The following is a 255,217-nucleotide window of genomic DNA, read 5'->3' on the forward strand; positions in this document are numbered from 1 at the left end:
ATTCCTCCCACCAGGAAGCTCCTACACGCCTCTTATCCTCATCCAACAGAGGGCAGACAGAATGAAAACCATAATCGCAGAAAACTAACCAAACTGATCACATGAGTCACAGCCTTGTCTAACTCAATGGAACTTTGAGCCATGCCGTGTAGGGCCACCCAAGACAGATGGGTCTTGGTGGAGAGTTCTGACCAAAGATGGTCCACCGGAGAAGGGAATGGCAAACCACTTCAGCATTCTTGCCTTGAGAACCCCATGAACAGTATGAAAAGGCAAAAACGATATGTTGAGTTAGGACTCACCCTAAAACCTCATTTTAATTTAGTTATCTTTTGAAAGAGCCAGACAGCCTCAATCTGAGATACTCGGGCTGAAGACTTTATTTTCCAGGTCTGGGGACCATGGCTCAGCTAATAACAGTATCCTTGTTGAAAGTCAGTTGCCCACAGAGACGTGGTTTTATTCCTGAACTCTTGAATCTCTTTCATTGATCTGTATTTCCATATATTAGTACCACGCTCTCTTGATCATTGTTGCTTTCTAGTAAATTTTGAAATCTCAAAGTGTGTGTCCTCCTACTTTATTTTTTCTTTTTGAAAATTGCATTAGCCGTTTGGAGCTTCCCTGATGGCTCAAAGGGTAAAGAATTGGCCTGCAATGCAGGAGACACAGGTTCGATCCCTGGTTCAGAAAGATCCTCTGGTGGAGGAAACGGGAACCCACTCTGGTATTCTTGCCTGGAAAATCCAATGGACAGAGAGGAGCCTGGTGGGTTCCAGTTCAAAGGGTCGCAGAGTCAGACACAACTCTGCACGTTGGGTTGTGGTTGGCCAGGTAGGGTCCCCTGCAACTCCATGTACATTTCACAAGCAGCTTTTCAGTTTCTATAAGGAAGTCAGACTGGGGATTCAGATGGGGATTGCATTGACTCTGTAGATGAGTTTGAAGAGTATTGCAGAATTTACAATATTGCCTTTTAATTCTAAGTGTGAGAGGTTTCCCATTTATTTAGATCTCTTTCATTCTATGGTGTTTTTATATCTTTCAGGTTATACACTCTGCTTCTCTTTCGTTAAATTTGCTCCTAATTTCACATGCTGTGGTAAACGGAATTGTTTCCTTTTGTACTGTTTATTGCAAATGGATAGAAATAACAGTTGATTTTGTTTATTGGTTTTGTATCCTGAAACTTTGCTCAAGCCATTTATTAGTCCTAATAGTCTTATAGTGGATTCCTTATTATTTTCTATATGCAATATTGTGTCATCTACAGTTTTGCTTTCTCCTTACCAGTCTGGATGCCTTTTATTTTCTTGCCTAATTGCCCTGGCTAGAACCTCAAGTACATGTTGAAGTAACAGAAACAGATATCCGGGTCTTCTTTTTGATCTTAGATGCTAAATATCCTTTCATCATTAAGTGAAATATTAAGCTATAGTTTTCTGTAGATGTCCTTTATCAGGTTAAGGAAGTTTCCTCTCCCCAGAGTGTTGAGGGTTTTTATCATGCAAGTGGGTTGATTTTTCCCAAATGCTTTTTTTCTGCATCTGTGAAGAGGATCATGTAGGTTTTGTATTTTGTCCTTTTGATGTGGTGTATTACACTGATTTTTCAAATGTTAAACATCCATGCATTCCTGGGGTAAAACCCCTTTAGTCATGGTGTCTAGTTCTTTTTATTTATTGCTAGATTCATTTCTTAGTATTCTGTTGAGAATTTTTATGACCATATGCGCAAGATACTGTTTTATAGTTTTCTGGTGGTATCTTTGTCTGGATTTGGTATCAGGAAATACTGGCCTCATAGTATGAGTTGGGAAGTGATCCCTCCTCTTCTGTTTTTGGGAAGAATTTGTGAAAAATTGGAGAATTCAGTTTTGAAACCATTTGGGCCATATGACTTTTCTTTATGCGTAGTCTTTTGATCACTAATCCAGTCTCTTCATGTATTAATATATAGATCTGTTCAAACAGTCTAGTGCTTTTTTATTATTGGTATAATGACACAGGACATTATATGAGTCTCAGGTATACGTCAGTTAAGTCACTCAGTCGTGCTATGGGAATTTTAGAAGGGATTACAATGAATCTGTAGATTACTTTGGGTAGTATGGACATTTTAACAATATTATTTATTCCAGTCCATGAACATGGGCTACCTTTCCATTCATTTGGGTCTTTAATTTCATATGCCACTGGTGCCAGTTTACTTTACTTTCTGATTTGGATGGCTCTTACTTCTTCTCTTGCTTTATTGTTCTGGCTAGGACTTCCAATACTATATTGAATTAAAATGATTAGAGTGGGCATCCTTGTCTTGTTCCAGATCTTAGAAGAAAAGCTTTCAGCTTTTACCATTGCATATGAGGTTAACTGTGGGCTTGTCATATATGGCCTTTATAATGATGAGGTACATTCCCTCTATATTTATTTTGTTGAGAGTTATCATAAATGGCGGGAGGAGAAGGGGAAGACAGAGGATTACATGGTTGCCTGGCATTACTGACTCAATGGACGAGTTTGAGTAAACTCCAGGAGTTGGTGATGGACAGGGAGGCCTGGCATGCTGCAGTCCATGGGATTGCAGAGTTGGACACGACTGAGTGACTGAACTGAACTGATCATAAATGGGCTTCCCAGGTGGCACTAATGGTAAAGAACCCACCTGCCAGTGCAGGATACGTAAGAGACGTGGGTTCAATCACTGGGTCGGAAAGATCCCCTGGAGAAGGGCACTGCCACCCACTCCAGTATTCCTGCATGGAGAATCTCATGGACAGAGGGACCTGATGGGCTACAGTCCATAGGATCACAGAGAGTCAGACACGACTGAAGTGACTTAGCACACAGCAGCACACGTTATAAATGGATGTTGAATTTTGTTAAATCCTTTTTCATCTATTGAGATACTCATGATTTTTATCATTCATTTCATTAATGTGACTTAACACATTTATTTACAGATGTTCAACCATCTTTGCACCTTAGGAATAAATCCCATTTGACCATGGATGTAATCCTTTTACGGAGAAGGCAATGGCACCCCTCTCCAGTACTCTTGCCTGGAAAATCCCATGGATGGAGGACCCTGGTAGGCTGCAGTCCATGGGGTCACTAAGAGTCGGACACAACTGAGCAATTTCACTTTAACTTTTCACTTTCATGCATTGGAGAAGGAAATGGCAACCCACTCCAGTGTTCTTGCCTGGAGAATCCCAGGGACGGGGAAGCCTGGTGGGCTGCCGTCTATGGGGTCGCACAGAGTCGGACACGACTGAAGCGACTTAGCAGCAGCAGCAGTGATCTTTTTAATGCATTGTTGGATTTGGTTTGCTAATATTTTGTTGAGGGTTTTTGCATCTATGTTTATCAAGGATATGATCTATAATTTTCTTTTTTTGTGTGTGTGGTGTCCATCTCCGGTTTTGATATCAGGATAATGCTAGCCTCATAAAATGAATTAGAAATGTTTCCTCTTCTTCTAAACTTTGAACAAGTTTAAGAAAGAATGGTATTGATTTTTTTAAATGTTTGGTAGAATTCACTAGTGAACCCATCTGGGTCCACAAAATCCCATCTGGACTTTTCCTGGGAAGTTTTTGATTACCAGTTCAACCTACTTGCTAATAATTTGTCAGTTCAAATTTTTGTCTGATCTTCCTGCGTTTATGTCTTGCTATGATTTTGTCCATTATTCAGTCAGTTCAGTTGCTCAGTCATGTCCAACTCTTTGAGACCCCATGGACTGCAGCACGCCAGGCCTCCCTGTCCATCACCAACTACTGGAGCTTGCTCAAACTCATGCCCATTGAGTCAGTGATGCCATCCAATTATCTCATCCTCTGTCATCCCCTTCTCCTCCTGACTTCAATCTTTCCCAGCATCAGAGTCTTTTCAAATGAGGCAGTTCTTTGCATCAGGTGACCAAAGTATTGGAGTTTCATCTTCAACATCAGTCCTTCCAATGAACATTCAGGACTGATTTCCTTTAGGATGGACTGGTTGGATGTCCTTGCAGTCCAAGGGACTCTCAAGAGTCTTCTCCAACACCACAGTTCAAAAGCATCAATTCTTCAGTGCTCAGCTTTCTTTATAGTCCAACTCTTACATCCATACATGACCATTGGGAAAACTATAGCTCTGACTAGACGGACTTTTGTTGGCAAAGTAACGTCTCTGCTTTTTAGAATGCTGTCTAGGTTGGTCATAGCTTTTCTTCCAAGGAGCAAGCATCTTTTAATTTCATGGCTGCAGTCACCATCTGCAGTGATTTTGGAGCCCAATAAAATAAAGTCTGACACTGTTTCCCCATCTATTTGCCATGAAGTGACGGGACTGGATGCCATGATCTTAGTTTTCTGAATGTTGAGCTTTGAGCCAACTGTTTCACTCTCCTCTTTCACTTTCATCAAGAGGCTCTTTAGTTCTTCTTTGCTTTCTGCCCTAAGTGTGATATCATCTGCATAACTGAGGTTATTGATATTTCTCCCAGCAATCTTGATTCCAGCTTGTTCTTTATCCACCCCAGCATTTCTCATGATGTACTCTGCATAGAAGTTAAATAAGCAGGGTGACAATATAAAGCCTTAATGTACTCTTTTCCCGATTTGGAACCAGGCTGTTTTTCCATGTCCAGTTTTAACTGTTGCTTCTTGACCTGCATACAGATTTCTCAGGGGGCAGGTCAGGTGGTCTGGTATTCCCATCTCTTTCAAAATTTTCCAGTGTGTTGTGATCCACAAAGTCAAAGGCTTTGGCGTAGTCAATAAAGCAGATGTTTTTCTAGAACTCTCTTGCTTTTTTGATGATCCAATGGATGTTGGTAATTATTCCTTTATAATCCTTTTCATTCCTATAACAGTGTCCCAACAAAATATCTTGCATTCTGATTTTTGTAATGTGAATCCTCTATTTTTCTTGAACAATTAAGCGTGTGTGTGTGTTTTTCCTCCACTGTAATCAAGTTTGCCACTTCCAGTAGTGGAACTGCTTGGTTTCACAGCTGTTCTGCATTGGTAGAACTACCTAGGTGGTTCAGCTGAGGGAGAAGTGGAAGGTGGGCATGGGAGTGACCTGAGCCCCAAATGGCAGACTCCCACTTTTTAATGTAAAGATTCCTGAATGAACTCTTCTTAATTTGTTATATGCCTTTGGCTAATTTCCAGAGTGCTGAAATAGTTGGTTTTGATAATTTTTAAATTGTCAGTTTTTAAATACTTTAAAATTTTTAAATATTCAGTTTTTAGTTTTCATGGGGGAGATTTGCAAGTTCATCATGTTGCCAGTGCTGAATGTATATTTTTACCCAATATTTTGGGTATTGACAGCCCCTGCCACTGTATAGACTGAATTGACTCATGAAAATGGATAGTTTTAAGTTTTAAAGACAAAAATCATCATAGCCATTTCCCTCCATTTTGGACTGTATTAATATATTACATACCTACCATCTATTGAATATTGGGATACTTGCTTTATCTACACACACACACACACATACACACATTCATTCTACAGTCCTCACACTTGACTTGTAATGTTACTCTCATTGTGGATGGGGAAACCAAGCCTTGAGGAGCTTGTCTAACGTACTCAGTAGGGGAGGAAGAAGTCACGCAGGCCATTCTGACTATGCTGTTGCCATCATACCTGTTTCTGCAGTTGTTCACCACTTTCTCCAAGGAAATGTGTTCTTGGTATCAATTTGATTCAGTCAGTTCAGTCGCTCAGTTGTGTCTGACTCCTTGCGACCGCATGCACTGCAGCACGCCAGGAGTGGCGTGATGGACTGCAGCATGTCCATCACCAATTCCCGGAGCTTGCTCAGACTCATGTCCATCGAGTCAGTGATGTCATCCAACTATCTCATCCTCTGTCATCCCCTTCTCCTCCTGCCTTCAAACGTTCCCTGCATCATGGTCTTTTCTAGTGAGTCAGTTCTTCACATCAGGCGGCCAAAGTATTGGAGCTTCAGCTTCAGTATCAGTCCTTCCAATGAGTATTCAGGACTGATTTCCTTTAGGATGGACTGGTTGGATCTCCTTGCAGTCCAAAGGACTCTCAAGAGTCTTCTCCAACACCACAGTTCAAAATAATCAATTATTTGGCGCTCAGCTTTATAGCTGAGCTGGGCACTCAGCTCTCCCATCCACACATGAGTACTGGAAAAACCATAGCTTTGACTAGACGGACCTTTGTTGGCAAAGTAATGTCTCTGCTTTTTAGTATACTGTCTAGGTTGGTCATAGCTTTTCTTCCAAGGAGCAAGCGTCTTTTAATTTTATGGCTGCAGTCGCCATCTGCAGTGATTTTGGAGCCCAGAATATAAAGTCCGTCACTGTTTGCCCATCTATTTGCCATGAAGTGATGGGACTGGATGCCATGATGTTCATTTTTTAAATGCTGAGTTTTAAGCCAACTTTTTCACTTTTATCAGGAGGTTCTTTAGTTCTTCTTCACTTTCTGCCCTAAGTGGGGTGTCATCTGCATATGTGAGGTTATTGACATTTCTCCTGGCAATCTTGATTCCAGCTTGTGCTGCGTCCAGCCTGGCATTTTGTATGATATACTCTGCATGTAAGTTAAAGAAACAGGGTGACAGAATACAGCCCTGACGTACTCCTTTCCGTCTGTTGTTTCATGTCTGGTTCTAACTGTTGCTTCTTGACCTGCAGATAGATTTCTCAGGAGGCAGGTCAGGTGGTCTGGTATTCCCATCTCTTGAAGAATTTTCCACAGTTTGTTGTGATCCACACAGTCAAAGGCTTTGGCATAGTCAACGAGGCAGATGTTTTTCTGGAACTCTCTTGCTTTTTCTATGATCCAGTGGATGTTATGTCCAGCGGCAATTTGATCTCTGGTTCCTCTCTTTTCTAAATCCAGCTTGTACATCTGGAAGTTCTCTGTTCATGTACTGTTGAAGCCTTGGAGAATTTTGAGCATTACTTTGCTAGCATGTGAGATGAGTGCAATTGTGTGGTAGTTTGAACATTCTAATCGACTTGATTAATCAACATGTGTGGAGCACATATTGTTAGTTTCTTGAGTCTCATTCAACCTGGTTTGTTCTGTCCCCAGCCTCCCCCACTGCTTTCTAGTCTTCCAATGTAGGTCCATAAAGAACTTGTATTGGGAGGGCTTATGATGAAAGGTTTTCACTAATAATTCAAATCACATTCAGACCCTTTTTGAAAGCGGCCTGAGTATTCTAAAAGCCACTTTTTTTTTTTTTTTTTTCTGGGCTTTTGGTTTTTATGGGGCACCTACTTCCCACAATATGAGCCAAAAAATAACCATCCTGGAGGTTAATAAAATTTCATTATTTCCTCTTCTTCTTCCAGAACGGTACTTTATAGAATGCTGTACTACAGTTTGAATGATCACATTCTTCAAGCTCTTTATCAGAAACGTTATTCTTTCAGAAATGAAATGCATCCGTTTTCTCATTCTTGTGAAGTGCTCATTGAGTCGACACAGAAAATCTATTTACCCAACCAATCTACCTACATATCTGATCATATAAATCTAGTCTTCCTTCTGGGAACTCACACCCCAAGAAATAGACCAAGATACAAATGTTTAAGTGTGTTAGATAAATAAAACATGCAGACCACTAGATGTGAAATCTACAGCCTTTGGCTAAGTCTAGCTATAAAAGGGGAGAAGGCAATGGCACCCCACTCCAGTACTCTTGCCTGGAAAGTCCCATGGATGGAGGAGCCTGGTGGGCTGTGGTCCACGGGGTCGCCAAGAGTCAGACACGACTGAGCGACTTCACTTTCTTTTCACTTTCATGCATTGGAGAAGGAAATGGCAACCCACTCCAGTGTTCTTGCCTGAAAAATCCCAGGGACGGGGGAGCCTGGTGGGCTGCCGTCTATGGGGTCGCACAGAGTCAGACACGACTGAAGCGACTTAGCAGCAGCAGCAGCAGTAGCTATAAAAGGCAGGGGTCTATATGTACATGTAAAGAACTATGACCAACAACACATCAGTAAGAGAATTAGAGGTGTGGAGTTCAGGATGAACAGAACTGAAGTGCAGTTTTAATAGTTGTTAAAATGATTCAAGATAGGCTAATTGTATGAACCTAAAATACTCCCTTTGTCACTAATCTAAGGCTTACCAGCATAAAGGACAAGACAAAGGTCTTGAGTCCTCTCCCTTTATATCCACAAAGAGAATCTTATGGTCAAGAATGAGTCAAACTGACTGTGTAGGGGTGTCTGCTAAGACTTCCCTAGTCTGTATATTGTATGTACATTACTCAGTCTTTCCTTCATTTATCCAGTAAACATTTGGAGATTCATCTGTAGGCCATGTATCATGTTAGACACTAACAACTCTTCCTTCAAGGTCAGAGTCCCTAAGTGTAAGAGGAACAGTTCAAAAGGATAAATGAGTTCATCAGCAGGCAAGGCAAGAGCGTTCAGAGGCACATGACATGTACTCACTGCCGTATTTAAAATACATCATCAGTAATCACCAAGGACCCAGTGTACAGCACATGGACTCTGCTAAATGTTACCTGGCAGCCTGGTTGGAAAGGGGTTTAAGGAAGAATGGATACATGTATGGCTAAGCTCCTTCGCTGTTGACCTGAAACTATCACATTGTTAATCAGCTATACCCCAATACAAAATAAAAAGTTCAAAAGGAAAAAAAAAAAAAAAGACATACGACAGGCAGTCTTTTAGGGCACAGAACAAACGGATAGGGACATAAAAGTAACGTGGCTTGATGGAAACTGGGAAGATGAGTACCCTGATGAATCGCAGCAGTGGTCAAGCAGGGAGCTATCAGACAGTAGAAAGGTCAGTAATGTTACAGCACATGATGTTAGAGCAGCCGAGAACAAGGTATCAGGAAGATAATGGATAGTAGCCAATGCTGCCTAGGTGTCAGGTAATATAAACTGGATAGGGTCCCCTGAATTTGTGATAGGATGACCTACACCACGGTGGGAACATAAAGAAATTAAGCCCATTTAGCATCATGTTGAAGGAATCACTAAGCCCTTGGAGATCTTAACCTATGAGAGCAAAAAGGTCAAGGAAAGTTATGTCTCCAACAAGAGTTATTTTAAGGACCGAGACATCTGACTCCAGCAGTTAGCACATTTGTCTATTTGAAGAGAGTCTCTAATTTCCTTTCAAAACAGCCAAGATAAATCATTAAGGCCAAAGGGAAAAATCAAACTAATCTAGCATTGAGTACCCCAGTATACTGATGACTGCCACATTTCATGTGTCAATGTTCCATATAATGGTAGACAATACTTCATCCCATAAACATGTTTTTATAATCCTCTTGCTCGAAATATTATGGCAGTTAATATAACCTCATATATAAGGATTTTGAAGGTCCTAAATTTTCCCCTAGAGGAATTTTTGATATGGTAAATACTAGAGGTTGGTAACTTTAAGATCTCCACTTAAAAGAACTCTTCCAGTGTAAACTCCTTGCTATTCTAAGCTTTGCAAAGGCCAATGCTTACATTAAGAATTAAAAAAGAGACACATTCCTCCCTGCTCCATGCCTCCCCTTCATTTCCACAACTGACTTGCACATTGGCCTTCCAAAGAAAATGACACGCAGAATCTGAGTACGATCAGGCTGGGAAAACCCATCAGGCTTCATTCTATCAAAAAAGTCCCGAGTAACATTTCTTGACAAGATGGATGTCAAGGTGTTTTCTCTTGACAATTACAGGTTTTTTTTTTTTGTTTTTTTTTTTTTTTCAGAAATTGCTAGGTAATCACTGAGAGGTGAAATGTGCTTTCCCTTTTATAAAATGAGGAAAAGAACCAATAGGTATCATTAAAATATGTGAATACTTACATTATACTGACATTGGTTATCAAGATAGTATTTACACTCAAAAGCATGGATTTTTGTGTCAGATGAACTGTGTCAAGTATTGTTTTTCTAGTAATTTATTGCTAATAGTCTTCCTCCATGAAACTTTTTTCTCCTATTGTAGCAACTTGTATGAAGTTTCTACTTTAGTAACCAACCTGTGCATCATTGAAAGGGCATCTCTTAAATGTTGAAGCTTGATAGTTAATACCTATTTTTCTTTTTTTTTTTAAATATACTGGACCACAATTCATGAAAATAAGGGGTGGTTCTTCCCATTACCCAAGAACTCCCAGAATACCAAGACAAGTAAGTGTTGCATGAGTCAATCAGAAAGATCAGTTTAAACTGTATGTTTAAGGAACAGACATTTCACATGGACTTTCTAGGTAATAAAGGAAGACATAATATAATTAAGTTAGATCCTATTAAGTTTTTGTTCTCTTTATTTACAACATAAATTGATTAAAATTATTAATTGCCAGAACTTGTGACCCAGAAGTATCTCTATACTGTAGTGAAATACACTTAACTCTTATAATGCACCCAAAGTTTCATTAAAAAAAAAAAAAAAATTAGTCAACAATAAGACTCTCATGACTGTAGCAAGTTGATGATTTCCGGTTTTCTGCTCACCTGTTCCATGTAACATGTTTTGGTACCTCGATGTACTGAGCGCTAGCAAAGGAGCGCAGGTCGGAGCACACAGTGCTCGCTGGACTATCCAGTTAAAGTGTGTGATACTTAAAATAGTATCCTTTTCCTAGATAGGAATTTTTATTCACATTTGCAAATACATTCTTCCGTAAGTTCTAAAATCTTCACTTTAAAAAAGTGAAGGTATGTGGAACTGAGATATTTATGTTTCCTTAAAAATTTTAGCACACCTAAGACAATAAAAAGAACCTATTTAAAAAATACTGTTAATAAGGTGGTATCTGATGGTCCTCTGGCCAGGTATTTATTTAGGAACCATCAATTACAACTCCAACTGGTATTCCAAAGGGAGCAGTTAAAAAAAAGAAAAATACAACTAATACAATTTCTCTTACTCTTCACTTTTATTATTCAAAAGTCAGTATGTTATTCTTAAATCATTCATCCTCAATTTTGATTTAATGTACCATCATTTTTCCCCAGATATGAAATTTCAGAATCTCTTTGGAATACTAATTTCACGTTTCTAGGTTTAACAAAACTGTTGAAATTTTAAATTCCATTCTGTTTCCCTGAATTCTCAAGACAATTGCTGATGTAAATTTTAATATAAAATATTTAGTCACAAAATAGTATTGCTTTTTGTATGCACATAGTTGTAAGATTACTTTGCTTTTGTCAATAAAAACTATACCATCTTTCATAAAACTCTAAACAAATTAAGAAATGTAGAACAAAAATTACACATGGTAAAACAGGTACCAGCACAACGTTAGGTTATATTACATCAAAAAAAATTTTAATGGTCCCAAATATATATACTCAACAACTAAGCATACACTCAGAGAAGAAGAAAAAAAATCAAAAACAAAATGAAACAAAAAATTATGACACAAATGACCACATCTAGAATTCCACTCAATCTTTAATCAAGTAGGGACAAATCCCCACTTAAAAAAATCTGCAGTTTGAAGGGCAAAGGGAACAGATAAAAAAGAGGAAACTTTATATTCGCCCCTCCCCCAAAGAAGTTTTCCAAACCTGTTGTAACTTGACTAAAATGTTCAGAATGTATGATTTTAAAGGCAGGTCTCTTTATACAAAGAAACTGCTGGCATTCTTAACTAGTGAAGAATTATGGCAGAAAAGCCTATTCTTCTGAGTCTCAAACATGGTCCGAGAAAGCATATTCTGATTGTAGCAACTGACCAGTCAAACCAGAGTTCCACTTACAAAACCCCTGCCCTGTTGGCTTTTTGTTTCCATTTCCTTCCCTGAGAAAAGGGCAATGTGTGGTCCAAGCTGGAGAGCTCAAAGGCGTAAGTCCTTCCCCTAAATGCGTAACATCCCCTCCTCCTGCTCCACTGAATTGGCACTTGATGAGCAGAAGTCAAGTGTGCGAGCTGATGGGTGTGTCAGTCATTCACAAGAAACCACTGCTTTGTTGTCGATGTTGTAGTGGGGAGGGGTAGAGAACCAGTTTTCTTGACAGGTCCTGATCACAGGCAGTTGCCACTATTATGACTCAAACTTTGCTTTCTTTGACAACGGCAGAGTGTCTTCCTTGTCATCATCCTCATCGTCCTCTTCATCATCGTCAGGGTAATCTACCAGACCCACGAGGCCTCCCTGTTCAAAAATAAGGATTATTTCAAGAAAAGACTACGTTTTTTAATACTTGTGTTTTAAGTCTGAGTAAAGGACATCCTCCCACCCCAATATACAAACTGGTTATTTCTGGGAGGTGAGACTGTATGGAGCTGAAATTTATTACATATTTCCCAAGTTTTCCATGATAAATTTTTAAGCAGCTGATGGGATTTCCCTGGTGGCTCAGATGGTAAAGAAATCTGCCTGCAATACAGGAGACCCAGGCGCGATCCCTAGGTTGGAAAGATCCCCTGGAGAGGGGAATGGCAACCCACTCCAGTATTCTTGCCTGGAGAATCCCATGGACAGAGGAACCTGGTAGGCTATATAGTCCATGAATTACAAAGAGTCAGACACAACTGATAAACTTAACACTTTCACGTGATCCTTGCAAACCACTCGGGAGATCAATACTAAGTACTGAATTTAAAATTCAAAATTTAAGTTTTAAGACTTAATGCATTAAAATTTTTTAACACAGTCTCAACAGTATCAAAATTAAAACCACAGAAAATAAACAGACCACTAGAAATAAGGGTAGACAGGCTCTCAGAGGCTAGGAAAGTGATTCTGCCCTGTTCCTTTCTCATTTCATCCAGGCCCTGCTCCTTCACCAGAAACCACTGTGACTCACATCAGACCTGTTGTACATCAATGAATCCCAAATGCCACTGTGTTAGCTTAGTCCAGGGAAACATAAGGTGGCCAAAAAAATTGGTTTTTATTTAGAGATTATGTTTGTCTCGTATTTTGGTGGTAAAATTTTGATCCTTCCTAAATGAAATGTTTGTGATAGTAGACAGTTAATTGCTTTTTATAAACCTTGCTTTAAAAAAAAAAAAAAAAAAAAAGGCATGTCCAGATATTTAAATTATCTTCTCCCCACGAAGTCTTTACCTGGGTATTAATTGGGAAAATTGATAAAATATAGTAAACTTTCTGTAAATGTTTTGACATATACAAGTATGAGCCTAAGGTTCTAAAATGTGAACAGCCAAAATAAGAATATATTCAAACTTCTATATGGGTTGTAAAAACTTTCAGAAATCTTTCAGCTCCTGGTGGGAGAATTCTTCTCTAGTTCACAAATGTTAAAATCAGTTCCAAAAGACAGTAACTGAAAGGAGTCCTAGCCATGACAATTAGTGTTGAGAAAGCTGGAACATACCTTGGTAGTAATAGCTGCCGTCTGAGATGTACTTTTAGGGATGGATCCAGGAGAGCCTGGAGACCCTGGCGATCCAGGTGATCCTGGAGAACCAGGCAGATTTGTTGCAGGTGACTGGCTGGAGAGGGTGGTCTTTGTTCCACTAGAGAGGGAAAGCTTGAAACTTGGGCTCTGCCGACCAGAAAGATTCGTTTTCAGAAGCACCTCCTTTTCCTCACTTTCTTTTACTAAAAATGAGAATATTGTCAATAGTTGTCACCCGTACTCATCTTTTACAATACCTCCAAATGAGGTGGCACTAAAACACAATAATTAACTAGCTTACTCCTTTGCAAGAGAGCAACACTGAAATTGTTTGTGAACAAAGCTTAGCAAAATATTAGGCGTCCTTATCCAGAAAAGGAAGGAAACCTTCATTGTTCTACCCTTCCTGAAATATCTTACACAAGTCAGATGAAGGAAATTTAGTCTATACCTTCACAACAGAGCTATTTAATCCACAGTCTATAAAAGCAAGAGTCTTTTAAAATCTGTTGTGACACAAAGTAGATACGAATCACTGTCAAGAAAAAAAGGATAAACCTAGAGTGAGAAAGCCTTCATTTTTCTCTGCCCATCTTTTCAACATACATTTCTTCCTCTCCATGAATTTACTTATTGGATCCATAATGTCATCATCATTCTTAGTTTTGTCAGATGGAGACACTACAGCTTCTCCATCTTCCATGTCGTCTTCATCTGTGTTGAACCACATCTCCTCTTCATCTTCTAGTGTTCTAGCATCTCTTCGATATCGATGATTCCTCAAAATGGAACGCATACTGTGAGCAAAGAGAAGAGTAAAATGAACAGACTTATAAGGACTTTTTTAGTCTTCAAATATTGTCCCAAATTACAGTCTTAATAGATTAATGGAATATTACAGATTCACAGACATAGAGGCTGTGGGAAAAAGAACAAAACAAAACAGATTTTACCCAGCACAGAACAAAACACTACACTCTACCATATCTAGTGTTAATTAGTGGAATCAAAATCCCTATTATCAAAATTGTACTGTTACAGATCAGTTATTAAACTAGGAATTAACAAGTCTTAATTTATGGATTTAAAAATATACCACAAGTATGTGAATTCAGGTATTTTGGAAAAAGGTACACAACCTCATTAAAATAATTTGTAACATTAAAGAAAAACTAATAATCTGATTTTACTTTGGACACAAAAAATTAGCCTTACTGTCATATCAGTGTTTTGCTTTTTTTCTTTTGCATTGTCTAACTGGATATATATGCCTGAGATAGGTCTACAGGTCATATCCACCTAACACTGCCAGGAAAACATTTACATTGATCATTAGAGAAAAATACAACTTCTGTTTATTTCCCCCTCCCTTGCCAAGCTAAATAATACACAAACAAAAAAGAGCTGCCACCATAAACCTGAATAGGTTCAAATATGTGGTAATCTACCTGTCAAGTTTGGGATTATCTTGCCTTTCTCTTTGTTGTTCAAATCTCAGTTTCAATCCTTTAAATGTTTGTACATAATCTACATCTTCCAGTGCTTTCCAGTAATTTTCAACTACATGAGCAGTTAATGACTTTATATCTTCCTATAAAAAGAATTATAATACAAAATGATAGGGAAAATGTTAATTTAGCAAAATATGAGGCTTAACTGCAGTGAACTCATAAACTCTCCCAGAATAGTAATTTCATAAAATTATTATCCAATCTTAGGGACAAATGAAAATGTGGCTACTTCCATATCCCCCAACTTTTGGTGCACCTCATAATTATCCATGGCTCTTTCCAAAGTAAATGCCCAGGTTCCACCCTAGATGATTCTCATTCAGTTAAGTCTGGGCTGAGCAAATATATTTTAAAATCACACTACAAAACAGTGCTAGAGATGGATGGCGGTGATGACTGCAAAACAATGTGAATGCACTTAATGCCACTGAACTGCACCCTTTAAAAATGGTTAAAAGGGCCAATTCTGTTATGTATATTTTACCATAATGTGTTAAAAAAACATGCCACAGATAATTAAGACACACACCAGTGTTTGAGAACTGCAAACATACTATATCAAAGAATCAAGTTTTCGCTCTTAAGAAACATGAAGAAACGTCAAGAAAAATCCAGAAAACCTCAAAGTCAAAAACAAAATAAAAACACATCCAAACACTAAGTCAACTATAATTTCACTTTCTTAAAACGACCAACATGACATTATTATATCAGTTTTCAAACTATTCTATAAAGGATTCATAGCTGCTGAGAGAGATTATTTTATTTTCTTAGTTGGAATTGAATCTCTCGTAAGCTTTTGGTAACATTGGTTTCCTTTCAGAAATTCTCTCCAAATATAATCTCAAAAAAGCCAAAATACCAATAATGCTTATTAGATTTTCTCAAACAAAATCAAAATTCTAACTAAAAAGCATAAAACCTACCACTCTAATAAATTCAAACATTTCTATTATAGCAGAGTTCATCAGATTGTAGCGGGATCCATTGTTGAGAAATGCTTTGACTACTGGTTCAAATAAAAAACTTTTCATTATGTAGCGGTTGTAAAACTCATCTTTTAATCCAATGATCTTTCTCTTAAAACGAAGAGCACCTGAAACACAGAGGTATTGTTGTTCAAATCACATACCATATTTTCGTATTTTAGAATTACAAAAAATAAACCAAAACTATTTAATAAACATAGTTCTTCATGCAGTAATAAGTTACTGCTTCCAGAAGTAAGAACCTAAAAGATTACAAAAGGGTTATCAGAAAAATGTATTCTAAAAGCAGTGTATGTCATCATAGAACGCAAGTCTTAGCCAGAAAAATTCTGGAATTAAGTTACTAATTACCAAGATGTATTTTATATCTGAAGTAAGAAATAAGATTGGGCTAATAAATGAATTAACCTATCATACTACTGCAGATGAGAAAATTCCAAATGTAACCTTTTGTATCTACCTTCAGAACAATAGAAGAAATATTAGGGCAATCCACTCTATAATTTGACCTTATTTTTGGACACTCTTATTATTTTAAATCAGGGTTAATGGGTTTACATTGGTTTGTATTTCGATGTGTTTGCAGAAATGCCATAAACCCACAGAAATCTGTAGGACCCCAAATTTGCCTTCCCATAGATTAGGAATCAATTTAGAGGATGCTTTTAAAATGTGGTCCTCTATGCTTGCTGCAGCGAGTATGCTTTTTTTCCCTAGTTTTCCTTTTTACAATTAATTAGGCTTTAACTTACAGATTAAAAGGTATATTTACATCTTGAAGTATGGGGAGTTACTTAAGTCACCATTCATCAAGATCCAAATATACTCAGACAGCTAGACTTCAACAAAGCCCTCTTCACCTAAACGTAATTATCAGTAAGTTAATGCCCCAGTTATTGTAAACAGTTCAAAAAAGCATACTCACTTCATGCAGTCACATCGTCTTCGGTTGGCAAGATTAAATATTGTGTTTGTATTTTGGTTTCTTTGGAGATCATGGAAGTGGCTCGTTAAATTGCCAATTTGTTATTAATCAAGTCCTTCATGAGCAGGTAGCCAGGCAACCATGCTGACACGGTTTCTGGGTAGGAAGGCAGAGGAGTAAAGCAGCTCAATTTTTCTTTAGTTGGCAGAAAAGAGGTCCACAAGTGAATGCCCAATTAGGTACAGTTGAGTATAAACTGCCTTAACAATCCAGCTTATTTAAGAGTGTCTCTTACTAAAGAGACACACTGGGCAGGGAGTTCAAAATAGTTTAAAAGTATTTTTAAACTACTATATAGTTTCAAATACAAAAGCATGGTGAAATAAAACATTTTAAACAATAAGCGGCATCTTTCTTTGTGATAATAAGTCAAAGCCTAACAATGAGTTTTGAGAGCCTTTTTTTTTTTTTTTTTTTAAATGTTGCTTGACAGAGGAACTTAGGCAGTTCCATTTGTCAGAATAAAAATCAGAACTCATGCTAATAGGCCAAATTTTAAGCTTTTAGTAAATAAGGCAAGTGCTATTATCTTAAAAATTGTTACTCCAGCTTTGCAGGCTTTTTGGAGACTTGTGTCCTACCATAACACACACTGGCTAAACCCCGTGGTCTGCATGCATTTCCTGGGTAAGTGAAAAGAACTCCCTTTCTAGAATTCACTAAGACAGAGTATGCAGATGGTGCCACTGCCATCTCCTCAACAGCAGTTTTGTTCAAAACTGCTAAGGTGGATAGAATGTGATTCTAATGGGCTTTTTTGTTTTGCTCCTCATTTGCCCTTATATATTTATATTAAGAGCTGTGTTATTTCCACCCATACCTCTCCCCAAAAAGAAACTTGTATGAAAAATATCCAAACACTATTCTTGTTCTTGAATAAAAACTTACTTTAAAAAATTTACTAGTGAGTTCTATGAAGTCAAGCTGCTCAAAGGAGAGTAGAGAAAGCTTTTGGGATAAGTCAAATTAGCACAACTATAGGAATTTCAACGTAAAAGTGGCACTTGGCTTCCACTCACATCTCTAACATTCATTAGCATGCCAGGGATCTCTTAATGCTTAGTGTTAATCATCTCTGAAATAATAAATCTTACCTTATACAACATGAGATCTTATATATATAAGTGTGAAACTTTTTGCCTCACATGTAACTAATGATACCATTAGTTATACTAATGAATCATCTACCACAAAAGTTTTACTTCATTCTTCATATAGATTTTCATACTTTAAATAAAAACAATCAAACATCATAAAGGTATGAGCTAAAAAGCTACAGTGTAAAATCCAAGAATCTGGAAAAGGCCAAGACTGATAAAACTGGTGTGTATATTTGTGTATACTCAACACAAACATATCTAATGTATAAGGACTAGGTAACAATTGCTGTTCTCACCCACAGACTTATGTTGTCTTTAAATATAAGAAAAAAATTAAGAACCAGCAGATATAAAAAATGCAAAGTCCTCAAAATTTAAGCAATCTTTTGTCTTTACAAATGGGCATCTAAATTTACTTATAAAACTTCCCTTAAAAAACAAACCATATTTAATATTTCAATGTACTCTTTTCTAAGACTGAAAACACCTTAAATCTCAAACTTACGCTAATTCTTTTAGAAATTCTTGATAAAAATTCCTACTATATAGACAGTTCTAAAGAATGCATTCCTAATGACTGGCATCTTCTTTCAGAAGCTACTCATTCTCAATCCTGGAGAGAGCCGCACTGAGAATTACTTGAGAAAGAGTAAGGTTTAATCAATGATAGCCTAACTTAGTTTGGAAAATATTAATAAAACAAAACTTAGATTTTTGCGAGCATGCTTAGTTTCCTGTAATACAGACTCATTAATTAGTCACAGTTCTCTTCATAGTTCTCATCAAACTGAGACATTTTCTTTGCAGTATTCTAAGCAAAATAACAAGATGAAGGACTAAAGAAAAGGCCTTTCCTTTTCTGCCACTCTTCCACTAGACTCACATATTCCACCTATACCAAACCACTAAAACATCACACTTAACATTTTGTTCATCTGAATTATGTATTCAACCAAGAATGTCACCCTCTCTCATGATCAAGACACAACTTACTTTACTCATTTCTGCAAGATCTCCCTCGTCTGCCTCATTCAGGTAGAATAAGTCATTTTCACTATACATCCAAAAACACCTTGATATAATGCTGCTGTTGTTTTGGTTTTATCTCCTCCTAATGAACTCTAAGCCACTTGACAGCTGAGTCTAAGTCTTAATCATCTTTATCCTAATACCAGGTATGTACCATATTCCATCAAATCTAAGATGCCACTGATTACAAAAAACCTTTTCTACTATTAAGAAAACAAAACAAAAAAACTACCAATCATAACATGTCATTAATTTTAAGACTCAACTTGATATGAGTATCAATACATATCTTAGAATCAATAAAACGTGGTAGTAGGTGTTAAATTTACTGAAACAAAATTAATGTATTTATTTATTCAGTTTTTCCATTCTCTCCCATCTGCTCAAACTCCCTTTCCCGCACTCAAATAAGACCTTCCAGACGTGAAAGAACAATTCAGAGGTGTTTGTTATTAACTCCCTCTCAACTTGCTTTGGGACTCTCACTTTTCCTGTGGTAGGTTTATAAGGGAAATGAGTATGAGTTTAAAAGCCCTTCTTTATATGCACCACATGTGTTCTCAGTACACACTGCAGAATCCACACTAGCTAATTCAGCTGTAACAACTGTCACCCTGATAGGTTTCCTTCTAAGAAAAATTCATTCAACTTTCTATGTTTAATACTGTTTTAAAGATAAAATGTTGACACGGTAAGTTAACATCAGGAATATCCTTATAACATGTTTTTAAACTTAAGGATGTTTTAAAAATTAATTAAGCAAAACCTTTTTTTTTTTTGGCCATACCACATGGCTTTTGGGATCTTAACTCCCCAACCAGGTATTGAACCCGTGCCCTTGGCAATCAAAGTGTGGAGTCCTAACCATTCCATTCACCAGGGAATTCCCAAGCAAAATAATTTAAAATGAAAGTAAAAAAAGATAGCAAAAACATGTTTATGTTCAGGCCTCTAACTAGTGGATGATTACAATGCCTTTATATACCAACAAAACCAAACTTACCCATAAAAACCAAAAGGCCAAAAGAGTTACCAACAAACATCTCTTACTGAACCTCTAGTGTACCCTAAAATTGGTGTGTCAACTTACCAAAGAAAGCTGACTGCTACATGATCAAGAACATGCTAGATTAATCTATTTATAATTCAGAAACATGTTTCATTTCAGTAAACTAGGGTTTTATGAATACAGTGAAAGTCAATTTTTGAAAAACGTATAACTAAAACAGCCTTGTTAAAAGACTTGTTGCTCTAAGAGTTAACAAACCTTTCTCATAAAGGTCTACAGAATACATATTCTAGGCTTTGTGGGCACAAATGGTCTCTGTAGCTTTATTTCAACAATGCTTTTAAACCATAAAACTATTTTTCAGCTCACAAGTGGTGCAAACACAGAGCACGGACTGGATGTGGCCACAGCTGTGGTTTGTTACCCTTGCTCTAAAATACCTGCGGTGACACAGGGTAATGTATTACAGCTGGGTGTCAAATATGTCTCAGTAAAGCAAGGGGGAAAACATTTGGGGAATTAATGAATGGACCATCTGTAGACATTTGTGCTAGGCAGTCTGTAACTTAGAAAAAAACGCATTTTGGAAACTTAGTACTATTAGCTATGTTTTCCAAATTATGAATATATTCTTCATGGCAGTGTGAGATTCTAGTCTCACAAGAGTGTCTAATTTGTGACTGTCATGCCATATATACTAAGTAAAAAATAAATAAGGTAATAAAATGACTTAAGGTGTCATTTTAATAATGTAATACTTTAATATATCTTTATTGTATACTGAGAAAGAAGAATCAGGAAAATCACCGCTCAAAATGTGGCAAGAGTACATTGTCAGTATAGTTTAGTATTAGAACCTAGGTTTCCTGAAATCAGTGATCTTTTCTTCTCAGGCAACAAGACTGAAAGATACCACAATAATACAGAGACAATAAGTAATCCAGCAGAAGCAACACTTACACAATGCCAAGAAAGCATGCTTCGAGGCCATAAGAACCAGCACTCTCCGGAGGATGTCCTTGTTAATAATGTAGTTCTTTATGTGGTAGGTATGGTGCTCCACACAAAATGTTAACAATTCCAATACCAATGCCAATAACTGGGCAGTCTGAAAATCATCTGAACAAAACACAATTATACTTAATGGCTTATATTCATTTTCCCCCCAAATTCCAATCAAATAAAATCCTTCCTATTAACCCAAATATGTTCAAATTAAGGAAAAGGAAACTAACATTTACTGAATGCCTACCATGTGCTAAGAACTGTGCTTTCCATTTTTCACATCTAATTTAAACAACTCTGAAGACTTAGTGTCATAAGACCCAGGTGTGAAATGTTATTAGTAAGGCAACTGGGATACAAATCTATTAGATCTGCTTTATTCCGAAGCGTGAGAATGCTCTACCATGTCTTACCATGTTCCTCAGCGGATGCAGATATCACAGGAGGTCCTACCAGACATCATCCAGCTTTAATGAACTGCTCTCTCTGCTCCTTTGATTCGTGTGCTTGATTTGTGCCTCCTTTTACTCCATATTACTGAGTCCACACTGCATTATAATCTAATCACCGGTTTATCTTCCTCACCAGGCAGCAAGCCTCCAAAAGTATTTCACACAGTTTTTTTCATTTCCTTCATTTAACCCCTGAAGATTAGCACAGTGCCTTTCCCACAGAGGGCTCTCAATAAATGTTTGATGAACTAAACATGTAGGTTTGGAAGGAAGCCTCAAGATTTACCTACTATATATTGTGTTCCTAAGACTTACTTTCAGAGTCATAAAAAAGGGTAAATTAACATTTATTTTCTAAGTGGTATTATGAATTATCAATATAGCATATTTAACTTATATGACAAAATTACTTATTGTCAAAGCTTCAATAAGGAATTTCTCAATGTAGACCCTAAAACTACTGTTATTTTCTAAATCTCACACAAGACACACACAAGCTAAAGTAATAAAATGCAGAAATAAATAATCCTAACTTGGAATAATCCTTAATGCCAAAAAAAAAAAAAAAAGTTTAATACTGAGGACAAGCTTTGCTCTAGCTATACATGTGAAGTACAAATAACTTAAAATCAATCCTCTAATAATTACTTCCATTTGTTTCACATATGTAAATACAAACTAAACACAAATATTGCTTTAACAAAAAAATTGTTTTAAAACTCTGAGAGCAACAAATTATCTCTGGTATCTTCTTTCAGAGTTCTACTACCTCTGATTATAACACTTAAAAAAAAGAAACTTATCTTGACATTACCTCTTTTGAAAATATATTATCAGACCTCCTGTTGGCTCAGATCTGCCTGCAATGCAGCAGACCTGGGTTTGTTCCCTGGGTTGGGAAGATCCCCTGGAGAGGGGAATGGCTACCCGACTCCAGTATTCTTGCCTGGAGAATTCCATGAACAGAGGAACCTGGCAGGCTACATACAGTCCATGGGGTCGCAAAGAGTTGGAAACGACTGAGCAACTAATACACATTAACACCAACTTTTGGGGTTTCAGAATTCAAGAACAAAGAACTCAACTACCACCCTATATTATCTTACCTTTGCTAGGTTTGTCTTCAGTTGTATTTGCCAGCAAGGGGGCAGTAAGGACATGCATACAGTGCTTGTAGAAGAAACCCAGAAATTCAGTCTTTTCTGTTTTCTAAGGAATCAAGAACACTTTCATGAACTTTAACTGCACTGGTTCCTACCAGCAATAAAAATTATACTAGCATGAAAAAGTGAAAAATGCCCGTGGCTTACATTGGCAGTAGCCAACATGTTTTCCGGATCAACTAATGTTCGAAGCAGGCCCATAAGCTGGACTGCTCCTCCAAGTTCAGGGTCTGTATCACAAATCATATGTTCTATGATGAGGTTGATGAGCAAAATATCCTGTTGAGAAAAATGCACATAATAAGGATCACTTATTATAGGAGAGAATGGAAAGAGCACATACTATGACACATGCTACTGTATTACACCTGTATTTTGTTAACTGCAAACCAAATACTTGACTGACTTAATAGGATAGTGAGCAGTTTCCCTAAGTATGGTATAGGCACATCACACAAACAGTACCAAAACGAAAAGAAAGTTCCTTTTTCTATTATCTTTAAATCCCCTTGATTAAAAGAATGTTTAGCTAGAATTTATAATATTGTTCTTGCACTGCTATAGATTCCTTCTATTTATGGCGAATAGTAACTGTATCTGTTCTCCATTTATGGAAATGATGTAAAGTTTCCATTTAAAACAAATTTAAGGAAAAAATAGCTGATACCTAAATGTCTCAAACTGGAGGAAATAAGATTGTGTTATTTAGAGAGCACACAGGAGAACAAATATAGATATTCCAAATGACGTAGAAAATTGACTGTTTTCCTGATCCTCTACTATGATTGGTTTTCGTGGCTCAAGGAGTAAATAAAAACTGAGGGATTCAGTGAAAAAATCTCCACTCATGCCTATATATGCAGTAGTAGGACAGACAAGGAGAAAATGCAGACAGTATATGAAAATGATGATCAGGACTGGGAATCAAGAAAATTACAGCACATAAATAAAGTACATCGATGTGTGTTCAACTAGTGGCTTACAGGGCTAACAATAGTCCTTAAAAAAAAACACCTGTATGTTTATTTAGGTTTTTAAGATAGGACTATTTTATAAAAGCAAATATAACATAATATTCAACAGTTCAATCTGGCACTTCCTGCACCTACCCTGACGTTATAATCTTCTTTTAAAATTATTAAATATACAAGTTTCTAGGCATTCCACTTCATTTTGACATCACAACACATTAAGATCTTTTTAAAAAGTAAAAAGTATTTTCTATTTTGTAAAAATACGACAGGGTGCAATTCTGCATATATATTTTTTCTAAGAGGTATCTTTTTTACCTCATCCCTTAAGAAGGAATTCAGGGCAGTATATTATTTTTAAGTAACAAAGTACTTTCAAGATTTTATAGGGGAAGGAGGAAATAAAAACTCATGATCATTGGTTTAATTATCTGAAAACAGAGCACACACACTCAGTGCTTCCAGATACGCCATGTACCACAGACTCTGGAAGCACCTTTCGCATCACCAGGATACACTCTCACTGACTCTGAAACTGACGGGTGTTACAGGGGATGGAGGTGGGGTGTGTGTGCATTCCTCATCATTCTTGTTGATTTTGAGACTCTCTCCCTAACAAAGCCAATGTTTTCCTAGGGAAATTATTCATAATTCCACAAAGAGAAGAATGATTTATTGACTAAATGATTTAAACAACACAACACAGCAGGTTAATTTCAGAATTAAGAAACTTCATCTCAAAAACCTTTAAAGAAATTTAAGTTGAGCATTATCAAATAACTGCTGTAGGACAATTTATAGACTGAAACAGGAGTCAATTTAGGAGAAGAATAAGTCATGATATTATGGCTATACTTTTCTCAAACATTAATTATTTAAATCTTTAAGAATGAGTAATAAATATAGTTATAGCTCCCCATGTATACTTACTGTTAGTGCAAATAATATTTACCTTGTTGGTTATTTTTTGCTCTGTTAACTTCTTACTTACATCATCATTCTGTTGTGCCTCCTGCATGACAAACTCTCGTACCATGGATGGATTATATTCAACCAAGTATGAGAATATATCAGTAGCAGCACTTCGCACCTGTGTATCATCCATGCCCTGCAGATAAAAAAAACACTTATTTCTCCTATAATAATAAAAACATGGAACTTGCACCTATATAAATCCAAAATCTAACAAATAATAATGAAAAAAGGGAGGTCAAGGAAATTCTGCCATATGTAAAGTTCTTTTTCTGTGGATAGTTATACTTTCTATTCCTGTTTATTTTTCTACTTTAACATTTCAATGAATAGGCTGCAAAGTTAACAAATTATTAAAAATATGGAAAATTCCTGTGAGTATCCTTTCAGTACTGTGTTACAGGCTATCTAATACTAGGACTTTATAGCTTTTTAACTTTATGTAACACACAACTTATATTAAATATTGGCTATAATCAAATAGTTGCATGTTACATAAAAAAATACAGTATTTTGTGGCTTAAAAATATAATGGCAATTAAGTATAAGGAGAAATAAACTTACAAGGATGACTTCTAAAGCTGGTAATATACCCATGTTTGACAAAGTCTTGAAAAAAGCATCTCTGTTTTGAGGTTGTAGCGTTTGGGAGAATGCACAAAATTCTTTTAAAAAGTTAACCTGAAATTAAGAAAAAGGGTAAGTAATTATAAAAGGTATGTTGTTTTAGCTTCACGCCCTTCATAATATCAGATTTCTTACCAACTCTTGTCTTTTTTCCTCATCTGTTGCTTCATCTGTTAGTTGTGCAAATAAATCTGTCAGAAATTTTTCATCTTCCTGTGAAATCAAAGGATAAATTTAATTATGCTAATAATAAGACTATACTTTTAAGATACTATTATAGAAGATATAAATTGTATAACTAGAAAAGGGGAGATGGTATTGGCAATGCTGTTTTTTAAAAGAAAAGTAAAAAAACTATAAAGGATAAATTGGGCATTTATAAGGATATCCTTTGTATTTCGGCACGGCTCTATTTCCTAAGGGCCACATTATAAATATTTTAGGCTTTGCATTCTCTACCACAGCTACTCAATTCTGCTGTTATCGTAGGAAGCGGCCATAGGCAATGTCAGTGAATGAGTTTGGCTGTGTTTAGATAGAACTTTATTTACAAAAACAAACACGGTTTCTACACTCATCGTTTTCATAGGGTTTCATAACCTTAACCTTCGAAGTTAAGGTCCTATAACCTCTCAAATGAAGATAAAACTTCCTTCACATTTTAACAACAGAAATGATTCAATTACTTAAAAAGCTAAATTCAGAACTTTTAAAAAAACATTATTTAAAGATTTCCACATACACAATAATTTAACACATAATCAAATTATTCTGAAAATGAGTCAAATGATACTCTACAGGATACTAATCTGAGCATGTAAAAGTTAAAAGTACAGAACTTGGAAATAACATATGTTGTCTTATTCTTACCTCTTTATTTTATAATTGAGACATGATTAAGAAATTTATCCAAAGCCCAATCAGTTAGCAGGGAGGTGGGCAGAGCCTTCCTGACTGCCTGTTCAATATTTTCTGCCACTATTTTTAGTTAAAATTTTAATTCCATACTACCACATCAACTAGAAGTAAATTCAATAATACATGCCCTACAGTTATGCATATGAGTTATTTCCCATTCGTTTATAAACCCCATATTCACTACTGTAAGCGCTCAAGAAACATTTTGTGATACTAAATTAGTTATTCCCACCTTTACTTTTACAATACATAAGCCATACCTCAAATGGCATCCAATATTAAGATCCACCTCGGATATAATATATCCCAATTAAAAATCTAATGATTAAAAAACAATCTCTGCACTGCTGTGAAGTATAGAGAATTAAGAATGCTCCACAGTATTACAAAGAATATAACCAGTCAATGTAAGGCTTATGACCATGTACAAGGTGGATAAGAACCTGCTTTAATTACTCCCTGTCAAAATATTTGTAAAACTCTTCTTTCTTCACAGCAGCACTTTGGATATAAATGCTCAGCAACAAGAGAACAGAAGGACTACAGCACTGGCAGTCAGCATTTTACAGAGCATACTGTAAGGAAACAAAACTTAACTTGAAATTATTTATACTTAATGAGTAAAACTGGCATTTTACCGGTCTGAAGACCAAGAAAAACAAGTGATGGATCCCTGTGAAACAAAACAAACGAGAACCATGTGGAGCTAAATAAAAGGACCAATAGCATTTGGGACTATCCAGGGAAACCAGGAATCAAAACTACACCAGAACAAAGGATCTGTTAGGTGGCTGGCAAAAACTAGTTCCTTAGCCAAGAACAAATGAACATTAGTACCAGAACCCTCCTTCTTCCATTATCAATCACAATACACTATGTAGAAGAATACTACTGTAGTTACCAAATTGTACTGCCTGTATTATTTGTCTTAAATGAATGAAAAATAGGTCAAATTAGTCAACACGAACTGGACTTATCACTAGCTTCAGAAAAGCAGTTTTGGTAAAATTGACCTTTCTATTTGAATTCGTGTGTGTGTGTGTACGTATATATTATACATATATATATATAGTGACAAAACCAGGATCACTGAAAATATAGTTTTCTAAAAAGGAAGAGACAAAAATTATATTTACAGTTTTATTCATAACATATGCTACCAAGCAGCTCTTGCTGACATTTATTTGCTTCATTTTTTAATATAACAAATCCAGGTTCCAAATAATTATTTTATTTATAGATCTGGGGTAAGGTCTTATAGCTTTCAAATCACATCACATATATGTTACTGTTACAATATTCTGGGTAGGAACAAAGCACACAAGAGGTGTGCAACTCACAAATCTTGGCACTATGAAGACATATTTCAGTTGAACTAGACTAATTCACGCACCATGAGATAATTTACTGAGAGATTCTCTGACTTTGGGGCTGCTACAAATGTAGATTACGAGCCAGCTCAGAGATCTGGATTGTGTGTTTTCTGCAGAATCCAGGATGTATCCTAGGTAATTCTGATGCAAGCACCCTAACACACCACACTTGAGAGACTGGGCATACTATAAAAAGAAAATTTGGAGTTTATGTTTAATAGGCGATTAACAGATATTTAAAATAATACTCAAGAGTCTTGTATCATGTTCAATGCTTTACATGCATGCATCTTATTTAATCTTCAGATGACCTTATAGGGTAGATACTAATATCACCAACCTTAAGATTAGGAAGCTGAAGCTTTTAAGAGATTAAGAAAGTTGCCCAAGTCACACAGTTATTAAGTAACAGGCAGAGCTGAAACTCAAGTGCAAGTCTAACCTCCCCACACTCTCATCATTACAAAAGCATGCAGCTGTAACTTGCCAACCTCTGCTATATTCTCTTGACCCTAAAGCTAGACCTTTAATAAATAATTACCCCGGAGTTCTCCATATTTTATAGAATTTGTATTCTATATTTAATGACATATTTTTTGGCTTCTATTTTTTTCTTTCCTGTTCCAATCTATTCGGTTTTATGCCTAATTGATAGTTTAATATCCCTAAAATTCTACATTCAATTGTTTCATTAAGATCCTTTCTCTATAATTTCTTTGAGCTAGATTTTAAAAAAAATCACCTTTATCATCCCTAATCCAAACACAACCTTCTGTGTTCCGCAGTATTACATATTATAATCTCTTGCAATATCACCAAAGTAAATACCTTTAGACAAAAAATAAAATTCAACTTATGTGCCTAAAGGAACAGAAAATTTTTGCTGAAGGTAACGGGCATTTTTTTTAAGCAGAGAAAAAAAAAAAAAAAAAGAATGATCTAACTCACCTGTAACATACCAACAATTTCTACCTTATTGAAAAAAATAAAGGAGTGAAGTGTTGATAACATATTTTCTTCAAAGACTGAAGGGGTAGGGAGAACCATATCTTGTATATACTGAACTCTGTATGTCTGATGAATTTTTTGTTTCAACTCAGGATCTGATATGGGAATCACTTCTTTAAACTTGGCTGTTTTTGTTAGAAATTCCCTATGTTTTCGTGGTTGTGATAAAGCAGGATCATATTCTAAGCATCCAATGACGTCCATGATACATTCCTCAGAGAACATAACTTCAAAAAGAGCAGTTCGATTCAAGAGGAAGATGCCTTTGATAATTTCATACAAGTGGTGCAGTCCTTCAATATTTTCCAAATCCTCACACACGTGGAAAAGCTCTAAGAGCTTTTTAATATAGCCCTCATTTTCCAGTGCTAGTGCAAGTTTTTCACGACGCAGGGGAGAAGGTAAGGATGACGCCACAAGTTCTGCAATTTCCTCAAGACGACTTAATTCACAAGATGGCAATTCTAAACCTGGTGATGACATATCATCGAAACGCTCCTCTTCAGACTCATCTACAAGGTCCTGAGTGATGTCCACTGATGGGTCCTTTCCTTGAACCTATTAAACAATATTTGTAATAGCTGAAGAAGTATAATCAAAGCAAATCTAAATGATATTCTTAGATATAAGAAACGTACAACAAAACTGTAATCATGATTTTCAAGATTAGAACTTTCTTCAAACTTGACACAAATGCCTGCTTTTCTAAGCACATTTCTATAAATAATACACACTTTTAATTTTAAAGAAGGAAGTTCAAAGTTCAGAAATGTAATGAGCTTCCTCATAAATACAAGGTTTATCAACAATGGAAACATTCATCCACTAAAGTATCGGTGACTGTGACTTAAGAGTGCCCTGCAGACCCATAATAAAGAGGCCTGATGGTAAAACACCCATTCATCAACAGGCCAGGGCAAATTCCAGAAACATTCCTAGCATTATGCTATGGTACATCCATTAAACTCTTCAAAGTTTAAGTAAAATTCTAACAAATGCTGTGACCATAGAAAATATGTATCACTGTAAGCAATAAGAAAAATATTTAATATCAGTTAATTTAGAAACCAAAGGAAAAGAGCATGTACAAACTGGCTTTGGACCAAAGTGGGTCACTGATTTGGTATAAATGCTGGTTGGTAGCCCAAAAATATGATTAAGAAAAACTGAGCTGGAAACTGCACCCACATAAAAATAAAACCACACAAAAAGTAACTGCAACCTATATGTAGTAGAGCTATGCCCTAAGAATACCCGCTTATAGTTAAGTAACCAAACCATTAAGTTTTTCTTTCTACACATCCAGACCTTTACCTTTCATGATCCCCTAGAAGCTCTAAAGTTTGTCATAAATCCCAACCTTATGTCAGTGTAGGGGACTCTACTTATAAAAAATTAACTTATAAGTCTTCACAATTAAATATAATTTAAGGTAAAAGAAACTTTTTATAAAAGGTCAAAGACATATTTCAGAATGAAATGAGTTTTGCTCTCTTGGCCCTATAATCTGACACTGGCATTAAACCAGCTCAAAAGGCCAAACTGAAAGGTAAAGGAATGGAAAAAATAGGCCTCATATGAAATGACCAACAAACTTAAACTGCTTAGAATGGTTAAGAGATGTTGATGAATATCAGAAGGGAAGAAGACCTGAACTAAGTCTTGAAATATGCTGCAAGGTGACACCATCTTGACCTTAATCCAGTGGGCAGAACCACTAAAAGGAGGCCAGGCACATTCACAGCTTGTACCTGGCATGGTCTCAAGTTGGCTCTGGATTTTTGAAATTACCTAAGATCTCACCACAGCTTTAGACTCCTAATATTCAAGCTATGGCTTTACCTATAGAAACATGGTAGGCATTTGATTACAAAATCAAATGAAAAGGGATGAAAGACTGTAAATGTATTGAAAATGGTATCTTCTTGAGTGAACTCGCAAATATGAAGACTGAACAGGTAATCCAAAAGGCCTGTGTTTAGGAATCTGATCTGCTTAGGGAAACAAAGTGAAAACTCTTAAATATTTGACAAGTATGTTTCAGTCTTGCTTTCAGAACAGAAGCAATATGAGAATGAAAATTTTAAAAGGAAACGAGGCTAAGCTAGAAGAAAGAGCTTTCCTGGAGAAAGGATAAATCTCAGAAGTCAATCTGGATATAAAGAAAATGAGAATGTGAAGACCATAAAAGATGTGCAGTCAGGGTCATAAGTCATTGGGAAATGACATTTTGAACATGAACTATGTAACTATATCAGAAAAGAACAACAAAGTAGGCAGGATTCCCAGGAATGTTACTACAGAGAAAAGTATGTAAGTACTACTAGTGTCCCAAGAGACAATGAAGAATTTATGGTGTTACAGACTAAGGAAAAGCATAATAAAGGTCTAAGAATTTTAAAGACCCAGGCCTGACAGTAACAGACTGAGTCCAGGACTGAGTTAAATACTAGCCTAATAAAAGACTGTGTGCAGGGTGGGGCTGTTCATGTCAGAAAAGTGAAGAGGAAACAAGATTTGTGTGAATAACAGATACTTTCAGCACCACCCTGAACTCATTAATTTCATCTGTTTCTACCGGAGAACTCCAAATGACAAAATCTAGAGGAATATGCTGTAGAAACAACTGTATGGGGCAGAAAGCAAAGAAAACATGAAGAAGGCATAAATACATATATGTTAGTTTTTCACCTGTTAAGAGAAGGAAAGCAACAACTAAACAGGTTAATTTATGAAACACAACTGAGTAGAACGATATAGCAGAAATAAACTTTGCAAGTTAAGGAAAATCTGTGTCTCAAGAACACAGGCTTCTATAGTCTATTAAGGCAGTGGCTCTCAAATGTCATGGTTCACCAGTCACCTGAAGCAGGCACTGACAGACAACTGCCAAACTTGGCCCACCACCTGTTAATAAAATTTTACTGGTAAGAGAACGACATCCATTTGTCTGTCTATGACTACTTTCTCAGTACAACAGCAGAACTGAGTAGCTAAACAGTAGTTAAACAGTGTAGTCCACAAAGCCTAAAATATTTACTACCTTGCCCTTTAAACAGAGAAAATCTGATCCAGAAGGCTTATTAAAACTGGTACCTACTCATAGAGTTTCTAATTCAGCAGATCTGGGATAGAGGTCTCATAATTTGCATTTCTATCAGATCCCAGGTTATGCTCATTCTACTGGTTTAAGAATCACACCTTGAGAACCAATGAATTAAAGAATCTGCTGAAAATTATTTCTTCTCCAGATAAAATAAACGTGAGGATAGAAAAAGTGTCCTTAGGATATAATGGTCTATATGAATCTTTAATAAGAAAAAACGGCTTGAGCCACTAGAGTGCATTATCAATGACCATTCACAAAAGATTGTGGAGATGTTACCACTAGACTCAGGTACAAGAACCACTAAGGAATTCTGGAATCAACCAAGAACAAAAATGATGAGACTGAAGAGAGAGTCGAGAGTCACAAGAAGTTACTGAACAAAGATGATCAGACTTCCATTTTAAAAAAGATACTCTAGCTGGGTAGATCTGGGATGAATGCAATAAACCAAGCAAGAAATGATGGTAGCTTAATAAACCAACAGCAGTGAAAATGAAGATAAATGAATGCATTGAAGACTTAAGAGTTTAAGGACTGAATGGACAGAGAGGATGAAGGAAGGATAAACTTGTTTCTGACTTCAGCAACTGAATGGCATTTACTAAGATGAGAGAGATAGGAAAATGAACAAATCTCAGTGAGATTAAGCTCAGTTTTAGACTACTGAATTTGAGATGCTAGTAGCATTCATGGAGGACAGCTCTGAAAGGCAGGTGAATATAAAACTCTGGAGTTCAGCAAAGGTCTGGACTGGGTATACTGGTGTCAATAAATTGTGCTTTTCTATAAATCAAGTTTTCACAGACAGTACTAATCTATATGACGTGTCTCTATGCATTTTAAAGTATGAGGTATCAGCTTAAAGCACAGCAAAAAACAAAATGCTTAAAATGAAAGCATGTTGATTTTCTAAATTACCTGACATATCTTCTCCCAAATTTCATCACATCCAGCTTTTTCTTGAAAGCTGAGGGCCAAGTCATAATTTTCTGCTTCAGACCACACAATCAAAGTGTCCTTAAGAGAAAAAAAGAAGTCTGAATGATTAACCTATATTATCACAAACTACTTTAAAGTAAAAAGCAAACGAACAAAATAGGGAAATGAGAACAGTACTCATTTCTGCTTTTTGCAACACTGATATTAGTCATTTCCAATGTTCTTTTACACTTCACTTTATCCAGTCTATAAAACGAAAACAATGTTCTCCTTAAGGAAAAGCTGAACCCATATATGAAAGCCACTACAACTGCACACACCATCCAAATGTACCAAAAGATACAAACTAAAATTATGTCAGTTTGCTTGCACATTGTCACATTTTATGCTCTAGTCAAAACGCCCAAAGAGAAAGTCTTGAGTATTTTAATGACAAGGGTATGTTAGGAGGATGGGATTAATAAAATAAACACAGTTCCTCCTCCTCATTGTCAGTATCCGGTGTTCTTTACTGGGGCACTCGAGGCCCGTAACATCCTTGAAATCATTAGTTAAATTTGTAATATGTGAGCATTTATCTGGTCAGAGGTTTTTTTTTAACTTTTACCAACATTCGGGAAGCAAGAAGCTCCTAGCACCCCCTTTATTTTTCATACTGACTTTTTTATGACAGTAAGTTTAATAAACAGTTTTTACTAAAGATACCATCTCAGCAAGACACTACAACCACAATGCCAAGACCACTTTACATTTGCTGTAGTACAGTATGTATTCTACAATATGCATGGTATAATATTTATGGGATTTAAGATATCCTTTCAAGCTTGCGTTAGCCGCTTAGTTGTGTCTGACTCTTTGCAATCCCCCAGACTGTAGCCCGCCAGGCTCCCGTGTCCATGGAATTCTCCAGGCATAAATGCTGCAGTGGGTTGCCATTCCCTTCTCCAGGGAATCTTCCTGACCCAGGGATTGAACGTGGGTCTCCTGCATTGCAGGTGGATTCTTTACCATCTGAGCCAACAGGGAAGCCCTTTCAAACTTAATGACTATATAAAGAAAAATAATTCAAACTGATTAATAAGTAACTGAAAAAAGCCAAGCCAAGGTGAGTTGAGCATCTGATTGGAATGATTAAGATTCCCATATTGAAGAGGAAACCTAACTGTATTTTAAGGTATCTTAAAGGATCTATTATTTCTTATACTTTTTACTACCTTGGCAAGGACACTTTATTATACACAAACAGATCCCATGTTCAAAAATCTATCTGCTAAACTTCATATAAATTCTATTCAATCATTTAACTATCAATCATGAGGCCAATAATCTCTTACTAAACTAAAGTGATGCCAGCCAGAAGTAAATAAATGATCCTCTGACTGGGTTGTGCAGCATTACTAACAGGATAAATCTACAAGTCTTACTCAGAATTTTTAAAAGAACTCAGAGCCCTTTTTATTACCTTCAAGAACTTCTAGAGATCCCAGGCAAGCAATCTGTTCCACAGTGACTGAGTAGCTATTCAAACTCAAAATAATTTACATTACAGTGTAAATTAGTCAGTTGGGTGGCCTCCCTGAGCCTCAGTTTGTCTTTAAATGAGACAATACATACTGTTTGGAAAACTGGTAATAACATAAGATTCATTGGAAGAAGTCTAAAACCACTACATTAGTAATGAGTTTAATACAACTAGAAGCAACTGTTCTGCTACAGTGTATATTCAGAATCACCTGGAGACGTAATCAGGGCACAGCTAGAAATATGCCCTTAATGACCCATTTGACAAATTTCTAAGTTTGAAAATTTTTAGGAACTGCTCCTCTGTTTTCCTTGAAGAGCCTAATTTTCACCAAATCATCTTGCTTATCATCCAACAACCTATAGGTTAAAACATATGGATTTGTTCATTCATCCTCAAAACAGATTCAGTCTTTTCTTTTTCTAAGGATATGCTTTTACTGTTCAGCTGACTGAAACCTCAAAATGTGAATTTAAGTACTGAACATCAAAACCAAATACTGTAGCCTCCAGCCATTCCAATAGAACCTGAAAGTTTTCTTAAGAACAACAAATAGTGTTAATAGACCATTAAACCATCAAGAGAATATTTCATATTGTACCAATGCTTGTTGGACAAATAAAACATCATTAAATAAATTTAGGAGTAAATATCAAATTTCCTATATATTATGTGTGACCTCAAGCAAGTCACAACCTTTAGGCATCATCTAATGTGCAAAGTAAAACTTCCCTCTAATAGTATTTTAATGGTCAATGAAAAAGCACTTTATAATTCATTTATATAAATGTGTTAGTAATATTTTTAAAGTTATTTTATATCTGCACCTTCAGAGCAATGAGAAGACTGATAATAATTTCAGTGGCTTTGTAGAGAACTCAGTATTATCTGTGTATATTTTGAATAAATAACAATTTTGGTGATAGTGCTTGTAGGCATTGAGAGATTTACTTTCAGATATCTCTTGCACCAGAAGGGTACAAGAAAGTTTATTCAAACTGAAAGTTCTTTAAAAACTGTTACATCATTATAAGGTCCTGCTCAGGCTATGTAAGAAATCAAATTCATATTTATACTAAGTTGCTGTACAGAGATATGAATGTTCCTCCTACACTACTAGCATTCACAGCAGCAAAGAAAGGAGCTGATTATTCCACCAATGGTGACTTTTTAAATTCTCTTTAGAAGAGAAAACTGTGGTATTTTAGATGTAACTTGTGAGAAATAAGGCTCGGCTGGTCAAATATCTGGAACTGTATTTTGGAATTAGGCAAAACATGTAATCTGCTCCAATTTTTCACTGTAAGGAATCAGATGGTAAATTTTCATTTAATCACCAAACCGAGGATAATATTCAAGATAAAGCACATCAAAAAAAAAAAAAAAGCACAACATCTTCAAAATTTTACCTGTTGTTTCTGGTATGCAGTATTTGGATTTATTTTGGATTCTAAAAGTAGAGAACCTAGGAAAGAGGGGAGAAAAAACACACATTCCATTATGTAACTGCAAAGCAGCAACACTGTATTATTCCCTTACATACACACACATTTCCTTTTTGAAGGTCTGATGCGCATACAACTTCAGTACAGGAAATATTCCTTTAAAACAATACGAATTTAAATATAATAGCCTATAACCCAAGAAATGCTCACGTCATACATGCTTACTTTTAACAAGACAAACACAATCAACTGAAGAATGAGTACTGGATGGTAACAGAGATCTAACAAACTCCCGAGCAGCAAAGGTAGTGAAATAGCACAATGTGAAGCCAGATGATCTGGGATTAAATCTCTGATATTCACCAGTATTGAGAAATGGTAAAACATGCAAATTAGCATTATAAATAAAACCTGGCTAAAATAAGAATTTACTGATAAAAGTTTGAAAACATTAGGGGTGATTCATTAACCAAGTACATCCCCAAATTGTGATTCACCTTCAGAAAATCTTATATTTTTGTTTAATACAGGAATTACCAAACTTCTCCATCTTCAAACTATCAATTTACGTCTCAGAACAAGCAAACTTGCACATATCTGTTTTTCCCCTGGCAGTATCACAGTATCATAAGACTCAGGGTATTAGACCAAGTGTTCAATTATATAAATATATACATACACACACACTTTATCATGTTCCTTTCCATCATGATTTAATCATAGGGTGAATATAGTTCCCTGTGCTATACTGTAGGACCTTGCTGTTCACTTATTTCATATGTAACAGTTAGCATCTGCTAACCCCCCACTCCTAGCCCATCCCTGCTCTCCCTTGGCAACCACAAGTCTGTTCTATTAATCCGCTTCACGGAAAAGTTCATTTGTGTCCTATTTCAGATTCCATATGTAAGTGATATCATATGGTGTTTGTCTTTCTGTTGGACTTACCTTCATTTCCCTTCTATGAACAAGCTGTTTCCATGTCTTGGCTATTGTAGACAGTGCTGCAATGAATACTAGGGTGCATATCCTTTCCAATTATAGTTTTCTCCAGTTACACGCCCAGGAGTGGGATTGCAGGATCATATGGCAACTCCATTTTTACCTTTTTTTGGGAAGAACCTCCGTATTGTCTTCAGTAGCGGCTGCACCAATTTACATTTCCACCAACCATGTAGCAGGATTCCCTTTTCTCCACACCCTCCCCAGCATTGTTTGTAGATTTTTTGATGGCCATTCTGATTGGTGCAAGGTGGTATATCTCACCGGTGTTTGTTTGCATCTCTCTAATTAGCAATGTGAGCATCTTTTCTTGTGCCGGTTGGCCATCTGTATGTCTTCACAAAGAACAAATTTTAAGACTAGATTTATACCTCTCCGCCTGGAGAGGTATAAATTGTGTTTAAGGTGGAATCAACCAAGTCCAGTTTAAAGACAAGTTCTGGCCCAAAATACTTAAGAAGCATTTTCTCTGCAGCTGTCTCTCACCCAAGGCTTTCATCTCCTATTACATTTAACAATTGTTTTATCCATTCTAAATAGTGGCCAGACACTTGAGAAACAGGTGTGCTAACATTTCCAAATTGAACTAGCTTTGCTTTAAATTCATCTACTAATTGTGATACTGTCCTTTGTTAGTAATTTACTGACCCTTCACTGCCATGTACTCATAATGGTGCTAAATGGTACTGAATATATACAGCAAAATATCAGCACTTGCCAAGTTGTGGTGACTTAATTTGCAAACACCCAATTTAAAAATGCGCAATGGTTCTGAATAGATACTTCTCCAAAGAAGATGGCAGTAACAAGAAAAGATGCTCAACATCATTATTCATTAGATAAATTAAATCAAAACCAAGAAAAGATAACCATTTCACATCACTTAGGAAGCCTATAATCAAAGACAGATAATGACAAGAGCTGGCAACCGTGTGGAGAAATTGGAACCTCAAACATTTTCTTGTGGGTATATAAAAAGGCATCTACTTAAGTTTGGCAGTTCCTCAAAATGTTAAGAGTTACCAGCAATTCCACTCCTAGGTATATACAAGAGAAATGAAAACATGCCCACACAAGTACAATATACATTCATAGGAGCATTATTCATAATAGCAAAAAAATGGAAACAATCCAAAGGTCCAAATACTGATGAATGGATAAAGTGAACTACTATTCAGCTATACAAAGGTATCAAGTTCTGATCCATGCTATAACGGATGAACCTTGAAAAGATAAGTGAAAGAAGCCAGTCACAAAGGACCACATATTTTAGGACTGTGTTTATATGAATTGTCCAGAATATGCTAATTTAGTGGATCTGCAGATTAGTGGCTGCTTAGGATTGGGAGGAAGGGGGAGCAAATGGGTGCTAATGGGTACATGATTTCTTTTAGAGGACAAAATGTTCTCTTACTGTGGTGACAGGTGCATAACCCTGTGACTATACCAGAACATACTGAATTATACACTTTAAATGGATCAATTAGCTGGCATGTGAATTCTGTTACCAAAAAAACCCCTAAAGAGTAAATATTCATACTTTGGAATACCATATAGCATTGTTAATGAACCAAATATATGTAAATGCAATAATGTATATGAATCTTACAAACAAGCCTCAGACAAATGTATATCCCATAAGTCCATTTACATAAAGTTACAGAAGTGCCAAATATTAATCTATGGTGTTAGAAGTTAGGTTTATTGCGGGGAGGCGGGAGACAGTGACTGGAGAGAGACATGAGTCAGGCTTCCAGAGTGCTGGTTACGGAGTTTGTTTTCAAGAGAAGGGGTAAAACAACACACGGAACAGGGGCTGCACTTCAAGTTGTGATTTCAAGAAGCACGTACCTGACTTGGCAGCTGCTAAAACAAAGCACCCAGCATTGGTAAAACTGTTATTTTTTAAGAACCAGTTTCCATCCCCAGCCCCTTTTCATTTGTTTCAAAACTCTCAGTAATGTTACAGAAAGGAAAAACTAGAAAGGAAAAACCAGTTACAAATTATCTGAAGTTTGAAGTGTTCCCTCCCAAAGTGCTGGCTAAAACAAGGATAAGCACATACCAGAAGCTTCAGGTGTTACTAAGTTTTTCTCTCTCCTGGGGCATTCAAGATTCAGGGGAAGTATCTCTCCTAAAACCCATTTCAGCCATATCCCATGGTTTAGTCTAAGATACAACTTCAGGTAGTCCAGCTCTGGTCCTCAAGTACCACGCTCCCTAAGATGTTAATACGTTGTAGAGGCTGGATCATGGAAAGCAATCTTTTAATTGGGAAGCTAAGTAAGACAATAACGGAAAGACATCATGCTGACGTATGGCAGAAACCAACACAATATTGTAAAGCAATTATCCTTCAATTTAAAAAGATCCCATAAAGACATATTTCTAGTTTTATTCCTAGCCCATCTATTAGGTTCCCCACCCCCATCTCTCAGTTCCTATTGGATCAAGTTATAAGCACTTATCCAATCAACCGAAGAAGAATCAGTTGAGACACGTGCTTTCAATAATGGATAGATCCAGCATATATATCTTAATAACTGAATCACATACGCAGAACAGCCCCCCATCCGAATTTGAGAAACATATTCATCCTCTCCAATGAAATAGATGCCTTCCTTTATCCTCCAAGGGGAATTTCATTCTCACCACCCCGCTACGATACCATCTCCCCACACATGTGAAAACCTCACATATTTGAGAAAGGACACTCTTACAGACAAGAGAAAGACAAGCCTAGAGAGCAAACCCCAATATCAAAACTTGAAAAAGGCTTTCCCACTTGAATGACTCAGAAGGAAATATGGAAATGCAAAAACAAGAGAGATGGATGAAGCTAAGGGGAATGCATCAATTAAACTTGTCATTGTAGAATTTATCACAGCAAAATCAACTACTCTCAGGTGAACTAAAGAATACTCCTGCACAGCAAATGCTTGCCAGTCCATCCCAAAGTTCCGATGCACCCGCAAGTCGATATTTATGCATATATATACTTCAAAAGGAGAAGGCAATGGCACCCCACTCCAGTACTCTTACTTGGAAAATCCCATGGACGGAGGAGCCTGGTGGGCTGCAATCCATGGGGTCGCTAAGAGTCGGGCACGACTGAGCGACTTCACTTTCACTTTTCACTTTCATGCATTGGAGAAGGAAATGGAAGCCCACTCCAGTGTTCTTGCCTGGAGAATCCCAGGGACGGGGGAGCCTGGTGGGCTGCCGTCTATGGAGTCGGACACGACTGAAGTGACTTAGCATAGCATACTTCAAAAAATAAAAGAGGGTCCTTAACTTTCATTTACTATTACCAAAACTGAGTATCAGCACAACCCCTTTGGAGGGTCATTTATCTTTATGAAGCTTTTAAACACATATTACTCTTTAGTCCAACAATCCTTCTAGGAAATTATCCTACATCCTCATACAAGTGCCAAGCATATGAATAAAGATGTCATTAGCAGTGTTTGTAAAGGCTAAAGAAAACTAGAAACAATGTTTGTGCCAGCTATACTCAGAGTGTGGGGATCTCAAAAGGCCTAGAAAATAAAAACTATTTTCATAATATTACTAAGAGATTAGTTGCCCTTTTCATTCATATTCTCTCAGTATGTCTACACTGATACTGTAACAGATTGAATGCAGAAGTAGCAAAGAATCCTTTAAAAAAAATTAAACTGGACATTAAAGAGATATGTAAAAATGTAAAAGAAAAGATCTTTGAAGTCTAAGCTTTAACGTGGTAAATACTGATATTTTTTGTTTAAACATAAATAAAGCTTTTAGAGGTCCTCAGTTTTACTACATTAAAGGTATCCTAAGGGAAAAAATTTGAGAAATGCTACTGCGTCAATAATGCTATACTTTGTGAATACTATGCTGATTTTAGATGAGATAGAACTGTTTGAAAAAGTGAAAGTGTTAGTCAATTTGTATATCCTGACACAAACAGATGCCCCAAATATACTGATAAAAAGAAGATCTATACACTCAGGAAATAGGAAGACAATGGTAAAGAAGGGGAAATGCCCACTTATAACACAACCAAGACAATCACAGGTAAAGCTGTCATGGACTGACAGCAAGAAAAAGTAACCATAAAACAGTACAACTATGAGTATAAATATTTAAGTCATTAAAAATGTTCCCTCTCTACTTCATATCTTGGGTCTCCTATAAAATAAAATGTGATAATTTCTCTAGTATCCTGTTGCAAACTCCCAACACAACCCTATCAAAACGAAACGAACACCTTCAGGGATAGGGGAGAGCAGTTAACATGCAAAAGAACTGAAACGAGAGAACGCAGAACTAGTGCCTGTAGTATGGATCCAGCTCAGGACAGCTTGTTTAATTCCCAGTTCTAATAAACATACTCATTCAATATGTGCGTGCTCAGTCACCAGGCTACTCTGTCCATGGAATTTTCCCCACAGGAATACTGGAGCAGGTTGCTATTTCCTACTCCAGGGGACTGGCCCTACCCAGGGATTGAACCTGCATCTCCTATGTATCCTGCATTACAGACAGGATTCTTTAACCACTGGGGAATAATTCATGCAAACCTTTTAAAACAGAAAGATTTTATATTAAAAAAAAATATAGGTTTTTGGCTGGGTACAGGAAAAAAAGACCCCCAAACTATCCAATCAAAGAATCAATGCACCAAGACTTAAAGTTAGAAAAAATAATAAAGCAAAGCAACCACAGGGTTGCTTTTGAGTATTAACTGAATATATAGTGCCTGACCCAGAACCTAACACATAACCAGCACTCAATACTCTCTTTTTTAATAGCAAGATCAGAATATCATTTCCCTGGCATCACTTTATTTCTGAATAGTAGAAAAATTAGTATTGATAACAATGATCTAGAAACACATTATAAACAAAAGACTAAGCATCACAGGCTCATTGTACTGTTTAAGAAAAACATTCTAGTATACAATATTTAGGGAGCATTCCATAATAATTGTTGAGACTTTTAAATCTTCTGTTATACAGTTTAATTTAGCTGGAAAATTCACTTGTTCAAAAGGTACCAAAAGGAATTAATATAAGACCAAAAATCTCACCTGGATAGGAGATTAGTGTAATGCTTTAAACCTATAGTAGATTTGTATTCCAGGTCCCTCCCACTCAATTTTGTGGACTACAAAGACACTTAAAAACAAAAATGAAAGCTCAGGAAAAACACTCTGTAGTGTTACATTAAGAGGTTTCACACGTCTGTCAGCCTTCAAAACTCTCCACCCCAGTTATACACAACGTAGCCCATGCCCTGAACTCAAAAGTTATCACATGCAACAGATGATAACTAAAGGCTTGACTATCCTAAGCCTATTAATTTTCCATAATGCAGGACTACACAAGAGAAAAAGTGCATTTAAATCATGTTTTCAAAGTGAAATAGTTCTCCCACTGGGCTCTTCGTGGTAGCTAAATTTTGAAATGCTTATTGTTGCAAGATCATATACTACCTTATTGATTTATAAGAACAACACAGAAAATGCTGATTCTCTGTTCATTTCTCACCACAGCAGCCAAAACAAAACAGACTTTCCTACCCAAAGTGTTGACCTCTTCTCCTATTTATAGTGTATATAAATAGGAGAAGAGGCAGGTCTACTATAACCAAGTTCTATCAAGAGGTAGAAGCAGAAGATTCCAGTTTTCACCAGTAGCTAGCAGTACTACCCTGAACAAAACATTTCTTTTGTCCCATTTCTTCAGGCCTCAAGTAACAGTGAAAATTAAATCTTTTAAACTCTGAACAAGTCAGAATTAAAACTATTAACGTAAATTAATTAAAACTATTAAATATTAATAAAATTTATTGATTTTATTAATAAAAATTAATCAAACTATTGTAAATAAACATTAAAACTATTGTATGTAAAAAAACATAAAACTTAAAGTAAAAAACATAAGAACACTATTCTTGATAATTGGCAAGTAATCCAGAATAAAGAGTACTGATGTGATTTTATGTTCAAATACATCCTTCAGTACGTGAAGAAATTCCAATTTATCAATTCTAAAATTGGTAGGAGGTGGTAAAAATCATAATGGAAAAAAGGAATGATTTGAACAAAATGAGAGAGTAAGCAACAAGCTAATAGGTACAGCATAAACTGGAAGAAAATACACTAAATAATCTTTACTGAAGATGGAACCTTACAAGTACACGGCTATGATAAAGCCTGAGAAATTAGGTAATCTTTGTTTTTAAAAAAGGATACATTTCAACAACCTATTTTGCTAGTAGGAACCTACTGAATTGCAAATCAGAAAATGGGCTCAGTAGCTAGTGGGACATCTCTCCTCCAAGGCAAAGTGAGCTACAGAATTGTCAAGCCAACTCAGCTTCCAGAATGCAATCCAGACACGGACTGACAGAAGACACAAGTACTTCCATTCAAAAACTGCCTTCTTGATCTTCAGGTAAGTCTATAAGCTCCTCTAACAAGATAAATGACTCATATGGAAAACCAGAAATAACTTTCCATAAAAAGAAAATTCTGAATTATCCCGTATGGCAAATGAGGGAAACACACAATGGATAACCCAAGCTAGCAGCCAATGTGAAAATTCCCACATGTGGCTTGGAGACAAACTACAACTTTAAATACCGTCAGGCTAAACATTTGTCTTCATTTCCTTTGAAATAAAACTTGGGTCTAAGTATAAAGCAGCAAATGCAAGTAGACAATAATATGGGTGTTTCAAACACACTGTAAACAGTTAATGATATTAATTAAATAATTGATAATACAAGTTTCAAGTCATAGTCTAGAAATCTCATTCAATCTGATACCTCTCCACGACCTCAGTTTGAACACTGATCTTCCTTGCTTTTTTATTAACCTAGCTATGTGATCTTTGGTTCTTTAGCTTCTCTAGGCCTCAGTTTCCCAATCTGTATATATGGCTAAAAATAGTACCTACATCAGAAAACACCAGAAGATACAAGTGGCACACAGCAGACACTCAGTAAATTTTGACTATTATTCCTATTTGGAGTTTTCCTGTTAGAAAAAAGAATAATCAAAAGCAAAAATTATTTATAAAGTATTCACAAATATCTTGGAATTTTCTAAGCCTACTCTTGGATTTAGTTTTCCTAATAACTTATAAATTGAACAGGGCACAGTTAATTTTTTTAGCTCTTTCCCTAACAGATAAAAATGGGGGGGAAAAAAAAGATTCTTATTGTGTTAAACGAGTATGATTCCCTATGATAATATGACAATGGGACTTAATGCTTTAAAGTACTTTAAACAAAGGACTTTGTATGAGTACAATTAAACACAGGATGTGAAGTTACCTCTTATTTTAAATTATTATGAGATTTCAAAGAATTCATCTCGAATCTACACATGCTTGCATCTTAAGTTAACCAAACCCATAAAGCCTATACTTTCCAACTTATCACATAAAAAGTTTTCCAAACAAAAACATAGAACATAGAGTAGCTGGTTATTATATGATAGTCATATACCAAAGTAAACTAACACTTCACATTCAAACTTGTATTTTAAGAGGCAAGTAACATAGGCCTCAGAAAAATATACCCAATGAATTCAAAACCCTTTAAACGCCTCCAAGAAAAAATAGTTTTTCTCCGCTTTTATTTTGGGGGAGCCTTATAAAGTAACCTGTGGGTAATATACTCCAAGTTACCATTTTTCTTTCAATTCAAATTGAAAAGCAATGTCCCTGCAGTCGTCAATTACAGAATGGTGAGTCTTATCTGTTCCTTGGAACCGGAGTTCTGGCTAGGAAGTCCAATTAAAATTCCTTAAAATGAGTTTGTAGTAATGCATTTACAGAACAACTACAATTATAAACTGAGATAGTTAGCTACCATAAAACTATGGGATATTGTTACAAAACAGGTTTTCAAATTGAGAGGAACAATTTTGAAAAAAGTTTTAGCCCATGTGAACTTTTTCTTTAAGGGAAATTCACGGTATGCCACCGGGGGAAGTGGCAATTCCTGAAGAGTTGAGTCTTTAAAAATGTGAAAAGCTTATCTTCAAACAACTTGGTCTTTGAACCTTGAGGGCTGTTTCAAAATCTGTGAAGCTTACGCACCACTGGGGCAGAATCGAAAGGTTCTAGAGATACTTGCCAACTTCTCCCCACCTGTTAACTAAACCAAACTATGAATACAAATTTAAGCAATCAAAAAGCTCCGATAAAATGACTCCACACTTGAGAAACGTTTACACAGTGAAACTACACACAAAAACCTTCATTTCTAATGAAAAAGACAACTAGCATTGGGGAAACACCCATCTATCTTCTTAGGCAAAGAAATATTTTCTCTGCCTAGTGCAGAGTTGCCAGATCCATGAACCAGCGCTGCCAACCTGCAACAGGGTCGGAAAGATGCAGCAGTAATGTGTTTGGGCGGGGGGCGAGGGGAGTACAACAAAATATTCATTCCTGTTCCAAAAAGCGAAACTGTTAAGAACTTTCTTAGCTCCGAGAAAAGTTTCATGCCTGCTCTACAGATGGATGAACTAAGGCAGGAGATCGGTTTAATGAGTACCTTTCTCAAGGTCACTCTGGTGCACAGGAACGGCCCGCTCCGGGCTCCCGCGTCCACGTCCCCGATCTCGCCACACTCCGGGCGGCTCCGCTCAAACGCGCCCCGTCCGCTCCCGCCCGCAAGTGCGCCCAGGCGCTCAGACACCTAAACACTCTCCGGGCAGTTCCCGGAGGACAGGGGTGCCGGGGCCCGCCCTGCCCCGAGAAGGCGGCAGCTGCAGCCCATTCGCCCCCTTTTCGTCATCCCAGGGAGCGGCCCAGGGGTTCCAAAGAACCGGGGAGGTGGCCCAGGGACGCCGGGGAGACGAGGGATTCACTCACCGTCACTCTCGGCCCTGACAAGCAGAGACATGCCCTTCAGGCGCTCCACGTAGCCGGACGACACATGTCCGGTGCCCCGGTCGTCCCACTGCCGGTCCTCGTTGAGGGTGTAAACCTTCACCCGACGCCGGGTGTCGGTCATCTTGCCGCCTGGGGTCCGGGCCCCGCCGGAGTCGCCCGGGAAGGGGGTCCGGGGAAGGCGGGAGCACGCCCGCGAGCCGAGGGCCCCTCGGCCTCACTGCAGCTGCTGGCCGCCCCGGAGCCGCGCTGCCGCACGCATGGCCCGCCGCGGGGCCGAGTTCTGGTCCCCGCCTTTCCTCGCCTCTGGCTCCTCGGCGCTATTGTCCAGGCCCGGGGAGCCCTGCCGCCCCAATCGGGGCGCGCAGCGCTTCGCAGCTTCCCGCCCCGCCGCGCTAGGAACTCGGGGCGCCGGTCACTGCCCTGCTCCCGCCTCCGCCATGATCTCAGCCAAGCCGCTTCCCGCGCCGCCGCCGCCTCCTCAAGCTGCCGCCGCCATGTTTTCCTTCCTTATACCTGGCCCTGCCACCGCAGCCGGACGTTGTGCTCCTCTCGTCTGCTTCAAATGTCCGAAGCTGACGGGCGCCAGGTCCCGCTGCAACTTCTACCACTGCGCGGAAGACTCCGAGAGCCCCCAAGCGCACGAGCGCTTCTGGCTACTGGGAGTCCCTATCCCTCCGCCGCCGCCGCCGCCGCCGCCTCTTCCGTCTTCCTCACCGAGCCAAAGCCGCCGCCATCTTGGTTCGCCCCTCAATAGTGGCGCGCGCGGGGCCACCCAGGCAGCGGCTGCAGGGGCGGCCCGTTGGCCCCACCATTTAAAGAGGCAGGAACGAAGCTGTGAGTCTCGCAGCGGCGGAGGCCTCGGATGGAGGTGGGAGGCGGGCCCCGGGTTGCCGAGGTGGCGGGAGCGCAGGGAGCGGAGGAGGCGGAACGCTGGTCGCGCCGGTGACGAGCCGGGTCTCCCTCGCGCTCCTCGCACGCACCGTCGTGCGAGCGCAGGGCGGGTGTGCGTCCGTCGCGCCCTGTGTTCGTCATCAGCCCCGCTCCGGATTCGAAAGGGCGTGGATCCCGCCTCTGGCTGCTGCGGGTTGCGAGGCTTTTTGCCCGCGGGGTGCTCTGGGTCTGGGGTTCTGGAGCCCGCAGTTGTCTTCACAGGTGGCTCGCGGTCCAGACGCCGATCCCGGCGGGCATCAGGCGGCTTGGGCCTGGGGTCCTCCCGCGCCCGCCCGCCTCCGCGAGTATCCTGTCCGAGCCGCCTTTGGGGCTGGACTGGGCACCCGGCGCGCAGAGGTCGGTGGCGGCGGAGCCTTCTGGCCTCGGGCCCTTTTCCTTTGGGAAGAAATAGAAAAGTTCTTAGGCTGGGAGGTCAGCCGCCGGTCCTGGGCATTGCTGTGGGGCAAGCACTGCGTTGCGAATCTGGGGCCCTGGGGCAGTTTCCAAGCTTGAAATCACAGGTCTAGACCCTCCACTTACAATAGCTGCTACCTCTGATCCTCTGTCCTTTGTCAGAATTGTTGTTTTCTAGCTCTTCATGTTGCTAAAAGAACTTAAGGGTTTTACAGAGACAAATGGGGTACTGTATAATCATACTGAGTAATTTTCAACGTTCAGTGTTAAGCACTGTTAATCTTCATGGAAGAATGACGTTGTCATTCCTATCATACAAACAATAGCCACCGTTTTACAGGGCTTTTTACTATTTGCCGGGCCGTCTAGGTCATTGCTGGCCACTGGGGGAAAAGTGTGAGTTTCATATGTAGCTTTATGGTAGCCACTTCTTTAAAAGTATGAAGCATGTGTTTTTAATGTGTTAAGAAAAAAATGCCTGCCATGCCAGTTCTGCAAGATTCCAAGCATTAGCCACTGCAGTGGCCCCAAGACAGTGCACCCTGAGGGGAATTCAGGATGGGGAAAAACGGCAAGTATTCTGTGCTTTGGATTCACTGGACCCAAGATAAATAAGATATACATATCTATGGGAAAATTTCTATGACCACCAGATTCTAACATCTTCCCCAAAGTACAAAAGCGCTAAAATCATTAACTCAAGATGTCTGTTATTTGTGATTTACAGTAATCTTTTTATGCTTTACTAGGAATGTTTTTCCTAGCAAAAAGTTTGTATATATTCCTGGCTCCTCCCTTATTACTTTGGAGCAGTACCTTAGCGCTAAGAGCCTGTCGCAAGGGCTATAGCCATCAGTAAGGTCTCTGAATAGAACTTAACTCACAACTCTTACACGGTGTCTTTTTCAGTTGACAATTGAATGCAAAATATTCCATATAAAATCAATGAGATATTTTGAATGATTATTTTCATGCCAAGTTCAAAATGTGATATGTACTTTACCTTGAGTGTCAATTTCTATTTGGATGCTGAATTTTCATTGGAAATATATGATGTGGGTTTCAGTTCAGTTGCCTAGTTGTGTCCAGCTCTTTGAGGCCTCCTCCCTGTGGGTTTAGGTTTCACTAAATTTACAGCTGAAAAAGTAGATTCACAAACTAAAGTTATGTCAAATATACTTTTTTTCCAAAAATAAATCAAGTATCATTTTTTAAATTTAAAAATTAATTAAAATTCAGTTCAGTCGTGTTGGACTCTGTGACTCCCATGGACTGCAGCATGCCAGGCCTCCCTGTCCATCATCAACTCCTGGAGCTTGCTCAAACTCATGTCTATTGAGTCAGTGATGCCATCCAACCATCTCATCCTCTGTTGTCCCCTTCTCCTCCCGCCCTCAATCTTTCCCAGCATCAGGGTCTTTTCCAATGAATCAGTTAATCGCATCAGGTGGTCAAAGTATTGGAGTTTCAACTTCAGCATTCAGTCCTTCCAATGAGTATTCAGGACTGATTTCCTTTAGGATTAATTGGTTGGATCTCCTTGTAGTCCAAGGGATACTCAAGAGTCTTCTCCAACATCACAGTTCAAATTAATTAAAAGTAAGTAAGATTTAAAATTTAGTTCCTCAGTCCCATTAGCCAGATTTACAGGGCTTAGTTCTGAAACCAAGCAGGACCCTATGGGGCTTCTGGGCACAGAAGACTCTGTGTTCCCTGTGCCTTGTTTTCAGGGAATAGATTCCAACCTCCATCACCTTCCCTGAGTCATAAAGGGCACATTGAAACAGTTGCTCATCAGAGAAGGGAGGGGATACAGAGACAGGGGGAAAAAAAAAAAAGCCAAGAAAGCATTAGTGCAGCCCTGGGGGCCTCAGGCATACACAAAAATTTATTTAAGCTCCTTCTGTAACTAAGTTCCGTTCAGTTCAATCGCTCAGTCCTGTCCGACTCTTTGCGACCCCATGGACTGCAGCATGCCAGGCCTCCCTGTCCCTCACCAACTCCCAGAGTTTACCCAGACTCAAGTCCATTGAGTGGATGATGCCATCCAACCATCTCATTCTCTGTTGTCCCCTTCTCCTGCCCTCAATCTTTCCCAGCATCAGGGTCCTTTCAAATGAGTCAACTCTTCGCATCAGGTGGCCAAAGTATGGCGTTTCAGCTTCAACATCAACCATTCCAATAAACATTCAGGACTGATTTTCTTTAGGATGGACTGGTTTGATCTTGCAGTCCAAGGGACTCTAAAGAGTCTTCTCCAACACCACAGTTCAAAGGCATCAATTCTTTGGTGCTCAGCTTTATTTACAGTCCAACTCTCACATCCATACACGACTAATGGAAAAACAGCCTTGATAGATGGACCTTTGTTGACAAAGTAATGTCTCTGCATTTAATATGCTGTCTAGGTTGGTCATAACTTTTCTTCTGAGGAGTAAGCGTCTTTTAATTTCATGGCTGCAATCACCATCTGCAGTGATTTTGGAGCCCCAAAAAATAAAGTCTGCCACTGTTTCCCCATCTATTTGCCATGAAGTGACGGGACCAGATGCCATGATCTTAGTTTTCTGAATGTTGAGTTTTAAGCCAGCTTTTTCACGGTCCTCCTTCACTTTCATCAAGAGGCTTTTTAGTTCTTCACTTTCTGCCATAAGGGTGGTGTCATCTGCTTATCTGAGGATATTGATATTTCTCCCGGCAATCTTGATTCCAGCTTATGCTTCTTTCAGCCCAGTGTTTCTCATGATGTACTCTGCATAGCAGTTAAATAAGCAGGGTGACAATATACGGCCTTGATGTACTCCTTTTCCTATTTGGAACCAGTCTGTTGTTCCATGTCCAGTTCTAACTGTTGCTTCTTGAACTGCATACAGATTTCTCAAGAGGCAGGTCAGGTGGTCTGGTATTCACATCTCTTTCAAATTTTCTTCAGTTTATTGTGATCCACACAAAGGCTTTGGCATAGTCAATAAAGCAGAAATATATGTTTTTCTGAAACTCTCTTGCTTTTTCCATGATCCAGTGGATGTTGGCAATTTGATCTCTGGTTCCTCTGCTTTTTCTTTTTCTTTTTTAAATTTTATTTTTAAACTTTACAATATTGTATTAGTTTTGCCAAATATCGAAATGAATCCGCCACAGGTATACATTTGTTCTCCATCCTGAACCCTCCTTCCTCCTCCCTCCCCATACTATCCCTCTGGGTTGTCCCAGTACACCAGCCCCGGGCATCCAGTATCGTGCATCAAACCTGGACTGGCAACTTGTTTTATACATGGTATTATACATGTTTCAGTGCCATTCTCCCAAATCTCCCCACCCTCTCCCTCTCCAACAGAGTCCATAAGACTGTTCTATACATCAGTGTCTCTTTTGCTGTCTCGTACACAGGGTTATTGTTACCATCTTTCTAAATTCCATATATATGCGTTAGTATACTGTATTGGTGTTTTTCTTTCTGGCTTACTTCACTCTGTATAATAGGCTCCAGTTTCATCCACCTCATTAGAACTGATTCAAATGTATTCTTTTTAATGGCTGAGTAATACTCCATTGTATATATGTACCACAGCTTTCTTATCCATTCATCTGCCGATGGACATCTAGGTTGCTTCCATGTCCTGGCTATTATAAACAGTGCTGTGATGAACACTGGGGTACACGTGTCTCTTTCCCTTCTGGTTTCCTCAGTGTGTATGCCCAGCAGTGGGATTGCTGGATCATAAGGCAGTTCTATTTCTAGTTTTTTAAGGAATCTCCACACTGTTCTCCATAGTGGCTGAACTAGTTTGCATTCCCACCAACAGTGTAAGAGGGTTCCCTTTTCTCCACACCCTCTCCAGCATTTATTGCTTGTAGACTTTTGGATCGCAGCCATTCTGACTGGCGTGAAATGGTACCTCATAGTGGTTTTGATTTGCATTTCTCTGATAATGAGTGATGTTGAGCATCTTTTCATGTGTTTGTTAGCCATCTGTATGTCTTCTTTGGAGAAATGTCTATTTAGTTCTTTGGCCCATTTTTTGATTGGGTCATTTATTTTTCTGGAGTTGAGCTGTAGGAATTGCTTGTATATTTTTGAGATTAGTTGTTTGTCAGTTGCTTCATTTGCTATTAATTTCTCCCATTCTGAAGGCTGCCTTTTCACCTTGCTAATAGTTTCCTTTGATGTGCAGAAGCTTTTAAGTTTAATTAGGTCCCATTTGTTTATTTTTGCTTTTATTTCCAATATTCTGGGAGGTGGGTCATAGAGGATCCTGCTGTGATGTACATCGGAGAGTGTTTTGCCTATGTTCTCCTCTAGGAGTTTTATAGTTTCTGGTCTTACATTTAGATCTTTAATCCATTTTGAGTTTATTTTTGTGTATGGTGTTAGAAAGTGTTCTAGTTTCATTCTTTTACAAGTGGTTGACCAGATTTCCCAGCACCACTTGTTAAAGAGATTGTCTTTAATCCATTGTATATTCTTGCCTCCTTTGTCAAAGACAAGGTGTCCATATGTGTGTGGATTTATCTCTGGGCTTTCTATTTTGTTCCATTGATCTATATTTCTGTCTTTGTGCCAGTACCATACTGTCTTGATAACTGTGGCTTTGTAGTAGAGCCTGAAGTCAGGTAGGTTGATTCCTCCAGTTCCATTCTTCTTTCTCAAGATAGCTTTGGCTATTCGAGGTTTTTTGTATTTCCATACAAATTGTGAAATTATTTGTTCTAGCTCTGTGAAGAATACCGTTGGTAGCTTGATAGGGATTGCATTGAATCTATAAATTGCTTTGGGTAGTATACTCATTTTCACTATATTGATTCTTCCAATCCATGAACATGGTATATTTCTCCATCTATTAGTGTCCTCTTTGATTTCTTTCACCAGTGTTTTATAGTTTTCTATATATAGGTCTTTAGTTTCTTTAAATAGATATATTCCTAAGTATTTTATTCTTTCCATTGCAATGGTGAATGGAATTGTTTCCTTAATTTCTCTTTCTGTTTTCTCATTATTAGTGTATAGGAATGCAAGGGATTTCTGTGTGTTGATTTTATATCCTGCAACTTTACTATAATCATTGATTAGCTCTAGTAATTTTCTGGTGGAGTCTTTAGGGTTTTCTATGTAGAGGATCATGTCATCTGCAAATAGTGAGAGTTTACTTCTTCTTTTCCAATTTGGATTCCTTTTATTTCTTTTTCTGCTCTGATTGCTGTGGCCAAAACTTCCAAAACTATGTTGAATAGTAGTGGTGAAAGTGGGCACCCTTGTCTTGTTCCTGACTTTAGAGGAAATGTTTTCAATTTTTCACCATTGAGGATAATGTTTGCTGTGGGTTTGTCATATATAGCTTTTATTATGTTGAGGTATGTTCCTTCTATTCCTGCTTTCTGGAGAGTTTTTATCATAAATGGGTGTTGAATTTTGTCAAAGGCTTTCTCTGCATCTATTGAGATAATCATATGGTTTTTATTTTTCAATTTGTTAATGTGGTGTATTACATTGATTGATTTGTGGATATTGAAGAATCCTTGCATCCCTGGGATAAAGCCCACTTGGTCACGGTGTATGATCTTTTTAATGTGTTGTTGGATTCTGATTGCTAGAATTTTGTTAAGGATTTTTGCATCTATGTTCATCAGTGATACTGGCCTGTAGTTTTCTTTTTTTGTGGGATCTTTGTCAGGTTTTGGTATTAGGGTGATGGTGGCCTCATAGAATGAGTTTGGAAGTTTACCTTCCTCTGCAATTTTCTGGAAGAGTTTGAGCAGGATAGGTGTTAGCTCTTCTCTAAATTTTTGGTAGAATTCAGCTGTGAAGCCATCTGGACCTGGGCTTTTGTTTGCTGGAAGATTTTTGATTACAGTTTCGATTTCCGTGCTTGTGATGGGTCTGTTAAGATTTTCTATTTCTTCCTGGTCCAGTTTTGGAAAGTTGTACTTTTCTAAGAATTTGTCCATTTCTTCCATGTTGTCCATTTTATTGGCATATAATTGTTGATAGTAGTCTCTTATGATCCTTTGTATTTCTGTGTTGTCTATTGTGATCTCTCCATTTTCATTTCTAATTTTATTGATTTGATTTTTCTCCCTTTGTTTCTTGATGAGTCTGGCTAATGGTTTGTCAATTTTATTTATCCTTTCAAAGAACCAGCTTTTGGCTTGTTGATTTTTGCTATGGTCTCCTTTGTTTCTTTTGCATTTATTTCTGCTCTAATTTTTAAGATTTCTTTCCTTCTACTAACCCTGGGGTTCTTCATTTCTTCCTTTTCTAGTTGCTTTAGGTGTAGAGTTAGGGTATTTATTTGAATTTTTTCTTGTTTCTTGAGGTATGCCTGTATTGCTATGAACTTTCCCCTTAGGACTGCTTTTACAGTGTCCCACAGGTTTTGGGTTGTTGTGTTTTCATTTTCATTCGTTTCTATGCAAATTTTGATTTCTTTTTTGATTTCTTCTGTGATTTGTTGGTTATTCAGCAGCGTGTTGTTCAGTCTCCATATGTTGGAATTTTTAATAGTTTTTCTCCTGTAATTGAGATCTAATCTTACTGCATTATGGTCAGAAAAGATGCTTGGAATGATTTAAATTTTTTTGAATTTACCAAGGTTAGATTTATGGCCCAGGATGTGATCTATCCTGAAGAAGGTTCCATGTGCGCTTGAGAAAAAGATGAAATTCATTGTTTTGGGATGAAATGTTCTATAGATATCAATTAGGTCTAACTGGTCTATTGTATCATTTAAAGTTTGTGTTTCCTTGTTAATTTTCTGTTTAGTTGATCTATCCATAGGTGTGAGTGGGGTATTAAAGTCTCCCACTATTATTGTGTTATTGTTAATTTCTCCTTTCATACTTGTTAGCGTTTGTCTTACATATTGCCGTGCTCCTGTGTTGGGTGCATATATATTTATAATTGTTATATCTTCTTCTTGGCTTGATCCTTTGATCATTATGTAGTGACCATCTTTGTCTCTTTTCACAGCCTTTGTTTTAAAGTCTATTTTATCTGATATGAGTATTGCTACTCCTGCTTTCTTTTGGTCCCTATTTGCATGGAAAATCTTTTTCCAGCCCTTCACTTTCAGTCTGTATGTGTCCCCTGTTTTGAGGTGGGTCTCTTGTAGACAACATATGTAGGGGTCTTGTTTTTGTATCCATTTTGGGGCATTCAACCCATTTACGTTTAAGGTAATTACTGGTAAGTATGATCCCATTGCCATTTACTTTATTGTTTTGGGTTCGAATTTATACACCGTTTTTGTGTTTCCTGTCTAGAGAATATCCTTTAGTGTTTGTTGGAGAGCTGGTTTGGTGGTGCTGAATTCTCTCAGCTTTTGCTTGTCTGAAAAGCTTTTGATTTCTCCTTCATATTTGAATGAGATCCTTGCTGGGTACAATAATCTGGGCTGTAGATTATTTTCTTTGATCATTTTAAGTATGTCTTGCCATTCCCTCCTGGCTTGAAGAGTTTCTATTGAAAGATCAGCTGTTATCCTTATGGAATTCCCTGTGTGTTATTTGTTGTTTTTCCCTTGCTGCTGTTAATATTTGTTCTTTGTGTTTGATGTTTGTTAATTTGATTAATATGTGTCTTGGGGTGTTTCTCCTTGGGTTTATCCTGTTTGGGACTCTCTGGGTTTCTTGGACTTGGGTGATTATTTCCTTCCCCATTTTAGCGAAGTTTTCAACTATTATCTCCTCAAGTATTTTCTCATGGTCTTTCTTTTTGTCTTCTTCTTCTGGGACCCCTATGATTCGAATGTTGTAGCGTTTAATATTGTCCTGGAGGTCTCTGAGATTGTCCTCATTTCTTTTAATTTGTTTTTCTTTTATTCTCTCTGATTCATTTATTTCTACCATTCTATCTTCTAATTCACTAATCCTATCTTCTGCCTCTGTCATTCTACTATTTGTTGCCTCCAGAGTGTTTTTAATTTCATTTATTGCATTATTAATTATATATTGACTCTTTTATTTCTTCTAGGTCCTTGTTAAACCTTTCTTGCATCTTCTCAATCCTTGTCTCCAGGCTATTTATCTGTGATTCCATTTTGATTTCAAGATTTTGGATCAATTTCACTATCATTATTCGGAATTCTTTATCAGGTAGATTCCCTATTTCTTCCTCTTTTGTTTGGTTTGGTGGGCATTTATCCTGTTCCTTTATCTGCTGGGTATTCCTCCGTCTCTTCATCTTGTTTAAATTGCTGAGTTTGGGGTGTCCTTTCTGTATTCTGGCAGTTTGTGGAGTTCTCTTTATTGTGGCTTTTCCTTGCTGTGTGTGGGTTTGTACAGGTGGCTTGTCAAGGTTTCCTGGTTAGGGAAGCTTGTGTCGGTGTGCTGGTGGGTGGAGCTGTATTTCTTCTGTCTGGAGTGCAATGAAGTGTCCAGTAATGAGTTATGAGATGTCTATGGTTTTGGGGTGACTTTGGGCAGACTGTATCTTGGAGCTCAGGGCTGTGTTCCTTTGTTGCTGGAGAATTTGCTTGGTATGTCTTGCCCTGGAATTTGTTGGCCCTTGTGTGGTGCTTGGTTTCAGTGTCGGTATGGAGGCGTTTGATGAGCTCCTGTCAATTAATGTTCCTTGGAGTCAGGAGTTCCCTGGAGACAGGGTTTGGACTTAAGCCTCCTGCTTCCAGTTATTGGTCTTATTTTTACAGTAGTTTCAAAACTTCTGCTTCTATACAGCACCATTGATAAAACATCTACGTTAAAGATGAAAAGTTTCTCCACCGTGAGGGTCACCCAGAGAGGTTCACAGCGTTACATGGAGAAGAGAAGAGGGAGGAGGGAGTTAGAGGTGACCCAAATGAGTTGAGGTGGAATCAATAGAGGAGAGAGTGGGCTAGCCAGTAATCACTTTCTCATGTGCACTCCACAACTGGACCGCTCAGAGATGTTCACAGAGTTATACAGAGAAGAGAAGAAGGAGGAAGGAGACAGAGGTGGCCAGGAGGATAAAAGGGGGGAATGAAAAGGAGGGAGACAGATCCAGCCAGTAATCAGTTCCCTAAGTGTTCTCCACTGTCTGGAACTCACAGAAATTCACAGAGTTGGGTAGAGTAGAGAGGGGTTAGGGAGGAGACACAGGCGACCTGGTGGAGAAAAAGGAGAGTCCAAAGGGAGAGAGAGCAGTCAAGCCAGTAATCTCGCTCCCTAGTGAAAAATGGGTACTGAAGATTGGATTCTTAAAAGTACAAAATTGGTAACAAATACATAAAAGCAAAAATTAAAAATCTAGAGTAGAGTTTGGAATTTCAAAAATACTATGTTAAAGAAAAGAAGAAGGAAAAGAAAGAGAGAAAAAACGAACAAACACAAACAAGGTCGCGAAAATTATAAAGAAAATACAGGTACAAAATTGATAACTAATACCAAAAAGCAAAAGTTAAGAATCTAGAGTAGAGTTTGGAATTTCAAAAATACAATGTTAAAAAAAAGAAGAAGAAAAAGAAAGAAAAAAGCAAAAACAAACAAAGTCGCAAAAATTATAAAGAAAATAGAGGTACAAAATTGATAAGAAATACCAAAAAGCTAAAGTTAAAAATCTAGAGTAGAGTTTGGAATTTCAAAAATACAATGTTGAAGAAAAAAAGAAAAGGAAAAAAAAAGGTCAAAAAATTATAAAATATATATATATATGAGGTTTGCTGTAAAAAAAAAAGGTCTTTTTTTTTTTGCAAAGTAGTAGGTTATAAAAGTGAAATTAAAGGAATAATACAGGACTTAGAATTTTTTTTAAAAATTAAAAAAAAAAAGAATGATCATAAAAATAGTAAAAATATATCTAGGACTTTCTCTGGTTTTGTTGTGAGTATTGTGGGTTCAGTTCATTTTTGGCTAGTTCCTTGGTCCAACTTATATTTCTCAAGATCTATAGGCCCCTTCCTATGTAGTCGGTAGTAACCACAGGGTTTTAATCTATTGCCTAGCTTCTTCTGTTTGCTGGTCTCTTCAGTGTCTGGTTTCCGCCCTGACACAAAGGGGACGGTGGAGGACACTTTTTTTTTTTTTTTTTTTTTTAGGCTCACTTGTTCAGTCGTGCTGTGGGGAGGTAGGGAGGGATGCTGCAAACAACTAACACTGGAGTGTGCTCGCAGTGCCTCAGCCACACTGGGTCTGCCCCTGCTCACGGCGCGTGTAGCCTCCCTGCCCACACTGCTCAAGCTCTAGGTTGCTCCGCCGGGAACCATCCGTGGCCGGCCCTGGGCTGCCTGCACCTCCCAGGTCCAAGCCGCTCAGGTTCAGGCACTCGGGTAGTCCTCAGAGGTGCAGACTCGGTTGGGCCTGTGTTTTGTGCCCTTCCCAGGTCCGAGCAGCTCAGGTGATGAGGTGTTTGGCGAGCGCGATTGCTGCCACTTATCGCCTCCCCGCTGCTCGGTTATCTAGGTGTACAACCGGCGCACCTTCTCAGGCAGATGTTGACCGTCCAGACCCCCAAGAAGTTTTAGTTAGCAAAGAAGCCTGCTTACAGTTTTATAGATAATGTCTCTCTGTGGCTGCGATTGCCCCCTTCCGGTTCTGGCTGCCTGTCACCGGAGGGGGATGGTCTGCAGCCGGCTATCTCTGTTCAGTCCTTTGTTCTGTGCACAGGCCTGGCGGTGTCTTAGGTTAGGGCTGGCTTTTTGCGTGGTAGATATCCCACAGTCTGGTTTGCTAGCCCAAATTATTTTGCTCAGATAGCGCTCAGGGTATTCAGGCCAGGTCCTTACTCTAAGCGATGCAGCCCGCGCCGCGCCTCCCTGCCCAGCCCCCGCTTGCTAATGGCGTGTGCAGGCGTCTGCGCTGCTTCTCCGCTGGGGGAGTTACTGTAGGTCTCGCAATCTGCAGGTTTTAATTATTTATTTTTCCTCCCTGTTATGTTGTGCTTTGTGCTTCCAAAGCTTGGCACAGATTCGGCAGTGAGAAGGTTTCCTAGTGTTTGGAAACTTCTCTCTTTTTAAGACTCCCTTCCCGGGACGGAACTCCGTCCCTCCCTGTTTTGTCTCTTTTTTTGTCTTTTTTATTTTTTCCTACCTCCTTTCGAAGACTTGGGTTGCTTTTCTGGGTGCCTGATGTCCTCTGCTGGCCTTCAGAAGTTGTTTTGTGGAATTTACTCAGCGTTTAAATGTTCTTTTGATGAATTTGTGGGGGGTAAAGTGTTCTCCCCGTCCTACTCCTCCGCCATCTTGGATCCTCCCCTCCCCTCTGCTTTTTCTAAAACCAGTTTGAACATCTGTAAGTTCACGGTTCATGTATTGCTAAAGCCTGGCTTGGAGAATTTTGAGCGTTACTTTGCTAGCGTGTGAGATGACTGCAATTGGCAGTAGTTTGAGCCTTGCCTTTCTTAGGGATTGGAATGAAAACTGACCTTTTCCAGTCCTGTGGCCACTGCTGAGTTTTCCAAATTTGCTGACATATTGAGTGCAGCACTCTGACAGCATCATCTTTTAGCATTTGAAATAGCTCACCTGGAATTCCATTACCTCCACTAGCTTTGTTCGTAGTGATGCTTTCTAAGGCCCACTTGACTTCACATTCCAGGATGTCTGGCTCTAGGTGAGTGATCACACCATAATCATCTGGGTGGTGAAGACCTTTTTTGTACAGTTCTTCTGTGTATTCTTGCCACCTCTTCTTAATATCTTCTGCTTCTGTTAAGTCCATACCATTTCTGTCTTTTTTTGAGCCCATCTTTGCATGAAATATTCCCTTGGTATCTCTAATTTTCTTGAAGAGATCTCTAGTCTTTCCCATTCTATTGTTTTCCTCTATTTCTTTGCATTGATTGCTGAGGAAGGCTTTCTTATCTCTCCTTGCTATTCTTTGGAACTCTGCATTCAAATGGGAATATTTTTCCTTTTCTCCTTTGCTTTTCACTTCTCTTCTTTTCACAGCTATTTGTAAGGCCTCCTCAGACAGCCATTTTGCTTTTTTGCATTTCTTTTTCTTGGGGATGATCTTGCTCCTTGTCTCCTGTACAGTGTCACAAACCTCTGTCCATAGTTCATCAGTCACTCTATCAGATCTAGTCCCTTAAATCTATTTTTCATTTCTACTGTATATCGTTAGGGATTTGATTTTACTGTATATCGTTAAGGATTTGACCATACCTGAATGGTCTAGTGGTTTTCCCTACTTTCTTCACTTTAAGTCTGAATTTGGCAATAAGGGTTCATGATCTGAGCCACAGTCAGCTCCCGGTCTTGTTTTTGCTGACTGTATAGAGCTTCTCCATCTTTGGCTGCAAAGAATATAATCAATCTGATTTTGGTGTTGACCATCTGGTGATGTCCATGTGTAGAGTCTTCTCTTGTATTGTTGGAAGAGGGTGTTTGCTATGACCACTGCATTCTCTTGGCAGAACTCTATTAGCCTTTGTCCTGCTTCATTCTGTATTCCAAGGCCAAATTTGCCTGTTATTCCAGGTGTTTCTTGACTTCCTACTTTTGCATTCCAGTCCCCTATAATGAAAAGGACATATTTTGGGGATATTAATTCTAGAAGGTCTTGTAGGTCTTCATAGAACCGTTCAGCTTCTTCAGCATTACTGGTTGGGTCATAGACTTGGATTACTGAAATACTGAATGATTTGCCTTGGAAATGAAGAGATCATTCTGTTGTCTGTAACTAATACACCCAACCAAAGGAAGATGTTGGATTCTTCACTCAGAGACCACCTGAGGCCAGATTAAAGGAGACCCTGCACACACCTTACCCTTACCAGCAACCCCACACTTTAACCATAAAACCTGGCTTAAAACTCAACATTCAAAAAAGTAAGATCATTGCATCTGGTCCCATCACTTCACAGCAAAACAAGTGGAAGCGGTGACAGATTTTCTTAAGCTCCAAAATGACTGTGGATGCTGACTGCAGCTGTGAAATTAAAAGATGCTTGCTCCTTGGAAGAAAAGCTACGACAAACCTAGACAGTATATTTAAAAGTAGAGACATCATTTTGCCAACGAAGGTCCACACAGTCAATGCTATGGTTTTTCTGACTCACTGGATGTGACTTTGAGCAAGCTCTGGGAGATGGTGAAGGATAGGGAAGCCTGGCTTGCTGTAGTCCATGGAGTCACAAGGAGTTGGATGTGACTGAACAACAATGGTTTTTCCAGTAACCATGTATGGATATGAGAGTTGGACCATAATGAAGCTGAGTGCCGAAGAATGGATGCTTTCTAACTGTGGTGTTGGAGAAGACTCTTGAGAGTCCCTTTGGAGTGTAAGGAGATCAAACCAGTTAGTCCTAAAGGAAATCAGTTCCTGAATATTCATTGGAAGGACTGATGCTGAAGTGAACTCCAGTACTTTGGCCACCTGATTCAAAGAGCTGACTCATTAGAAAGACCCTGATGCTGGGGAAGATTGAGAGCAGGAGGAGAAGAGGGTGACAGAAGATGAGATGATTGGATGTCATCACTGCTCAATGGACATGAGTTTGAGCAAGCTCTGGGAGATGATGAAGGACAGGGAAGCCTGGTGTGCTGCAGTCCATGAGGTCTCAAAGAGTCAGCCACGACTGAGCGACTGAACAAAAATCTGTTAACTTTTTACCCTTTAATTTTTCTGCCAGCTCAAACCTTCCATCTGGGATCATTTTATTTTTGCCTGAAAGATATCTTTTCATAGTTTTCTGTGGTGAGACTGTGCAGTTGGCAAAACTCTCTTAGTTTTTGTCTGAAAATTATTTTTTTCCTCATCTCTGATAGATATTTTTGGTTGCTATAGAATTCTAGGTTGGTGGTTATTTTCTTTTAAATATATTAAAGATATTTTCAACTGTCTTATTCCTTTTGTTGTTCTGAAGAAATCAGATTATTTCTAATTGCTACTAATGTTTGCCTTTTTGAGGATGATACATTTTATTTTCCCTGGCTGCTTTTTAATTCTTTATATTTTGGTTTTCTTTAGTTTCACTATTTATTTCACTTTTTTTACTTGTATGGCTTGGAATGTGTTGAGCTTCTAGAGTCAGAACTGCTGTTTCTCATCATGCGCTTGACATTATCCATCATTTCTTCGAATGTTGCCCTCTGCCCTCTTATCCTCCCCTTGGGGTACTCCATCTGACTGTATTTTAGATTTTTGTATTGCTTCGTCTTCATCTAAGTCTACCATGTCTTCTGTATTTTCTATCATTTTCTCTTTCTAGTTTGACATTGCTTGTTTGCTTAATGGGTTTCTTTGTTGTAACAACCTATAATCCAGTTATCTAACCCTTTTTCCCTAGCAGTATTGTCACTCTTGTTCCTCATTCACTTAAACTTAGTTTGCACAGCTGTTTCATAACATGTATCTGATAAATCCAATGCCTGAAGACTTTGTGGGTCCTTTTTGGTTTGTTATTTCTGCTTACTTTTGCTGATAGAGTCCTTTTTTTTTTTTTGAGGGAGGGATCCTGTTATTCTTCAGCTGCGGTTTGAACATTGTATTTGAAAAACTATTTGTAGAAATGGCCTAAGGCCAAGAATTGAGGTGCTTTACTTTTTCTGAAGTAAAGCACCTTGGAAGACAAGCTATGCTCCTTGGAAGGAAAGCTATGACCAACCTAGACTGCATATTAAAAAGCAGAGACTTTACTTTCCCAACAAAGGTCCATCTAGACAAAGCTATGGTTTTTCAGTAGTTATGTATGGATGTGAGAGTTGGACCACAAAGAAAGCTGACCGCCAAAGAATTGATGCTTTTGAACTGTGGTGTTGGAGAAGAGTCTTGAGAGTCCCTTGGACTGCAAGGAGATCCAACCAGTCCATCCTAAAGGAAATCAGTTCTGAATATTCATTGCAAGGACTGGTGCTAAAGCTGAAGCTCCAATACTTTGGCCACTTGATGCGAAGAACTGACTCACTGGAAAAGACCCTGATGCTGGGAAGGATTGAAGGCAGCAGAAGAAGGGGACAGCAGAGGATGAGATGGTTGGATGGCATCACCGACTCATGGACATAAGTTTGAGCAAGCTCTGGGAGTTGGTGATGGACAGGGAAGCCTGGCATGCTACAGTCCATGGGGTTGCAAAGAGTCGGAAATGACTGAGCAACTGAACTGAACTCACTTCAGAGAAGACTTACATTTGCCTCTGCCAGGTGTTGGGGTTACTGCTAATTCTGAGTCACTTTAAAGCAAGTTTAAACTTTGTCAACCCAGGTGATTTGAAAACTGGCCGTATTTCCATGAGGGCTGTTCCACTTCTTGGTCATCCTGTCCTATTTGTGCTTTGTGTTTAGTTGTTCAGTCGAGTCCGACTCTTTGTGACACACCCTCCCCCGCCCCCCACCATGAACCGTAGCCCCCCAGGCTCCTCTGTCTATGGGGATTCTCCAGGCAAGAATACTGGAGTGGATTTCTGTGCCCTTCTCCAGGGGATCTTCCCAGCCCAGGAATTGAATCAGGGTCTCCTGCATTGCAGGCAGATTCTTTACCAGCTGCTTCCAGGGTTCAGTTCAGTTCAGTTCAGTCACTCAGTCGGGTCCAACTCTTTGTGACCCCATGAATCACAGCACGCCAGACCTCCCTGTCCATCACCAACTCCCGGAGTTCACTCAAACTCATGTCCATCGAGTCAGTGATGCCATCCAGCCATCTCATTCCTCTATTGTCCCCTTCTCCTGCCCCCAATCCCTCCCAGCATCAGGGTCTTTTCCAACGAGTCAGCTCCTCACATGAGGTGGCCAAAGTATTGGACTTTCAGGTTTAGCATCAGTCCTTCCAATGAACACCCAGGACTGATCTCCTTTAGGATGGACTGGTTGGATCTCCTTGCAATCCAAGGGACTCTCAAGCGTCTTCTCCAACACCACAGTTCAAAAGCATCAATTCTTCGGCGCTCAGTTTTCTTCACAGTCCAAATCTCACATCCATACATGACCACTGGAAAAACCATAGCCTTGACTAGACGGACCTTTGTTGGCAAAGTAATGTCTCTGCTTTTCAATATGCTATCTAGGTTGGTCATAACTTTCCTTCCAAGGAGTAAGCATCCTTTAATTTCATGGCTGCAGTCACTATCTGCAGTGATTTTGGAGCCCAAAAAAATAAAGTCTGACACTGTTTCCACTGTTTCCCCATCTATTTCCCATGAAGTGATGGGACCAGATGCCATGATCTTCGTTTTCTGAATGTTGAGCTTTAAGCCAACTTTTTCACTCTCCTCTTTCACTTTCTTCAAGAGGCTTTTTAGTTCCTCTTCAGTTTCTGCCATAAGGGTGGTGTCATCTGCTTATCTGAGGTTATTGATATTTCTCCCAGCAATCTTGATTCCAGCTTGTGCTTCTTCCAGCCCAGCGTTTCTCATGATGTACTCTGCATCTAAGTTAAATCCCTGTCCTATTAGAGTCCCTGGAGAAGGCAATGGCACCCCACTCCAGTACTCTTGCCTGGAAAATCCCATGGACGGAGGAGCCCGGTAGGCTGCAGTCTATGGGGTTGTGAAGAGTCGGACATGACTGAGCAACTTCACTTTCACTTTTCACTTTCATGCATTGGAGAACAAAATGGCAACCCATTCCAGTGTTCTTGCCTGGAGAATCCAAGGGACGGGGGAGTGTTGTGGGCTGCTGTCTATGGGGTTGCACAGAGTCAGACACGACTGAAGCGACTTAGTAGCAGCAGCAGCAGCAGCTACAGTCCTAGGCTTTGGTTCTGTCCTTCTCTTCTGGAAAATTGTTTTTTGTTTCCTTTTGGGGCTTACAATTTCTTACTGTATTATAATTTTTAATGCTATTAAGATTTTTTTTAAATGTGTTACCCACTACTTTTTTGTCATTTTTCAGCATGTAAATTAGCCTCCAATGACAGGATGATATATGGTATCTCCTTTTATCAGGTATAGAAAGTTCTTAATAGCTACAAAGTTCTACATAGTTAAACAATGTGATCTGAAGAAAAAACCCACAATTAAAACCTCATTTGTCAGGCTTCCCTGGTGGTCCAGTGGTTAAGAATCTGCCTGCCAGTGCAGGGGCTGTGGGTTCAATCCCTGAATGGTCTAGAGTCCATGCTCCACAATAGAGTAGCCCCCGCTTGCCGCAACAAGAGAAAACCCACACACAACAATGAAAGCTTAGTGCAGCCGAAAGAAAACAAAAACGGAAACCTCTTTTCCCAAGATCGGGAAGCGTTGTCATTTCTCATTACAGACGAAAACTTCTGTGATTCCAAAATATGATAGTCCTCTTGGGTGCTTGTTTGAGTTTCTACTATAGAAAAAATATATATAAGCATCAATGAAAGACTAAGAGATTTAAAAGCAGTTGAAGTTCTATAAAAACACCAGAAAGTAGAGTAACTAAGGTACTATATTAGTTTTCTAGAGCTCCCTAACAAATTACCATAAATTGTGTGGCTTAGAACAACCGAAAGCCACCTCTTACCCTGGAGGCCAGAAGTGTGGAACCCACATGTCAACAAGACGGTGCCCCCTCCAGAGGCTCTAAGGGAGAGAATCTGTCCCTCACTTCGCTAGCTTCTAGTGGCCGCAGGTGTCCCTGCCTCATGGCCACCTCGCCTCTGTCTCCCTCATGGTCACTTGCCTTCCTTTTCTTCTGGGTCTTCTCTTCTGTGTCTCTATCACATCTCCCTCTGCCTTTCTTTTATAAGGACACTTGGAATGGCATTTAGGTCTCAGTCACATAATCTAGGATAATCTCTCCATCCTAAAATCCTTAATCACTTTTGCAAAGCAGTCCTACCCACCCCCAAATACAATGAATACAATAATTCTATGCCACGCCATGCCAAGTCGCTTCAGTCGTGTCCGACTCTGTGCGACTCCATGGACTGCAGCCTACCAGGCTTCTCTGTCCATGGGATTCTCCAGGCAAGAACACTGGAGTGGGTTGCCATTTCCTTCTCCAATGCATGAAAGTGTAAAGTGAAAGTGAAGTCAGTCGTGTCTGACTCTTAGTGACCCCATGGACTGCAGCCCACCAGGCTCCTCCATCCATGGGATTTTCCGGGCAAGAGTACTGGAGTGGGGTGCCATTGCCTTCTCCCCAGTAATTCTATAGGAGTCATATTATTAACAGCATATTATATTACATAGTGCTAAGTATATTCTGTTAATTTTTTAAAAAGCCATAGTTTGTTGCTGCTTGTAAACATGATGCACAAATGTCAAATCTTTTTATTTTAAAAGTTAAACGTTTGTATTATCCAACCATATAGTTTAGCAACAGATTTACATGTTAACAGAAGGATCCAGTATGACAGTTTTGCTGTCTACCAAGTGTTTAACATGTAGATTTTACTCATGCTATATGAAAAGCTAAAAACCTCGCACATATTCTATAAAATTGGAGGAAAAAATCATAGGATTATAAGCATGGAACAATACTTGGATATTCTTTACTTGATCTTCTGTCTTTTTAATAGCGATTGATAGCTAATGAAACGTGGCTAAAAGATTCATGAGATCATTTGTATGATGTGATCAGGGCTACTCTAGGTCAAATTGGAGGGTCCAGGTCATTCTTTATACCTTCTTTCATTCTTCCACCTTCCCTCAGTTTCTCTTAGTTAAATCGTGACAGTCACATCTTCCTCTCACATCCAGTCACCTAAAAAAGAGTGATTACATGTGCACTATGTCTTCCATACAAAAATAACTAAAGCTGCACGGATATTGGGCCTATTAACTCTGAAATGTTAGCAATGATCCTCAAGGAAGAACTGGATGTACACTCAGAATACATTGAGGACCCCCCTGCATGATAGATTGCAAGCTCCATCCTCAGAACTCTTTATGTATGCAGTTAAGATGGATACCTACTGAAATTCCAATTTTCCAGTCACTTCAAAAAGACTTCAATCCTTGAGTGTGTGTGTGTGTGTGTGTGTGTGTGTGTGTGTGTGTGTGTGTGTGTGCCGGTGCTTACTAACTCAGTCAAGTCCGACATGACAAAAGTGTCATGTCCGATACTTTGGCACAAAATGTTTCCTTCTACTGTTCTCTGTTGCATTTCTCTTTTGAGCCACAAGGGGGAGTAATCACTTCTCGCTATCCTGACCTGGGAGGTTCAATGCCCTCTACTGGAATTAGGGAGTCAGTTCAGTTCAGTTGCTCAGTCGTGTCCGACTCTTTGTGACCTCATGGACTGCAGCACGCCAGGCTTCCCTGTCCATCACCAGTTCCCGGAGCATACTCAAACTCATGTCCATCGAGTCGGTGATGCCATGCAACCATCTCATCCTCTGTCGTACCCTTCTCCTCCCGCCTTCAGTCTTTCCCAGCATCAGGGTCTTTTCAAATGAGTCAGTTCTTTGCATCAGGTGGCCAAAAAGTCCTTCCAATGAATATTCAGGACTGATTTCATTTAGGACGGACTGGTTGTATCTTGTTGCTGTCCAAGGGACTCACAAGAGTCTTTTCGAACACCACAGTTCAAAGGCATCAATTCTTTGGCGCTCAGCCTTCTTTATGGTTGAATGCTCACATCCACACATGACTATTGGAAAAACCTTAGCTTTGACTGGATGGACCTTTGTTGGGAAAGTCATGTCTCTGCTTTTTAATATGCTGTCTAGGTTGGTCATAACTTTTCTTCCAAGAAGCAAGTGTCTTTTAATTTCATGGCTGCAGTCAGCATCTGCAGTGATTTTGGAGCCCAAGAAAATAAAGTCTGTCACTGTTTCCATTGTTTTCCCATCTATTTCCCATGAAGTGATGGGACCAGATGCCATGATCTTAGTTTTCTGAATGTTGAGTTTTAAGCCAACTTTTTCACTTTCCTCTTTCACTTTCATGAAGAGGCTCTTTAGCCCTTCTTCGCTTTCTGTGCTAAGTGTGGTGTCATCTGAAACTTCACAATGGCCTTCACTTCTTGAGTTTTTTTAAAACACTAAATAATATAACAAGCACTAAATAAATGTTGGCTCGTTTGATAAACTGCATGTGTGAATGCTTGGCTGAGAGCTGCATTTTCAAAAGACATTTTAAAAGACAAATGAACAGAGATTTCATCATGTTGGACTGCTAGTATCAGTTAACTTTCTAGTAATCAACATGCTTTTGATTTCTGCATACTTACTTAGCCTCTTAGGTCCCATGAAACTGAAAGTCGCTCAGTCCAGTCCGACTCTTTGCAACCGCATGGACTTCAGTCCATGGAATTCTCCAGGCCAGAATACTGGAGTGAGTAGCCTTTACCTTCTCCAGCGGATCTTCCTGACCCAGGAATCGAACCAGGGTCTCCTTCATTGCTGGCCGATTCTTTACCAACGGAGTTATCAGGGAACCCCCTTAGGTCCCTTAGCAGGAGGAACTTTTTGTCTTCTGATTTGAGGTTGCAAACTGCTAATCTGAGGATCAAATCCAGGTGATTGACCTATTACCTTTGGCTGTATAGTTTAAAAGTTGGGAAGTTTTACGTAAAAGTGTTGATTTGTGATTCCCTTGAGGGACTGGGAAATGTAACCACATTGCTTACATTCCCACAGGACAACAAAGTGTTGGTGATACACAGCAGAAATTAGCTTTGAAGAGGACCTGCAGGCTCCAGTTGGCTACAGGTTTCTCTTTTCTTGCTTCCTTATTAATTCCTGGCTCCTGTAAGCCCATTAAGTTTCTGACTATTCTTAGGACATCAGTAAATGCCTTGCTGCCTAGGAGACAGATGGCTACGTTGTAGATGAGTCAGCAGAACAGTTTTTGAGAGTTTGTGTATGTGTGTTTTTAGTGTAGCTGCAAAAAAAGTTAAGTACCAAAGATTCAACAGACTTGAAAAGAAAAACATTTCCTAGGTTATGTGATTTATATCCCTTTTGAAGTTCCTTAACTCTTTGATGAGTTGATGAAGTTCCTTAACTCTTTGATGAGTTGATTTATCTCTCAATATATCTGATTTTTCTTTTGCTAAAGACATTAGAAAATTTTATTAAAACTAAGACTTTAACCAAATTAATAAAAAACATTACCAGAGCTATTTTTTCTTTCTAAAGTGATTAATAATAATTACTCTAAAATATTGAATGGTGAACCAAGGAGGCGTGTTGCCTGATGGCACTTACTAGAAGCTATTATTTCCAACGTGTAGATGTAAGTATTAGCTCAATAATTTTTTATTTCCATTTAAGCACATTCAGATTTCCTACTAACACCTGAATAAATGTTACAAACAACACATTGGCAACTGCTGTGGAACCAAGAACTATTTACATTAACCTGGTAAGATAATGAAAAACTATGTTTTAAAAAAGTCAAAGTTATGCTCAAAATCCTAGAGCAGAGACCATAAACTAGTAGCCCTATTCCTATATCTGTCTCACACATTGTATTCAAAAATTTTGAATGACAGTAGTTGCAAACTTGGAAAATCACGGTGCTGTAGTGTAGCTTCCACAAGGGGGCGCTGCCAGAACACTTGACCAGGTTAAGAAACATGCCTGGCCCATAGGCATTAAGAGTTTGTGACCTGTGCTCCACAGTTACTCTTTTTCAGTTCAGATGTATTACAAGGAGACTCATTTTTACCATTTATTCCTATTTTTAGAAAGTATTGATGGAAAAACACACACACACAAGAAGTAGCTGTTGGAAACGATAAGGCCAAAATGTGACATCATTGTGAGTATTAAATCTAAATAAATTAGCAAACTATCAGAATTAGAAGATTTAATAAAATGACTGTGAATAGATAAATGTAGCTGTTAATAATGCTCTAGTATTTCAGCATGGAAAATAAGATAATTTCTCCCTCACCTCATCTTTTTAAAAGTATGTACTAAATACAGCGATTCTTGTTACATGTGGTAGTTAAGTTCTATAAAGTTGCCACAGACTCTGTGTTAGTGAATATTGAACCATTACTTCTAGGGGAAGTACAGGGACAGTTTCCTGTGAGCTTCTGGCCACAACTGACCAATACATGACCTTGTTTTTTGTATGTTTCTGTTTAAAGACACTTTGTTTAACATAGTGTTAGCCGCTAGAATTTTTCACACTTGGAGAATCCCTCTGTTCCTCTCTAGTGATAGAGGAAATCACCACATTGCTAGGTACTTCCACCTCCACAAAAACGACACTGTCCTTACCATCCTTAATCCTCAAAAAATAGAATGGGCCAGAAGTACAAGTTAGTCAAATGCTAAGGAACTCAACCTGACTCGACTCCTAAGTCTTGTTGTTAGCCCTGAGGATGCTATAATCTTCACTTTCCCCTCAACAATGATTCTCCCTTTGAGAAATAATCACTGGCAAGCCCGTGAAGATCCCTTTACTTAGACCGTAGGAGGTTCAAATCTGATCCAATTTGGTTTTCTTAAATATTGTCAAGGTCTTATCCAATAACACTCATACTTATTATTGATAGTTCAAATGCATTCAATACTTTCCCCTGAGATATCCTACCTCAGCCCTTACACGATCTTCATGTTGAAGACCTGGTCTTCTGGAAAAAAAAGTCCATCAAAAGACCAATCTTGAAGCCAAATGGAAGGAACCTTATTTGTTGTTGTTTAGTCACCAAGTCGTTTGATTCTTTGCAGCCCCATGGACTGTAGCCCACCAGGCTTCTCTGTCCTTGGAATTTTCCAGGCAAGAATACTGGAGTGGGTTGCTATTTCCTACTCCAGGGGAATTTCCCAACCCAAGGATCAAACCTGAGTCTCTTGTGCTTTGCTGTGCTAAGTTGTTTCAGACATGTCTGACTCTTTGCGACAATATGGGCTGTAGCCCTTCAGGCTCCTCTGCCCCATAGGATTCTCCAGGCCAGACTACTGGAGTGGGTTGCCATTTCCTTCTCCATAGGATCTTCCTGACCCAGGGATCGAACCCTTATCTCCCGCATTGGTGAACACATTCTTTACTGCTGAGCCACCTGGGAAGCCAAGGAAACTTATACTGTCTTTCTAACCACTTGTACTGCAGCAGAACTATAAGGAATACATCTTTTCATGTCTCAATATTTAAAAAACAAAAGTCTTATTTTGAAGTTGGGAAAAGTCACCCGAGCAGCAGACCTTAAACTGAGGTTCCTTGAGAGCTCCCAGAAGCAGATGATGACATTAGACAAACTGCTTTCTCATGAATTTTGGAAAAAGCAGATGGCGCCACAATAGGGTCAACTTCCACCCACAATCTTGGAGCACAATTGCCTAGGATTCCTGTCTCCAGTGCCCTTCATGTTCCTCCTTTGTATCTTCATCATTTTTTAATTTTTTGATTTTTCTTTAGTTTCAGAGCTTCCTGAGTCATGTCTTTCCTATTCCTTTCCATTTCTGCCCTCCTTCTCTATTGCTCATTTATCTACAGTTGTGCACTTTTTTTCACATTTGCCCCACCCGCCAACTTCTCTGACCTCTACATCATAGGCAAGAACATGTGAGATGCTAATCAAGAAATTCACTGCATTGCCTCCACAATGGAGTCACAATCCTGACCCCATCCTTGAAGGATCTCCACATCAATTTCCTGGAATCCACTAGACTGGTTCTCACTGGCCTCGGGTCTTGGTTTTACTCCTTTTTACAGCCTCTGATAAACAATTTTCTGCTTTCTTTCGTAAGTATTCTTCTAATTAAGCACCTTTTCCCCAGAATCCTTTCTCAGCTTTAGACCACCATCAGAGCTCAACAGATGATGATTAAGCCCATGCTCCAAGTGGGGAGCCAACAAGAAACTGCTGACTCCATGGCCAATTTCACTGAGCCTTGACCAAAACCCGCAGGAATTAATGAGATTGTTCTAAGACTGATGATGTTTGTATTCAACAAGAGGAGGCACTAATTAAGGCCAAATACAGACCTTTCCCTCTTTGTCTGAACCTGCACATGAGGCCAGATACTGACCCTCCAACATTCCTTCTCTGTCTCATGACTGATTTGCTAAGATTACAGTTGTTTGTCCCTGGAAACTAGCTAACCACAGAAAAAGACATTTCCTGTTCACATAATTGATGTGACTTCTTGCTGGAAAAAAAAAACAAAACACACACAACTATAAATCACCCCCTCTGCAACTTGTTTACTCCTCCCTATGAAAGTCTAAGGCAGAATCACCCTGCGGAGAGATTCTGATCATTGGATCTTAACTATAAATCACCCCCTCTGCAACTTGTTTACTCCTCCCTATGAAAGTCTAGGGCAGAATCACCCTGCGGAGACATTCTGATCATTGGATCTTAACTATAAATCACCCCCTCTGCAACTTGTTTACTCCTCCCTATGAAAGTCTAGGGCAGAATCACCCTGCGGAGACATTCTGATCATTGGATCTTAACTATAAATCACCCCCTCTGCAACTTGTTTACTCCTCCCTATGAAAGTCTAAGGCAGAATCACCCTGCGGAGAGATTCTGATCATTGGATCTTAACTATAAATCACCCCCTCTGCAACTTGTTTACTCCTCCCTATGAAAGTCTAGGGCAGAATCACCCTGCGGAGACATTCTGATCTTTGGATCTTAACTATAAATCACCCCCTCTGCAACTTGTGTACTCCTCCCTATGAAAGTCTAGGGCAGAATCACCCTGCGGAGACATTCTGATCATTGGATCTTAACTATAAATCACCCCCTCTGCAACTTGTGTACTCCTCCCTATGAAAGTCTAGGGCAGAATCACCCTGCGGAGACATTCTGATCATTGGATCTTAGCTGTTGTCGCTATTGCCTGAAGACAACCTATCTCCTTACTTGACTGACTTACCTTTGATATTTGTTGTTCAGTCACTCAGTCTTGTCCCACTCTTTGCAACCCCCAAAACTGCAGGCTTCCCTATCCTTCATCATCTTCCAGAGCTCGTATCCATTGAGTCAGTGATGTCATTCAAACATCTTATCCTCTGTTATCCCCTTCTCCTTCTGCCTTCAATCTTTCCCAGTACCAGGATCTTTTCCAGTGAGTCAGTTCTTTGCATCAGGTAGCCAAAGTACTGGAGCTTCAGCTTCAACATCAGTCTTTCCAATGAATATTCAGGGTTGATTTCCTTTAGGACTGACTGCTTTGATCTCCTTGCAGTCCAAGGGACTCACTAGTACTCACTAGATCAGTGATTGTCTGATCACTTTAGTGTGATTTAAAAGTGACCAGACAGTAGAGTACTAGTGCAAAATCAAACGGACCAAGAAACAGAAATCAATCTATGTTATAAGGGAATTCCATGTAGGATAAATAAGGTACCACCAAGGAATGGCAAAAAAAAAATTTTTTTTTAATTTTTTTAAAATTTTATTTTATTTTTAAACTTTACATAATTGTATTAGTTTTGCCAAATATCAAAATGAATCTGCCACAGGTATACATGTGTTCCCCATCCTGAACCCTCCTTCCTCCTCGCTCCCCATACCATCCCTCTGGGTCGTCCCAGTGCACTAGCCCCAAGCATCCAGTATCGTGCATCGAACCTGGACTGGCAACTCGTTTCATACATGATATTTTACATGTTTCAATGTCATTCTCCCAAATCTTCCCACCCTCTCCCTCTCCCACAGAGTCTAAGACTGTTCTATACATCAGTGTCTCTTTTGCTGTCTCTTACACAAGGTTATTGTTACCATCTTTCTAAATTCCATATATATGCGTTAGTAAAAAAAAATTTTTTTAATTGATGCTACTGGCCAAATTGCCTGGAATATTCCATGGACAGAGGGACCTGTTGGGCTACAGTCCATGGGGTCACAGAGTTGAACATGACTGAGCAACTAACACTTTGATTTTCATGGAGAAAAATAAAGTTGAATCCTTACCTTATTCAAATAAAAAGATGGGTCTCAGACTGAAGTCCTAAATTCAAAAAGTAAATTTATAAATCTAATTGAAGAAAATGTAAGAGAATATCTATGTGAACTAGAAGTGGAAAGAAATTTCCTAACCAAGACTCATGTAATGAAGAAATGTGAGTGCATCAAACTTAAATTTATGATAAGCAATGTACCCATTTGGCAAAATTAACAGAGACATGACAGACCAGGAGATGCTTGAAAATCTATAACTGATTAGGGATTACAGCAAGGACAATTGATTTTAGATAATGATTTGCAGATCATTATTGAGTGGTAAATTCAACTTAGAGAGTTGCAAGCAGAACTTTAGAAAATGAAGCAAAATAGAATAAATATCAGCGTTCATAACAAGCATCATGAAAATATACTCATCAGCATTTTGTCTACATCATGTAAATAAAAATGTAAAATATAAAATGCGTATATATACAATAGTGTATATATACATTGTTTATTGGGAATATACATATTAATAATTAGTCATATTTAATTGTATAGAAAAAAACAATTATTTTACAAAATTAATCAGAATCTAAAAGTTTTGTTACTTCATAATATATATGCTATTTCTAAACTCCAAAATGAAAAAAAAAAAAGAGCACTAATACCAGAAAGGTATCTTACTGTATTAGGAAAAAACAGAAGTATTTTTAGTATGGAATAAAAATAAATTTATAAAAATAAATAAATATAAAAGATAAATATAAAATAACTAAAATATATAATTAAAATATAATTATATATTTTATTATAAAAATTATAAAATTATATTTATAATTTTATAATTATATATATAATTATATAATTTATATAATTAAAATATATAAAAAACAAAAAAAAATTTAGAGACCACAAACAAATCACAACTAAACATATCTGTTCTAATATAAAATCAATCAAGGAATAAAATGTCTCTACCATCACTGACCATTATATCTACTGCTGTGTGCAGAAATCCCTTAGAAGAAATGGAGTAGCCATGATGGTCAACAAAAGAGTCCAAAATGCAGTACTTGGATGCAATCTCAAAAACGACAGAATGATCTCTGTTTGTTTCCAAGGCAAACCATTCAGTATCACGGTGATCCAAGCCTATGCCCCAACCAGTAATGCTGAATAAGCTGAAGTTGAACAGTTCTATGAAGACCTATAAGACCTTTTAGAACTAACACCCCCAAAAGATGTCCTTTTCATTATAGGGGACTGGAATGCAAAAGTAGGAAGGGAAGAAACACCTGGAGTAACAGGCAAATTTGGCCTTGGAGTACAGAATGAAGCAGGGCAAAGGCTAATAGAGTTTGCACTGGTCATAGCAAACACCCTCTTCCAACAACACAAGAGAAGACTCTACACATGGACATCACCAGATGGTCAACACCAAAATCAGATTGATTATATTCTTTGCAGCCAAAGATGGAGAAGCTCTATACAGTCAGCAAAAAGAAGACCGGGAGCTGACTGTGGCTCAGATCATGAACTCCTTATTACCAACTTCAGACTTAAATTGAAGAAAGTAGGGAAAACCACTAGACCATTCAGGTATGACCTAAATCAAATCCCTTATGATTATACAGTGGAAGTGAGAAATAGATTTAAGGGCCTAGATCTGATAGATAGAGTGCCTGATGAACTATGGAATGAGGTTCGTGACACTGTACAGGAGACAGGGATCAAGACCATCCCCATGGAAAAGAAATGCAAAAAAGCAAAATGGCTGCCTGGGGAGGCCTTACAAATAGCTGTGAAAAGAAGAGAAGTGAAAAGCAAAGGAGAAAGGGAAAGATAAAAGCATCTGAATGCAGAGTTCCAAAGACTAGCAAGGAGAGGAGATAAAGCCTTCCTCAGCAATCAATGCAAAGACATAGAGGAAAAGAACAGAATGGGAAAGACTAGAGATCTCTTCAAGAAAATTAGAGATACCAAGGGAATATTTCATGCAAAGATGGGCTCAATAAAGGACAGAAATGGTATGGACCTAACAAGCAGATGATATTAAGAAGAGGTGGTAAGAATACACAGAAGAACTGTACAAAAAAGATCTTCATGACCCAGATAATCACGATGGTGTTATCAGTCACCTAGAGCCAGACATCCTGGAATGGGAAGTCAAGTGGGCCTTAGAAAGCATCACTATGAACAAAGCTAGTGGAGGTGATGGAATTCCAGTTGAGCTATTTCAAATCCTGAAAGATGATGCTGTGAAAGTGCTACACTCAATATGCCAGCAAATTTGGAAAACTCAGCAGTAGCCACAGGACTGGAAAAGGTCAGTTTCATTCCAATCCCAAAGAAAGGCAATGCCAAAGAATGCTTAAACTACCGCACAATTGCACTCATCTCACACGCTGGTAAAGTAATGCTCAAAATTCTCCAAGCCAGGCTTCATCAGTACGTGAACCGTGAACTTCCAGATGTTCAAGCTGGTTTTAGAAAAGGCAGAGGAACCAGAGATCAAATTGCCAACATCTGCTGGATCATGGAAAAAGCAAGAGAGTTCCAGAAAAACATCTATTTCTGCTTTATTGACTATGCCAAAGCCTTTGACTGTGTGGATCACAATAACCTGGAAGATTCTGAAAGAGATGGGAATATCAGACCATCTGACCTGTCTCTTGAGAAATTTGTATGCAGGTCAGGAAGCAACAGTTAGAACTGGACATGGAACAACAGACTGGTTCCAAATAGGAAAAGGAGTACATCAAGGCCGTATATTGTCACCCTATTTATTTAACTTATATGCAGAGTATATCATGAGAAATGCTGGGCTGGAGGAAGCACAAGCTGGAATCAAGATTGCTGGGAGAAATATCAATATCCTCAGATAAGCAGATGACACCACCCTTATGGCAGAAACTGAAGAGGAACTAAAAAGCCTCTTGATGAAAGTAAAAGCGGAGAGTGAAAAAGTTGGCTTAAAACTCAACATTCAGAAAATGAAGATCATGGCATCTGGTCCCATCACTTCATGGGAAATAGATGGGGAAACAGTGGAAACAGTGGCAGACTTTATTTTTTGGGGCTCCAAAATCACTGCAGATGGTGACTGCAGCCATGAAATTAAACGATGCTTACTCCTTGGAAGGAAAGTTATGACCAACCTAGATAGCATATTCAAAAGCAGAGTAAATATTCAGTTCAGTTCAGTTCAGTCGCTCAGTCTTGTCCGACTCTTTGCGATCCCTGAATTGCAGCACATCAGGCGTCCCTGTCATCACCAACTCCCGGAGTTCACTCAGACCATCCAGCCATCTCATCCTCTGTCGTCCCCTTCTCCTCCTGCCCCCAATCCCTCCCACTTTGCCAACAAAGGTCCGCCTAGTTAAGGCTATGGTTTTTCCAGTGGTCATGTATGGATGTGAGAGTTGGACTGTGAAGAAAGCTGAGCACCAAAGAATTGATACTTTTGAACTGTGGTGCTGGAGAAGACTCTTGCGAGTCATTGGACTGCAAGGAGATCCAACCAGTCCATCCTAAAGGTAATCAGTCCTGGGTGTTCATTGGAAGGACTGATGCTGAGGCTGAAACTCCAGTACTTTGGCCACCTCATGTGAAGAGTTGACTCATTGGAAAAGACCCTGATGCTGGGAGGGATTGGGGGCAGGAGGAGAAGGGGACGACAGAGGATGAGATGGCTGGATGGCATCACCAACTCGATGCACATTAATTTTGTTGAACTCTGGGAGCTGGTGATGGACAGGGAGGCCTGGCGTGCTGCGATTCATGGGGTCGCAAAGAGTCGGACACTAATGAGCAACTGAACTGAACTGATCTTATATTTTCAAAAGGTGTTCATAAACTATTGTGAAATTTCTTTATTTAGGGAAAAAGCCTCCAAATCATAAAGAAGATAATATAGACTCTGGTAGAGAATAGAGAAGAGGAATCCTTTAAAAAGAAAAATTAAATCTCTACAAAATGTATAAAGCATGGTTGTGAGAAAGGTGAGTTTTTGTTTATTTTAGACACTATCCTGAAAATAATAGACAATAAGTGAAAGGAGCACATTCTGTTGATTATAAATACTAAAAATATTGGGCTTCCCTGGTGGCTCAGCAGTCAAGCATCTGCCTGCAATGCAGGAGCCTTAGGAGACTCAGGTTCAGTCCCTGGGTTGGGAAGATCCCCTGGAGAAGGAAATGGCAACCCACTCCAGTATTCTTCCCTGGAGAATCCCATGGACGGAGGACCTGGTGGGCTACAGTCCATAAGGTCAGAAAGAGTTGGACATGACTGAAGTGACTTAGCACACAATGATTATATATCCCGTACCTGTAACTCACCACGTTACTGGAGGTAAGAAAACACTTGACTGTGTTATTCTTTTACAGTTTTTTAACATCAGAGTAACAAGGAACAGTGTAACTTATTTTCTCCTAAATAATATAAAACACATGTTTTTGGTTATACATTTTTTAATAACAACAAACAAATGAAAAAATTATACAACTCAGACAGAAGAATCATGATATACTTTCATATTGCAATCCATCTTGCCCAAGATATTATTTAAATCTATTACATCCTTGTTGTTGTTTGGTTGCTAGTGGTATCTAATTCTTTTGTGACCCAGTGGACTGTAGCCTGCCAGGCTGCTCTGTCCATGGGATTTCCCAGTCAAGAATGCTGGAGTGGGTTGCCATTTCCTTCTCCAGTGGATCTTCCCAACCCAGGGATCAAACCCACATCTCCTGCATTGGCAGGAGGATTCTTTACCACTGAGCCCAACTAAATGTTTAAAAACTGTTAATTCATACACAAAATATAGATTTTTCACTGAGCACAGCAGATCTGTAATTCACCAGGGAACCAGCTCATCTTTCACTTCTCCCATTTTCTTATTCTCCCAGACTCAAAATCTTGATATTACCTCAGACTTTTTTCTTCTCCCCAATTTTTTTTTTCTCCTGCATTTAATCAATTTTCATATGAAGGTCATAGTTTTTGATTCATCCTTTCCTTGGGATTCTATTCTCACCACCTCAAGTTGGGGCCTCACTACTTCAGTTGTGGATTGCTACAATAGCATCCTAACAACTATTTTTCTAGTTTGTCTTTTCTTTTTTAAATATTTATTTATTTTATTTTATTTATTTGTCTGTGCCAGGTCTTAGTTGCGACACGTGGGATCTAATCCCTGACCAGGGATGAACCTGGGCCTCCTGTATTGGGAATGCAGAGTCTTAGCCACTGCACCACCAGGGAAGTCCCTGCTCTTGCCTTTTCAAATTGTCCTCTTCTCACTGGTTAAGTTGGTATCTCACATATTACTTTCATCATGCTTTAAGAACTTACCTACCTACTACTAACTTCTCAGATTCATGTATCCAAGGACCTAATTATGTCTTATTTATCCAACATTAGACTCCTCTTCCTCTGCATCCTCCTTCCAGAAAACATGTTTGAAGTCTTATTTAACTGACACCAAAGGGATAAGTATTTAACTGACACCAAAGGGCTTCCCTGCTGGCTCAGATGGTAAAGAATTTGACTGCAATACAGGAGATACAGGTTTGATTCTTGGGTCAGGAAGATCCCTTGGAGGAGGAAATGGCAACCCACTCCAGTATTCTTGCCTGGAGAATCCTATGGACATAAAGGAAGGAATAACGGACAACACAACGTCCTCACACAGTCTGCATCAAAAGGAGTGGTGGGGTGCGGGAGGTTTCTCTCGTCTCTGATCTGCTTTCAGTCTCTCTAATCAGTCACTGGCAACAGCTGTGCTTCTAGGGAGCGTCTGCCAGGGATATGTCGGGTCCTATACAAGTAATCTTGGAGAAGGCAATGGCACCCCACTCCAGTACTCTTGCCTGGAAAATCCCATAGGCGGCAGAGCCTGGTAGGCTGCAGTCCATGGGGTTGCTGAGGGTCGGACACAACTGAGCGACTTCACTTTCACTTTTCACTTTCATGCATTGGAGAAGGAAATGGCAACCCACTCCAGTGTTCTTGCCTGGAGAATCCCAGGGACGGGGGAGCCTGGTGGGCTGCCATGTCTGGGGTCACACAGAGTCGGACACGACTGAAGCGACTTAGCAGCAGCAGCAGCAGCATACAAGTAATCTTGGAGAAGGCAGTGGCACGCCACTCCAGTACTCTTGCCTGGAAAATCCCATGGGCAGAAGAGCCTGGTAGGCTTCAGTCCATGGGGTTGCAAAGAGTCAGACACGACTGAGCGACTTCACTTTTACTTTTCACTTTCATGCATTGGAGAAGGCAATGGCAACCCACTCCAGTATTCTTGCCTGGAAAATCCCAGGGACAGAGGAGCCTAGTGGGCTGCCGTCTATGGGGTCGCACGGAGTCGGACACGACTGAAGCGACTTAGCAGCAGCAGCAGCATACAAGTAATCCAGCATGAAATCAGATTTCCAGGTGTCCGTGGGGAATGGTAGCCATGGAGGTATCGGCTCAGGTCTCTGCTCCAGAGAACCTGCAACCGAGGATGGGGTCAGCAAACAGCCTCCAGTTTCCCCATCTCGTTTCCCTGCAGTGTTCCCTGGGGGAAATGCCCTCCCTCGGCTTGTCTCAACCAAGGGAGGCCTGCGCCAGAAGGGACTTAGAACTGGCCATTTCTGCTTGACATGAAACTCTTCTCAAGGCAATCCTGTTCCTAGGCTCACCCCTGGCTGAGACTTTTTTAGGATGGCATGCAGCCTGAGTCTCCTCTCCCTTCCCCTTCCTCTCTCCTTCCACCGGAGGCTCTGGGGCTCCTGTTCCGTCCTCTTTCTTCATTCATTCTCTCAGGCATATCAGGTTCCATCTTGGAAGCTACAGCAGGACCCTGAGACTAGCTCTTAGATTCATAGGAAAACCTATAAATCCCCACCGTTCCTTACTTGGGTCCTGGAACTTCAGGCAAGTTATGAGGCCTAGATTCCCCCAGTTGTAGGGGGATTGTGTGAGCCAAGACCAACTCGCTGAACAGAACTTCTCCACTGACAATCATTTCTATATTACCAACCTTTGTTTTTTCTGATGTTCTTCCTAAATTACTACCACAAAATGAGTTACATCTTCTTACAGTGGTCTATGGATCAAACAGTTTCCCTTACAGGAATTTTTTTTAATTCAAATGGTCCCTCCCCCCCCCACCCCCCCGCCGCCACACACACACACACACATTGAAAATGCTTACTATTACTTAGAATCTTTAACTTGGTATTTTTCATTTCGGTTTTCAATTTTTAACATCTAATTCTCTTTCCTTGATTAATTCTGCTAGAGATAAACAGATTTGAAGTATCTTTTTTTCATTCATTCAACACATACTTAGTAATGACTACGTATAAGAAGCAATTTGCTGAAAGAAAAGATAAGATGGAAACGAAATATAAAAAATTCTTGATAAAGAAAAAATTATTTTAAGCTCCTGTTTCAAAAAAATACATTCCCAGGAATGAGACTGTGATAATTCTATCTCTATTAACAAAATTGATTTTTTTCCTAAGATTGCTGTTAATTTGCAATAATTCATTTTAGACAGATCAATTTGTTATCAGAGGGTTTTTTCTTCTAAGTCCCAAAGGAAAACTACATGTTCTTAAAAATATGATTAAAACAGAAAAAAAAATTGACCAGAATGATTATCAATTTTATCACAACCAGAATCTCTGAGATTTATGAATGGCATGATGGCAAATCAGAAAGGGATCTCTTTTTTTAATTTGATCCTGAGAAATGTTCACAAGATATAACCAATTTATTCAGAGACAGGATCTAACATGACAGATTCTCCTGTAAACTGATCTAGGTTGGGGACCAAAGGAGAGTTAGGATGAACCACTGCTGCTGCTGCTGCTAAGTCACTTCAGTCGTGTCCGACTCTGTGCGACCCCATAGACAGCAGCCCACCAGGCTCCCCCATCCCTGGGATTCTCCAGGCAAAAACACTGGAGTGGGTTGCCATTTCCTTCTCCAGTGCATGAAAGTGAAAAGTGAAAGTGAAGTCGCTCAGTCGTGTGCGACTAGTAGCGACCCCATGGACTGCAGCCTTCCAGGCTCCTCCGTCCATGGGATTTTCCAGGCAAGAGTACTGGAGTGGCTTGCCATTGCCTTCTCCAAGGATGAACCACAGTCTGACCCCAAACCATTTTTCCAAGAGAATTACTTTATCTTAGGTATGCTTATACATGCACATACACATACACACACACACACATAGATACACACACACAAAACACAGAAGACTAAGAAAAGATATAAAAATTTTAGGTGGTATGATTTTAATTTTTCTTCCTCATACTTTTATTTTCTAAATTCCCCCATTACTACTCTTAAGAAAACAAAGACAGATGAAAAAGAAACACATAATTATATACATATCATAGTGATCCTCAAAACCTCTTCTTCTGAGTCCTGCTTATTCATTTCAACAAATATTTATTGAGTGCCTACTCAGTAAATTGTGGGATGTGCCTATTGTGCCTGTGGGATGTTACATATCGTGCTACTTCATCTGAACATCTTTCATAGAAGGGTGCTCTCATATCATATTTATGTTCTCCTGTTCATCCCTAAATTTGATATAAAATATTTTTCATTCCTCATTCACTTATTGAACATCAACCATGTGTTAGTCACTACCCTGGACAGGCATTAAAAGGAAATGTGATAGAAAATCAGCACCACACCTAGTGAAGAGGAGAGACAAGTGTGTAAAGAGCAGACCCAGGCTAAGAGGTGTGATAATATAGAACTGTGCACAGTGTTGCACTACTCAAAGGAAAGAAAAACTCCTTATCAAAGAAAGCTGGGAGAGAATTTCTCAGTAGAGGAGACATTTCAACTGGACCTTGAATGATGGGTCAAATGATCATGGATGAGAAAGGAGACTGGCAGAGAAGGAGAAGGCTGGCAGAGAGGTGGAGGCTGACTGGGAGGCTCTGTGGGGCAAGCTGGGGACAGCAGGGAGGGCTCCCAATTCCAAAGCAGGCAGAGGTTCTAATGACACTGGCTGGCGTCTACCAAGAAAGGCACGGAGGGGGTCGATGGGCTTGGAGCACACATCCTTGTTTGGAGGTAGAAGGACTCCAGTCACCCACCAATCCCAGCTCTTTCCCCTTCCCTTCCATCTGAATTGCACTGCGGTTTGCCCAGAGCCCTCAGCCATTGATACTCAGTCATTGATACCATGCTCAGTCCTCATCTCTGCTCTCCATAGGCTGCATCAGGTTTTTGTTCTTCAGCAGTTAGAGGGATTGCCAAGCCAAATAATGGTTTTTCCTTTTCTGGAAATGGTGCCAGTGAACAGAAGGTGAGGTCTGCATTGCTTGACTTTGTCCCTGGCCATAGCTGGTTGATCTAGGAATAACCATCTGATCTTTCAGCCAATCAGGTTCCTGCTGAGGACTTTTAACCTGAACTGGGAGCCCCACAATGGAAGTTCTAGCTGTGTGTATGTGCAGGGAGTTTAGTTACACGATGGCAAAGTGTGAGGTTGCTCAGGAACTCCTGACACTGTAGCCTGAGCTGCTTAGGTTAATCATGGACTTCCTGGCTGTGACATAACATGGGAGTGGGCAGGAAGAGGGGGTGGATATTAGTTGAACACTGAAAGAGGAATATTGTAATTTAGAATGGTTGCTTCTGATGGTGCTGAGAGACTCAAATCCCAGTATAACTGACCTAGCAAAAAAGCCTTCCTCGGAACTGTCTTGTTACCCTTCTGAATGAAGCTCTTATGGCTGTGGCCCAAAGCTGAGATGATGAAAACCCAGTTCAGAACAGATTTTGAGGATTTCTGAAGTACACTTCCAGTTGAATTCACAACCCAGGTAAATATTGTTAATGAATATCAAAGTGGTAGATTAGATTTCCAAGTGTGTATTTCAGTTGTGTCCGACTCTTTGTGACCCTATGGACTGTAGCCTGCTAGTCTCCTCTGTGCCTGAGATTCTCCAGGCAAGAATACTGGAGTGGATTGCCATGCCCTCATCCAGGGAGGAGATCTTCCCAACCCAGGGATTGAATCCTTGTCTCCAGCATCTCCTGCATTGGCAGATGGGTTCTTTCCCACTAGTGCCACCTGGGGAGCCCTTTATACTTCCACAAATGACTAAAATAATCCCTCCTAACCATATAGGCTCTTCTGCCATGTCACCTTGCCATTCAAAAGAGGTGGTGTCTGTTTCTCCTGCCTTTGAACCTGGGCTGGCTTGGGACCACCTTGACCAGTAGAATGAAGCAGAAGTGATACTCTGAGACTTTGAAGTCTCACGTGTTAAAGTCTGGCGGTGCTCACTTTAGTGTTCTGGGGGAAGCCACCTGCCATGTAAGAAGTCCAATTACTATGAAAGTACAAGTCTGTGAGTAAGCCAAAGCTATTAATAGCTTCATGGAGATGCCACATGGAGAGACAGATGCCTTTTGGCCAGAACCCAGCTGCTGCAGTCAACCCAGCTGAGGAGCCAGATGTGTGAGTTAGGAAGCCATCTTGGGCATCCTAGCCCTGGCCCACAAAGAAGCCTAAACTTGTTCCTTTGGAGGATGGTGCTTTCTGATAAGCCTGCTGCATTTGGTGGCCTTCAGTGAACCTCATCTCTCAGTATTTATGATTGTGCATAGTCCTCCTCCCTTAAATCTGGGCGAGGCTGGTGATTGGCTCTAGCCAATAGAATGTAGATGGTGTTACGCTAGTACTAGGCCCAAGCGTGGCAGTTTCCTCTTGCATTTTTAGGAGACCTGAGCTGCCGTGTAAGAGGTCCAACTAACCCGTAAGGAAGCCACATAGAGGGGCCAGGTAGAAAAGAAATAGGTCCAGAGACTACTACATGGAGTGAGAAAGAAGCTCAGACATCAGGTGCCCAGCTGAGCTGAGTCTCCAGCCAGTCCTCCAGCTGAGGATATACGAGAGGGGTCATTGGTAAGACCAGCAGAAACACCCAGCTGAGTCCAGCCCAGGCTACCATCTTGAGAAAATAAAATGGTGGTGGTTTTGTTGTTGTTCTGTCGCTCAGTTGTGTCTGACTCTTTGCGATCCCATGGATGCAAAGATCACCTAAATTCTTATTTAGATCTAAATTCTTCCTTCAGTGAAACCTATGCCAGTTCCTGCTGTGCTTCCCTTGTAGACCAAATCTAAAAATCCCTCCTTTTGCCTACTCATTGTCCAATGGTGGATTCTGACTCAAACAGGAGAGTGTTAAGCACTATCAGAATAGAAAAGAGTTATACCATAGAATTGCAAATTATAGAGTATGCTCATTTTATTGTTAAAACTCAGAGGAAATGTTTATGGACCAGGAATTTTGAAATGCTTGAAAAAAATTGAAGAACATAATTTGTGATTATTTTTAATTCATTGTCATAGTGATATTGTATTTGTTATGCTAGCTAAGGCTGCTGGCTGGGGTTCTAAGGGATTGGATTGACTAATGTAAATTGGGCCCAGTACCTGCACTATGTTAGGTGATGCTGAAAGGCCAGAAAGCACCTGATACAGTGGAGAGAGAAGAATTCAAAGACTAATAACACCCAGAAGTCTGTCTCCCTTTTTTCATCATTAAGAGCAGATTGATAAGGGAAGCATCTGAGTCTTTTAAAATGTACTCCCTGACACTCCCTGTATAATAGCTAACACTTCTAATAGCACCTTCTAGATGCCAGGCTCTGTTCTAAGCACTTTACATATATTAGCTCCTTCAATTCCCAAGGAATTGAATGAGGCAAGTAATGTCATTTTTATATTGGCAATAAAACTGAGACACAGAGAAGTCACTTTCTCAAGATGACACAGCTAGAAAGTGGCAAAGACAGTAGATGATCCTACTCTGGAGTCCAAGCTCTTAACTGCCATCTTGGTAGGACTGGTTGAAGGCAGGCAGTGCTACACTTAGATATGGATCCCTCATATTGATGGAAACGAGAGGTGCCGAAGATGACCACATCCCCTGTGCTCATTATAATGACAGCCAAGTGGGCACCATAGCCATGGCACCTAGAGGGCCCTGGCACCTGGCATGTTGCTTCCATGTCAAGTATGGGCCTTCCCCTGGCCATTTAGTGGCACGCTGTAACTCTTCTGCCACTGTGACTCTGTGCCCCAGTCTAGCGGGGAGCAAGGCGACCATCTCATGATGTAGTAGGACCCGAAGAGCATAAAGAAACAATTTCCTAAGATATCTTGGTAAGATTCCACGATGAAATAGAAAATTAAAGTTAGTAAGAATACGCTTTAGCAAAGTTTGGATGAATTCAGTATTCTGGATCCCATAGTGATGTCCCATTCCAAAGTAAAGAACAGGCTAGAGAACCGCACATTCCCTACTGCCAAGACAAACGATGCCTGGAAATGGGAGGCTGAACATGCCACATACCATTTAGAATTTCTGCTCTAATAATTTTGGTTCGAAAAAATGGACAGCTTTGAGTGGGATCTAGCCCAGTTCCAGCTGCAGTACAAATTGGTTACTCTTCTCTCATGACCCAGTAGACCCATGAACAAATTTAAGCCTTGTTTGTGTCAAGAACTGTGAAGGATCTGAGATACTTAGCTACTTGCTAAGTAACGACGTAGTTCTGGTGATGCTGGTGGAGGACAGAAGACACTGGGACAAAACAAACAACTCATTAATTTCAACAACAGCAGTAGCCAGAGGATCAGTGTCTTTGTACCACACTTTGCACCTGAGCCCTCAGTTCAGTTCATTTGCTCAGTCGTGTCCGACTCTTTGTGACCCCATGAATCAAAGCACACCAGGCCTCCCTGTCCATCACTAACTCCCTGAGTTTACTCAAACTCATGTCCATTGAGTCGGTGATGCCATCCAGCCATCTCATCCTCTGTCGTCCCCTTCTTCTGCCCGCAATCCCTCCCAGCATCAGGGTCTTTTCCAATGAGTCAACACTTCACATGAGGTGGCCAAAGTATTGGACTTTCAGCTTTAGCATCAGTTCTTCCAATGAACACCCAGGACTGATCTCCTTTAGGATGGACTGATTGGATCTCCTTGCAGTCCAAGGGACTCTCAAGAGTCTTCTCCAACAGCACAGTTCAAAAGCATCAATTCTTTGGCGCTCAGCTTTCTTCACAGTCCAACTCTGACATCCATACATGACCACTGGAAAAACCATAGCCTTGACTAGACGGACCTTTGTTGGCAAAGTAATGTCTCTGCTTTATAATATGCTATCTAGGTTGGTCATAACGTTCCTTCCAAGGAGTAAGCGTCTTTTAATTTCATGGCTGCAGTCACCATCTGCAGTGACTTTGGAACCCAAAAAATTAAGTCTGACACTGTTTGCACTGTTTCCCCATCTATTTGCCTAGGGTGACACAAAGCAGGCTAGATGACAGGTGCACACATGATGAGTTGCGTTACCTGGTAGGAACCCTGAACTTACAGAACCTGAGACTGTTATCACAGGCAGTAAGCATGCTGCCTTTTGCTCCATAAAAAGATGAATTCCTTGTACAGTAGGCATGTGTGCCCATTCGCTCGGCATGTCTTATCCACTACCATGTGTTGCTCCATTTCTGTCACTTTATGTACCAACACAGGGAATGAGGTAATAAAAAATGAGAATAGTAAGGCTCTGACGAATTTGGAATTTTTCCAATCAGGAAATCTGGAAAGAAGTTAATTTAATTTCCACGTACATTTAAGTGTTGTATTATAATCAAACACTTAAATTTTAATTACCTGTAGGGAGACAACAACAATCTTTTCAGCACACTGGAACCTTAGACATTTTAATCCCTCACGATTTGCCTCTGTCCTATCCTCATTCATATCACAAAAAGAAGTGAGGTAACGGGTAGATGTTTTGGGGATTCATAGCATTATTTTTTTTTAAGTCTTTTTTGAAATTTTGTTTCTGTCTTATGTTTTGGTTTTTTGGCCATGAGGCATGTGGGATCTTAGTTTCCCAACCAGGAACTGAAGCTGCACCCCCTTAACTTCTGGACCACCAGGGAAGCCCCCGTTGCATGCTTGCTACTCTGCTATCCAGAAACGTGGATGGTCTTATGACATAAAGAAGTCTACCGAAAGTTCATGCACAGTGGTCCTGGGGACACTGTGATTTCTCCCGTTGGATGAAATGTATGTTCCATGTTGGAGATCCTCAGTATACAGGGATGCTTGAGATAGCTGGAACACAATAAAATGGGAAGTAAGGGGTGGAGAATGAATGTGATTATTTTTAGATTTCACTTAATAAGCCACTGCCAACAGTTTTGCTTTTTTGAGCTCTGTTAATCAAGTGACCTATCTAACCAGTATAAAAATACCAGTGAACACAACAGTGACCCCAGTGATTCCACCAAGACTGCCATGTAGCCATTTTTGTGCATTAGAAAAACAGGCACAAGAGGGGATCATCAATCTTATTGAGAAAAAATAGAGATGCTCTAACACAGGGAAAAGTGAAAGTCTCTCAGTCGTGTCCAACTCTTTGCAACACCATGGACTATACAGTCCATGGAATTCTCCAGGCCAGGATGCTGGAGTGGGGAGCCTTTCCCTTCTCCAGGGGATCTTCCCAACCCAGGGATTGCACCCAGATCTCCCACATTGCAGGCAGATTCTTTACCAGCTGAGCCACAAAGGAAGCCTGTAACACAGTGAGGACCAATATTAATTGGGTGGCTTTCAGGCCACACACTTTTACTACCAAGGATACCCCAAGATAAAAATCCATATAAACTGAAAAAAAAAAAAAAATCAATGGAAACTAACTTACAGAGTGATAGGTATCTGATTGCCAAAGCCTCAGATTCTTCAGGAATGAAGGCATTTCATTGTTTGGGGCAAAGGATCCTAATCAAATGAGGTACAGTTCAGAGGCAAGGCAGCATGTGGAATGTGTGGAGGAGAGATAAACCTAAGATAAACTAAGCCAGCTTTAGGGGCTTAGTTACAGGGTCATAAAAGTCACTTTTTTTTTTTTTAATTTTATTTTATTTTTAAACAACATAATTGTATTAGTTTTGCCAAATATCAAAATGAATCCACCACAGGTATACAAGTGTACTAATTATCACCATTTTCTTCCTTTTTTGACAAGAAATTAAGAGAAATTGATAGCACCTAGAGATCCTGGACTCCAAGAACAGTGGCTGTATGACATTATCTCTGGAATCCCATCATTAGCTGACTTTGGATGGACTGTTTTCAGGGAAGAGGCGAATAAATTTGTGGTCACATGAAGAATGAATTAGCTGAGCAGGGGTATCTTTGAACACACAGGAATACAGATGCATGCATACATGGCATCCTACAGCTCAAACAGCCAAAGTGTGGACCACAGGATGGAATCTTAGGTTAAATAACTTTCCTGAGGTCACACAGCTTGTAGGTGATGGAGCTAGATAAAAACCAGGCTATAAGATGTTAATATCACCTTTCGACTTCCGCTCCTGGTCCATGTGAGAGACAGGCTGCTGAGATGAGCAGGAACCAGGCTGCGGAGAGCAACCTTCTGGCTTTGAACCAACAGAAAGAACTAGAGGATTTGCCAAAAGACTACCCCTTGAGCACCAGTGAAGATGAAGGGGACAACGATGGGGAAAGAAAGCATCAGAAGCTTCTGGAATCAATCAGTTCACTTAATAGAAAGGATAGGCAGAAATTGGCTGAGAGGTCTGAGGCTAGTCTGAAGGTGTCAGAGTTCAGTGTAAGTTCTGAAGGATCAGGAGAAAAGCTGGTCCTTTCAGATCTGCTTGAGCCTGTTAAAACTTCATCCTCATTGGCTGCTGTGAAAAAGCAGCTGAATCGAGTGAAATCGAAGAAGACTGTGGAGTTACCACTTCACAGAGAAGAGATTGAGCAGATCCACAGAGAAGTGGCATTCAATAAAAGCTCCCAAATCCTCTCCAAATGGGATCCTGTCGTTCTGAAGAACCGGCAAGCAGAGCAGCTGGTTTTTCCCCTGAGCAAGCCCCAATCAGTCTTTGCTCCCATTGAACATGTGGTCAGTGGCTGGAAAGCAGGAACTCCCCTGGAGCAGGAGATTTTTGATCTTCTCCATAAGAATAAGCAGCCTGTGACAGAGCCTTTACTGACTCCTGTGGAAAAGGCCTCTCTCAAAGCTATGAGCCTGGAAGAGGTAAAGATGCGCCGAGCAGAGCTTCAAAGGGCCCGGGCCCTGCAGTCCTACTATGAGGCCAGGGCTCGGAGAGAGAAGAGAATCAAAAGCAAAAAGTATCACAGAATTCTGAAGAAAGGAAAGGCCAAGCAAGCCTTAAAAGATTTTGAGAAGCTGCAGAAGGTCAATCCTGCTGCGGCACTGGAAGAACTAGAAAAACTTGACAAGGCCAGAATGATGGAGCGAATGAGCCTTAAGCACCAGAACAGTGGGAAATGGGCAAAATCAAAGGCAATTATGGCCAAATATGACCTGGAGGCTCGCCAGGCTATGCAGGAACAGCTGGCCAGGAACAAAGAGCTGATGCAGAAGGTCCAGGCGGCCTCTGAGGGTGAGGAAGAGGAGGAAGTCCAGGAGGAAGAGGAAGAACCTCTTGTCCCTGACATGGTGAATGGGGTGCAGATAAAGGCAAATGGACTGAACCCCTGGATGTTCCAGAATCACTTCATTGTTGCCAAAGAGGCTGAGGTCCAGAAAGACCTGGAAAATCCTGCTGAGCCTGAAGCCCAGGAGACTTCTGAAAGTGAGGAAGAAAGTGCAGTGGTGGAGGAAGAAACTCTCTTGAAAGAATTTGAGGAAAGGCGATCACTTAGACAGAAGTCTGAGCTCAACCACATGGCGGAGCCAGTGCACAGACATGTAACAAAGGATCCTAGCAGCCAGGAGGTTCTGTCCGAATTGAGGGCACTGTCTCAGAAACTCATCACAGAGAACCATCAGTCAGGGAAGCAAGAACTGAGTTCAGCGAGGACAGCTCAGAGAGAGGAACCTGCCAGGGAGGAAGAGGAGCCCATGTTGCTGCAGAGGCCAAAGAGAGCTCAGACTCTGGATGAGCTGGAGGAGCTGGGCAGAGAAGGGTGTGTTGAAAACAAGGAGCTTCCCAGAACTGCAGTGGAAGGCCTGCAGTTGGAGAAGAATCTAAGTAATCATATTGGCACCCCCAAGGAGAAGAAAAGGAAGGAGCAAATGATTGATCTCCAGAACCTCCTAACCACAAAATTGTCTTCCGTGAAGTCCTTGGCAGTTCCCACGACTGTACAGGAGTTGGAAGATGAAGAAGAGAGAGATCAAAGGCAGATGATAAAGGTAGCTTTTGCTGGGGATGATGCCATCAGAGACTTCTTGAAAGAGAAGAGGGAAGCTGTGGAGGCGAGTAAGCCAAAGGACCTGGACCTGACTCTGCCTGGCTGGGGCAAGTGGGGTGGTATGGGCCTGAAGCCCAGTGCCAAGAAGAGACGCCGGTTTCTCATTAAAGCCCCTGAGGGTCCTCCAAGGAAAGACAAGAATTTGCCAAACGTGATCATCAGTGAGAAGCGGAACATCCATGCAGCAGCTCATCAGGTGCAGGTGCTTTCACATCCATTCACACACCATCACCAATTTGAAAGGACCATCCAGACCCCCATAGGATCTACGTGGAACACCCAGAGGGCCTTCCAAAAGCTGACCATGTCCAAGGTTGTCACCAAGCCAGGCCATATCATTAAGCCTATCAAAGCAGAGGATGTGGGCTACCGATCTTCCTCAAGGTCGGACCTCTCTGTCGTACAAAGGAATCCAAAACGACTTTCCATACGTCACAAAAAACTTCTGGAGAATAACTGTGTGGATTGAATTGCTGAAGTAGTGACACCTTGGTGCCGGGAACCAATAGCCCCGACTGTTCCTCCACTGGCCTGGTTTTACTTAGAGCTGCAAGATGATTCCAAAACAAGCTTAGCACACCATGGGTGTAGTTAAGCCACATTTTAGAAATAAAGGCATTTTTATCTATTTAACTGGAAAAAAAAAAAGATGTTAATATCAGGGGCAAGTGAGTGTGGGTTATATGAGAACTCTCTGTACCACCATAATAACTTTTCAGTAAATGTTAAAGTAGTTAAAAAAATTTATTAAAAGAAGAAACACAGGTTGTCAAACTCTGTAGTTTACACTTTTAATCTCTGTGCCATGTTTAATCTCTGGAGCCCTAGCCCAAGTGATGCTCTGAGGAGCTGACAAATTCCTGTCTCCTAGGTCCCCAGAATGGGTCTCCTTCCTCCCCACAGACAAGCACTCCTTGTCCAGATTTTGCTTTGATTTTCTGGCTTCCTGTAGTATCCTTCCAATAAACTCCCTTTTCATTGTAATTAGACAGGATGGATTTCTATTACCTGCAACAGAACAGCAATTCACAAAGCCAGGCACTGTTCTAATTACTTTGTTTGTATTAATTCATTTGGCCTTCACAACAGCCCTATTAGGTAGGTATTAATATTATCCCCATTTTACAGGTGAAAACACTCAGGCACAAAGAAATTAAATGATTTTCTCAGGTCATACATCTCGGAAGTGGCAAACTTGTAATGTCTGGCTCCTGAGTCTGAGTGCTGGGTCTACCCTGCCCACTGTCCTCTCAGAAGAACTTTCAGGATACACAGGCACGGCCATGGTTTGCGGTTCCCAGAACTGGACTCTCCTGGGCTGGGTGCCTAGCCTTGCCCCATGTTGTTAAGAGCAGACTGTGGCTCCTCCTGGGCTTTTTCAGGAGGGTGTAACTCTCTGATCTCCAAATGTGCTGGCCATCTTCTGACGACCTGGGAACGGGTGCTCTCAGAGCACACAGAGGTGCATCTTTTGGAATTCTACATGTCACATGTAGTTCTGTAAACCAGTACCGCCCCCAGACTCAGCCCCATGACGGAGTCACATTTCCTCTTTAGGTATTACAATCTGATTTTGAAGTTGCCTCAAGAAAACCCAAATGGCTTCACCTGTAATTCCCACGAGGTTCTGAAAGCATACATGGACATGGGCCTCCTTTATCACCTATCTTTCCCTCATCAACTGTCTTTCCCTGGCAGGACTGCATTTTCCTTATTCTAATCAGAAAAGGACAAGGCTCAGAATGGGCTCCAGTCAACAAAAGCTATAGAATAAATACAGAAAACCCGTTCCCCAAGAGATGGTTATCATTTTTCATTTTCTTAAAAATCTCAAGGAAAATTTTCTAAGTGTTAACATAAGAAATTTTCTATGTATCCAAAATAAGAGAATGGAATGGTAAACATGTTGACAAAGTGTAATTTGAGTTAAAATGCTAATTCTGTAGTATTTTATCTAATTTTTACATTAACATTTAAATATATTTTTTCTAGGAATTCTCTAATGAAACTAGGAAATACAGAGAAAATGATGATTATCATTTGTTCAACATTCAGATTTTCATCTATGAACTAGCTAATTGGCAGTGATATTTGTGGGGTTCACATTGTTTCTTCTAATCAGTTTTTTGAATGTATCCCATGGGTGGATATTACGTATTTGGAACATAAATGCTATAAAAATTAATCCCCCTAGCAGTACAGCTGCTGCAACAGCAATAAGTGTGTGTCCTGGAAACGGCAGAGGGACTTCGTCAACATAAATCTGCAACAGAGAAAGCAAAGTCTTATATTTAAGTTTTCTGAGCTCAGCAATTCAAAACATTGAACTTGACATGATTCACACAATGGTGGAAACACTACTACTCATATAGCAATATTCTGTCCAGACCAATATCGATATTCAGCCTCCACAAACCTTAGAAACAGTCTCTTGGCAATCTGACAGGTAACAATGTGCAGAATTTACATAGGGAATAAGAATTCAATTTATATCCTGTATCTTTATCTTTCATCTTTTTTCTTCTTCTTAATCTTTTTTCCTACGCTTGGGCTTACTTGCTCTGTGGCATGTGGGATCTTCCCAGACCAGGGATCGAACCCGTGTCTCTTGCATTGGCAGGCAGATTCTTTACTACTGAGCCACCAGGAAAGCCCTATCATTTGTCTTTAATGGCAGAGGTGGTCAGACAGAGCACTTACACAGTAGGAAAACATTCTGTGTTCAGTCACAGAGGAAGAGGCAAAGTGCCATTGGAACATGGTGAAAGTGAAAGTGGCTCGGTCATGTCAGACTCTTTGCGACCCCATGGACTATACAGTCCATGGACTTTTCCAGGCCAGAATACTGGAGTGGGTAGCCTTTCCCTTCTCCAGGGGATCTTCCCAACCCAGGGATCAAACTGGGTCTCCTGCATTGCAGGCAGATTCTTTACCCGTTGAGCCACAAGGGAAGCCCAAGAATACTGGAATGGGTAGCCTATCCCTTCTCCAGTGGATCTTCCTGACCCAGGAATTGAATCGGGGTCTCCTGCATTGCAAGCTGATTCTTTACCAACTGAGCTATCAGGGAACATGGAACATGGTGAGAAGTGCCTGACTGCTTAGAGTAACCAGGGAATGTGCTTCCCGATCAGAATCTTGGAGAATAAGAGGAGGAGGAGAAGGTACATTCAAGGTAGAGGAAAGAAGCATGTGCTCTTCCAGACTACCATCTCTTCAGAAAATTCTCAGTATGAGTGACAACAGTGGGAAATTTCTGTATATTTAAAATGTTTCCTCTGCCTGAGAGAATAATTAATAAAAACAAGTTCCTAGAGGGGAGACAGGACACTGACAGAAGCAAGGATCTTTTCCTCTGAGACTAGAGGTAAGGATGGACGCCATGTATGCTACAGGTAGAAATGGGGGCATATGGAGGGTAAAATGGTTCAAGCTTACGTTTTCCCTGTGAAGTAAGAAGCAAGATTATCTTTTGAGGTAGGAAAGTAGAGATGAATGGAAATAGGATGTGGGAATGTGGGAAATGCCAGGACAAGATAAAGGATTAAAAAGCTGCTGTAGTGTATAGCTCAAGTTCAAGGTATGACCATCCTTCAGTGACCTAAGGGTATATATGTTTTTAAGAAGCAATCCTATAGCTATTAATTTTTAAAACACTTTTTTCAGGTTCTTTCTGTTCTACTTTTGATATTGCTATTCGGAGTTTTATTACCTTACTTTGTATAAATAGCCTCCATTCCATGCTGTCAATTCATGTTGACATAATAACATTGCCAGATTGATCTTTGTAAAACATTGGTCTATAAAACAATTTTTTTTTTTTTAAACACAGACTGCTTTATTTTCGAAAAAAAAGAATCTTGACCGTCTAGGTGAAGGTGAAAGTTGCTCAGTCATGTCTGACTTTTTGGACTCTACAATCCATGAAATTCTCCAGGCCAGAATATTGGAGTGGGTAGCCTATCCCTTCAGTGGATCTTCCCAATCCAAGAATTGAACTGGGGTCTCCTGCATTGCAGGTGGATTCTTTACCAACTGAGCTATGAGGAAGCCTTGACTATTTAGAAGTAGTACCAAAAAGGAGGTATTGAAAGCAACAGTATTTAAAAGGTGGCTCTGGCAAGTGGTGTGGAAAGCAGTGAGAAACTGCTTCTAATGTGAGAAGATAATTATCCTCGTGGTAATGGATCAGCTGGTTTAATCATGTCCTGTTGTACTTGGAGGCTCAGACTATGTACCCAGTGCTTCAGGAATTATTGGGGATTGAAGGAAATGGCAACCCACTCCAGTACTCTTGCTTGGAAAAAACACATGGATGGAGGAGCCTGGCGGGCTACAGTCCATGGGGTCGCGAAGAGTCAGACACAACTGAGCGACTTCACTTCATTTTTATAGAAAAATATTACCTATTGAATGTGATATACTACTTGTGGTTTTTGGAATGGTGCTCCAAGACAACAAAAGTCTTTCTTAAAAGGTGGCCCATCAGAGGAGGTTGAATAATTAGCTTTGTAAGATCTAAAGATCTAATCTGTTTGTGGTCTGTGAGGAAGACAATTGTGTGCTGCACGTAATTGCAAAAATGAGTCTGCTTTTCTCTAAAGAAAATACCAAAGTTAGGAAGACCAGAGGAAATAATCCATTGTAATCATAATCTTTTTTTTTCTTCTATCTCTCTGTTCTGCTTCCTCAGTGTCGGATAACTCCCTCCAAAGTCCTAACAGTCCTACGGCTTGATAGTAGCTCCTGAGGCTGCAAGCTTCCTTGTTCAATGTCATTAAGAAAGAGCAAGTTCACATCTCAGCACTTTGAGCAAAAGCACTGGGATTGCACAGTTGTAGATCATGTGCTCATTCCTAAACACTCCTTTTCAAAAATGTTTAATAGCTTCTCATTGCTGATAGGAATTTTCCAAAGTTCTCATTCTGACATTCAAGGTCTCCCACAATGGGACCCTAACCTACCCACTTTCATATATATAACTTTGCATTCCAACCAAATGGATCTACTATTGAAATGATTGCTTAATACCTCTCTGTATCTGTGTCTTTGCTGCTGTCATTCTTTCCACCCAGAATGCGTTCCTTACCCATTTCTACCTAAAACAAAATTTTAGTGACTTTACCAACTGGACAATATGAAAATTTCATTTCTTCAGTTAAGCTATATAATACATTTCTAGGGCTTCCCTTGTGGCTCAGCTGGTAAAGAATCCACCTGCAATGTGGGAGACCTGGGTTCAACCCCTGGGTTGGGAAGATCCCCTGAAGAAGGGAAAGGCTACCCATTCCAGTATTCTGGCCTAGAGAATTCCATGGACTGTATAGTCCATGGGGTTGCAAAGAATTGGACACCACTGAGCAACTTTCACTTTCACTTTTATACATTTCTGAGAGTGGAAACCCCAACGCCCCTGAAATCATGTATTCTCCAGCTAAATTTCTGTCTCTAAAGCTCTTGAAAACAGTTTTTCTTTAAATGCTTCCCTTCCAATCTTCTATGATTATCTAAATATTCCAGGACATGTTTTTAAAAAAGGTTGAACACCAGAATCACAGAAAAGTATGTTCTAGACACGATATCTTTTTATCATCAAAATACTTCAGTTTGTGCTTCTTTAACACAAATTGAAAGGATTCACTCATATTAGAGTGCAATTATCAAAACCAAGATATTAACTGTGAGACAATGCTACTTTCTAATCTACAGATCTTACTCAAATTTTGTCAGTGATTTCAATAATGTCCTTTATGGTGAGAAAAAAAGCCAAAATTTTGTTTTGCATTCCATTGTTTTAGGATACTTTCAAAAGCATGATTTAAGAAACTTTATCTTTTTCTATTGTTTTTTAATGATTCTCTTCCTTTATTAACTGTGCAATCACTTCCTATTTTTCTTTCTTTCATTTTTATAATTCTTCCTTCATTCCTGAAACTTTGTGTCTCTGCTGACTTGTCTTCTTAGCCTGAAGAACTTCCTTATGCATTTTTTTAGACAAGTTCTGCCTACAGTAGATTATTTTATTCTTCCTTCACCTGAAAATACCTTTATTTCCCTCTCATTCCTGAAGGATATTTTCACTAGATATAGAATTCTGGGTAGACAGTCCTTCCTCCCTACACTATGACTGTCCTCAGTACATTAAGGATGTTGTACAACTTTCTTCTTGCTTCTGTGGATTCCAGAATCTAATTCATTAGAGTTTTATCCTCCCGTATTATTGTGCTCTTCCATGAAACTGGGGCTGACCATGGGACAAAGAGGTGAGAACAAAGAGAAAAATAATGAGGATTTTCTCTTAGGCTCCTCATATGACAGGTACTTCTTTTTCTAGATCCTCTTTCTAGTGGGATGGATTTTCTCTCAGGATCTTAAGTGTCTACACTGATGCTTTGACCACCTATCTGGTGCAGACTCATTACTGAGGCAGGGCCAGGACAGAAAAAGGAAAAGGAGAGAGTTGAGAGCTTTTGTTTCTGATAATGTTGTATTGGTATTTGACAGTGAATGAGCCATTAACTAATTTAATTAAATCCTCATTCCTCTACAACCCCATAGGCAGCAGATACCATTATGCGAGTAAGCAAAAATGAGTCATTGAACATCAGAGGGTGATTTGAGGAGACGGACTTTGATTTCCAATTCTTTTGGATCTTGATGGCTTTGGGAGCATATAAGACTCTACTGTAACAATGCAAATAACCAAAGGGAAGATAATGCTGGAAACTAAAAAGTTACAGACCGTGGTCTCTGTGGGGAGATAGTCAAGGGGATCAGAAAACCTAGCTAAATATGGAAGGTGAAGAGGGAACAAAAACAAACACAGGCAATTATTGCAACTTTCCCAGCATCAACTGGTCCTGAGACCTTTTGAGGACCCTGACTTCACCCTTGCTGATGATGTCACCTCCAGTCTCCAGGACCCCCCATCTCTGAGCCTTGTCCATCATATACATTCTGTCATTTTTTTCTCTATAGTGTGTCCTGGACGGATGCCTGTCATATTACTTCCTCAGCCATCACCCCACTGGATACCTGTGCCTTCACTGTACCTGAAATTCTTCAACTAAGTTACAGAAAGAGACCCCCGGAACAACAGACACTCTGAAGTGAAAGAGCTCAGATCCCTGTGGAAAAAATACACCAGGCATTAGCAACATCGACATGTATGTTCCTTTAAGTAAAAATACACACTGGGGTTACTTTCCCTAACTGATCGTGCATAGAAAAATTCCCATCTCTTTTCTAAGCTTCTTGAGCATATACTTTATATAACAAAATAAAAATGGAAGGAGAAGGACAAGAATTTGAAACAGAGGGACTCTATAGCTGATACTTTTTTCTTTTTCTTTCTTCTTTTTTTGAAGAAAAGATATTCATTCTATTTTATTTATTTTCCCTACAGCTCTACTGAGGTATTATTGGAAAATAAAAATTATATACATTTAAGGTATACATGTGCTGGGGTTTTGGGGTAGATTTTTCTAAAATTGGAGTATAATTTCTTTTCAATGTTGTGTTAGTTTCTGCTGTACAGTAAATCAGCTATATATATCCCCTCCCTCTTGTATTTCCCTCTCTGCCCCCCTACCCATCCCACCCATCAAGGTCATCACAGAGCTCCTAGCTGAACTCCCTGTGCTATACAGCAGGTTCACAGACACATAAAGTCCTACAAGGCCTTGAGGAGCACTTTGGGCTAGTCCACATATATGGTTTTAATATGTCCCCTAACTTTTATTGGCTTTCACCACAATTACCTAGATTATATCAACCTGCTGTGCTCTTAGAGGCAGCTGGACCCAGAAGACATGTATCTGTGTGTGTCAAGGTGAAGAACAGTGAATCCGTTTCCACTAACTTTGGGAAACACCTTATCTGTTCCACCTTGATAATCCATTAGTCTTGTATTTCAGCTCAAAAAATGGTAAGTTAATGTTAAATTCAACATTAAGGTATCTAGAGAAATAACAGCATCAAGGGAAATGAAGGAAAGCCTCCACACACTTCTCAGATGCTATTTCCACCATTCATAGATAACTAAACTTTAAAAACAAAGACATAAAGGTCTTATCTAAACTCAAAATAGGGAGAATACAAATGTTGTCAACTTACTTTTATACTTAAGTTGAGGCCTAAAGGATTATACACTGGAACAGAAAGAATCGATTCTAAGTAGGCCTTCATTTTTTTAACGTTTTCTGGCACAGTGTGTCCTAAAATCACACCAAGTGTATTTTAAGCACATGTATGCTATTTTCTCATTCTGCATAAAGTTTCTTAAGTACATTAAGGTACAATGAAAGATTCCAGTCTATAACATGGCTACCTTCTTTCATAGTTTTAGTTCTTCTTGACTTGGTGGAGAATATATTTATGGGAAATTAGCCCTAGCGTATGACAGTGTATCTTCTCAGGGGCATCATCAAGAAGGACAAGATCTCTGACCACCTTAATCCAGACTGACCTTTCTTTCCTGCCTTATGCTCTTGACTAGTCCTGATCTGCCTACATTTTGGATATTTGGCAATGAAATAATTTCAGGACTACCTTAGCAGTTGGTAAATGATTTCCAGTAAGGTAGCAGAGAAATTCCACAATAAGATCACTAAATCTTTTCTAAAGGAAATGATCAGTTACTCCTGTTTTCTTATAATTCTTTCTAAAACTAGATATGTAGTGTAGAGGTTAGAGATTGCAGTGGTGTAATGGTACATGGGATCTAAAGGGGGAAAAAACCCTCTGATTGCAGCATCTGCCAATTTACAGGATGTGAATATTGTTTTCTAAATTAAATTTAAGTTGAAGTGTAGTTGATTTAAAATATTATGTTAGAAAAAATATTATGTTAGTTCCTAGTATATTGCAAAGTGATTCAGCATATATATATATATTCTTTTTCATATTCTTTTCTATTATAGGGTATAACAGGATATTGAATATAGTTTCTTGTGCTATACAATAAGACTTGTTTATTTATTTAGTTTATATATAGTAGTTTGTATCTGCTAATCCCAAACTCTTAATTTCTCCTTCTCCCACCCCTTTTCCCCTTTGGTAACCATAAATTTGTTTACTATGTCAATGAGTTTTCTTCTGTTTTGAAAATAAGTTCATTTGTAACATATTTCAGATTCCACATATAAGTGATATCATGTGATATTTATCTTTTTCTTACTTTGCTTAGTGTGATAATCACTAGGTCCATCTATGTTGCTGCAAATGGCATTATTTCATTCATTTTATGTCTGAGCAATAGTCCATCTATATATGTCTCTCTTTCTCTCTCTCTCTATGTCTATATATATATATATATATATATATATATATGTATCTCACATCTTCTTTATCCATTCATCTGTCCGCGGGCACTTAGGTTGCTTCCATGTCTTGGCTATTGCAAATAGTGCTGCTATGAACAGAGGGGTGCATGTATCTTTTTCAATTATAGTTCTGTTGGGATAGACACCCAGGAGTGGGATTGCTGGGTCATGTGACAGTTCTCTCTTTGGTTTTAAGAAACCTCTACACTGTTCTCCATAGTAATTGTACCAATTTACATTCCTACCAACAGCATAGGAGGGTTCCCTTTTTTCCATACAGGGTATGAATATCCTCTTCATGACTAACTTTAAGCAACTAGTGTGTAACAACCAGCATGCAAAATACTTGAATATTTAACAGTTGGCACTCAAAGAGAACAGGTTGCAGCAAACCATGGAAAAATGAGGATGTTAGTTAAAGCAAAATGTTTACTAATTCTCTTTGCTTAATTTTTCATTTCAAAAATTCATATGTGGGTCAGAGTACGACTCACAGAATATGAAATGTCTGGATATTTGGTCACATTTAGAAATTTCATTTAACTCCATTTATTGATGTATCAATCTATCTACCCATAAATCTCCTTAAAAGTACACATTCATGAACAAACACAAATGTGCAACAAAAAATTATCTATTTGAGGTAAAATTGAATTTTGGTAGATTTCATTTTACTTATTTAGAAATACTTCTGCATTATTTCAGTTATTTTATCATAAGCTATTTAATAAACTTTTCTTATATAATTAGAAGACAGATCCTATGGATAACCTGGCAACACCTTTTATATCTTCCTCCATACAAGCGATGAAAGGAGACGCCAGACCAACGTGTAGCACAAACTCAATCATTTTTGCTGCTAATCTAGATAATGGTCTGAATCCAGGTCACTGAAGTGATGATGAAATAAGTGTGAGACACAGACACAGAAAACAAACTTATGGTTAACAAGGGAAAAGGGGAAGAAGGGATAAACTAGGAGGCGGGGATTAACATAGATAAGCACTATTTACAAAACAGATCGTCATCAAGGACCTATTGTATAGCACAGGGAAATCTCAATATTTTGTAATAATTTATAAAGAGTAAAGAATTTGAAAAAGAATATATAAATATATGTACAACTGAATCGTTGCACTGTATTAAAAATAAGTATGAGATGATAGAAGTAGCATGGACACTGATATAATAACTGATTCAACTTCTTTTCCAAAGACCTCTTGATTATCTTTTGGGTGAAAAGGTTTTGTAAACCACTTCCCTAGGTAATAACAACAGTGTGTGTGCTGTGCTCAGTCGTATCTGACTCTTTGCAGCCCCATGGACTGTACCCCGCCAGGCTCCTCTGTCCATGGAATTTTCCAGGCAAGAATACTGGAGTGGGTTGCCATTTCCTGTTCCAGGGATTTTCCTGACCTGGGGCTTGAACCCACATCTCTTGCATCTCCTGCATTGGCAGGTGGATTCTTTACCACTGCGCAACCTGGGAAGCCCAATAACCACAGTACTTATAGCTGTAACAATTGTAGAAGAAAGCAAATCCTACTTAGGTTCCAGTTTTCCCTGTTATTCACTTCAGTCACAGTAACCAGGTATGGAGTTTCCACTGGGAAATTTCCATCTTCACTGTAAACTTGCAAAGAAACTGGATATTGTATAACTGGAAACTTAAAACGAGGAACCTAAAATGCAAATGCCAAGAATGAGTATAAATTTGGAAAATTCAATACTAATTTCATTTCCTGGAAAAGGATGAATAGAATTTGGCTATTCTAAATTAAGTGTGCTTCTGAGAGAATTTCTGCCTTCTCAGGTCATGAAAAAAAATCTGTCTTACAGTAGAATCAGTGTGAATTCCAAAAGTAATATGCAAACACTGTGGTAGCAAAACTTGTATCTTTCTGTTGACCTTTTTTTTCCCCATAGGAATTTGCTATGATGATTTTTTTTTACTAACCCATATCCCTTAAGGTACTGTATGAACTGTAAGGTACTGTATGAGGAGAGTGAAAAAGTTGGCTTAAAGCTCAACATTCAGAAAACAAAGATCATGGCATCTGGTCCCATCACTTCATGGCAAATACATGGAGAAATAGTGGAAACAGTGGCTGACTTTATTTTTTGGGGCTCCAAAATCACTGTAGATGATGATGGCAGCCATGAAATTAAAAGACGCTTACTCCTTGGAAGAAAAGTTATGACCAACCTAGACAGCATACTAAAAAGCAGACACATTACTTTGCCAACAAAGGTCCATCTAGTCAAGGCTATGGTTTTTCCAGTGGTCACGCATGGATGTGAGAGTTGGACTATAAGGAAAGCTGTATGAACTGGGTCTTCCCAAAGCCCTCTCCCTGCCAGTCATGATCTTTCCGTATTCTCATTAAACTCAGGCTCCAGAGTTGAAATCTAGCTCCATCACATATTAGTGATGTGATCTTTAGCAAATTACCGGGCTTCTCTGTGCCTCTAGTGAAACAAGACAAGTCATGGAGAAGACTTAGAGCAGTATATGGTAGAAGTAAATGCTCAAGAAATAGTGGAATTCAGCAAGCGTGGAGTTGTGGTGGTATATAATAGCAACCTTTGTAATTTATTGAATGCTGACTCTATGCCCAATATTACGGTGCATGATTTTATTTTTATATAAAAACAAAACAAATCACTTATAATAACATCATATGTAGTCTGACAAGGACTTTGAAACAGATCTACTTAAAAGTTATACCAAGTGCATAGGTTGAGTCAGCTAATGCAGACACCAACATCAGCCTGATACATGTCTGAATGCTTGGAGACTAACAGAGGAACTATTTGACGTAGAACCCACTCTCTTAACCAGCGTGTTATACTGTCTTCTAGTTCGTCACTACTACCTTGAGCTTCAAGTTTGATATTCCAGAGCCTGATACATATTATATACTCAATACTTTTTTGAATAAATCAATATTTACCACAATCTAGTGTAGTTTTTGACAGGTAATAAATTGCTATCATATAGATATATGCATGTGTGTACCTTTATAAGAACCTGTGAAATGAATAGGGCAATGCAAGTTTTATTCTCTTTTACAGATGAGGTTAATTACTATGTCTCAGTTCAGTTCATTTCAATTGCTCAGTTGTGTGTGACTCTTTGTGAGAGAATTACTATGTCTGGGAACATTTAAATTACAATCTTTTTAGCTTGATGTCATCTTTAATTCTATGTCACGATAAGACATCTACGTCTTGGGTTTCATGTTTAACCAAAATGCCCATTTCAAAATCTTATTAATACGAAAGCACTCTGTCTTCAGGAAATTAAAGATTATCTTACCTTTTCTCGACAATCTGAGAAAGCAACAGCGTATGAAAACTTCTGATCGTTGGTACAATTGCACTCCTTCCGAGTAGTTGCATTTGCACACTGTTTGAATTTACCAGATCTCTGCAAATAGAATTAAAATAGGTCGATGTGCTGGTTTTGGTGGCAGAATTTCTGCAGACTGAGTAAATAGGAAATAAATATTTGTTCCCTGAATGAATAAAACCTTGAGAAGGTCAAAGGGGAAAAATCCATTAATAATAAGGTAAAAGCACAGTATTTCTGAATTTTGTCTCCTTGCTTAGTAAGGAATCCAAGTATCACTCAGCTGCTTACCTCAGGGTTACCCTAGAGTCAACAGGCAGGGGACCAGAAAGCTTGTATCATTAAAAAAAATTATTTTATATTTGGTGCGCTGAGTCTTCCTTGCTGTGCACAGGTTTCCTCTGGTGGTGAGTGGGGGCTACTCTTTGTTGAGGTGCCCGGGCTTCCCATTGTGGTGGGTTCTCGCTATGGAGCACGGGCTGTAGGGTGGAGAGGCTTCGGTAGTTGTGGCTCCTGGGCTGTCGAGCGTGGGCTCAGTAGTTGTGGCACACAGGCTTAGCTGCTCTGTGGCATGTGGTATCCTCCCAGACCCGGGGTCGGTCTTGTGCCCCCTGCATTGGCAGGCAGTCCTATCCACTGTACCACCAGGGAAGTCCAGCCTGTGTCATTCTGAATGTAGTAATTAGGATGTTCACCTCCCTGTCCTTGGCTGCTCCCATCACTGGCATGGAAGCTGAGACCTAAGGGAGCAGACTTGATATGCCGTGCTGCAGACTGTGGATAGTCTTCAAGCGTATTGTTTTGTACTTGTCTCTTCTCATCGCAGTCACTAATGCTGTTAAAATCCCCACTGTAGCCATCCATGTGTTAATCATTTTTTCATTTGATCACTCTTTCCAGAGGTTAGTTTATTCATTTTGGCAAAGAACTGGCTTTTGATTTTGATAATCAACTCTATTTCTAAAAAAAGTTATTCTTCCTTCTTTTTATAAGATTACCATTCTTGTCCTCATTGCTTCTTTTCTTCTTCTATTGAGATAAAATTTATCATTTTCAAGTGTACAATGCAGTGGGCTTTAGTACATTCACAATGCTGTTCAGTCATTACCACTATTTCATTTCAGAACTTACTTGCTGCTTAGTTGGGTTCATTAAGCTCTTTGAATCTTTTGAACTGGTTTCACAATTATATTTTCAATTTTTGACATTCTTTTTTGTGTGTATGTGTATGATGTCTCTCTCCATTTTTTTCATCATTACAATAGTTCCTTGAATTGTTCTGAAATAATTATTATGCTTATTCTAAAGTTTGCTTGTATTTATGATACAGTTTTCTGAGGCACAGTTTTTTAAGTTGTTGAGATTATGCTTCTTTCTTATTGTAGAAGTTTTTTTTTCAAATATTTGTTGTTGATCATCATTGTTCAGTCACTCAGTCATGTTCAACTTTTTGTGACCCCATGGACTGCAGCACACTAGGCTTCCCTGTCCTTCACCATCTCCTGGAGTTTGCTCAAAGTCATGTCCATTGAGTCGATGATGGCATACAACCACCTCATCCTGTTTTTCCCTTCTCCTCCTGCCCTCCATCTTTCCCAGCATCAGGGTCTTTTCCAATGAGTCAGTTCTTTCTATCAGGCGGCCAAAGTATTGGAGTTTTAGCTTCAGCATCAGTCCTTCCAATGAATATACAGGGTTGATTTCCTTTAGGATTGACTGGTTTGATCTTGCTGTCCAAGGGACTCTCAAGAGTCTCTAACACCACAGTTTGAAAGCATTTGTCTGCTTATCCTTGGGAAGTCTAACTGCAAACTGTGTGTCTGGAATGATGTTACACATGATTCCTAGTAAGGGGATGGTGTCAGTGTAACACGAAGTTACAGCATCAGTCCAGATGCACTTTTCCCCCAGGTGGTATATTTTGAGGTGATCAGAGGCAGAATTACATACATTTTTAGTCTGCTCCACTAGGTGATGCTATTTAATTTGTATAGCTTTCAAAACTTGAAAGTGTTAGTGAAAGTGTTTGCCGCTCAGTCATGTGCCATTCTTTGTGGCCCCATGGACTGTATAGTTTTCAAAGCTTATTCTCCCCCATTAAAGATCCTCAAAGATGTCATGTTTATCTAGTTCACTGTTGTCTCTCTAGAAAATATCTATACAGTGTCTGATAACTCTGGAAATGCTGGAGTGTGAAATTAACATTTGTTGAATATAGAAAAGGTGCCCACCAAAATCTGTTATTTACTTATATGTAAATTAGATAATTTCCTATTCAACTCCTAAGAAAATCCAGAAGAAAAAAAAAGAAAACCCAAACTAAGGATTTCCATGTAAATATATTAAACTCATATTTCAATAGAGAAGGCTTGATTCTAGTGACATAACAGAGTTCATCTTTGGAAGAGACTAGAATTGAAGAATTCAGTATTTGAGTTGTTCATTGCCTGGAACAGAGTTTTTTACCCTGAAATTTAAGTTTCAACAAGTCAGCCTCATGTTGTGCATGTATGTGTGTGTGTGTTTGTGTGAGTGTGTGTAATAGGATGTGTATAAATGTGTATTATTAGCTTGTTGAACAATTTTTAAGCACTTCCTATGTCTGGTACTTTTCTGGGTACTAAAGATGTATGTGTGCCAAGTTGCTTCAGTCATGTCCTACTCTGAGACCCTATGGACTGTAGCCTGCCAGGCTCCTCTGTCCATGGGGATTCTCCAGGCAAAAATACTGGAGTGGGTTGCCATGCCCTCCTCCAGGGAATCTTCCCAATGCAGGGATTGAACCCATGTCTCTTACATCTCCTGCATTTGCAGGCAGGCTCTTTACCACTGAGCCACCTTCGAGGGACACTAAAGATAGCAGAGAGAATAAAACTGATTAACAATCCTCAATAATAACCCTGTCTTATGTAGCTTACCTTTTAATGAAATCTAATAAATAAATGGGTAAAATACGTAAAATTGTAAAAAGTGCAATGAAGAAAAATAAGGCAGGGAAGAGGGGCAAGGTTGGTATCAGTGGAGGTGGATGGTACAGTTTTAAATAGAGTGGTCAAGGAAGGCCTCACAGTGATGGCAACATTTAGGCAAAAACCTGAAGATGGTGATGAGATGTGCCATGTGATATCTGGCAGAAGTGCATTCCAGACAGAGGAAATTTTTGAAGCTTAAAGACCCTGAGGTGAAAATACATCTAGTATATTTGAAGAATAGCAAGGAGGCCAACATGGCCAGAACGGACTGACCTGGGGGGAATCAGGTCAGATGCAAATCCAAAGCTAAACCATGGAGGACCTTATAAATCATTGTAAGAATAAAGCTTTTATTCTGAATTAGATGGGGAGATGAAGAGTTTTGAACAAAAGGAACAACCATTTTCTGTCTTTGTGTGTGCATGTACATTCAAGAATGGATATGAATGTCTACGTGTCCATATATATACGCAGGTGTGTTTTTCTGGAGGGAGATTTCACAGGTATCTATGAGGTTCCCTTGGGCAGCCACCCCCTGATGCACTTTCCTTTTGAACCTAGTGGCTTCTCTCTGTTCTCTCTACTTTGTTCACTCAAACTCCAGAGAGGCAGAGTGCTGCTGGGGTTTGGTTATCTTCTAGGCAGGAAATGAGTCTATGGAGCAAACACTCTTCTCTCCTTTTGGACATCATTCCTTTTACAGGGCTCGAACTATGAGATGCCTTGGGGCTCTTTCGTTAAACAAACAAACAAAAAACAATGCTCTCATCCTCGTTATGCTCTTTGAAATTCAAGTGGGAGTTTGGGAGAGTCCATTTAGACTCTTTGGTTCCAAAACCAAATCCAGGAATAGCAGTAAGAGAAGAAAGGGCTCAAGTAGTGGCAGGAAGAACAGGGATAGCAGTAGTAACAGTAGTAGTGGTAGTAGTAAGGGAGGAGGAGAGGGGGAGGGGAAGGAGAAGAAGCACTGCTGTACAGGGCATATTATGCTTAATGCACCTTCTCATTTAATCTCTGCAGCTAGGTCTGTTCATCTGTAATTTTACCGAATGATTTCTTGAATTAAGATAAATACTAGTTTATTTGCAGAAAAAAATATTTACCTTTGACTTGTAAAATAGATTTCTCGGTATGGGTTTGCTAGGATCTGCATGATAAAAATGATCTGTAAGTGGAATAGCAATTCCCATATTAGATGGAGGCCTGTAGTTTATCTGAAAATGACCAAACAAAGATACTGTAAATTTCATTATTATTTACCAAGTCTTTAATTTAAAAATCTTGATTTTCCAGAAAACCATTCAAAACAGATATTTCACTTTTAGCTCCCCATATTTAAGTAAATTTCTCTTCCCCCAGAACTCCCATACCATCCTAATGCAACTTGGATCTTGTAAATAAGTGAAAAAAGTTTTAGAGACTAAGGTAGCTGTCATGAAGTCATGCAACAAAGTTTTAAAATCTTATTAAGAGTCTTAGTGACATATTTAATAAATAATTCAATTATTTACTAAATAATTGAAGGTTTGGGTAATAATTTGGGGTTTTTTGTTACAAAGAAAATTATAAGTAATCAGTTAACAAAGAGCAGTAATTTATATTTTAAAAAGAGTCACGTGTTCTGATAAGACAAAAATTAAAATTGTTACTACATTGAAATGGGACCAGTAAGATATATCAGCTCAAGAGAACTATGAGTCATCTTAAGGGCAAATAACTATATACTGTGAAAGCCCAAGATTATGCCACCATAATATAGCAGAAAATAATGATGAGACTATTACACTAAGAAAAACCATTAGTTCAGAACATTTTCACATTTTAGTCATCATATCCTCAAAATGACACAAGGGTTGAAAAATAACTTAAGTGTTTTGAGTAATTCAGGAAAGAAATGCTAAGACCAAATGGCCAGCCAGTCACACAAAAGTAACATATCACTAGAACTGCTTAGGTTTCTTACCGGCAAAACTTTGATCATATTAAAACCCTGACTGTTCACGTAAACTCCACTCATCCAGTCTTCCAAGGGGATAGTTTCACTAGGAATGTGATGCATAGACTTGAGATAACTACAGCTGCTTTTCAACATTGGCACGAATGTTGTAACATAGCACTCAGTCGATGCTCCCCAGACAATAAACTCCAGTGAAGTTGAACCCTGGAAATATCCAAATAAATGAAGGCTAATTAAAGTAACTGTTATCTACTGAACTGTGCCTATACCATATGTTGAAGTCCCTACCGCCAGTATCTCAGAATGGGACTATATTTGGCTATAAGGCCTTTTTGTTGTCATTGTTCATAAACTCAGTTGTGTCTGACTTTTTGGAGACCCCATGGACTGCAGCACACCAGGCTTCCCTGTCCATCACGAACTCCCAGAACTTGCTCAAACTCATGTCCATTGAGTCAGTGATGCCATCCAACCATCTCATCCTTTATCATCCCCTTCTCCTCCTGCCTTCAATCTTTCCCAGTATCAGGGTCTTTTCTAATGAGTCAGCTCTTCGTATCAGGTGGCCAGAGTATTGGAGATTCAGCTTCAGCATCAGCCCTTCCAATGAATATTCAGGATTTATTTCTTTAGGATTGACTGGTTTGATCTCCTTGCAGTCCAAGGGACTCTTAAGAGTCTTCTCCAATACCACAGTTCAAAAGCATCAATTCTTTGGTGCTCAGCCTTCTTTATGGTCCAATGCTCACATCCATACATAACTACTGGAAAAACCATAGCCTTGACTAGACGGACCTTTGTTGGGAAAGTAATGTCTCTGCTTCTTAATATGCTGTCTAGGTTGGTCACAGCTTTTCTTCCAAGGAGCAAGGATCTTTTAATTTCATGGCTGCAGTTGCCATATGAGGTGATTTTGGAGCCCAAGAAAATAAAATCTGTCATTGTTTCCCCACCTATTTGCCATGAAATGATGGGATTGGATGCCACGACCTTCGTTTTTTTGAAAGTTTAGTTTTAAGCCAGCTTTTTCCTCTTTCACCTTCAACAGTTCAGCTCAGTTCAGTCGCTCAGTCATCTCCAACTCTCTGTGACCCCATGAACTGCAGCACACCAGGCCTCCCTGTCCATCACCAACTCCCAGAGTCCACCCAAACCCATGTCCATTGAGTTGGTGATGCCATCCAACCATCTCATCCTCTGTCATCCCCTTCTCCTCCTGCCCTTAATCTTTCTCAGCATCAGGGTCTTTTCAAATGAGTCAGCTCTTCACATCAGGTGGCCAAAGTATTGGAGTTTCAACTTCAACATTAGTCCTTCCAATGAACACCCAGGACTGATCTCCTTTAGGATGGGCTGGTTGGATCTCCTTGCAGTCCAAGGGACTCTCAAGAGTCTTCTCCAACACCACAGTTCAAAAGCATCAGTTCTTCAGCACTCAGCTTTCTTTATAGTCCAACTCTCACATCCATACATGACCTCTGGAAAAACCATAGCCTTGACTAGACGGACCTTTGTTGACAAATTAATGTCTCTTCATCAAGAGGCTCTTTAGTTCTTCTTCGCTTTCTGCCATAAGGGTGGTGTCATCTGCATATCTGAGGTTATTGGTATTTCTCCAAGCAAACTTGATTCCAGCTTGTGTTTATCTGGCCTGGCATTTTGCATGATGTACTCTGTATTTAAGTTAAATAAGTAGGGTGACAATATACAGCCTTGACTACTCCTTTTCCAACTTGGAACCAGTCCATTGTTCCATGTCCGGTTCTAACTGTTTCTTCTTGACCTGCATACATTTCACAGGAGGCAGGTAAGGTGGTCTAGTATTCCCATCTCTTTAAGAATTTTCCAGTTTGTTGTGATCCATACAGTCAAAGGCTTTAGTGTAGTCAATGAAGCAGAAGTTGATGTTTTTCTGGAATTCTCTTGCTTTTTCTATGATGCAGTGGATGTTGGCAATTTGATCTCTGGTTCCTCTGCCTTTTCTAAATCCAGCTTGAACATCTGGGAGTTCTCAGTTCACATACTCTTGAGGCCTAGCTTGGAGAATTTTGAGCATTACTTTGCAAGTGTGTGAAATGAGTGCAATTGTGCGTTAATTTGAACATTCTTTGTTCAAAGGCCTTAAAAGAGGTAATTAAATTAAGATGAGACCAATTAGTGTGGGCTCTAATCCAATATGATGGGCATCACATAACAGTAGGAAATTTGAACACAAACACGCACAGGGGGAAGACCAAGTGAAGACACAGGGAGAAGTCAGCCATCTGCAAAATCAAGGACAAAGACCTTAGAAGAAACCAACCCTGCCAATGCCTTGCTCTTGGCTTTTTGCCTCCAGAACAGTGAGAAAATAAATTTCTGTTGCTTAAGCCACTCAGTCCATTGTATTTTGTTATGGCTGCCCTGGCAAACTAGGATAGTAATCAACTAAAGAATATAGAAAATGAAAAGAAATAAAAAATAATGATAATATAATAGGAGACAAAAATAGAGTCATAAATTTGACCATAATGATCTGTTTTAGAATAAATCTTAACAGAAGACATATTCTTTTCCAGGAAGAAATACATCCCAATCTAATTGTCTGTGGGTGACATTTGAAAATGAACAAGGATCAAGTGTTTATTATTAAATAAACACTATAATTGGATGTAGTTGGATATAAAACCAACTTAGAATAGCAAGGCCTCTCTCATTCATTGATGAGCCTGTGGACATTTGCTTTGATAATACAAATAAAATTACTTCCATTGGTATACATTCTGAAAAGAAGATATTCACTTAGCAATCACTGTATTTCACAAAGATATGCTTTTAGTAGAAATTTGTGTACAGAAAACATATTTTCACCTTGCACAACATTAAACATTCAACAAAATTTGATAAATTCTGTTTGAAATTCTCAAGTATTTCTGGAAATTAAAAAATGTAGAGATACTAATAATTGTAGAGATATAGTAACTCTGGTAGTTTTGTCCCTATCCCCATACTCTATATTCCATTAATAATAACAATTTTTAATGAATTTCTGCCAAAACACATCAAATCAGAATCTAAGCAGGGTTCTACTATTAAAGGAAATTTGGGATGTGAGGAGGGGGGACGCCCAAGTTCAATAAGAAATAAGTTGACGCCATAGACGGCAGCCCACTAGGCTCCGCCATCCCTGGGATTCTCCAGGCAAGAACACTGGAGTGGGTTGCCATTTCCTTCTCCAATGCATGAAAGTGAAAAGTGAAAGTGAAGTCGCTCAGTCGTGTCCGACTCTTGGCGACCCCATGGACTGCAGCCCACCAGGCTCCTCCATCCATGGGAGTTTCCAGTACTGGAGTACTGGAGTTGGTTGCTGTGCCCTCCTCCAGGGGATCTTCCAACCCAGGAATCAAACCCAGGTCTCTTGAGTCTTCTGCATTGGCAGGTGGGTTCTTTACCACTAGTGCCATGTGGGAAGCCCACAAAAACAGTAGCAGCAGTGAAAACCCAGTCTTTTCCAGAGCTTAATTTTTTAATGTCTATCACATACAGACTTTTTGTAATGCCCAAGATATTAAAAGTGTTTCATCATCCTTGATAGGTAGGATTCTGCATGATTTTTCCTTCTTTTTCTTGATTTATACCCTAAATTTTCTATAATCAATAGATTTTAAAAAATAATTGAAGGAAAATTTACTTGGTGTAAAGTTTTGCTAGCTGTAGAAACTTCCATTATATAACTATCAGTTTCATCAAAATAGCCTTCAACTTTAACTTCCAACAAATTTGGGTTTCCAACAATTACTTGCAGTAGCGGTATTTCAAGCGTTCTAAGAACTATGGAAACAAAACCAAGAGTTAACATGAAATCAAGAAAATTTTAAGCAGTTTCATAATGATTGGTCAATCAGAATTCTAGAACATCTACAGAATCTATTATGAAGGCTGCATAATGGCCACAAATATACCTAGGGAACTTTAATACTTCTTTGAAAAAAATTATTTTTTTATTTTTTTAAATATATTTAATTGGAGACTAATTACTTTACAATATTGTATTGGTTTTGCCATACATTGATGAATCAGCCATGGGTGTACATGTGTTCCCCATCCTGAACCCTCCTCCCACCTCCCTCCCCATCCCATCCCTCAGGGTCATCCCAGTGCACCAGCCCTGAGCACCATGTCTCATGCATCGAACCTGGACTGGCGATCTGTTTCACATATGATAATATACATGTTTCAATGCTATTCTCTCAGATCATCTCACCCTCACCTTCTCCCACAGAGTCCAAAAGACTATTTATACATCTGTGTCTCTTTTGCTGTCTCGCATATAGGATTATTGTTACCATCTTTCTAAATTCCATATATATGCTTTCAGTTCAGTGGCTCAGTCATGTCTGACTCTTTGCGACCCCATGAATCACAGCACGCCAGGCCTCCCTGTTGTCCATCACCAACCCCTGGAGTCCACCCAAACTCATGTGCATCGAGTCAGTGATGCCATCCAGCCATCTCATCCTCTGTTATCCCCTTCTCCTCCTGCCCCCAATCCCTCCCAGCATCAGGGTCTTTTCCAATGCGTCAACTCTTTGCATAAGGTGGCCAAAGTATTGGACTTTCAGCTTTAGCATCAGTCCTTCCAAAGAAATCCCAGGGCTGATCTCCTTCAGAATGGACTGGTTGGATCTCCTTGCAGTCCAAGGGGCTCTCAAGAGTCTTCTCCAACACCACAGTTCAAAAGCATCAATTCTTTGGCGCTCAGCTTTCTTCACAGTCCAACTCTCACATCCATACATGACCACGGGAAAAACCACTTGACTAGACAGACCTTTGTTGGCAAAGTAATGTCTCTGCTTTTGAATATGCTATCTAGGTTGGTCATAACTTTCCTTCCAAGGAGTAAACATCTTTTAATTTCATGGCTGCAGTCACCATCTGCAGTGATTTTGGAGCCCCCCAAAATAAAGTCTGACACTGTTTCCACTGTTTCCCATCTATTTGCCATGAAGTGATGGGACCAGATGCCATGATCTTCGTTTTCTGAATGTTGAGCTTTAAGCCAACTTTTTCACTCTCCACTTTCACTTTCATCAAGAGGCTTTTTAGTTCCTCTTCACTTTCTGCCATAAGGGTGGTGTCATCTGCATATCTGAGGTTATTGATATTTCTTCTGGCAATCTTGATTCCAGCTTGTGCTTCTTTTAGCCCAGCATTTCTCATGATGTACTCTGCATAGAAGTTAAATAAGCAGGGTGACAATATACAACCTTGACATACTCCTTTTCCTATTTGGAACCAGTCTGTTCCATGTTCAGTGCTAACTGTTGCTTCCTGACCTGCATACAGGTTTCTCAAGAGGCAGGTCAGGTGGTCTGGTATTCCCATCTCTTTCAGAATTTTCCACAGTTTGTTGTGATCCACACAGTCAAAGGCTTTTGCATAGTCAATAAAGTAGAAGTAGATGTTTTCTGGAACTCTCTTGCTTTTTTGATGATGCAGTGGATGTTGGCAATTTGATCTCTGGTTCCTCTGCCTTTTCTAAAACCAGCTTGAACATCTGAAAGTTCATGGTTCACATATTGCTGAAGCCTGGCTTGGAGAATTTTGAGCATTACTTTACTAGCATGTAAGATGAGTGCAATTGTACGGTAGTTTGAGCATTCTTTGGCATTGCCTTTCTTTGGGATTGGAATGAAAACTGACCTTTTCCAGTCCTGTGGCCACTGCTGAGTTTTCCAAATTTGCTGGCATATTGAGTGTAGCTCTTTCACAGCATCATCTTTCAGGATTTGAAATAGCTCACCTGGAATTCCATCACCTCCACTAGCTTTGTTCGTAGTGATGCTTTCCAAGGCCCACTTTACTTCACATTCCAGGATGTCCAGCTGTAGGTGAGTGGGAGTGATCACACCTTCATGATTATCTGGGTCATGAAGATCTTTTTTGTACAGTTCTTCTGTGTGTTCTTGCCACCTCTTCTTAATATCTTCTGTTTCTGTTATGTCCATACCATTTCTGTCCTTTAAGGAGCCCATCTTTGCATGAAATGTTCCCTTGGTATCTCTAATTTTCTTGAAGTGATCTCTACCATTTCCTGTTCTGTTTTCCTCTATTTCTTTTATATATTATATATATTATACAATTATTTTTATAATGTCTTTCTGATTTTTCTATCAACTCAAGATTGAAATTTGGTTTCCTATGCTTGTTGACTTTTTCTTATGTTGGATCATTTCCTTACATGGTTTTAAAATTATTTTTTTCAATACATGGTCAATGTAGATAGATATTTTTTTAATTTGAGGATAATTGCTTTACAATATCATGTTGGCCTCTACCATTCATCAGCATGAATTAGCCATGGGTATACATATATCCCCTCTCTTACGAACCCACCTCCCATCTCCCACCCCATCCCACCCTTCTAGGTTCACAGAACACTGGGTTGAGCTTCCTGTATCACACAGCAAATTCCCACTTGCTATCTATTTTACATATGGTATGGCACCCCACTCCAGTACTCTTGCCTGGAAAATCCCATGGACAGAAGAGCCTGGTGGGCTGCACTCCATGGGGTCACTAAGAGTCGGACATGACTGAGTGACTTCACTTTCACTTTCATGCATTGGAGAAGGAAATGGCAACCGACTCCAGTGTTCTTGCCTGGAGAATCCCAGGGATGGGCGAGCCTGGTGGGCTGCTGTCTCTGGGGTCGCACAGAGTCGGACACAACTGAAGCAACTTAGCAGCAGCAGCAATGTATGTTTCCAGGCTATTCTTTCAATTCGTCCCACCCTCTCCTTCTCCCACTGTGTGCACTAGTCTGTTCTCTATGTCTGCATCTTCCTTGCTGCCCTGCAAATAGGTTCATTAGTACCATCTTTCTAGATTCCAAACACATGCACAGAGCGAAGTAAGTCAGAAAGATTGACTTTTTTTTTTGTGCAAGTCCATGTTACCTGGTTTATGAAAGTATTCATACAGGTGGTTTTGTGCTTCCTTAAGCTGGGGCCCAGGGATTGTAATGATTTCTCAGTTTGGGATTCTTGTATCTGGTGTGTAGTCTCTGGGTGTTACACAGTCTAGAAGTTTGGGTTTTTTATAAGAAATTCTTTTTGAGTCCCATGGAGATCATAGTCCCCCTATCTCCTTCTTTGCGTTGTTGGGTAGCATTGTTCTTATTGCCTCTTCACCTCTCCACTATCTGATGGTTCCAGCCTTACTTAATGTTCTCAGTTCCAACTTCCTACCACAAGGTAGAAATGTCTAAAGGTCTACATCTTCAAACCAATGGCTGGGCATTAGAACACATTCCACTGTCTACATCTGAGCCTCATAACCTTGTAGGAGCTACATATTAGCTAACTCTTTTGATTTTGAATTCCCTCTTCATTTCTTGTTTTTGTTGCTCAGTTGCTCAGTGGTGTCTGACTCTTTGTGACCCCATGGACTGCAGCACACCAGGCTTCCCTGTCTTTCTCCAACTCTCGGAGTTTGCTCAAACTCATGTCCAATGAGTTGGTGATGCCATCCAATCATATTGTCCTCTGTCATCCCTTCTGAAAGAATATTCAGGATTGATTTCCTTTAGGAATGACTAGTTTGATCTCCTTGCAGTCCAAGGGACTCTCAAAAGTCTTCTCCAATATCACAGTTCAAAAGCATCAATTATTTGGTATTCAGCCTTCTTTATGGTCCAATATGCTCACATCCATACATGACTATTGGAAAAACCTTATCTTTGACCAGATGGACCTTTGTTGGCAAAATAATGTCTCTGCTTCTTAATAAGCTATCTAGGTTTGTCATAGCTTTTCATCCAAGGAGCAAGCATCTTTTAATTTCATGGCTGCAGTTGCCATCTGAAATGATTTTGGAGCCCAAGAAAATAAAGTCTGTCACTGTTTCCATTGTTTTCCCATCTATTTGCCATGAAATGATGGGACTGGATGCCACAATCTTCGTTTTTTTTAAAGTTGAGTTTTAAGCCAGCTTTTTTCACTTTCCTCTTTCACTTTCATCAAGAAGCTCTTTAGTTCCTCTTCGCTTTCTACCATAAGGGTGGTGTCATCTGCATGTCTGAGGTTATTGATATTTCTCCTGGCAATCTTGATTTCAGCTTGTGCTTTATCCGGCCTGGCATTTTGCATGATGTATTCTGCATATAAGTTAAATAAACAGGGTGGCAATATACAGCCTTAACGTACTCCTTTTCCAACTTGTAACCAGTCCATTGTTCCATGTTCAGTTCTAACTGTTGCTTTTTTACCTGCATACCTGAGGTTTCTCAGGATGCAAGGAAGGTGGTCTGGTATTCTTATCTCTTTAAGAATTTTTCTACAATTTGTTGTGATCCACACATCAAAGGCTTTAGTGTAGTGTTGAAGCAGATGTTTTTCTGCAATTCTCTTGCTTTTTCTATGATCCAGTGGATATCTGATTCCTCTACCTTTTCCAAATCCAGCTTGAATATCTGAAAGTTCTCGGTTCACATACTGTTGAAGCCTATCCTGGAGAATTTTGAGCAATACTTTGCTAACGTCTTCATTTCTAGTGACAAGATTTTCCTTTTTCTCTCTTCTCTCTTTCATCTTTTTTCCCTCACTTTCCAGCTAAGTTGTTTACTAAAATTTTTTGTTTTACTTTTTTCTAGCATGCTATTTTATCATCATCTTTAGTAAGCTTTTTATTTTTAAATACATAAATACTTTAAATAAATACTTGGATAATGGAGCAAAGTATAGAATTCTATTTAAAAGTGTTTTTTTTTTTTGGCTTAAAATAAATATTTGAAATGGTTATAACAATAACAAGATAATTAAAAGGTTTTCTTTTCAGAGGGCAGCTAAAATTTAAACTAAAATCCTCTGTAAATTTGGGCTGGTAATATAACCTCATTTTTCTCATTTATAAAATAAGGATTATAATCTAGCCCATTAGGATAGTCATAAACCATAAATTTTAAATGTATAAAAACATTTAATATACAGTTTTGCATAAGTGCTCAATAATTAGAAGGTTATACTGTTAGTGATAGAATGCCACCTACTAATGAAACCAAAGATAAAGGAAATATCAAAGAATGTATTTTACATGCAACAAAAGCAATAATATCTCCTCTTGTTATTTCCCAATAAAAATAAACTTACGTTTTGTATTAGGTATGACCTTCATTTTTAAAGTGTGAGATTTCCCCAGATCAATGTATTTCAGGACACTGAGGGATAGTGAATCATCATGTTGTTGAAACCAGTAATTACACGGTTTTGCATATATGTTCCATGTTTGTCCATTCCTTTTTCCAAAGTTGTATAAGAACCAGGAATCTTTTTGAAAGGTCATGTTATGGGGGACTATTTCAGGCATGGTAGCAACAGCTAAAGCATTCTCATTGTCCAATATCGTTGTGATCAGGAAGCTGCTATAACCAGGAATCACCACAGTCTTTTCTATATCCGAATCTTGAAATGAGGAGATAACACCTGGAGCTAAAACAAGAATGATTTGGCATAAAATAGAATGGCCAATGTTCTCTAAGCAATACTGGTGGACATAACTGAGGAATATATTATTTGAGTTTTTAAAGTATGGTCTTAACTAGAGAACATATTTGTCAGATTTCTGGTCATAATTCAAATTATTTTGTTGAAAGTGTATCACAACTTCTACTGTAAAACTAGTTCTATAAAATTCTCAGCAAAAAACAACCCACATAGGGTTAAGTAATTATGAGAAAGTTGATTTCTTTTCTATAGAACTAGTAAGAGCCTTAATAACCTAGAGATTGGAGAAAATCCATCAGAGTAGATATGAGAGAAGTCAAAAGATGGCTGTTTGAAGGAGAGGGAAGTCATTATTTTAAAATGTTTTTGAAACACATCAACAATGATACTCACCTTGTTCTGAAAAAAATAAATAGAAGTAGTCTGAAGAGAACCTAATAATTCCTTTATTATGCACACATGTTCTAATTTTTCCCATTTCAACAAACCAACAAAAAACCCTTTTCTACATTTCCTTCAACTACCATCTCATTTCTCTTTTCCCCTTCACTGTGAGATTCCCCAAAAGGATTGCCTTATTCACTGTCTTCAATTCCCTGCCTCTTGTAATTTTTTGACCCTAACCCAATGACTACATGTCATTTTTGTCTACATGATTCCACCCAACAACAGCTTTTGTCAACTTTACCAGTGACTTTGACACAGATCCATCGGGCAGTTTTCTCTTCTGACCTTTTTTCTAAACCCACCTCTTGGCAGCATGTAGCACAGCATCACTTCTTCCTTCTTGAAGTAACTTCTTCACTTGGTTTCTGAGACATACTCTCTTCTCCTAGTAGACCATCCAGTCTTCCCCATCTCTCTGACCACTAAATGTTGGAATACCAGAGATTGGATCTCAAGCTTTTTCCTTTCTTTATCTACACCTGCTTTCCCAGTGATCTCATTTAATCTAGCAGCATTAACTATCATATATGCTGACCACTGGGCTTCCCAGGTGGCTCAGTAGTAAAGAATTCACCTGCCAATGCAGGAGATGCTGGTTGATCTCTGGGTTGGGAAGATTCCTTCAGGAGGGAATGGAAAACTGCTCCAGTATTCTTGCCTGGGAAATCCCATAGGCAGGGGAGCTTGGCAGGCTACAGTCCATGGGATCACAAAGAGTTGGACATGACTGAGTGACTGAGCACACATGCATGATGCTGGTCACTCACTTTCCTCTCCACCTTTTGACTTTTTGAGATATAATTGATACATAATATTAGTTTCAGGTGTACAACATAATTTGGTATTTTGGTATTTTTTTGGTATAAAACACCAAAAAAAATTAACAAAGTGGTGATCAGTGCATACCTACCCATAACTACTTAAATGTAAATGACCTAAATTCTTCAATCAAAAGATATAAAGTGGTTGAGTTGATTTAGAAACAAAAACAAGATATGCTATGTGGTGCCTACAAGGGACTCATTTTAGATGTAAGGAAACATGCAGACTGAAAGTGAAGGGATGAAAAAAGATATTCTATGCAAGTGGAAATCAAAAGAAGTCCGGGATACCAATACTTATATCAGAAAAAGTAGACCTTAAGACAAAGGCTAAATAAGGTTATTATATAATAAGAGTCAAACAAAAAGATAAAACATTTGTAAATATTTATGCACTTAACAAATGAGCACCTAAATAATAAAGCAAACATTCATAGACTTTGAGGAGAAATAGATAGCAATATGCAAATAGTAGAGGATTTTAACACCCTACTTTCATCAATGGATAGGTCATACAGATAGAAAATCAACAAGGGGCATGATTGAACTTATGTTTTAGTAAGATCACTTAAGCTGCTCTGTTGAGAATAGACAGGGCATTTGACAGAGAAAGGGCAAGAAGGAAAGCAGAGAAATCAGTTTCCCTAAAAACTATTGCGTTGGCCAAAAAGTTTGTTCAGGTTCTCCTGTAAGATGTTATGAAAAACCCAAACAGACTTTTTGGCCAACTCAATAAATATGCAATTACTATTCAGCCCAGCAATTGCACTCCTGGGCATTTATTCCAGAGAAGTGAAAACATATGTATACACAAAAACCTGTACACAAATACTTAAGGTAGAGTCAAAATTCTGTCTATTGTATTATTCCATTTATGTAATATTCTGGAAAGGAGAGAATTTGGGGAACAGAAAACAGATCATTGGTTGCCAGGGGCCAGGGTTGGGAGAGCAAAGAATTAGGAGAGAGTTTTATGGGACTGATCACAATGGTGGCTCCATCATTGAATGAATTTATCAAAATCCATAGACATACACTGAAAAGAGTGAATTTTACTGTATGTAAGTTATACCTTAATAAACCTGACCAAAAAAAAAAAAAAAGAGAGAGAGAGACTATTGCAATAATCAAGTGAGAGAAAGTATTAAATGTAAGATACCTGTTATTTGTCCCAGTGGAGAAATCAGGTTTTATTATATTAAAAATAAAGAATTCCTCTAGGAATTTAAGTATATGTAGACTTCTGTAGATTATCAATTGGTTTAAATTTTGAAATCTATTGTTCTATAAAAGAGCATGAACACTCATCCCAAAAGATAATTCTTCATCTTTCCCAGCCATCAGAAATATCATTATACTTACTTTGTAACTGAAGACTAAGTTTATAGGAGTGATTTCCAGCTTCACTAATGGAAAGGGAACTGGACAAACAAGAGCTCTCATTTACTTCCTCTATTCCAAAAGGGTCTATCAGTTCTGCAATAACTGAGGACAAAAATCCTTCAGGAGTGTTATGTTGAAATACCTTTCTTATGTAAGCTGTTCCAGTTTTCCTAAAAACAAACCAACAAATATCAAGCAATTTGGATAAAACAGTGGTTTAAATTAGCAAGTTCATAAACATATAATTTATAAATTAAAAAAATACCACAAACGGTTAACAAATGAATATTTGAGTAACATTTATTCAATTTTATTAGTAATTGATGAAATGTCTGTTACAGCAACGGGATGTGATTTTTCACCTATCAAATTAAGGAAGTTTTTAAAAGACAGTAATTAATATTACTATTAATTACTTATTAATGGTAATAAGAACTGAGAGAGACTGACATTAATGAAATGGTAAAATGGTACACTACTCCTAGAAAGCAGTTTGAAACTATGCATTGAGTTCTATTTTTTTTTTTTTTTTTTTGCCCTCTGATCCCATAAATCTACTGATAGGTCTCTATCCTAAGGACATAACTTGAAAAACAGAGGGGAAGAAAAGTTTTCCACACAAAGATGTTCATCACAGCATTATGATAAAAGTTAGAAATAAAAATGCCAACAATAGGAAAATTAACTAAATGATAACACCTCATCTACCTAGAAAAAAAGTATCCATTAAAATGATTCTTACAAAGAGTTTTTCACATTATAATGTCTAAAATAAAGAAGTATAGTGAAAAATGTTGAAATGAATGTTGAAAAGGACTAATCCATAATTCATCAAAGTGTTAACAGTCATGATTTTCATTGTCTTCTTTATATTTGCCTTGTAGGAAATTTCTGCAATGATCATGTGCTTTATAAGCAAGAAAAACAATGTTCAGATGTTAAGCTAAGATGTGTATGTGTGCTAAGTCACTCAGTCGTGCTGACTCTTTGCAACCCCATGGACTGTAGGCCACCAGGCAAGAATACTCGAGTGGGTTGCCATTTCCTACTCCACGGGATCTTCCCTACCCAGGGATCAAACCTGTGTCTCCTGTGTCTTCTGTATTGGCAGCCAGATTCTTTACCACTGAGCCACCTGGGAAGCCCTAAGCTAAGATATCTATATCAAGAAAAAACAAATCTACACACAGACCTTATACCCTTCACAAAAATCTAACTCAAAATGAATTACAGACTTAAACATAAAATGTAAAACTTCTAGAAGATAACATGGGAGAAAATCTAGAAGAACTTGGGTATGGTGATGACTCTTTAGATACAACTTTAAGGACACAATCCTTAGAGTATCCTTTCACAATGAATGAAAAAAATCAACAAGCCATACTTTGTTAAATTACAAACTTATGCTCTATGAGAGACACTGTCAAAAGAATTAGAATACAAGATGTGGGCTGGGAGAAAATAGTTATGAAAAACATATCTGACAAAGGACTGTTATCCAAAATAAACTATTGGGGAAGAATAGAATCTCCTTTTCCTCTACTCTTCTAGGTTCTGTGCCTGGGACCCTAGAAATTAAACTGGCAAAGGCCATATTAACAATAAAAAATTAACAATTTATTAATGTGTATCATCCTTACACAGGGAGAAGCCTCAGTGATGAGTAATTCAAAGGAATGTTTAGAACCTGGGGCTTATGTAGCATCTTAATAAAGAATAATATATTTGTGGGGAAGTGACAAGAGACAGAAAAAGGGGATAGCTCAGATGGTAAAGCGTCTGCCTGCAATGCAGGAAACCTGGGTTCGATCCCCAGGTTGGGAAGATCCCCGGAGAAGGAAATGGCAACCCACTCCAGTACTGTTGCCTGGAAAATTCGATGGATGGAGGAGCCTACAGTCCATGGGATCGCAAAGAGTTGGACACGACTGAGCAACTTCACTCACAAGAGAGAGAAAAAGGGGATAAGACTTTTAGGGGTGGCAAACTGAAAAAGTAAATACATGGGAGAAACTATTGTAAGAGAAGGGTTGGTTTTAATAGTGCTTATTGTGAAGAATTCTCTCAATGTCTCTAGACTGGTAGAAGTCTCCAGTTGTCTCTGATGGTTAAGAATCATCCTGCCTTTCTATATGTCTGCTTTATCTTAATTGCCTTTGACTAAAAGTAATCCTTAAGCCAAAACACCATATTTTGGATTGCTAGATGCCAACCCCCACAATACAAAGAAGTCTTAAAATTAAACAGTAAGAAAACAAATAGCCCAGTGAAAAGTGGGCAAAGGGTCTAAACAGACACCTCACTGAAGAAGACATGCAGATGGCAAATAAACATATGAAAGGATGAGTATATGCATCATATATCATCAGGAAATGCAAATTAAAACAACAATGAGATACCACTACATACTTATTACAATGGCAATAATCCAAAATGCCAAATTTACCTACAATGCCAAATACTGCTGAGGATAAAGAGCAACAAGAACTCTTGTTTACTGCTGGTGGAAATGTAAAATGGTACAGCCACTCTGAAAGCCATTTATCATATGATCCAGCAAACAAATTCCTTGGTATTTATTCAAATGAGTTAAACACAAAACCTGAACAAGAATGTTCATGGCACCATTATTCAAAGTAGCCAAAAACTTGGAAGCAACCAAGATTGCTTAATTAGTATGTGAATGGATTAAAACACTGAGGTATATCCAGACAATGGAATGTTATTCAGTGGTAAAGAGAAATGAATGATCAAGTCATGAAAAGACATGAAGGAAGCTTAAATGGATACTACTAAGTGAAAGAAGCCAATATGAAAAGCAACACACTGTGTGATTCCAACTACATGACATTCTGGAAAAGGTAAAACTATAGAGACAGCATCTACTTCTGCTTCATTGACTATGCTAAAGCCTTTGACTGTGTGGATCACAACAAACTGTGGAAAATTCTTAAACAGATGGGAATACCTTATCCGTCTCCTGAGAAACCTGTATGCAGGTCAAGAAGCAACAGTTAGAACCAGACATGGAACAACAGACTGGTTCAAAATTGGGAAAGGAGTATGACAGGGCTGTATATTGTCACCCTGCTTATTTAACTTCTATGCAGAGTACATCATGCACAATGCTGGGCTGGATGAATCACAAGCTGGAGTCAAGATTGCTAGGGGAAATATCAATAACTTTAGATATTCAGATGATACCACTCTCATGACAGAAAGTGAAGAGGAACAAAAGAGCCTTTTGATGAATGTGAAAGAAGAGAGTGAAAAAGCTGGCTTGAAACTCAACATACAGAAAATTAGTATCATGGCATCTGGTCCCATCACTTCATGCAAACAGAAGGGGAAAAAGTAGAAACAGTGACAGATTTTATGTTCTTGGGCTCCAAAATCACCATGGATAGTGACTGCAGCCATGAAATTAAAAGACACTTTCTCTTAAAAGGAAAGCTATGGCAAATCTAGACAGCATTTTAAAAAGCAGGGATATCACTTTGCCAACAAATGTCCATATAATCAAAGCTATGATTTTTCCAGTGGTCATGTACGGATGTGAGAGCTGGACCATAAAGAAGGCTGTAATTATTAAGCTGTAAGCAATCTGAAAGAGCACAGCACAGTAGTTAAATGGCCAGACTGTTGTGCTTATGTGCTCAGTCATGTCCAACTCTTTGCGACCCCATGGACTGTAGCTTGCCAGGCTTCTCTGACCATGGGATTTCCCAGGCGAGAATACTGGAGTGGGTTGCCATTTCCTTCTCCAGGGGATCTTCCTGACCCAGGAATCAAACTCATGTCTCCTGTGTCTCCTACATTGCAGGTGGATTCTTAACCCATTGAACCATCAAAGAAGCCTGAACACCGAAGAACTGACGGTTTCAAATTGTGGTGCTGAAGAAAACTCTTAGAGTCCCTTGGACAGCAAGGAGATCAAACCAGTCAATCCTAAAGGAAATCAACCCTGAATGTTCATTGGAAGGACCCTTGCTAAAGCTGAAGCTCTAATACTTTGGCCACCTGATGAGAAGAACTGACTCATTGGGAAAGACCCTGATGCTGGGAAAGATTGAAGACAAAAGGAGAAGAGGGGCGACAGAGGATGAGATGGTTGAATGGCATCGTCAACTCAATGGGTATGAATCTGAACAAACTCCAGGAGATTGTGAAGGACAGGGGAGCCTGGCTTGCTGCAGTCCATGCAGTCACAAAGAGTAGGACACAACTTAGCAACTGAACAATAACAGCAAAATAGAGACAGTATAGATGTCAGGGATGAACAGGAAGAGCAGAGAGGACTTCCAGGGCAATGAAACTATTCTGTATGATAATATAGGATATACATGTGTCATTATAGAACTGTCAAAATCCATAGAAAGTACAACACCAAGAGTGAATCCTAACGTAAACTATGGACTTCGGGTGATTGATGATGTGTCAGTATAGGTTCATGGATTGGAACAAATAAACCACTGTAGTGTCAGACACAAAGTGAGGGAGATATGTGTGGAGATGAGGCACATGGGAACTGTCTGTACTTTCTGATCCATGTTGTTTGATCCTAACACTGCTCTTAAAAAATAAAGCTTATTACCGTAATTAAAAAAAAAACTATTAACCTCTTTGCATCTTGAGTCACTGACCAATAGCCAGGCAGACATCTTAATTATTGACCCTGCCATCCCACTTCTCCCACCACTGGAGAAGTAAATGAGTCTCTTGTATTCAAGTGTCCAGGATGGCTCTTGGGGAGCAATCAAGCTTCACTCTTACAGGAGAGGTAAGAATTCAGCTTTTAAAGGAGAGAAGAGGGTTTGGGCAATGAAGGATGGGGTTAAAATTAGGAGTCAGGAAGTTCCTGAGGTGGAGAGGAATATCTGTTGAGTGGAGAAAACACTACAGAAAGGCAGTTGCCATCAAACGTAACTACCTATACCAGATAAACTCCAATTCCAGTACCCGTGCTGTTTCTCCAGCCCACTGCCCTCATCCCAAGCCAATGAAGCTGCTTTAATCAAGGTTACTACAGCTTGGAAGGTTGTCATATCCAAAGGTCACTTCACTTCTTGGTTCTTATGTTACTCAGTCTCTCAGTCACATGGGTCACAGTGGTTTACTCCATACTTTCCAAAACATCTGCCTCCCTTGGCTTACATGTCCCCACTTTAGCCCCCTCTTTTTTTTTTTTTTTCTATTTTATTGACTATTCCTTCTTCGTTTTCTTGGCTGGGGCCTCCTCTTCTGCCTAATCTCTCTTCCAGGAGTGCCCCAGGCCTTTTCTTCTCCATATACATCCATTTATATGGGAACAACTACCAAATGCAGAGCTCCTGCTATTTTTGCGGTATGCATTTGTATATCCAGGCAACTGTCAACTTCACATCTTTACCTAGGTACCTAAGAGGTATTTCACACTTAATATTTCCAATGTGCAAGTCTCACTCACCCTGCCTAACCCTGCACTCCAAATCTCAGAAAATGACAGCATCCTCTACCTAGCTACAAACTAAAACCCTAGCAAATTCTTGATGGCTCTCTTGCTCATTCCCACAACAGGCAATCCACCATCAAATCCTGTCTTTTCTCAAGTACACTGCTTTGACCATCTTCTTTTCTCACCTGTATTATTTCGGTAGCTTTCCAAGGAGCCTGGAGACTTTGACTCTCACCCTGTCCTATACTTTTCACAGCAAGTGATCTTTTAAAAAATATAAATTATTTCACTATCCTATATAAAACTTTTCAATGGCTTCCTCTGGCACCAAGAATAAAATATAAACCCCTATGCAGCCTAAAGTTCCCTATATGATCTGGTGCTTCCCTACCTTCTCACTGACCTTCCAACACACCATCTCACTCTGTACTATCCACACAAACAGTCCAAGTGTAATTGGACTAAGCTCTCCAATTAAAAAAAAAAAAAAAAACAGTTCTAAAAAAAAGAAAGAAATAGTTCTGGAGATGGACAGTGGTAATGGTTGCACAACCATTAATACTTAATGCCACAGAACTGCACTCTCAAAAATGGCTAAAATGGTAAATTTTATGTTATGCATATTTTGCTATACCCGCTAGGCTGTAATACAAAAAAGCATCATAAATATAAACGTAGTTATTAAATACCAATAAAATTTTCAACTCATCAAGAAGATGTAACAATTCTTTTTTGTAACACTGCAAGTAGCTGTCTTATTTTAAACTACTTTATTGAAGTTATGATTGACACATAAAAGGCCTTACATATTTAATATAAACAACTTGATAAGTTTCAGGATAAGTATATACCCATGAAATCAACATCATAAGCAAGTCCGAGAAGATGTAACATTTTTAAACTTATACACATCCAACAACAGCCTCACACATATATAAGGCAAAACTGACAGAACTACAATGAAGAATTGACAAATTCAATATCACATCAGAAAATTTTAACATAACTCAATAATTGATAGATCACAAAAGAAAAAATCAGTTAAGGATAAAGAAAATTGGAAAATCACAATTAACACAATTAATCTAACAAGTGAATACTAACACTGCACACAAGAATGTATGAAATGTATAAACATAGATAATACACAATGAGCAAGATAGGTTTATTCCATGACTTTCAGTCTGATTCAACATTGAGTCTATAATATAATTCACAGCATTAAGTAAAAGTTCAAAGGAAAAAATTATATAGATAAGTTCAATAGATACAGGAGAAACATAAGGAAGCCCACTGCTAATGATCTGAATGTTTGTATCCCTCCAAAATTCCTGTGTTGAAAACATAATGCCCAAAGTGATGGTGTTTGGAGATGAAGCTTTTGGGAAGTGATTCAGGTCATTCAGGTGAAGCATTTGTAAATCGGTTTAGTCCCCTGCCCCTTTCAATCATGACAGTATATGGTGAGAAGTTGGCAATCTGTACCCAGGAGAGAGCCTGCACCAGAAACTTACCATGCTGGTACCTTAATCTTAGACTTCTGGTCTTCATAACTGTGAGAAATACATTTGTTTATAAGCCATCTCTCTGGAGAATCCCCATGGGCAGAGGAGCCTGGTGGGCTACAGCCCATGGGGTCGCAAAGAGTTGGACATGACTGAAGTGACTTAGCACACACACACAGCCATCCAGTTTTTTTATGTTTGATTAGAGCAGCCTGAACAGAATGACACCCATTAACTTCGTTTATATTTAATAAGCTCCTAGATACTGTAACAGAAAGAAATGTATAATATGCTAAAAGGTGTTAAAATAAATTATCTGAGGTGATGTGATTATCTGCTTAGAAAAATACTTACCCCTACTCAGAAAATCCAAAAGAATATATAGAAAAAGTACTAGAATCAGCAAATGAGTTTAGCAAATTTAAAACACTTGAGATTGCTACACAAAAGTCAATTATAAGGCATTCTGCTTTGGCTTTTGATGTAGAAAGAAGCAGCCCAACAAGCAATGAAACAAAATGGATAAATCACAAAGTTGTCACTTTGCTTAAGCCATCCAAGAACTAACCAGAAATCCAAGGGAATAAGCCATTCCAAGGAAAGTCTCAACACAGCAACAGTCTCACTTGTGGAATAGCATAGAAGCGGGAAACATGGTACTGGCCACAAAAGAAATAAATAAGAAATGTCTAAAAATAGAAAAAACAGAAACAAAAAAACTGCCAAAGGCCAGGATGTGCTGGTATGTGAGTCTGGAAATGCTGGGGCACCTTTCAAAGGGGAGCTGCACTCACTTGCAAGCTCCTTCCCATGGGCCTCAGGAGAAAGACGGGCAGAGAGTGAACCAGAGAGAGTCCCTGCTGGTGATGTGGAAGTATGGGGCAAGGTCATTGGTGGGAGGTTGGAGAGGGTGGGAGGAAACAGGGAAGAAGTCTCATTCACTTCCCTGAACCTTCTTTCATAAGAAGCAAAAGCCTTGGCTGGGCATTAAACAGTTAAACATAGGCCTCAAAAGAGGTGATCCTGGCTGGGGAGGAGGGCCTGGAGGGTGCTGGCCCTGAAGCCCCGGCTCCCTCCCCTTCACTCCCACCTCCCCTCTCTCCACCCACCCTCGTCTCCCCCACACAGCAGAAGCTTTAAACTACTGAGAGGGAGGAAGCAAAGCCACCTGTCACTGGGGCACAGGCAAAGACACATTATGAGTAAGGGAAGACTGAAATAATAACCCTCTATCCTTATGGAGAGTCAGGAAGTTGTCCTGGGCCTAAAATTCTAGAAGCGCAAATAGAGTATCCTACTGCGAGAAGAGTCAGGAATCTCCACCCAGGATCTAACTGCAGCTATAATGCAGAATTTGGTTGGAAGAAGTAATTTTTATTAACAGGTTGTTGTGCTTTTTTTTCCCTTTAATGGAACTTGACTAGCTGAACCTAACATTTAAATGCAAGAACAAAGGCCAAGAAGATCTAAGACAGGGTGCTATTCACACAAGTTACCTGGTTAGATAAAATTTGTCAGCGTGACCTAGGGAAGGTCAAATACAATAATGAAACAGAAGAGAGACAGAGACAGGCTGATGCACACGGGGAACTAGGATATGTTACAGTGGTGACTGCAGATCAGAAGGGCCGTGTTTGCACAGTTGGTAGTCTATCCATAAAAAAATAAAGAAATCTGATTTCTATTATACTTCATACTACACTCCACATCTATTCTAGATTAAAAACTTAAAAGCTATAAAACTACAAGACATAATAGGAGAATAGCCAAATAGATTGTGATATATTCATATGAGTGAATATAGACACATACATCAATACCAAATAATTTTTTGTATGAAAAAGGCAAATCATAGGAAAGGGTATACATTGCTAAGTAATACATTTGGCAAAATGTAACAATATAGTTTGATACACATGTATGTTAAACCTTTAAAAAAACATTTCTTAAAATGTTCACACAAAATTTAAGATAAAGGTTATTTCTGGGGAGGTGTGGTTTTGGGAGGAGAGGCAGGAAAGAAAAGGAAAGTTGCCCAGAAGTAATAGTGGAAGAGTTCAGGGCCCCCAACAGAGGGGAAGACTGTCACACACCTAGAAGTGAGGGGGGCAGTGGTGTTCAGGTCAAAGAGTCACCCCCATCAGCAGACCTCTTGCCCCTTTATCTCACCTCACTCTCAGTCAAACTCCAGAAGGGCTGGAAACCATCAGCTAAGAGGGAGGGAGGACACGAGTCTAAAAATAATAAGAAAGAGAAACTCTTCACCCCCTATACTCTAGGCTCCTCAGACTGGGTCAGGCTCAAATGGGAGTTGGAAAACAGACTTAAATCCAATAAGGGTTTGACGTTTCTTAAAACACTGGACAGCAATGGAGTCATGTGGTAATTGACTGACTTAGATATTTTTAAGCTAAGGAAACAATTATATACTCTCTAATGGAAAAGCTATAGGCCTTGCAGATACTTCATCTAGAGACAGAAAGCAAATAGGTCCACAGAGGTGGTTTGAAAAGACAGGATGAAAAGTAAAGTTGATATTTAGCTGATTGAGTAAACAAACTACACATAATCAATCTGGTCATTCATTTAATTAGAATCCTTCAAGCTTTCTGCTCCCTTAGAATAACATCCACATTCCCTACTGAGACTAAAAGGGGCCCACCTGGTCTCGAATAACTTTTCTCCTTGGTTCACAACACTTAGGTCACTCTGGTTTTTCTCGAGTTTCTCAAGCACACATCATACTTCTTTGGGCCTGGGGGCCTTTTCCACACTGTGGTTTTGGCTGGAGCCTTTCCCCAACCCGCTTCCTTCACCCTCATTCCTCTGATCACATCTTAAGCATCACTGCCTCTGTGAAACCTCCCCAAATCCTCCAAACAAGGACTCAGCCCCTGAGAACTCTCTCAATGCTCCATGCTCCTCTGTTGCAGACTCACGTTAACTATAATTTCATAACTGTCTACATCCTGTGCTGGAACACAAGTTCCAGGAGGGCATGGGCTTGAATGTCTTCCTCACTCTATCATCAGATCAGATCAGTCGCTCAGTCGTGTCCGACTCTTTGCGACCCCATGAATCGCAGCACGCCAGGCCTCCCTGTCCATCACCAACTCCTGGAGTTCACTCAGACTCATGTCCATCGAGTCAGTGATGCCATCCAGCCATCTCATCCTGTCATCCCCTTCTCCTCCTGCCCCCAATCCCTCCCAGCATCAGAGTCTTTTCCAATGAATCAACTCTTCGCATGAGGTGGCCAAAGTACTGGAGTTTCAGCTTTAGCATCAGTCCTTCCAAAGAAATCCCAGGGCTGATCTCCTTCAGAATGGACTGGTTGGATCTCCTCGCAGTCCAAGGGACTCTCAAGAGTCTTCTCTAACACCACAGCTCAAAAGCATCAATTCTTCGGCACTCAGCCTTCTTCACAGTCCAACTCTCACATCCATACGTGACCACAGGAAAAACCATAGCCTTGACTAGACGAACCTTTATTGGCAAAGTAATGTCTCTGCTTTTGAATATGCTATCTAGGTTGGTCATAACTTTCCTTCCAAGGAGTAAGTGTATTTTAACTTCATGGCTGCAGTCACCATCTATAGTGATTTTGGAGCCCAGAAAAATAAAGTCTGACACTGTTTCCACTGTTTCCCCATCTATTTCCCATGAAGTGATGGGACTGGATGCCATGATCTTCGTTTTCTGAATGTTGAGCTTTAAGCCAACTTTTTCACTCTCCACTTTCACTTTCATCAAGAGGCTTTTGAGTTCCTCTTCACTTTCTGCCATAAGGGTGGTGTCATCTGCATATCTGAGGTTATTGATATTTCTCCCGGCAATCTTGATTCCAGATTGTGTTTCTTCCAGTCCAGCGTTTCTCATGATGTACTCTGCATAGAAGTTAAATAAACAGGGTGACAATATACAGCCTTGACGTACTCCTTTTCCTATTTGGAACCAGTCTGTTGTTCCATGTCCAGTTCTAACTGTTGCTTCCTGACCTGCATACAGATTTCACAAGAGGCAGGTCAGGTGGTCTGGTATTCCCATCTGTTTCAGAATTTTCCACAGTTTATTGTGATCCACACAGTCAAAGGCTTTGGCATAGTCAATAAAGTAGAAATAGATGTTTTTCTGGAACTCTCTTGCTTTTTTTGATAATCCAGCAGATGTTGGCAATTTGATCTCTGGTTCTTCTGCCTTTTCTAAAACCAGCTTGAACATCAGGAAGTTCATGGTTCACATATTGCTGAAGCCTGGCTTGGAGAATTTTGAGCATTACTTTACTAGCGTGTGAGATGAGTGCAATTGTGTGGTAGTTTGAGCATTCTTTGGCATTGTCTTTCTTTGGGATTAGAATGAAAACTGACCTTTTCCAGTCCTGTGGCCACTGCTGAGTTTTCCAAATTTGCTGGCATATTGAGTGCAGCACTTTCACAGCATCATCTTTCAGGATTTGAAATAGCTCACCTGGAATTCCATCACCTCCACTAGCTTTGTTCATAGTGATGCTTTCTAAGGCCCACTTGACTTCACATTCTAGGACGTCTGGCTCTAGGTCAGTGATCACACCATCATGATTATCTGGGTCGTGAAGATCTTTTTTGTACAGTTCTTCTGTGTATTCTTGCCATCTCTTCTTAATATCTTCTGCTTCTGTTAGGTCCATAACATTTCTGTCCTTTATCGAGCTCATCTGTGCATGAAATGTTCCTTTGGTATCTCTGATTTTCTTGAAGAGATCCCTAGTCTTTCCCATTCTGTTGTTTTCCTCTATTTCTTTGCATTGATGGCTGAAGAAGGCTTTCTTATCTCTTCTTGTTATTCTTTGGAACTCTGCATTCAGATGTTTATATCTTTCCTCTTCTCCTCTGCTTTTCGCTTTCTCTTCTTTTCACTCTATCACAGCACCTCCCTAAGTGCCTTGCATGTAGTAAGTATTAAAAAACTATTTGTGGAAGAAGAAAATATAGGGCTCATCCTGCTTCACCCCTGACCATCTAGACATCTTCCTTTGGCCTATGGCTGACCTCATGACTCCAGCTCCCAAATCCTTGACCTTTCTGGTTGAAGTCCCACCTGCCTCCAGTTCCCAGATCTGGCTCTTTGCTACCATGTCTTTCCTCAGAAATGCCCATTCTCTGGTTTCTGTGCAAGTAGAGCAAAGTTACTGACTGTACACAGAACATGCTATGCTGCTTTTTAAACATTCTGATCTTTTAGAGAATTATCATATGTTTTCAAAATAATTAGGATAAAAATTGATATTAATAGAGATGATACTAATTATATGTTAATTTTAAAGAGTGATTCTCTACGTTTTCTACAAAGACATACCTATATAAACAGGCATTAATGGATCTGTAATATCATACATACGAAAACCATCAAAAACAAATAGTTCTCAACGATCACAGATACTTTTCTTTGAGATAGAAGGTTCTACAATCATTGTGGAATAAAACCTAATGCCAACATCTGCTATATTATGTTTGCTTCCTGTCTGCATATCTACCTCTGAGGGAGGTGTTGGGTGGAGTATGGAGCTGTTGGCTGCTGCTGCTGCTGCTAAGTTGCTTCAATTGTGTCCAACACTGTGCGACCCCATAGACGGGAGCCCACCAGGTTCCCCCGTCCCTGGGATTCTCCAGGCAAGGACACTGGAGTGGGTTGCCATTTCCTTCTCCAATGCATGAAAGTGAAAAGTGAAAGTGAAGTCGCCCAGTCGTGTCTGACTCTTAGCAACCCCATGGACTGCAGCCCACCAGGCTCCTCCATCCATGGGATTTTCCAGGCAAGAGTACTGGAGTGGGGTGCCATTTCCTTCTCCAGCAGCTGTTGGCTATAGGAAATTATCTAGTTGATAGCCCAGTGGATGTACAATAGAGAGATTTCAACCTGGTGGAACAAGGCTCACCAGTTTGGGAACAGGTGAGTTTCTGGTAATCTGAGACTGTTCCTTTTCTGGTTGTTAGATGTGTGTGTGGGGGAGGGGGCAGTTGTAGAATTCATACTGTTTTTCAAAGATTTTAAGCCTTAAAGGCAGTTTTCAGGGTCATTGGCTCTTGCTAATATCTTGGGAGAAAGCATTCCTGAGAACTCTGCACACCCTGTCAGGCAGTATTTCATGCAGGATGGTCTCCTCTATGTTAGATTTGCTTGTCATAGGGCATATGACAACTGCCATGGGAGTGAGCTCTGAGGATAAGCAGTACCCAGTGTAGCCCAGACATTTTTGATACTCAGGACAACAAGCACACATTTCTTTAGCTTGGCTTGATGGTGCTGATAACCTGGCCCCATATTCCTAAAACTGGGGCACTGTGCAAAGCACCTTGAAGTCTACAAACGTGTATGACCTCGCAAGGTGTTCAAAAAGACTTACTCTCCTTGACTAAGAAAATTACTCCAAAAAAGTAGGCTCAAAATTTAGAATTTAGATACCAGTGTGCAATCTAAGTAAAATGTGAAGCTAATCAGTACCTACCTGGAGTGTATCAATTTTCCAAAGTGAATGTCATAGAATTGCTTAGTGTGTACTCTGTCCTTTGGTTCATTCTTGGGCACATATGCATAAAATATCATTTCATTTAAGGTGAGATACTGTGGAGCAAGGGCAGTGTCAAAGCCCATGTCAAAAGCCTGGAACATGAAAAAAGAAAATATTGAATTTATTTAGACTGCAAGGAGAACAAACTGTCAATCCTAAAGGAAATTAACCCTGAATACTCATTGGAAGGACTGATGCTGAAGATGAAGCTCGAATATTTTGGCCACCAGATGCAAAGAGCTGATTCATTGGAAAAGACTCCAATGCTGGGAAAGATTGAGGGCAGGAGAAGGGGGCTACAGAAGATGAGATGGGTGGATGACATCACCAACTCAGTGCACATGAGTTGGAGCAAACTCCAGGAGATAGTGAAGGGACAGGGAAGCCTGGCGTGCTACAGTCCATGGGGCTTCAAAGACTTGGACACGATTTAGCGACTGAACAACAGCATAATTCCATTACAACAAAATACAAATAATGGATTTGCTTCCATTTCACATCAAAACAATACTGCTTTTCTTATCGATAGAAGGAATATCGCTGAATATCCACGCAGATGGGAGGGAAAACACACTTTTCTATTGAGGAGGAGAGGAAATTCTGAAGAGTTAAGTTCAGTTTAACATTCCTGTATAGAAGGCTGCAATGGCAGACAGGAGTGTCTTGTCTCATATGTGGGGGAGGAGTTTAGAAGTGCAGGTTCTAGAACTTGGTTCTTGTTTGGAGTATTCTGTAAGCAAGGGGCTGAGAAGCACCTCCTGACACTTGAGAGCTACTCCCACCATGTCATGCTGGTAACTCTGTACTGCTGCTGCTGAGTCCTCGAGGCTGGTGGTTCACAAGGCTTTTCCTCTCTCTCTCAACACAGACAACTTTGGACCAGATTTCTGATATGCAAGTCATCTTCCAACATACCCTTCTCTGATGCTGACCTTGTCCAGCTTTGGGAAATTGTAGGAGTGAGAAGACAGGTGGGGACCAGTCCCCAGGGGATGCTGGAGTTGCCCTGGTTGCTGTGACATGAGGACGGAGGGGTAGATGCTGCAGTCTGATGGAGCAGCCATCATCAAGCAGTGCCGTTCAGACCATCTTCTGTCATGCCTTTGCCTCTGGTCTCTGAAATTTGGGAACTCACTGAGAAAGGGAGAGAATGGGAAACAGATGCCAGGAGAATACACATGGGACTGAGCATGTATTGAACGGATGGCTTAAGGACTCTTGCAAACTGACAAGGCTTTAGGAGTTCTGTGTGACATTCGAGACTGGGAGTGGCAAGAACATCCCATGAAAGAATGTGCAAGTCCTGGCAAAGACAGTATAGTGACTAAAAACACAGGTCCTGAACCTGTTGCCCCAAACTGATTTGATGCCTGATTCCAGGAACTAACCAGTGGTGTGTATAATTTGGGGTGAATTATTTACCCTCCCTGTGCCTTGTTTTCCTTGTGGGTAAAATGAGGATAAGTAATTGTTATAAAGATTAAGCATTCACAACAGTATTTGGCACCTACTGAGAGCCAAACAAGGTTTATGGATCATGTGTATTCAGAGAGGACACAGATATAGTTTGTTTTGGGAGAGGGAGGTGATAATATTGAGTGCAAATTCCTTGAATGAAAATTCCTTGAATGCACTCACCCTGAGTATAAAAACCCATTATGGCTTTTGATTTTAATAATTTAAACTTTCACGTAAGAGAACATTTTCTACAAATTGTGAAGTTAGTGAAAATTGAGGTAACTGCTTTTTTTTGGTTAGGGCTACCCTGCTGATTACAGGATTTGATTTGTTTCTATGTAGCGCCACACAACAGACTGGTGAATAAATTACACAGGGAGTCACATGATGGCATCTTACTGTCACCAGGAAGTTCCACTTTTTTCCCTGTCAGTATCTCAGAAGACAGGGAAGTTAAAGCACCGTGTTCTGAACCACAGTCTTGGCCTGGTAATTTTGAGTGATTTATTAAAACTAGAGTCACCCTTGGAGAAGGCAATGGCACCCCCACTCCAGTACTCTTGCCTGGAAAATCCCATGGACAGAGGAGCCTGGTAGGCTGCAGTCCATGGGGTCGCTAAGAGTCGGACACGACTGAGCGACTTCACTTTGACTTTTCACTTTCATGCATTGGAGGAGGAAATGGCAACCCACTCCAGTGTTCTTGCCTGGAGAATCCCAGGGACAGAGGAGCCTGGTGGGCTGCCGTTTGTGGGGTCGAACAGAGTCGGACACGACTAAAGCAACTTAGCAGCAGTAGCAGTAGCAGCAGAGTCACCCTTTATTCTATATCCTTTAAGCTAAAGTGCAGATTTTATTAGATCCCAGTTAAAAATCTGTTTATTTGCTGATATACTGATGAGAACTCATTATCATGATTATGTGTTCTGTGATGAGTTTGTAGGTTCAAATATCTTTATAAGTTGGAGAAGGAAATGGCAACCCACTCCAGTATTTTTGCCTGGAGAATCCCATGGACAGAGAAGCCTGGTGGGCTACAGTCCCTGGGGTCGCAAAGAGTCAGACACGACTGAGCGACTTCACTTACTTACTTATCTTTATAAGTGGCCCATTGTACATTAAAATTATTAGAAAAATCTGCATGAAGTATCATCTGTGATGCAGATGATTATTCCTTTCTCTGTTAGCATTAGAAAAGGAAGAAACAAGTGAGGGTTAGTAAGAAAGAAAAGTCAACAGTGGGGAAAAACAGAACTCATGTTTCTTTAAGGTCAACCTTGAGAGAGTCAAACTCACCATAAACCTGGGTTGGATCTAGTTTAGAACATCTGGTGGTTTGCTGTGAAAACATTTATATGAAAATATTCCAGGTGAGTGTGTAAATCTATAAAGCTCTGTATGGGACTTAAAAGATTTTGGAGATGTTCCCTGATATATGAAAGTTTTTCCTTTAGTTAAAAATAGCAAAGAGTATTAAGAGTGTTTGTCCCAAGGAAAACACTTTCCCTATTTCTCTGTATATAGAATATGACATCTATTAAAACAAGGCACACTGTTTCAACACATTAGATCACTGACCTGTCCAAAAATACCTTTAGAATTTCCAAAGGCAGCAAGTGATCCACCAGCTTCAAAGTGGTCTGGAGTCAGTTTATGTATGAATCCCATGTGGTCATAGTATAAAGTGAAAACTTTATCAGAAATAGATCCAATTTTACTATATTTTCCTAACCCTGTTAGGAAAGAAATGGATATCACTTGATATTGATACGATACACTTCAGTTCAGTTCAGTTGCTCAGTTGTGTCCGACTCTTTGCGACCCCATGGACTGCAGAACGCCAGGCTTCCCTGTCCATCACCAACTCCTGGAGCCTGCTCAAATTCACGTCCATTGAGTCAGTGATGCCATCAAACTATCTCATTCTCGGTCATCCCCCTCTCCTCTCGCCTTCAATCTTTTCCAGCATCAGGGTCTTTTCCAGTGAGTCCGTTCTTCACATCAGGTGGCCAACGTATTGGATGATACAACTAGAGAACTTTTAAAACTCTACCTTATAAAAACTCTATTTAAACTAAGAGGTGAGAGAAGTGCTCTGAGACTCCATAATTAGCAAATTCATGTTAGTTTTTGTTAAGTCCACGGAAAGTTTTTTTCCAAGCTCCATTTCATTAGCAGGTGGACAGTGAGCAGATGTCTGGAGGAAAGGGGGCTAGCTCCCCCTGGCGGTGGGTTCTCTTCATAACACTGAAATCAGACTCCCCAGTAGGTGGAAGTGGAGAAGGAAATGGCAACCCATCCAGTACGCTTGCCTGGAAAATCCCATGGACGAAGGAGCCTGGTAGGCTACAGTCCATGGGATCGCGAAGAGTCGGACACGACTGAGCGACTTCACTTTCACTTTTCACTCTCATACATTGGAGAAGGAAATGGCAACCCACTCCAGTGTTCTTGCCTGGAGAATCCCAGGGGCAGAGGAGCCTGGTGGTGTGCTGTCTATGGGGTCGCACAGGGTCGGACACGACTGAAACGACTTAGCAGCAGCAGTAGGTGGAAGGCAGTGAGAAAATAACCCTCGGGGAGGCAAGGGGAATTATCAGTAGAGACCACTGGGTCATTAGCTATGCTAGGATTAATATGTTGAACCAGACTTGGTTATCTCATGTTTCTCCTGTGTCCTGGCAGTAATCTCGTGGTGCGGCAACATTCACTAGACCAGACATCGATCCACTGAAAGAGAGTGCGCCCTCTCCTGGATGGACGATGGACGCCCAAGTCTCAGTATGAGAAAAGCTGATATCCAAGCCCCAGCCACCAAGCCCTCTCATCCTCCCAGTTTGGCCAGGGTCTCCTGGCCCATTCTCCTGTCCCAACCCCTAAATACTGGAGTGACCCAGGACTCAGTTCTTAGATCTATCCCTCTCACTCTCTCAAGATATATGGTCCAGTCTCAGGTTTTTAAATACATCTTTATGTGGATGATTCCCAAATTGAAACCTCCCATCTCACTCTTTCCTGAATGCTAGACTTATCTATAACTGTCTAATGACATCTCCATATGCATGTCAGCCATGTATCTCCCACGGAAATGATCCCATACTACACTCCTAACCCTCACACAAACTTCCTCCATGTTCAGCCTTGTTACTCACCCAGTCGTGTCTGTTTGTGACCCCATGGACTGTAGCTCACCAGGTTCCTCTCCAGCAAGAATACTGGAGTGGGTAGCCATTCCCTTCTCTGCAGATCTTCTCAATCCAGAGATAAAACAATGGTCTCTCGCATTGCGGGAAGATTCTTTACCATCTGAGCCACTAGGGAAGTCCTCCTCATCTCCAATAAGGGAACTGCATTATTCCTGCTGCTCAGTCCAGAAACCATGGTGCCATTCTTAACACCTCTCTTTCTGTCACACCCTGTATCAAATCCATCAGGAAATCCTACTGACTTTAGCCTCGAGGGGTACATGTATAAAACCCAGCCTCTCTCACCAGAATCACCCTGGACAAGCCAATATATACATTTAGTTATTAAGAAATTTATGAGGAATTACCTCATGCAATTATGGAGGCTGAGAAGTTCTATGATCTGCTGTCTGCAAGGTAGAGAAGAAGTGCAAGCACCAGGACAGTTGGTGGTGTGACTCCTAATTGGAGCCCAAAGGCCTGAGAACTGGGTTGTTGGGTGGGAGAGCAGAAAACAAACGTCCCAACTTGAGCAGGTGCAACAAGAAGCAGAAGGGGTGAATTCCTCTCTCCTCCACCTTTTTGTTCTATTTAGGTCTTCAACAGACTGGATGATACCCACCCATACTGGGCAGGGCAGTCTATAGATTCAAATGTTAATCTGGTCCAGAAACAGCCACACAGACACGTGCAGAAATATGTTTACTATGGGCAACCCTTGGAATCATGATGCTGTGATCACTCACCTAGAGCCAGACACCCTGGAATGTGAAGTCAAGTGGGACTTAGGAAACATCACTACGAACAAAGCTAGTGGAGGTGACGGAATTCCAGTTGAGCTATTTCAAATCCTGAAAGATGATGCCGTGAAAGTGCTGCACTCAATACGCCAGCAAATTTGGAAAACTCAGCAGTGGCCACAGGACTGGAAAAGGTCAGTCTTCATTCCAATCCCAAAGAAACGCAATGCCAAAGAATGTTCAAACTACTGCACAATTGCACTCATCTCACATGCTAGTAAAGTGATGCTTAAAATTCTCCAAGCCAGGCTTCAGCAATACATGAACAGTGAACTTCCAGATGTTCAAGCTGGTTTTAGACAAGGCAGAGGAACCAGAGACCAAATTGCCAACATCTGCTGGATCATCAAAAAAGCAAGAGAGTTCCAGAAAAACATCTATTTCTGCTTTCTTGACTATGCCAAAGCCTTTGACTGTGTGGATCACAATAAACTGTGGAAAATTCTGAAACAGATGGGAATACCAGACCACCTGACCTGCCTCTTGAGAAACCTGTATGCAGGTCAGGAAGCAACAGTTAGAACTGGACATGGAACAACAGATGGGTTCCAAATAGGAAAAGGAGTACGTCAAGGCTGTATATTGTCACCCTGCTTATTTAAATTCTATGCAGAGTACATCATGAGAAATGCCGGGCTGGAAGAAACACAGCTGGAATCAAGATTGCTGGGAGAAATATCAATAACCTCAGATATGCAGATGACACCATCCTTATGGCAGAAAGTGAAGAAGAACTAAAGAGCCCCTTGATGAAAGTGAAAGTGGAGAGTGAAAAAGTTGGCTTAAAGCTCAACATTCAGAAAACAAAGATCATGGCATCTGGTCTCATCACTTCATGGCAAATAGATGGGGAAACAGTGGCAAACTTTATTTTTCTGGGCTCCAAAATCAGATGGTGACTGCAGCCATGAAATTAAAAGACTCTTACTCCTTGGAAGGAAAGTTATGACCAACCTAAATAGCATATTTAAAAGCAGAGACATTACTTTGTCAACAAAGGTCCGTCTAATCAAGGTTTTGGTTTTTCCAGTGGTCATGTATGGATGTGAGAGTTGGACTATAAAGAAAGCTGAGTGCCAAAGAATTGATGCTTTTGAACTGTGGTGTTAGAGAAGACTCTTGAGAGTCCCTTAGACTGCAAGGAGATCCAACCAGTCCATCCTAAAGGAGATCAGTCCTGGGTGTTCATTGGAAGGACTGATGTTGAAGCTGAAACTCCAATGCTTTGGCCACCTGGTAGGAAGAGCTGACTCATTTGAAAAGACCCTGATGCTGGGAAAGATTGAGGGCAGGAGGAGAAGGGGACGAGAGGGGATGAAATGGTTGGATGGTATCACTGACTCAATGGACACGGGTTTGGGTGGACTCCAGGAGTTGGTGATGGACAGGGAGGCCTGGCGTGCTGCGGTTCCTGGGGTTGCAAAGAGTCGGACACGACTGAGTGAATTGAACTGAACTGGTAGCTCAGATGGTAAAGAATCTGCCTGCAATGTGGGAGACCTGGGTTCGATCCCTGGGTTGGGAGGATCCCCTGGAGGAGAGCATGGCAACCCACTCCAGTGTTCTTGCCTGGAGAATTCATTCCATGGACAGAGGTGCCTGGTGGGCGGTCAGAAGAGTGGGACATGACTGAGCGACTTTCACTGGCTCAGTCAAGTTGACACATGAAATTAACCATTACAATTACTAAGGTTCAATATGCCGTATTTCATCTATAAACATAAGATAGACTTTTTTCATATTTTAACATCTTGGAAATGAACATTTTATAATTGATGTTTTATAATCATCGTCCACTAGGTGGCACTGATGCCATAGTAGTCAGTTAGCTATGGGGCTATATCAATATTGTCTCAGTTCTTTATATTGTCATTACTTCCCTGGATCATTGGTATAATACATGTTGAGTTATAATGCTGCTTAAAATGCTTTAAAATATTACATTATAATTTGGTATTGAAACAAAATTACTGTGGGTTCAGCAAGAGAGGAAAACAAAGCACGGCCTATATTCATCAAAAAAAGCAAATGGCACTAAAGAATTACCACACTACCGCATTTTCTTGTAGAACATTCACCAACTATTTTATATGACCTAAGAGGAAAGAAGCCTATAAGTAGATAAATTTACATGTTTTATTGTGAAGATACACATGAAATTATTGCCTTATCACACACCAAGCTGGGGAAATAACGTCAGCATAATCCATGCATCACCCATGATCATTATTAAAACACTGTGTTAAAGTTTAACTGGAAGAGTTATTCCTTTCTTTCTGTGAATAGAACCAGGTGTATCTTATACTCAATAAAGCTCATATTTGATGAAATACGTTTATAACATTCTTCTGTTGGTTTTGCATATGAACAACTTGTTGTGCATGAACAGTTGGTCAGCCGTGTCAGACTCTTTGTGACACCATGGACTATAGTCCGCCAGGCTCCTCTGTCCATGGGATTTTCCAGGCAAGTGTACTGGACTCGGTTGCCATTTCCTCCACAGGAGATCTTCCTGACCCAGGGATCACACCTGCGTCTCCTGCGTTTCCTGCTTTGGCAGGCTGAGTGTTTACCAGTGAGCCACTTTGGTTGAACTGGCTCCAGATTCTTAGGTAACCTTTTTCTCCAAAGGTTCTTTAAAAGAATATGTGATGTTATTTGTTGCAGCAGAGAAAAACCAAGGTTGGCTTGATTCTTTTGTGCCTTTAACATTGATTTACATTTTCTACTTCAAATAATCCAGAAGTGTTTTTGCTTTCTTTATTGGTTTTGCTTTCAGCTAAAAATTTAATGTCTTATCAATTTTGGTTTCCTTTATTCTTACTATTTTCAGTATTGATTCATTCATTCATATTACAGAGCTACAATGTGCCAGGAAGAGAAATACGTAACCACCACCTTTGTTCATCACAGAAAATCCCCACCACTTATAAGTTCTCGATCTTTAGCATCAATATTTGTCATCCGAGATTCTACTTACTTATTCATTCTATATGTAGACATGTTTCTATAGTTTATACCTATGATTTTTAATAGTTTATATTGTCAAGTTAGTTTAGTTTTCTTAAGTGTTGGTTATTTTTACTATTTCCAAAGTAATCTTGCTTAGTCTATTTTGACTTTTGTTTCTAATATGTGTTTATTCTCTATTTGACTGTTCCCCTGGATCCATTCTCTGACTCTCTTTCTTGTTTGTTGCACTGAAAGGCTCATCCCTTTGAATTTCAATCTGTTGCTGTTCAGTTGCTAAGTTGCGTCTGACTCTTTGTGACCCCATGGACATCTAGGCTTCCCTGTCCTTCATTATTTCTCTGAATTTGCTCAAACTCATTTTCAGTGAGTCAGTGATGCCATCTGACCATCTCACCCTCTGTTGCCTTCTCTTATTTCCTTCAATCTTTCCTAGCATCAAGATCTTTTCCAAAGAGTCAGCTCTTCACATCAGGCCGAAGTATTGGAGCTACTTGTGCTGTTTCTAGCAGGCTTCTGATTGCCAAACCAAGTAAAGGGAGAGCCATATATCATTTACCCAACTCTACCTCTTACAAGCTGTGGATATCAATTTAATCTGTAAAAGTAACTAACACTACCCATGTCACCTTGGTTGTGGTGAATATTAAATGAGATGATACTTGTAACATTCTGAATACAACTGCAGTAGCTCAGCGTGTGGGAGCTGTTAGTATTAATCGTCTTTGGGTAGAGTGACATTAATAAATGAGAATAAAGCATGTTTCAGAGTTCCCCTGCTTTAGGGTTGTTCACAGGATCCTACTTTTGTAGATCCTAAAAATCTACCACCACCACCCCATCCCTGCCAGAGGATTCTGGGAAGACGGTAGAGTAGGTTGCACTAGGAATCTCTCTCCCCACATGGACAACAATTGCACTGGAAGATTCTATCTGATGTAACTCTTTGGGAACTCTGGAGTCTATTGAAGGCTTGCAACTTTCAGAGGAAGACTTGGATAGTAAATTGTGGTTAATTTCAGCTCTTAACACAGAAGAAGTTACCCATCCTCCATTTTCAGTCTCATGGCAAACAGTTATGCATGTGTTTCTGGGGCAGTTGCACACAGCTTACAGGAACCAGAGTGGGCAAAAAGAACTTTGTCCTCAAAATATTGCAGATCTGTGTTCTGTTTGCTGATTGTGGCTTCTTATCACACAAGTGCAGAAAAAAGGAGGGTGGCCATTCTTTTTGCACATCTCTCAGTGTTGCAAGTCTCACTCTCCCCTGGCTGAAATGACTTCCAGGTAATTTAAAGGGCCTGGGCTTTTCCAACCCTTATTTACTCCTTAATTTCTCCCCCTTGTCCATTTTTAGAACCAGATATTAAAGACTAGACATCTCAGTTATTATCAAAAAGACTAAAGATAAAAAGTGATAGTTAAGATTTAGAGAAAAGAGAACACTTGTACACTCTTGGTGGGAATGTAAATTGGTGCAGCCACTGTGAAAAACAGTGTGAAGACAACATAAAAAATTAAGACTGAAAATACCATATGATCCAGCAATTCAACTTTTGGGTATATATCCAAAGGAAATGAAATCACTATCTTGAATAGATAGTTACATCCCCATTTTCATTAAAGCATTGTTCAGAATAACTGAAATATGGAAACAACCTCAATGTTCACCAACAGATGAATCGATAAAGAAAATGTGGTACATATACACAAAAGAATATTATTTGGCCACTAAAAAGAAGGAAACCCTGCCATATGCAACAATGGAGGAAACTTGAGGGCATTATGCTAAATGAAATAAGTCAGAGAAAGTACTATAGGACCTCATTTATATGTTGAACCTATAAAAAAGTCAGTATCACATAAAGTATCTCCTCTGACCACAAGGAGATGATGTTAAAAATCATTAACAAAGAAACTGTAAAATTCCAAAATTGTGGGAACTAAATAAAGCACATTAAAACTAGCAACTACCAAAGAATAAATCACAAGGGAAACTGTAAAATACTTAGAGGCAAATGAAAATGAAACTACAAAATGCCAAAACTTATGGGACGAAGTGAAAGTGGTACTATGGGAGTAATTTGTTACTATAAATATTTACATTAAAAATAAGGAAGAAACAAGAGCCTATTATATGGAGTGAAGTAAGTCACAAAGAGAAAAACAAATATTAACGTATATATATGGAATCTAGAAAGATGGTACTGATGACCCTACTTGCAGGGCAGCAATGGAGACCGAAGACATAGAGAACAGACTTGTGGTCACAGTGGTGGGGGGAGGAAGGAGAGAGTGGGATGAATGGAGAGAGTAACACGGAACCAAATACACTACCATCTGTAAAACAGATAGTCAATCAAAATTTGCTGTACGACTCAGGGAACGCAAACTGGGGCTCCGTAAAAACCCTAGAGAGGTGGGCTGGGACAGGAGGTGGTAGGGAGGTTCAAGAGTCAGGGGACAGATGTATACCTATGGCTGATTCACGTTGATGTATGACAGAAACCACCACAATATTGTAAAGTAATTATTCTTCAATTAAAAATAAATGCATTTTTTAAAAATTAAAAAAAAGGAGTAACTGAGTGAAGGGAATCAAAGACTACAAAATTTCAATTATAAAATGAATAAGTCACGGAGATGAACAGGAATATCTTGGAGATGCTGCAACTTTGTTTCTAATAAAGCAAATATTGCAATAAAGTGAGTCACATGAATTTTTTTGATTTCCCAGTGTATATAATGCAACTGATCAATGTGATTGATCAATGATCAATGCAATGAAATAAAGGAAAACAATAGAATGAGAAAGACTAGAGATCTCTTCAAGAGAATTAGAGACACCAAGGGAACATTTCATGCAAAGATGGGCACAATAAAGGACAGAAATGGTATGGACCTAACAGAAGCAGAAGATATTAAGCAGAGGTGGCAACAACATGATCCAGATAACCACAATGGCTTGATCACTCACCTAGAGCCAGACACCCTGGAATGTGAAGTCAAGTGGGCCTTAGGAAGCATCTTATAAACAAAGCTAGTGGAGGTGATGGAATTCCAGGTGAGCTATTTCAAATCCTAAAAGATGATGCTGTGAAAGTGCTGCACTCAATATGCCAGCAAATTTGGAAAACTCAGCAGTGGCCACAGGACTGGAAAAGGTCAGTTTTCATTCCAATCCCAAAGAAAGGCAATGCCAAAGAATGTTCAAACTACTGCACAATTGCACTCATTTCACACGCTAGCAAAGTAATACTCAAAATTCTCCAAGCCAGGCTTCAACAGTACATGAACTGTGAACTTCCAGATGTTCAAGCTGGATTTTAGAAAAGGCAGAGGAACCAGAGATCAAATCACCAATATCCGCTGGATCATCAAAACAGCAAGACAGTTCCAGAAAAAACGTCTACTTCTACTTTATTGACTACGCCAAAGCCTTTGACTGTGTGGATCACAACAGTGGAAAATTCTTCAAGAGATCAGAATACCAGACCATCTTACCTGCCTCCTGAGAAATCTGTATGTGGGTCAAGAAGCAAGTTAGAACTGGACATGGAACAACAGACTGGTTTCAAATTGGGAAAGGAGTATGTCAAGGCTGTATATTGTCACCCTGCCTATTCAACTTATATGCAGAGTACATCATGCAAAGTCCTGGGCTAGATGAAGCACAAGTTGGAATCAAGATTGCCAGGAGAAATATCAATAACTTCAAATATGCAGATGACACCACCCTTATGGGAGAAGAACTAAAGAGCCTCTTGATGAAGGTGAAAGAGGACAGTGAAAAAGCTGGCTTAAAACTCAACTTTCAAAAAACGAAGATCGTGGCATCCAGTCCCATCACTTCATGACAAATAGATGGGGAAATAGTGGAAACAGTGACAGACTTTATTTTCTTGGGCTCCAAATCACTGCAGGTGGTGACTGCAGCCATGAAATTAAAAGACTCATGCTCCTTGGAAAAAAGTTATGACCAACCTAGACAGCATATTGAAAAGCAGAGACATTACTTTCTCAACAAAGGTCCACCTAGTCAAAGCTATGGTTTTTCCAGTGGTCATGTATGGATGTGAGAGTTGGACTATAAAGAAAGCTGAGCACCAAAAAATTGATGCTTTTGAACTGTGGTGTTGGAGAAGACTCTCAAAGTCCCTTGGACTGCAAGGAGATAAACTAGTCAATCCTAAAGGAAATCAAGACTGATATTCACTGGAAGGACTGACGTTGAGGCTCAAGCTTCAATACTTTGGCCACCTGATGCAAAGAACTGACTCACTGGAAAAGACCCAGATGCTGGGAAAGATTGAAGGCAGGAGGAGAAGGGATGAGAGGATGAGATGGTTGTATGGCATCACCAACTCAATGAATATGAGGTTGAGTAAACTCCAGGAGATGGTGCAGGACAGGGAAGCCTAGCATGCTGCAGTCCACGGGGTCACAAACAGTTGGACACCACTGAGCAACTGAACAACAACAACATTGTACAGGAGGCAGTGACCAAAGTCATCCCAAAGAAAAAATGCAAGAAGGTAAGTGGTTGTCTGAGGAGGATTTACAAAGAGCCAAGAAAAAGAGAAAGGCAAGGGAGAAAAGGAAAGATAAAACCAAATAAACACAGAGCTCCAGAGAATAGCAAGGAGAGATAAGAAGGCCTTCTTAAATGAGCAATGCAAATAATAGAGGAATGCAATACAATGGGAATGACTAGAAATCTCTTCAAGAAAATTAGAGACACTGAGGGATCATTTCGTGCAAGGATGGGCACAATAAAGGACAGAAATGGTATGGACCTAGCAGAAGCAGAAGATATTAAGATGAGATGGCTAGAATACATAGAAGAACTATACAAAAATGGTCTTAAAGACCTGGAATTGTGATGGTGTGGTCACTCACCTAGAGCCAGACATCCTGGAGTGCAAAGTCAAGTGGGTCTTAGAAAGTATTACTACAGCAAAGCTAGTGGGCATAATGGAATTCCAGCAGAAATATTTAAAATCCAAAGCGATAATGCTGTTAAAGTGCTGCACTCGATACGTCAGCAAATTTGGAAAACTCAGAACTGGAAAATGGTCAGTTTTCATTCCAATCTCAAAGAAAGGCAATGCCAAAGAATGCTCAAACTACCGCACAATTGCTTTCCTTTCACATGCTAGTAACTGCTACTGCTGCTGCTAAGTCGCTTCAGTCGTGTCCGACCCTGTGCGACCCCATAGATGGCAGCCCACTAGGCTCCTTCGTCCCTGGGATTCTCCAGGCAAGAACACTCGAGTGGGTTGCCATTTCTTTCTCCAATGCATGAAAGTGAAAAGTGAAAGTGAAGTCGCTCAGTCATGCCCGACTCTTAGCGACCCCATGGACTGCAGCCCACCAGGCTCCTCCGTCCATGGGATTTTCCAGGCAAGAGTACTGGAGTAGGGTGCCATTGCCTTCTCCAACATGCTAGTAAAGTTATGGTCAAATCCTTCAAGCGAGGCTTCAACAGCATGTGAACTGAGAACTCTCAGATGTATAGCTGGATTTAGAAAAGGCAGAGGAACCAGAGATCAAATTGCCAACATTTACTGGGTCATAGAAAAAGCAAGAGAGTTCCAGAAAAACATCTATTTCAGCTTCATTGACTCCATTAAAGACTTTGACTGTGTGGATCACAAAAAACTGTGGAAGATTCTGAAAAAGATCGGAATGCCAGATACATTATCTGTCTCCCAAGAGACCTGTATGTCTGTCAAGAAGCAATTGCTAGAACCGGACATTGAACAACTGACTGGTTCAAAAAACTGGGAAAGGAGTACGACAAAGCTATATATTGTCACCCTGCTTATTAAACTTATATGCAGAGTACATCATGAGAAACGCTGGGCTGGATGAAGCACAAGCTGGAATCAAGATTCTGGGAAGAAATATTAATAACTTCAGTTATGCAGACGACACCACCCTTATGGCAGAAAGTGAAAAGGAACTTTAGTTCCTTTAGCCTCTTGATGAAAGTGAAAGAGGAGCGTGGAAAAGCTGGCTTAAAACTCAACACTCAGAAAACAAAGATTATGGTATTCGATCCCATCACTTTATGGCAAATAGATGGGGAAACAATGGAAACAGTGACAGACTTTATTTTTGGGGGCTCCAAAATCACTGCAGATGGTACTGCATCCATGAAATTAAAAGACACTTGCTCCTTGGAAGAAAAGCTATGACCATCTTAGACAGCGTATTAAAAAGCAGAGACATTGCTTTGCCAATAAAGGTCCGTCTAGTCAAAGCTATAGTTTTTCCAGTAGTCATGTACAGATGTGAGAGTTGGACCATAAAGAAAGTTGAGCACCAAAGAACTGATGCTTTTGAACTGTGGTGTTGGAGAAGACTCTTGAGAGTCCCTTGGGCAGCAAGGAAGTTAAACCACTCAATCCTAAAGGAAATCAGTCCTGAGTATTCATTGGAAGGACTGATGCTAAAGCTGAAGCTCTCATACTCTGGCCACCTGATGCCAAGAACCGACTCACTGGAAAAGACCCTGAGGCTGGGAAAGATTGAAGGCAGGAGAAGGGGACAACAGAGGATGAGATGGTTGGATGGCATCACTGACTCAGTGGACATGAGTTTTAGCAAGGTCCAGGAGTTGGTGATGGACTGGGAAGCCTGGAATGCTACAGTCCATGTGGTCACAAATAGTTGACCTGACTAGTGACTGATCAACAATAACAACAACCTCTTCACACCCAGAAGGAAGATTGCTATCAAAAGACCAGAAAATAACAAGTGTTGGCAATGTTATGGAGAAACTGGAACCATTTTACACTGGAAATCAGAATGTAAAATATTACAGTGCTGTGTAAAATAGTATTGCAGATCCTCAAAAAATTAAAAGTAAAATTATCATATGATTCTGAAATGCCACTTCTGAGTATATACCCAAAAGAATACGACCCAGAGGGATGGTATGGGGAGGGAGGAGGGAGGAGGGTTCAGGATGGGGAACACATGTATAAAAAAAGAAAAAAAAAAAAAAAAAAAAGAATTAAAAGCAGGTCTTAAAGATGTATCTGTATACCTGTGTTCGTGGCAACACTATTCACAATAGATAAACACAGAAGCAACCCAAGTGTCCACTGATGGACAAATGGACAAGCTAAATGTCATCTATACAGTACAATTATTATTCAGCCTTAATCATGAAGAAAACCCTGATACAAGCTATTATATGTATGAAGCTTAAGGCCATTATGCTATGTGAAATAATCTAGTCACAAATAATCTAGTCACAAAAGGACAAATACTGTATGATTCCACTTATATGAGGCACCAGAGTAATCAAAATCATAGAAACAAAAAATAGAATGGTAGTTGTGAGAAGCTGTGGGGAAGAGGGGTGTGGGGATTTATTTTCAAAAGGTATAAAGTTTTAAGATGAAGAGAGTTAAGGAGATGGATGTTGGTGATGGTTGCAGAATATTTGCATGTATTTAACACCACTGACGGAGAAGGCAATGGCACCCCACTCCAGTACTCTTGCTTGGAAAATCCCATGGATGGAGGAGCCTGGTGGGCTGCAATCCATGGGGTTGCGAAGAGTCGGACACGACTGTGTGACTTCACTTTCACTCTTCACTTTCATGCATTGGAGAAGGAAATGGCAACCCACTCCAGTGTTCTTGCCTGGAGAATCCCAGGGATGGGGGAGCCTGGTGGGCTGCCATCTATGGGGTCACACAGAGTCGGACACGACTGAAGCAACTTAGCAGCAGCAGCAGCAGCACTGAGGCCTTCCCAGGTGGTGCTCGTGGTAAAGAACCCACCTGCCAATGCAAGAGATGTAAGAGATGCAGGTTCGATCCCCGGGTCAGGAAGAGCCCCTAGAGGAGGGCATCGCAACCCACTCCAGTATTCTTGCCTGGAGAATCCCATGGACAAAGGAGCCTGGCGGGTAAGTCCATAGGGTTGCAAAGAATTGGACACAAGTGAAGTGACTGAGCACATATCTAATACCACTGAACTGTATACTTAGAATGGTTAAGATGTTAAATTTTGTTATGTTTATTTTTATTACTGTAAAACATTAAAAAATCCATCTAAAACCCCTAATATGTCTGAGACCTTAGGATCAGTTCATTAATATGGCAGATTTAAAAATACATCTTCTAACCCTTGGCTCACAGGTAGTGCTTATACCAGTAAAAGTGAATTCCTCACCTGCCTTTGTCAAGTAAACCTTTCCACTTTGGGAAACAAGCGTAATATCTGAAGTATAAAAACTATGGTAAGTATTCTTTATGATATCATCATGAAAGTCAGCTATTAAATCAAAGGTGTTGCCGCCATCAATTGAAAGCCATACCTAAGGGAATAGAAAGACAATACCTCACTAAAGAGCTGCCATGTAACAGTCAGCAATTACCTAATCTTCCTACATAAGAAAGTCAGGCAGCATAAGCATACTCCCACATCCATCATGCATTCATCCCCCCTCACACACACAAGTGTAAAGGCTCCTTATGTACTTGGTCAGCCCTCGATTCCCTTCCTAGAGTTTGCGCAACAGTGCATGTGGCAATCTTCAGTTTTATAAAAGATGCATAAAAGAACAAAGTTATTTCATTATCTCTCAACTGGGTCCTCCTTGTTCATAAAATGATGAAGTGTTAGATGAATTGCTGTATGGAGGAGAGTGCTTACCCATATTAAAACAGGTAAATGCTTATCCATATTAAAATGACTTTTTGCTGAATTCCTCTAACAGGTTTTTTTGTTTGTTTGTTTTTTGCAGTATCTTCAGAGTTTTCTACATAGAAGATCATATCACCTGTGAACACAGATAATTTTGCTTCTTCTTTTATACGCAGATACTTTAAAATTTGTTTTTCTTGTCTAATAGCTCTGGTCAGAACTTCTAGTACTATACTGAATAGAAGTGGTGAGAGTGTGCTTCCTTGCCTTATTCCTTCCTTACCTTAGAGGAAAAGCTGTAAGTCTTTCACTGTTGAGTATAACGTTCATTGTGTGTTTCTTGTATGAGGTTTTTATCATGTTTAGGTGGTTCTCTTCTATTTCTAGTCTACTACATGTTTTTATCATGAAAGTATGTTGAATTTTATCAAATGCTCTTTTGTATCAACTGAGATGATGTTGTGATTATTTTCCCCCTTCATTCTGTTAATGTGGTATATTACACTGTTCAGTTTTCATATGTTTAACCATCTCTGTGTTACAGGAACAAATTCCACTTGGTCGTGGTATGTATAATCTTTTCAATTTCATTGCTGAATTCAGTTTCCTAGTATTTTGTTGAGAATTTTTGTATCAATGTTGTCTAGGGATTTGATTTATAGTTTTCTTGTAGTATTCTTATCTGACTTTGATATCAGGTTAATGGTGGTCTTAAAAAATGACCTTGAAAATATTCATTCCTCTTCATTTTTTTTCTTCCCTTTGGCAAGAGTTTGAAGAGGTTTAGTATTAATTCTTCTTTAAAATTTGACCAATTCACCAATGAAGCCATATGGCCTTGGACTTTTCTTTGTTGGGAGGTTTGATTACCGATTCAATTTCCTAACTAGTTATTGGTCTGCTCAGATTTATTTTTTCATGATTTAAGAATTAGTAGGTTGTGTGTTTCTGGGAATTTACCTATTTGTTCTAGGTTATCCAGTTTGTTAGCATACAAAACTATTCATAATATTCTCATATCCTCCTCATTTCTGTGGCATCAGTTGTAACATCCCCTCTTTCAATTTTTAGACGAATCTTCTCTTTCTTAGTTTACCTAGTTAAGTTTTGTCAACAAACCAGGTCTTAATTTAACTGCTTTCTTCTATTCCCTATTACATTTATCTTTCCTCTATTCTTTATTATATCCTTCCTTTTGTTAGCTTTCAGTTTGTGGCTCTTCTTTTTTTAGTTCCTTAAGTTGTAAAATTAGGTTGCCCATCCTCCTAGGCAACTATTTAATTCTGTTGTCTCTTTCCTCAAATCCCCTCCCCTCTACATTTCTCCTCCATCATCACTCATAAATAATTCTGATTTTTTTGTGTGAGAAAATAAAAGATAAATTCCCACATCCTCCATTACCATAGCTCCCCACCTAACTGCTTTTGAAACCCAAAACCCTTCCTCCCTTCACTTACTATTGTTTGTGCTGAGATCAATCTCTTCACTAGTTCATATAGATTATCTCCTCTCACCTCTTCAGAAATGTCTCTCCAGCAGTTTGTTCTCTTTCCTGCATCATTAATTTTTCCCTCTCTACCAAATAATTCCTGAAAGCACACATCATAATTCCTTCTGTCTTAAAAAAAAAAAAACTCTTCTTTTGACCTTTCCTTTTTCAAATACTGTCATATTTCCCTGTTCCACTTTTCAGCAAAACTTTGCAAAAGATTTGCTTGTATTCACTGTCACCAATTCCTTTCTTCTCATTCTCTCTTCATTAGGCTTTCCACCTTCCTGACCATCAGAACAACTCCATTCTTAATGTATATCCATTCAGCATAGAGTAAGTGAAGAATTTACATCTATACTAGAGTGTAAAGTTTAATCTATACATACCTGATTACCGTAAGCATACAGAAAATGGCTTCGTGGGTGGAATATCATTCCAACAGGAGAAGAGAATGATGAAGGAAAAGAGAAAGGTGGAAATTTTTGTATTAAGTCTGGTTTGTTGTGTTTTAGGATCCTCACAGAGACAATGGTATTTTTCTAGAAATAGATAAACAAAGAAGGAGCAAATTGTAAGGTTTCTTTGCACCAACAGTACTATGTCTATGTTACAATTTTTAGAGTTTCTTGTTACCTGGATTTTGATTAAGATAGGGATACAACCTTTAACAGCATAGAATTGAAAGGATTAGCAGCTATTGGTATCTCTTTACTCTGCTTCCCTCTACTGTATAGGTCCATCTTGTAGATATTGAACATAAAGTAAAGAGGATTAAATAATTTGTCCAAGGTTCTAAAATAAATGTCAAGGGATTTATTGTAGACTCATTACTGAACTTGACAGACTCCAATGCCCATTCACCAGAACTATAATGTCAAATTACTTTTTAAAATATGAACCCCTAGGCTACACTACAGTTCTGTCAGATCATGATTCTGGTGGGGATCAGAATATGTACCCCAAGGTATGACATTTTGGTATAAAGTTTATTTCATGCTGATATTTTAGATTCAAAAGATGCAACAAATTTCTTCCCTCATCTGACTAAAAGCAGCAATATCTGGAATATAAGGCTGCCATTAATTTCTCTTCAGAGCATATCTACTCCTAGAAGGCAGCATGCGAACAAAACCTACCCCAGATCCCTTCTGCAGGGGAGCTTTAAGGCCCACAAGAGACAGAAAAATCACTCAAGCTTATTCAAACAAATATTATCATGGACTTTCTTAACTCCTGTTTGTTCTCCTGTAAACCCATTACCTTTTCACTTGTTTTCTTTCAAGTATCCTTCTCACTCAATTTCTTAAACTATTAAGATGGTATATAACCTCCAAAATTTAACTACCTTTTGAGTTATTCATCACTGACTTTCACCCATATGTTTGTGCATTCAGTTCACAGTCAGTTGTGTCTGACTCTTTGCAACCTCATGGACTGAAGCATGCCAGTCTTCCCTGTCCATCACCAACTCCTGGAGCTTGCTCAAACTCATGTCCATCAAGTTGGTGATGCCATCCAACCATCTCATCCTCTGTTGTCCCTTTCTCCTCTTGCCTCCAATCTTTCCCAGCATCATGGTTTTTTTCCAAGGAGTCAGTTCTTCGCATCAGGTGGCCAAAGTACTGGAGTTTCAGCTTCAGCATCAGTCCTTCCAGTGCACATTCAGTTTTGATTTCCTTTAGAATTAACTGGTTTGATGTCCTTGCAGTCCAAGGGACTCTCAAGAGTCTTCTCCAACACCACAGTTCAAAAGCATTGATTCTTCGGCACTCAGCTTTCTTTATAGTCCAACTCTCACATCCAATACATGACTACTGGAAAAACCATAGCTTTGATTAGATGAACCTCTGTCAGCAAAGTAATGTCTCTGCTTTTTAATATGCTGTCTAAGTTGGTCATAGCTTTTCTTCCAAGGAGCAAGTGTCTTTTAATTTCATGGCTACAGTCACCATCTGCAGTGATTTTGGAGCCCCCCGCCAAAATAAAGTCTGTCACTGTTTCCATTGTTTCCCCATCTATTTGCCATAAAGTGATGGGACTGGATGCCATGATCTTCATTTTTTGAAAGCTGAGTTTTTTTTAAATATACATTTATTTATTTTAATTGGAGGTTAATTACTTCACAATATTGCAGTGGTTTTGCCATACATTGACATGAATCCGCCATGGGTGTACATGTGTTCCCCATCCTGAACCCCCCTGCCACCTCCCTCCCCATCCCATCCCTCTGGGTCATCCCAGTGCACCAGCCCCGAGCACCTTGTCTCAAACCTGCATCAAACCTGGACTGGTGATTCATTTCACATATGATAATATACATGTTTCAATGCCATTCTCCCAAATCATCCCACCCTTGCCCTCTCCCACAGAGTCCAAAAGACTGTTCTATACATCTGTGTCTCTTTTGCTGTCTCGCATATAGGATTATCATTACCATCTTTCTAGGGTTATCATTACCATCTTTCTAAATTCCATATATATGTGTTAATATACTGTACTGGTGTTTTTCTTTCTGGCTTACTTCACTCTGTATAAAAGGCTCCAGTTTCATCCACCTCATTAGAACTGAAAGCTGAGTTTTAAGCCAATTTTTTCACTGTCCTCTTTCACTTTCATCAAGAGACTCTTTAGTTCTTCTTTGTTTTCTGCCATAAGGGGGGTGTCATCTGCATATCTGAGGTTATTGATATTTCTCCCGGCAATCTTGATTCCAGCTTGTGCTTCAGCCAGCCCAGCATTTCACATGATGTACTCTGCATACAAATTAAATAAGCAGGGTGACAATATATAGCCTTGACATACTCCTTTCCCAATTTGGAACCAGTTTGTTGTTCCACGTTTGGTTCTAATGTTGCTTCTTGACCTGCATACAGATTTCTCAGGATGCAGGTAAGGTGATCTGGTAGTCCCATCTGTTGAAGAATTTTCTACAGATGGTTGTGATCCATACAGTCAAAGGCTTTGGTGTAGTCAATAAAGTAGATGTTTTTCTGGAACTCTCTTGCTTTTTTGATGACCCAGCAGATGTTGGTGATTTGATCTCTGGTTCCTCTGCCTTTTCTAAATCCACCTCGAACATCTGGAAGTTCACAGTTCACATACTGCTGAAGCCTGGCTTGGAGAATTTTGAGCATTACTTTGCTAGTGTGTGAGATGAGTGCAATTGTGTGGTAGTTTGAAAAATCTTTGGCATTGCCTTTCTTTGGGATTGGAATGAAAACCGACCTTTTACGCCCTGTGGCCACTGCTGAGTTTTCCAAATTTGCTGGCATATTGGGTGCAGCACTTTCACAGCATCATCTTTTAGGGTTTGAAATAGCTCAACTGGAATTCCATCACCTCCACTAGCTTTGTTCGTATAGATGCTTCCTAAGGCCCACTTAACTTTGCATTCCAGGATGCCTGGCTCTAGGTAAGTGATTACACCATCGTGGTTATCTAAGTCAGAAGATTTTTTTTGTATAGTTCTTCAGCATCGGACTTTACTTCCATCACCAGTTTCATCTACAACTGGGCATTGTTTTCACTTTGGCTTTGTCTCTTCATTCTTTCTGGAGTTATTTCTCCACTCTTTTCCAGTAGCATATTGGGCACCTACTGACCTGGGAAGTTCATCTTTCAATGTCATATCCTTTTGCCTTTTCATACTGTTCATGGGGTTCTCAAGGAAAGAATGCTGAAGTGGTTTGCCATTCCCTTCTCCAGTGGACCACATTTTGTCAGAACTGTCCACCATGACTCATCCGTCTTGGGTGGCCCTACACAGCATGGCTAATAGTTTCATTGAGTTAGACAAGGCTGTGGTCCATGTGATCAGTTTGATTGATTACTTTTCTGTGATTGTGTGTGCATTGCATGCATAAATAATTATTTTCTTTTCTCTTATTAATCTGTCTTTTATCAGTTTAATTTGCAGGGCCTGAATTAGAGGGTTTGAGCATTCTTTGGCATTGCCTTTCTTTGGGATCGGAATGAAAACTGACCTTTTCCAGTTCTGTGGCCACTGCTGAGTTTTCCAAATTTGCTGGCATATTGAGTGCAGCACTTTCACAGCATCATATTTCAGGATTTGAAGTAGCTCAACTGGAATTCCATCACCTTCACTAGCTTTGTTCGTAGTGATGCTCTCTAAGGCCCACTGGACTTCACATTCCAGGATGTCTGGCTCTAGGTCAGTGATCACACCATTGTGATTATCTGGATCGTGAAGATCTTTTTTGTACAGTTCTTCTGTGTATTCTTGCCACCTCTTCTTAATATCTTCTGCTTCTCTTAGGTCCATACAATTTCTGTCCTTTATTGAGCCCATCTTTGCATGAAATGTTCCCTTGGTATCCCTAATTTTCTTGAAGAGATCTCTAGTCTTCCCCATTCTGTTGTTTTCCTCTATTTCTTTGCATTGATCACTGAGGAAGGCTGTCTTATCTCTTCTTGCTATTCTTTGGAACTCTGCATTCAGATGCTTATATCTCTCCCTTTCTCCTTTGCTTTTTGCTTTTCTTCTTTTCACAGCTATTTGTAAGGCCTCCCCAGACAGCCATTTTGCTTTTTTGCATTTCTTTTCCATGGGGATGGTCTTGATCCCTGTCTCCTGTACAATGTCACGAACCTCAGTCCATAGTTCATCAGGCACTCTATCTATCAGATCTAGTCCCTTAAATCTATTTCTCACTTCTACTGTATAATCATAAGGGATTTGATTTAGGTCATACCTGAATGGTCTAGTGGTTTTCCCTACTTTCTTCAATTTCAGTCTGAATTTGGCAAAAAGGAGTTCAAATAAAGAGTTCAAAGAATGCTCAAACTACCACACAATTGCACTCATTTCACACGCTAGTAAAGTAATGCTCAAAATTCTCCAAGCCAGGCTTCAGCAATACGTGAACAGTGAACTTCCAGTTGTTCAAGCTGGTTTTAGAAAAGGCAGAGGAACCAGAGATCAAATTGCCAACATCTGCTGGATCATCAAAAAAGCAAGAGAGTTCCAGAAAAACATCTATTTCTGCTTTCTTGACTATGCCAAAGCCTTTGACTATGTGGATCACAATAAACTGTGGAAAATTCTGAAAGAGATGGGAATACCAGACCACCTGACCTGCCTCTTGAGAAATCTGTGTGCAGGTCAGGAAGCAACAGTTAGAACTGGACATGGAACAACAGACTGGTTCCAAATAGGAAAAGGAGTACGTCAAGGCTGTATATTGTCACCCTGCTTATTTAACCTATACGCAGAGTACATCATGAGAAATGCTGGGCTGGAAGAAGCACAAGCTGGAATCAAGATTGCCGGGAGAAATATCAATAACCTCAGATATGCAGATGACACCACCCTTATGGCAGAAAGTGAAGAGGAACTAAAAAGCCTCTTGATGAAGGTGAAAGAGGAGAGTGAAAAAGTTGGCTTAAAACTCAACATTCAGAAATGAAGATCATGGCATCTGGTCCCATCACTTCATGGGAAATAGATGGGGAAACAATGGAAACAGTGTCAGACTTTATTTTTTTGGGCTCCAAAATCACTGCAGATGGTGACTGCAGCCATGAAATTAAAAGACGCTTACTCCTTGGATGAAAAGTTATGACCAACCTAGATAGCATATTCAAAAGCAGAGACACTACTTTGCCAACAAAGGTCCGTCTAGTCAAGGCTTTGGTTTTTCCTGTGGTCATGTATGGATGTGAGAGTTGGACTGTGAAGAAAGCTGAGTGCCGAAGAATTGATGCTTTTGAACTGTGGTGTTGGAGAAGACTCTTGAGAGTCCCTTGGACTGCGAGGACATCCAACCAGTCCATTCTGAAGGAGATCAGCCCTGGGATTTCTCTAGAAGGAATGATGCTAAAGCTGAAACTCCAGTACTTTGGCCACCTCATGCAAAGAGTTGACTCATTGGAAAAGACTCTGATGCTGGGAGGGATTGGGGGCAGGAGGAGAAGGGGACGACAGAGGATGAGATGGCTGGATGGCATCACTGACTCGATGGATGTGAGTCTGAGTGAACTCCAGGCGTTGGTGATGGACAGGGAGGCCTGGCATGCTGTGATTCATGGGTTCGCAGAGTCGGACACGACTGAGCAACTGAACTGAACTGAACTGAATTAGAGGGTAGAGGAAAAATTTTTATCTCCTAAAATCATGCAGGTAGAGCTTGTTCCACTTTTTGTTCATTTAAACTAACCATTTTATGGAAACTTAAATATATACAGAGCAAATACAGCTTATACTATCCTGAAGAATAAGCAAAGCAGAATCATTATACAGACAGCATTGAATTTTGTGTTTTCATCAAACTGAATGATAATCAGAAACAAGACATCTATAAGGTATCAAGTGAAAGTGAAAGTCACTCAGTCATGTCCAACACTTAGTGACCCCATGGACGTCCATGGAATTCTCTCCAGGGGATTTTTCCAACCCAGGGGTCAAACCCAGGTCTCCTGCATTGCAAGTGGATTCTTTACCAGCTGAGCCACAAGGGAAGTCTAAGAATATTGGAGTAGGTAGCCTATCCTTTCTCCAGTGGATCTTCCCAACCCAGGAATCAAACCGGGGTCTCCCGCATGGCAGGTGGATTCTTTACCAACCTAGCTATCAGGGAAGGTATCAAACTATATTAATTATCATAAATAATTTCACTGCAGCCAATTTTTATCAACTTATACTGCCAAAGAAAACAAGAACTTGGAATAAGCTTTGGTCAGGTACATTTTCATTATTGTGGTGTCAGGAGCAATCCCCTCTGGGCTTTAAGGCCTACCTGGTTATGGAAGAGGTAGACTGCAGAACTTTGCTCTTGGTCAACAAGAAATGTTATCACAGTTGAAAGAATAGTTTTGGTTCCTTTTGGAACAGGGGGTAAGCAAGGTAACCATTCAAGAAATGGTTCTTTACTGTAAAAACAAGAGTTTGCCTACAAAAAGAGAAAGGAAAAGTAATGCCATTGTTGAACTCTAGAAGTCCTCATTAGCTTCTATAGGCAAATAAACCAATGGACCACTGTGTTGTTATCTTCTGGGGGCTGAGAGTCCAGAAAACATGGCCAAACATCCCTTTCTGGCATGAATTGTTAGATAATTGCTGCTGCTGCTAAGTTGCTTCAGTCGTGTCTGACTCTGTGTGACCCCATAGACAGCAGCCCACCAGGCTCCTCTGTCCCTGGGATTCTCCAGGCAAGAATATTGGAGTGGGTTGCCATTTCCTTCTCCAATGCAGAAAAGTGAAAGTGAAGTCTCTCAGTTGTGTCTGATTCTTAGCGACCCCATGGACTGTAGCCTACCAAGCTCCTCCGTCCATGGGATTCTCCAGGCAAGAATACTGGAGTGGGTTGCCATTTCCTTCTCCAGTTAAATCCAAGTAGAGGCACCACTGGGAGCAAAGAGTGGTTGTTAAGCCTTTCAGTCTGTAGAATTGCCATTCTTTAGATTAAAAAGAACCTATAAAATTATGCACAGCAAAATTTCTTACTTTTTAAAATATTGAATATCATACCTCACTTAGGGTCCTGTTTCTGTCAAAGGTGATAGTAACATAATCAACTATAAAATATAAAGGTACAGAAATTATAAGTAGCATCTATATTTTTAAATATATCATTAAGTATACTCAAATACAATTTTCTTACATTTTATAACAGGGCATGCCTATTGCCTTATATTTAAATTAATCCCCCCCCCCCCCAGTTTTAGGCTCTTAACTTATACAAAACAAATCTATCTTTATGCTTAATTCTATTTTTATTTCATTTTATCTAATCTATATGTGCTATCTATGTTGAGAAAAGTTTATTAAAATTTACCTTCAAAGTGTTCTCTGTTAGCAAAACATCTTTCATTATACCACAGTTTTCCTTTGATGTAGTCAACCTACATAAATAAACAAAAGTATCATTTAGGCAATACATAGACTTAAGATATAAGATAGAAAAACATCAGAAAATTTAAAAGTTAGTTCAGGAATGTGAGGCAAATAGAAAGAGAAAAACTGTATGCCAACAAATAAAAGGTCATAGAGGGCAGGAAACAAGAATATGATTTTTGAACAACACACAAAAGAGGAATACAAAATTTTGCTTGATTAGCATATGTTAATGAAGATGCTGCTGCTGCTAAGTCGCTTCAGTCATATCCGGCTCTGTGCGACCGCATAGATGGCAGCCCACCAGGCTCCCCCGTCCCTAGGATTCTCCAGGCAAGAACACTGGAGTGGGTTGCCATTTCCTTCTCCAATGCATGAAAGTGAAAAGTGAAAGTGAAGTCAGTCATGTCCGACTCTTCGTGATCCCATGGACTGCAGCCTAGCAGGCCTCTCCATCCATGGGATTTTCCAGGCAAGAGTACTGGAATGAGGTGCCATTGCCTTCTCTCTATGAATTGTCTATCTGAGGCTCCCAGGAGCTGTTGATCTTTCATTACAGTTAAAACAGGCCATATGCTTATCTTTTATTCTCCTTCAGCTGCAGCTAGGTTTAAGGAGTCTTCCCAGAAGCCTGACAGCAGCACAAAGCAATAAGAAAAAAATACAAGTTTTGAAAAATTGGTCATAAGAGAGAAACTTCCAAGAAGGTAAGATTATTCATGTTGGATATGAGTTATATGCAAGAATTTGAGATGGTTCTGTTATAGGTATCTATGAAAAAATGTTGCCTGCCTGCAGTAAACAAAGGATTTGCAGCCATCAAGCCACTACAACCATGACTGTGAGCCCCGAGGGAACTCAGGATGGAGACAGATGGGCTGTCTGCCTGCTGCCATGCTCTCAGTCACTGCAGCCAGCCCCCAAAGACACACCCTGAGGAGACTCAGGATGAGAAAGCACAGGGTACTGGTGCCAAAGAGCTGAGGTGCACATCAGAGGAATGATTTCAGGGAGCCCAGACGCTTGCATCTTCCCATACATAGAAAAGCACTAAATTCCTTGAGATATCTGGTTTTCTTTAAAGAAAACTTTTGATATTCCAACTACCTGGTCTTTGCTGCAAAAACTCCTTTTATATCCTGGTTCCCTTTCCCTCTTGGGAGCAGTCTCTCAGAGCTATCTGAGAGGCTGTGTCCTGGGCTTATGTCCTCAGTTTTGTCCACAGAATAAAATATAACTCTCAACTTTTAGATTATGTAATTTTTTCAGTTAACATAGGAAGACTCTGACTCTCAAATTATTGTTGAGACAAAAGGAAAACCTTCTTACATTTTTAAAGATCAATAATAAAATCTGCATAATCTGTACAATAAAAGCCTTTAAAATATTTTAGAATAGACTGTGGTGATGGTTGTACAATTGTGATTATACTAAAGGCCATTGAATTGTACACTATAAGTGGGTAAATATTATGCTATGTGAATTATATCTTAATAACACTTCTAAACAAATAAAGAAGCCTTTTAAAATGGAATAGACAATAATTTATTTGAATTTCAATCTAAGGCATTATATCAAATGAGCCTGTTCTCATATAAATCTTTAGTGCTTTAGAATATTGTGATTATCATGACTATATATGGGCAATTAATAAAGAACCTCTACTGGGTCCGGAGATTCCTTTTTTTTTCTCTCTTGCTCTTTACATTTCTTTTTTTTTTTTTCCTACCTGGAATAAAACTGATAATACTTCAGTGAATATCCCTGGGGATAATTTAATCTGAACAGGCTAACTTTATTCCAAGGATGAGCTCATGCCTCAGGCCTGATTTAGAGTCACAAAGAGGGGTCAGGAATGAACACACGATCCAAGTCAGGGTAATGAGTCGGCCCTGAGACTTGGAACTACCAGAAAAGAGAGGCTTTATTCCCGCGGGGATTGCTAAATTGCTTGCACGTAAACTTGGTGGCCGTTCTTACTGACAATTGGAACAAATGTACTGAGAGTGAAGTCAATGCAGAGGAAAGCAGATTCAAATGCTGAGAAGACAGAGTTCGACGGACATTTGTTAGGCACAAAATCCAGTCATGTCTGAAAGCCAGATTCTTCATTCCTTGAATTCCCTGCTCACATGAGCCAACAACTGCATCTCCTTTGCTAAAATCAGATTTAGTTGGTTTCTGTCATTTGCTTTCAAAAGGTTCTGACTATCTGTTTGGAGAGAAAATATAGTTTTTGTTTGTTTGGTTAAGTTTCTACTTTGATTCATGAACCAGGCCAAATTTTTATATAATGTTATTTAATCACTTCAACTCTAAGAGGTAGGTAATGCTATGAACATTTTAAAATGAAGAAATTGAGGCTAGAGAGGTATATGACTGTTCAAAGTTCCATGCTGCATGGCTACTAACTTCCTACAAGACTGGATTCCTGTCTGTCTTCATTTATTCACTCATGGATTCTGCCAACATTTATTTGAGATGACCTATGTGCAAGGCAGGGTGGTAACTTATTAGCTGCTGCTGCTGCTGCTAAAGCGCCTCAGTTGTGTCCGACTCTGTGCGACCCCATAGACGGCAGCCCACCAGGCTCCCCCGTCCTTGGGATTCTCCAGGCAAGAACACTGGAGTGGGTTGCCATTTCCTTCTCCAACTTACTAGCATACACCAGTAAATAAAGTAGTTCTTGACATGAAAGCTAAAATCTGCTGAGGCAAGTCAGAGGGCTCAACAGACAAAAAAGGGTGACAAACGACAGCCATTAATGGTGACAGCATTGAGGCTGTACAGGAAAGGGGGTGACAAACGACAGCCATTAGTGGTGACAGCATTGAGACTGTACAGGAAAGGGGGGGACAAACGACAGCCATTAGTGGTGACAGCATTGAGACTGTACAGGAAAGGGGGGGACAAACGACAGCCATTAGTGGTGACAGCATTGAGGCTGTACAGGAAAGGGGGTGACAAACGACAGCCATTAGTGGTGACAGCATTGAGGCTGTACAGGAAAGGGGGTGACAAACGACAGCCATTAGTGGTGACAGCATTGAGGCTGTACAGGAAAGGGGGTGACAAACGACAGCCATTAGTGGTGACAGCATTGAGGCTATACAGGAAAGGGGGTGACAAACGACAGCCATTAGTGGTGACAGCATTGAGGCTATACAGGAAAGGGGGTGACAAACGACAGCCATTAGTGGTGACAGCATTGAGACTGTACAGGAAAGGGGGTGACGAACGACAGCCATTAGTGGTGACAGCATTGAGACTGTACAGGAAAGGGGGGGACAAACGACAGCCATTAGTGGTGACAGCATTGAGACTGTACAGGAAAGGGGGGGACAAACGACAGCCATTAGTGGTGACAGCATTGAGGCTGTACAGGAAAGGGGGTGACAAACGACAGCCATTAGTGGTGACAGCATTGAGGCTGTACAGGAAAGGGGGTGACAAACGACAGCCATTAGTGGTGACAGCATTGAGACTGTACAGGAAAGGGGGGGACAAACGACAGCCATTAGTGGTGACAGCATTGAGACTGTACAGGAAAGGCACCCTTGGCAGTCACAGAGGGGCTATTGAAGAAGCGGTAGGAACTCTGAGTCATGGGTCCCTAACCTCCAGGATCTAACGTTTGATGATGTGTGGTGGAGTTGATGTAATAATAGTAGAAATAAACTGCACAATAAATGTAATATGCTTGAATCATTCCAAAACCATCCTCCCTCACTCCGGTCTGTGGGAAAATTGTCTCCATGAAACTGCTCCCTGGTGCCAAAAAGGTTGGGGATCCTTGTTCGAAGTGAAATGAAAGGGAGGGGGAGGGAATGCACCCTAAGGAGATGAAACATCTTGTCCAACTGATTCAAAGTGTAAGAAATGATGGCTCATTTCAAGGTGTGTTTGCTGTGCCTGGAAAGGGCTGCTTGGGGTGAGGAGCAGGCACCACAAGGCTGAGGAAGGCACGAGAGGCTCTGACCATGAAGGACTCTGTATGTCTCTCAAGAGCTTGGATTTTATCCTTAAAGAAGTGACCCCAGATGCCTGCTAGTTCCACTAACCAGATTTTGGCAGAGAGATTTTGCCTCATGTCAAGTTCCCAATTGAGGGCCTTTGCACCACTGTCTGGACATATTTTGGTAAAATCATTTCTTCAAATCATTTGAATTTCTGCTTCAATTTCACCTCCTTGGAGAGGCTTACTAAAATCACCTGGCTTAAAATACAGTATTATCTTCTCTTCACTCTCTGTTTCTCTTTCCTGCTTTAATTTGAATAAGCCCTTTTTACTCTTCACAGTCTGCATATGTTTGTGTACTTGTTCATGGTCTAGCTGCTTCAGGAGAATGGAAAGCTACAGGAGAGTCAGGACTTTATCTTGTATGTCTTTGTCTAAACAAGCCTGGCTCAACAAACTTCTGTTGAATGGATGAATAAGGGCATGAATAAACCGCCAAGTATTAACTCCTTCAAATTCCTGGCTGGATAGCCACACACATCCCATTCTTACTGTCCTTTCTTCAATCATTATAGAAGAGGCCTTTCCTAAAGGTAAATCCCTATACCTTTAAGAATAAGTTCACTTTCCCCTGCATTTTGCCCTGCCACATGACCTCACTATCTTCAGAACACTTGTAATTCTCCTCTCTCTCATCATTATCAGAAGTTCCTGAGTTTTTGCTGAAATATTTCAGCTCAAGAGGATTTATTTTAATATCCTTGTAAATAATAAAAACGTCTATGAAGGGCAACTTGTGCTTGTCTTTTAATATTGTACAAGCATTTACTCCTTGATGTGTCCATCCAAATTCCAAGAATGTATTGTACTGATAAAGCCGGATATGTACAAACTTGCTGGATACAAATTATTAATGGAAGCATTGTTTGTAATATAAAAGCAAAAGATTAGAAAAACTACTCAAATATCCACTCGTAGGAGACTGGTTAAGTAAACTCTGGTTAAGTTCACACGATGGAATATATGCAGCTATAAAAACACAGAAGGGTGGGCTCAGGTCTGGTGAAAAGCACAGATACGTTTCCTGCCTCCCTTAGAGTTCACATTTCTAGTTCCATCATTATTTCTGGCACCCCACTTCTTCAAGGGAATCTCTGGACGATAAACTCTCCTGAAGCCTCATCTGTGAAAATTTCTTTTCTTCACCCTCACTCTTGAGTGGTAAGAGTTTTTCTCAGTTTGGAATTTTGTCCTTGACAGTTCTCCTCCTTGCTCTTTGTAATGGAAACCAGTTTTGCCTGCCGGACCTTCCGAGTGCTCAGCTTGACGGTTCTTGGAATCAGTGAAGCAAGAAGTCAGTTCCTTTTGCTTCCTGAGAAGTAGCTGCCTCTTTGCTTCAGTCAGTGTGAGTGTGCATGCGTGTGCCCACATGCATCTGCGCCCACAGGCCTCTATGGGAGGGGACAGGGCAAAAGGCTACAAATACTCATAATTTTGTTGTGCTCATATGTTGATGCAATGAGGCAATGACTTAGTTGAATCTCAAAACCTGACCTCATAACAGAGAGAGAGAGAGAGAGAGAGATGGAACAAAATCACACCCCGAAAAGCCAGAATCAGAGCTTATATGGTCGCTTGTATCATATTAGAAAGAGTGCCCCTTTCTCTTGGTAGACACAGACTCACATGAGGGTCAGGAGCAGGCAGACTGAGGTGTCAAGTGTTAAGCCAGATTTCATCTCTCACTATCTTTTCTTTACTTTTTTGGTTTTTTTTTAAGATTTTTTTTGATGTGGACCATTTTTTTAAAAGTCTTCATTAAATCTGTCACAATACTGCTTCTGTTCTATGTTTTGTTTTTTTGGCCCTGAGGCATGTGGGATCTTAGCTCCCCAACCATGGGTTGAACCCATGTCCACTGAATTGGAAGGTGAAGTCTTAACCACAGGACTGCCGAACCACTGGACTGCCCATCTTTTCAACTGGGTGCTCTTGTGCAGAACACATTGAACAGCCACAGCAATCCTGGACAGAACGTATAAAGAAGGGGTAAGGGCTGCCTATAAAACAAAGAGTGGCATTTCCTCCTTTGAAACAGAACAAGAGATCATTGCTTAATGGCTAGTGGAAACACATTTTTAAGTTCAAACTGTAAATAATATTGTAGTGTCAGGTATCATCTATATTATGAATTCTTGTCTTGCACTTCATCTCTTAGGTCACCAAGGAAATGAATATCTTCTAACAAACCCTTGGAAATTGAAAACATCTTACCCTTTCAAAACCGCAAAAGTCTACCCGTGAAAGCTAGAAAGAAAGAAAAGAAGGAATTAAAATTTTTGCTTGCAATCAGAAGGCATGATAAAACATAGCAGTCTAAATTACACCACATGTGTTTTCTACATGTATGTATTTGAAACTTCCCATAAATTTGTATAGCAACAAAACTAGCCATTTCCAAATGATATATTCAACACTATAAGGCAAAGGAAAAAGTCATGCTATTATGCTTTTACATTTCAATTTTAAGATATATCACACGTAACTCAAGTATCCAATATTTCTACTTTATATCACATAAGATATTTAAGGTTAACTTCTAGTTACAGAGCAATTTACCTACCATTAAGACAGAGGATGATGGATAACGAAGATCTCCACTTATAAAAAGACCCAAAGAGGTGAGGATAACTAAAAAATGATTTGTTAAAACCATATCCACCACTGAGAGCTGTTTGTGCTCTAAAGGAAGAAATCATATAATGGGTTAAAAGATAAGGGAAAAGTGATGTTTTCAGCAAAGCAAAGACATTTCATAAATATTCATCAAATCTTGATGCAAAGGAAAATGTCAAAGATGAAGTCACTATTAGAGGAATTACCTTCTCCAACTTGGGAATAGATCATATCTGTCAGGTTATACCATTGGGTATCATCATAATCCCAAAATCCAGAAAAGCTGAGGCCTATGTAAACACCTACCATGAGAGAAAAGGGAAATTAAGGCAAAATAACTGCAAAGCGAGTAAGTGACTCCTAAGGTGCTAAGGTTTTAGGAAGGAGAGCCTGTATCTGCCCCACCTTCCAGCCTATGCTCCACCCTTGCCCCAACCCCCCAAAGTGAAGTTTGAGTGTCACTTCCCCAAGCATTGGAAAGATAAAGTAACTTGAGTCGTACCACAGGAGTTTAGCCAGCCATCAAATTATTAAGGATTTTGTTTTATTTTGAAGGAGATCAGAATATGTTATCCCTAAAATATGCCACTTTGGCATCAGGGTTTTGAGCTGGAGGCAGCTGAGAATCAAGAAATTCAGAAAGAGTTCTCTGCCTCCCTTTTCCTGCTAAAAAGCAGGGCATTTTCTAACCACTTCACCTGTATCAGGAAGTGAAAGTGAAAGTCACCCAGTCATTTCCTACTCTTGACCCCATGGAATACACAGTTCATGGAATTCTCCAAGCCAGAATACTGGAGTGGGTAGTATTCTTCTCCAGGGGATCTTCCCAACACAGGCATTGAATCCAGGTCTCCCACACTGCAGGTGGGTTCTTTACCAGCTGAGCCAAAAGGGAAGCCCAAGAATACTGGAGTGGGTAGCCTGTCCCTTCTCCAGTGGATCTTCCCAACCCAGGGATGAAACTGGGATCTCCTGCATTGCAGGCAGATTCTTTACCAACTGAGCTATGAGGGAAGTCCATAAAACCAGGAAGAGAAGAGAGCAATCTTCTCACCAGAGACAGGGAGATGATTCCAAAATGAGTCTGAATAAACAGACTTCACTAAAATAAGTCTTATCTTCCATGAGTCCACCCACAAATTTCCTCATCACTTCACAATTTCTTGTCCCTTGAGGTCTAGACTTCTTTCCTTTGTTAAGATGGTATATAAGCCTCCAAGTTTAACTAGTTCTCTGAGTTTCATTTCTCTTCTGGGAACTCCCACGATTATAAATATTAATAAAAAGTACACGCCTTTTCTCCTGCTAATGTTTTGGTTAGTTTGGAGGCCCCCAGTCATAACTTATGAGGATACAGGAAGAACTTTTCCTTTCTAATAATATCCTTCTAAGCAAAAATATGTCCCTATTTAAAGAATACAATTATAGTGAACAATACAAAAATTCCAGAGAAAAAGATTAAAATGCAAAATCCAAGAGGGAAGAAATTGTGTTTGATTTACTTTATTTTTTGAAAGTGATTTGCTTTATTGTGATTTTTAAAGTAGAATAAATTGTTAATAAGGGAATCTATTTGTGGCTCAGATGGTAAAGAATCTGCTTATAATGCAGGAAACCCCAGTTCAATCACTGGGTTGGGAAGATCTCCTGGAGGAGGGAATGGCTACCTACTCTAGTATTCTTTCCCTTAGAGGAAAGGGAAAGGCTACCCACTCCAGTATTCTGGCCTGGAGAATTCCATGGACTGTACAGCCCATGGGGTCGCAAAGAGTCAGACATAACTGAGCAACTAACACTTTACTTAATTCAAACTTTGAGAACTTATTAAAAAGAGACTGAACATGTTGCAAATACCAAAACCACTTTGTTCCTTGATCTTACCTTTCCTTGGCCATAGTAGGAATGTTTAGCGTCTTCTGTGTTTAAATGTGGAACATTAATATGAAGTCTAGTCAACATGCATATAACTATGTGGGTGGTAGAAGCAGCCTGAAGAGAGTTGATAATCTAATGCATATGCTTTGTTTCTAAAAGATGAATGCAGGATCACTCAGATTGTGAAGTGTGTGTTTTAACTCCTAGATCTTGTCTATGCAGGGAAAGATATAGAAGAAAATGCTATCATCATCCACTTTTTCCAGAAAGAGGAAAGCTAAAGACAAGCTTTGCTTTTCTAAGGCAAAAGCTAAGCAAATCACATGACCAGACTCTGGCAAAGTCTACAAATATTTAATAGAGAGGTAAGTAGTAAAATAAAAGCTTATTCTGGTTGATATTTTAGACTGAAATTACGTTACAGGCTATTCTCTGTGACAAACTGGCCATAATTGTATCTCAGGGTTACAAAAGCTGATGTAGACAGACCATTGCAATGATTTTGGATTTTATTCCAATGGGCAAAGGGAAGCCACTGGAATGTGTGAAGCCAGAAAGTAGTGTGATTTGTTTTACGCTTGATATCATTGTGGTGACTGTTTGGATGGTGGGTTGTACTAGGGTTAGAAACAGGGAGACCACTTAAGAGGCTGTGAATTAGTCTCATGGAAAACCATTGTTATCGTGGCCTAAGATTTTACCAGAGGAGAGAAGTGGTCATGCTGAGGATAGACACTGGATGTGGCCTCATCCTGGAATGTCATCAGAGTAAGAACAGTCAAGAGTCTATGCTAAATTTTACATTTGAGTAATTGGATATACCTTAGGATGAAAAGTACTAGAGAGGAACAGATTTAAAAGGGAGATAAATCAAGAGTTTTGGCTTAGCTTTGTAATATCAGAGATGCTCATTAGATACCAACAGGAAGTGTGAAACAGACAATTAAGTGTGGGAGTTTGGTCTCAAGGAAGTGGTCAGCACCAGATATACAAATTCAGGGATCATCAGCCTGAAGGTGGCATTATTACCAAAGGACTAGATTACATTTCTCGGAGAGGATCTGGTAGAGTTGAAGACAAAGCCTTATTTCATTGACATGTTAGGGGTCACAACAAATAAGCTAGTTTAGAAAACTAAGGATTGACCAATGAGGTAAGATAGATGTAACTATAGGTGGTGTAAGAAAGCCAAAAGAATAAAGTGTTCTGTTGAGAAGTAAAGTAGTTAACTGTGTCAAATTCTGCTGGGAGGGAGAGTAGAATGAGGATAAAGAATTGACTGTTGGAATTGGCAACATGGAGATCATGGGTGACCTTAGAATGAATTGTTTCAGAACAATGGTAGGAAAAATCTGATTTACAGGGGAATGAAGATAAAATAGGAAGATGGAAAATGTAATGCCATCTACAATAAATTCTTCCAATCATTTTGTTTGAAGGGGAACAGGGGGATGAGGGATGGTGATAAAGTGAGATAAATGAAGATTTTGGCTAAGATGGAGGATAATAGGGTATGTTTGTATACTAATGCATCTAATCCACTGAGGAGGGACAGAGTGATGATGTATGAGAGAAAGGTGAGAACTGCAGGACAGACACAGGAACAAGGTTCTCCAGGTGATTGGAGAGAATGGGATACAGGACACAAGGGGTGATGGGCAGCCTTAGGCACAGCAGAGACATTTCTCATGATGCAACAGGCAAGAAGGCAAAGTGCGCAAGTATTAAGGCAGGTAAGGTGGCAGGTGAGTGCAGAAGCGATGATTCTTGATCTTCTACATCAAGTATTAAAGGCACAGCTGAGAGCAGAGAGGGAAAGGAGGTGAGGCACAGCATTTGAGGAGTGGGAAGAGGTGTGACCAGGTCACTCTGCAGAATGGGACAATAAACATCCCAAGGAAGAGAGGTGGGATTTCTGGGTCGTTCTGAGTACTCACTTGAGACTTGAAATCATGAATTTACGGTGAGACCAGCTGATGGAATTTTAAAGAGAGTCTGGTGTGCAACTTTTATCTAGTAATATTCTGCTCTGCCAATGGAGTAGAGGTGGTTTTAATGACAGTTGGGATTATGCAGGCAAGGAAGAAAGAGAATGGCAAAGAAGTCACAGAAGTGTTTACAAAGAGAGACAATTAAAATTATGGTGAAAAAGTAAGGATGTTGAGTAGTAAAAAAAAGTGGTGGGGAAAACATATTGATGTCTCCAAGAAATCCAAGAAATGTCAGACTGTGAATACTAGGGTAGGCTGAAAGTACAGAAAGCAGTGCACAGAGCATGAGATGATTGTACTGGAGATTTTGGAGGCAATAACAATATCAGAGACAACAAGGTCAAGAAAATGACAACAGATGTAAGATGGGGGAAAGATCACTGGGGAAGAACAGGCCTTGAAAGCATTGGTCCATATGGGTGGTGAAATCACCAAAAATAGTAACAAAAATAAAGTGGAGAGAAAGGTAGGGGTCCAGATGCTAAACTCATAAATGAAAGTGAGTGATGGGAAGGTTGTCATACACTGGCAGCCAAGAATAGTTAGAGGGAGTAAAGTCTGAATTCAAAGGGATTGAACATTTTCAAAGAGAAGACAGGAGTTAATTATTAAGAAGTAGCCCTTAAGGAATGAGGACAATGACCCCTGAGACCCAAACATGTGCCATGCAAGACAGCTTCAGGGAAAAGAATAATAACTGGGATTGGCCAGATTACTCTTTACAGCAACTGAGGGGACCCTTCAGAGAAAAGAGTAGTAGTATGGGGGAATTTACTGATAACAGACCACATATTCCAATGAATGGATTTGGGAGAATAGAGATGGACAGACGTTTCAGTTCAGTTCAGTTCAGTTGCTCAGTTGTGTCCAACTCTTTGCGACCCCATGAAGTGCAGCACACCAGGTCTCCCTGTCCATTGCCAGCTCCTGGAGTTTACTCAAACTCATGTCCATTGAGTTGGTGATGCCATCCAACCATCTCATCCTCTCAACCATCTTATCCTCCTGCCTTCAATCTTTCCCAGCATCAGGGACTTTTCTAATGAGTCAGTTCTTTGCATCAGGTAGCCAAAGTATTGAAGCTTCAGCTTTAGCATCAGTCCTTCCAATGAATATTCAGGTCTGATTTCCTTTAGGATGGACTGGTTGGATATCCTTACAGTCCAAGGGGCTCTCAAGAGTCTTCTCCAATACCACAGTTCAAAAGCATCAATTCTTCAGCACTCAGCTGTCTTTATAGTCCAACTCTCACATCCATACATGACTACTGAAAAAACCATACCTTTGACTAGACAGACCTTTGTTGGCAAAGTAATGTCTCTGCTTTTTAATATGCTGTCTAGGTTGATCATAACGTCTTTTTAATTTCATGGCTGCAGTCACCATCTGCAGTGATTTTGGAGCCCCCCAGAATAAAGTCTGTCACTGTTTCCATTGTTTCCCCATCTATTTGCCATGAAGTGATGGGACCAGATGCCACAATCTTAGTTTTCTGAATGTTGTTTGGGTGAAATTAAAGGAAATTCAGAATAGTATGTGGTATAAAGTAGCCAAAAGTGACCTGGAGGCTTGGGTTTCTATAGTGACATAAAATTGTGGTGAGAGGCATGATGGATGTATCAGGAGTGTCATAGAGGAAGAAGATGGGTAATGAGTCCAGACTGGAACATATGGACCATATGAGGCTCCTGGATTCCTGTTCTCATCATTGACTCCATTTGGGATGAAGCCTCATTGTTGTGGGGAGGGCAGATGAACCAAAGCCTCACAAAGGAATGGTCAGTGGCAGCCTGATACTATGGGAACTTATTTTCTGTTTCAGCACACCAGTGGCCAGCTGAGGGAAAAAGTGGGTTCATCTAAAAAAAGATTTCCAAAACTTTCTTTTCTCCAGATGTTGAAGTGATCGAGTGAGTGAGACCCTGAGGAACTGAAACTTGCCTTGTCTCCTATGATTCTCGGGGGTGTGGCAGGATGCAGAGACTGGCTCCTCTCCTGTGTCTCACAAAAGAATGGCAGGTTTGGACAGAGAAAAGAGGAGGGGGCCCTAGCCTTGCATCCATGGAACAAAGCTAGAAGAGGAGCTGAGTTTCCATCTGGTTGAGAGAGAGGAAAATGAGACACTGAACAAAATTAGTTCAGTTTCTCACTAAACTAATTCTGCACAAAGCAGCCTGGAGCTAGGATAATTAAAAGACTGCAAGTCATTGGAATGCAAAGAAATTTGGGGCAATGCTATCTGTATATCCCTATACCAGTGTATATTACTTGAATCTATTACTTTATCACGGTAGGGCAACCTATTGTGCTGTTTTATTCTTTAAAATCATGTTTGTTAGTCATTTTCCTTTAGTCTCCCACATGAATTTTGGTATTGGCTTATCAATTTCCATACACACAAAAATACAGCTGTAATTTTTCTTGGATTTGTATTGAATTGATTGATAAATTTTGAGAGAACTAATATTTTTACATAAAATCTTTTTTAGTCTCTTTTTATAGCCTTCGTTAAAATTTTATAATTTCTACACAAGCCTTGCAAGTCTTTTTTGGCTTATTTCTAGGTCCCTATGAGGTTTTATTACTTTCTGAATAGGGTTTTTAAATTTATAATCTTTAATCAGTCTTTAGTGGAGTGGTTTTTATGTACTGTTATGTTTGTCAATTCCATAGCATTCCCATACTTGTTCTGATAGTTTGTCTGTTGATTCTTTTGGATTTTTATATAGATACACATATAATCTATGGGTGATAAAATTTGTTTCCTATTTTTTTTTTCCTTTAGAAATATCAGATTTGGGGTCACTGAAGTCATCAATGACCTAAGAAAAACAATCTAGAATAAGACAGTAATTGAAATGTGTAGGATGCTATTAATTATAATAATAATAGAAAAACACATAACAAAATAATGTGACACCTCAGAACAACTTTACCTATTCACATGTGGCAGGAATAGAAGATAGATTAGAACTGCAATGAATTATCTCTGGGAAGAAAGAACATATAACGGAGGACAGAGTGTCAAGTGGGGCTTCCCTGGTGGCTCAGATGGTAAAGCATTGAGAGAGTCATTTCCTAGGCAGGTTGATAAGAAGTCTAGGGGTCCCCAAGGAGAGAGGGGTCTAGAATTCTCAAGGAGGAAGAAAGGACAAACTTTTTTTCCCCTCTACATTCCTTAGGATTATATAACAATAATGTATCCTGTCTGAGGACAGTCTCTGGATTAAACCTTCTGGCTAATCCTGTTATCTTAAAATGTAAATTATGGGAGTAGGTCTGTTGAGGTCTTTACAACCCCCAGACATTCTTTTGATTCATTGGAGAGTATATAACTCCACTGCCAACACTAGCAACTGCTAACTGCTGCTAACACTGCTAACACTGCCCTCTTCTGATGCCTATGTCAGAAGCTTTCTCTATCTCTTTTATACTTTAATAAAACTTTATTACACAAAAGCTCTGAGCAATCAAGCCTCCTTCATCTCTGGCCCCGGATTGAATTCTTCTCCTCTGGAGGCCAAGAATCCCGGCATCTTTTTGTGGTTCAGCAACAACCTTTCAGCATCTGCCTGCAATGAGGGAGACTCGGGTTCGATCCCTGGGTTGGGAAGATACCCTGGAGAAGGAAATGGCAACCCACTCCAGTACTCTTGCCTGGAAAATTCCATGGATGGAGGATCCTGGTAGGCTACAGTCCATGGGGTCACAAAGAGTCAGACACGACTGAGTGACTTCACTTTCTGATAAACCTTTTTATCCTCTGCTGTACAGAAGCAGTGGGTATTTCCAAACATAAATCACCACAGTATCAAGGAAATTTGGAGAGACATTAAAGTTAGTAGTAACATGGCAAAATGTCACAGAGAAAAAAGTTTACCGCACTAGCAAGCAGACAAGGGAAAGTGACAAAGTTCTTAGGTATTTTTAGGAAACATTTTCACTCCATTATGCCTGCACATTTAACTTGCACTTCCAATTAAACATAACTGTCATATAATATAAAATGCCATCTCCAATTCTGAATAAAGTCGCAAACTTACCATCAAATGTTGTGTTCATAACGAAGCCAAGTAATGCCACATCGTTGGCACAGGGACACTTTGTCGTTTTGAGATCTACCACATGTGGATATAATCGCTGGATTGTTCTTTTTTTCATCATAGTCCCAAGTTTCCAGTGAAGGATAGGTTCTGTGGAAATCAAGTTTTGGTGTTTAAATTACAGTAACGCTCTTGAAAATAGAACATTACTGCTTTCTTTTTTTCTGTCTTTTTTAAAAATTAAAAAAAATTAAATTGAAGTATAGCTGATTTATAATGTTGTGTTAATTACTGTTGTACTACAAAATGATTCTGCTATACATACATAGCAACATATATATGTGTGCATATACATATTCTCTTTTACATATTCTTTTCCATTATGGTTTATCACAAGGTACTGAGTGTAGTTCTCTGTACTATACAATAGGACCTTGTTGTTTATCCAGTCTATATGGATACCCATTCTATATGAATCAGAAGTTTGCATTTGTTAATCCCAAACTCCCAATCTCTCCTTCTACCCACTCCCCTTGGCAACCATCAGTCTATTCTCTATGTCCTTGAATCTGTTTCTGTTTCATAGATAGGTATTTGTGTCATACTTTAGATTCCACATATAAGTGATATCATATGGTATTTATCTTTCTGACTTACTTCACTTTGTATGATAATTTCTACATGCATGTTTCTGCATCCATGATCCTGCAAAGGGCATTATTTCATTTTTTATGGCTGAGTAATATTCCATTGTGCACAGGAGCAGTGGCTGCGCCAGCATAGGAGCAGCCTAGAAGAACTACCCCATGTCCAAGGTCAGGGGTGGTGGTTGAGAGGAGCTACCCCACATCCAAGGTCAGGGGCAGCGGCTGAGAGGAGATACCCCACGTCCAAGGTAAGGAGCAGTGGCTGCACTTTGCTGGAGCAGCTGTGAAGAGATAACCCACATCCAAGGTAAGAGAAACCCAAGTAAGATGGTAGGCGCTGACAGAGGGCGACAGAGGGCATCAAAGGGCACACAGACTGAAACCACAATCACAGACAACTAGCCAATCTGATCACATGGACAAGAGCCTTGTCTAACTCAATGAAACTAAGCCATGCCATGTGGGGCCACCCAAGATGGATGGGTCATGGTGGAGAGGTCTGACAGAATGTGGTCCACTAGAGAAGGGAATGGCAAACCACTTCAGTATTCTTGCCTTGAGAGTCCCATGAAAAGTATGAAAAGGCAAAAAGATAGGACACTGAAAGAGGAACTCCCCAGGTCAGTAGGTGCCCAATATGCTACTGGAGATCAGTAGAGAAATAAATCCAGAAAGAATGAAGGGATGGAGCCAAAGCAAAAACAACATCCAGTTGTGGATGGGACTGGTGATAGAAGCAAGGTCCAATACTGTAAAGAGCAATATTGCATATAGGAACCTGGAATGTCAGGTCCATGAATCAAGGCAAATTGGAAGTGGTCAAACAGGAGATGGCAAGAATGAATATTGACATTCTAGGAATCAGCGAACTAAGATGGACTGGAATGGGTGAATTTAACTCAGATGACCATTATATCTACTACTGTGGGCAGGAATCCCATAGAAGAAATGGAGTAGCCATCATAGTCAACAAAAGAGTACGAAATGCTGTACTTGGATGCAATCTCAAAAATGACAGAATGATCTCTGTTCATTTCCAAGGCAAACCATTCAATATCATGGTGATTCAAGTCTATGCTCCGACCAGTAATGCTGAAGAAGCTGAAGTTGAATGGTTCTATGAAGACCTACAAGACGTTCAAGAACTAACACCCCCCAAAAGATGTCCTTTCCATTATAGGGGACTGGAATGCAAAAGTAGGAAGTCAAGAAACACCTGGAGTAACAGGCAAATTTGGCCTTGGAGTACAGAATGAAGCAGGGCAAAGGCTAATAGCGTTTTGCCAAGATAATGCACTAGTCATAGCAAACACCCTCTTCCAACAACACAAGAGAAGACTCTACACATGGACATCACCAGATGATCAACACTGAAATCAGACTGATTATATTCTTTGCAGCCAAAGATGAAGAAGCTCTATACAGTCAGCAAAAACAAGACCGGGAGCTGACTGTGGCTTAGATCATGAACTCCTTATTGCCAACTTCAGACTTAAATTGAAGAAAGTGGGGAAAACCACCAGACCATTCAGGTATGACCTAAATCAAATCCCTTAGGACTATACAGTGGAAGTGAGAAATAGATTTAAGGGACTAGATGTGATAGACAGAGTGCCTGATCAACTATGGATGGAGGTTTGTGACATTGCACAGGAGACAGGAATCAAGATCATCCCCAAGAAAAAGAAATGTAAAAAAGCAAAATGGCTATCTGAGGAGGCCTTACAAATAGCTGTGAAAAGAAGAGAAGCGAAAAACAAAGGATAAAAGGAAAGATATTCCCATTTGAATGCAGAGTTCCAAAGAATAGCAAGGAGAGATAAGAAAGCCTTTCTCAGCAATCAATGCAAAGAAATAGAGGAAAACAATAGAATGGGAAAGACTAGAGATCTCTTCAAGAAAATTAGAGATACCAAGGGAACATTTCATGCAAAGATGGGCTCAATAAAGGACAGAAATGGTATGGCCCTAATAGAAGCAGAAGATATTAAGAAGAGGTGGCAGGAATACACAGAAGAGCTGTACAAAAAAGACCTTCACAACCCAGATAATCATGATGGTGTGATCACTCACACTCACCTAGAGCCAGATATCCTGGAATGTGAAGTCAAATGGGCCCTAGGAAGCATCACTACGAACAAAGCTAGTGGAGGTGATGGAATTCCAGTTGAGCTATTTCAAATCCTAAAAGATGATGCTGTGAAAGTGCTGCACTCAATACGCCAGCAAATTTGGAAAACTCAGCAGTGGCCACAGGACTGGAAAAGGTTGCTTTTCATTCCAATCCCAAAGAAAGCCAATGCCAAAGAATGCTCAAACTATTGCACAATTGCACTCATATCACATTCTAGTAAATAAAGTAATGCTCAAAATTCTCTAAGCCAGGCTTTAGCAATACATGAACCGTGAACTTCCAGATGTTCAAGCTGGTTTTAGAAAAGGCAGAGGAACCCGAGATGAAATCACCAACATCCACTGGATCATCGAGAAAGCAAGAGAGTTTTAGAAAAACATCTATTTCTGCTTTATTGACTATGCCAAAGCCTTTAAACTGTGGAAAATTCTAAAGGAGATGGGAATACCAGACCACCCGACCTGCCTCTTGAGAAACCTGAATGCAGGTCAGGAAGCAACAGCTAGAACTGGACATGGAACAACAGATGGGTTCCAAATAGGAAAAGGAGTACGTCAAGGCTGTATATTGTTACCCTGCTTATTTAACTTATATGCAGAGTACATCATGAGAAACGCTGGGCTAGAGGAAGCACAAGCTGGAATCAAGATCGCTGGGTGAAATATCAATAACCTCAGATATGCAGATGACATCACCCTGATAGCAGAAAGTGAAGAAGAACTAAAGAGCTTCTTGATGAAAGTGAAAGAGGGGAGTGAAAAAGTTGGCTTAAAGCTCAACATTCAGAAAACTAAGATCATGGCATCTGGTCCCATCATTTCATGGGAAATAGATGGGGAAACAGTGAAAACAGTGGCTGACTTTATTTTTGGGGGCTCCAAAATCACTGCAGATGGTGACTGCAGCCATGAGATTAAAAGATGCTTACTCCTTGGAAGGAAAGTTATCACCAACCTAGACAGCATATTAAAAAGCAGAGACATTATTTTGTCAACAAAGGTCCATCTAGTCAAGGCTATGGTATTTCCAGTAGTCATGTATGGATGTGAGAATTGGACTATAAAGAAAGCTGAGCACCGAAGAATTGATGCTTTTGAACTGTGGTATTGGAGAAGACTCTTGAGAGTTCCTTGGATGGCAAGGAGCTCCAACCAGTCCATCCTAAAGGAGATCAATCTTGGGTGTTCATTGGAAGGACTGATGTTGAAGCTGAAGCTCCAGTACTTTGGCCACCTGATGCGAAGAGCCGACTCATTTGAAAAGACCCTGATGCTGGGAAAGATTGAGGGCAGGAGGAGAAGGGGACGACAGAGGATGGGATGGTTGGATGGCATCACTGACTCAATGGACATGAGTTTGGGTAAACTCTGGGAGTTGGTGATGGACAGGGAGGCCTGGCATGCTGTAGTTCATGGGGTCGTAAAGAGTTGGACTCGACTCAGTGACTAAACTGACCTGAACTGAATATTCCATTGTATATTAGTACTGTGTCTTTTTTATCCATTTATCTGTTGATGGACTTTAAGTTGTTTCCATGCCTTGGCTATTGTAAATAGTGCTGCTATGAACACAGGAGTGCATATATCTTTTTGAATTATAGTTTTATCTGGATTCATGCTCAGGAGTGGGATTGCTAATAATTGGTAATTCTATTGTTAGTTTTCTGAGGAACCTCTATACTGTTCTCCACTAACTGTGTAGGAAGGTTCCACCAACAGTATAGGAAGGTTCCCTTTCTCCACACCCTCTCCAGCATTTAATACATGTAGACTTAAAGAAATATATTTATTTATTTGGTTATGCTAGGTCTTATTCTTTGATTTTTGTTGTGGCATGAGGAATCTAGTTTCCTGAGCAGGGACTGAACCTGGGCCCCCTGCATTGAGGACATGGAGTCTTAGCCACTGGACCACCAGGGAAGTCTCTGTAGCCTTTTTAATGATGGCCATTCTGACCAATGGGGCTTCCCTGGTGGCTCAGATGGTGAAGAATCTGCCTACGATTTGGGAGACCTGAGTTCAATCCCTGGGTCAGGAAGATCCCCTGGAGAAGGGAATGGCTACCCACTCCAGTATTCTTGCCTGGAGAATTCCATGGACAGAAGAGCCTGGCAGGCTACAGTCCATGTGGTCACAAAGAGTTGGACATGACTGAGTGATTTGGATTCTCTCTACACCATTGTGACCAATGAGAAGGTACCTTATTGTAGTTTTGACTTGCATTTCTTAAATAATTCATTATTTCTTTCTTTTAAGGGTTTTAAAGAAATTATGTAAAGGAACTATTCCATTGTTTAAAAAAATAGGTGTATCACCTCATTTTTCATCAGTTAAAAATAGGTTGATTCTTATTTTCCAAAGTATGAGGAATGAAGGTTAATTTCCTTGAAGGGGGCCTGGCAAGGTCATACATCAGAAGAGCATGTGATGTGGGAGATACCTGTTTTGAACATCTTTGGGAAATACAATTGGCCACAGGATCTCTCCCTAGAAATGGCTGGATCACAGGGTTTGCACATTTATAACTTAGAGAATAACTTCTGCTTTGAGAGGCCCCATATTTCCTTTCTGTTCACTTTCCCAATCCCATAGAGACAGCAGGAGATATAGATAAATGAGAACAAATTTGGAACAGCAACAGAGAATGGGAAAAATTGTCATCAGTGGCCAAGACACTTAGAAGGATTTCTGGAAGATACCAAGGAGTCAGGGAGAGACTAACAGGAAAAATCAGTCAGAGGCAAGACATTTCCAACCCCTCAACCCAGCAATCTATTCTTAGATATACAAAGGGTTGGAGCTGGACAAAGTCAAAGTTTAAAGCATGAGGAATGGGAGAATTTATTTTTCTGAAAAAAATGAGAAAAGAGAATATAAAAAGTAAGCCAGGAGAGTTTGACAGAGTACTGCTGTCTGAATTTCAAAAATAGTCAAAAGACTTTTAAGAACAGAGATGCAGTCACTCCATAGGTGTTTACATTTCTGCAACATGAATCTTCTCATCAAATTTTCAATAAAGTCTGCTATAAAACCAAAAACAGTATATACTGCAGTTTGGGCAAAGTAAGAAAAGGAACTAAGTTTCCATCTAGGTTGACATAGTGTAGCACAGGTACGGCCAAGAAGGAAAAGAGACACAATTTATAACCCAATTAATTCATCCTGAAATTCAAAGAAATCTAGGGCAAGGCGGCTGACTTTCCAGGTTGTAGCATGTGTGTACAGACAATTAATGACCATATCTCAGAGGGCAGGGAGATTTGAACTTGCATCTGGAACATGACTCCATTGACTTGAAAATGCCTCTTTACTGATGTGCTGTATTTTAAGTGTTTTAGGAATGAAGGAGTGATTAAAAGTCTTGACTGGTGAGAAGTTATAAGGGAGACAGAAAAGTGACCGATATGAAGGTGACTGGTGATTGTGATTAACAGCAATTTCAGTGAAGTGGTCTAGGCTGTGAATCAAAGATTAGGAAGTAGAGATAATACTTTTCAACATCTCTTTTGAATTTAGGAATGAATAAAGATTCCCAGCTGTAACTCCAACCTTAATACTTATTGCTACTTCCCAATGTTTTCTCCGCACGTCTTCAGCATCTCAGTAAATGATACTGTCATCTACTTGACTACTCAAGTAAGAAATCTAGGACTCATCCTTAGTATCTGTTTCCTTCGTCCCCATTCCACCTGGAGGTCATATCAGCTCTATTTTCAAACTGTACCCTGAGCACTGTGACTTCTCACTGTCCCCACTGCTCAGCCCAAGTACTCCAGACCATCTCCTGCGTGGAAAGTGGCAGCAGCTGCCCACCAATTTCCTTCATTCCATCTTGTCATCTGCCCTCAAGAGTCCGTTCTCTACATGGCAGCCAAAGTGATATTTTTAAAAAGAATAAATCAGTATCATTCTCTTGCTTAAAACATTTCAACAGCTTTTCATTATGATTAGAATAAAACCCACACTTTACTGTGACCTCTGCCCATCTGTCTAAACTCATTACACAACACTCTGTCATTTACTGTGCTCCCACGACACTGACTTCCTCTCAGTTCCTCAAACAGATGAATCTCCTTTCTGTAACTGGAAACTTTAAGAACTTTTAATTTTCCACGGTGGCTGCATCAATTTACATTCCCACTGACGGTGCACAAGAGTTCTTTTCTCTATATCCTCACCAACACTTGTTATTTGTTGACTTTTTGGTAACAGTCATTCTGGCAGGTGAGGTAGGAGCTCACTGTGCTTTTGATTTGCATTTCCCTGATGATTAGCAATGCAGAGCATCTTTTCAAGTGCCTGTCAGCCATCTGCATGTCTTCAATGGAAAAATGTCTACTTAGTTCTTCTGCCCATTTAAAAAATAAGGTTGTTTTTATATGGGTTCTTTGTATATTTTGGATGTTAGCCTCTTATCTGATATACTGTTTGCATATATCCTCTCCCACTCAGTAGTGGCCTTTCTGTTTTGTTGATAATTTCCTTAACCCTGCAAAAGCCCTTTAGTTTGATGAAGACCCATTTGTTGTTTGTTTCCTTTGTGTGAAGAGAAAGATCAAAATATTGCTGTAAGCTGGTACCCAAGAGCATACTGCCTCCATTTCCCTCTAGGAGTTTTATAGTTTCAGGTCTCACATTCAAGTCTTTAGTCCATTTTTGAATTACTTTTGAATATGGTGTGAGAAAGTAGTCCAGGTTGATTCTTCTGCCTGTAGCTTTCCAGTTTCCCCAAAACTAATTACTGAAGAAGTTTTCTTTCCCTGCACTGTACTTCTTGCCTCCTTTGTCATAGATTCATTAATCATATAAGTGTGGGTTCATTTTTGGGCTCTCTTCCATTCCACTTATCTATGTGTCTGATTTTTTGTGCCAGTACCAGAGTTTTAGTTACTATAGCTTTGTAGTACAATTTAAAATCAAGAAGCATTATGCCTTTAGCTTTGCTCTTCTTTCTCAAGATTGTTTTGGCTATTTGGGGTCTTCTGTGTTTCCCTACAAATTTCTAAACGATTTGTTCTAGTTCTGTGAAGAATGCCATTAGTATTTTGACAGTGATTGCATTGAATCTGTAAATTGCTTTGGGTGGTATGGTCATTTTAGCAATGTTAATTCTTGTTTTTTTTTTTTAATCCATTCAGCCACTGTCTTTTGGTTGGAGTATTTAGTCCACTTAGAGTAAAATTATTGATAGGTATGTATTTATTAGGAGAAGGCAATGGCATCCCACTCCAGTACTTTTGCCTGGAAAATCCCATGGATGGAGGAGCCTGGTAGGCTACAGTCCATGGGGTCGCTAAGAGTCGGGCATGACTGAGCAACTTCACTTTCACTTTTCACTTTTATGCATTGGAGAAGGAAATTGTAACCCACTCCAGTATTCTTGCCTGGAGAATCCCAGGGACAGAGGAGCCTAGTGGGCTACCGTCTATGGGGTCGCACAGAGTCAGACACGATTGAAGTGACTTAGCAGCAGCAGCATGTATTTATTACCACTTTGCTCATACATGATTATTTAAAGTTGATAATCTATTAAGTTTGATGATATCTTAAGGATGTCTGACTGAGGTTCTTTTCCAATTACTGCCTCTGCACTGGGACTAGAAGCATGTGAGATTTGGTGTGTGTTCTTTAAGAGCAGTCTCTGTTTCCTACAGTTCTCTGGCTCTCCCACACACAAGCTGCACTGGGCTTCAAAGCCAGATGTTCTGGGAGCGTGTCTTCCCTGTACATCGGTCTAGGGAGCCCGATGCGGGGTTTGGACCCCTTGCTCCTTAGGGAAGACCTCTGCAGTTGTGATTATCCTCCCATTTGTGGGTTGCCTACATGGTGGTATTGGTTTTGGCTCTACAGTGACTCTATCCCCGCTCCTACTCATTTTGTGGTTCCTTCTTTAAATGTTTACTTGTGGGAAATCTTTTCTGCTAATCTTCTGTTCACTCCATAGAGAGTTACTCTGTAAATAGTTGTAATTTTGGTGTGCCTATGGGAGGAGGTGAGCTCAGGGTTTTCCTGCTTTATTTTGGCCATGAATCGTCATCACTTTTCTTAAAGCTACCCAGGTGACTCTTTCCATAAGATGAAATATTTATTTATTTTTACTCTGGGCTTCCCTGGTGGCTCAGAGGGTAAAGAATCTGCCTGCAATTCAGGAGACCTGGGTTCAATCCACTAGCAACCCACTCCAGTATTCTTGCCTGGAGAATTCCATGGACAGAGGAGCCTGGTGGGCTACAGTCCACAGGGTCACAAAGAGTCAGACACAATTGAGCAACTAACACTTTCACTCTCACTCTGCATTCTACATAGCACTGTATCAAAGTGGGAGCAAAAGAATAAACATGAAAAGGGAAGGTGAGGAAAATGAGGATAAATACAAAATCCAGGACTGAGGTTTTTTCCTATATACAATAGAGTCACAAAGAGTCAGACACGACTTAGTGACTGAACAACAATAGCACTATCAGTTCAGTTCATTCACTCAGTTATGTCCGACTCTTTGCGACCCCATGGACTGTAGCATGCCAGGCCTCCATGTCCATCACCAACTCCTGGAGCCTACTCAAACTCATGTCCATTGAGTTGGTGATGCCATCCAACCATCTCATCCTCTGACATCCCCTTCTCCTCCTGCCTTCAATCTTTCCTAGCATCAGGGTCTTTTCCAGTGAGTCAGTTCTTTGCATCAGGTGGCCAAAGTACTGGAGTTTCAGCTTTAGCTTCACTCCTTCCAATGAATATTCAGGACTGATTTCCTTTAGGATTGACTGGTTGGATCTCCTTGCAGTCCAAGGGACTCAAGAGTCTTCTCCAATACCACAATTCAAAAGCATCAATTCTTCAGTGCTCAACTTTCTTTATAGTCCAACTCTCACATCCATATATGACTAAAATGCACTATAGGTGATCCAAAAAATTGGGCAATCAATCAGACAAGTGAAAAAGAAAACCCTAATCAGTTATATTTCTCAGCATTTGTAAACTTAAAACAACCAATTTTTTAATGAAAAAATACAAATGTTCTTACTAACACTGAACAAAACTTTTTGCTTGATGGTTCTCATAGTGTGTGATGCAATAAATACAACCTTCTATAATATCTCTACAGAAGATGCAAAAACTGACTTTATAAAGCCATTGTTTATGATGACCCCCAATATGGCTATAGAAAAAATATAATTCCATATTTCTATACCAGTCTTTTGTTGTTGTTCAGTTGCTCAACTGTGTCCAACTCTTTGCGACCCCGCACTTCTGTAGTGATTAGGTGATGGCTTCTCTGTCCATTACCTACTCCCAGAGCTTGCTCAAACTCATGTCCATTGAGTTGGTGATGCCATCCAACCATCTCATCCTCTGTTGTCCCCTTCTCCTCCTGCCTTCAATCTTCCCCAGCATTAGGGTCTTTTCCAATGAGTCAGCCCTTCACATCAGGTGGCCAAAGTACTGGAGCTTCAGTTTCAGCATCAGTCCTTCCAATGAATACTCAGGGTTGATTTCCTTTAGGATTGACTGATTTGATCTCCTTCCTGTCCAAGGGACTCTCAAGAGTCTTCTATAGCACTACAGTTTGAAGGCATCAATTCTTCAGTGCTCAGCCTTTCTTATTGTCCAGATCTCACATCCATAAATGACTACTGGAAAAACCATAGCTTTGACTAGACGGACCTTTGTTGGAAAAGTAACGTCTCTGCCTTTTAATGACACTGTCTAGGTTTGTCGTTGCTTGTCTTCCAAGGAGCAAGCATCTTTTAATTTCATGGCTGCAGTAACCATCTGCAGTGATTTTGGAGCCCCCCAAAATAAAGTCAGCCACTGTTTCTACTCTTTCCCCATCTATTTGCCATGAAGTGATGGGACCGGATGGCCATGATCTTCATTTTTTGAACACTGAGTTTTAAGCCAACTTTTTCACTCTCCTCTTCCACCATCAAGAAGCTCTTTAATTCCTATTTGCTTTCTGCCCTAAGGGTGGTGTCATCTGTGTATCTGAGGTTATCGATATTTCTCCTGGAAATCTTGATTCTAGTTTGTGATTCATCCAGCTTGGCATTTCTCATGATGCACTCTGCATGTAAGTTAAATAAGCAGGGTGACAATATAAAGCCTCGACACACTGTTTTCCCAATTTGGACCCAGTCTGTTGTTCCATGTCTGGTTCTAACTGTTGCTTCTTGACCTGCATACAGATTTTTCAGGAGGCAGGTAAGGTGGTCTGGTATTCCCATCTCTTGAATTTTCCACAGTTTGTCACAATCTACACAGTCAAAGGCTTTAGCAGAGTCAATGAAGCAGAAGTAGATGTTTTTCTGGAATTCTCTAGCTTTTTCTATGATCCAATAGATGTTGACAATTTGATCTCTGGTTCCTCTGCTTTTTCTAAATCCACCTTGTACATCTGGAACTTCTCAGTTCACATACTGTTGAAGCCTAGCTTGAAGGATTTTGAGCATTACTTTGCTAGCATGTGAAATGAACACAATTGTGTGGTAGTTTGAACATTCTTTGGCATTGCCCTTCTTTGGGATTGACTTCCCTGGTAGCTCAGATGGTAAAAATCTGCAATGCATGAGACCCCAGTGATTCCTGGGTCGGGAAGATCCCCTGGAGAGGAGATAAACTACCCATTCCAGTATTCTTGGGGTTCCCTGTTGGCTTAGATGGTGAAGAATCTGCCTGCAATGCAGGAGATGTGGGTTTGATGCCTGGGTTGGAAAGATCCCCTGGAGGAGGGCAAGGCAACCACACTTTGCAGACCTTTATTAAAAATTACCCATGTATATTTAAATCTTTGCCTCATCAGATTGTGAGCCCTTGAAGAGTCATGATTATTTCTTAACTATCTCCAGCACTTAGCAGAGTACAGCATATTATAGTTTACAAAATTTGTTGAAAGAATAATACAACTTTTGCTTTATTTTACCTCCTGGCATTTACCTCGAACAGTATCCAGTAGTGTTCCTTCAGTGGTATAAATATTTAATCCATATTGTAAAGTGATTCTTACTAACCATTCTTCTACAGCTGCAATATCTGAAAACAAAAGGCAAGCAATTAGTTAGTTTTTTTTGTACGTCATGTTGGTGAAATTTAAGACTATTCGAACCTGGATCTCCTGCCTGACAGGCAGATTCTTTACCATCTGAACCACCAGGGAAGACCCATATAAACATTACTAACAACAATTATCTTTTATTTCCCTATCATTTTGATTAGACTTATATATGTTTTACTATAAACATTTTGATGATAAAATAAGGACAGAAGAATTATGAAGTGATCTTATCAACAGAGTAATAAACCCAGAGAAAAATATTTTAGAGTATAATTTTTCTTGAGAGCTGTTGTAACTTGGTAAGAAGCAAACTGTGATACTTCAAGTGAAGTTGTGTAATACTTTTTGAAAGCAGACCATGGTTAATTAAAATACTTAGCATATCAGAAGTTTCCAGTGGATAGGACTATTTCGCTGCTGAGGGAACCAGTAGAGTTCAATCTCTGGTTGGGCAAAAAAAGGCTAATAAAATTGAAAGGAGAAATAAATCCACACAACTGTAGCTGGTCCCTTCAACACTCCTCTTTAAGTAACTGACAAAATCAGTGAGGATATAGAAAAGCTAAATAACACTATCAACCAACTGATCCAATCGACTTTAATAGAACACTCTATTAAAAAAAGAACTTTTTAATAGTACTTTTTTTTTTCAAGTGCACAGGGAAGATTCACCAAATGATCATACAAAATATATTCTCAGAACATAATAGAGTCAATCTAGAAGAATCAGTAACAGAAAGATATTTGGAACATTCCCAGATATATGGACATTGTACAACAGATTTCTAAATAACACATGTCAAAGAGAAAGTGACATGGGGAATTAGAAAATAATTTTAATTGAAAGAAAATGAAAACACAATGTACAAAAATTTATGAGATGCAGATAAAGCAGTGCTGAAGAGAAATATATAGTAGTAAAATATTTATATTAAAAAAGAAAGATCTCAAATCAGTTATCTGAAGCAGTAGTAACAGCCTTATAAAGTGTCAAAGAGTAAATATTTAGGTCTTTGTGGGCCATGTGGTCTATGTCTCAACACTTCAACTCTGCCATGGTAGCACACAAGCAGCTATAGAAAACATAAATAAATGAGCATGGCTGTGTTCCAATAAAGCTAATTTACAAAGCAGGCAGCAGACCAGATTTGGCCTGGAAACTGTAGTTTGTCAACCTTTGATCTAAAGGTTCCCAACTTAAGAAATTATGGAAAAAAAGCAGCAAGTAAAATGTAAAGGAAGTAGAAGGATGATATAAAGAGTAAAATCAATGAAATGAATAGAAAAACAATAGCCATAATCAATGAAATCTAAAGATGATTCTTCAAAAGCATCAATAAAATTGATGAATTTCTACCAGACTAATCAAGAAGGAAATAAAGATGCAAATTACTCATATTAGAGATGAAATATGGCACATCACTACAGACTCTTTATGGTTAATGAAAGAACATCACAAAAACTTTTATGTTATAAACTCAACAACTTAGATGAAATGAAGTTTCTTAAAAGATACAAATGGCTGAAACTCACTTCAGAATAAATAGAAACTTTGAGTACTTCCATATCTATTAAGGAAATTGAATTTGTAGTTAAAATCTTCACACAAAGAAAACTCCACACCCAGAAATCTCCACTGGTGGTGAATCCCAAACATTTAATGGGCTTCCCTAGTAGCTCAGATGGTAAAGAATCTGCTAGCAATGGGAGAGATCTGGGTTCGATCTCTGGGCTGGGAAGATCCCCTGGAGAGGGGAACAGCAACCAACTCCAGTATTCTTGCCTGGAGAATTCCGTAGATAGAGGAGACTGGCAGGCTATAGTCTATGGGGTCACAAAGAGTCAGACACAACTGAGTGACTTTCACTTTCATATAAAAATTCTTTTTTTTATTTTTTTTAATTTTATTTTATTTTTAAACTTTACATAATTGTATCAGTTTTGCCAAATATCAAAATGAATCCACCACAGGTATACATGTGTTCCCCATATAAAAATTCTTACATAATATAGGGGGGAACTCTGGTCAACTCATATTTATTTATGTATCTCCCTTTTTAGAAAGCCTGCAAATTTACTTTCTGACCAGATACTTACCAGTCAGGATTTCAAAAATCACAACAAGCAAATCAAACACCTGTGAGATTCTGGCAGCGCCCTCCTGTGTTTCATTTTGGCAATTAAAACAGAACTCCCTTTCAAAGAAGCTTCTGTGCTGTATTTCCTAGAATGAGGCTCATTGTTTTTCCACTTGAACTCACCCACTTGAAAAGCAGACCCCAAAACCAAGAACTCAGTCCCAATATCACCACATAAATCATTTTCATTCTAGAAATTGTACAGTTAATGACCCCCCAAACTCCTTTATTTAACAGAATGTTTCAAGGCAAGGTAAAATTTCTAACACCCTTGTCAGCATCTGCCAAATGTCTTCTGTGGGAATCAGTAATATTTCACCCTTAAAGTCCTGGAGACGACCCCACCTGGCAAGTAGAGCCAAATCCTACCAGGGAGTAATATGGACAAAGAGCTCCTTGCTGGTTCCAAAACTGCTGTCAGACCCAGAAACAATAAAATTACTCCTTACTCATAAACACTGTCCAACAGAGAGGCTACCATAAAACTTAGAAGCCCATCTTTCTGCACAGTTTTCTGGATAAAAAAATTTTTTTAACTCTGTGATTCAGACCAAAAGATGATTATTAAAAAGAAAATCAAGAAATGGAAACAAGTTTCTAGTAAAAGCTTCCTAGAAGACAGATTCCAATATGATAAAAACGATCTAGATAAGTTCTTTTGTCTAGAGGAATGCAATATTATCAGTCTCGTACACAAGCCCTCCTGAAACTCCTTAGTAGACAACATTTCAACTCAGAAATCCAAGTGAAAATACCTTTGAAACGAAAGAAGTGATGTGGCTGGGAAACCACGTGCACCTTGGCAAACATTTTCCTAACCCACCAAGAGCTTGGGTTTTCTGGTAAGATCACCAGCTTTCTGGTCAAAGACATTCTTGAAGTCATTGGGAACAGAGGATTGGAGATTTGGTGTCTGAGCCCATGTGTTCTGGGTTCCATATCTGGGGCTCAAGAGCCAACAGGATCCTGTGGGACTCATGTAAGGTTTTCCAAGGTGATGAGATTCTAAAGTTCCTAAAGCTCAGTAAGAACTCAAGGCCGGTATCACCTGTGCTGGGCTTCCTTGACTCCTCCCAAAATTCTGTGCACCCTTGGTTTTCAACTTAAAGCTGAGCACTTTAAGCACTTTAAGCACCAATGTTCATCAGCCCCAGCATCCTAAACAGCTGAGCAACTCATGTGAAAAAGCATTACCAGATACCAAAACGAAATAAAAACATTACAAGAAAATAAAACGCCAGATTGATAACTCCAAGAACACACTAGCCAAATGAGTCTAGCAATACACGAAAAGGACAATGCATCATAACTAAGAGTTGTTTATCTTAGTATTGCAAGGCTGATTCAGAATTCAACATAAATCAATGGAATCCTCCATATCAAGAGATGAAAGAAAAAACTCCTTGTAATCATCTCAATAGATTCAGAAAGAGCATTTAACAAAATTCAACACCAATTCATGAACTCAGGAAATTAGGAATAAAGGGAACTTCCTTAGCCTAATAAAGGGCATCTGCAAAATACCTACATATAACAACACCTTAACCTAATGAGGAAAGGTTGAATATTCTCTCCCAAAGTTGGAAACAAGGCAGCGATATGCTCTCTCACCATTCCTACTTAGCATTGTACTGGAGTTCCCACCAGTACAATAAGGCAAAAATAAAGAAGTAAGTACATAAGAAATAAATGTAAATATGTAAATAAATAAAATGAATACATATTAGAATGGAAGAAATGAAGTTATCTCTATTTCTAGATGGATGATTTATCCATGTAGAAAATCCCAAAGAGTATAAAAGGCTGTGCATGTGTGCTAAATCACGTTAGTTGTGTCTGATTTTTGCAACACTATGGACCATCAGGATCCTCTGTCCATGGGATTCTCCAGGCAAGAATACTGGAGTGGGTTCCCATGCCCTCCTCCAGGGGATCTTCCCGATTCAGGGATCAAACCAGTGTCTTTTGTCTCCTGCATTGGCAGATGGGCTCTTTACCACTAGCACTGCCTGGGAAGCCCCATACAAAAGGCTACTTGAATTAATAAGTAAATTGAACAAAGTTGCAAAATATAAGGTCACATTACAAAAATCATTTGTATATTTATATATTATCAATCAGTTCAGTTGCTCAATCCTGTCCAACTCTTTGCAACCCCATGGACTGCAGCATGACAGGCTTCCCTGTCCATCACCAACTCCCAGAGTTTACCCAAACTCATGTCCATTGAGTTGGTGATGCCACCCAACCATTTCATCCTCTGTTGTCCCCTTCTCCTCCCACCTTCAATTTTTCCCAGTATCAGGGTCTTTTCAAATGAGTCAGTTCTTCAAATCAGGTGACCAAAGTATTGGAGTTTCAGCTTTAGCATAAGTCCTTCCAATGAATATTCAGGACTGATTTCCTTTGGGATGGACTGGTTGGATCTCCTTGCAATCCAAGGGACTCTCAAGGTTTTCTCCAACACCAAAGTTCAAAAGCATCAATTCTTTGGTGCTCAGCTTTCTTCACAGTCCAACTCTCACATCCATACATGACCACTGGAAAAACCATAGCTGTGACTAGATGGATCTTTGTTGGCAAAGTAATGTCTCTGCTTTTTAATATGCTGTCTAGTTTGGTTATAACTTTTCTTCCAAGGAACAAGCATCTTTTAATCTTATGGCTGCAGTCACCATCTGCAGTGATTTTGGAACCCCCCAGATAAAGCCAGTCACTGTTTCCATTGTTTCCCCATCTATTTGCCATGAAGTGATGGGACTGGATGCCATGATCTTAGTTTTCTGAATGTTGAGTTTTAAGCCAACTTTTTCATTCTCCTCTTTCACTTTAATCAAGAGGCTTTTTAGCTCCTCTTCACTTTCTGCCATAAGGGTGGTGTCATCTGCATATCTGAGGTTATTGATATTTCTCCCAGGATTCTTGATTCCAGCTTGTGCTTCAGCCAGCCCAGTGTTTCTCATGATGTACTCTGCATATAGGTTAAATAAGCAGGGTGACAATATACAGCCTTGACGTACTCCTTTTCCTATTTGGAACCAGTCTGTTGTTCCTTGTCCAGTTCTAACTGTTGCTTCCTGACCTGCATACAGATTTCTCAAGAGGCAGGTCAGGTGGTCTGGTATTCCCATCTCTTTCAGAATTTTCCACATTTTGTTGTGATCCACATAGTCAAAGGCTTTGGCATAGTCAATAAAGCAGAAATAGATGTTTATCTGGAACTCTCTTGCTTTTTCAACAATCCAACAAATAACAATTGGAAACTAAGATATTAAAAATAACCATTTAAAGTAATACCAAACCCATGAAATACTTAGATACAAAATTTTAAAAAGTATAGGTACTATTTCTATACTGCAAACCACAAAACCCTGATGAAATAAATCAGTGGAGATGTAAATAAATGGAGAGATATACTGAGTCCATGGATTGGAAGACTGAATAGTGTTAAGATGTCAATTCTCCCTAACAAATCTATAGATTCAATGAAATTCTGATTTAAAAAAAAATTTTTTTTGCAGAACTAAAGAAGTTGATGGTAAAATTTACAACGGAGTGATAAAAGAACTAAAGGAACAAAAGAAAAAGATTGAAAAACATTGAAGGGATACTATTACTCACTATAAGCTTATTATTAGTTCCCTGGTAGCTCAGACAGTAAAGTGTCTGCCTACAATGTGGGTAGACTTGGGTTTGATCCCTGGGTCAGGAAGATCCTCTGGAGAAGGAAATGGCAACCCACTCCAGTAATCTTGCCTGGAAAATCCCACGGACAGAGGAGCATGGTAGGCTACAGTCCATGGGGTCACAAAGAGTCGGACATGACTGAGTGACTTCACTTTCATTTTCATAAGCTTATTATTTATAAAGCTAAAGTAATCAAGTGTGGTATTGGTAAAGGATAGAGAGTTCAAAAATAGCAACTCATTGGAGACAAAATAGCTTTTTATGACAAAGATATGGGAATTAATGGATATCCATATTTCCCCCATATTTACCTCTGTCCATATAATGTGCAAAAATTAACTTAAATTTAGTCATAGGCCTAAATACAAAACCTAGAACCATAAACTTCTAGAGCTTTTATGTGGGACAGGCAAAGATTTCTTAGCTATGATGCCAAAAGTAAAATCCATAGGAAGAAAAAACTGATAAATTAGACTTCATCAAAATTAAATCTCTGATCTACAAAGAACATTCTTAAGAGATTAAAAATATAAGCCTGAGAGAAAATATCTATAAACTGTATATCTGATAAAAGAGTTATATCAGAACATATAAAGAACTTGAAAAAATTTGAATAGTTAACTCACCAAATGGCAAATAAGCCCCCCAAAATATGTTCAATTCATTAGTTATTTGGCACATGCAAATTAAAAACATAATTGAATATCACTATACACCTATGTCCGCAAAGAGTCAAACACAACTGAGCAACTGAACCGAACTGATACACCTATTAGAATGGCTAAAGCAAAATACATATGTATTGATACATATTAAAAATGTATATATATTTATATACATACTATATAAATATACACATATATATGGATTTCCCTGGTGACTCAGTGGTAAAGAATCTGCTGGCAATGCGGGAGATGCAGGAGACTCCAGTTAGATCCCTGGGTGGGGAAGATCCCCTGGAGGAGAGCATGGTAACCCACTCAGTATTCTTGCCAGGAAAATCCCACGGACAGAGGAGCCTGGTAGGCTACAATCTACGGTGTTGCAGAGTCAGACACAACTGAAGTGACTGAGCGTGCATGTACACATATGTATCAGTTCAGTTCAGTTCAGTCGCTCAGTCATGTCCAACTCTTTGCGACCCCATGAATCGCAGCACGCCAGGCCTCCCTGTCCATCACCAACTCCCGGAGTTCACTCAGACTCACATCCATCGAGTCGGTGATGTCATCCAGCCATCTCATCCTCTGTCGTCCCCTTCTCCTCCTGCCCCCAATCCCTCCCAGCATCAGAGTCTTTTCCAATGAGTCAACTCTTCGCATGAGGTGGCCAAAGTACTGGAGTTTCTGCTTTAGCATCATTCCTTCCAAAGAAATCCCAGGGCTGATCTCCTTCAGAATGGACTGGTTGGATCTCCTTGCAGTCCAAGGGACTCTCAAGAGTCTTCTCCAACACCACAGTGCAAAAGCATCAATTCTTCGGCACTCAGCCTTCTTCACAGTCCAACTCTCACATCCATACATGACCACTGGAAAAACCATAGCCTTGACCAGACGAACCTTTGTTGGCAAAGTAGTGTCTCTGCTTTTGAATATGCTATCTAGGTTGGTCATAACTTTACTTCCAAGGAGTAAGCGTCTTTTAATTTCATGGCTGCAGTCACCATCTGTAGTGATTTTGGAGCCCAGAGAAAGAAAGTCTGACACTGTTTCCACTGTTTCCCCATCTATTTCCCATGAAGAGACGGGACTGGATGCCATGATCTTCATTTTCTGAATGTTGAGCTTTAAGCCAACTTTTTCACTCTCCACTTTCACTTTCATCAAGAGGCTTTTTAGTTCCTCTTCACTTTCTGCCATAAGAGTGGTGTCATCTGCATATCTGAGGTTACTGATATTTCTCCTGGCAATCTTGATTCCAGCTTGTGTTCCTTCCAGCCCAGCGTTTCTCATGATGTACTCTGCATATAAGTTAAATAAACAGGGTGCATATGTATACATGTGTTCAAATACACTTACATATACTAAGTGCTGGCATGGCTCCAGATAACTGGGTGATGAAAGTAAAAAATAATATAACTACTTTGCAAATAGTTTGATAATTTCTTATAAAGTTAAACATACTTATTATATAACACAATAATCCTACTATGTGGTAGTAGCCAAATGCAACAAAAATTTGTATTCACACAAGAATCTATATGAGAATGCCTATAGTAGCTTTATTCATAATTGCCAAAAACTAAAAAAACTCCAAATGCCCTGCAAAAAAATAAACTAAGGTATATCTATACAGTGGAATAATAGCCAGTAAGAAAATGAAAGAAACTATAACAGATAAATCTCAAATGAATTATGCTAAGTGAAAGTAGCCAAACTCAAAAGGCTACATATTCGATGATTCCATTTATATGCTCTGGAATAAACAAAACAATAGGAACAGAGAACAAATCTGTGGTTTCCAGGGCCCAGGAGACAAGAGTTGACTACTGGTGGGATAATCTTATTGGATGATGGAACAGTTCTAAATCTTGATTTGTGATTACCCAATTGTGACAACTTACAGAGCTAGGCACTTAAAAGGGTGTATTTTACTGAATATAAAGTATACCTTAAAGGTGAAAAAAAGGAACAAATTGTGAAGTATAAACGGAGAGACTCTTTTTACTTTTTACTGTCTTCCCCATTTTCCAGTTATCACCAAATCACCATATAGATCCATAGGCCTGTTAAATCATTAAAAAATGGAGCTAATAATAGTACCTAACACATGCCTGCCTTCTAAGTCACTTCAGTCATGTCCAACTCTTTGCAACCCAATGGACTGTAGCCTGCCAGGTTCCTCTCTGTCCATGGGATTCTCCAGGCAAGAATACTGAAGTGGATTGCCATTTCCTCCTCCAGGGGATCTTCCTGACCCAGGGATCAATCCCCTGTAGCAGGCAGGTTCTTTACCACTGGTGCCACCTGGGAAGCATACATAACACCTACTGAGTAATAAATGAATTAAGATAGATAAAGTGTTTAGAGTCACACTGTAAATATAAGAATTTAGTAAATGCTCTGTGCTGGTTCTACTACTACCAAGAAGATTATTTTGCTATCTTTGTTATTGATGCTACATAAACTGCCCTTTCCAAGATTTCACATGTACACCTTGTGGCTCAGCTGGTAAAGAATCCGCCTGCAGTGAGGAAGACTTGGGTTTGATCCCTGGGTTGGGACAATCCCCTGGAGAAGGGAAAGGCTGCCCACTCCAGTGTTCTGGCCTGAAGAATTCCATGGACTATACAGTCCATGAGATTGCAGAGTCGGGCACGACTGAGCAACTTTCACTTTCACTTTCAATGCTCAAATGCATTGCATGGTAGCAAATGAGAAATGATTGAGGAAAAAGTGAATGAGCAAATATGGTCTCCTTCCCCCTGAATATTTTCTTTCCTGATTTCTAGTGTATTACTAATATGAGATCATCCTCTTCTATTACATTATGAAGTGAAGTGAAGTAAAAGTTGCTCAGTCATGTCCCACTGTTTGAGACCCCATGGACTGTACAGGGGGGTACAGGGGCCTGTACTCCAGGCCAGAATACTGGAGTGGGTAGCCTTTCCCTTCTCCAAGGGATCTTCCCAACCTAGGGATTGAACCCAGGTCTCCTGCATTGCAGGAGGATTCTTTACCAGCTGGGCCACAGGGGAAGCCCATTACATTATGAGCTCAAATATATCTCTATTTACTCAATCCAGACGTTGCATCAAGATAGGCAGATATTATTTGGTCTCTTTCTCTAAAATACTTAAATTTTCAGATCACCCTTGTTCCTCCCTAGGTGATCTTAGAAATCAATGTATTGCTGAAATTAAAATTTGTAAATAGGAGAAGTGAAAATAACAACTGATCTTCACGTCTTCAATTGTCAAACTAATGTCAATATTAGGCCAAGCAACCAGAACAATCCATCATTAGACTGTACTCCCTTGCTCCTTTTTTAATGGAGTAGAATTTCCAGGATGAATTATTTGAAACAAAAATCACAAAAAATTCCAATAGATTAATTTGAAAAAACTGAGATGAATGAAGGATAAAAATAGTGATGTAATCTAAGTTAGCTGTTATAACATGGGGGCTTCTTTTTCAATCTTTTATTTTCAATGATTCCTTATATAGAGTCTTTTCCATTCTTTCTGCCTACTGTCACTTCTCCCCTGCCTTTTACTCTGTAGGACACATAATTTGGTTCATCCTTTAACTTCTTCCATAGAAGGGTTGACCTGTATGATTCCCCCAATTCCTCATCACCTGCTACGTTTGACTGGCACACAAGAAGGTGCCCAATCAATTCTAGGGCAGTTGAAGACACTTTTCTGGGAATTTTGAATTGGGCTGCTGCTGCTGCTAAGTCGCTTCAGTCGTGTCTGACTCTGTGCGACCCCATAAACGGCAGCCCACCAGGCTACCCCGTCCATGGGATTCTCCAGGCAAGAACACTGGAGTGGGTTGCCATTTCCTTCTCCAATGCATGAAAGTGAAAATGAAAGTGAAGTCGCTCAGTTGTGTTGAACTCTTAGCGACATCATGGACTGCAGCCTACCAGGCTCCTCTGTCCATGGGATTTTCCAGGCAAGAGTACTGGAGTGACTGACCCCTAGGAAATATAAATAAAAATTTGATAGCAGTGAATCAGCTTTAGAAAACTAATCTGCAAAATGGAAAAATAAATATAGAGGTATATAAAATATAGATAAGAGAAACAGGGTGAAAATATCCCCTGGGTTCTTGACAGCTCTCCATTTCTTCTAATTCCTTCTATAGTTTGGCTTCATTTTTGTCTTTGGGTTTCACAACAAAAAGAAATTTAGTATTTTTCCTTTAGTGAGGTCAAGATGGTTTCTGTTTCTTGCACCTACCAAATTAGAATAATATACCCTTTATGATTTTTAAACTATGGGTCTGTATCTCATGCCTGAAGATCAACTAGCCCAGTCCACTAACTCAATATTCACACCTTCTGGAATTTCATTTTCCTCCTTTCCTTTAGGTATTTACAGTAGCATGTAAACTAGGCTACCACATAGCACTTAATAATAGAGCCAACAATAAAATAATATATTACATTTTTAAATTAATGTTTCCATTTCATTAAAATTAATCGGTACCTGAATTTCTCAATAGTATACATTTTAAGTTCTAGAAAATGAGTCTACTTTAAATAAAGAATATAAGCTATGTATATCAGAACTATTCATCTATAATAAATTTCCAGATAAAACACAGGAAGCTCAGTTAAATTTGAGTTTCAGATGAATCACTAAATAACTTTTAGTAAAATATATGTCCCAAATATTCCAGAAGACATTAACATGATATAGCATAATTTTTAACACGATAAATGATTTTTATTTGATAAATTTGGCAATCTATACCCATGAGTAAAATAATTAATTTGGATCACTCTTACCTGTATTTTTTGTAATGTTTTCTCTGGGAATATCAATCAACCAGTAAACCCGATCACTGTACTTGAATAAAGAAGATGTGAGAAAACAGTGTCTTACAATTTTGATAGCAACAGTTATTTTGGCATAGTCTACCCCATATTTAAAACCTAAATTAAATAAAAACATCCAATGCAAATATCCTTTACCCAGAAATTTCACTCCTGGGAATTTAGCTTACATTATATTCACATATGTGTGACATGTGTTCAAGGATATTTTCATCATTACTTTTGATAGTATTAGAAGATTGAAAATAACTAAAAAATAACTAAAGTATTCATTACATAAAGTTATATGTAATGAATATGTAAGAATATAGTCACAAAATGGAACATGATACAGCCAAACTCAGGTAGCATAAAGCTGAAGCATTACTGGCTTATGTGTCAGAGGACAGAGCCTGCTGCTGACAGAAAATTTAGAAATTTAAGAAGAAAATACCAGGAGCAAGGAATCTGCAAAATATTGATCTAAGAGTTAAATAGGAATGTGAGAGTTTGACCATAAAGAAGGCTAAGCACAGAAGAATTGATGCTTTCAAACTGTGATGCTGCAGAAGACTCTTGAGAGTCCCTTGGACAGCAAGATCAAAACAGTCAATCCAAAAGAAAATCAACCCTGAATATTCATTGGAAGGACTGGTGCTAAAGCTGAAGCTCCAATATTTTGGCCACCTGATGGGAAGAACTGACTCATTGGAAAATACACAGATGCTAGGAAAGACTGAGGGCAAAAGGAGAAGGGAGTGACAGAGAATGAAATGGCTGGATGGCATCACTGACTCAATGGACATGAATTTGAGCAAACTCTGGGAGATGGTGAAGGACAGGGAAGCTTGGCATCCTGCAGTGCATGGGGTCACAAAGAGTAGGACATGACTAAGCAACTGAACAACAACAAGAGTTAAATATAAATTCTTTCCAAATTCTTGGGCAACACAAGTGCAGGAGAGAGCCTCAGAAGGCCATGTTAAAAAAAAAAATCAGCAGTGGAAACTAAAAGAACTAAGTAGACATATTAGCTGCTGAAACCATAGGTAAGACCATTTGCAATTTGCGCCAGGGTGTCAGGGGATGTTCGACTTTAAGGAATCCAGTATGTTGCACTTTTCTTCCTTTGTGCATTTCTCAATGGATTTCTCAATCCATTTCTCAAGGATTCTCTGTTCCTTATCAGTTCCTATTCTGGGAACGAGTAGAGCTGCACGCAGTTCTCAGGACTGAGATCATGGGAAAGGGACCTGCCTGGATTCCTCTCAGCACCTCCCTTCAATGACTCTTTTCAGCATCAGCAACCTTGTATGTATTAGACTATCCATTTTGTTGCAATTGATGGGATTTCATCCTTTGTAATGGCTGAGTAGTCATTTTACTAAAGATATATAAGCCTGAATTTCTGCTAATAAAATACACTTGTTTCACTAGAGACTTGGGTCCCTGTGTCTTTCTTTCTCTTTCTCTCTCTCTCTAGCTAATTCTCTGGAGCATAGAAACCTGCCAAGCTCACTTTCCTGCCCGGGCTTTCAGGTGCCAGGGTCCAGCCCGGGTGGGTCCAGGGAATTCGAAGTGGGGACGGCGTTGGCAAGGATCAGGAAACAACTGCTTAATTAAACATTAATTAAGGATATAAAGAGTAATAGAATAAGGATAGCTCAGTAGGAAAATTCGGTGAAGAAAAGAGGCTGAAATAAGGATAGCTCAGTGAGGAAATTCAGTGGAGAAAAGAGGCTGAATAATTCAGCCAGAAGGTGAGAGAAAGAATGACATGGGGAGACCAAGTTTCGGTGAACAAGGCCCACACTTTATTTTCCAAAGTAGTTTTTATACCTTAAGTTATGCATAGAGGATAATGGGGGAAGGGGTAGAGTCATGCAGCAAGCCAGGCTTTCTTCCTGCAAACTTATCATATGCAAAAGTTTAGGTGATTTACATCATCTTCTGGCCCAGAGGCCTGTTAACATTTTAAGAAACTTATTTTTCTCTAAAGGTGATTATTCTAAAGTCAGGCGCCAGCCTCCAAAAAGCATTAGATAAAGTTGCATTCCTACAGAGCAAAGGTGTGGTGGGCTATAACAAGAAAAAGAATCAACTCAAGGGTCCCAGGTTACAAACATTAAAGCTACTACTTATACCAATTATATTAATCAATACACTGCCAGGGACACAGCAGGTAAGGGATATGGAAACTTAGCAGCAAACATTGGCCAGACAAGTGAAAATCCCTTCACCAATACAATTTCTAATCAATCTTTTAACTGCTCAAAGGAATCTGTATTTAGACAGTTTAGAACATCTCATGCCTCTCACAGTTGGGAGGCTCTGAGCAATCACATGTGGCCGGAAAAACCTATTCAGGCAGGCTAGAGGACTTCCAAAGGAGTTTGTAGGTTGAAACACTGTCACACCCAGGAATTATTCACTGGAGCTGTAAGCTAACTCTTTTTTCAGAGAGAGGTAGTGGGGGACAGCCCCCCGTAAAGTCAGAGGTGTAGGTGAAAGCACAAAGCAGAAAGTAGGCAGACTCTGGTTTGGGGGGGTAGGTGCTCGAGAATTTCCAGGGGGACTCCTGAGGCTCGATCCTGCCTTTGCGTATGCCGAGCCTCCTTCCTCATGACCTTTGTCATGGGTGGAGCTCGCTCCCAGCATTCAGGACCTCTTCAAGAGGACACCCTGTGCCTCTGTAAGTGGTACAAGCCCTGTCCTAGGGCTTAAATATGAATTGGTTCTTTATTGGTTCTCTGCATAACCCAGGGAATACTAGCCTCTTTCTCTCTTTTGCTTTCTTATCATTGACTCCGGACCACCAGGTTCTGGTCCATTAAAGGACTGCAACACCAGGGCAATTAATAGTATTTTAGATCACTACCAACAAAAACAACAGCAAATTCTTATAAGAACATAGCAAAATCCAGAGTTGCTACAGCTTACTATTGTCAATGTCACTTTTCTATCAAAAATAACAGGATATGAAAATAAACAGAAACATGTAACTAATATTCAGGTAAAAAAAGATAAACCATAAACTGACACAGAATGAATTCAGATACAGACAAAGACTTCAAAGAAGCTATTACAAATATGCAAAGAGATTTAAGGAAAATTTGTTAATGAGGGAAAGGATAGGAAATCCAGTATTGAAATTAAAAATAAAATCATAAAACCAAGTGGAAATAATTAGGCTTAAAACTGTAACAGATAAAATATTAACTGTGTGTGTTAGTCGCTCAGTCGTGTCTGACACTTTGCGACCCTGTGGACTGTAGACCACCAGGGTCCTCAATGGATTTTCCAGGAAAGAGTATTGGAGTGGGTAGCCATTCCCTTCTCCAGAGGATCTTGCCAACCCAGGGATCAAACCTGCTCTCCTGCATTGCGGGCAGATTCTTCACCATTTGAGCCACCAGGGAAGTCCTGTCAATTTTCAGATACTATAAAAATTCAGTTGTTGTTGAGGAAGAAACTAAGGTACACTGACCTCCCTGCACCTCAGGCCTCTGTTTGGCAGTCCATGGTCTAGCCTACACCCTCCTACTCTCAGTGGAATGAGTCGCATGCAAGAAGACTTTTGCCATGGGGGAGGGTCTCAGGAGCCCTCCTGGTGGCCTGTGTTGGGGGGAGGCTGGGAAGGGTCAAGGGCTGTGGATGGGGGAGCAGGAGGAAGGATGTGGTTGGAAAGGGCCAAAGAAAGAATAAGTGAACTTAAATATATAACAACTGAGATTATTCAGTCTTAAATAGGGATAAAATGATTAAAGGAAAATAGATGGAGCTATAGAGATCTGTGGGTTGATAAAACATTTTCCAAAATGTGCCCAATTGAGCTTTTGGTTCAAGATGGTGGAGTAGAAGAACATGTCCTCATCTCCTCCTGTGAGAGCACCAAAATTGCAACTAGCTATTGAATAACCATCAACAGGAGGACACTGGAACCCACCAAAAAACACCCCATGTCCAAAGAAGAAGCTGCAGCAAGATGGTAGGAGGTGTGCAATCATGATAAAATCAAATCCCATACACGCCAGGTGGGTGATCCACAGACTGAAGATCAATAATACCAAAGAAGTTCTCGCACTATTGTGAAGATTCTGAACCCCACTATTGTGAAGGCTGGGAAGCCTGACAATCCAACAAAGGGAGTGGGAATCCTCAGGAATCTGGCCTTGAGGGCCAGTGGGGTTTGATTATAGGCCTTCCAGAGGACTGGGGGAAACAGAGATTCCAGTCTTTGAGGGCACAAACGAAATTTTGGTGCAGCAACACCCAGAGGAGAGGAGCAGTGACCCCATAGGAGACTGAACCAAAACTACTTGCTAGTGTTGGAGGGCCTCTTGTAGGGGCCTGGGTCAGCAGGGGCTCACCACAGGGACGGTGGCACTTGGCATAAACTCTCTTGGAGTTCACCATTAACCCTACCATAGAGCCTATAGACACCAGGGCTGGGTCACCTCAGGCCAAACAACTACCAGGGAGGGAGTGCAACTCCACCTATTAGCAGATAATTGGATTAAAACTACTGAGCAAGGCCCTGGCCACCAGAGCAAGACCCAGTTTTTCCCAGTCCCTCCCGTCAAGAAGCTTACACAAGCCTCTTAGCCTCATCCATTAGAGGGCTGACAGAAGAAGCAAAAGAAGCATAGTTTCACAGCAGCTGAAACAAAAACCATATCACAGAAAGTTAATCACTATGAAAAAGCAGAAAGTTTTGTCACAGATGAAGGGATAAGATAAAATCCCAGAAAAACAATTAAATGAAATAGAGATAGGTAACCTTCCAGAAAATGAATTCAGAACAATGATAGTGAAGATGATCCAGGATCTTGGGAAAAGAATGGAGGCAAAGTTCAAGAAGATGCAAGAAATGTTTACCAAAGACCTAAAAGAACTAAAGAACAGACAAACAGAAATGAATAATACATTAGAAAAAATCCATAGCAGAATAACTGAGGCAGAAAAATGGATAAATGACCTGAAGGACAAAATGGTGGAAATCACTGCCATGGAACAGAATATAGAAAAAAGAATGAAAACAGCCTAAGAGACCTCTGATAACACTAAATGCACCAACATTCACATTATAGGCTCCCAGAAGGAGAAGAGAGAGAGATAGGACCTGAGAAAATATCTGAAGAGATAATACCTGAAAACTTCCCTAACATGGGAAAGGAAATAGTCAACCAAGGCCAGGAAGCACAGAGAGTCCCAGGAAGAATAAACCCAAGGAGGAACAAACTGAAACACATAGTAATCAAACTGACAAAAATTAAATACAGAGATAAAATATTAAAAGCAACAAGGGAAAAATGACAAATAATATACAAGGGAACTCCCATCAGGTTATCAGCTGATTTCTCAACAGAAACTCTACAAGCTAGAAGGGAATGACATGATATATTTAAAGTGATGAAAGGGAAGAACATACAACCACAAATACTCTTCCCAGCAAGACTCTCCTTCAGATTTGATCAAGAAATCAAGTTTTCCAGACAAGCAAAAATTAAGAGAATTCGGCACCACCAAACCAGCTTTACAACAAATGCTAAAGAAGCTTCTCCAGGCAGGAAATACAAGAGAAGGAAAAGATCTATAGAAAATAAACCCTATTATGTAAAGTTTAAAATAAATAAAATTAAATTAAAATAAAAGAAAATAAACCCAAAGCAATTAAGAAAACAGTAATAGGATCATATGTATTGATAATTACCTTAAATGTAAATGGATTAAATGCACCAACCAAAAGACATAGACTGGCTGGGTGGATGAAAACATGTTGCATGTATGCACTTTCACTTACCACATCACTCTGCTTGACAACCCCCAGATTGTATGTAATTATTTTATATTGTTAAGTTAATCATGTTCCCATTATGGCTTGCAATTGTAATAATCTTTTACTTTTTTGTCTGGCTGTTGATTGTGAAAACTGATAAACATCTTTTACTATTATAAAAAAAAAAATGTGCCCAGTTAGAGTCCCAGGCAGGAAAAGAGAGAAAGGGGTAGAGCATTTCTTTGGAGAAGTAGTGGCTGAAAACTTTTAAAATTTTGTAAACTTACAATCCAAATAGCCTAGAGAATCTCAATTAGAGTAAATACAAAAAGAACATCTTAAAAGCACTAACAGGAAAATGCCACATTACATACAGGGGACAATAACAAAATTAACAGTTTGCTTCTCATCCAGGAAAAATGATGTCAGGTGACATATTCAAAATGCAGAATGACATATTCAAAATGCTTAAAGCAAATGAAATCACTCAGAAACTCTACATCTTACAAAATAGTCTTTCAAAAATTAGAGTGACCACTAAAAACCTGCTAGAATTTATAAGTGAGTTCAGTATGTTTTCAGGACATCAGATACAACAATTAATTGTATTTTTTATATACTTGCAAAGAACAATCTGGAAATGAAAATAAGAAAGCAATTTTCTTTACAACAGCATCAAAAAGAATGAAATATTAGAAATAAATTTAACAAAAGAAGTGCAAAACTTTGTTGAAAGAAATTCAAGAAAACCTAAATAAATGGAAAGAATCCAGCTTGTTCATCTGGAAGTTCTTGGTTCATATACTGTTGAAGCCTAGCTTGAAGGATTTTGAGCATTACCTTGCTAGGACGTGAAATGAATGCAAACGTGTGGTAGTTTGAACATTCTTTGGCATGCTCTTTGGGACTGGAATGAAAACTGACCTTTTCCAGTCCTGTGGCCACTGCTGAGTTTTCCAAGTTTACTGACATATTGAGCGTAGCACTTTAACAGCATCATCTTTTAGGATTTGAAATAGCTCAGCTGGAACTCCATCACCTCCACTACTTTTGTTTGCTTCCTAAGGTTCACTTGACTTCACACTCCAAGACGTCTGGCTCTAAGTGAGTGACCACATCATCATGGTTATCTGGGTCATTAAGACCTTTTTTTTGTATAGTTCTTTTGTGTATTCTTGCCATCCTTCTTAATCTCTTCTGCTTCAGTTAGGTCCTTGCCATTTCTGTCCTTTATCATGCCCATCCTTGCATGAAATGTCCCCTTGATATCTCCAATTTTCATTTTATTTCTTAAAATTTTCATTTATTAATTTTTTAACTTCTGGTTGAGCTCTGTCTTTGTTGCTGCACACAGGCTTTCTCTAGTTCTGACAAGCAGGGCCCACTCTCTAGATGTGGTGCCTCGGGTTCTCTTTGTGGTGGCTTCTCTTCTTATGGAGCATGGGCTCTAGGGCCCATGGGCTTCATCAGGTGTGACTCTAGGGGTCTAGCTGCTGCTGCTGCTGCTGCTAAGTCGCTTCAGTCATATCCGACTCGTAGCGACCCCATGGACTGCAGCCCACCAGGCTCCCCCGTCCCTGGGATTCTCCAGGCAAGAATACTGGAGTGGGTTGCCATTGCCTTCTCCAAGGGGCCTAGAGCACAGGCTAAAAAGTTATGGGCTTAGTTGCTCTGCAGCATGTGGGATCTTTCTGGACCAAGGATTAAACCAGGGTCCCCTGCATTGGCAGGCAGATTATTAACCACTAGACCACCAAAGAAGTCCTTCCAATTTTCTTGAAGCAGTCTCTAGTCTTTCCCATTCTACTGTTTCCCTCTATTTCTTTACATTGTCCATTTAAGAAGGCCTTCTTACCTCTCCTTGATATTCTCTGGAATGCTGCATTCAGTTGTGTATCGTGGTGGTGGTGGTTTAGTTGCTAAGTCATGCCCGACACTTGCAACCCCACTGACCGCAACCTGCCAGGCTCCTCTGTCCATGGGATTTCCTAAGCAAGAATAGTGAAGTGGGTTGCCATTTCTTTCTCCAGGGGATATTCCCTGACCCAGGGATCAAACATGGGACTCCTGCATTGCAGGAAGTCTCTTTACCAACTGAACCACCAGGGATGCCCCAGTTGGGTATATCTTTCCCTTTCTCCATTGCCTTTCACTTCTCTTCTTTTCTCGTATATTTGTAAAGCCTCCTCAGACAACCAGTTTGCCTTCTTAGATTTCTTTTTTGGGGATGATTCTGGTCACTTCCTCCATTAGAATGTTACAAACCTACATCCATAGCTCTTCACGCACTCTATCAGATCTAATCCCTTGAATCCATTCATCACCTCCACTATATAATCATTAGGGATTTGATTTAGGTCATACCTGAACAGCTTAGTGGTTTTCCATACTTTCTTCAATTTAAGTCTGAATTTGGCAATAAGGAGCTTATGATCTAAGCCACAGTTAGCTCCAGGTCTTGTTTTTGCTGACTGTCTAGAGCTTTTCCATCTTTAGGCGCAAAGAACATAATCTGGTTTCAGTATTGACCATCTGGTGATGTCCATGTGTAGAGTCATCACTTGGGTTATTGGAAAAGGGTGTTTGCTATGACCAGTGTATATTCTTGACTAAACTCTGTTAGCCTTTGCCCTGTTTCATTTTGTACTCCAAGGCCAATCTTGCCTGCTGTTCCAGGTATCTCTTGACTTCCTACTTTTGCATTCCAATCCCCTATGATGAAAAGGACATTTTGTGTGTGTGTGTGTGTGTGTGTTAGTTCTAGATATTGTTTTGGGTCTTTATATGACCAGTCAACTTCAGCCTCTTTGACATTAGTGGTTGGGCCTGGACTTGAATTACTGTGATGTTGAGTGGTTTGCCTTGGAAATGAAGTGAGATCATTCTGTCGTTTTTGAGATTGCACCCAACTACTGCATTTCAGATTCTTTTGTTGACTATGAGGGTTACTCCATTTCTTCAAAGGGATTTTTGCACACAGTAGTAAATATAATGGTCATCTGAATTAAATGACCCATTTAATTCCCATCCCATTCCCATCCATTTTAGTTCACGGATTCCTAAGATGTTCATTCTTGCCATCTCATCTTGCTGGTGAACTCAATGTTCAGTGCTTGACCACATCCAATTTACCTTGATTAATGGACCTAACTTTCAGGTTCCTATGCAATATTGTTCTTTACAGCATCAGACTTTACTTTCCCCAAGTGTCATTTCCGCTTTGGCCCACCCATTTCATTCTTTCTGGAGCAATTCATAATTGCCCTCTACTCTTCCCCAGTAGCATATTGGACACCTTCCAACCTAGGGGGCTTATCTTCTGGTTATATCTTTTTGCATTTTTGTACTGTTCATGGAGTTCTTGTGGCAAGACTATGGATTGGTTTGGCATTTTCTGCTCCAGTGGACCACATTTTGTCAGAACTCTTCACTATAACTTTCTTGGGTGGCCCTGCAGAGCACGGCTAATAGCTTCATTGAGTTATGCAAGCTTATGGATCACAAGGCTGTGATCCATGAAGGAGATCATAATATAATGTCATTAAAAAGGATTATGTACTAATATATGCTATCACATGATGAACCTTGAAAATATTATAACTGAAGGAAGCCATTCACAAAATACTGCATATTATACAGTTTCAGTTAAATGAAATGTTCAAATAAGCAAATCCAGAGAGACAGAAAGTACATTAGTGGTAGCTTAATACTGGGGAGCAGAAAGTGTAATGGGGAGTGACTGTCAATGGGTATGGGTTGTCTTTTGGAAGTAGTGAAAGTGTTCTAATATTAGATAGTAGTGAGGGTTGCACTCTGTGAATATACTAAAAACCATTTAATTGTACACTTAAGGCAAATTGTATGGTATGTAAATTATATCTTAATAAAGTTGCTACCCTCTCTCACTCCACCCAAAATGAAATAAAGACATTTTCAAAGGCAAAAAACATCCAGAGAATTAATTGCTAGTACACCTGCTCTGTAAGAAATGCTAAAAGTTCTTCATTGTTGAAGGAATATGACACCAAATGCCAACTTATACTTACAGAAAAGAATGAATAGCAGTAGAAATAATGAATATGTGAATAAAAAATACGAATCTTTTTCTTTTCTTCTCTTAATTTCTTAAAAGAATATCACTGTTTAAAGTAAAAAGTATAGCAATGTATTATTGGATTTAAACCATATTGCCAGATTAGCTGTTTTTAAAAACACATGCTAAAAGGAACAGTATTCTTGTTAATAATATATCATAGAATAAAATAAAATGTAATTACCAAAGTTAAATTAAAGTGGAAGACCCCTGTGTATGTACTATTTATGATTTCCAGGCTGGGAGCAAGTCCTGCTGATGTGAATACGCTGAGAAACTCCTTTGTAGTAAACTCAACTTCAGATTGGAAAAAACACTGGATTTTCTTTGGGAAAGAGAAAAACAAAAGCAAGTAGTGACAATTTAATGAAGGGAAGCATGTTTTACATTAATTTAAAAGTGAGGAGAAATCTATGAAAAGTAGATGCTGCTAAAGATTACTATCTCTAGTAATTCTAGTCTAACTTAAAAAAAATCTATTTTGAAAAGTACACTTTTCAAAAGTCAGTAAGCTATTATGCTAGTGTCATAACAGATTTCAATACATCCTATAATATTTTCTGTCATAGAAATGGTCATAAAGTTAGTATATTTGATAAACATAAAATCAAAGCCTAATGCTATCACATGTAGAAATTTCTATTTTATTAACATCATTATTTTGTGTCTAAATAAAAAAGAAGCAAGTGTATGAAGCAAAATCATTTCACTGCATTTTTATTGAATATTTCCCAGTTGTGAGAAGGTAAATGAAAAGGTAGTGATCATAAATGGTGGATTTTCTTGAAAATCAGTACAGATAAGATGAGCTTCATCTCATTTGGTTCTCTTAGTAGAGGTCACTTTGGGCAAGTTACCTATCTGAATCTCAGTTTCCCTATCTATAAAATGAGGAAACATTCATTCCAAGGATATTTACTGAGCCCTTACCATGAAGCAGGCAGCATCATAGGTGTTGGGGAAACAGAAGTGAACAAAACAGGCAAAAATCCTTGACCTAATGGGATTTGTATACTAAGGGGGTTAACCGGGTCCCCTGGGATTCTCCAGGCAAGAACACTGGAGTGGGTTGCCATTTCCTTCTCCAATGCATGAAAGTGAAAAGTGAAAGGGAAGTCACTCAGTCATGTCCGACTCTTCGAGACCCCATGGACTGCAGCCCACAAGCCTCCTCTGTCCATGGGACTTTTCAGGCAAGAGTACTGGAGTGGGATGCCATTGCCTTCTCCAGGTTAACCGGGAGATAACCCCAAATACAAAGGTGTTATCACTTCTCCACAATTTATTGCTGTTTGTTAAGATGGTATATAAACTCCAAATTCTAAGCACCCCTTTGAGTTACTCATCACTGAGTTCTCCTATGCACATGTGCATTGTATGTAAATAAACTTTTCTCTATTTTTGGCTGTGCCCTGCAGCTTGCAGGATCTTAGTTCCCCAATCAGGGATTCAGCCCAGACCATGGCAGTAAAAGTGCTGAGTCCTAACCACTGGGCTGCCAGGGAATTCCCAAAGTTCATATTTATCTCCTGCTCAATCTGTCTTTTGTCAGTTTATTTTACAGGGCCCAGCCACAGAACCTAAGAGGGGAGGTTCAGTACTTCCCTATAGTACTTATCTTAAAGAAGATTAAATGTTATAATGAACATGAAAATGCTTAGAAAAATGCCTGACACACGTTAATACTTTATAAATGTTAACTATTATTTCTACTAATTCCTCTTCTAGAACTGTGCTGTGATGTGCTTAATCTCTCAGTCATATCTGACTCTTTTTGACCCCATGGACTGTAGCCCACCAGGCTCCTCTGTCCATAGAATTCTCCAGGCAAGAATACTGGAATGGGTTGCCATGCCCTCCTCCAGAGGATCTTTGCAACCCAGGGATTCGATTCAGGTCTCCTGCATTGAGGCAGATTTGTTACTGGCTGAGCCATGAGGGAAGCCCCTTCTAGAATTAGCACATTACAGCTATCCAAAAACTAGGTTATAATTCGCCTTCACAAAGGACAAAACTGAAGATTAGAGAGGCTGCCTGAGGCCACACAGCCCATGTATGGTAGAACCGAAATTTGACCCCAGTTCTGTAAGTCTCTCTTTCTCTAGAGCCCATTTCTTTTCTAAAATATGTACTCAGAGACTCAGTCATGTCTGACTCTTTGCAACCCCATGAACTGTAGCCCACCAGGCTCTTCTGTCCATGGGCTTTCCCAGGCAAGAATACTGGAGTGAGTTGCCATTTCCTTCTTCATTTCCCATAATATTCAATCACAAACAGGAAAGACATGTGTGACTCAAATGTCATGAACTTCATAAGAGCTGAAAATAAAAAATTAAATATATGTTTGGCATATCAAGAAGGAATGGGGAACTAAGTCAAAGCAGACTTTAGGATAAACGTATTTGTCCTTATGGAGCATTTTTCTTTGTTGTATTTATCATGGATTTTTAGACAATCTGTGCAATTTTCACTAACTTATATTTTTGTTAGCATTTGCTTCATGACTATCTTAACAACATTTTATTTTGCTGTGCTTTTTAAACTTTGTCATTATTTGAATCAAAGGAATCAAATAACCCTTACCCAAAATGACAACTGCAATGTGGTACTTGTTATGAAAGGAAAAGATTCTTTACCAAGTTCATGTGAGGTAATGTTCTTTCTCTAACAGGCTACATCTGTCAAACTTCAAATGAACAAATTAGATTCATAAAAAATGAAGATTGTTACAGCCAATCTTTTTTTAAAAAGAGGAAGGAGGCATCTTAAAAAAAAAGAAAACAAACTACCCAGAGTGCTCAATGGTTAAATGAAATATTTCACTTGATCCAAGGGAAATGAAATAGAAAGAATAATTATTTATATCTAATTTCACCTCCTGAAGTCTGAAAATGGTAGAAGATACTTGAAAAGAGTACAGCGCTACTGGTTTCACATTTGGACTTAAAAGGAGTACAAGGGATTGTAAAACACATGCTATTAGTAATGGACCTTACCAAGTCATCAGAGGAAAGATACAATTTGATCATTTCATCCCTTGGGGGAATCCCTTCACTATCACAAGCAAAGCGTGCCTCTGTGTCACCTAAATAATACAAACACATATATGTATATTTTAGGTCATTAAGGAAGAATTTCCATTAAAAAACATATTTTTAAACAGGAAATATTTTTAAAAGAATAAAAATTATAATTGTATATTTTAAATTCCCATGACTCTAGATAAAGTTAATCTCCCATTTTTTCATTTTAAAGATACAATTGCTGTTGTTTTTCAGATGCTAAGTGATGTTCAATTCTTTGTGACCCCTTGGACTGCAGCACGCCACACTTCCCTGTCCTTCACTATCTCCCTGAGTTTGCTCAAACTCATGTCTATTGAGTCAGTGATGCCATCCAGTCATCTCATCCTGTCACCCCCTTCTCCTCCTTCCCTCAATCTTTCCCGCATCAGAGTCTTTTCCAATGAGTTGGCTCTGTGCGTCAGGTGGCCAAAGTATTGGAGCTTCAGCTTCAGCATCAGTTCTTCCAATGAATATTCAGGGTTGATTTCCTTTAGGATTGACTACTTTGATCTCCTTGCAGTCCAAGGGACTCCCCAAGGGTTTTCTCCAGCCCTAAAATGTTAAAGCTAATTTCGAAAACTAATTTCAAAAGCATCAATTCTTAGGCACTCAGCCTCCTGTTTATGGACCAACTCTATTATCCATGCATGATACTGGAAAAATCAGAACCTTGTCAGCAAAGAAATGGTTCTGCTTTTTAACATGTTGTCTAGCTTTGTCATGGCTTTCCTTCTAAGGAGCAAGCATCTTTTAATTTCATGGCCGCAGTCACCATCAGCAGTGATTTTGGAGCCCAGGAAAATAAAGTCTGTCACTGTTTCCACATTTTCCCCTTCTATCTGCCATGAAGTGATGGGACCAGATGCCATGATCTTAGTTTTTTTAATGTTGAGTTTTAAACCACTTGCCTATGCTGTGTTTGGAACTGAGACTAGTTCTATACTGAGATATTTTTTCCTCAATTGCAACAGTCCCTGAATAAACTGTGGTATTACAGCTTTAAATACTGTCCAGCTCTGGCTTTCTTTGGCAGAATGAAGTTAAAGCCAGATGCAGCAAAGTACTGAAGCCCATCATAGGTAGGGCTAGATGAAGAGTGACTACAGACATCTTTTATGATAAGCATGGGTTTTGGTGGTATCCAATGGCAAAATACTTTTTAAAAGACTGTTTAATTTAAAGATGAGTTAGGGATTTTTTATATCATTTTTGAAAAAGTGTTTTAAATTTTTTGATCTTTTTGAAATGAAAAATGGCTATCGGGAATATGCTGACAGTTTCAAAAAAGTAAATCAGGACTCAATATGTCCTTTCAAATTGAAGGTTCATTTGAACAAGGAACATGAAATCAAATACCTTAAAAAGTGCATGCTGTGGAGAGAGCATTTTGAATATAGGTAGTGGGAAATGTTTACATTATTATGTGATTTTGTTGTAAGAAATCTCATAAATATATCACCTATAATTAATGTCATATCTGTAATACTCTAGACATTTGAAAATGGAATTTTTACTTAATTTAAATATCTCAAATGAAATTTCAATACAGTTTGAAACTATTTAAATGCAAAAAACCTGATGTACAGAAAGATGGAAGCTTGCTAAAATTTTTTCAATAAAAACCTTTACAAAGTTGAAAGATGGGATTGAAAAATCATTTATCCTTAGATCACTTATCCTTGTGCTGTCTTTGTGGGATACTCTTCCACATGCCTGCATAGACATTTGGGGGACCCATATATATCGCTATCTTTCCTGCAATGTTTTCTCTGACTCCATCCTGTGCCCAGTTGGAAGTATATACTCTCTCTTCTCCGAAGTCTCATAAGTTTGCCAGTGACTCTGTAATCTTAATCCATATTTGTGTAATATATTCTCTAGCAGATATAGGAAATAGAACTGGTTCACTCCACAACTCATCCAATTCTGCAACACATCCATGTGTAGAAGAGAGCCTCAAGTCTCTCCATCCACTCAGTCAACAATTTTTTTTGAGCATCTACTATATTCTGGTAGATCCAGTTTCGGAAACTACAGAAGCTATACAATCTGCACAAATAGAGGTGGATTTGTCTTATTCCTTTTATAAAGTTTTACACCATGAAAATCCAATTCATCAATTTGATCCATGCATTAATTTCAGAAAATTCTCAGATTATTAGCCTATAATTCAGTTTACAATTCACCTTACATGTAACCATTCATGGAGGAAAAATCAAAAAGATCTATCCAAATAATTTAAGCTTTGTAAATATAAAATGCTCCTTAAAATTTAAATATTGTATGACTTACAAGTAATACTATAGCTAAAGAAAAGTCCCAATGTGCACAATGATATTATTAGAAACCTCTACAATAGATAGTACCCAGGAAAAACTGGAACATAAGGTAAAGAAGACGTGCTAAAAGAAAAAACTGTTACTGCTGGTGAGGAAAGGATATAAAGGGGAACTCCTGAGGAGCTTTTCCCTATTTTAGAGAATAAGAGTCTGAAACCTACCTTTATTATATGTTATTCCTGATGAAAAGTCAAACATGTTCAAAAGTAAAATCAGAACATATAAATGTGGCAATTCCATCTGTTAGAAGAAACAAGAATTGTTTCCATTCATTTACTCTGAACACACTTTTTAGTTCCTTTTGCTATAAACAACAGCATAGTAAAGAAAACATCTCTCTTTTGAATTAAAAATATTTCTCATTATGTGATAAAAGCAGGGAACAATGGACTAAACTCTACACTTACTCCTTAGTTGGTGAGAAAGATATTTATAATTATTGTAAACTAAAGAGCTGTTGCTCAGGTTTTTCTGCAATCCACGTCACTGTTAGAGAGGCGTGATTAATTCTACAGCTGTGTAAAACACAACCTGACTTGATAAAGACTCGGGATGATATAGTTGTACTTGATCTAAGATTCTGACTGCAATGCTCTTGAAAGAGACAACCCATGTGACTCCTAAGCATCCCTGCACATCCTTACTGGGAACCAAGAATGCAAGGCCCTTTTCTCAGCATTATGTTTGTAGCAAACAACCTTGAAGGATGAGGTAACATCTTCCCTGGACAAGCACAGGCTTGTTTCCATGAAGAATCTCCCAGCCTTGGTGTTCTTCTGTAATACACACCACTATGTGTGTTAGCAAGTATCTGTTATGGGCCAAACTGTTTCCCACCCACCAAATTCATATGCTGAAGTCCCAAACCCCACATATATTAGAATGTGGTCATATTTGGAGATGGGTGTCTTTGCTGCTAAAGACACTTCAGTCGTGTCCGACTCTATGCGACCCTATAGACAGCAGACCACAAGGCTCCCCCATCCCTGGGATTCTCCAGGCAAGAACACTGGAGTGGGTTGCCAGTTTCTCCTCCAATGCATGAAAATGAAAAGTGAAAGTGAAGTTGCTCAGTCATGTCCGACTCTTCGCGATCCCATGGACTGCAGCCTACCAGGCTCCTCCATCCATGGGATTTTCCAGGCAAGAGTACTGGAGTGGGGTGCCATTGCCTTCTCCGATGGGTGTCTTTACAGAAGTAATTAAGCTAAAATGAAATCAGTAGGGTAGGCACTAATCCAACATGACTGGTGTCTTTATAAGAAGGGAAAATTTTGGACACATGCTCATACAGAGGGAAGATGATGTGAAGACACAGGGAGAAGGCAGCCATCTACAAGCCAAGGTGAGAGGCCTGGAACAGTTCCTTCCTTGTGGCTCTCAAAGGGAACCAACTCTGCTAACACTTTGATCTTGAAACTAAACAGGACTCTTTAGGACCTTCTAGCTTTGTTTGGGACCCTACGTGCCCCTGACTTTTTGAAGTAAAAGAGGCTTCTCCTGAAGTTCGCAGGTTTCTCCTGAGTCTCTAAAGCCTGGCTCAAGAGTTAAATATCAGGAAAGTGTGATCAAGAAAAAAAAAAGAATAACTGTTGGGTGAGGAAACTGGTAATGATTTAAACAAAAGATTAATCAGATAGCAGAGCCAGAGGACCTTTAGTTTCTCCACTAAGATGTTTGACTACTGGAAAGTGACATAACTTCTTCAGGTTCAGGTTCATTTTCTATTCAGTCAATTAGGGCCTACTTCAGAGGGTTGTTGTGAAAAGAAATGAATAATATACTAACACATCCAACAGCTACTTTACACAGAATAAGCACTTGATAAATATTAGCTCTGAATCCATATTTTCATACATTGAAGCAACCTCTTTATCCTTATCATATCATACTCTCCTACTAATCCTTAACAGTCAAATTACCTCCACTTATTTCCATTTAACGCTTACAAGTTTCATGTAATGGTCAGATATAGGGCACATATCTGGGCATTTCTATTCTCTGCCACCAAATAAATATTGGAAATTGTCCCAGAGAAGGAACCTCCCTCCCTCACCATCTGGTATTTATATTATCATGGAGGAGTGATTACACTATAAATTCATGCTATATAGTAGGGCCTTTATTTCTTACTGTAATTTCCTCTCACTGGGATGCCCAACCAGTTGCACTTTTCTTTTTTATATTTTCCCAAGCTTTCTTCCATATAAGTTGACAAAGAAGAACCCAAATTGGGAGCCGAGTTTTCACAGCTCACTGGTTTAGTAGTTCACTTAACTGTGGAAACAGCCAATCAGCTGCTACCAAGTACAGAAGCATGCTTAGAAAAACCTAAAGGACAGGCAGTTAGAATTTCCAATTAACTGTCTCTTTCAAAGAGCACCAAAGGTCATTTTCTTTAAAAATCTTCAAGACATGGAGTTTGTTCAAACCTATCATTTTTTATACAACATCCATCCAGGAAGGTTCGGAAACCTACAAGTGACTATCTACAAAATACTTCAATCATCATGGGATTGAGTGCCTGAGGAGAAACAAAAATGATAAAAGGTCATACCAACTACCTACAATGAGGTTTAAGTGAAGACAGTCTGCCAAAGAGAGCTTCATAACTGTGTCCAGAAAGAAGAATGGGACTTAATAGGGAGTTGATTAGGGTTGATTGATTAGGGTTGCTAAGTAGGAAGTTAGATACGAGCAACAAGGGGAGGCCTGGCTGAAAGGGATGCAAGCTGATCACTAAACTTCATCCCAGATACACACAGCAGAGCTCACAGATACTCTACAAAATAACTAGAGACTTTTCAACTCTTGCACATGTGTCCTAGGCACACAGTGGATACAAAAGACCACAGGGGCTTCTCCAAGAAACCTTAGGCGGTTAGGCAGTTAAGAGCCCATTAAGGGCTCATGAATATTCTACATCTAATTATAACAGATGGAATTACGGGAAGATATAAACAACACAGCCTGCTGTTATACAACTTATAATTGTCAATCGGCCTTGAGCATATGCCCATTTGTATTCCCTTTCATTGATTGGTGGTGGGTACAAGCCCTACTTTGAATCAGACATAACCAAAAGGAGAAGACTGGAAGTATAAAATAGGGAAGCCAAGAGGGTTTGCCAGGAAGGATGAGGAGGACTCCTTTTATTAGTTGGACTAATAAAAGATCTGTATGCTTGACCTGAATGAGTTGTAACTTGCCTGTTGTTCTACACCTTTTGGTCCATTGCTTTAAGGTTTTGTTGTGACAAGATAACCAGTAAAGAGAAATAAACCAACCCAATACGATAAACAGAAGAATGAATATACAAAGCAGAAAGATAGCAATGAATTACTTGTGTTTGAGAATCAGCAAGATAAATTGCCAACATCTGCTGGATCATCGAAAAAGCAAGGGAGTTTCAGAAAAACATCTATTTCTGATTTATTGACTATACCAAAGCCTTTGACTATGCGGATCAAAATAAACTGTGGAAAATACTGAAGGAGATGGGAATATCAGACCACCTGACCTACCTCTAGAAAAACCTGTATGCAGGTCGAGAAGCAACAGTTAGAACTGGACATGGAACAACAGACTGGTTCCAAATAGGAAAAGGAGTACGTCAAGGCTGTATATTGTCACCCTGCTTATTGAACTTATATGCAGAGTACATCATGAGAAATACTGGGCTGGAAGAAGCACAAGCTGGAATCAAGATTGCCGGGAGAAATATCAATAACCTCAGATATGCAGATGACACCACCCTTATGGCAGAAAGTGAAGAGGAGCTAAAAAGCCTCTTGATGAAAGTGAAAGAGGAGAGTGAAAAAGTTGACTTAAAGCTCAACATTCAGAAAACTAAGATCATGGCATCCGATCCCATCACTTCATGGGAAATAGATGGGGAAACAGTGGCAGACTTTATTTTGGGGGGCTCCTGAATCACTTCAGATGGTGACTGCAGCCATGAAATTAAAAGATGCTTACTCCTTGGAAGGAAAGTTATGACCAACCTAGACAGCATATTAAAACGCAGAGACATTACTTTGCCAACAAAGGTCCATCTAGTCAAGGCTATGGTTTTTCAAGTATGGATGTGAGAGTTGGACTATAAAGAAAGCTGAGAACCAAAGAATTGATGCTTTTGAACTGTGGTGTTGGAGAAGAGTCTCAAAAGTCCCTTGGACTGCAAGGAGATCCAACCAGCCCATCCTAAAGGAGATCAGTCCTGGGTGTTCATTAGAAGGACTGATATTGAAGCTGAAACTCCAGTACTTTGGCCACCTGATACGAAGAGCTAACTCATTTGAAAAGACCCTGATGCTGGGAAAGATTGAGGGCAGGAGGAGAAGGGGACGACAGAGGATGAGATGGTTGGATGGCATCACTGACTCAATGGACATAGGTTTGGGTAGACTCTGGGAGTTGGTGATGGACAGGGAGGCCTGGCATGCTGCAGTTCATGGGGTTGCAAAGAGTCGGACACAACTGAGTGACTGAACTGAACTGAACTGAATTGAAGATAAATGATAGAGGTTTCTGTTCTTCAGATTCTTTCTTATGTGAATGTTCTTGGTGGGGTTGATACTGATTTAGGCTGCCTTTGACTAGTGAGCTGATACTGAACTTTCTTGACTTGGTACCCTGATTGGTCATCAAGATTACAGAGGCTATAATAAGTATGTCTTTAAATGGTGGTAAGAAGTCCTGTTTTACATTCATGTTTTCCTTCAGAATTCCTTTCACATAGCCATGTAGAATCTGTTTACACCCACATCATGAAAGATAGCTGGTATTTGGGTTATCTGTTCCTAAAGAGAACATGTCATAACCATTTCCATCCCTGCCCTACTCTTTTCTGATGACTTTAACTTGAAGAAAGTTACTCATCAATCTGAAAGAACAGTGCAGAACTCAACAAAATATCTCTCCCAGTAAACACTCAGTCCCTCCTCCTCCATTAAGAGTATGGATTTTCTTTCAATCAGTTAATGTTGAATTACACTTTGATATGAATGAAAGTTCCTATAGCAGAGCTTTTATCTGTAAGTGGAATGAAAATATTCTTCTGGGAAACAAGACAGGCACTGGGCATTTTTGTTAGGAAATTAGAGGACAAGGAAAAGGGCTGATTGGAAAAAAGATGTCTTGGACTTTTTCTGTAATTTTTCCCTGACTATGCAAGTTTTCATTATGTAAAACTTGAAAAATACAAACAAGGATAGAGAAATTAATTACCCATAAGCTAACAATCAAATATAACCACTGTTAACACTTTGACCTATTTCTACAACCTGTTCCCTACACATTTCTGTTTTAGGTAGGATCCTTTTGTATATAGCTTCAGTATATAGCTTTCAGTCATTGTTACTATAACCATTTTCTCATGTAATTCAATTTTTTTTTCAAAAACATTCACAATTACATATCTAAAGTAACGCTGCTCAGTCACTAGGTCATGTCTTTTGGGACCCCACAGACTGTAGCATACCAGACTACTCTGTCATCCACCATCTCCCAGAGTTTGTTCAAACTCATGTCCATTGAGGTAGTGACACAGTCTAAACATTTCATCCTCTGCCACACCCTTTTCCTTTTGCCTTTAACCTTTCTCAGCATCAGGGTCTTTTCCAATGAGTCAGCTCTTCACATCAGGTGGCCAAAGTATTGGAGCTTCAGCTTTAGCATCAATCTTTGCAATGAATATTCAGAGTTGTTTCCCTTTAGGATTGACTGGTTTGATCTTCTTGCAGTCCAAAGGACTCTCAAGAGTCTTCTCCAGCACCACAATTTGAAAGCATTCAATTCTTTGGCACTCAACTCTTTTTTACGGTCCAACTCTCATATCCATACATGACTACTGGAAAAACCATAGCTTTGACTATGTGAGAGCTGCCTCTTAAGAAACCTGTATGAAGGTCAGGAAGCAACAGTTAGAACTGGACATGGAACAACAGATGGGTTCCAAATAGGAAAAGGAGTATGTCAAGGCTGTATACTGTCACTCTGCTTATTTAACTTACATGCAGAGTACATCATGAGAAACGCTGGGCTGGAAGAAGCACAAGCTGATATGAAGATTGCCAGGAGAAATATCAGTAACCTCAGATATGCAGATAATTATGGCAGAAAGTGAAGAACTAAAGTGCCTCTTGATGAAAGTGAAAGAGGAGAGTGAAAAAGTTGGCTTACAGCTCAACATTCAGAAAACTAAGATCATGGCATCCAGTCCCATCACTTCATGGCAAATAGATGGGGAAACAGTGGAAACAGTGGCAGACTTTATTTTTGAGGGCTCCAAAATCATTGCAGATGGTGACTGCAGCCATGAAATTAAAAGATGCTTACTCCTTGGAAGGAAAGTTATGACCAACCTAGACAGCATATTAAAAAGCAGAGACATTACTTTGTCAACAAAGGTCCGTCTAATCAAGGCTATGGTTTTTCAAGTAGTCATGTATGGATATGAGAGTTGGACTATAAAGAAAGCTGAGCGCCAAAGAATTGATGCTTTTGAACTGTGATGTTGGAGAAGACTCTCAAAAGTCCATTGGACTGCAAGAAGATCCAACCAGCCCATCCTAAAGGAGATCAGTCCTGGGTGTTCATTGGAAGGACTGATGATGGAGCTGAAGCTCCAGTACTTTGGCCACCTGATGTCAAGAGCTAACTCATTTGAAAAGATCCTGATGCTGGGAAAGATTGAGGGCAGGAGGAGAAGGGGATGACAGAGGATGAGATGGTTGGATGGCATCACTGACTCAATGGACATGAGTTTGGGTAAACTCTGGGAGTTGGTGATGGACAGAGAGGCCTGGTGTGCTGCGGTTCATGGGGTCTCAAAGAGTCAGACATGACTGAGTGACTGAACTGAACTGAACTGACTGTGTGAACCTTTGTCAGAAAAGTAATGTCTCTGTTTTCTAATATGCTGTCTAGGCTTGTCATAGCTTTCCTTCCAAGGAGCAAGCATCTTTTACTTACATGGCTGCAGTTACCATCTGCAGTGATTTTGGAGCCCAAGAAAAAAAAATCGGTCACTGCTTTTACTTTTTCCCCTTCTGTTTGCCATGAAGTGATGGGACCAAATGCCATGATTTTAGCTGTTTGAATTTTGAGTTTCAAGCCAGCTTTTTCATTCTCTTCTTTCACACTCATCAAGAGGCTCTTTATTTCCTCTTCACTTTCTGCCATTAGAGTGGTATCATCTGCAAAGCTGAGGCTGTTGATAATTCTCCTGGCAATCTTGATTCTAGTCTGTGATTCATCCAGCTCAGCATTTTGCATGATGTACTCTGGTTAGAAGTTAAATAAGAAGGGTGACAATATATAGCCTTGCCTTACTCATTTCCCAATTTTGAACCAGTCAGCTATTCCATGTCCAGTTCTAAATCTAACCGTTACTTCTTGACTTGCATATAGGAGACAGGTAAGTTGGTCTGGTATTTCCAACTCTTAAGAATTCTCCACAACTTGTTGTGATCCATGCAGTCAAAGACTTTAGCATAGTCAGTGAAGCAGAAGTAGATGTTTTTCTGGAGTTCCCTTGCTTTGTCTATGATCCAACGAATGTTGGCAACTTGATCTCAAGTTCCTCTACTTCTTTGAAACCCAGCTTGTACATCTGGAAGTTCTCAGTTCATGTACTGCTGAAGCCTAGCTTGAAGGATTTTGAGCATAATCTTGCTAGCGTGTGAAATGAACGCAATTGTATGATAGTTTGAATATTCTTTGGCGTTGCCTTCCATAGGCTTTTGATTATAGTGTTTTCATGGTTATTTGTATCTAGGTATTTTTTTATTTCCTCTTTCAATCCTTTGATGATCCAGTTTGTTTAGTAACATACTGTTCAGTCTCCACCTGTTTGTGTATTTTTTATAGGTTTTGTCCTGTGATTTATTTCTAATCTCATAGCATTGTGGTTGAAGTGAAGTGAAGTCGCTCAGTCGTGTTCGACTCTCTGCGACCCCGTGGACTATAGCCCACCAGGCTCCTCTGTCCATGGGATTCTCCAGGCAAGAATACTGGAGTGGGTTGCCATTTCCTTCTGCAGGGGATCTTCCCGACCCAAGGATTGAACCCAGGTCTCCGCATTGCAGGCAGACGTTTTAACCTCTGAGCCACCAGGGAAACCCAAAAAGATGCTTAATATGAAACTCCCCTTCTTATCCCAAATTATTTTTTCTCTCTTTTTTTCCTTGCAATTTATTATCTGAAGAAGTAGTTTATTCTAATGTTTTCTTTCTTTCTTTTTTTTTTTACAATATTGTATTGGTTTTGCCATACTAATGTTTTTCTCACATTCTGAAATTTGCTAATTGTATCATCATCATTTTTTTTTTACATCATACATTTATCTCATTTGTCCTGTAAATTGCTAGGTAGATTTAAAGGTTTGATCAGATTCAGGTTAATTTTTTGGCAGAGACACTTCATATGCGGAGTTTGAGTGTTTCTAACAAGCAGCACATAATGTCCAGTTCTCTCTTTCTATGAGACACCAACAACTATGTATTGCCTAGTGAAAGTGTTCAGTCATGTCCGACTCTTGGTGACTGCATGGACTATACAGAATATAGTCCTGTATATTTTGTATAGTATTCTGTACAGGCCAGAATACTGGAGTGGGTAGCCTTTCCCTTCTCAGGGTTATCTTCCCAACCCAGTGATCGAATCCAGGTATCCCGCACTGCAGGTGTTCTTTACCAGCTGAGCCATAAGGGAAACCCCCATTTATTGCCTAGATCTGTTAAATTCACTGGAAGTGGCAAGATGGTGATATTTTATCATTAGTTTTTTAATTCATTCATTGGAATACTTCTATAAAGACAAAATTTCCTTCACTGACTATTTGGATACCCAGGAAAGGCAAAATAAATGCTTCATTCTTTTCCTTCACTTACTAGTTTTGATTCTCTGGCATTGATTCCGTATCATCCTCACAGAAGCAATCAATATTTATTTTTAAATATAATTATGAACTCACAGATTTATATTTAAATATATTTGAGTGTTTCTGTTCATTTCAGTTATTATCCTTATTGATGTTCAAAATCTCCAATGTTTAGCAGGTATGGTCTTGTTAAAGAGTCCTTTTGGCATGACTCTACTAGAGTCTTTGCTTGCTTGCTTTCCTCCTTTCTTCTAGGACAAAATGCTTCAGGCTCACTCTATATATTTCCATTCCAAACATAGAATCGGTCATTTCTGTATGTAATTCCAATTCCTTTTACTGGAAAATGGTATTTAGAAACCAGAACCTGAAGTAGGCTAGTCTTTAAAAAAATAAAGATGTAAAATAAAGATGTAACAACTGTATGGAAGATACATTGTATCTACTTAAAACTTAATTTCTCCACATATTCATCAAAAAATCACATACATAAAGAGGAGAATTAGTAAAACAAACTTAGAGCAACCACTGCATAGAGATTACTAACAACTTCAATTTACATAAAAGAAAAATAAATATTGAAACCCAGCAGGACCAAATCCAGACTCTACATCAGAGCAAAGTGGGGTAGAGATTGTGTGGGAAAGAACAGGTCTTCATAGGGGTGAAGCAGTGTTTGGATATAGGTGGATTTCTCTGTAATAGAATTCTACCTGAGAGAAGGAATACTGAGAACAGGTTTGATAACTGGTAGATTATAACAGCTGTAATCTCAATGGGCAGGAGTTTGAGCCAGCTTCAGGAGATGGTGAAGGACAGGGAAGCCTGGCGTGCTGCAGCCCATGGGGTGGCAAAGAGTTGGACACAACTGAGTGACTGAACAACAGCAACAAAACTGCATCACTGGTTTAAGAACTTCCTTGCAATGTTAGGAAGGCGCCATTCAGAAGAAGAGGTAGGTACCTTTGAATGAGGAGGAATTTCTCAGATGTTTGATAGTAAAAGAAAAAAGAAAGCAAACAATGGAAATTATGTCTTACAGAAACAAAAGAGAACCACAAAATCAGGAAACACACTGACCCCACCCCAAAAAGTTTTCATCTATTCACTCAAAAAATGAACTTCCCTTTAACAACAGAAGAGGATGCTTTTGAATTAAGCAACCTAGATAGAACTAATGACATTTTTTTCACAGAATTAGAACAAATAATTCTAAAATTTGTATGAAATCACAAAAGACTATGAATCACCAAAACAATCTTGAGAAAGAAGAACAAAACTACAGGTATCATGTGCTCTGATTTTAAACTACACTACAAAGCTGCATTAATCAAGACAGTGTAGTATTGGCACAAAAACAGACAGATGAATCAATGGAACAGAATAGAGAGCCCAGAAATAAACTCAATAATTGGTATTGGGAAAATTAGACAGCTACATGCAAAAGAATGAAACTGTACTATACTCTCACACACATTTAAAAAGCTCTCAAATGGATTAAAGACTTAAATGTAAAACCTGAAACAATCAATCTCCTAGAAGACAATATAGGCAGTACTCTCTCTCGATGTTGGTCTTGGCAATAATTTTTTGATCTGTCTCCTCATGCAAGGGAAACAAAACCAAAAATAAACAAATGAGACTACATCAAAATAAGTAGTTTTTGGACAGCAAAGGAAACTATCAACAAAAGGAAAAGTCTGCCTACTGAATTGGAGAAGATAATTCCAAACAATATATCTGATGAGTTAATGTCCAAAGTATACAAAGAACTTAAACAACTTAACATCAAAAGCAAAATAAAAAATCTGGGCAGAAGACCTGACTAGACATTTTTTAAAAAGACATACCAATGGCCAATGAAATATTAAAAGATGCTCAACAGTCATAAGAGAAATAAAAAGCAAAACACAATAAGAAATTGCCTTATGTCTACCAGAATGCTGCTGCTGCTGCTGCTAAGTCACTTCAGTCATGTCTGACTCTGTGCGACCCCATAGACGGCCTCCCACCAGGCTCCCCCATCCCTGGAATTCTCCAGGCAAGAACACTGGAGGACAGAAACAGTAAGGACCTAACAGAAGCAGAAGAGATTAAGAAGAGGTGGCAATAATTGGTACAAAAAATGGTACCAATGGATAATCACAATGGTGTGGTCACTCACCTAGAGCCAGGCATCCTGGAGTGTGAAGTCATGTGGGCTTTAGAAACATTACTATAAACAAAGCTAGTGGAGGTGATGGAATTCCAGCTGAGCTATTTAAAATCCTCAAAGATGATGCTGTTAAAGTGTTGCAGTCAATATGTCAGCAAATTTGGAAAACTCAGCAGTGGCCACAGGTCTTGGAAAGGTCAGTTTTCATTCCAATCCCAAAGAAGGTCAATGCCAAAGGATGTTCTGTACAACTGTGCTCATTTCACTTGCTAGTAAATTTATGCTTAAAATCATTCAAGCTAGCCTTCAGCAGTATGTGAACTGAGAACTTCCAGATGAATAAGCTGGGTTTTGAAGAGGCAGAGGAACCAGAGATCAAATTGCCAATGTCCACTGGATCATAGAGAGGGTGGGATGATTTGGGAGAATGGCATTGAAACATGTATAATATTGTATATGAAACAAATCGCCAGTCCAAGTTCGATGCATGATACTAGTTGCTTGGGGCTGGTGCACTGGGATGACCCAGAGGGATGAAACAGGGAGGGAGGAGGGAGGGAGGTTCGGGATGGGGAACACATGTACACCCGTGGCAGATTCATGTTGATGTATGGCAAAACCAATACAATATTGTAAAGTAATTAGCCTCCAATTAAAATAAATAAATTTATATTAAAAGAAAAGAAAAAGAATTCCAGAAAAACATCTACTTCTTCTTCACTGATTATACTAAATCCTTGACTATGTGGATCACAATAAACTGTAGAAAATTCTTAAAGAGATGGGAATACCAGATCACCTTACCTGCTTTCTGAGAAACCTGTATGCTGGTCAAGAAGCAATAGTTAGAACCGTAGATGGAACAATTGACTGGCTCAAAATTGGGAAATGAGTAAGGCAAGGCTAATTATTGTCACCCTGCTTATTTAACTTCTATACAGAAGTTAACTTCTATACAGAGTACATCATGCAAAATGCTGAGCTCGATGAATCACAGGCTAGAATCAAGATTACGAAATATCAATAACCTCAGATAAGCAGATGATACCATTCTAATGGCAGAAAGTGAAGAGGAACTAAAGAGTTTCTTGATGAGGGTGAAAGAGGATAATGAAAAAGCTGGTTTGAAATTCAAAATTCAAACAACTAAAATCATGGCATTTGGTCCCATCACTTCATGGCAAATAGAAGGGGAAAATGGGGAAGCAGTGACCGATTTTCTTTTCTTGGGCTCCAAAATCACTGCAGATGGTGACTGCAGCCATGTAAGTAAAAGATGCTTGCTTCTTGGAAGGAAAGCTATAACAAACCTAGACAGCATGTTAAAAAGCAGACATCACTTTGCTGACAAAGGTTTGTATAGTTAAAGCTATGGTTTTTCCAGTAGTCAAGTATAGATTTGAGAGTTGGAACATAAAGAAGGCTGAGAGCCAAAGAACTGATGCTTTTGAATTGTGGTGCTGGAGAAGATTCTTGAGAGTTCCTCAGACTGTAAGGAGATCAAACCAATCCATCCTAAAGGAAATCAACTCTGAATATTCATTGGATGGACTGATGCTAAAGTTGAAGCTCCAATATTTTGGCTACCTGTTCCAAAGAGTCAACTCTTTGGTAAAAATTATGGGGCTGGGAAAGATTGAAGGCAAAAGGAGAATGGGGTGGCAGAAGATGAGATGGCTAGATGGCATCACTGACTCAATGCACATGAATCTGAGCAAACTCTGGGAGATAGGCAGGACAGGGAAGCATGGTGTGCTGCAGTCCATGGAAACAGCAAAGATTCAGACATGACTTAGTGATTGAACAACAAAAACAATGACAACAACAATCCAATAATTTCATTTCTGGATATTTATTTGAATAAAATTTAGACAACTAATTTAAAAAGATATTTTTACTATGTTCATTGAAGCCCAATTTACAATAGCTAAGATATGGAAGCAACCTAAGTGTCCATCAACTGATGACTGAATAAAGAAGATGTGTTATATATACACAATGGAATATAACTCAGGCATAAAAAGAGTGAAACCTTTCTATGTGCAACAACACAAATGGACCTAGAGGACATTATGATAAGTGACATAAGTCAGACAGAGAAAGATGAGGACTGTGTATCGCTTATATGTGAAATATCAAAAACAAAACAAATGAACAAACATAACAAAGCAAAATAGAGTCATAGATAAAAAGAACAAATTGGTGGTTGCTTGAGGGAGAAGAGTGGTGGAATAAGTAAATTAAGTAAGAGAGATTAAGAGGTACAAACTTCCAGTTACAAAAAATTGAGTCACAGGGATAAAAGGCACAGTACAGGAAATATAGTCAATTATACTGTAATATCTTTGTGTGGTGACAGATGGTAACTGGACATATCATGATGGATCATTTGTAACATATAGAAATATTGAATTACTGTGTTGTGTACCTGGAACTAACACAATATTGTGAGTCAATTATACTTCAATTAAAAAATATGTGTACACTGAAACAGGGCATTAAAATGCTAATGATGGCCATCTCTGGGGGGGGTGAGTTATGGATGATTGTTGATGTTTACTTTATGTTGATTTCTTTTATAATTTTCTAGTTGTCCACAGTGAACATGTATGGCTTGTAAAATCAGAAAGAAAGCCAATAAATGTCACTATGAAAACATTTTTAAAATAAAATTTTTTAAAAAGAAAGAATTGAGAAATTAAATTTCATTAAAAGTAAAGTTTCCTGCTGTGTAAAATGCACTGTCAAGAGAATAAAAAAACATAGATGGGAGAAAATATTTGCAAAAGGCATAAGTGATAAAGGACTGTTATCTAAAACATACAAGGAACTCTTAAAATTCTATTTAAAAAAAATCCAGTTAAAAAGTGGGCCAAAGATCTTAACAGAAACCTCATGAAAGAAGATAGACAGATGGCAGATAAGTATATGAAAACATGCTCCATATCATATGCACCATATCCCTGATGACATCATCAGGGAAATGCAACTCAAAACAATACCATTACACACGATACTCTTACGCATCTATAAGAATGGCCAAAATTTGGAGCACTGACAACACCAGTGCTGGAGAATATGTGGAGCGAAAGCTGCTCTCACTCATTGCTGGTTGGAATGCAAAATGTTACAGCTACTGGGAAAACAGTTTGGTGAGTTTTTAAAAATAAAACTAAATATACTCTTTTACCACATAATCCGGCAATTGCACTCCTTGTTATTTAGCCTAAAACATTGAAAACTTAAATTCACATAAACACTTGTAAACAGATGTTTATACTAGCAGTTTTATTCATAATTGCCAAAACTTGGAAGCAACCAAGATGTCTTTCAGTTGGTGAATGAATAAACAAACCAAGGTACCTCTAGACAATAGAATGTTATTCAACACTAAAAAGAAATGAGCTTTTCACAAGGAGGAAACTTAAATGCATATTGCTTGGTAAAAAAAGTTAATCTGAAAAGGCTAGTTATTCTACAATTCCAACTATTAATACATGGCATTCTGAAAAAGGAAAAACTACAGAGACAATAAAAATATCAGTAGTTGACAGGAGTTTGTAGTCGGGGAGGAAGTGGTGAACAGGCAGAGCACAGAGGATTTTGGCAATAGTGAAAATACTCTCTATGTTGTAATAATCATTAATACATGTCATTTTTCATTTATCCAAACCTATAGAATGCACAATACCAAGAATGAACCCTAAGGTAAACTATGGACTTTGGATGATTATACGTCAATGTAGGAAATTCATCAGTTGTAACACATGTATGACCTTGGTGGAGGATTTTGATAACAGGGGACGCTATGCATGTGTCAGGACAGGAAGTATATGGGAAACTTCTATACTTTCCTCTGAATTTTTCTGTAAACCTAAAACTGCTCTAAATTTTTTTCTAAAAATTTGAAAAAAATAAAATTAAGAATTACATTGTCCAAAAAAAAAAAAAAAAGAGAGAGAGAGAGAGAAATAGAGACATAGATACTCAAATCTTGCCCTCTACCCGTAGTCTTGTCCAAAAAACATATGACATTTCAAAATAAACACAAAATAGCAGGAAACATCCATGCAAAGCTATTGGAAGATAGAAGTATAAATGGAAATATTTCAACAAATAAGAATATTCTCCCTGGGATTTCCCTGGTGGTCCAGTGGTTTAGACTTCATTAAGACTTCTAATGCAGGAGAAGCAAGTTTGATCCCTGATCAGGGAACCAAGATCCCTCATGCCTCACAGCCAAAAAGGAAAAATAAAAAAAAAGAGAGAGAGAGAGAGACTATTCTCCCTGCCCAATACAGAAAATTAACAGAAAAAAAAAAAAAAAAAACCTGTAACATAACACTCTAACCTGAATTAAAATGTTAAAACAAGGATTTGTACATGAAAACAAAAATTACCTTAAATAATAAGTTCAAAATAAATCAAACTAGAAACGGAGAAAAAATAAGGTGTGAAATGAGAGTTAACCAAATGCAAGAAATGGAAGAAAAAGACAAAATAATCTCAGAAATTAAAGATTAAATTTCAAGAGGCCCAAGGGAAAATAATTTTGACCGGAATATAGTAAGGGTCATAGAGAATAGAAATGAAAACTATCAGGAGCACAAAATGAAATAAAGGAAATGGTAAAAGTATTGGAGGAAAAGTAATAAATATAGGCAATGGGCAAAGGAAATCTAACATCTTCTCAGAGCAAAAGAAAGACATTAAATATATAGACTGAAAAAAAAATCACAGAATGCCAACACAAAAAATGAAAACAGGCTTATATCTGGACGTAGCTCATGAAATTTCCAGACAGAGAAACTCCCACTAAAGAGACAAGAATCAGATTAGCATAAGTCTTATGAGCAATACTGGATAATGGAAGAAAATGAAGCTATGCCTTCAAAGTTGTGCAGCACTTGTGAAATAATGAATGGATAAAGGAGGCATGGTATAAAATAAAAAAAATTTTTTAAAGGAGGCATGGTATATACATATATACACCCACACACATACACAATGCAATATTATTCAGCTATGAGAAATAAGGATATCCTGCCATTTGCAACAACATGGATGGACCTTGAGGACATTATGCTAAGTAAAATCAGTGAGACAGAAAAAGACAAATACTGTATGATATCACATATATGTGGAATCTAAAAAGCCAAAAACTCATAAAAACAGTAAAATGGTGATTACCAGGGAATGGAAAGAGGGGAAGGATAGGAAAGATGTTAAGGTACAAACTTGCTATGAGAGTAAATGAGCCCTAGAGATCTAATGCACAGAATAGTAAATACAGACAACATTTTGTTTTTTGGCTTTTGGCCTCAAAGCACAGCATGCAGGATCTCAATTCCCCGACCAGGAACTGAAAGCATACCTCCTGCAGTGGAAGTGCAGAGTCTTAACCACTGGACCACCTGGGAAGTCCTTAGACAATATTGTACTATAATCATCAAACTTGCTAAGAGACTAGTTCTTAATTATTTCAGTCACTGAAAAGAAATGACAATAATGTGACTTGATAGTGATGCTAACTACATGACAATGGCCATCACATCACTACACGTAAATGTATCCAACCAACATGTTGCACACCTTCAGTTTATGCAATGTTATATATCAAATATTACTTCAACCAAAAAAATTTAAAACGTCTATTGATAATAATTGTTCATTACTTTGAGGAACTTACCCTCTCTCTATAGTCTGGTGGGAGTGCTAATCAAGAGTCCTTGCCTTGATGTAGAAAACAAATTCACAGTTACCAAAGGGAAAAGATGGAGGAAGGATAAATTAAGAATGTGGGGATTAACATACACATACTACTAAATATAAAATAGACAACCAACAAGGACCTACTGTATAGCCTAGGGAATTATACATAATATTTTGTAATAACCTGTAAGGGGAAAGAAACTGAAAAAGAATATATATATATAACTGAATTACTTTGCCATATACCTGAAATTAACACCACATTGGAAGGCGATTATACTCCAATTTTTTTTAAAAGTAAAAACCAAAAAAACCCTTGTCTTTCAATAGCTATCTAGAATAATTAAATTAAACCCCTTAGCAAGCACATGCACATGCCTCAAGCCAAGACAAGCAGATTCTCCTTTTCTGAACCAGGAGTCATGCACAGAACAACAAAAAGACAGCTGATGGTGGGAGTCCATTCTTGAGGCAGGTTCCAAACTACATTGGTAAGTGCTTTCTGTATAATCCTCTCTGGAGTTGTCTAATCTTTATTTTTTCTTACCCTAGTTTATCAGCCCTTGAGTAAGTGAGAACCCCATTATCCTTCAAATAAACTTCTTGATTAAGTCATAAGTCTACTTATACTGTAGGATCTGATACAACTAGGACTCAGAAAGAAAACTTGAAGATGGTCAAAGCACATTATTCTCTTGTTAACAAAAACAACAGCAAAATGAAAGGGGATAAGGAACTCTAGGAAAACACAATGCTCTATGATAAAGCACCGTTTCAAATCATGATAGACGACACTTCTTAAAGCCAGGGTGCTTTACTTTTTTCTGTTTTATTTTTTAAACCAAAGTTATACATTCACATAGTTTAAACAGCCAAATAGTTCTACAAGTCTGGTTGCAAAAACACAGCAGTTTCTTGTATCTTCCACCCATCCAGAGACAATCACTTTCAATCTCCTGTAGTTTTGTGTTAGTTTTAGGCATTATTGATTGCCTTTTCACATCTGTCTCTCTTCTATTCTCCCAACACATGTGAACCCTTTCTATTTCTTTATTATCCAACAATCTTTTGATCTGTTCATACAACTTTCTTTCCACTCCTGTTTCCACTTTGTCTTTTTGCTTACTTTTCTAAGAATTTTCTCAATTTTGTCTTCCAAAGACTTTTCCTTTCCATAGATTATATTCTTATTTAATGCTCTCTTGTCTGAGACAATATATTAACTGTAGGGTGTTTTTATTTAACCTCTTTACATAGATTCCTCAAAATCATTTTTTCCTTTTAATTTTTTCTGGTTTCAGTCTTTCAGTTTTGAGACTTTCCCAGCATCCTTCATGATCCTTGGTTGTTTTCTCATATTTAAAAGCAGGTACTATGAAGTTTGGGATTTCCTGGTGGTTCAGATGGTAAAGGATCCACCTGCAATGTGGGAGACCTGGGTTCAATCCCTGGGTTTGGAAGAGCCCCTGGAGGAGGGCATGGCAACCCATTCCAGCATTCTTGTCTGGAGAATCCCCATGGACAGAGGAGCCTGGTGGGTTACAGTCCCTGGGGTTGCAAAGAGTTAGACATGACTGAGTGACTAAGGACACAACTATGAAGTTTATTTGAAGTTCATCATTGGATAAACCATCCAAGAGAATGGCCTATCAGCTATGAAAAGTGATAAAAAAGAGTAGCACATTCTGGAGAATTTATTTTCTTTGGGAACAGTCTCAATGTTTTTAACTCTTTTCTCTTTGGCGTCTCAAACTTCACCTGCTCTCTCCATCTCCTTTCCAAAGAGATGAAACAGGCTGCTAGCGCTCTGGGGCATCAGTATTTAGTATTTAAGCACTCAGCTCCACCTGTTTTCAGTATAGTGCCTCCTTTTTCACATATGCTTGACTTTGATCAGTCCAGCAACTCTCTGCTTTACCCTCTCCCAAGAATAAACCTTCAGCCACTCTCTGGGTGGGGAAGGGCAGCTGCCAGACTGCACAATATTGAGGATCTAAAAACTTCTTCCACAGGTATTCAAACAATCCTACTTTTAGTCCCACATTGATCTCCACTTCAGGACATATTTGTTGCTAGAGTCCAGAACCCTTAGAGGGTTCTGCAGTACAAACTCCATTGCTTCCACTCTTGCTCAATGACAGTTTAGGATTTAGCTTTCCTAGGTCTGCTAATTCAGTTATCATTTATCCATCTGCTTTCCTGCTTGCTAAATTTTGTTCCCATTGTCACATCTCCAGTTCTCTCTGTCCCTATGGATTTATGCCACTTTAGAGATCCTTTTAGTGTTTAGTTTGTAGGTGTTAGAGTAAATATGTTTATTCAAAATCAATAAACAGAAATCCTAAATGTACCACAAATTTAAAGAATTGATGTCCTTGTTGTTGTTCAGTCGCTCAGTCAAGTCCAACTCTTTGTGATTCCATGGACTGCAGCATGCCAGGCTTCCCTGTCCTTCACTCTCTACCGGAGCTTTCCCAAACTCATGTCCATTGAGTCAGTGATGTCATCCAACCATCTGGTCCTCTGTTGTCCCCTTCTCCTGCCTTCAATCTTTCCCAGAATCAGGGTCTTTTCTAATGAATCGGCTCTTCATATCAGGTGGCCAAAGTATTGGAGCTTCAGCTTCATCATCAGTCCTTCTAATGAATATTCAGCACTGATTTCCTTTAGGATTGACTGCCTTGATCCCCTTGCAGCCTGAGGGACTCTCAAGAGTCTTCACCAATACCACAGTTCAAAAACATCAATTCTTTGACACTTAGCCATCTTTAGGGTCCAACTGTCACATCCATACATGACCATACATGTCACATCCATTACAATGACTACTGGAAAAACCATAGCTTTGAGTATACAGACTTTTGTCAGCATGTAGTGTCTCTGCTTTTCAATATGTTGTCTAGGTTTGTCACAGCTTTTCTTCCAAGGAACAAGTGCCTTTTAATTTCATGGCTGCAGTCACCATTGGCAGTGATCTTTGAGCCTGAGAAAACAAAGTCTGTCACTGTTTCTATTGTTTCCCCATCTATTTGCCATGAAGTGATGTGATTAGATACCATGATGTTCAATCTCTGAATGTTGTTTTTTTTTTTTTTTCAGTTTTAATATTTATTTTTTAAATAAAAACCCTTTATTTTTCTTTTATGACACTTCAGTTTTGTAGGTTACATAGGCTCAGTGAAAATATTTACCAATTCCTCTCTATGATACACAAGTTTATATTCTAAAAGTTTCCTCTGGATATATTTCAGACAATCTCTTATATTGATCTACTTGTCTATGCTTATATAAAAAAAAATCACAACTAGACCATGGTATATTTATAATAACCATTTAAATTAGGTAGTTTAAGTTCTTCAAATATTTTTAAATAAGGTATTGTGGGCTAGACTATATCCCCTATATTTCAATATAATAATTAAAGTTTTCTTTTGAATTCCTCTCATATACATATATATAAGTTCTGTTCTGATTTATTTTTTTATAGTTTATAAATACATTTTATTAAGACATTGTTTTTCTTTTTAAATTAAATTTTTATAAATCATGAAATTTTAATTTATTTTTTAATTTAATTTTATTTTTAAACTTTACAATATTGTATTAGTTTTGCCAAATATCGAAATGAATCCACCACAGGTATACCTGTGTTCCCCATCCTGAACCCTCCTCCCTCCTCCCTCCCCATACCCTCCCTCTGGGTCGTCCCAGTGCACCAGCCCCAAGCATCCAGTATCATGCATCGAACCTGGACTGGTGACTCGTTTCATACATGATATTATACATGTTTCAATGCCATTCTCCCAAATCTCCCCACCCTCTCCCTCTCCCACAGAGTCCATAAGACTGATCTATACATCAGTGTTTCTTTTGCTGTCTCCTACACAGGGTTATTGTTACCATCTTTCTAAATTCCATATGTATGTGTTAGTATACTGTATTAGTGTTTTTCTTTCTGGCTTATTTCACTCTGTATAATAGGTTCCAGTTTCATCCACCTCATTAGAACTGATTCAAATGTATTCTTTTTAATGGCTGAGTAATACTCCATTGTGTATATGTACCACTGCTTTCTTATCCATTCATCTGCTGATGGACATCTAGGTTGCTTCCATGTCCTGGCTATTATAAACAGTGCTGCGATGAACATTGGGGTACACGTGTCTCTTTCCCTTCTGGTTTCCTCAGTGTGTATGCCCAGCAGTGGGATTGCTGGATCATAAGGCAGTTCTATTTCCAGTTTTTTAAGGAATCTCCACACTGTTCTCCATAGTGGCTGTACTAGTTTGCATTCCCACCAACAGTGTAAGAGATTTCCCTTTTCTCCACACCCTCTCCAGCATTTATTGCTTGTAGACTTATGGATCGCAGCCATTCTGACTGGCATGAAATGGTACCTCATAGTGGTTTTGATTTGCATTTCTCTGATAATGAGTGATGTTGAGCATCTTTTCATGTGTTTGTTAGCCATCTGTATGTCTTGTTTTAAGCCAGCTTTTTCACTCTCCTCTTTCACCTCCATCAAGAGGCTCTTTAGCTCCTCTTCATTTCCTGCCATAAGGGTGGTGTCATCTGCATATCTGAGGTTATTGATATTTCTCCTTCTTGATTCCAGCTTGTGCTTCATCCAGCCCAGCATTTCACATGATGTACTCTGCATCTAAGTCAAATCAGCAGGGTGACAATATACAGTCTTGACATACTCCTTTCCCAATTCAGAACCAGTCCATTGTTCCATATCTGGTTCTAGCTGTTGCTTCTTGACCTGCATACAAGTTTTGCAGGAGACAGGTAAGGTGATCTAGTATTCCCATTTCTTTAAGAATTTTCCACAGTTTGTTGTGATCCACACAGTCAAAGGCTTTAGTGTAGTCAATGAAGCAGAAGCAGATGTTTTTATGGAATTCTCTTTTTCTATGATCCAGCTGGAATTCCATCATCTCCATTAGCTTTGCTTATAGTGACACTATCTAAGGCCCACTTGACTTTGCACTCGAAGATGTCTGACTCTAGGTGAGTGATCACACCATCGTAGTTATCTAGGTCATTAAGATCTTTTTTGTATAGTTCTTCTGTGTATTCGCCCCACCTCTTCTTAATATCTTCTGCTTCTATTAGGTCCATACTATTTCTGCCCTTGACTGCACCCATTTGGCATGATCTGTTCCTTTGGTATCTCTAATTTTCTTGAAGAGATCTCTAGTCTTTCCCATTCTATTTTCCTCTATTTCTTTGCATTCTTCACTTAGGAAGACTTTCTTATCTCTCTTTGCTATTCTTTGGAACTCTGCATTTCCAAAAGATAGATCTTTCCTTTTCTCCTTTGCCTTCTGCTTCTCTTCTTTTCTGAGCTCTTTGTAAGGCCTTCTCAGATGACCATTTTGTCTTTTCTGCAATTCTTTTTCATGGGATGATCACCACCACCTGTACAATGTTACAATCCTCCATCCATAGTTCTTCAGGCACTCCATCTAGCAGATCTAATCCCTCGAATCTATTTGTCACTTCCACTGTATAGTCATAAGGGATTTGATTTAGGTCATACCTGAATGGTCTAGTGGTTTTCCCCACTTTCTTCAATTAAGTCTTAATTTTGCAATAAAGAGTTCAAGATCTGAGTCACAGCCAGCTCCCGGTCTTGTTTTTGCTGACTGTATAGAGCTTCTCCATCTTTGGCTGCAAAGAATATAATCAGTCTGATTTTGGTATTGACCATCTGGTGATGTCCATGTGTAGAGTCATTCCTTGTGTTGTTGGAAGAGGGCGTTTGCTATGACTAGTGTGTTCTTTTGTCAAACTCTGTTAGCCTTTGCCCTGCTTCATTTTGTACTCCAGGCCAAACTTGCCTGTTACCCCAGGTTATCTCTTGACTTCCCACTTTTGCATTCCAGTCCACTATGATGAAAAGGACATCTTTTTTTTAATTTTAATTCTAGAAGGTCTTGTAGGTTTTCATAGAATGGTTCAACTTCAGCTACTTCAGCACTAGTGGTTGGGGCAAAGACTTGGATTACTTTGATATTGAATGGTTTGCCATGGATATATAGAGATCATTCTGTCATTTTTGAGATTGCATCCAAGTCCTGAATTTTGGACTGTTTTCTTGACTACTCCATTTCTTCTAAGGGATTCTTGCCCACAGTAGTAGATATAATGGTCATCTGAATTAAATTCACCCATTCCAGTCCATTTTAGTTCACTGACTACTTCCAATATATCTTGATTCATGGACCTAACTTTCCAGGTTCCTATGCAATATTGTTATTTATAGCATCAGACTTTACTTTCACCACCAGATACATCCACAACTGGGAATTGTTTCCACTTTGGCTCAGCCTCTTCATTCCTTCTGGAGCTATTTCTTTGCTCTTCTCCAGTAGTATATTGGGCACCTACCGGCCGGGGGAGTTCATCTTTCAATGTTATTATTATTATTATTATTTTTTTTTTTTTGCCTTTTCATACTGTTCCTGGTATTCTCAAGGCAAGAATACTGAAGTGTTTGCCATTCCCTTCTCCCGTGGACCACATTTTGTCAGAACTCTCCACCATGACCTGTCCATCCTGTGTGGCCCTACATGGTGTGGCTCGTAGTTTCATTGAGTTAGACAGGGCTGTGATCCATGTGATTAGTTTGGTTAGTTTTCTGTGATTGTGGTTTTCATTCTGTCAATTGATGGGAGGTAGTAAAAAAAACTTGCTTTTAATACTAGGTACATTCTTTATTAAAATTTAGATATAATTGACATATAACATTAGTTTCGGGTGTACAAGACAATAATTTGATATTTGTGTATAATGTGTGGGGGAATGACCACCACAATAAGTTTAGTTAACATCCATTGTTTTTGATAGTCTAGAGATTATGACATTAGACCCACTGGACCCAGGCCCCTGGAAATGAACAGTATTTACACAACCATTGTGCCTGACATAACCTAAGGTAACCCACAAAGATTCATGTTTTGTATAATCCCCTCTCCCTGAGTGTAGGTAGGATCTGTGACTTGTTTCTAACCCACAGGATATGGCAAAGGTGATGAGATGTCACTCCTCTGATTAGGTTATATCATATGACACAGGTAATGGTAGGTCACTCCTGTGATGACGATTCATTACATTACACATAAGAAGACTGATTTTGCTGAAGGTATCCTCCTTCTGGCTTTAAAGGAGTAAATGGTCATGCTGGGAGCTGCTTATGGAGTTGGGCCATGCTGCAGGGAACTGCAGGCAAAGGGTGGTCCCAGGTAGTCAGAAGCAAGGGTCCTCAATTATACAGCTATAAGGAGAGACATTCTGCCAACAGTCTGAGCTAAGACATGAATTCTTCCCCAGTTGAGTCTCCAGATGAAACATCAGCCCAGCCAACTCCTTGACTGAAGCCCTGAGATTCTAAACAGAAAACTGGTTAACTTGTGTTTGGGCTCCTCACCCACTGGAAACTGTGAAGTAATAAATGTGTGTTGTTTTAGGCCAGTAAGACTGTGGTGCTTTGTTACACAGCAGTGGGGAGTTAGTACAGGTCACAACAAGGATTTCACTGACCTGCAAATAGAGACTGTCACCCAGCCACTCCAGGCTATTCTGCCTCTGAATCAACAGATTAAGAAGGAAGTTATTCTACAGGTCAGGGTGATTGATCTTGACTACCAAGCAGAAAGCAGCTTGGTTCTACACAAGGTGAGTAAGCAGGGGTATGTATGGCTTACAGGAGACTCTTCCAGGGCATCTTTTAACACTATCATGTCTGTAATTAGAGTCAATGGAAAACTGCAACAACCCAATTCATGCAGGACAGCTAATGGGGCCAGATCCTTGAGGAATGAAGATGGGGGTCACCCCACAAGGCAAAAAACCATAGTCAGCTAAGATGCTTCTAAGGGCAAAGGGAATAAGAAATAAGGAATGAATAGAAGACAGTTACAAATATCAACAACAACCATATGACTAGTTAAATAAATAAAAACAATAATAGTCATGAGTATTTCCTCCTAATTCTACTATAAACATGTGTATATACATACATATGGGTTTCCCTGGTGGCTCAGCCGTAAAGAATCTGCTTGCCGTGTGGGAGACCTGGGTTCAATCCCTGGGTTGGGAAGATCCCCTGGAGAAGGGAACAGCTACCCACTCCAGTATTCTGGCCTGGAGAATTCCATGGACTGTATAGTCCATGGGTTCACAAAGAGTCAGACATGACTAAGCAACTTTCACTTTCTCATATATATATATATATATACATGCACACTATTTGGATATATCCAAATATTTTTGTGGCTTTCCCTCTCTCATCCCCTTATCATTTAGCATGTGATTAATTATCATTAAATTTACATCTCAGTATTTAAATTACAGGATAGCAAAGGAGAAGAGTACTATCACTGAAGGACCCTGTCATCTTCTGGGGAAAAGGTTAGCCTATTACAATTGTGCAGGGCAGAACTGTAGCATGTAAGGCAGAAATGTGACTGTTTCACTGTCTTTATTTGGACATTAAGTATGATTTAAGCAGATATGTATGACGGCCAAGTTGACAAGGACTGTGGTGCTTTTGTGGTGTGTCAGCTTGGCTACATTCCCCAGAATCTCTTTCTAGCATGTTTCTAGTTAGGTTGGGCTGCAAGGGCTATTTTCTCATGAGCTGGAGGACAAATGGAAAGCAGCAGACATTTTGTAAAATCCATGTACCTTCTTCCAGTTATCCAATCAACCACTAATCTAGGTACTGCTGTAAAGGGATTTTGCAGGGGCAAAGACCCTAACCAGTTGACTAACAAAACAGGAGAATATCCTGGATTGACAAAGCAATTCAGAGGCTTCAAATTTCAGCTGTTGCTCCTGGGTTCCAGGCTGCTTGTGATCTTCTCTTTGTGATCGCCTGCCCTACAGACTCCAGGCTTGCTCGGCCAGCCCCCACATTGCATAAATCACTTCCTCATAATAAACTAGTGTGTGTGCACATATTCAGATATATGTCTCTTTCTATATATACATAGATAGATACATAGACAGATAATCTTCTGGTTTTGCTTCTTTGGCTGAACTCTGATACAATAATAATAAATGTCACTGATTGGTTTCTGACATTTAAACTGAACTTATTGAAAAAGCATAGGTTTACAAATCAAAAAGAGAGGAATCATCATATTTTATAAAGTTAGGGGGGCAATCACTGAAAGAACACAGAAACCATTAGGAAAGATGTCTCTGGAGAAGAGGACTAACTAAATGGAAACTGAAACTACAGCTTTTCATCATTATTTCTTTGGCACTACTTTGTTACTACATATTTGTATATCTTCAAATAAAAGAAGGCAACGTATAATGTATTAAAAGAAATACACACAAAACACACACACATATAATTCTATATATATAATTTTCCTCCCCAGTGGAGACAATATAGATTGGAGCAAGGACTCTGCAGTTAGATTTCCTGGACTCTTAGTCCTATAGTCTTTGTTAACTGTGCTATTTTGAAAAGGTTACTTATCCAGCTAGCCCTCAGTTTCCATCTCTGAAAAATGGGGGTAATAATACTATTTATCTTACACATTATATGAGTGTGTGTTCATATACACTTTTGCTTTTCCTTTTAAAGTAGCTTACTTTACATGCTGTTATGTTCTATACTTTTGAATCTAACAATGCATCTTGAAGCTCTTTCCTTATAGCTGCCCCATTCCTTGTTAGTGGTTGCCTCTTATCCCATCGTGTGGATGTACCATAATTTATACAACCAGCCATAATTTATATACAATTATGTACTACAATTTATGTAACCATAATTTATATAACCTAGGACAGACAATGCTGTTGTTTCTAATCTTTTTCTGTTATAAAGAATATTCTCATCAACATGTCATTTCACACACTTGTAAATATAAGATAAATTTCTGGAAATGAAATTGTTGGCTTAAAGAAAAGTGCTTTTAAAATTTTACTATTACCAAATCTCCCATCACTGCTGATGTGGAAATTAAAGCACACTTTAGCAACAGCATGTGAGGGCCAGCATCTCCACATCCTCACCTACTGAAGCTATTATGTCATGGAAAATATCATATTGTCACTGTATTTGCATTGCCTATAGTATATACTCTTTTTTTAGAGGTTTTGCCTATTTATCTCGAAGGTTGATCTTTCTTACTGATTTGAAGCATTCTTATATGTTAAGGAAATTAGCTCTTTGTCTATGAGGTAAATTATAAAGAATTTCCTCCATCTGTCCTTTGTCTTTTGACTTTTTTATGGTGACATGATTTTTAAAATAAAAGGATTTTCTCTATTATTCTGTGGTAATTTATGGTTTAATTTTTTAACATGACTTCTTTGATTCATCTGGAAATTATTTTGGTACAATCTGTGAAGTAGAGATCCAATTTTTTTTTAGATGGCTACTCAGTTGTCCCAACACTATCTACTGAATAATCCTTTTTTTCTCCACTGTTTTGAAATAAGACCTTCATTTAACTGCTGTGTATATTTTGGGTCCATTTCTGGGTTTCCTTTGGATTGTTGATTCACAAAAGTACCTGTATCTCATTCTTTTCATTACTGTAGATACGTTTTTATATTTAGTATAGTTAATGCCCTTTCATTAATCTTCTCTTTTCAGAACTTTCCTGGTAATTGTTACTTCTTCATTTTTCCACATTATTTTTAGAATAAACTTGCCCAGTTCCAAACAAAAAACAACAACAAAAACACGTTGCTTGGATCAGTCACATTAACTTAAGGAGAATCAACATGATGATGATACTGAATTTTCCTATCTAAATGTGGCAATACTCTTACATTTCTTTAGGTCTTCTTTTTTCACGGTGCTTTACCATTTTCTTCATATGAATTGACGTTTCATGTTAAGTCTATTCCTTTATTTTAATTTTTTTCTAAATTATCCAAAGTGGTAATTTCTTCTTCACTTCTTCTAACTAGCTGTTAATTGAATATATAAAATTCTGTTTCTGTGCCTTTTGTCTCAGTGACCTCATTGAAGTATTCTACCACTTAGTCTTTCAATTGATTTCTGGGATCTGCAAATGTTGTTTTAATCTTCATCTTTTAAAAAATCTGTACTGTTTCTGCTGCTAAGTCACTTCAGTCATGTCCGACTCTGTGTGACCCCATAGACGGCAGCCCACCAGGCTCCCCCGTCCCTGGGATTCTCCAGGCAAGAACACTGGAGTGGGTTGCCATTTCCTTCTCCAATGCATGAAAGTGAAAAGTGAAAGTGAAGTCGCTCAGTCGTGTCCAACTCTTTGCGACCCCATGGACTGCAGCCCACCAGGCTCCTCCATCCATGGGATTTTCCAGGCAAGAGTACTGTTTCTAAGAGTACTGTTTCTACTTCTGTCTAATTGCAATGGCCAATACGTTTAGAACAAAGATAATTATGATGACTTCATCCTTATCTCATTTCTGATTTTAATGGGGGTGCTTATAGTATTTCTTTATTAAGTGTGATACAATTGTTAGTTTTCAGCAGCTTATGGTTGTTTGATTCCACAGTTGCTAATCTGTTAAAAATCATTCCATTCAAATGGGCTCAATTCATCTCAATTCATTATACCCTAGCATACTGATTTTAATCTAGACTCTCAGAGAGGGAAAGGGCTTGTTGTAGAGTCAGCAGCTATGTGGGATGGTGGTGGTGATATAAGATTTCTGACAGTAACCACAAATGCAGATGACTGTAAACTTTGAGAACCAGAAAACAAAAAAAGTATCAGGGTAAAGAAGTGGTACAGAGAATTATAGTAAAAGAAAAACTTAACCAGTTTTACAGATGGAACAATATTCCTTGCAGCCTGGGGTTGATATTCAGACCAAAACAAGTTGGCTATTGGGAAATTACTGGGCAATATATTTCTAGTAATTTCTAGAGCTCTTCAGTTTGATCATCACTCTTAAAAAGAACTGAAAGCAGCTAGGGAAAAAGTGGAGAGAACACCTGCAAAAAAATAATTAGAAACACAACTGACTTTTCTTTAGTGATAATTAGGACCAGGAGGCAATAGAAAAATATCTTCAAAATGTTCAGCAAAATAACTGTCAACCTATAACTGTGTGCCCATCAAAACTCTCTCTCAGGAATGAGGTTAAAAATAGAGCATTTACTATCAAGAATTCCACACTAAGGTAACTTCTACAGTAGTACTTCAAAATAGAAAATGACATGACCTCAGAAAAATGATTGGAAGTACAAGAAGGAATGATGAAATAAAGGGAAATATATTAAAAAAAAAAAAAAAAAAAAGGTACCCAGCAATCCCACTGCTGGGCACACACACCAAGGAAACCAGAACTGAAGTAGACACATGTACCCCAATGTTCATCGCAGCACTGTTTACAATAGCCAGGCCATGGAAGCAACCTAGATGTCCATTAGCAGATGAATGGATAAGAAAGTTGTGGTACATACACACAATGGAATATTACTCAGCTATTAAAAAGAAAGCATTTGAATCAGTTCTAATGGGGTGGATGAAACTGGAGCCTATCATACAGAGTGAAGTAAGTCAGAAAGAAAAACACCAGTACAGTATATCAACGCATATATATGGAACTTAGAAAGACGGTAACGATGATCCTATATGCGAGACAGCAAAAGAGACACAGGTATAAGGAACAGACTTTTAAACTCTGTGGGAGAAGGCGAGGGTGGAATGATCTGACAGAATAGCATTGGAACATGTATATTACCACATGTGAAATAGATCGCCAGTCCAGGCTTGATGCATGAGACAGGGTGCTCAGGGCTGATGCACTGTGATGACCCTGAGGGATGGGATGGGGGGGAAGGTAGGAGAGGGGTTCAGGATGGGGGACACATGTACACCCATGGCTGATTCATGTGAATCTATGGCAAAACCCACTACAATGTTGTAAAGCAATTAGCCTCCAATTAAAATAAATAAGTTAATTTACAAAAATAAAAGGTAGTGTTCTTAGATGCAACTAATTTTGATTTTGAATTTAGGAGTCATCTGAAAGGATATTGTGTGACCCACACAATTGCTGGGAAGGCTCACAGGAGCCAAGACCACAACCAAAGTATTATACCATAGTATAGTCCATGAGCACATTTTGCTGCTACAACCAAAACACTGAAAGCCTGCAGCTCGCTACATGACCTCCAATGACCAAATGCCAGATACTACCTCTGCAGACAGGATGTTCCTGGAATTATCTACTGCTCCTGCTTCTTTTTGTCATAAACTCTGGATCAAAGTCAGTGTGGGCACCCCTGACTGATCAAACCTAGGTCAGTGGGATGTATGGCTCAGTGGTAAAGAGTCCACCTGCCAATGCTGAAGAAACAGGTTTGATCCCTGGATCAGGAAGATCTTCCAGAGAAGGAAATGGCACCCCACTCCAGTATTCATGCCTGGGAAATCCCATGGACAGAGAAGCCTGGTGGGCTACAGTCCATGGGGTCCAAAAAGAGTCAGACATGAGTTAGCAACTAAAAACAAAACAAACAAAACAAGAGTTCCCAAAGAGGATCTAAGTCTCACTCCCAGTAAAACCAAGGTCTTTCTTGGTGGCTCAGTGGTAAAGAATCCACCTGCCAATGCAGGAGATGCAGGTTTGATACCTGAGTCAGGAAGATCCCCTGGAGAAGGAAATGGCAACACAGTTTAGTATCCTTGCTTGGAAAATCCCATGGACAGAGGAGGGTGGGTTGCAAAAGACTTGGACACAATTTAGCACTAAACAACAACAAAATTGCAAGGAAGGCTGAGATACCAACTATGTAGCATTTTGGGTTACATTTCTCAAAAAGACTTCTATGTAATAATGTCCTAAACACTGGAATATGGGGTGCTGAGCAACCCAACACATCTGATAATGCCCACTACAGGCAGAAAATTTTAAATTCAGATCAGACCATTGTCATAAAAAATAAAACCAATAGGACAAAACCAAAACTAAGGCAGAATGTTTTAGCTAAGATTTTTAAAATAACCAAGACTGTTGTGAGCAGAGTTAGAGACATAATTCAAATAAAATATTTTATTGGAAAAATCACAGCTGAAAAACCTTTGGAAGTGGAAAACCCCAGGCAGATATCCAGAAAGCGGAGAAGTTCCAGGGAAAATCCCTTTGTTTGTGCCAAAGTATTATGGCTCCCTACATGAAACAACTGATTGGTTCAAGATTGAGAAAGGAGTACAACAGGTCTGTCAGCTGTCACCCTGTTTGTTTAACCTATATGCTGAGTACATCACGAGAAATGCCAGGCTGGATGAGTTACAAGCTGGAATCAAGATAGGCGGGAGAAACACCAACAACCTCAGATATGCGGATGATATCACTCTAATGGCAAAAAGCAAAGAGGAACTAAAGAGGCTCTTGAGGAGGTGAAGGAGGCGAGTGACAGAGCTGGCTTAAAACTAAATATTAAATAAACTAAGATCATGGCATCTGGCCCCATTACTTCATGGCAAATAGAAGGGGAAAAGGTGAAAGTAGTGACAGATTTGTTCTTCTTGGGCTCTAAAATCACTGTGGATGGTGACTGCAGCCATGAAATCAGAAGACGATTGCTTCTTGGCAGGAAAGCTATGACAAACCTATACACTGTGTTGAAAAGCAGAGACATTACTCTGCCAACAAAGGTCCATATAGTCAAGGCTATGGTCTTCCCAGTGGTCCCATATGGTTGTGAGAGTTGGACTGTAAAGAAGGCAGAATGCCAAAGAATTGATGCCTTTGAACTGTGGTGCTGGAAAAGACTCCTGAAAGTCCCTTGGGTAGACCAAGATTGCTTTAAAAGGTGAGGGGAGAGCACAGAACTATAGGTTGTGAAAAGCAGGTACGGCAATGCACTGAAGAGTAGGCAGGTGCAGTATAACACCAAAGAAATAAACAGAAATTGAGAAAAGTTGGATGTGGGGCAAGCACTGGCACATAACGCTGAAAAGTAATCATGAAATCATATATGGTAAGACACTGACATTTCTATAAAGAGAGACAGAAAAAAGAACTCTGTTAATTTTCAAAAAATTTTAATAATCACTTGATTTACTCATTCATTTAAAAATATTAAATATGTGTAGGTTGGAATGAAATACTGACATGTCCTTGCATTTATAATCCAGTGAGGTATAAAGCCAAAAATGAGTAAATGATTGAAAAGATTAGTAAGAGATCATGAGTAGTATGGGTGCTATGATAGAGACTATGGGGGTGAGGGGTATGTACTATTGAAGGAATGCCTCTTTGAGATGACACCTAAACTAAAAGTTGGAAGAAGGCCTTCTTGTGAAGAGTTGTTGAGTATAAAGGGGGCTAGTATAAAGGGCAGAGGGGGCAGCATGTGAACTCTAATGATTCTTCCCATCACATGATTCAGTATCAATGCAGTTACAATAAGGATGTGTATAACAGTACATAGGAGAAATGTGAAACTATCTTCTTGGCATCATGAAGGCTTCTGAGAATTCTTAGGTTTTTGTGTTTTCTTTTCTGTGAAAATCTTGAAAAACTAAAGGAATCATTTTCTGTATCATTTGGATGACTCTACGTAACTGAGCACTGCCATTCAGCTCTACTGCTCAAGTATGTGTTCATGATCTTTGTGTTTGTTTGAAATTTCCTTACAGTATCAAGCCTAAATAGAAACAAAAATTCACACTATTCCTTTCCCTTCCCAAACCCCAGTTTTGACTTTTATTAACCAAAAACACTGGTCTTTGTTCATTATCTGAGTATGTTTTCCTAGTTCCTCTTCACTTCTCTAAACTCTTTGTGTTGGAGAACTTCAGTGCTCAGTCCCTGGTATTCTCTCTGTCAAGACCCATTCCTTGGCAAGTCTATTCAGGCTCTTAGCTTTATACATGTATGCCAATGACTCCAAAAATTTACATTTCCAGCCCAGACCCTGTCTCTGAACTTCTAACTAGTAACAAGCTGCTGTCTTGAATCTCTATTCGGATGGCCCACATTTCAAACTTAATATGATCAAATGGAAATCTTCATCCTGTCCCCTCACCCCAACAAACCTTCTTCCAACCATCCCTAAATCATTATCTGTGTCTCTGTGTGTGTGTACATGTACACACACGTGTGTGTGTGTGTTAGTAGCTCAGTCGTGTCCAACTCTTTGCGACCCCATGGGCTGTGTAGTCTGCCAGGCTCCTCCGCCCATGGAATTATCCAGGCAAGAATACTAGAGTAGGTTGCCATTCCCTTCTCCAGGAGATCTTCCCTACCAAGGAATCAAATCCTGGTCTCCCTCATTGCAGGCAGATTCTTTACCATCTGAGCCACCAGAGAAGCCCTAAATCATCACCCACCCAGTCATAAAGTAAAAAACATGGGAGTCATCCTTGCTTTTCTCTATCACTCCTCCATTTGGCTGGCTGCCTTGACCAGCAGATGTGCCTCCAAAATTGACCTCAACTCCCTCCACTCCTTTCCACTTATAATGCTGTCACTCTATGCCAAAGCTCTCACTATCTCTCAAACAGACCGCTATCTTGGTTTCCTGATTTCACTGCTCCTATTCTAAACCATTCTTCATATGGGAACAACAGCTATCTTTTAAAAACCTACATCAGTAGCTTCCCATAAAATGTGGATTCCTAACTACAGCCAAAGAGGCCATTTATTATTATCTGGCCCTACTGCATTTTGTGTTTCTCCGAATTCCTTTCACAATACACTCCCTCTCCCTTACCTCAATCATCACGCTCCAAATATCCAAATTAACCTTCTTTCAATTCCTCAAAAACATGGAGCTCTTCATCTCTGATACTTTCCTTATTCTGCTTCCACCTAGAGGCTCCTCCCCTAGGTCCTCATAGGATTACTTTCTCAGTGTCCAATTCTCAGCTTAGATGTCACTTTCTAAAATAGCCCTCTCAATCACTCAACAATCCAATGTATACAGCATCTCTCTTAAATCTACTGTTTTACAACACTTTAATATTTGTCAGTTCTAAAATAAATTCTACATTAGACAGCATGGGTTGAAGATGGGCTTTACTGGGGAAAGAGAAAACTTAGAGGTAAAAGGCAAGACTAAAGAGAGAAGAAAATATATGAGAATCCCACTCTTCCCCTACAGAAACCATTGTACTCCTGGGCTTCGACTCTAGTTAGAAAGACAACTTTGTTGTTTGGTTGCTAAGTCCTAAGTCCTGTCTGACTCCCTGTGACTACATTGACTGTAGCCCACCAGACTCCTTTGTCCATGGGGTTTCCTGGGCAAGAATATTGGAGTGGGTTACCATTTTTTTTTCCAGGGGATCTTCCCAACCCAAGGATAGAACCTGTGTCTCCTGCTTGGCAGGAGGATACTTTACCACTGAGCCACATGGGAAGCCCAGAAAGACAATGAGCCCCCCTGCTATCATCCCTGTTTATGGAGCCTTAACTTTAGAGAAATGCTCAAACCACCTGGTACCAGGCAGCCTGACTTTGGTAGCTGGCAGGCTGTTTCCTGGAGTTGTCTAAGAATTCCAGCTTCCCTGTGAAGTTGCAATCACCTCTACTAAGAAGACAAAGCTACCAGTCCATAAGAACTAGGCACAGCTCTTCTTACAGAGGGGAAAAAGGAGCACCCAGGTCTCTCATTGTTCAGGAAACCCAGGGTAAGAACTCTGGCCATTTTCAGACAATTCTGTCCCTTGAACCACACCTTATTTCTTATCTTTCTCCCCTACAAGACTGAAAGCCCCACGAATGAAGGGACCAAATCTCTTTTGTCTCCTTTTATACTCCTTTTGCTGCTGCTAAGTCACTTCAATCATGTCTGACTCTGTGCGACCCCATAGACAGCAACCCACCAGGCTCCCCCACCCCTGGGATTCTCCTAGCACCTATCAAAATGCTAGGACAAATACTAGGCACTCAATAAACACTTGTTGAGTAAATGAAAGGATGGATAGAACAGCAGACCAAAAAAAAAAAAAAAAAAGTCCAAGATTAGAAAAACACAGTAATTTTCTAAGGTACTGCAAAACAGAAATCAGAAACTCTAGCTTTGTAGGAATGGTTCCAAGGTATTAAACACTTTCTCAAATCAGGTTTCTGATCAAACCAATTCTATATAGAGATTAAGAGGAGCCCTGCTGGAGAAGTAGGTCTGGTGTATGGTGGCAATGGTAGGGTGATTTGATTACTGCTGTACGGGTACTGATTATAACATGTCATACTTGGTTGACTCAACCCAGCACAAGAAAAACTCAGCCTTTATATTGCTTCCTACTGCTCACACAGCCAAAGAGTAGACATTTAATAACTTCATATACATGTAGTGGGTGATGTCAGCACTGTACCCCTACCCACTGGGATTCATTAACCTTTCCTGCACACTGGCTCTTAGGGGGCTTTCACTTTCCAGAACCAATGTCTCTGAGTGCTGCTCTCAGGCTGCCAAAGACCACTTTGCCTGATAGCCTGAAGTTTTTGGGAGTTCACAGCTCCTCAGGGGAGAAAGCAATGGCACCCCACTCCAGTACTCTTGCCTGGAAAATCCCATGAATGGAGGAGCCTGGTAGGCTACCGTCCATTGGGTCACACAGAGTCGGGCACAACTGAAGCGACTTAGCAGCAGCAGCAGCAGCTCCTCAGGGGCAACGTTTAAACCAGTGGTCCTCAGCTGGGGGCAATGTTGACCTCCAGGGGGTCAAACTGTCTAGACGTAGTTTTTGGTGTCATCACTGAGTAGGGAAGGGGGTTGGAATGCTACTAGTCCCTAGCAAGTATAAGCTAGGGATGCTGCTGGACACTCTATGCTGCACAGGACAGATCACTGCAACAAAAAACAAAGAACTATCCCCCAAATGTCATTAGTGCCCAGGTTAAATGCCTTAAACAATGATTGATGGGCCAGGAAGTACAAATATTCCAGCTCTCTTGGACCTGATTTGGATACTTCTGAAATATGACCTATGCTATCTCCAGAGCTCTCTGTGAGACTGAACAAACTACTTCCTTGGGCTTATAAAAAACAAACTTATGGCTACCAAAGGGGAAACACAGCAGGGAGGAACAAATCAGGAACTTGGGATGAATACACGCACACTACTAAACACAGATAGACAACCAACAAGGACCTATTGTATAGCACAAGGAACTCTACCCAGTATTCTGTGCTAACCTATATGTGAGAAAAATCTTTAAAAAGAATGAATATATGAGTAACTGAATCACTTTGCTGAACATCTGAAACTAATACAACATTGTAAATTGACTATAGTCCAAAAAAATATTTTCTTAAAAATTACCTCCTTGGTAGTTTGCCTGCTATTTTATCCTTGTTTGGCTTCCTTCTCTTCCCTTTCCATGTCCCCACTGCCCTATAGACTTTCCCAGGGAACATTTCCTGATAAACCATTTACACAAATCTTCACCTCAGGGTTACTTTGGGAAAACAACCCAAAACAATATGTATAAGTGAATACTTAAGGATCACTACAGATTTTATGTACACAGTATGAAGTAAGTTACTAAATGGTTGGCTCTGTCCTAACCGAACCCATATATAGTTGGACAAGCCCAGAAGTAGAGAATCAGCATACATTAAAGCCAAACTAGGAAAGCATGGTATGGTAGGAAAAGAAACTGAGAAGTTAGGAAACCTGAGTCATCTCTGTGACTAAGGAGTCATGAGATCTTCAGTAAATCATGGCTGCTTGGAAAAGGAGGAAATACAAAGCTGGATAATTGCTAAAGTCTTTTCTCTAACAATTCTATTTTGGCTTAGAGCAATGGTACTCAACCAGGGGCAGTTTTGCTTTGGGGGACATTTGGCATTATCTGGAGACGTTTTTGGCTGTCACATGTAGTGGCAGGGGAGCTACTGGCATCCAGTGAATAGAGGCCAGGGATATTGCTAAACCGTCTACAATGTACAGGCAAGTCCACCAATTTCAAACCCCCCCCCTCCCACACACACACACCCTGCCAACAAAGAATTGTCAAGCTCAAAATGTCAACAGTACCCAGGCTGAGAAATCCGATCTTATAGAGGTAGATTATAAATTAACTTAAGACTTTCCCGATCTTTATATGAGGAAACATTACTGAAGGAAACTATAGCATAGTAACTAAATATATCCTTAAAAACAACATTGACTGTAGATGCTTTTCTGTACAAGATTTGGATGGACTTATTCAAAACAGATCTTGAAATGTTCTGTGGCAGAACTAAACACCTATCCAAGAAGCTAGACAGAGGAGATCTGGGGCCTGAATATCAGCAAGCTGGACATTCTTCTGAAGAATCAACTCAATCATGCATTGGGATTTTAAATATTCTGTGATTACGCACCCCTCTCTCCTGTAATGACCAAAGAATCCTCCCTCAAATGTCTACTACCTTGTGGATACAACTTGGCTGAGCTTTCTCCTCTAAACATTTTCCTACAGTGAAAAAGTTTCCCCAAATCATATGAAAGTAAGAGAGAAAACTAATTATTTTATAGCTGGCTTATCTGAGTTGATAAAAATTTAAGAGAACAAGATATTTGCTTTTGAATCCGGGTCTATTCATGTGACAGGTGGTACAATGACACCATACTTAACTTTGACTTCACATTCCTGTTAGCTCAAACCTCTCACACCCTTTTTAAACAAAGAGCTGGCAGTAAAATCCAACATACTGCGTAAGTAACTAATGTTACAAATTACTCATAAAACTCTACACTCCCAACAGGAAATTCCAGAAATGAAAGGGGTTTCTCAGTTTCATTATCAGATATGTGCCCTGTTCCAGTCACCACAATAGGTAGACTACAATGAAAACATTCATTCCTGGTTTATTTCCTTGAAAGTGATTTAAGGAACAAACTTACAATTTTTAAAAATATTTATTTTCTTTAATTGATTGATGATGGCTTTACAGTATTGGTTTGATTTTTGTCATACATCAACATGAATTAACTATAAGTGTACATATATCCCCTCCCTCTTGAATCTCCCTCACACCTCCTGCCATCCTCACCCCTCTAGGTTATTAGCAGGTATGACATAATTAATTATTTTAAACCTTTGAAATAATATGTTGAAATATGCATTAGAAAATCTTCTAAGGTGCTTAAATTTTTGAAAGGTGTGTGTGTGTGTATGGTCAGTGTCTGATTCTTTGCAACCTCCTGGACTGTAGCTCACCAGGCTCCTCTACCCATGGAATTTTGCAGGCAAAAATACTGGAGTGGGTTGCCATTTCCTACTCAGGGGATCTTTCTAACCCAGGGATTGAACCCAGGTCTCTTGTGTGTGTCTCCCAGATTGGCAGGCAGATTCTTTACCACTGCACCACCTGGGAAGCCCAGGTTTTTGAAGACAAAGCTAGTCTTTAGCTGCTGTCAATTGCAAGGCTGAGTTGAGATGGAGCCCAAAGTTTTCATTTGGTTCTGAAGGTGGATGGCTGGCACCCTGCACTTCATATAAGTCTTGTTTATCAGGAGTCGGGCAAAGAGAGGCATACGGATCAACCCTTTCCCTCCCACTGCCCCTCCCCCTCCCCCTGGCTTAGGAGTGGTAAATTCCATCTACCATAACAGTATCACAAGGAATTTGACTATCTGCTGTCAATGGCTGAACCAAAACATGTTTAACAGAAAGGCACAGGCACATTGACTTTTCAGATCCAAGGTCTGAAAGGTCAGTGTTTACTTTCAATAATACAACTGCCCAGGTATTAGTCAGCAGCAAAGCAAACACTTTAAACTGTGATTCATACTGCTTACAGTTATTAAATGCAAATTAAAAAAAAAACTAAATAACACTGATTTTCTTTTTACTAAAATTACCATAACTTTCTGGAGAAGGAAATGGCAACGCACTCCAGTATTCTTGTCTGGAGAATTCCATGGACAGAGGAGCTCAGTGGGCTATGGTCCATGGGGTCACAAAGAGTCGGACATGACTGAGCGACTAACACGTTCACTTTTCACCATAATATTTCTATCACGGGGACACAGTATACCATCAAAGAGAATGGAATGAACATCTGCTGAGATTCAACTCTGAGTCTTCCAACATGTTTTAGCAAAATGCACTTATTCTGGAAGGCGGGGAGGGGCAACTGAGGGTACTGATTCAAATGAAAGTTATTTTACTGCCATTTGGGTTATTTAAGAAATAATAATGATGTAAAAACTAGATTTTCTTTATTTCTTCACAGTTTGACTTGTCAATATTTGATGTAAAAACAACAAAAAGTCAAGGTAAAGGACAAGTTTATAGTAAGTTGTGTTTCCTTTCCACTCATATTAAAATAACTCCATTTCATTACTAAAAAAGAAGGGACAGGGAAGGGAATGAAAGTAATTCAACTAGGTAAGTCTACAATTGGTTAGATAATGGTTAAATCAATGATAACTCAAACATGAATATTAGAGGAACAAACAGCTCCTAGTAGTAGACACTCAAGCAATATCTCTACCTTTAGCTGCTTTATCAGTAATAAGGTACAAAGATGTAACAAAACTATTAAATTTTGAATTATACAAAGACACAGGCTTATTATTTGGATAGTATCTGATACCTCAATATTTCTTCTTCTATAACTAAAATGGGCAGTAACATGTTATAAAGTTATTATATATTCTAAAATAATTTTAGCCAAACTACGGCATCTAACACATTACCTGGAGATGTAACAAGTACTTGTTGTCTGTTGAGCCAAAGATCATTAGACTAGACATCAGGAAACATGAATGCTTGACCTAGTTCTGACACAAATTAGCTGATCTAATAAATCTCTGCAACATTACTTTAGATTCCAGGCTTCAGTTATGAAATGTTTATTTTTCATCTCAGGTTTATGATTCTAAGATCAATCAGATGGGCTAAATAGCTATTAAGATATTAAACCAGAAATTATAATCTGAAAATACACACTTTATGTTAAAAGCTATCAATTACTATAAAATAGGATCAGAAGGGGAGGAAGGAAATTGGCCTAAGATTTAGTGGTTTTATAACAAATCCAAAGAGTGATAAAATAGGGTTGTTGTTGTTCAGTTGCTCAGTCATGTCCGATTCTTTGTGACCCCATTAACTGCAGCATGTCAGGATTCCTTGTCCTTCACTATTTCCTGGAGTTTGCTCAAACTCATGTCCATTGAGTCAGTGATGCCATCCAACCATCTAATCCTCTGTTGCCCTCTTCTCCTCTTGCCCTCTGTCTTTTCTAGCATCAGGGTCTTTTCCAATGCGTTGGCTGTTCACATCAGGTGGCCAAAGTACTGGAGCTTCAGCTTCAGCATCAGTCCTTCCAATGAATATTCAGGGTTGATTTCTTTTAGGATTGACTGGTTTGATCTCTTTGCAGCCCAAGGGATGTTCAAGAGTCTTCTTTAGCACCCCAGGTGGAAAACAATTCTTTGGCACTCAGCCTTCTTTATGGTCCTGCTCTCAGATCTGTACATGACTACTGGAAAAACCATAGCTTTGACCACACAGACCTTGGTTGGCAAAGTGATGTTTCTGCTTTCTAATATACTGTCTAGGTTTGTCATAGCTTTTCTTCCAAGGATCAAGTGTCTTTTAATTTCATGGCTGCAGTCATTGTTCAGAGTGATTTTGGAGCCCAAGAAAATAAAATCTGTCACTGCTTCCACTTTTTCCCCTTTACTTGCCATGAAGTGATGGGACTGAATGCCATGATCTTGGTTTTTTAAATGTTGAGTTTTAAAACAGCTTTTTCCACTTTCCTCTTTTACCTCCATCAAGAGGCTCTTTAGTTCGTCTTTGCATTGTGCCACTAGAGTGATATTACCTGCATATCTGAGGTTATTGATATTTCTTCCAGCAATCCTGATTCCAGATTGTGAGTCATCCAGCCCAGCATTTCACATGATGGACTCTGCATATAAGTTAATAAGCAGGGTGACAATATACAGCCTTGATGCACTCCTTTCCCAATTTTGAACCAGTCTGTTTTTTCATGTCCTGGTTCTGTTGCTTCTAGTCCTGCATACAGGTTTCTCAGGAGTCAGGTAAGGTGGTCTGCTAATCCCATCTCTTTAAGAATTTTCCATAGTTTGTTGTGATCCACACGGTCAAAGGCTTTAGTGTAGTCAATGAAGCAGATTATTTTTGGAATTCCCTTGCTTTGCCTATGATCCAGTGGATGTTGGCAGTTTGATCTCTGGTTCCTCTTCATTTTCTAAATCCAGCTTATACACCTGGAAGTTCTCAGTTCATGGATTGAAGTCTAGCTTGGAGAATTTTGAGCATAATCTTGCTAGCATGTGAAATGGGTGCAACTGTATGATAATTTGACCATGCTTTGGCATTGCCCTTCTTTGGGACTGGAATGAAAATTGACCTTTTCCAGTCCTGTGGCTGCTGCTGAGTTTTCCAAATTTGCTGACATATTGAGTGCAGCACTTTAACAGCATCATCTTTTAGGATTTTAAAGAGCTCAGCTGGAATTCCATTACCTTCACTAGCTTTGTTTGTGGTAATACTTCCTAAGGCCTATTTGACTCCACACTCCAGGTTGTCTGACTCTAGGTGAGTGATAGCACCATCGTGGTTATCTGAGTCATTAAGATCTTTTTTGCATAGTTCTTCTGTGTATTCTTGCCACCTCTTGTTAATATCTGCTGCTTCTGTTAGGTCCTTGCCATTACTGTTCTTTAGTGTGCCCGTCTTTGCATGAAATGTTCCCCTGGTATCTTCAATTTTCTTGAAGATATCTCTTATCTTTCCCATTCTATTGTTCCCTCTATTTCTTTGCATTGTTCACTTAAGGTTTTTTTTTTTTTTTTTAACTTTACAATATTGTATTGGTTTTGCCATATATTGAAATGAATCTGCCACAGGTATACATGTGTTCCCCATCCTGAACCCTCCTCCCTCCTCCCTCCCCATACCATCTCTCTGGGTCGTCCCAGTGCACCAGCCCCAAGCATCCAGTATCGTGCATCGAACCTGGACTGGCGACTCATTTCATATATGATATTATACATGTTTCAATGCCATTCTCCCAAATCATCCCACCCTCTCCCTCTCCCACAGAGTCCAAAAGACTGTTCTATACATCAGAGTCTCTTTTGCTGTCTCATATAAAGGGTTATTGTTACCATCTTTCTAAATTCCATATATATGCATCAGTGTACTGTATTGGTGTTTTTCTTTCTGGCTTACTTCACTCTGTATAATAGGCTCCAGTTTCATCCACCTCATTAGAACTGATTCAAATGTATTCTTTTTAATGGCTGAGTAATACTCCATTGTGTATATGTACCACAGCTTTCTTATCCATTCATCTGCTGATGGACATCTAGGTTGCTTCCATGTCCTGGCTATTATAAACAGTACTGCGATGAACACTGGGGTACACATGTCTCTTCACTGCTGGGCATACACTTAAAGTTTTCTTATCTCTTCTTGCTATTCTCTGAAACTCTGCATTCAGTTGAGTATGTATTTCCCCTTCTCCTTTGCCTTCTGCTTCTCTTCTTTTCTCAGCTATTTGTGAGGCCTCCTCAGACAACCACTTTGCATTCTTGCATTTCTTTTTTTGGGGATGGTTTTGATCACTGCCTCCTGTACAATGTTATGAACCTTCATCCACAGTTCTTCAGGGACTTTACCAGAGCTAATCCCTTGAATCTGCTTGTCACTTCCAGTGCATAATATTAAAGAATTTGATTTAGATCATAACTGAATGGCCTAGTAGTTTTCCCTACTTTCTTTAAGCCTGAATTTTGCAATAAGGAGTTCATGATCTGAGCCACAGTCAGCTCCAGATTTTGTTTTTGCTGACTGTATAGAGCTTCTCCATCTTTGGTTGCAAAGAATATAATATCTGATTTCAGTATTAACCATCTGGTGATGTCCATGCGTAGAGTTGCCTTGTGTTGTTGGTAGAGGATGTTTGCTATGACTAGTGTGTTCTCTTGGCAAAACTTTGTTAGCCTTTGTCCTGCTTCATTTTGTACTCCAAGGCCAAACTTGCCTGTTACTACAGATTATCTCTTGACTCTCTATTTTTGCGTTCTAGTCCCCTATGATGAAAAGGACATCTTTTTTTGGTGTTAGTTCTAGAAGGTCTTGTAGGTCTTTATAGAACCATTCACCTTCAGCTTTTTTGGCACTAGTGGTTGGGGCATGGACTTGGATTACTGTGATGCTGAATGGTTTGCTCTGGAAATGAACGAAGAACATTCTGTCATTTATGAGATTGTGTCCAAGTACTGCATTTTGGACTCTTTTGTTGACTATGAGGGC

The 255,217-nt window shown here is 39.4% G+C and overlaps 3 protein-coding genes and 1 pseudogene across 15 annotated transcripts; 2 read left to right on the forward strand and 2 right to left on the reverse strand.

Moving 5' to 3' along the window:
• Positions 1-10,894: 10,894 nt before the first annotated feature.
• PPP4R3A (protein phosphatase 4 regulatory subunit 3A) lies at positions 10,895-46,368 on the reverse strand. 2 transcript variants are annotated; one of them, XM_027521441.1, is made up of 15 exons: positions 45,362-46,368; positions 35,448-35,503; positions 32,496-32,594; positions 28,409-29,026; positions 25,305-25,382; positions 25,107-25,223; positions 24,562-24,678; positions 22,747-22,878; positions 22,543-22,645; positions 20,940-21,098; positions 15,794-15,963; positions 14,805-14,947; positions 13,963-14,153; positions 13,333-13,559; positions 10,895-12,143 (listed from the first exon to the last, which is right to left on the reverse strand). In XM_027521441.1, the coding sequence occupies exons 1-15, from the start codon at positions 45,501-45,503 to the stop codon at positions 12,033-12,035; spliced, it is 2,463 nt and encodes an 820-aa protein (XP_027377242.1). In that variant the 5' UTR covers positions 45,504-46,368; the 3' UTR covers positions 10,895-12,032. The 2 variants fall into 2 exon arrangements, with proteins under 2 accessions (XP_027377242.1, XP_027377241.1); XM_027521440.1 differs by having other exon boundaries at positions 24,523-24,678; positions 45,362-46,340.
• LOC113879725 (translation initiation factor IF-2-like) lies at positions 45,640-123,285 on the forward strand. 11 transcript variants are annotated; one of them, XM_027521450.1, is made up of 5 exons: positions 45,640-46,669; positions 67,133-67,204; positions 67,769-67,859; positions 68,185-68,258; positions 76,235-76,308. In XM_027521450.1, the coding sequence occupies exons 1-3, from the start codon at positions 45,640-45,642 to the stop codon at positions 67,798-67,800; spliced, it is 1,134 nt and encodes a 377-aa protein (XP_027377251.1). In that variant the 3' UTR covers positions 67,801-67,859; positions 68,185-68,258; positions 76,235-76,308. The 11 variants fall into 11 exon arrangements, with proteins under 11 accessions (XP_027377251.1, XP_027377254.1, XP_027377245.1 ...); XM_027521453.1 differs by lacking the exons at positions 67,133-67,204; positions 67,769-67,859; positions 68,185-68,258 and adding exons at positions 96,627-96,814; positions 123,209-123,285 and having other exon boundaries at positions 76,235-76,355; XM_027521444.1 differs by having other exon boundaries at positions 67,133-67,859.
• Positions 87,625-90,276, forward strand: LOC113879724 (annotated as a pseudogene). The gene has a single exon (XR_003507438.1). The product of XR_003507438.1 is annotated as a U3 small nucleolar RNA-associated protein 14 homolog A pseudogene (transcript).
• CATSPERB (cation channel sperm associated auxiliary subunit beta) lies at positions 91,693-212,453 on the reverse strand. The gene is given in 26 exon segments (XM_027521193.1): positions 91,693-91,911; positions 96,701-96,775; positions 97,764-97,864; positions 100,518-100,653; positions 102,291-102,401; positions 106,399-106,509; positions 107,259-107,456; positions 110,923-111,062; positions 116,381-116,713; positions 119,365-119,555; positions 132,809-132,963; positions 135,908-136,062; positions 149,478-149,622; positions 151,830-151,982; positions 158,187-158,351; positions 158,930-158,976; positions 159,237-159,303; positions 165,528-165,560; positions 165,877-165,995; positions 166,136-166,231; positions 173,839-173,988; positions 185,553-185,648; positions 196,953-197,013; positions 207,036-207,176; positions 209,848-209,936; positions 212,417-212,453. Coding segments are annotated over 26 exon segments (3,324 nt in total).
• Between the last annotated feature and the right edge of the window lie 42,764 nt (positions 212,454-255,217).

This window comes from Bos indicus x Bos taurus, chromosome 21 (genome assembly GCF_003369695.1).
Source record: "Bos indicus x Bos taurus breed Angus x Brahman F1 hybrid chromosome 21, Bos_hybrid_MaternalHap_v2.0, whole genome shotgun sequence".
NCBI lineage: Eukaryota > Metazoa > Chordata > Mammalia > Artiodactyla > Bovidae > Bos > Bos indicus x Bos taurus.

Bases quoted from the DNA above. Each gene is read 5' to 3' on its own strand.
- LOC113879725 (XM_027521444.1), top strand. From the start codon at position 45,640: ATGGCCCGCCGCGGGGCCGAGTTCTGGTCCCCGCCTTTCCTCGCCTCT. The intron at 46,670-67,132 runs GTCGGTGGCGGC...ACATTCCCACAG, and splicing joins TGGGCACCCGGCGCGCAGAG to GACAACAAAGTGTTGGTGAT.
- PPP4R3A (XM_027521440.1), bottom strand. From the start codon at position 45,503: ATGACCGACACCCGGCGTCGGGTGAAGGTTTACACCCTCAACGAGGAC. The intron at 25,224-25,304 runs GTAAGAAATCTG...TCTTAATTTCAG, and splicing joins AGGAAAAAAGACAAGAGTTG to GTTAACTTTTTAAAAGAATT. The intron at 13,560-13,962 runs GTATGTTGAAAA...TCTCATTTTTAG, and splicing joins ATTCATGGAGAGGAAGAAAT to TAAAAGAAAGTGAGGAAAAG.